At 40.0% G+C, this 279895-nt stretch overlaps 1 protein-coding gene and 1 long non-coding RNA gene across 5 annotated transcripts in view; one reads left to right on the top strand and one right to left on the bottom strand.

The window, feature by feature from the left end:
• Positions 1–51967, top strand: part of AKAIN1 (A-kinase anchor inhibitor 1) — a 79152-nt gene extending 27185 nt beyond the window's left edge. For 2 of the 4 annotated variants that reach the window (XR_014252107.1, XR_014252108.1), the window contains exon 3: positions 49899–50038. Coding sequence is in view for 1 of the 4 variants with exons in the window: in XM_082418760.1 (XP_082274886.1) it covers positions 5275–5290; positions 49899–50095 (213 nt within the window). In the remaining 3 variants the exon portion in view is untranslated. Of the gene's footprint in view, positions 1–5098; positions 5291–49898 lie in introns of those variants that run through there. The other 2 variants (XM_082418760.1, XR_014252109.1) reach the window with 2 other exon arrangements.
• A 19341-nt stretch (positions 51968–71308) lies between these two features.
• On the bottom strand, positions 71309–200434 carry LOC309640282. The gene is made up of 2 exons (XR_014252159.1): positions 200380–200434; positions 71309–81897 (listed from the first exon to the last, which is right to left on the bottom strand). It is a non-coding gene; the product is annotated as an uncharacterized lncRNA (long non-coding RNA).
• Between the last annotated feature and the right edge of the window lie 79461 nt (positions 200435–279895).

Below are 279895 nucleotides of genomic sequence, written 5' to 3'. Positions count from 1 at the left end.
GCACGGGCTTAGTTGCTCCGCGACACGTGGGATCTTCCCGGACCAGGGTTCGAACCCGTGTCCCCTGCATTGGCAGGTGGATTCTTAACCACTGAGACACCAGGGAAGCCCCTCCATGTTCATTTTTGTATAAAATAGTCTCCCAAGTCTCCAAGTAAGATAGTTCTATTAGATGACTTTCTTCTTTTTCCTGTGCCTTTCAGTCCATCCAGCACCTTGTTCAAGTATCTGTAGGGGTAGGAGTGCCCAGTGTGACAAGCTCAGCACCAGAGCAAGAAAGTTGGGCATCTCGTCCAACTTGTTTACTCTCTTGCTTCCCGTCACCGTTACCATCATTAACTGGGAACGAGGGTGCTGGAGGAGATAGATGGTGGTGGTGATTGGGGGCTGCCTCTCTGGTAGATGACTGTCTCGAAATGCAATGGATTGTTTGAGTAGAGAGTGACTCACCCTGAGTGGAGGTGTTTAAAAAGAGACAGGGGACTTCCCTGGCGGTCCAGTGGTTAGGGCTCCACGCTTCCACTGCCAGGGGCACGGGTTCGATCCCTGGTTCAGGAACTAAGATCTCACATGCTGTGTGGTGCAGCCCAAACAAACAAACAACAACAACAACAACAAAAAACCAGAGTGAGGTTGTGGGCTAAGACTGGATAAATGATCTATCAAAGAATCTGGCTGTTGTGGTAGAATAGAAGGGAATTTTTATTTTCCTAGAAAGCATTCTATTATTAAATGGTTCATTTACATTAAGACATAAAAAAAATCTAGTATCATTTTTAGGGTATTGAAAGTAAACCATGAAAACAATTCTACTAAGTAGTACAAATTAGAGATAGTATTGTTGAATATAAAATTTACTAATGAAATAACTGTAAATTAAAAATTTATTAAAGTGCCGTGGTTTTATTGGGAATAAAATTAATTGTTCTTACTAAAATATAAACAAGCAAAAACTGGAATGGGAGGGAATTCCCTGGCTGTCCAGTGGTTAAGACTCAACACTCTCACTGCCAAGGGCCCGGGTTCGATCCCTGGTCAGGCAACTAAGATCCCACAAGCCACGTGACCGAAGAAACAAAACCAAACACTGGAATGAGAGTATATTGTCCTCTGGCTAGGTAGCAGTCGTGTGTTGGGTAGAGAAAATGAAGAGATGATGGGAGGAAGAAAGACAGAGAAGAGCTGAGGATGGGGCTGAGAACTGTCCTTGACCCGTTGCATTGGTTTTTACTGGGTCGTGTTATTTCCTGTTGCCATAGCAGGCTAATCAAACGAGCTCTGGGACCTTTTTCAGGCATTCTTTCTTTCTACTACCATCTTGGCCTCTGTGTAGCTTGGAAATCTGTGGGAATCCATCCGAGTTCCTTCCATATTTAACATTTGGGGGCTTCCCTGGTGGTGCAGTGGTTGCGAATCTGCTTGCCAATGTAGGGGACACGATTTCGAGCCCTGGTCCTGGAAGATCCCACATGCCACGGAGCAGCTAAGCCCGTGAGCCACAACTACTGAGCCTGCACTCTAGAGCCCGTGAGCCACCACTACTGAGCCTGAGAGCCACAACTACTGAAGCCCGCACACCTAGAGCCCGTGCTCTGCAACAAGAGAAGCCACTGCGATGAGACGCCCGCGCACCGCAACGAAGAGTAGCCCCCGCTCACCACAACTAGAGAAAAGCCTGCACGCAGCAACGAAGACCCAACACAGCCAAAAATAAATAAATAAATAAATAAATTAATTAATTAATTAATTAATTTATGACATTTGGAAAGATGATCTCTGACGGAGGAGATAGAAGTAATTTCTTTCTTTTTAAATGCTGACACATCGACACCCTGCTACTCAAGATATAGTCAGTCTATGGACCAGCAGCACCTACAGTGTGGACATTACAAGGGAACTTGTTAGAAATGCAAAATGTCAGGCCCCAACCCAACCTGCTGGATCGTGATCTGCATTTTAACAAGATCTCCATGGGATTCATGTGCACAGTCAGGCTGGAGAAGTACTGATCTAACATATTTAGTTGGCATTCCTATAGGGTATCCTCTACTCCCAGGGTGTCAGTAATTTCCTGGAATGTGTTTAATTGTGGCTGTGCTCTCTTAATTAATCTGTTAATCCATTATCACGTTTAATCCTCACAACAAACCTTCAAGATACCTTAATCCTTCTGTTGCAGATAATGCAGTTAAGTAACTTATCTAAGGTTACACAGCTAGTAAACAGTGGAAATGTTCTACTGGGATCTGACTGATTCCCAAGCTTTTTTTCTTTTCCTACACTATATTGCTTTTTCTTGAACTTAATAATGAGTAATTGTTTATGCATTGGGAGAATAAACTCATTAAAAAATTAAGGTTGTAAAAGAGAGCCCTTTTGAGCGTATTAAGAGAAAGAGGTCTTTCAATCATTTAAAGATTATTTCAACCCTCAGAATGGGAGAAAATATTTGCAAAGGAATCAATGGACAAAGGATTAATCTCCAAAATATATAAACTGCTCTGCTGCTCAATATTAAAAAAACAAACAACCCAATCAAAAAATGGGCAGAAGACCTAAATAGACATTTCTCCAAAGAAGACATACAGATGGCCAAGAGGCACATGAAAAGCTGCTCAACATCACTAATTATTAGAGAAATGCAAATCAAAACTACAATGAGGTATCACCTCACACCAGTTAGAATGGGCATCATCAGAAAATCTACAAACAACAAATGCTGGAGAGGGTGTGGAGAAAAGGGAACCCTCTTGCACTGTTGGTGGGAACGTAAATTGATACAGCCACTATGGAGAACAGTATGGAGGTTCCTTAAAAAACGAAAAATAGAATTACCATATGACCCAGCAATCCCAGTATATACTGGGCATATACCCAGAGAAAACCATAACTCAAAAAGAGACATGCACCACAATGTTCATTGCAGCGCTGTTTGCAATAGCCAGGTCATGGAAGCAACCTAAATGCCCATCGACAGATGAATGGATAAAGAAGATGTGATACGTATATACAATGGAATATTACTGAGCCATAAAAAGGAACGAAATTGGGTCATTTGTAGAGATGTGGATGGACCTAGAGACTGTTATGCAGAGTGAAGTAAGGCAGAAAGAGAAAAACAAATATCATATATTAACGCATATATGTGGAATCTAGAAAAATGGTACAGATGAACTGGTTTGCAAGGCAGAAATAGAGACACAGATGTAGAGAACAAACGTATGGATACCAAGGGGGCAAAGCGGTGGGGGTGGGGTGGTGGTGTGATGAATTGGGAGACTGGGATTGACATGTATACACTAATATGTATAAAATAGATAACTAATAAGAACCTGCTGTATAAAAAATAAATAAAATTCAAATAAATAGTAAATAAATAAATAAAAGAGGAACTATAAAGTCATAGGTAATGGGGCCAGGAATATCCTCTGACTCCTGACTCTGCAGGCAAAACTTACGTAACCTTGAAATACTATTCACTCTGCATCAATTGCCTTAGTTATAAATTGGGCTAATATAATACCTATCTTTTGAAAAAAAAAAAAAGATTTTTTCAAATAGTGCTTCGCACCTCTGTTGGTGATAAAGCAAAGAAGACAGAGTGAAGCATCATTGGTCCCTGGCTGTTGGAGTAACTTAGGGAAGTGGGAAGAGTGCATTCTGGCATGCACACGCTTCATCCTGCCCGTCAGCTGACTTGTATCTTGTTGCTGCTGAGGTAGGCCCCGTCTGTTCAAGCCCATGTTGAGCCAGGTGCTAAGAGCAGTACTGATTGTTTTATGCTTAGGCTGCCCATATGCCTCCATGCAAACTGTAGTTCAAGAGCTGTAGAACTATTTGCATTTGCAGTCTATCAGATGGCTTTGAACAAAACTAGTGCCAATAAAGCTATTTGAAAAATGCTTAATATTTGCCAAAAGAGTGTAGAACGTATGGCCACCAACCAAATTATTAAGAAATCTTGCATTTTCAGAAAAGCTCAATTTTCCAGGGAGAGGTGCAAGTGAAGAAACCCTGTAAAACACTGGAGGTGACCCTGATCACCCTTCCTTCTTGGAAAACTCCACTAAGCTGCAAAAACAGAGGCTAAAACCCAAAGCCACTGACATTTGCTTTGAGGCTAGAGTATCCTTAAGTCACTCTAGCTCAGGGGTCGTAACCCTGATGGAGTTGTTTCTATCTGGGCAATATCTAGTGTGGGCTGTCCACACTGCACAAGCATTTCTTGGGGGAACGAGATAATGCTTTAAAATGAGCAGCGTATTTGAAGCACGAAGTGAGCCTGGGGGCACGTCCCAGCATCTTTAGAGTAGAACAGGGTGTACACCGGGGCATGGTTTTCAGTTGGGTGAAGGCAGGGGAAGGATTGATGTTTCTGGATGGGTCTTAGGACTCTTCTCACACTTGAAGGGAACTCTGTTGGCCCTATCTTTCACAGGGTGTGTGTTTGTTGGCGGAGGAGACCCGCCTCACCAAGATCTTTACTCTGCGCTGGCCAGCCCTGCTGTCCCTAATGTGATGACCTTAGGGGCCTCCAAGCTTGGGAGCTTTCAGAGTCGCCTGGGAGCGGGGCCTGATAGCGGCGCCCTCCTCACGCGCTCCATCGTCAGCCTGTCCTTCCCTCCAGCTTCCTTTCTGACGTTAGTAGAAGGTTGGGACTTGGGGCGAGAGACTAGTCCTGGACTTCAAGGACCGATGAACTTGGAGGCCCCACCCCTCGGTTCAGAGCTAGCCCAACTCGGAGAACTCAAGAGTCAGCCTCTAGAGTAAAGCACTTTGAGTTATATATGTTAAAAAAAAAAAGGGCAAACCCATCCTAAATGTCAGTCCAATATCCACGGGGGCGTGAGACAGCAGGTAATTAGAAGCAATTAGCTGTCCCCCTGCCGGGAAGCCGGGCAATTACCTTTTCTCTCTTCCTCTTCCGTCCGTCCTTCTCTGTGGAAGCGGTAGGAAGGTTTTGCTCCCCAAGCAGCAGTGTACGCTGAGCTGGCGCGGGAATGAGGGATGGACTGAGCAGGCATCAGCTCTGCTCCTCCCGCCGCCGCGGCGGCCGCCGGCGGAGCAGTGCATTGTGGAGGCTGAGCGCGCCGCGGCGGCGGGACCTGCGGCCCCGGGATCGCGCGCCGTGGAGCTGTCCGAGGTGCTGACCGTCCCGACCCGCGGCCGGCGCACCTGCAGCGGACCCCAAGTCCTGGTCTGCCGCCCACCCTCCGTCTGTCCGTCCGTCTGCCTGTCTCTCCTTACCTTGGGGCGCAGCGGCTGGAGGAAATCATGGTGTTCGCTCCAGGTACACCAGCACCTTGCTTTTTCACCAGGTGTCCGGAAGGGGAGCCGGGAAGAGACGGGAGAGGATAGAAAGAAAAGGCCTTTCTCTTCGGCCCACCTGTGCGTTTTGGAGTTACTACTGTCTGTGAGCGGGAGACGGGAGGGAGAGTGTCCCTCTCCCCAGTCTCGCCCCATCTGTCCTGTAAGAATCTCAGCCTTCGTCCTGCCCCGCCGCTGCTAATGCCTCCTGCTGCTCCGTATCCCGTCGGACTCAGGCACCTTGAGAACTGGGACCTTCACGGCAGCACAGGCGCCTACTTGAGCGGGAGGGTGGAGAGATGGGGCAAAGAGTAGTGGGTTTCGGGCTACTTCGGTGCGAACTTCCCCCTCCGTAGAAGTGATCGAGTGACCCCGTTCCTCCCGACCTCCTGGGGAGAGAGGTGTGTGCAGCCCAGGGAGTGGGACGAAGGGCGGAAGAGCAGTACTCCTTAAGGAATTAGATCTGAAACTCCAGCGGCCGGAGGCTGCAGTACAGAGGCTGCTCCTGCGGCGCCGCTGGCGGTTGCAGTGTCTTTTTGGAGCTGGCGGTGAAGGACTCAGTCCCTTTGCTGCTCTCTGTGGCTACAAGTTGGCGAAGAGTCAGATTTGCCTGCGGTTGACCGGCGGACCAGCGTATGCGTGTGTGTACTTGACTGAGCCTCCTCGGCCCCCCAGCAAGGACATGGGCGTGTGTTTCGGGTGAGGTCAGGAGAGCTAGGGAGTGGCGGGGAAAGCGTGGTCATTATTAACGTAGAAAGCTCTCTCTAGGGAAGAGAGCTTCAGTCTTTTTTCCCCCTCTCTTAAATGACAGGCTCTGCTATCACTGAAAACCGCTGTGGGGGAAAAAAGAAAAAAACAAGTAAGGAAAAGAGTAGAGGGGCCTGGAAGTCTTTAATTTTGTTATGGTTCTTTAACTTAAAAGGTTGGTTTGCATTTGCTGTGGCCACTGACCTCAGATGGCTAGGGAGGAGAGGTATAATGCATTTTTAAAAGGTAAGAATTGAGCCTGGCCTTCAAAAAATTCAAAGAGCAAAACTGGAGAAAAGGAAGTCCCCCCCCCCACCCCGCAAATCAGCAGGCTAGCTGAGGAGGCAGGAATGAGTTTCTGTCATTCTGACACTCACCACAGGCAGTGACTCAGAGAAATGCCTTAGAGGAAAGCCCAGGAGCCCTTCTGCTGCCCACCCCAAATAACTCAAGGGGAGACAGTGTTCTGTACAGCGAAGGACGCTCAGTCAACCCAGAATCTGTGACGTTGGGAAACAGCAGCTCCTTGTTGCGTTTATAAGCTACTTAACACTTTATAAAAGCATTTTCAGGTCGTTATCTCATTCGATCTTCAGATTCCCCTCTGAGGTAAGCAGTATCATCTCTAGTTTACCACCCTCCAGGGAGGTGGTGGTTCCAGATAGTCTTGCCAGCCTCAGCTGGAGTTTTCTGACTTCAGATTCTCTTTCTTTTCTATACCTCAGACAAAATACCTTAGTTTCAGGGATAGCTGCTTTTTGGTCCAAGGTCAGACGTAGCCAAAGGGAAGTGTTCTTAACACTTCTGAGGTGGGGGATGGGCTGGTGTTGTCCAGTGAGGGTTGTTGGGTGATGTTAACGAGGCATTTTCTAAAAGCATGGTAATAGGTGGAAGACTGTGTAATGAGCAGTGGGGAATTTCTGGAGCCCACCCTTTGGGTAGGGCTTTATTTTTCCATTTTTCCCCAAGTTTGTATTAGTTCTGTCTTTTCATAACTGTTAGAGATGGCATAAATTGACCTGAATAGGATATGTACAGAAACTCACAGGGAAACACTTTTTGGGTCATTTCTTCAATTTTGAGTTTCTCTTGAAAAGTCATAAGCATTTTGGGGCAGTAAGAACAGGGTGCTAAAAATATTATGTCAATTACCTTCTCATCTACTGATCATCAGTCTTCTACCTCATGTAGTGATATTATTCTGAAAGAAAATCAGAACAATGAATTGCTTTTTAATTCTGCCAGATTTTCAGCATTACAACCTCATTTCTAGGACTCTTACTCTTCTAAATCTCTTTAATCTGGGGATCCAGATGTTTTGCACTAAGTGAGGGGAAATACTCCCCCATTCCTTTCTCCAAGCCAACCCTGACACTCAGGAAGGGAGGGAACAGAGGCAAGTGCTATGGTTATTCCAAAATTAATAAAAAGTGTTAGAAAATTCAAGATGAATATAATAACAAATTAACAGTGAGCTGTTCATAAAATTGGGTCAGTGGGTACCATGCCCTTCAAAACCCATTGTAGCTTTTCTGGATTTTAGCAAAGAGAGACAAGAAGCCTGAGTTCTAGTTCCGGCCTTGCCTGTATAGACTGGCCTGCCTTTGAATGGTTCTGCTGCCTCTTTGCTTACCTTAAAGGCAAGGTGAAAAGTGACAGAGATTCATGAAGCAAATTTAAGTCCAGAAGTATAATGGAATGAAGGAGAAATAACCTTATATAACTCTAGTTATGATTCACTCTCATCATATAGTATAAAATAGTCTTGCATTCTCTTGTTTCAATTCATCTACAGATTATAAGGAATAGGGCTTAAGTTGGGCAGGTTCTTTGGGTGGTTTTTCAGTTTACATAGGGTAGACAATTCAATTCTACACTTTTCCCCCTTCCTATACCATTCATAGGCTTTGTAATTTAAGAGGGTTTTAGTTTTGTGCGTACCAATGTTAAACCCCTTAAAGGTAAGGGCTAAGGATACTAATTATTTGAGAATTCAGTTACCTGAAGGCTGCTATCACTCATTGCTTCTTCCCTTTAAAGGAATTACACAAAATTAATAACAGTTAAATGAGAAATAAAAAATTACAGTATTTCTCTGTAAATACCATATATCCCTAAACATAGGTTAAACTAAGCTGCGGGGGGTGGGGTCCATGGCTGAGGCAAAAGGTCAAAGGCAGGCCCTTTGCTTTTCCTAAATACCTAATCTATTCCTCCTGCTTTCTTACTCCCAAACTGTGGTTAGAATCCTTCTTCATAGAGCAATTTGAGAGGATTTAGATGCATACCACCAGTGCTAAAGGAAAGAGGGTGACACAAACAACATGGAAAAATATTTTAGCTCCTGTGCATGCTACTAAATTGACCCAGGTTACTTAGTCTGTGACTATAGCAAAAGCTCCCACTTGGGAGAAAAGGAAAAATTTCTGGAAGGAAATGTCTGGGCTTCCCATATGGTACTGTTGGTTTTGTGGGGGAATATCAAGGCATTCTTACCAATTTGTGGACAAAGTCAAAGCGGAGGAAAGGAGAAAGACCACTGGACATTGGTGTTGGAAGTGAAAAAAAGCACACAAGAGAATGTCAGGATATTCCCTGGCCTATTCCAGGATGAGAAAGAAGATGCTCACAAATTCAAATGTCTTTTCAATGCCATGATTTCACCCAAAGAATTCAAGACTTTGAACAATCAGATTAGCAGCCCCTCCTCCCTTAAGGAAGAGCTATTAAAGAATAGAGTATGAGGTGGAAAGTGAGGACAGAAGCTTCCTTATCCCTGGGCAGTTCCCCCCTTTCCCCCAATGATTAGTTTATACTTCAGGGGTTAAAATGCACCTCTCTGTAGATGGACCTAATATATACTTGACTTTGTTTGGATTGCCTTCAAGTAAGAGGTTCTGTCAGCAAAATGATCTCTCTTCTCTTGCTCATGAATTAGTCAAGGTCTGATAAGGATTTCAGGGGGGAATAAAAATGGCATAATTTTAAGCCATTAGCCAGTCCCTTGACTTCTAAGATTAGTTTGAAAAACATTTAGCAAAAATAGTTCTAGAGAGAGCTATCAAAAGTATTTAAGAAAATAATTATTGCAAGGGTGTTACAGCTTTTCTTTATATAAATCTCTTACCAATTCTTGAGAGATCCATGAATGAATAAATTATATAGCAGACTGTCTTAACTGTAAGGTTTACAGTCTGCCAACTTAAATTCTCTTCTGTTGGCATAAAGGTTTTTAATTTTAAATTTAATTAATTTATTATTTAAAAAAATGTATATACAGTTAAACTGACATTTTTTTTGGATGTACAATTCTCTGAGTTATAACTCATGCATAGAGTTGTATAATGACCACAGAACAGTTCCATTGTACCAAAAAATCTTCTCCTGCTACCCCTTTTGTAATCAAACCTTTCCTCCTACCCCTAACCTCTGGTGACCACTGATTTGTTTTCCACTCTTACAGATTTGCTTTTTCCAGAATGTCATATAAATGGGATCATACAGTATATAACCTTTTGAGACTGGCTTCTTTTACTCAGTGTAATGTCAGTGAGATTCATCCACATTGTTGCCTATATCAAGAATTCATTCCTTTTAATTGTTGAGTAGTATTCCATTGTATGAACAGACTCACAGGTGTTTATCCCTTTCCCCAAAAGTTCAGGTTATTTTCAGTTTTTGGTGATTATGAATAAAGTTGTGGTAAACATTCCTGTACATGTTATGTATGAACATAGGTTTTCGTTTGTCTAGGGTAAATACCTAGGCTTGGGACTACTGGATCTTATAGTAAGTATATGTTCTTCAGAAGGGTTGTACCATTTTGCATTACCATCAGCAATGTTTGCGAATTCCAGTTGGTCTGCATCCTTGTCATTCTAACAGGCATATAATGGTATTCATTGTCATTTTATTTTGCATTTTCCTAATGGCTAATGATTTTGGTAATTTTTTTCAGGATTTTTATCAATATTTGGCATAGGTTTGTCTTCTTTTTTTTGTAATTTAATTTTATTTTATATTGGGGTATAGTTGATTTACAATGTTGTGTTAGTTTCAGGTATACAGCAAAGTGATTCAGTTATACATATATATATATCCATTCTTTTTCAGATTCTTTTCCCATATAGATTATTGCAGAATACTGAGTAGAGTTCCCTATGCTATACAGTAGGTCCTTGGTTTTTTTTGTTTTTTTAAAATATTTATTTATTTGGTTGCGGCAGGGGTCTTAGTTGCGGCAGGCAAGGTCCTTAGTTGTGGCATGTGAACTCTTAATTGCGGCATGCATGTGGGATCTAGTTCCCTGACCAGGGATCAAACCCAGGCCCCCTGCATTGGGAGCGCAGAGTCTTATCCACTGTGCCACAAGGGAAGTCCAGTAGGTCCTTGTTGAATGTGTTATCTTCTTTCGGTGAAGTGTCTGTTCAAATCTTTTGCCCATTTTGCGGGGAGATGTTTGTGTTCTTATAGTTGAGTTTTGAGAGTTCTTTATATATTCTGGATACAGATCTGTTGTTGAATATGTGATTTGCAAATATTTCCTTCTAGTTTGTGTCTTGACTTCATTCTTTTAACACTTTTACCTTTTTTAAGGGCAAAAGTTTTAAATTTTGATGTAGTCTAATTTATTGATTTTTTTCTTCTGTTGATTTTACTTTTGATGATGTCTTAGAACTTTTTCATAACCCAAGGTCAGGCAGATTTTCTAAAAGTTTTATAATTTTCCATTTAGATTGAATCATGGGATTAGATGCCCACCCTTATCACTTCATCTAAACCTAATTGTCTCCTAACAGCCCCACCTCCTAATACCATCACACGGTAGGTTAGGGCTTCAACATGATAATTTTGGAGGGACAACAAATATTCAGTCCATAATAAGTTGAATTTTGGATATGATGTGAATTACAGGTCAAGTTTAATTTTTTTTTGCATATGAATGTCCCATTGTTCTAATACCATTTTTTGGAAAGACACTATTCTCTGTTGAATTACCTTTGTAACTTGTTAAAAAATTATTTGACTATATTTGTGTGGGCCTATTTTTGGACTCTTTGTTCTATTTCATTCATCTTATCCTTCCACTAACAACACATATTGATTACTATAGCTTGACAGCAAGTCTTAAAGTCAAGTAGTGAAGGTCCTTGTGGAAGGACAAGAGAAGTCCTTGTTCTTCTGTTTCAGAATTTTTTTGGTTAGTTCTTTTGCTTTTCCCTATAAGTTTTAGAATCAGCTTGCCTATATCTACATAAAATCTGCAGAGATTTTGATTGGAATTTCATGAAATCTATAGATCAGTTTGTGGAGAATTAATATCCTAAGCATGTTGAGTCTCCAATCCATGAACATGATATGTCTCTTCATTTATTTAGGTCTTTTATTTCTTTCATCAATATTTTGTAGTTTTCAGATCTTGCATATGTTTTGCTAGACTTGTACCTAAGTATTTCTTTTGGGGGAGGAGCATTTAAATGACATTAAAAAAATTCAATATCTAAACATTCATTGCCAGTTTAGAGATATGATTGATTTTTGCATGTTGACTTTGTTTCCTGTGATTTTACCTACCTCTCTCATTAGTTATAGGAGCTATTTTGTAAATTTCTTGGGAATTTTTATGTGGGCAATCATGTTGTCTGTAAATAGAGGCCATTTTATTCCTTTTTTTTTTTTCTCCCAGTTTTATGCCTTTTTGCACTGGCAAGGACTTCTAGTACAATGTTAAATAGGAGTAGTGAGAGTGGACATTCTTGCCTTGTTTACAGTCTTAGAGGAAAGCATGCAGTCTTTTACCAGTAAGTGTGATGTTAGCTGTAGGATTTTCTGTGGATACTCTTTTAGATTGAGGAAGTTCCTTTCTATTCCTAGTTTGCCGCAAGTTTCTATCATCAATAGATGTTGAATGTTGTTAAGTGTTTTTTTTCTGCTTGTGACGATATGACCAAGTGGATTTTTGTTTTTTAGACTGTTAATATGGTGGATTACATTGATTTTCAAATAGTGAACCAGCCTTACATTCCTGAGATAAAAATCACTTGGTCATGATATATTATTCAATTCATTAATATTTTGTTGAGGATTTCTTGTCAATGTTCATGAGGAATGTTGGTTTACAGTTTGCTTTTCATGCACTATTTTTGTGTGGTTTTGGTATCAGTATAATGCTGTCCTCATAAATGATACAGGAAATGGTCTCTCCTCTCCAGTTTTCTGGAAGAGATGGTGTAGTATAATTTCTTCTTTAAATGTTTGGTAGAATTCATCAGTGAAACCATCTGGGCCTAGAGTTTTCTTTGTAGGGAGCTCTTTAACCATGAATTAAATTCCTTAAATAGATATAGGACCATTCTGTTTATCTTGGCTGAGTTTTGGTAGTTTTTAAAGGAATTAGTCCATTTCATAAAAACAAAAATAAACAAATGGGACTTAATTAAACTTAAAAGCTTTTGCACAGCAAAGGAAACCATGAACAAGACAAAAAGACAACCCTCAGAATGGGAGAAAATATTTGCAAATGAAACAACAGACAAAGGATTAATCTCCAAAATATACAAGCAGCTCATGCAGATCAACATCAAAAAAAACAATCCAGGGCTTCCCTGGTGGCACAGTGGTTGAGAGTCCGCCTGCCAATGCAGGGGACACGGGTTCGAGCCCTGGTCTGGGAGGATCCCGCATGCCGCGGAGCGACTAGGCCCGTGAGCCACAGTCACTGAGCCTGTGCGTCTGGAGCCTGTGCTCCGCAGCAAGAGAGGCCGCGATAGGAAGAGGCCCACGCACGGCGATGAAGAGTGGCCCCCACTTGCCGCAACTAGAGAAAGCCCTCGCACAGAAACGGAGACCCAACACAGCCAAAAATAAATAAATAAATAAATAAATAAATATTAAAAAAAAAAAGAAAGATGTCTCTGCTTAGGCTGACTAAATACACTGAAAGGAAACACAAAATCAATGTTAGCTGAAAATTTAAAAAAAAAACAACAACAACAAAAAACAATCCAGTTAAAAAATGGGAGAAAGACCTAAATAGACATTTCACCAAGGAAGACATACAGATTGCCAAGAGGCACATGAAACGATGCTCAACATCACTAATTATTAGAGAAATGCAAATCAAAACTACAATGAGGTATCACCTCATGCCGGTCAGGATGGCCATTATCAAAAAAGCCAGAAACAATAAATGTTGGTATGGGTGTGGTGAAAAGGGAACTCTCCTACACTGTTGGTAGGAATGTAAATTGATACAACCACTATGGAAAACAGTATGGAGGTTCCTTAAAAAACTAAAAATAGAACTACCGTATGACCCAGCAATCCCACTAATGGACATATACCCTGAGAAAACCATAATTCAAAAAGAGACATGCACCACAGTGTTCATTGCAGCACTATTTACAATAGCCAGGACATGGAACCAACCTAAAAGTCCATTGACAGGTGAATGGATAAAGAAGATATGGAACATATATACAATGGAATATTACTCAGCCATAAAAAAATGAAATTGAGTTATTTGTAGTGAGGTGGATGGACCTAGAGTCTGTCATACAGAGTGAAGTAATTCAGAAAGAGAAAAACAAATACCATATGCTAATGCATATATATGGAATCTAAAAAAAAAAAAATAGTACTGATGAACCTAGTTGCAGGGCAGGAATAAAGAAGTAGACATAGAGAATGGCCTTGATGACATGGGGTGGGAGGGCGAAGCTGGGGCGAAGTGAGAGTAGCATCGACATATATACACTACCCCATGTAAAATAGTTGGCTGGTGGGAAGCAGTAGCATAGCACAGGGAGATCAGCTCGCTGCTTTGCGATGACCTAGAGGAGTGGGATGGGGGGATGGGAGGGAGGCTCAAGAGGGAGGGGATGTGGGGACATGTGTATGCATATGGCTCATTTGCTTTCCTGTGCAACAGAAACTAACATGGTATTGTGAAGCAATTATACTTCAATAAAGATCTAATAAAAAATCATAAAGGAATTAGTCCATTTCATTTAATTTGTTGAATTTATATGAATAAATTTCTTTGTAATATTCTCTTATTATCTGCTTAATCTATGTGGGGTCTGTAGTGATCGCTTCCTTTTGTTCCTGATGCTGGAAATTTATGTTTTTATTTTTGTTTGACATTTTGGCTACAGGTTTGTTTGTTAATTTTTAAAAATCTTTTCAAAGAAACATCTTTTTGTTTCATAAATTTTCCTTATTGTTTTTCCTATTTTCAGTGTCATCGGTTTCTGCTCTTTATCATTCCTTTCTTTCTACTTGCTTTAACTTTGCCTCTCTTTTTCCAGACTTAAGATGACACATTGTTTATTTGGGATCTTTCTTTCTTTTTTTTTTCTAATATAAGCATCTAATGCTATAGATTACCATCTAAGCATTGCTTTAGAATATCTTATAAATTTTAATGTATTTTCATTCAGTTCAAAATATTTTCTAATTTTCCTTGATATCTCCTCTTTGTCCCATGAATTATTTAGAAGTGTGTTGTTTAGTTTCCAATTATTTGAAGATTCCCTACATATCTTTCTGTTATTCATTTCCAGTTTAATTTCATTATGGTCAGAAAAATAAGCTTTCTATGGTTTCAGTTGTTTTAAATTAGGTAAGGTTTGTTTTTGAGACAGGGTATGGTCTATCTTGGTGAATGGCTCACATGCCCTTGAAAAGAATGTGTATCTGCTCTTTTCAGGTGAAGTGCTTTATGAACGTCATTTTGTTACAGTTGGTTGATGAAGTTGTTCATTCTTCTATATTCTAGCTGATATTCAGTCTACTTGGTCTATTGATTACTAGGAGAGGAGTGCTGAAGCCTCTAGCAAAAACTTGATTTTTTCCTTTCCCCTTTGGTTTATCACCTTTTCTTCATGTATTTTGCTGCTCTTTTATTAGGTACATATACATTTAAGATTGTTATATCTTTATCTCTGGCAATTTTTCTTGCTCTGAAGTCTATTTTGACTGATAATAACCTAGTCATATCACCTTTCCTTTGAGCAATGTTTGCAGGGTACAGTTGATTCTCATCATTCATGGATTCCTTGTTCGTAAGTTTTCCTACTCACTAAAACCTATTAGTAAAATAGATCAATGGAAATCAATATTTGCAGTGCTTTCTCTGTCATTCAAGGACATGTATAGAAAGGCAAAAAATTTGAGTTGCTTGATATACATGTTCCCAGCTGAGGTTGAACAAGGCAATGTTTTACCTTTTTGTTTCAGCTCTCATACTGTAAACAAATGTGCTTTTTGTGGTCTATTTAGTTTTTTACACATTTGTGCTTTTCTTGGTGATTTCATTGTTTAATGTGGCCTTCAAGTGTGGTGCTGAGGTGTTGTCTAATGTCCTAAGTACAGGAAAGTTGTGATGTGCCATATGGAGGAGGAGATTATTAGATAAGCTCCATTCAGGCATCAGTTATAGTGCTGTTGGCTGTGAGGTCGATGTTAAGAAATCAACATCATGTATTAAATAAGGTGTCTTTGGGACTTCCCTGGCGGTCCAGTGGTTAAGACTCTACGCTTCCACTGCAGGGGGCACGGGTTCGATCCCTGGTGGGGGAACTAAGATCCCACACGCTGCATGGCACGGCCAAAAAATAAAAAATAAAACAAACAAATAAATAAGGTGTCTTTAAACAGAAACATACATACAACAAAGTTATGTATTGATCAGTTAGCAAAAATATTGTGACCAGAGGCTTGCAGGAACCTAACCCTTGTATTTCCCTTGGGAGCAGTGGTTCCATATTTGCTAATTCACTATTTGCAGTGACTTTATAATATAACTACTATAAATGAGAATTGACTGTATATCATTTTCCATCCTTTTACATTTAATATCTTTATCATTATACTCAGTGTAGGTTTCTTGTAGATAGCATATTGTTGGGTCTTCTTTTTAATCAAATGCATAGAGTTTTAAAGGTGGTAAGTTAGCTACTGACTGCCTAGATGTCTTTCTTCTATAATTACTGCATTTTCTAATTCCCCATTATCATTTAAAGTTAAACAATATTTCATCATTTGAAAGTTTTTGTTGTTATAGTTCTAGAAATTTTAATAAGCATAGATAATCAAAAAGAAAATAAAAATCACAATATTATCCAGCAGTAACAACCGTTAATTTTTTATATACAACTTCTCAGACTTTGTCTCTATAATTACATCTTTCACTTTCTTAAACAAAAAGATTATCCTGACATGGCTGTTATTTTTGGCCATGATTGTTTACAGGATGTGCCATTATCTTTTCATGCCATTCAGTTGTCTTCTACATGTCATTTTAAAAAAAGACGTAGAGCAGAGTTGTCATTGTTCCCATTTTTATAGATGATAAAAGTAAGGTTCAGAATGCCTGATCAATTTGATGTTTCAGAACCAAGATTTGACGTTGGGTGCACTTATTTTCTACACACAACGTAGTTTTAAATACATAGCAAGCAACAGACAGTTTGCACACTAGAATTAGAGACAAAGCAAAAGAGGTAAAACTGGTCTCCTTTGGGGAGAATCTCTGGATATTGAACATCTCTTCTTCCAAGTTAGAGGACACGGGGTACTCTCTCAACCACCCTGAAATGGGCTCTGTCCTTTCACACTTCCTGCATTCTTCATCTTCTCCGGGCCACTGCCAGTGATGGAGGGTGAAACAGTGGACAGCCAGAACTGCCAAAATAGAAGGGAGAATAAAAAGCTCTAACACATTTACACAGTGCTTTATCATTTCTAAAGCATTTATATTAACTAAGTGCCATGTGCAAGACATTTCTTGGGTTGAGAATAAATGGTATTGGGTTAAGTATAGTCTCTCCTCCTCTATACAACTGATGAGAATATTTCAGTTATTTGACAGCAGTTCAAATATGAGGCAAAGTTGGTTGCTGCAGAAGCTTGGGTTTGGGGACAGACAGGCCTGGGTGCAAATAGCTCACCTCTGCCATGTCCACACTGTGGCACTGGCTAAGTCATCCCATCTTGCTGATTTGCTCATTTGTTAAATGAAGATCAGAATATCTGTTTTCCAGGGTGGTGATGATAAAGATGAAGTGCCTGGACTACAGGGTGCTAAATGGTAGCGATTACTGACATTATTGTTTTAAAAGGCAATGACTAAGAATGTGTATTTTATATACATATATGCATGTATATGATTTCAAGATTGGACCATCAGTCTTGGGGAACTATACAGTTGATTCTTTCCATAGAAGAAGAATGGCTTACTGGTTCACTATGTCACCTGGGTAGAGGTTACAAAACTTTAAAGTAAAATGCCATGACAAGGTGAATTGATGATAAAGCAGATGTCGGAGTGCATCCTGGGATGAATAAGTTATGAATCACGGAAAGTTGCTGTTTAAAGGCTCGCAGCTGTGTGCTTGAAAGCAGATGGCGGTCTTGCTGATCTGAATCATTCTGATCTTCTCTAAATTTAAAAGCTGAATGATGATTTTCTGGTAAAGGTATAATGCAGTATATTTTAAATATATAACTACGTAGTTAGGGTAAATTAGTATTTTGGGATTTGAGATATTGTTTCACATTCTCTATGCCTTTTTTTTCCCCCTGGAGCCTTAAGTTCCCATTTCGTGACCGTATGTCATGGCCACACACACTCTTAGATGTTATTCTTTGAACATTATCTTTGGTCCTACATAAATCTCATTAGGAAGAAAGCCATTAACTTTGTCTGTTGAGACAACCTCACAGTCATGAGCCAGAGATTACCAGAGAGGTTGGAGTTTTTCTTCAAAAGTTTCCCTGACTTGCTGTGTGACTTTGGGTAAGTGATGTGCTTCCTGCCTCTCTTTCCAAAACATTTTCTAAATAGTCCTTCTCAGCATCTTAGAGGTTTAGCATCTTAGTTCTCAGCACAGATGTTTATTGGGCAGAGAAGATGAATGCAAGAAGAGGTAAAGGAGCTACATTTGTAGAAGACCTACTGTGTGCTGGGTGTGTCACAAGCATTATTTTTCAAAGCAAGGCACAAAGAAATGCCAACCTAGAACTGCCTTTCTTTAATTTGTGGCTAAAATGCTATTTCATGTTCCAAATAGTCACAGAGGATCTACTTGCTGAAATTAGTAGACAAAAATGAAATGCCTTCTTGTTTCCCTTTAAAAAATCGTGTTTTTTTTTGTTTTTTGTTTTTTTTCCAAATGAGAGAGATAGAGCTTATGGTACTCAAGAAATATTTTCAGATTACGAATGTAAAATCTCTGTTCTGAATACGTCTCATAAACCACATATAATGGGTCTTTTCTGGTATTTAGACAGGAGGCCTCCATAGAATCCACATCTGTGTTGTCTGACAGAAGTTGTTCATTTTTCTCTCCATGGAATTTATTTCTAACATTCTTTGTGTGTGTGTGTGTGTTTTGTTTTGTTTTGCTTTTTTTGCCTTTCCATTTTAATTTTACATTTTTGCAGGAATAAAAAGTGAAATTCTATCTTTACTGCAGTACTGTAGATGAGATTTTGATCACCCCTAGCCAGGGAATTTGGAAAGAAGTTCCCTATAGCCTTAATTGCAATCTGACTCATGCTTCAGAATAAATTATTTCACCACCAATCAGGCCATGCTGTACAAATCCATACATGATAGTTGTTTTGCTCTAAAAATAACTTAGGTCAAGAAGGACAACATTTAAAGTTTCACTTATCTTGCCATTCTTTCTTGTGCCTTTGGGGCATTGCTAGTAGGGTGGAGCTGTTAGCCATTAGAATGGAACTCGGGAAGAAGAGTAGGTATGATCACTCCTCCTCTGATTCCTTAGAGCAGAGCAGAGCCCTTAGAGCCACTTGCAACCTGACCTGGGGAAAGAGCAATAGTGTCCTTGGTGAGGATGGAGCTGGGGATGTCAGGGAAGGCCATGGATAGGTGGGTGGAGGTGGGGGACACACACTCTAGATAATTTAATCTATTTATTCATTCACTGCCTATCTTCTCTGAGCCAGACACTCTGCTGGGCGTGGACACTGGGACTTTGATATCCAGAAGTACACTAAAGGGTTAGAATTCTGTGACTGAAGGGCAGAGAGTAAAGGGACATGAAGAGGAGGGGTGGGTCGATTCTGCTGGGCAGGAAGTGACTGTCTTTCCCTGGGTCTGATTCCTCCTGGGAAGCCTGCCCTGGGGAATAGGAAAGCCTTACTCCAGAGAAATCCTCTTCTGTTGACCATCCCTTAGTGCCACTGCGCCATGCGTAAGGACCCTGTGTGTGAGTGCTGGAGTGTGGCCTGGGGAGACAGGGACCACCAAGGGAGAATCAGAGCCCCCTTTGTCTTTGCTTTTAGGCACATAAATGTACCTTTTAAAGAAATGGTCTTTATAACCTCTAAATAACAGTAAAGATGTCCTCAAGGCAGAAATATATTAAAGACCTAAAAGGAAACTCTCTAAGGCGAGCAAATGTGTTTGATCTGGGCCTGACTCTGCTTGAGGTCATCTCCCTTTAAGGACCACTGCCACCACCAGGACAGGACTAAGATGTGCTATGTTCCCCTTAAAGAGTTGCCTCCAGCCTGGGTAGATGGGTCTTTTTCTGTTTCTCCAAGCAGAGCTGGGGGGACTTTTATTAAACATCAAGGGAAAACCCAAAGGAAATCAGCATACAGTACATTAAAAGGGTTGGGATTTTGATGTGATCACAGGTATTTTACTTCTTGGTCCCAGTGGGGTTCCAGCCCACCTGTAACTATCTGTGCTGTAGCTCAGGGGTTCTCACTGCTGGCTACACACTGGAAGCTTTTAAAATCTCTCAGTGCTCTGGGTCCAACCCAGGCTGGTAAAATAAAAATCTCTGGTGGTGTGCCCTAAGTGTAAGTGTTCATTAAAGGCTGTCCAGGTGGTTGACTGTGCATTTGGGCTGAGAACCACTGACCTCACTTCAAAGGGCAAGCGCACCAGGCAGGCAGCTTGCCTGATTCTTCACTCCTATTCCTCCTGAGTCTTCTCTTCTCAGACGGGGCACATACAAGCACTTGGTACATGCCGGATAAATGCATGAATGAATGAATCAATGGTCATCTTTCTTTTCACCTCATCGTCATCCCATTAAAGTAAAAAGCAAGAGAAGATTCTGACTGTGCTGCCCACATGGGGTCTTTCCAGCCAGGCCCTGCTCTGGTTGAAGGAAGATACCTCTTCCGGTTATTAGCAGGGCTGTAGGATTGTCACTCTTTAGATACTGGGAGTGGTCTTGTCCCACTTGTTCGTGGGGAGATGACAGTCACTCAATGACTATGGCAGCTAGACAAGCAGGATTATGCATGACAATTAGCAGGAGGGTCTGCATATCGTAGGCAGATGAGTGGCACCTTGGTAAGGCTAGGGGTCAAAGCCAAGGTAGCCCAGTCCTCCAATGCGGGAGCATACAGACCTAGAGGGATTTCAACCAGGGACTTGCACTGAGACCTTGGGATGTAACCTTCTTGCAGGGTGGTTTGCCTGCAGGCATGACTCTTAGATGGGTGTGGTGTCACAGTTGAAGAAGGAATAAGGCAGAACCCCTGGAATATACCAGGAATTCCACCCGGCAGTGTCAATTCTATATGCTCTCCAGTGATGTTCTCAGTAGCTTTTGGTGTTCCTACAATAGTCTGGGTCAAATGGGGAAATAGGGACAGTTTTCTTGGTTCCACATTTCAGAAGGGCATAACACTGCAGATTTCAAACACAGAAGAAAAGAATCAAGACAAGTATATCGTCAAATCAGTTTTCCCTTAGGCTTAAGACATATTTTTGATATGTAATTTAACTTAGAATCAATTTACATATCATAAAATAGGAAGAATATATTTATTATTTATAGAGTATTACATACAATGCATGAGTCTGAAAATAAATATTTAATGCTATTTAATATGCTAAGTGTCCCACTTGGTTCTGGTGACCCTGGGTTTGAATTGCCTGAGTTTTTTTTTTTTTAATTTATTTATTTTTGGCTGTGTTGGGTCTTCGTTTCTGTGCGAGGGCTTTCTCTAGTTGTGGCAAGCGGGGGCCACTCTTCATCGCGGTGCGCAGGCCTCTCACTGTCGCGGCCTCTCCTGTTGTGGAGCACAGGCTCCAGATGCGCAGGCTCAGCAATCGTGGCTCACGGGCCCAGTTGCTCCGCGGCACGTGGGATCTTCCCAGACCAGGGCTCGAACCCGTGTCCCCTGCATTGGCAGGCAGATTCTCAACCACTGCGCCACCAGGGAAGCCCTGCCTGAGTTTTTTTGTAATACTACTACAAGAGGTGATTATATATATTTATTGTTCAAAATGATTATTTGTAATGAAATTACACAGTTTGAATTTTGTAGCTTGAACGTGCATCTATACTTCTGACCAGAACAGTGGAAATGCTGCACAAAACGTACTGAACTGTCTTTATTTCACTTCCTGAACGCACGTGTTCTACCAACATGTGACCTTAGGCTCACTGACGACTCAGGAAGGACTGAAAAAAAGGAACTAAGGATCACCCTGTCTTTCCCTTTCCTTCTGTGTCACTGTTTTCAGCTTAGGTTGTTGGCTAATACAGGGGAGCAGTAAGAACAAGAAAGAATATGGTGGGGTCCGTTGGTTGTGCACGTTTCTTAGACTGCTGTAGCCTTCTTCCTGTGTTCTAAGCAAGCCGTGGTTCTAACAGCAAGTGTCGCTGCCCCCAACCCCTCCCCCAGTTGTAGACGTAACACACTTACCTGATACTCGCGTGGAGGCTTTGAGCCGCCCTGGACTCACCCGCATCACGATCCACTAGAATTCTGTGCTCATGGGGCATCACTAAGGCTATATTTATACGCGTACGGGGGGGCAGGGAATGACATACTGCATGGATCTCTCTGGGCAGGCCTCTGTTCCATCACCCCAAAACTCAAGGTCAAAGATAAGATCATTAAGAATTTCAAGGTGGCAACAGCAGAGCATTAAATCAAGCCCAGGAGGCTTCTGAATGTGGGGCTTCGTGTGACTGCACCCGTCACATGCCCGTGAAGCTGGCCCTGGCTACCAGCATCTGCTCGAGAGGCTAGGGATAACGCTGAGCATCGCACGGTACCGGTGCCTGCCTCCCCATCGAGGGCACTGCTGCAGAGGCTGCTATTCTGTCCCTGAAGAGCATCAGAGGCCTGCACACAGGGCCGGTTCTCGCTTTGTCTGTAGAATTGTTCCCCTGGTGGGCTCTGCTCCGTGTTCCTCAGTGTCACGCTCACTCCACCAGAGACCACGGCCTTCTACTCCTTGCGGGGAGGGACTGTTTACCCTGCAGTGGTCGGGCCCCTCAGTGCTTCGTCTAAGTGGGCAGTTCTGCTTCCTGCTCTTTGCTGTCAATTTGCTGACGAGAGACAGGTTCTCCGGGGTGGACCTTGACCGCTCCTGGATGTGGTACCCTCAGGGTCCCTGTAGGCAGTGCCCCCTTGAAAGGGAACCCTCATGGGTACCGCCTCTCCCGCAGGGCAGGACATTGAGAGGCTTGGCCCTTCTTGTGCAATGGTTCCCGGGGTTGTTCCTAGCCAGGCAGGATCGTCTCCAATACCAGAGTCCACAGCACTATTGCAACTTCTCTGCACGTCTGAAAGTTGAAAAAAAATGTTCGTGGGAGAAAAGCCAGAGAACGTAGGGCAGGGGGCAGAGAGCAGGTGTGGAACGAACCCTGGGGTGGAGAGGGGTCCGGGGCGGGAGGGAGGCTCCAGGTTAAAAGCTCAGAGCATCTTTCTTGGATTGTTGTCTTCACGTGGCAGGGAGTGTGCTGGGGGTGGGCGAGCAAAGATCCCAGACAGCCCAGAATCGATCCCCTCACCCCCTTTTTCTGCCTGGTATCCCATTTCTAGGTCTGTAACCATGCACAGCAGATGGCAGGGGCGGGGATGATGGCAGAGAAGGGCCAGGCCGGACAGGTGCTCGCATGGCACTTGCTGCTGCTGCTGACCGCCGTCGGTGTGGTCCAGGGCTTAATGATGGCTCTGTGCTCCCGGCATTCAGGATCCTTCTTTGAAGCTTCCCTCTGAATTCCCAGAGCTTGATTCATGTTATTTAATTCATGAGGCAAACACTCTGTGCTAGACCTGGGCTCGAATGAAACAGGCGTGACCCCTGCCCTCAGGGGGCTTGTCATGCTTAGGCACAGAGACTAGAAAAACAACTGCCCAGTGTCTTGACTCTGTTTTCTCTGTCAAAGGAAAGGACACAATTTTATTCCAATTAGAATATAAGCGAAGTCAGCCCCTCATTTCTGTTTTGGCTCACAGTCGAGTTGCCAGCTGCCTTTGTTGGGCTTTTATGTCACTGATGACTATTCTTTTTGGACGTGGGGAAAATGTCAGTTTCTTGAACCAATGATTTGGAAAACAAAGAATATACAGAAGATGAGAAAGCTACACAATGAAATACAACACACACCAAAAAACACCTACGATGCCCCATGATGTGATATTTAAAATTTTTTTTCGTTTACTTTCACAAAAGGCTTTCAGCAATTATATGCAGTGAATCCCAGGGAAATTCACATGTATTATGCAGCAGCGTATGGTCAGTCAAAGCAAGTTCTTTCCTGGCAGAGGATCTGAGCATTTTCATGGTTAGTAGTAATTAGGATGCTTCTATTAGGCTCTTTATTTTGCATATTACAATATCAAATTATAGGATTTGAATGATTAAATAATTTTTAACCAGTTGTGAAATGAAACATTTCTCATGCATTAGAACTCAGACAATGCTTAAATAAGACTTTTCACCAAATCATTTGTCCTTCTTCAAAATATCTGATTATGCTATAAACTTTCAAACAAAAAGTGTGTTATCTAGATCTCACCCCTGTTTTCTTCCACTGTAACTCTTTTCTTCATTGGCAGGAACCTGATCTTCACAGTCTTAATATGAAGGAGGGGATTTTATAGATTTGGTATAAATGAATTGAGTCAGGCACTTTAGAAATTGCTTCTCCAGGCAGTAAAAATTCTATTTCTTATATTCTTGGGAAGTACAAATAGAAGAGACCAAGAAAAACTCTTTCTGATAGAGGGTATTGTTTTCTTTTTTTTCTTCCCTAAAATGTTGTTGTGGATCATCTTAGCCTTTGGTAACATGATTTCTTGGGGGAAAATACGTATAATTGTATAAAAATTATGTAAAATATATTAAATAATTTGGTCAGTGAAATATCGCAAGGAATAAGTAGGGCTATGAATCAGAGACTCATCATTCTATCTATCACCAATTACTTATTAAGCAGATATATAGCATACTAAGAGCCCTGTCTGTGGAGGCAACCTGCCTGGGTTCAAATTCTGCTTACAAGCTGTATGATATTGGGCAACTTACATAGTCATTTTTTGCTTGTTTCCTCATGTGTAAAACGAGGATAAAATACTACCAGCCTTATTCTAGTTATCTATTACTGCATCACAAACCACCACAAAACTCAGTGGCTTAACAGCAGGACACTAGTCATTTGGGTCATGAATCTTCACTTTGGGGAAGGCGGAAATAGCTTGTCTCTGCTCCATTGGCATCAGCTGGGATGACGAACATCTGAGGCCATGTTCTCTTCCACGACTGATGGTTGATGCTGGCTGTCAGCTGAGATCCTAGCTGGATGCTGTTGGTTGGAACACCTCTACGTGGCCTCCCCACGTGGCCTGGGTCTCCTTACAGCATGGTGGCTGGGTTCCACAGTGCGCACCCCAAGAGAGAAAAAGCCAGGTGGACGCGGTATCGCCTATCCTTGGAAGTCAAGCCATCCCTTCTACCATATTCTGTTAATTGAGGCAGTCCCAAATGCTCACACAAGGTCAAGGGGAAGAGAAATAGATTCCATCTCTTGATGAGGGATGGCAAGGTTCTGAAGAACATGGGGGACCAGAGATGTTGTTGTCATATTGGGAAAACACAACCTTTGACTTACTTGATACGGTTTTTGTGAGTCAATTTCATAAATAAAATGTTTGGCAAATTTGGAGCAGTAAATACATGTGCTGTTGTTATTACAGAGCATGTAAAATGCCCTAGGGGACTGTATAAATTCTTTGGTTAGCAGAGACAGAAAACTCTGGAGTTACCAGTCCAACCCCTAATTTCAACATAAGGAAATTGAAGGCCAGAGGTTAACTTGCTCAGCCATCCAGTGAAAGAACTGTGGTCATGAGACCAAAGTTGTGAGTGCTTATTGTTTAAGGTCAGACAATGGAAACTTACAGAGCTGGCAGTCATGGAAATAGACCTCTAAATAATTAGTTAAGTAATAAATGCTCTGTCTCCAGAGGTCCTTGGAATCAAAGGTAGACCTGATTATAAAAGGAATAGGCCTTTTCTCTAACTTGTAGTATATTTGTGTTCAGTTGCAAAGTTGGTTTTTTTTGCCTTTATTTTGTGGTTGATAGGATCAGATGAAATTCTGCCAAAATTGCTAATACCACATATTTTGCCACATAATGCATACAAGGCAGTATTTTTGTTAAAAATCAGAATATTTTTGACTATCCCAAATGTGTGAAGGTGTGCCAGTCTTGTATACAAATATAATTGTATGAGGAGATTGTACCTGATAAAGTGGGCAGACAGGAAGTATACATGGCACAGTCCAGGGCTTCAGGTGGCGGGAGGGGGCTGGGATGTGTGGCGGGCCTTTTTCCTCTGCCTGGCCCTTGTTCATTTCAGAAACCTTCACCTGCCACCCCAGGGCCCAGCAAGCCCCAGCCCAAGTCCACTCCCATAGGCTGAGATGCTGACATGGGACTATGGGAGTCTTGCTACCTTGGACCAGTTCTTTGCAGATAAACTTTGTCTTCTTAATGACGCCTCTGTGATCATCATCATGTTGGCCTAGCTTGACCAGCGCTCTCCCTACAAGAAGCACATTTCCGTTGGCCTTGGCCAAGCTCATGCTGATTGAGCTGTCCTCCTAGAACCTTGGGGCAAAAAAGGGTCTACAGGAACTCTCAGCTGCCTCTGTCTGCTGGCTCCCAAAGGCAGATATAACACTTTCCCAATGTAAGATTTCATTGGTTACAGTTATTAAAACTTCAGGCCGGTATGGGATTGAGGGGCTGCAGGTGAAGAGTAACTATACTGGCTGGGCATTGGCTGTAATGGTAGATAGTTAATATAAACATGTTTTAATGAGGACTCATTTCTTTCCTAGAAAATTATGTGTATAGTTTATTATAAAGCTTTATCTTTTTGCTCAGAAATATGTTAATTGAGAGAAAGTGTTTTCTTGCTTTTAGTTTATCGGGATTTTCTAAATCTGTCTGTTAGACCCTCTAGGGACCTCAGAGGAGCCTGGAGCTGCCAAGTTCGTTGGTGGTGGGCGTGTGGCATGTGACCCATGGTCATGGTGCTGGTGTGGGGAAGGCCAGTGGGTTCATCTCGTCCTCCAGTTCAGCCTGGCTTCCTGGAGCTAAGCTGTGCAGACCTCGCCAGGGAAGACGGCCTTGGCTGACGAAGGGTGTCTGTCGTGGCTCAGGCAGAGGCGCTGGCAGTGCCGACATGCTGTGCATTTTCTGTCCCCGCTGTAAATCTCACCCAGCCTTCCTACCGTAGTTAATTCCACATGTCAGTTTGGCCAGGCGATGGTCCCCAGATTTTTGTCAAACATGAATGGGCCTCATCCCAATCCCTGGAAGGCCTTAAGAGGAAAGACTGAGGTTCCCGGAGGAAGAAGAAATTCCTCCTCCAGAGACTTGCCTGCAACATCAACTCTTCCCTGCTGGCCTGCCCTGAAGATTTTAGACTTGCCAGCCCTCACGATCACGTGAGCAAGTTCCTTTAAATCTCTGTCTCTAGCTCTGTCTCTATCCCATCTGTTCTGTTTCTCTGAAGATCCCTGAGTGATACACCTCCTTTAGATCCCTTATGTAGTTGCCCCACACTGTTTTTGTTTGTTTGTTTGTTTTTTAAAGAATTGTTTCCTGTGAAGAGAAGAGCACCTGTTTATGGTCCGTGTCATCCAAAGGGCACATTTCTTAGCAAGGCTGGCTTTGGAGGCAGGAACCATAAGGAACATGTTTACACTAAGGCAAAGATACAAAAACTTGGTAGTAGGTTTCAGGATAAAGGAGCATTTTAAACAATATAAGATATAGAAACGTGGAGACAGGGTGGTGCCGAGGAGGAATGGGCTTGAGTTTTGGAACTGGGCAGCTTGGATCTGAACTGTGATCTGCAGCCTCCTGGCTGAGTTACCTTCAGAAAGGTACTTAAACCTTTCTGAGCTCCAGCTTTCCTCATCTGTCAAGCAGGCAAAATGACATCCACTTTTTGGTGGGTAGTAGTAGATCATGTAGGTGCTCAATCATGGGTGGCTACTTTGGCTGTTTTGGTTATTAAGAAAGGCTGCATTAGGGCAATGGCAAAATGATGCGGTGGGTCGTATGTCTTCATTGTTTCCTTCTGCTCTGCTGAATAAACAGTTTTCAGATTGGTCTCCTCCCTTTACTTCGCCCAGCTGCGCTTGCAGACTGTTCATTCATTTCAAGATACGAGTGATACAGAAGGGCACCCATTGTTACCCTTTTCCGTAATGGGGCTTAAGGAAAAGCAAAAGCGACAGAAATTCTGGCAGTAGCCATAATTCAGGGGCAGTCATGTTCAGATTGGGTTGAAGGACAGGGGCAGAAACGGTGGTCTCCTCTGCAGTGAGCAGAGCATGTGGTCCAGTCTTTCTGCCTGCAGGTAGGAGAAACAGCACTACTCCCTGTAGGCGGTCAGAGGAATAAAGGAGGTAATTCATGAAATGTGCTCACTGTGCCAGGAGCATAGCAAGTGCTTAGTAAAGGTTAGGTAGAAACAGCAGCAGCGGTGGCAGAATAATTTACTACAAAGATTGGCATCCAGCACTTCAGGTGGGGGAAAGTATGAAAGAAGGCCACGTGGGAAAATAAACATGACGCGTATTCTGATGCCAAATAGACTGTAGGGAAAACTTTTCAGTGGGGATTAGGGAAAAGTAAAATATTTAAGGTAGAGCCAGGGCAGTGTCATAAAACTCAAAACGCTGTCGTATGGTTATTATTACCGCTGTTTGGCAATGGTTTATGAGAACCTGCCGTGTAAAACATCACTTCTGTTGTACAGTCTGTTGTTATAAACTCTTGATGGGATGGCGTTGCCTGGTATTTCTGCAAAGTTAACAACACGGATGTGGCAGACACTGATGCTCGCCTAGACAACAGCAACTCCTCCTTCATCTGGGTGAGCCCTGATTTTGTCCTGGTATCTTTCACCCATGTGGTTCAGGTAAACACTGATTAGTCTAGGCTATAATGATGGTTCCATTCCTGTTGCCAGTGATTGGTTCAGGGTGGCCATATAACCAAATAGATAAGAAAGAAATCTTGCTGGTTGAGACATGTGTGGAGGGGGTGGAAAGGGAGGAAGGCATCTAGTAAAAAGTTCCTAGCTCTTAGAAATAGTCAGAAGGAAGAAGGAGTCCACTTTCCACCTCTGGATGTTGCTTTATGAGGATGTGATGCCTGGATCTATTGCAGCCATCTTGTGGACATGAGGGAGAGACCAGCCATCATTTTATTATTATTATTATTGGCTTATTTTTGCCTGGGGAGAGATACATCCCATCATGTTTTTATTCTGGATGAAGATAGGACTGAAGAAGGAGGATGAATACATATTGCTGTTGTTTTTGCACATTTTGCCTTTGTTGAGCCCTACTTCTTACTTCTGCTCCACAATACTGTGGATTCTGATCCCAGAGTCTCTCTGCTCTCTTGGGCTGACTGACTTCCACCTTCTTGACAGTTCTCTTCTAGTATATTCTAGGATGTGGCTTTTTCTGACTATTTCCTACGTCTACTCAATCCTATTTGCTTTTCTTTGGCCAGAAATTTGTAAAGCTCTCTCTTCATTGGTGCCCTCTGTTCCATTTTCTCTTCTTTTTGTGTTTGTGGGTTTAGTCCTTTTTGTACTTTTTTTTTTTTTAATTAATTAATTTATTTATTTATGGCTGTGTTGGGTCTTCGTTTCTGTGCAAGGGCTTTCTCTAGTTGCGGCAAGTGGGGGCCACTCTTCATCGCGCTGCGCGGGCCTCTCACTATCGTGGCCTCTCTTGTTGCGGAGCACAGGCTCCAGACGCGCAGGCTCAGCAATCATGGCTCACGGGCCTAGTTGCTCCGCGGCATGTGGGATCTTCCCAGACCAGGGCTCGAACCCGTGTCCCCTGCATTGGCAGGCAGACTCTCAACCACTGCGCCACCAGGGAAGCCCTGTACTTTTATATATGGGAAAGTACACAGGCTAATGCTTGTGCTTAGTGGATCAGTATGACTATTTCTTTTGTAAATTGCTCCTTATAATTAACTTCTGTTTATACTGGGGTTGTCATCGATTTGCAAGACCTATTTACATATTAAGATACCAACCGCTTTTCACATATATAACCAACATTTTTCCTAGTTTATTGCTTTTGAAAATTGTTTGTGTTTTTCTTGACATATGGAAGATTATATTGTCACATAGTAAGATTTATCAGTCTTCTTTGTGGTTTCTTTCTTTGTTTTTATTCTTAGAAGGACTTTTTCTCCCCAAGATCAAATATATATTCGCTATACATTTTTGATTCTCCCTTCCTCTCTTCCTTTCTTCTTTCTTTTTGACCTCGAATGGCTTAAATTTAACTGATAACATTTTCAATTCATGGCACACCATCATCATTGGTCCATGCAGAGCTCTTGTTTTTTTATTTTCTTTTTTTTCCTTTTATCCTCCATCCTCAGTGCCATTTCTCTCTCCAACCACATACATCTATTCTAATGCATCCAGTGTATGTTCTTCATTTTAAAAAAACATTCACCATTTTTTCTCCATCTGGAGTTAGAGATTTAAAAATTAAAAAAAAGAAACTTACCCAGTTTTCTCACTATCTTTCTCTGTTCATTCGAATTGCCTTCTTTACCAAATGTCAGGTACCAGGCTTTCTAACCTGTTCCATTTATCCATCTGACTGCTTTGGTGCTAAGATCACACTACCTTAATGATTATATAATTTAAAAACATTTGAGTATGCAGGAATGAAAATCACGTGTGATGTTCTTCCTGTGTCATTTAATTCTTTTCTGTTTTTTAATATGATAGACAAGGGGACCATTCTCTAGTAACTAGCACATCTATGTATGTTAGTGTAGCAAATTGCTAGTCACTGTCACCTAAGCCAGTCACGCCTTACATTTTGCAGTTGGTGAAAAATATTATGGTAGATGTGACTTCAGGAGCAAAAACATATTTAAAAGTAGTGCCTATGACTGATTCAAAAGGAAACATGCTCACATGTTTTAGTGAACTCTGGTTTAGAGTTACTGAAGATGTTTACTGTGATTAACATTCTTGTAACCTTAAATCATGCTCTGTCAACTTCTAAGAAAACAATTTCAAATGTCATTCTGTGCATTGATCGTGCAAGGATCCAAGAACGAAATCGGGTTCTGACCTTCTTTTTATCCGTGTCGAGCAGACTTTTCTGTCTGGAATTGATGTTTATCAACAGCTTTCGTCTTTCCTGCGTGTTTATCATGGGATGTGGTTTGAATATGGTTCTTATTCCGTGGAGCATGTGGAAATATTGTGGTGAGAATCAGATTTTCTGCTTTTGGACACAGAATGGTGCCTTGTTTCATGAAGCAGCACTGGACGGCGGTCCTGTGTGCCTGCTGTGGGGGAGGACAGACAGGGAGGAAGAGCGAAGCAAAGACTTTTTTGTGCCCCCTAGAGCAAAACAAAAAGGGAAGAGTTGGCAACGGACTAGTGCCCGAAAAGTCAAATGTGTTAATTCAGAAAAATGAAAACTCTAGCATTTTGTTGGGACAAAATGGCAAAAACACCAAATGCATTGCTATAAGATGTGAACATTTTAATTCCTACCAATAATCAGTAATATAATAATTGAGGGGGGCTTGGTTTTGAGAAGGGGTTAGGACACTTTAGGTAATTTAGGTAATTATTTAGTTTAGGGAACCTTCTCACTAATAGATGCTTATAATCCTTCTGGATACTGTGTACATTCTAATTGATTTGCCAAAAATCACATAGCTTAAAAGCTATGAAAATAATAGCTTATCACAATAATTGCATAGCACATTTTAGAACGCTGAGTATCAGAGGATTTTTAGAAAAGGAACCTTGAACCCAGACAGGTCAAATGAATTGTCAAGTTGCTTAGTAACTTAGGGGTGAAGCTGGCTGCAAATCGGACCTTTATCAAAGCCCACTGTGGGAACTTCCATGGTGGTGCAGTGGTTAAGAATCCACCTGCCGATGCAGGGGATATGGGTTTGATCCCTGGTCCAGGAAGATCCCACATGCCGCGGAGCAACTAAGCCCGTGCGCCACAACTACTGAGCCTGCGAGTCACAACTACTGAGCCCGTGTGCCGCAACTACTGAAGCCCGGGCGCCTAGAGCCTGTGCTCCACAACAAGAGAAGCCACCACAATGAGAAACCCACGCACTGCAATGAAGAGTAGCCCCCACTCGCTGCAAATAGAGAAAGCCTGCGCGTAGCAACGAAGACCTAACGCGGCCAAAAAAAAAAAAAAAGACCAGTGTGGGTTCTGCCATGTAGGAAATGCAAACTGCTTTCTCTAAGAATCAACTGGCAAAGGCTGTCTGGAGCACTGGTTGGAGACTGGGGATGTAGCCAAGCTCACTTTTAACAAGTGACAGGAGGGTTAGCAGTGCCAGCCTTAGAAAGAGGTGAGGTGAGACATGCAGCCTATGTCTGCTCACACTGTACTGCACTTCTCTTGTACTCCGAGAGATAAGTTTATAGATGTTCTTAGCTTATCCGCTGAGGATTCCACTTAGGCCACATTGGATGTGTGGGTGAAGCTCCCTGGTACCTGATTTAAGGACAGGGATTGAAGACAGAACAAGTGCCCAGATAGAACCCTTAGCATCCCATCTTGGAAAACTCTCATCTCTACTTTATTTGAAAACTGGGCGTGACCCCAGAGTGTCCCTGTGCTCGTGCTGCTCTGAGGGGTTAAAGTTCATACTGTAATTACAGAGAACAGATAGAGCACAGGGAGTGAAGTGCTTTGTCATTACTGCTGTTATTTCTTGCCCTTCACTCATACCACCCTTGGGGTGTTGGCAGGTATGTGCCCTGCAGACCTCGCCACTCTCCAGTTACCAGGTGAGCATGGGATGGAGCCAGTAGCTGATGGACCATTTTATTTGCTTTTCTTAGGCACCAATTAAAGTCGTAGATGGCATCTCCCCTTGATAAGCAGTAGACAGACGTTGAAACACTTCAATAGAATGTTTTGCTGGGTTCATCTTTCTTTCTTGCACTGATCCATATTTCCTCAGTGAGTTTTCATGGTCTGCAGCCTATCTGGCTGGTAGACTAGAGTACACATAAGAGAGACACCAGCTGTCTACAGCAGGAACTGAAATAATGAGTTGAGAAGTATTCAGTTAATGGGCTGGAAAGGTGGAAATTAATTCAAATCATTGAGGACAATGTTACTTACACATTTTGTTGTTTTTAGACATAATGGAATAAAAGGTAATGGCTTTTACTCCCAACTTTTAATATCCATTCATAAAGACCAGTGATATGGTAATTTCCCTTATGTATTGTCACTGGGAATGCATTATTGCACCAATTCATTTTTATGTTACATGATATAAATGCTACATATAAAGGATGACACTAATGTCCTATGTATTACTTGTAAGGCAGGTGCTACAATTGTTTTCAAGTGTTGTAATAAAATTTTTGTTAAGCTACTCACCTTCAACCACCTTTTCCCCTGTGACCATTGAGGATACACTGAAGCAAGCTTACATGTTGAGAGCTGCGATCCCTATTTCTGGAAAGGACTGGAGCCTCCTGGCTCATCCCAGATTTTCTGACCTTGACCGTTTTAGCTCTATGCAAAACAGTTGAGTTCACTGGATTAGAGATAATGAAGTAGAAATTAGATACACATTTTTCACTTGCTTTTCCAGAGTTAATTTTCTTTTGAGTGAATGAAGAACTCATTTAGTAAAATAAATACAAAATTGTCATATATCTGCAATCCACCAGTGCCTCTAAATTGTGTTAACCCTACCTCAAGTCACAAGCAGTGAACTGATTGCTCCTCAACTTCACAGAATTCTAGCCTGTGTAGGCAAATGAACTTTGTAATAAGAGTAGGCACTAATAGGGTATATTTGTTATCTTTTTATCATCTTGCTAGGATTAATTTTTCCCTCCCCCTGGGTTAACATGGTTTTTTACATAACATCATTTCCACGTGCATTTTATTAATTAATTAATTTATTTATTTATTTCTTTTTGGCTGTGTTGGGTCTTCGTCGCTGCACGGGGGCTTTCTCTAGTTGCGGCGAGCGGGGGCTACTCTTCGTTGCAGTGAGCGGGCTTCTCATTGTGGTGGCTTCTCTTGTTGTGGAGCATGGGCTCTAGGCACGCGGACTTCAGCAGTTGTGGCGCACGGGCTTAGTTGCCCCAGGGCATGTGGGATCTTCCTGGACCAGGGCTCAAACCTGTGTCCCCTGCGTTGGCAGGCAGATTCTTAACCACTGCGCCACCAGGGAAGTCCTCCACGTGCATTTTAAATTCAAATATGAGTTGGGTTTTTTTTCAACCATCCTTTTTTTTCATCTTGCTCTAGATTTTCTGTACACAGAGAATATATTCCAAATACAGGTGTAATGTCTGCCTATGATATATATTCAAATGTGTATCATCTTTTCTGTTCATTTGATAGAATTACAACTTCTACCCTTTTCACAGTTTTCTAAAAAGGCCTAATTGTTGTACTATTAGATTTTAAAATTAACTGCCCAGTACATTATGTGATTCACTAAGTATACCAGATGGATCCAAAAGATACTGAGTCATATTGTTCAACCTGAACACACATATTGATAACATTATCTGCCAGCATTTTTTTTTTTATCATTTACAAATATTCTACCTGTTAATGCTTCAGAGATTTGGAAGTATGTCTTCTAATTTTCTTACTTCTTAGAATCCATTTTAATTCATATCTATTAACTCCAATCAAGTATTGAAATAAATAGCTTGAAGGCTGCCAAGAAGACAACATAACTTTAACATACAAAGCATTTAAAGCATGTATATGAGAAGGAATTTTTTCATAGATAAGAGCGTCTAACTTGAGAGTGTTTCTGGTCAATAACGCCTTTGGCCTCGAAACAAAGCAGGCTTTGAGGGTTTTCTCCTTGATTTATTTCCATCTCTCAATGATCCAAAAATGATTAAAGAAGCAGCTCCATTTCCCTCAAAAAAAAGTTGTTTCTTACATTCTCCATGAACCTGAGAGCTTTGACAAATTTAACCATAATTAAAGAGGAAAACCCTGGAAATAATACTAATCTCCATAACCCTGGTTGGAGACCAAGAGAGGGGCATAGATGTAGCAACAGTTAGAATTTTGGAACTAATGGGTCAGACCTTGTTGAAGATGAACGTCTGATTAGTGTTTCCCAGAGTGCCGTTGGGATCTGGCAATTAGCTAATTCAGTAAATGGAAAAGACACCCCTCGCACTTGGGGGCTTTTATTATCGGTTTGGTTGTCCCCATTAATTAAGTAAACAGTGAAATGCTCACTTGTCCACTGAATTTCCTCATGCGCCATGGGTATAGACTGAAGGTGAGCATTAAATAATAGGGTGAGCATTAGATAACATCTGAAGCTGCATCAAAGTTACCTGCCGTGGTGACTACATATGTAAATTTCTGAGCCCCATCGGCCACCCTCTTCCCTGTGACGTCACTATAACTACGTGGCTCTGATGTTGCCGGGTTTCGGGAACCACCAACCCACCTGAGGGTCAGTGACCTGCCTGGGGCCCGTCACGTCGATCTGACCTTTTCAGTGAAGGATCATCCTCTTTATCACTTTTCTGTTTGTTCACTGTTTTCTGCTGCCTGTGCCATGACTGGTCGACCCTTTTGCTCTTTATGCCCCTGGTCGTGCTGATTTTAGGTCTTTCTAAAGAGAAATCTGTACAAAATGGGAATTTTGAACTTACGGCAGAATTTGAAAGAATCCCTTCAGCCTTATTTGCTATATACATGATGCAAACACATATCACATTCAACTACTGATAGCATCTGAATATTTATTATAAATTTTTTATCCTCATATTTATGTAATACACCTGGGAAAGCATTTCCATTGTGATCTCTGCGCAAACCTATGCAAATATGTTATTTTCACTCATTAAAACAAAAATGGTAGCACTTTAAATAATATGTAAATGTGAAGTCTTGAGTCTTAAACTAGTTATAATGTGTCTTATGTAGTTAATTTCTATGTTCCATAGTTTGCTTGCTGGAAGCTTTTTTTTTTTACTATCTACAGTTTCAATCAGATGCATGTGATTTAATTTTATTTTGGGGTAGCTAATTTGCATCCTCAGAGAAACTTTCTCTTTTTCTTCATCCCTCCCTCCCTTCCTCCCTTCTTTTCTCCGAATCTGATTCTCAGACCAGATGCTCAGTGCGTTTGCTGTGCTCTGACTTGGAGTTTTGAGGCTGACAGCCAAAGCTCCCTGAGACCCAGGGCGAGACGCGAAATGAGCCCCCGTCACGTGGGTCTGACAACGGTTCCTACCGTCTGGGTTTATTTTCCTTCAGCTTCTTTTTCCTTCTGAAATATCACTGGAGAGAAAAAAAGACATAGAACATCTGATTTTGTTCTTCACTTCCTTTTCTTTTTCCAGCCACCTGTTCTCATTTTCTAATTAACCCCAACACAGCAACAAGAGCCAAGATTCTCATGGTTATATAAAAAGGTATAATAAAAGAAAAGCCATGTCTACTAGAATTTTGCCTAAGGGAAACTCGGCTTCATGGTTGAAGAAGGCGTTCTGTTCTCTCTTTGTCCAATTTGTAGGCGAAGCAATGGTGATTTGCGTTCTCACTGCTCTGCTACAAAAACAAATCAGGTGTTTTTGCGTGTATTGTGTGAGGAAGGCAAGGCTTCCTGTGAGCTCAGAGAAGTCTGGAGGTGGGGTTCGAACCCAGTACCTCTAGGACAGGGGCCCCCTCTACACAGGCTGATGGCCTCTGAGCACCTGCTGTGAGACCTGATTCATTAGAGCCTGATGTGTGCGGGGTTCAGGGAGTTGATAAACGCCTGGAGGGTCTTCATGGCAAACGATTGACCAAGAGGAACAAAATCACGCTTCAACATCTGAAGGGACTTTTCACACCGCCTTGCTCTGAAAAGTATTTGAAACCAAATGGAGGGTGCTGAGAACTGACACGAAGGGGGCTTGTAAGGATGGGAAAGGAGGAGAGAAGGGAGAAAAACAGGCTGATAGGAAACGAGAGAGAGGAACTTGCTGTAAAATTTCAAAAGTCATCATTGGCCTGGTTAGATGTGGCCTAGAAACTGGAGCAGCCTTTCTCATATTCTTACGCCAGGGTGCCTTCTGCACGGAGACCCAGGCTGGTGCCAAAAGGACATCTCCTCAGCTGTTTCCTCCTGAGCTGGACTCTCATTGCAGTGAAGCAGCAAAACGTAGCAAAGGCGACCAAGAGCCGGGAATTAGTGGGAGCAGAGAGAGAGGAGAAGACAGAACAGATTGGAGAACGGAAACTGGGCACCCAGTGCAGCAGTCCTTCACCCAACAAATCCTGAGTGTCTGCTGTGAACCAGGGCTGTGCTAGATCCTGGGGTCAGAGGGGTGAGCAGGACAGATGGGGTCGTGCCCTCGGGGGCTGATGGTCTCGTGAGGAAGGACAGACCATTAGCACAGGCCAGGCTGCTGCCAGCAGATGGGTGGTAGGTTCATTCCTGACAGCTGTTCATTCCCTCTTGATGAGAGACTTTCAAAGAGCCGCAGTATAAGGAAGACTTTTCTTCTCAGGATTAAGTTCAGAAAACTGAATGCGGCATTGCTACCAAGTGCCCCATGTTAAAGGTTTTGAATTTTAGACAAAGGTGGACGGCTTGAAATCCATGTAGACCCAAACTCTTTTGCTTTTTGTATTTTAATTTATTTAACAGTCACCTTGTTCAGGGTCCCCAACCGTTTTGGCACCAGGGACCGGTTTCGTGGAAGACAGTTTTTCCTCGGACACGGGTAGGAGGTGGGGATGGTTCAGGCAGTAATGCGAGTGATGGGGAGCGATGGGGAGCAGCAGGTGAAGTTTCACTGGCTCGCCTGCCGCTCACCTCCTGCTGTATGGCCTGGTTCCTAACAGGCCGCTGACTGGTACTGGTCTGCGGCCCAGGGGTTGGGGACCCCTGACTTTGGTACTCCTTGCTTTAAGTCACAACTCTAAGCACACAAATATTCACATATTTAATCTTCATAACAGTCTTATGAGGGAGGTGCTATTACTGTGCCCACTTTATAGGGAAGGAAATTGGCTTGCTCAGGGTCTCACAGTGCTCTGGGCTCAGTGTTTGGGTTCTCCCCCAAGTTCATATGTTGAAATCCTAACCCCCGAGGTGGTAGTATTAGGAGGTGGGGATTTAGAGAGGTGATTAGGTCATGAGGGTGGAACCCTCATCAATATGATTAGTGCCCTTATCAAAGAGGCCCCAGAGAGATCTCTCCACCCCTCCACCATGTGAGGACACAGTGAAAAGACATCTGTGAACCAAGACTCAGGCCCTCACCGGACACCGAATCTGTGGGCACCTTGATCTTAGGCTTCCAGCCTCCAGAACTGTAAGAAATGAATGTCTGACGTTTAAGCCCCTCGGTCTGTGGTATTTATGTTATAGTAGCCTGAACAGACTAAGACACACAGTGAGTGCTAATGGGCTATTCATGCATTCAACACTGGGTCTTCTAGTGATGAATTGAACACAAAGCCAAATGAGAGAAGGAGGGAGGACTTGGGGTCAGACAAGAGACAGGTGCCTGGTCAGCAGGGCCCTGAAAGCCATGGTGAGAGGTGAGCTTTCACTCCAGGGCAGTGGGAGACCAGGGAGGTTTTGAGCCGTGGAGTGACATATTGGGTTTCCATTTAAAAAGGTTCCTCTGGCTGCTGTCAGAGGAGCAAGTGGATGGATAAATAAAAGGTGTAATAACAAGACAATGACTTGATGTGGGAAAAAAAAAAAATTAGGAAGCAAGCCCAGGCGTGTGTTTATGTGGTTTCCATGCTGTGCAGAGGACGAGTTCATCTTTGGGCTGCATTCCGAGCTGCCAACTCCTTGCCTTCTGGAGACCAGGTGACAGCAGGGAGGCGTCAGGGAAAGGACTCCTGGCAGGCAGTTCTAATCCCAGCTCAGGGACGTACAGAGTGGGACGCCAGTGAGTGGCTTCACACAGTATCTGGGTCTCCATTTCTCTGCTTAAAAAACTGAGAGACTTGATTCTTTATCCCTGTTCATCTTTTTAAGTCTTAAAATATTTTATGGTCCTTAAAAACCGCGAGAAAGCTTAGACATCACATCCTTCCGGAAGGTGAAAACTTGGCCTGTCTTGTGCGAACCTGGCACACTTAGACATGTAATCAGTGTTTCGTGAGTGACTATTTAGGAGCAGGTAGACTTGAGGATGGCTGCTGGAAGGCTAGTTCCACAGCGCGCCCAGCTTCTGCTCACGTTGCTCCATCAGGAGTTCGTTTATAGCATCTGTCTGCCTCTCACTGCTTCTAGCATCTCTAGGGTGATGTGGGAGCAAGAGGGACCCTGGGGGCCATGGAGCTGTTTCAAGGGACAGGGATGTCGCGCCTGCAGCACGCACTTCCTGTGGCTGGAAGACACGGTCTCACAGAACTCCTGCAAGTGTTCAAATGTATATGGAGGCTGTGGAGATTAATAACATTTACATTCATCTAAAAGCGTTTCTGAATTCATAGCCTCTTTTTGTCTTTGGGTCATGAGGAGCTATGTGAAATACTTTGACATGACAAAGGAATCATCTTCAAAACGTTGGGAGCTGCTCCTTCAAGGAGGGTAGGAGTGCTTTTACTTTACGTCAGAGGATAGTGTTCCTCTGGTTATACTCCTGAGAGTCCTGCAATATACTCCCATCCTCCAGGGGTGAAGAATGACTGTTGAGAGATTATTTAGACAAGACGTTAAAATCTAATCTTGCACTCAAGACTCGTCACAGCTGGGAATTTGACTCCTTCTTTAGCAGAAAAATGGTGATTGTGAGGATTACGCTGTTTATTTTTAGGGAGGACAGTAGGAGAGGGATTCTTCTTCTTCTTTTTTTTTATAAGGCCGCACCGTGTGGCATGCAGGATACCAGGGATCGAACCTACGCCCCCTGCACTGGGAGCATGGAACCTTAACCACTGGACCACCAGGGAAGTCCTTGTTTTTGCTTTTTAAGGATTCCTCCAAAGGCACTCGGAGAGCTGATATCAGTTCCTTCCTTCCTCCCTCCACCCTTTACGTTTTGAGTAGGAAGGGAGAGCATGTGGCTAGTTCTGCCTAGGAACTCAGAATCTTCTGTTAAATATTTAAGAGATCTGGTAATTTGGTCAAGTAATTTACATCTGAATGACGACAGGAAACCTCTGGACTGTATTTCCAGCCGCTCCAGAACTCTTGGGAGGACAAATCTATAAATGGCCTTGTGAGAGTTTCTGTGGTCAGAAAGTACCATGGATGTGCTGGTTATTCTTACTGTGTTTGATTAAATAAAACCACAGCCTTGTCTCATGAATCAAAGATTTCCCCTGCCGACAGTCACACACACACTTACACACTCACACATTCACACACTCATACACTCAAAATATTCACACACACCCCCCCATCCATCCCGGGTCTGCAGCAACTCCAGAAGTGGCCACTAGGGGGAAGCAGAGGCTGCAGAACAGGGCGGTGGGGGGAGCCGAGCCTCGGGGGTGGAGGGAAGGCCTGGGGCAGGGACCTGGCTCCGAGGGTGGGAGGGGCGTCCGCGATCCCCAGCGTCCCCAGGCTGGTTCTGCTTTCTCTTCGGGTCTAGTATGTCACCTTTTTTAACACCCGCTCTCACATGGTGCTTACCTTTTCTGTCCCCTTAATACCTGGCTCCCATATTTCCAGAGTGGCCATCTGGGCTGTGACCCCACCTACTGTCCCTTCCTGGCACATCCCTGGGACGGGGGACTGCGGGAGCCCACAGTTTTGGCCAGCTGGGTTTGTTTGGTGGCCCTGGGAGGGGAGGACGGGCAGTGGGTGACATGGCCACGCGGGAGAAGTGAGCTGATTAGAAAAGCTGAGAAGAGGGGCAGTGGCTGTCACAGGGTGGTCGGGGGCCCATCTCCCCCTCCCGCCCCCTGTTGTTTGATGTGGATAATGGACTTGTTTTCATTCTCGTGGAAAGTGTCATGCACACCGTAGTTTGGGGACAGATTCTTGGTTTCCCCTTTCCTCTGTGTTGCCATTCCCGAATCCCTCCTGCATAGAAATTCTAGAGCTGCTACTGACCGCAAAAAACTAGGAACCAGAGGAGTTGGGGTTCCTTCGTCTTTGGGGCGAAAGGAGGGAAACTTGAAGCTGAATTTTGCAGAAATCCATGTGGAGGTCAAAACCGCCTTTTGCGTCTCTCGGAACTCATAACCCAGTCTTGATGGAGTTATTTGCTAGCCAAATGTTCAGAAAATCAAATACCTGAAGCATTTCCAAGATGGCATTTTTACAAACATTTTTCCTGCCTCAGCTTCCTCAAGTGAAAAGCTTTTTTCTCTTGTGTGTGTGTGTGTGTGTGTGTTTCCATGACAAAAACTGCTTAGTTTAAGGTAGGCTGACTTATGAATTTTTTCCTTTATGGTTGTTACTTTTTGTGTCCTGTTTAAGAAATATTTGCCTACTCCCAGGTCATAAAAATATTCTTCTGTATTTTCTTCTAAAAACTTGATAGTCTTTTAAACACTGTTTTCCTTAAGAGCAGTTTTAAGTTCACAGCACCATTAAGGGGAAGGTAGAGAGATTTCCCAAATACCCCCTGCCCCACACAGGCACAGCCACGCCCCTAATCAACATCCCCACCAGGACGGAGCATTTGTTACAGTCAGTGACCCGACATGGACACGCCATCACCCAGAGTCTGTAGTTTACGTTAGGCTTCACTCTTGGTTTTATATTAATACATTCCATGGGTTTGGACAAATGTATGATGACGTGTATCCACCATTATAGTGTCACACACAATATTTCCACTGCCCTAAAAAATCCTCCGTGCTCCAGCTTGTTTTGCTTTTCGGATACAGTTATGAAATCCACCTGGAACTGATTTTTAGGCATAATGTGAGGTAGTCAAAATTCTTTATTTTCCCGTATGAATAACTACTAGGCCCGACCCCATTGCTTGAAAATGCCGTGCTTTCCCTACTCCACTACTGTGTTGTTTCTTCCGTAAATCAGGTGACCCCAAATGTGTAGGGCTGTTTCTAGACTCCTTATTCTGTTTTACTGGTCAGTTTTTCTACTGCTATATCAATATCCCACTTTCTTAATTACTATAGCTTCATGACTAGTATTGAGAGCTGGTGAAACAGGTCCTCCCTGTTTGTTGTTCTTTTTTCAAAATTACCTTTGCTCTCTTTGGCCAAAATACTCAAATTTGATTTCTAGATTAAAACTGTCTTTTCCTCTTCAAGTTTTATGGGCATGATTCCTTATGGCTTTCCTAAAAATAACACATGGGAGGCCAGTCATATGGTATAAGTTTAATTATATTCTAAAATAATGAGATAGCGCTACAAGGGCAAAGCTTTCTAGGACACGGTAAGTCCGTGAGTCACACGTCTGTCCTGCCCACCAGGGTCAGGGAAAGAATTTCCCTTTTTTTCTCTTTCCAAATTCCAACTGTCTTTCAAGGCCTGCTCCAAAGCCACGCGTTCCCACCTGGATTACATAACTCCCCTCACACTTGCCCAGCCGCCCTGCATGGCACAGATTTGGTGATGATGCGGTGTTACTCTCAGGAAAAGACCTGACGCCTCCCAGCCTCCCAGGACCTCCACCGTCCGGGCTGGACCACTTTCCACAGCATCTCCCATTTCCCCCTCCCCCCGTGGTACCCAGCCTTCAGGTCCCCACAGGGCTCTGCCCCACACAGTCCGGGGACTTTCCATTTGGGTTTGATCTTTCTGCCTCTGTGCAGTTCTTCGCTTCTTGTTCCCACAGCCTTCCTCGTATGGGCTGATGCCTTGTGAACCCTTCAAGTTCTCCATCTGGGCATCCTTCCCTGGCCCCCAGACTCCATCAGCTCCCCTTGTAATATGCTCCCCCTTCATGGCGTGCGTCGCAGCTCAAAATTATAAACCTAGTGGATGATTCGATCAACGCCTGACTCTTCCACTAGATTCTAAACTCCAATAAGGCGGGATCCAGGACTCATCCTTTTTCATCTCTGATATCTAGCCTAGTATTTGTCACATAGCAAGTGCTCCGTAATTCTTCTGTGAATGAATGCATGCGTGAATGAAACACTTTGGCCTCGTGGCCTACGTTACTCTTCACAGCACCCTGCGTGCAGATACTCTATAAATATCTTTCTGATTCATCCTACCTTGTTCTATAGGACATTTTAATAACGAATTCTGTGTAGTTTGTAAGAGTAGCTTGCCACATTCTGAATTGAGAGGCCTGGCCATTGCAGGCAGAGTCAGGGTGATTCTTCAGGCCCTGTACTTGGTTTGATAGGGGTGGTAGTGGTAATCAAATACGACTTGGAAGTGTCCCCCACCTGCCATACCTGTCTTGCTTTCCATATCTCAAGTCTACCTTTTGGAAACCCCTGGGAATTCATGTCACTTCACCTTGCTCAGTGGCAAAGCAGGGCAGCCAGGAGGGCTTCGTTGGCAGTTGGCCTAGATGAGTGAGAGCTAACATCTGGTCCATCATGGAAAATTCCTGTAGTTACAGAGCTGGAAAATAGACTATCATTCCATTAATAAAGGGACCAGAATTAGTTCTTGTTCTCTGTGCTTCATGTGCTGGTCATTGATGAATGATAATCCTGTCTTTATAGTCTCAAGCAGTCAGAGGGGAAGATAAAAAGTATGCTCCCTGGTCACCATCAGCAGTGCTGCATTGGAGGGAGGGGGCAGGCTGTGGTGGTCGAGCCCCATCCTGTCCTGATAGGGACGTCTGTAATTTGCATATTTAGTGGGGAGAGGCAACAGCTAGAGATGCCGCTTCTGATACAGCCTCTGCCCCCCTTTTCTGTACGACCAAGGGAGAACCACTAATTGGATTCTGCCTCCAAAATGGGAACACTGACCTTTTCTCAAATCCACCAAACTGGAGTGTAATAGGTTTAATGTCATAGAGGTAAATGACACTTAGGTTCTTAGGGGAAAAAACAGTGTATACTTTTATCAGGAGGACCTTCCTGTGGTCCTTAGAAGCATGGTTTTAATGGATATAAATAAGGAATTAAGACCAGTTATTAACCACATTGCAGTGGAGGTCCTCAGTTGCCTTCCGGGGCTGGGGCAGGTGGAACAGCGGGATCTGAGGGTGGGGTGAGCCAGGGGGCGCAGGGAAGCACGACCACAGGGATGTCTGAGTGTGTGTGTGTGGGGGGCGGGGAGTGGGTTATGATTCAGGGTGGAAAGACGCTGAAGACAAATTAGGTTACATCCCATTCTTGATTTCAGTGTATTTATATTGGGCATTTTGAGTTTAAAGCTAATTAAATCGATGCATCATCTTTTATGAAATACCAAAAGGATTTGGTAAACACCAATTAGGCTAGAGGACGTTTACATCATTTAACACTAGGCAATTGGCCACCTGCAACATGTAAGGTGATTCATTAATTTCAAGTAAATTTAATGCATGTAATTAAATGGCAAGACTCTGAGGGTTTCTGTGGCTGGCTCTGCCTTCCGCCCAGCGCAGTGCACTTCTTCACACTTACTTACATTCAGGGTGTCCACCGGGATGTTCTCAAAGACCCTATCCTCCTACGTGAGTGCCAGAGGAGCACCAGCGAGTTGTTACACTGGATGCGTGCCTACTTCCTCCACCCTCACCAGCACCCCGTGCTCTGCCCCCCAGGGGGCCTGGGTGGTTCCTTCCTGTGTTCCACCTCTTGATCCAACCTGATTGGGTCAGAATGAGCCCCAGGCGTTCAGTCGATGGCCTGGCATGAAAGTCCTGTATCTCAGGGATGGTGGTGGTTGAGTCGTTCATATTCTTGCAAAGGAATTTCCACTGAAGAAATGGCCAGAATCAGGCAGTTGCAAGTAGAATCTTAGTTGAAAGGTTCTCAGAGAGAAGGCAGTGTGCAAAATCACGAAGCACTACAGGTCATGAATAAGTGAAAGCCATGAAGTCAGGGAGTCAGGCTGGAAGAAAGGGAGAGTTGTTAGTTGGAAGCAGCTGATGGAGAGTTGAAACTCTCTAACAGCAGAGAATAATCTAGATAATCCAGTCACTGGAGCTGTATTGGGTTATTACAATTTCTGAACTGAAATGTAAGACTCAGCCAACCATTTCCATGACGTCTGGCTATGACACGTGTATCCCCACAGTAACACCCCCCTACCCCGCCCCCCCCTCAAAAAAAAAAAACTTAAGGAAGCAGAAGAGAGTATCTTTCCTTGCATGCCAAGGAATCTAACACACAACATGTATCTGAGGTTTATGTAACTTTTTTGTTTCAGTTTTATTGAGATATAATCGACATACATCACCATGAAAATTTAAGGTGGACAGCATAATAACTTATGTATATTGTGAAATGGTTCCTATAATAAGTTTAGTTAACATCAATCATCTCTCATAGATACAACGAAAAAAAAAGAAAAAGAAAAAATTTTTTTCTTGTGATGAGAATTTTATGATATATTCTCTTAGCAACTTTCAAATATGTATTTGAAACTTTCAAATGACTACTATAGTCATTGTACTGTACATTAAATCCTCAGTACTCATTTATCTTATAACTGGAAGTTTGTACCTTTTGGCCACCTTTATCCAATTCCTTCACCCCCCATCTCCCACCTCTGGTAATCACAAGTCTGATCTCTTCTTCTATGAGTTTGAGTTTTTTGTTTTTTGGTTTCTTTTAGATTCCACATATAAGTGAGATCATATGGTATTTTTCTTTCTCTGCCTGACTTATCTCACTTAGCATAATGTCCTCAAGGTCTAGCCATGTTGTCACAACGGCAGGATTTCCTTCCTTTTTAATGGCTGAATAGTATTCCATTGTGTGTGTGTGTGTGTGTGTGTGTGTGTGTGTGTGTGTGTGTGTGTGTGTGTGTATCTCACAACCTCTTTATCCATTATCTGTTGATGCACCCTTAGGTTGTTTCCATGTCTTGGCTGTCATGAATGATGCTGCAGTGAACATGGGGGTGCAGACATCTCTTCAAGATACTGATTTCATTTCCTTTGGATATGTACCCAGAAGCAGAATTGCTGGATCATATGGTAGTCCCATTTTTTATTTTTGGAGGGACCTCCATACTGTTTTCCATAGTGGCTGCACTAATATATAATCCCACCAACAGTGCACCAGGGCCCCCTTTTCTCCACATCCTCGCCAGCATTTATCTCTTGTTTTTTTGATGATAGGATTCTCACAGGTATGAGGTGATACCGCATTGTGGCTTTGATTTGCATTTCCCTAATGACTAGTGATGTTAAGCATCTTTTCATGTAGCTGTTGACCACTTGAATATCTTCTCTGGAAAAAATGTCTGTTCAGCTCCTTTGCCCATATTTCAGTTGGATTACTTGTTTTTCTGCTACTGAGTTGTATAAGTTCTTTATATATTTTGGATATTAACCCTTTTCAGATATATGATCTGCAAATGTTTTCACCCATTCTATAGGTTTCCTTTTCATTTTTGAAATTTTCATTTTTCATTCCTTTTGTTGTGCGGAAGCTTTTTAGTTTGATGTAGTCCCACTTGTTTATTTTTAATTTTGTTGCTTGTGCTTTAGGTGTCATAGCCAAAAACTCGTTGCCAAGACCCTTGTCAAGGAACTTTTTTCCCTATGTTTCCTTTTAGGAATTATGTGGTTTCAGGTCTTATATCTAAGTCTTTAATCCATTTTGAGTTAATTTTTGTGAGCGGTGTGAGATAGGGATCTAGTTTCCTTCTTTTGTATGTGAATGTCCAATTTTTCCAGCACCATTTATTGAAGAGACGGTCTTTTCTCCATTGAGTATTCTTGGCTACCTTGTCAAATATTAGTTGACCATATATACATGGATTTATTTCTGGGCTCTATACTCTGTTCCACTGGTCTATATGTCTGTTCTTATGCCAGTACCATATGGTTTTGATTACTGTAATGTTTATAAATAGCTTGAAATCGAGAAGTGTGTTGCCTCCCACTTTATTTTCCTTTCTCAGGACTGCTTTGGCTATTCAGGATCTTTTGTGGTGCCATATGTAACTTTTTGTTTTGCTTTTATTCTCTAAATGCTCTGAGTGGCTTTTACCCACATCTTCATCCTTCTCTTTCTCTGTTCCAGCTTGTTGCAGCTATTTTTTGTCCCACATCCTCACCATAGATAGATATTCCTGACCCAGAGCAAAGTGGTAATGAGGGCAGTTAAGGTTATATCAGCCTTGCAAGTCACCAAAGGGATGCTCCAGACACAGCATCATGCAGACTGCCTTTGAATTTTCAGTCAATTTATCTTCATAATGGATGTGGACCATTTTTAAAGTCTTTATTGAATTTGTTACAATATTGCTTCTGGTTTTTTTTTTTTATGTTTTGGCTTTTTGGCCGTGAGACATGTGGGATCTTAGCTCCCGACCAGGGATGGAACCTGCACTCCCTGCACTGGAAGGCAAAGTCCTAACCACTGGACCGCCAGGGAAGTCCCCATCTTCATAATGGATGGACGAGGGGAAGACGATTTAGCTCAAATATTAAGTCACAGCTAAATTCAGAGTAGATTTTCTTCTCTTTCTCTCTCTCTCTAAGAAATCAGCTTACTCTTATCCTTAGATTCTTCCTTCCTCCACCCAAAGATTGAAAAGTAGCTTCACACTAGGGACTTTTTAGAGTTAACACAGATCTGGTTTGGCTAAGATACTCTTTCCAGGAGCAAACATGGACCTTTTGAACTTTTTTTGTTTGTCCACACCCTTATGCTATTTGTTGGTTGTAGCCAGAGCTCCCTGAGGATCAGGGAGTGCAAGTGTATATCCTCCCTCTTTTCAATTTAGCCTTGCCCTTGCGTGGAAGTAATTGCGTCTTTTTTTTAGCGATAGAACCTCCCTGAGTTGTAGCTGGACATATGGCTACCCGGTTGAAGACTGTATTTCATAGTCGCCTGTGTGGTAGGTGTGCCCACATGATTCAGTTTCCCGCCATAAAATGTGAGCAGAGTGATATTCACAGGGTCTATGGCAATTCCTCAAAAGGAAATGACCTGCCCTCCCTTTTCTCTTTGGCGTCCTTCCAGCCCCAGATGGGATCTTGGTTAATAAGCTCCACCCCTGCAGTTGAGGGCAGAGTAATGAGAGGGAAGGGAGTGGACTCTTGAGAGAACCTGGTGGAGCAGGACCACCTACTCGCAGGAGAACCCCTGGGCTGTTACAGGAGAGAGCAGGCAGCATCTCTTCCTGCGTCAGCTCTTCTATGTTTGAGTTTCTCTGTTACAACTGCCCAGTCTATACCCCAACCAGTACACAGTGGTGGACACTAAGTGCTCAGGAACCTCACTGAGTGATGAATAGGTGTTATGTCACTTGATCTTCTAGCAACCACCCCTAAATAGATACTACTTGCCCATTTTACAGATGTGCAAACAGACTTAGAGAGGCGAGGTGACTTGCCCAAGATCACATGGCTGTAAGTGGTAGAAGGAACTTGGACTCGGCTCTGAAGTGCTTCAAAACACGTATCCTTAATTGCTGTGCTCTCGCGTCTCTTGATATTACTGTTCACTCTTTTTCTAAGAGAATATTCCAAGTGTTCTTCTCTGCCAATTTAAAGTTTCACTATGTTACACATCGCGAGTCTGGGCTCTACTGCTTCTCTGCTTGGTTTGGTGTAGATTGCTCATTTTATTCTGCTGTTTTTGGGGGGTGGGGGTGGGAGCGAGGATCATCCTTTAGTTTTGAATAAATTCATGTTGCCTCATTCATTAGATTGTAAATCCCTCAGGGGATAGTGCTAGTGACACATGCTGAGTAAATGACAGTTACACGTCTAAAGAGAAAAGATATGTCTGGTCTTCCGGAATGATGCAGTATTCTCTTGGGTGATGTTTTCCTCACGGGTGTATAAATTCTGTTGTTAATCAATCAATCCTGGTGAAAACCAGCCCCCATTTAAAATACATTTTTATGGCAGAATATTTGAATAGAGGAAACATTGGCAGAGATGATTTTGAATAAGGAATGATGCCCATTCTACTTATTGTTCTAAATACAAGCAGGTGGGGTTTTAAATTTTCATAATGGCACTTCAGCCAGAGGTTAGATTCATGATCATTCTGCCACGTATGAGTTCGTGTGAAGTTTGCTGCATGATTAAAGAAAGTTCAAAATAATAGTGCTTCAAATAAGATGTATTATTTTTTGTTCTAACATGGAAAGGTCTGGAGGTGGGCAGCTGAGGACTGGTATGGCGGCTTCTTGGTCACTGGATGCTCAAGCTCCTTCTCACTTTTTCCTCCCAAATCCCTGAAAATGGTTTCCATGCTAAAGGTTCCCTCCTGGTTACCAAGAGCCCTGGCAGAGACAACCATTGTTTCAGAGTTGCAGGCTGTAGGATGGGGAGGGGGCAAAGGGCCTCCTTTACCTTCCTTTTCCCTCTTAAAGACCTCTTCCAGAATTTTCACTAAATGAACCTCCACCTCACTGGTCAGAACCTAGCTCTACCTAGTTACAGAGCTGCCCAAGTAAAATCAATGTTCTGTCTTGTTTTTAAGGAAGAAGGAGAAGACTCAATGTTGGGTAGACTGCCTGCCTTCTAATTAGAAAATTCCCACCATTCTAGATCAGGGGTGGCGAACTGTGGTCCATGGGCCGAATCTGGCCTGCAGCCTGGTTTTTAAATTTATTTTTATTTCTTATTTTTAATAGCTCATTTCAGGTTACCACAGCAGAGCTGAGTATTTGTTACAGAGATTGTAGAGCCCACAAACCTAAAATATTTCCTGTCTGGTCCTCATTAGAAAAAGTGTGCCAACCCCTGTTCTTCTAAATCATGGGGGATGGATTCTGAGGAATGAATGGTTTCATTCCTTGGGATGCCATTCCAGGAGCAGCATGGAGCTTAATATGAATTCAGTAATAATCTGTTCTTCTCCAGCCCCAAGTGAAGTTATATCCATTAAGCATATGTTTGCCTGCAAGTACCGTAAAACCTGACTAATGGCAGATGAAACAAAAAGAAGTGTATTTATCTTGGATACAAAGAAGTCCAGAAGTACATGGTCCAGGATTGGTACAGATGCCGAATGATGCTTTCCAAATGGGTTCTTTTTTTTTCTCCCCAACCATGCCGAGAATGTTGGCTTCCATCTCATGCTTATTGTAAGACGGCTACAGCGCCTAAAGGTGTAATGTCTGCATCCTGCATAGGAAGAAAGGGAAGGTGCCAAAGGGGGCATGAGTCCATTCCCTTCCAAAAACTTTCCCAGGGTCCTCATTGGCCAGGACTATGTCTCATGACCACCGCTAGCAGCAGAGGATGCTGGGATGATGGGAATAGAAATTGGGTGCATCACTGGGGCAGACACATGGAGATTGTGTTGGAAAGGGAGACATGGAGACAAGAGTGGTGTGTGCTGTGTAGGGCCCCCCGCAACTAATGTGGGTCCCTCTAGAGATATGACCTTTGTTAGAGTCTCTCCTTTCCTACCTGCCTTTACCTGTCACTGTTCCCGAAATTAATTAATTAAGATTAATTAATTAATCTTGTTCTTTTCACTTCCCTTTCGTATTCTCGGCTAGGTGAGAAACCTGGAAGTGAGCCTGAAGAGGCAAAGCTGCAGATCGCCAGCAAACAGATCGTGCAGAATGCCATCCTGCGGGCTGTGCAGCAGGTCTCCCGGGAGAGTCGGCAGAGGGAAGCCAGGGCTGGCGACACCCCCCGGGGCAGCTTCCGACCGGGCGCGGGGGAATTAACCAAGAAGCATGAAAAGAAGTAACACGGTGGATGGGGCTCTTGTCACACGCTTGGTTTCCAGCCTTTTTTTAGTATAGGATGCGTTGCCAAAAATGTTGCCAGTAAAGCAGACCAAAGTGTCATCGACACCTAGCAGTAGGATGAATTCACACTAGGCCTTGGCCGAGAAGCACTGTTCTGAAAAAGTGCATTAGCTGATTCTGTTTATATTAATGCAGTGCCTCTGAAACGTAGTCGGGCCAAACATGACACTGTCATTGCAAAAGTAGTTTTGCAGCACAATTCATTTCTAAAGTTCTTTTTTTTAAAAAAAAATGATTCCCTCTTGTTAATTTACTTTGGCCTTGTATGCATTCTGTCTGTGACCTTAACCAGCAATTCTTTCTGCTGAAACACCGAGTGCTGTACTGTGATCTTTAATATTTAAACAAGATGTGCTGGAAAGGTAAAGGAATGGTGTTACAGTCCTCTGCAAATATGGAATTGAAGGCTTTACTAAAGTGAGTTCAGGTCCAAGATCATATTAAGCAAAGGCAAATTCTAAGTCCCTCAGGATCTTCCCAAGGCATGTATTTATATATATGTTTTTTTTAAAAAGGAGGAACCCAGCTCTTCCAGAACTCAGTCTCAGTTCTCTCAATTGTTTGATAGTTAATGTTTCCTCTCTGTGCAGAAATCCTTGGGAAATATTATGGATTTCTTTTTCCATTTCAAGATGAAAATAAGACAGGTGAATCTAAATGCACGAGTCGCCAATGTCGGCAGCCCCTTGAAGAGCAGCTGGAGTTGTAGATTCCATCCTGGAGATATCCTAGGGTCAGCTTATGGGGTGCAGGGTCCTTGGAAGGAGCTCTGGGGACTTATAAATGCTGTGTTGCCACCAGACTGTGCATTTGCACTAGTACCTTGCTAAGAGGAACTTTTCTTTTCCCATCCACAAATTAGATTTTTTTTTTTGAGATTATGAAAATCATACATATCAGGAATGAATGACACATAAAATGGGAAAATCATTTCCTCAACTGAAACGTGAAAATCCAGTGGGATCAACAAAGCGACCATGCTGTGAAAGCAGGGAACATATGTGTGTGAATGAATAAAGCCATCTCTGTTGCAACAGAATGACTTCCGCTCCACTCCCATGTGGGTACCGCACAGCTTTCTGTGTCCTTAGAGTCCCATTTCCTGGGTTTCCCAACAGTTACTGAGTTGATGCTACTGGGAACATATGAAGAATTTGACCTTTGTTAGAAACTTTTGGGCTTCAGAGTATCAATGTCTACATTTGATAGTTTTTTAAAAAGCAAAAGTATCAACATGTGAAGTGTGACTGATATTAAGACATACTTCTAAAATTCCAATATGTTACACTTTCCAGAATGGATACTATTGAGAAATAAATGAAAACAATCTCTTATCAGTTCTGTTAGACTGTCTCACACCATGTACAGATGGAATAAATTCACAGGGAGAACGTCTGTGGGAGGGAGCAGAGGGGTTAACATTTAAATATGGTTTATTCATAATTTTCTTTAAGTAGTACTCACGACAATTGAAGAATGAGTTTAAGTTGACCTGAAGTCATATAATGGATGTGATATAATTGTACAGCCTAGATAATAGGAATGAAGGTATTAAGGGAAATTATTCAGGTGCACCCACAAATAACAAAATAAACCCAATGCTTGTAGTTTGCAAGTGATCTGGCACTCTGTTTACTGAGATGTCTGGATGTAACCAGCCTTGGATCTTGCTGCCGTATGTCAGAAACACATAAACACGTTCTCTTTCCTCTCTGGTGTGTCTGTGCTACTACGTTGGGGATCTTGGAGAATATCTGATTAACCTCTGTATCTAAATGTTATTTATAAATAAAATGTATCCAGCTTTGAAATACGTTGTCATTTATAGCCAAGTTTTCTTTGCCCTACTCTTCGGCTCCTTTCACATGGGGCCACGAGGCATCCCAAGGCTGTTCCAAACCTCTAGATCTCGTGACCCTGAAAGCACTTCTTAATAGGCCTTCACTGTCACTGTCTGAGGACAGCTGTGGGATGGGGGTTCCTGAGGCTTGAGCAGAAAAGGGTGTGTGCTAAGAAGTGGCCTTTTGATCTCAGGAAGTAAAGGTAAGTAGATGGGGGAAAGCTGAGTGTCTTTCATGATCTTGTGAGATGGAAAGTCTCCAGCAAGGAACAGAGATATTGATAAGTTCTTGGAAGGGGAAAAGAAGGTTAATCAATCCCTGCACTCGACAGGTAGGTGCCGCATTGGCAGAATCCTAAGAAAACTCAGCCATAAAAATAAATGCATCTGTTAAACTCCTCCTTATATCTGTCTTGGTATAAAGTTACGGGGTTTTGAAGGGGCCGATAGAACTTCATTCGGTGTAGGATCAAGGTGGGCTTCCCCTTGGTTATTACACGAAGCTCTTGGTTTTAGGAATTAGTGGGAACATGTATTTCATGCCCTTTACCTTCCTGGCTTAACAGATAGTAAAATGCACGTGGGCTTCCCAGCTCTGCGTGTTCAGCTGTTTGTCTTGGGCTTTGCCTGTCCCTGGGGTGGAACTGGAGACAAATTCTTTGCTGCTGCTTTGTTTTTCTGTAGTCACCTACCCAGCGTGAAGAGTGTTGTGAAAAGAACTCACCGCTTCATCCTTGTTTCTCTTTTTTCTCTTTTAGCTGCTTAGTCTTCCTTTATGGTGTGGTTTCAGGTTACAAATAAATGAATCAACATTTAAAGATAATCACTGAACTTATGCCATTCAGGCTATATTCAAGGTTTAAGGTCTCTATAAAAAAACTACAAAAAGGAGGGAATTTTACATTTATCCACAGTAACAACTCTTCTAAGTAAAATACAGTAGAGAATAAAATCTCTGAAAAATCTGGTAACTAGTTCAGCAACTCTAGTACCCAAACTGGTAAAGAAACGAAATACTCCAGTTTGAGTAATTTGTCAAGTTTATGTAAAGAGAAAGTAGAAAATACAATAATAATATCAGCTCTCTCGAGTGTGAGAAAGTTTTCTGAAATATATGACTACCCATTAACTCACGTATCTTATTGTCACAACTTCACAATTAAGGTGTAGCCGGGAAGATTTTATTCTCCTTTTGCAGAGAAAGTCACACTGAGTCTCAGAGAGGGTAAGTATGAAAAGTGAGTACTATTGGGTGTAAGAATACACGCAGCAGAATCACTGATCTTTGTGGGCATATGCATTAGCTAGCGAGCTTAAGAATATAAATTCCAGGGATATCTACGTTAAGATGGAACGAACTGCCTTACAGAATCAGAAATGTAACACATAGTAAAGGGCCAGCAAAAATCATCATCAGGAGAAAAATCTCAATGCCATCACCCTTGAAAAGTGGCAGCAAAGAAAAGAAATGGGAGACTCCAGAAGTAACAAAATAGAAAATCACAACAGAGCATGTGAAGTTGCTTCTCTTCCCTTTAGGCCTCAGCAGCCGCAGAATCCTGACCCAGATGTGGAGAAAGGTGAATGAGGAAGTGACATTACTGTTTGTCTTCTGGCTACAGTGTAGGGGAAATGACCATTGGGAAGAAATAGGCGAAACAGGAAAAAGGACTCCTTTCAGAAAGAAGTGACCACCTGGTCTTACAGAAATGAAAAAAGACAGAAAAGAAAAGAAACAAAATACATGTTAAAAAATCCCCTCATTGGGGGGTGGAATGAATTGGGAGATTGGGATTGACATATATAAACTATTGATACTATGTATAAAATAGATAACTAATGAGAACCTACTGTATAGCTCAGGGAACTCTACTCAGTGCTCTATGGTGACCTAAATGGGAAGGAAATCCAAAAAAAGAGGGGATATATGTATATGTATAACTGATTCACTTTGCTGTACAGCAGAAACTAACACAATATTGTAAAGCAACTGTACTCCAATAAAAATTAACTTAAAAAACAAACAATAAGGAATCCCCTCATATTCTAGGAAAATGGATACAAATGCTCAACAGCAATATTTCCAAGAATAAAAGAAAAATTCTGGGCTGAGACCTAGTCCTTTACAAAGGTAAAACTTTAGGCTGGCATCAGACTACTTCATAGCAGTGTGTGACAACCTAACATAAGGGAGAAAGGCTACAGAGTAGCTCTGAAGGAAGGAAAGTGTGAAGGAAGGGTATTATTCCCAGCCAAGATGTCACTCAAGAACAAAGGCAAGCATTAAAAAAAAAAAAAAATCGTACTCAAGGGCCCTTCTTGGAAAAACTGCTTGGCCGGGAACTTCAGCCAACTAAAAAGATAAATCATAATAAAGAATCTAGGTGTAGGGAAGCTTCAGTAGAAGGACTGGTGAGGAGCAGTGATTTCACTTAAATATCAAGTGAACCTGATGTGATTGCAAAAATTGGGCTAAAGAAAAGTGTATTGTTCTATCTTCACAGTATAGAAATATAACTTACAAAAATCAGGAGATGGGGCGAGGGAAATATTGTGCTAATGACTTCATCTGTTAGAGAAAGAGAATTTATCTGATCTTAAGTTGAATGATCTAGTTTAAAAAACCCCAAGGATTCCAATCTCTTAATTGATTTCATAATTTCTCTCCTTAACCCTTGAGGAATGTATTAGAAAATAACATCTTATGATAAAGATTTATTTAAGGTGTAGCAATTCCTTTAATTTCCATTCAGTTTCTTTTTCTTTCATTAAATTAAAAATGAACTGTTATATATATAAATTCCCTTGGTACCACACATGACAACTATTCTCTCATTCTTCCGTTGAAACTGATCACAAGACTCTTGCAACTCTTGCAGCTGTGAAGACCCAGACTGACCTTCCCTTGGGAAAAGTAATTCTGTTGATTATTACGCCTAGGCCACAGATGGTCCGTGGTCTAAGTAATAAGAGAAGAAAAGAATAGCTTTATTTACATACTGCTTTTATTTTTTTACTTTTCTATTTTTTAAATTGTTTTTCTTTTTTTAAATTGAAGTATAGTTGATTTACAATGTTGTGTTAGTTTCAGGTGTACAGCACAGTGATTCATTTATACATATATATATGTATATATTCTTTTTCAGATTCTTTTCCCTTATAGGTTATTACAAAGTATTGAGTTCCCTGTGCTATACAGTAGGACCTTGTTGATCATCTATTTTATATATAGTAGTGTGTAGATGTTAATCCCAAACTTCTAATTTATCCCCCCCCTTTCCCCTTTGGGAACCATAAGTTTCTATTCTATGTCTGTGGGTCTATTTCTATTTTGTAAATAAGTTCATTTGTAACTTTTTTTTAGATTCCACATACAAGTGATATCATATGGTATCTGTCTTCTTCTGTCTGGCTTACTTCACTTAGTATGATAATCGCTAGGTTCATCCATGTTGCTTCAAATGGCACGTCATTCTTTTTTATGGCTAATATTTCATTGTATAAATATACCAGTCTTCTTAATCCATTCATCTGTCGATGGACATTTAAGCTGCTTCCATGTCTTGGCTATTGTAAACAGTGCTGCAATGAACATGGGGGTGCAAGTATCTTTTCAAGTTATAGTTTTCTCCAGATGCCCAGGAGTGGGATTACTGGGTCATAGTGTAGTTCAATTTTTAGTTTTTTAAGGAACCTTCATACTGTTCTCTACAGTGGCTGCACCAATTTACATTCCCACCAACAGTGTAGGAGGGTTCCCTTTTCTCCACACCCTCTCCAGCATTAATTTGTAGACTTTTTGATGATGGCCATTCTGACTGGTGTGAGATGGTACCTCATTGTAGTTTTGATTTGCATTTCTCTAATAATTAGTGATGTTGAGCATCTTTTCCTGTGCCTCTTGGCACATAGTGCTTTTCAGTTTTTAAAGCAAGTTGGTCTTGTGCCTTAGATCCTCTCTTAGATGGTTTCTACTTAACTGTTAAACCAGCGCTTTCTGTACATGCCTGACATTTGTGTGTAAGAATCGACCCCTTTGCACGCGCTTGCACTAACACTCCGCTAATACGTGTGGCCGACACCGTTGGTGGCCTTTTATAGTCCCTCAGTATTTGCCATTTTCCTATGCACAGATGGTGTCTCAGTGCAAAAGCTGTCACTTTCTGCCTGTGTGCTCAGCTCACACAAGGGGTAGCTTGAAGCACCAGGGAGCTAAGTCCCCAGGTGCAGCCCTCAAATGCTGATGGATGGTCCGTAAGTACCCCAGCCTCCTCGCCCTTAGGTGGACCAATCCTGAGGCTCCTAGCATTGCAAGTCTGATGTGTCCCAGGTGTGAACAGCCCTTCCCTCCTGTCTCTCTCTCTTCACCATCTCCCCACTGGTGCTTCCTAGGGTGAGCTCCGAAATGAACTCAAATCTTCGTCTCAGAGTGTACTTTTCTCGGGGTTGGGGGGACCCAAACTCAAGACAGTGGTATTATTATAGGTGTTTCCTATCAAAGAAAATTGAGGTTACTAATGACTTGTGTTTTGTTGCAGGCAAATCAGAGCAGCCTTTCTGGGAAGATCATCTGCCCCAGATAGATCTCAAGTAGAAGCTGGCGTCATTCGAAACAAATCTCCAAAGTAACAGACCGTGAGTTGGTTAAGAAATTAGATGTGTATTTTAATTTTATTACAGAGATTTTGGTTGTCTTGAGATTGATTTATCTCGGTTCTGTTTTCCAAGTTTCTGGCTAATTTATAACAGTTGGATCCACATAAATGTCAAATAAACAGGCGCGGGAGGCGAAAGTGGCTGAGAGACCACTGCCAGGTCATCCGCCTCGTGAATCTAAAGTACTGAGATTTAACAAACAGGAAGCAAGTTTCAAGTCCAATAATTTTAACAGTGCGCTTCCTGCTGAAATCGAGTCTTTTCTGGCAAGTCTTGAGAGAGTCACTCCTTTACATTTATTTATTGTTTTGCCTATGCTTTATAATTAAAGGTTGCCCTTTGAAATCTGGAGAAATAAATTTATGTAGACTTAGAATTTGCTCCTAGTTTTTTAAAAGTTCAAAGTTTATGGGAAAAGGCAGTGTTTTTTGGAATCAAGAGAGCACTATTCTGTCAGCCAGGTGAGCTGGGCTTGTGCTCCAGGTGTGATCACTAAAAACACTCTGTGTTGGTCCTTCACAACTTTTATCACAATCTGTAATTACGTATTTATTTTTTTAGGTTTGTTTAATTTCTGTTTCTACAGCTAAACCGTAGGCTTCATGAAAGCAGGTAATGTGTTCATCTTGATAACCTGTAACTTAATACAGTGTCAGCAAAGAGTAAACTTCCAGTAATTACTTGTTGAACAAATGAATAAATTACCTGCATGATATTAACAAGCTTCTTAATTTTTCTGAGACTTGGTTTCCTTATCTGTAAAATAAAAGTTGGCTAAGATGATCACTAAGCTTCTTTCTAGTTCTAAAATTAAATGATTCTATGTAGGATTTTTTTTTGGTATTTTTTTATTGAGGTTTCATGTAAGTGTACAGCTTGATGAATTCTTTTTTTATTTAACTTAATTAATTAATTTTTGGCTGTGTTGGGTCTTCGTTGCTGCACGTGGGCAGTGAGCAGGGGCTACTCTTCCTTGTGGTGCACGGGCTTCTCATTGCAGTGGCTTCTTTTGTTGTGAAGCACAGGCTCTAGGCGCACAGGCTTCAGTAGTTGTGGCTCGTAGGTTCTAGGGCGCAGGCTCAGTAGTTGTAGTGCACAGGCTTAGTTGCTCCACGGCATGTGGGATCTTCCCAGACTAGGACTCGAACCCGTGTCCCTTGCATAGACAGGCGGATTCTTAACCACTGTGCCACCAGGGAAGTCCCTCTTGATGTATTCTTATGTGTGTATATAGTCAAGTAAGTGCCACCAGATTGACACAATGTTTCCAGCACCTAAGCACATTTCTTTATGCCCTTGGCTGCTTGATACCTCCACAAAGCTAACCACTGTTTGACCTATATAATTAAAAATTAGTTTTGCTCATTTTTGAACTTCATATAGATGGAATCATGTAGTATAAACTTTCTTTTGGCCTTTTTCCCTCAACATTTTGTCTGTGATATTCACTCATGTTGGTGCAAATAGTGGTAATTTTTTTTTCAATTTGCTGTGTATTCTGTTATATAAATATACCACTACTTATTTATCAACTCTACTAGGGTTTCCCTCCAACTTTGGCTATTACAAATAAAGCTTCTATAAATACCCTTGTACATATCTCTGGGTAGGTATATGCCATCTCCTTTGGGTAGACACCCAGGAGTAGAATTGCTGGGTCATAGTATATATGTGTTTACTAGATTCCATCAAAGAGGTTTCCAACATGGTAGCACTAACTTATCCTGCTCCTAGGAATATATGAGAGTTCCAGTTGCTTCATATGTTTGAGGCAGACCTCATCCTTCTAAAGGGACTTTGTTTTGTAAGCATCATGAGATTATGGGGAGTTTCACTCTGCCTTTCAGAGCCCTTGGTTCCCCAGCCTCCTGACTGTTCTGCCAGAATTCAGTATGAGTCCTTTGGGGGAGACCTGGCCTAATTTTGGATATCTCATGTTTCCATTCAGTCCATTGGACTGCCAAAATCCTTGCTGATTTCATTTTCTTCAGTCCTTGCCCCAGAATCAGCCAAGACCCCACTCCCCTCCTCCTTTTAAGAAAACATCTCACCCTGGAAAGACTTGCCCTGATTTGAAACTCCAGTTTACCGAGGTCCCACTGCATCCCGCCACTCTGCTTTATTTCAAGTATGCTCTTGGTAATTGATCCACTCTTTTTTCTAGTTGCTATCCTTCCCCAAAGCAGAAATCCTCTGATTCTGTGAATTATTAATCTAGACATGGTACCAGTGATAACGTACCAGTTACAGATCACATATTTAATAATGGGATCAAATATAAGAACAAAACCCCAATTTTCACTTTCATTTGTTTTAGAATTACAACTTGGAGGCAACCTTGAGTAACTACATACTCTACTGATGTGCTTTTTGATAGACAGTGTTTTGCAGCAAGGAAATTTTGATAGGGTCACTTAAAATTATGTCACGGTGGGTAATAAAGGAATCCAGTGCTATTAGATAACAACCTTTTTCATCTCTTGTTTGACCAACTTTCTGCAAACCCCTCTGTACTCCTCCACAGTCATCTTTCCCACCATCAAGCTTCTGCATCATTACCATGCCTTGACAATTCTGAATCCATCTTTGAAAGAAGAAGAGGTGAATGAAGGGAAAAGAGAAAAAGAAGGTTAAAGTGAATCAGGGAAGGAGTAAGATTTATGCTCTGTGTAGAAATGTGCACGTATGGGCACATCCACATGGACACACACGTGTGTATTGCATGTGTGTGTCTGTATTACGGTGTATTTATGTCCTAAGTCTGAACATGCACATTTAGGATAAAATTAAGTAAATATTTTTGGTCTTGGTTCTAAATGAAAAGTAGGCCTATTTTATAATAACTCACATAAGTATTAAACAAATAACTTGCATTAAAAGTAATTTCTTAGACTTTTACTCTTTTCCAGAGACTAGAGCTCTGTGGCATTAGGACAATTAGAAGTAGTCTTCTTGGCAATTGCTGGTTTTCTTCCCCAATTCTTTTCCGAGTAGGTTTTGTTTACTCCCCAAATCCCTGAGCCAGATGTGGAGGTGCCTACACTCCCACACCCTGAGTGTCCAGCCTTCCCCTGTTGAGTTTGTAGTCTCTCGTGCTGTGCCTAGTGGCACCTGGGCTGGGAAGGACACTGCCCCTGTCCGGGTTTTTCTAAATGTCTTGCTCAAGTTCAAACCTCCAGCTTGTGAATCAACTGTCTCTTTTTTGACTTGGTAAGCAAGTATTAAGCTTTGGGGTGGGGGGGGGGAGGTATGTAATGTGAAACAACTTCTTGTTGTCTTTTTTTTTCCCCCTCCCATTGTTGTAAATAACTTTTAATGGCCAAACCCCAGATTTGTAATTTTTTTTTTCTAACTGCTGAAACCATTCTCTTCCACCTGGTTTAACTGTAACATTTGGAAAAGGAATAAACGTCGTCCCTTTAAAAAAAAAAAAAAAAAAAAGAAGAAGTAGTCTTCTTCAGATACATGACCTCTTGATTTCTTGGAAACCTTGCCAGCCAAGCTTCCAAAGAGAATTCTTTCATTCAAATTGAGTTATGAACTCAGAGTCTTGCTACTGTCTTAGAAAAAACAAAACAAAGGCAACACAACAGAAATACCTTCCATCATCTTTACTAAAATAATTTTCCTTTTGGAGTAGCTTCATATCCTAATTTGTCTCAAGTAACTTATTTTTACTTTATTACATTAAAAGTTTATTGAAAATTGGAGTTCCTGTTGAAATAATATAACTATTAAACTATTACAAACCACTCTGATGCTGATATCTGTTCAAAACTAATTAGATTTGTGACCTGAAGCAAATGAGTTTATCTTTCTGGTGCTTGTTTTCATTATTTCAGAGACAAAGGATCATTACATGGTTCTACTTTTTTTTTTTAATTGAGTAGAGTTGATTTACAGTGTTGGGTTAATTTCTGCTGTACAGCAAAGTGACTCAGTTATCCGTATATATACTCTTTTTCATATTCTTTTCCATTACGGTTTATCACGGGATATTGAATATAGTTCTTTGTGCTCTACAGTAGGACCTTGTTGTTTATCCATCCTATATAATAGTTTGCATCTGCTAATCCCAAACTCCCAATTATTCCCTCCCCCATCCCCATCCCCATCCCCCTTGGCAACCACAAGTCTGTTCTATATGTCTACACAGTTCTACTTTTTACTATTAGTTGGTAGGTGAATGGTATCCAAATGCTGGTGTCATTACATTCAGTCCTGTGAGGGTCCCAAGAGCTAAATGAATGAAGAGCTCCCAAGGCAAATGCATCCTTAATCCTTGCAAGACATCAGAGCCAAGACCACTACGTGGTTTCTTAACCTGGTGAAACACGCAGGATAAACCTTTTTACCTGGACTAGTGGAAGGCCTAAGTATCCGGCTGTATACCTGCTTTGAGTCTTTTTTTTTTTTTAAACCCACCTTTATTCCTTCTGGGCTTCCAAAGATAGGGGTAATCCTTGGCAAAGTCTTTCATACCATATGCATGACAGGATGAGAACCATTAGATTGGTCCCATGCAGAAAAGAGTTCCAAGAAAATATAATTTTTTTTCTCCAGTTCAGTTCTACTTACACTACCCATAAAGGCTACACCTAGTCTTGTAAGAGTTATGTTCTGTGGTTAATGATCTAGTTATATACCTATGAGGATTCCCTTTTGTCCTTGACCCACACAAAAAAACACTTCTTTAGAGGTGGAGTGAAAGAAAGTTCCTCGCACTCCCTCTTGAGGGAAAAGTACGCTATTACATTACCTTAGAGGGTTAGTTTAAGAGATCATGTTAATGCTTAGAAAAGTTCAAAGCGCCACACAGATGCTGTTGAAAAGCTATGATGTTGGGTACTGTGTGAAAATCCTACTTTGCAGGATGGTTTTAAGGTCTAGGAAAGGAAAGGGAGGGAAGACGTTATTCAAATGCATATCATATAAAGTAGAAACGAACAGGTTTATTTAGATATAAAATGGCAAAGGAGAGCAGGAACGGGTCTTTGGAGGAAAGGACATGTCAATGGAAATCTTTTTGAACTAGAGAAATGGAAGAAAAGCAAAGAAAAGTCATTGTTTTAAATAAAAAAATTAATTATTTTAAAATATTTTATTGAAGTATAGTTGATTTACAATGTCGTGTTAATTTCTGCTGTACAGCAAAGTGACTCAGTTATACATATATACATTCTTTTCCATTATGGTTTATCTCAGGATTGAATATAGTTCCCTGGGATGTACAGTAGGACCTTGTTGTTTATCCATCCTATATACACTAGTTTGCATTTGCTAATCCCAAACTCCCAATCCTTCCCTCCCCAACCCCTAAATAAAAATTTTAAATTATTATCTTTAAATTTTTTAGATTTCAATAATACATTTTTCACTGATCAAAAATACCTTGTAAATGATCACCTCCTCTACCTGTTTAGTTTCATCTCTCGCCACTTCCTAACTCACACTTTATGCTCTAGTCATCCTAAAATACTTGTAGTTTCTCTTTAATTTCACACTTTTGTGTCTGTGATCACGTAGTCCCCTCAGCCCAGAACACTTTCCCCAACATCTTTTATCTTGGAATCTCTTACTCACTTTCCAGAATCGGCTCAAGAATCTTCTCTTTCTAAAAGTATTTCTCACACCTCTATACTTTCATTCATTCCCCCAGTGAGAATGGTCTAAGCACAGCCTTCCATGTGTCCCAAAGCTCCCAGGGATGCCTCTATCTTAAGATCTGCCTCATGTTTTTACAATCGCTACGGAAGTGTCCATCTCCCCTGCTAGATTGTAAATTCTTCTGGGGTAGGGGCCATATCTTAACCATTCTTGCACTCACATGATAGTGTGCAGTGCTTTGAATAGGGTTTGAACTCAGTAAATGTGGAATTGAGTTGTACTTTTAGACTTCCCAATGTATATTTTGAGCTGTGCTGCATTTTAAGGATGGGACACAGGTGAAAGGAGATCCCACTCAGTCTGGCCTTTCTTTATTTTGCAAGTGAGATGAAATGGTGAAGGAATTTTATGACCTCTAAGTATCATGATTTTGGCAGCTACTAAGAGGCATAGGAGGACTAAGATTTACCTTATCTTGTGACAGGAATTATGTCAATAACAGCCCATACCTTAAACCAATGAATCGGAGAACTCTTAGGAAAGATACCAATATTTATGCCTCTTGTAGAGAAAATAATTACTTTTACATATTATTACAGTTGAGAGTGATTTCTCCTCCTTCAGCAGCCGCCTAGAGAGGTCTTATAAGGATGCTGCCACTTTGTATTGTGTACAGTAATGTCAGCTGGGCAGTACTCATTCCCATTCCTAACTCTTCTGCTGTCATTAGAAATCACCCCCTCAAGGGCACCGAAAGCATCACCAAACCCAAGAAAAGAACACAACTGCCGAACAGAAGGCGAAAGGTGTTCAGGAGGGAGAGTCTTGATTGTGATTTATAATAAGGTCCCTCAAGATAGAAGCCAACCAATGAATTAGAATGAGTTTGTTGGATCCTTCAGAAAAACTACATGTGCACTCCCAAGACCTAAAGACTACTGATGATTTCCACAGAACATTTTCCCAAGCTTTTGGATGTCCCTTGAACATTTTTCTCTATCTAATTGAGAATTTAAGATAGTGGTTTAAGTACCTTATTCTTTAAACCTAAGTGTACCTTATCTCTAAACCATGATAGAGATTCTGCTACCAAGAAATCAGTTTGAAGACATGAGTGGAAGTTTTGGAAAGAAGAGGTGTGAATACTGTTAGAAAAGTGGTAACAAGCTTAATTTTTTTCTGATTTATTACTATTATTTAAAAATACTTGGGTCTACCTAGATTCATTCCATCCCCTTACCATGTGGCACTACTCATCCTTCATGGGGCACTACTATACCTTAGTCCTCAGCTTTCTGGTCTTTTCATCTGTTAAGAGCTCATGTAAATTACAGTAATTATAATAAACGAGATACAGAATCCATGACCACAACTCCCTCGCCTTGTATAGAGTGGGTGCTCAATATACATGGTTTGGAAGAATAAAGAAATTAAGTAATAAAAACTTTAATTAGCATTTATTATGTTCTAAAATCCATGGTTAGTTTCTTGCATATACTAACCGATTTAATCCTTATCTCTCTATAAAGTGTGTACCACAATCTGTACATTTTACAGTTTGGGAAATTGAGATGTAAAGAAGTTAAGTAAGTTAACCAAAGCCATCGTCTAATTAATGGTGAGATCAGAATCTAAAGGAAAGCATCCTACTGTTTGCAACTCACGACCACTGCCTAGTGTGAACCCTGGTGGCAGACTGGGAATCACCACGGGGGGAGCCGGGAGACTGGGTCCTAGTTTTTCCCTCTACTTTCCCAGCCTGCACGTCCTCACTGTAAATGTGCAGGGTGATAACCTCCTTGCTGTCTTTCTGCCAGATTATTGTGAGGATTAGGTTTAGATCAAGGTGACTATAAAATGTCTGGCAGAGAAGTCAATGTATTTTTGAAATGCTAGGTAAATAGGGGAGTTGGGAGTTTAGGCAGGAGAAGAGTGGGGGGGGTTACCTTCTCTTCAAGTTTACTGAACTGAGGAAACTGAGGGCTTGGGGGAACCTCAGATTTCCCTGGAAATCTTGATCAGAGTCAAGGGCACTGGGAGTAGGATGTGGGAAGAAGAGGAATCCTTGCAAAATCTGTACATATATATATCATAGATGTTAACTGACCTAAGAAGGAAGATCTTGATCAATACTATAAAGTATTTTGTTAATAAGCCTTGAAGTGCATATTAGTAACTTAAATGTGATTAGAGAATGTTTTTAGTTACAGGATGATACCATCTGTTTGCTAAAGCTTTTTTTTTTTTTGGTGCTGTATCTGGAACATATCTCAGGGCTCCTGTCAAATAGGGGATAAAGTTGAAAGGTTTTTCTCATCTAATTAAGGATGCAGAATTACCTAACCAGATTATAAAGGGGCTGTGCTGTCTCCATCCCCCACCTCCTGTCCTCCTGCTTCTTTTTATAAGTGAATTAACATGCAGTTTAAATGGAATGAATGATAGCCCATCAGGATAGATACTTTAATAGCTGCTGGAACAAAAACTAATAGAAAAATAAGCTTAACGGAATCTAAAGTTGCCTTAAAATTTAGTTTGAAATTGAGTTTTAAAGCACTTAATGGGTAAGTTCCAGAGTTCAAACGTATGATATATTTTGGCTTTTATTGCTTTTGTGTTATGTGTATGAAAATCTGACACAGTGTTTCTAAACTGTGGTATTTAATTGTAGCCATAGTGACTATTGACTTTAATAGTTTATAATTAACCACATGTGGTCAGAACATGTTAGAACTGAAGGGACTTTCAGCATAGCATTTCTCAGAGTTCTATAGGAGCCTTGTCCTGTAAGATACTCTGGGGAAAAAAATTGTTCTCCATGCAATTAAGTTGGAAGACACTGCCTGTCATAGCTCACTCTTGGAAACTGACAATGCACGTGAACTTATGAAAGACTGAGAAGTTCTGCAACAATGAAACCTATTGATCTTTGTTTAACCAACTATTTCTGCAGTATATTTCACCATGGAAACTTCTAGACAAACAGCCATTAGTGACTTGTAGGGAAAACACTGGGGTATTTAGTCCAGAGTCAAGTGACTTGCCCATAGCCACGCAAACTCTAGGATCTTAACCCCCAATCTATTATAGCTAGTCAATGTCAAAATGTGATTGTTATGGCCTATTTTTAAAGAACATATGATTGTAAACTAGTGACTGCCTTTTTTTTTTTTTAATCTTTATTGGAGTATAATTGCCTCACAATACTGTGTTAGTTTCTGTTGCACAACAAAGCGAATCAGCCCTATGCATACACATGTCCCCATATCCCCTCCCTCTACAGGCTCCCTCCCACCCTCCCTATCCCACCCCTCTAGGTCATCGCAAAGCACCGAGCTGATCTCCCTGTGCTATGCTGCTGCTTCCCACTAGCTATTTTACATTCGGTAGTGTGTATATGTCGATGCTACTCTCACTTCGCCCTGGCTCCCCCCCCACCGGTCCCTCCCCCCGGTCCCTCCCCCCCTTGTCCTCAAGTCCATTCTCTATGTCTGTGTCTTTATTCTTGCCCTGCCACTAGGTTCTTCAGTACCATTTTTTTTTCTTACCCTCCTGCACTCTTGGTGGGAATGTAAATTGATACAACCACTATGGAGAACAGTATGGAGGTTCCTTAAAAAACTAAAAATAGAACTGCCTTTTTTTTTAATGTTCACAGACCATCTCTTTAATAACCTGTCCTGAAATGTTGCTGGTTATTGATATCAAGTTCATCAATCTGTAATGAATACTTTTTGAAACTTGAAACATTTGCCAATTTTTAATCCTTTGATATTTTTTCCTTTGTTTTGGTTTTCCAAAGATTATTAATAATGGTTCTGTAAATACATATTCAAGTGTCATGGTGTGATTCTTTTGGTTAGAACATTTTAAATCTTTGGAAGCAATTTTTGATCCAGTTACCTTATATATCTTGGTGTCTTTTCCCCTTTACTCTTTGTTTTGCCTTTTCCAATTCTTCTTCTTAAAGGAGAAAATGGATTATTAGTTTATCTGTTTATTACCAGTTGTATACAACAACGTTAGTGATGTGTAATTTAATTTAACATGTAATACTTGCACATTGTCTTTTGGAGCTTTAGATAAAAACCATTAAATAGTTAAATGTTTTTGCTTATAATAGTCCCATAATTTGAATTTAACCCTATAGTATTTCTAGACTGTACGCTGTAAAATTCATTTATACATTTGAATTAATTTCTGATTTGTTTAACACGTTAGTGTCCCTGCCCCAAAACAAAAAGGGAAATTAATATAATGCTGAATATTACTTGGGTTAAAGCCAGAAAATACCACTTGTATAAATAGTAGTACGTTCATACCTGGATACTTATGAAGTTCTTCTTTTTTTTTTTTTTTAAAGGAAGGTACTTTTTCTTTTTTTAAAATTTATTTATTTTTATTTATTTATTTTTGGCTGAGTTTGGTCTTCGTTGCTGCACACGGGCTTTCTCTAGTTGTGGCGAGTGGGAGCTACTCTTCGTGCGGTACATGGGCTTCTCACGTGGTGGCTTCTCTTGTTGTGAAGCACAGGCTCTAGGTGTGTGGCCTTAAGTAATTGTGGCACGCAGGCTCCGTAGTTGTGGCGCACGGGCTTAGTTACTCCACGGCATATGGGATCTTCCCAGACCAGGGATTGAACCCGTGCCCCCTGCACTGGCAGGCAGATTCTTAACCACTACGCCAGCAGGGAAGTCCACTTGTGAAGTTCTTAAGGCAAAGCTTCCGTAAAGGCTGACATAATCGCTAACAGAGGCTGGCAATATAAAGGAAGAGAATTTGGAGGGTCCAGCCTCAAATGACATGTATTAGTGAGAAGCCGTGAAGCCTGGAGTGTAGAGATGAATACGATTCAAAATTGTGCAGCTTTGAGGAGGTATAACATGGTCTAACAGGTCCAGAATGTTCCTCCTGAGCAGTGGGACTTTTACTGTACTAATTATTGATCAATGGTCAATCGTCAACCATCAAGGGAACTTTTCTTTCAGAAAAGTTAAGAGCTTGATATCATAGAGGGCTCCATTCTATGTGAAGTGATGAGGCATGGAAGGGAAGGAGCCTGGCAAATCTGAGAAAGAAGCTGATGGAAGAGTGCGAGAAGGTAACAGACCCAGGCTTCAACCAGGAATTGTTTGAGACTTACTTTAAGGTGTGATGCAAGGTAATTTCCAGGTAGCAACGTCACACAGTAATAAGTAGCATTTCCTAAGCTGCTGCTATTTCAAGTGTTTTCAAAGTCCAATTTCATTTAATTCTCAGCACAGCCACATTAAATATGATCATAATCCTCACTGTGCAGATTTGAAAGCTAAGGCTTAAGGAGGTTACGGAATTTGTTGAAGATCCTACAAAGTGGCAGGGCTGGAATCTAGATCTGAGTCTGTTGCCTCTGACAGGTCCCGGCTGTACTGTCAACTGAAAAGTATCCAGACGAACAGTTGGCCCTGACTTCCCAGGATATCTAAACAGAACGAGTACAGCAGTAGGGACATTTGACAGAACATTCACTCAGCTACCATGTTCATAACTCTAAGTTATGATGCTAAGCACCTGGGCCATATTGAATTAAACACAATCTTTGATACATGGAGGTCTCAGTCTAACTCTTGTGCCAAATACCTTCAGTGCATTTGGACAGCAGAAGAAAGGATATTAAAACATTTATACTGTGTGCCTTCTGACGAAGCGGGCCCTTCTCAGATGCCACAGCCTTCACCACTTCCTGCAGTGATTTGATTCACCTATTTCAACATGCTCCCAACCCCTAAGACATTTGAATTGGCAACTAGGCCCCAGCATTTGCTGCACAGAGGAGGGAGGAATAGTGTTTGAAAAAGATCCAGTTGTAGTAAGATGGTGAATATATGAGCAGGAAACAATGCAGCATATTTTGCAAATTTTATATTTATCAGTATTTTTTTCCTACCCAATTTTATGTACGATTCCCCCCTCCCAATTTTAGCAAAACTCAGTCATGCTTTTATTTATCTAATTTATGACATTTTAGTATCTCCCAGTTTGCTTCTTATTTAGATTTTTGTTTTTGGTAAAAAAAAAAAAAATTTTTTTAATTGTATTTTTGTTGCAAAAATTTTAAAAAAAGAGAGAAAAAAATCCCTGTTAATCCTGTTGCTCAAAGGCAAACACTACTCCTGATAACTTCTGGGATTTTATGTACAGGTATATACATTTTAAAATTGTTTACAAAATTGGAACATTCTCTGTATGTTGTTTGTAACTCTTCTACTTAGCAGGCTATCAGAAATGTTTTCCCCATGTCATTAAACATTTAAACTTTTGAGTTACATAGAATTTTGTTGAAAAGCTATGTCATAATCTATGTAATTAATCTTCTGTTGAAGGATATTTCTTGACTTTTGTGTTAATGATTTTTTAATCTACTTTTAACCTGAATTTGCAAATAAGTATCCATTGTGCATTGTCAGATTGTTGAGAGCTAAGTTTCTCCATGACTCTTAACGTTGACAGTGCTGGTGACTTGAACAGCTGCCTACAACTTGTGCTCATGTTTCTGAGGCAAAAGGAGCCGAAGAGGGTCCATTTTAACTAACCCTCCACAGAGGATGTGAAGCAAGTGAAGGCTTCAGGTGACTCTGAACTTGAGAACAGCTTCACTTCCCTTGCTCGACACTAGGTGTCACTCTAGCTGTTGAAAAGCAATATCGGGCTATCTTTTTTTTTTTTTTAATTTTTTATTTATTATTTATTTATTATGTTTATTTTTGGCTGTGTTGGGTCCTTGTCTCTGTGCGAGGGCTTTCTCCAGTTGCGGCGAGTGGGGGCCACTCCTCATCGTGGTGCGCGGGCCTCCCACCATCGCGGCCCCTCCCGTTGCGGAGCAGAGGCTCCAGACGCGCAGGCTCAGTAATTGTGGCTCACGGGCCCAGCCGCTCCGCGGCACATGGGATCCTCCCAGACCAGGGCTCGAACCCGTGTGCCCTGCACCGGCAGGCAGACCCTCAACCACTGCACCACCAGGGAAGCCCCCGGGCTATCTTTAGAAACTGAAGTTCTTCCAGTAGACATTGAAATTTAATTTCTGCCTAATATTTTCAGTGATGATTACTTATATTCTTTTTACTTTTTTGAGTTGTCTCGTCTATGACTACACTGTAGCAGCACGATTAGGCTGGGTTAATCAGACAAGAACATTTCTGCCTTATTTTGTCTTTAAAAAATCTCTGAAATACTTAGTTTTCCTTTCCCTCTTACCTTGTTAGTCTGAACTAAAAAGCAAAAGCAAAACCCAAAATAAACAAACAAAAACCAACCAACCAAAAAAAAAAAAAAAAACACCTGGATTGAAAGTGCTTTAGGATCTTAAGTTTGAGGAGTCTCAGTTCAGTTCTCACATCCAGCATAAATGAATACAACTTTCTTTTCATTTTCTATGAAATAATGAACATGAACTTTCAAAAACCATGCTTAGGAATTATCCGTATGTTGATGATTTGTGGGGCAGGGTTGAATCCAGTTCTGTTGTTTTGTCATCTTGTTAAGTATAATACCGCATACCTGGGGTGTATGTCTGTATGTATGAAGAGGAAAGCTTGCTGCAGGGATGCAATAAAAAACCACATGCTATATTAAACTCCTTTTGCTTGCCATAAGTGGTTAATTTCTTGGGTTATAGGATGATAAGAATGATGGCCTTGAATCTCCTTTACAGACCATTGGGAGTTGAACTATGTATGACTTACGTTAAATTTGACGTTGACGGATATACCAATTCCTCAACCAGCCTTCTTACCTTTCTTGTTGGGACAACTAGATTAATTCCAATCCAATACACATTGTGTATCTTTGTGCTTAAAGTTTTATTTTTTTTCTAATTCAGCTATTTCTCAAGGACAAAACCCTATAAGTGGCATTATCAGGTCAAAAGGCATTTTTCACATTTCAAAAGATCTTACTACATTATTACACAATTGTTTTGGAAACAGATCAACTGATTCTTAATGTAGAGAGGCCATAAATTTGTTTTCCTATGATAGATTCTTAATTTAGTTGTGGTTCAATTACTCACAACATGACAATTTTAGGGTTGTTTGAAGGTATCTCTCTTTCGGTGCAGATTTAGGGATCATCTCCTTTCTTACAGAGAAAACGACATTTTTTTTTTTTCAGCTTACCACATTACATTCAGTGTGATTGTTCATAGTAAATTGTAAGGCTTTGGTAGACCCACTTGCTAGTTCCCTTGTTATCTTGGGATTTGTGCCATTTGGACCCATTGACTCTATGGTTATAGCGTATTTCCCAAACATCCTTGTAGACTTTTTGTTTTTTGCAAGTTTTTTCCAGCCTTATCTTCTATGAGTTAAAAAACAGACTTGAAATATTAGCAAGAGGACAAATCTTTAAATTAATTTAGTCTGTTTTCTTTCCTTATTTGATTTGTAGAGCTGAGACTCAGACATTATTCTTGACTTTCTGATAATCTTTCTGGATGAATTCTGGGGTTGACATCTATGATACCTGAAAAAAAGTCCTACCTCTTTAAAGAACTGTGGGTCTCGATTAAGTCAGACAATGCCTTAAACTGTGAGTACATACTGGGGCTCTGTGACTTGCAGTCTGTTATGTGACTGTCCCCTGTCTGCTTGGAAAAACCTGGTTTGTTCCTTTGATGCTTTTGAGCCACTTATAAAAGGAGGCTACCAGGAAACTATATCCTAGAAACAAGAAAAAAATGCAGTAGAGTAGTCAGTATGACGACTCTAACCAGAATTTTAGACTCGCCTATGTAATTACCTTTAAAAAATAAGCCAATAATATCTGATTACTTAAAACAATATATATTCATAATAAAAATTTGGGAAATGTACATAAAAGATGTGTCAGTCAGTCATATGTTGTTATCAGATGACAGAAACCCATCCAAACTAATCTGAACACAGGAGAAATGTATGGCTCAGTACATAAAAAGTCAAGAGGTTAATGAAGTTTCAGAAAACTGGATCAATGGTGATGTTGAATTGAATGATGATATTCTCTCTAGAGGTCATATTTATTTTATTTTATTAAAAAAATTTTTTATTGCAGTGTAGTTGATTTACAGTGTTGTGTCAGTTTCAGGTGTACAGCCAAGTGAATCAGTTATACATACACATATATCTGCTCTTTTTAGATTCTTTTCCCATATAGGCCATTACAGAGTACTGAGTAGAGGTCCCTGTGCTGTACAGTAGGTCCTTATAAGTTATCTATTTTATATATAGTAGTGTGTATATGTCAATCCCAATCTCCCAGTTTATCCCTTCCCCCACCGCCTGGTAACCGTAAGTTTGTTTTCTACATAGAGATCGTATTTCTTGAGAGAATCTCTCTCTTTCTTTTTCTCTCCCTGTTTTGTTTCTTCTTTTCTGCGTCTTGGCTTCATGTTAGAAGGCTGTCTTAATGAGGTGACAAAACCACCACCACAAGAAAAAGTCACACTGGCATCTCTAAGTTAACAATAACTTTGCCAGCTGATGGTGACCCAGAGAGAAGACAGGGCCTCCTTCCTGACACTCCAGGGAAGGTGCTGACGGGCCAGGTTCAGAGCCTGTGCACATCCCTGAGCGAACTACCGTGGGCAGCCATTTACCTGAGTCCTCTGGCTGGGCCTGGTCATGTGCCTTCCTCTGCTCAGGGATGAGAAGGCCAAGCTACCTACAGCCCACAGAAGGGCTGCCTGTAAGACAGAGGGGCTGTGCTGCACAACACAGTGGAGAAGGCGTATGATCTGGGTAGAGAGAACAGGAGCTACGCCAGTTACCTGCAGAAGAGAAGAATATTTATCGTGACACCACTCAGAGATAATCACATTTTTAGGTATATCCCTACAGTTTTAAAATCTATACATTTTAAGAAGTTAAGCCCATTCTGTTCTGTATGTGACATTCTGTTATGTTTCCTTTTTCTTTAACAACTTATTGTCAGCTCTGCCAGTATCATGTGCTTGTACATCCAAATCCTTTTAACATCACTAAATTCATCCAAGGGTAATTCTATATCTTGAAGCGCAGAGACTGTTATATCCCTACTCTGTTGTTTAATACTCAGTGAACATATATGTTCTAGACCTCAAACTCCACCCCCCCCCCCAAGTTAGAGTTCTCCAATGTCTCCTGTTTTCTATGCATCATACGACTGTCATTACGACTGGCCTTGGGTGTTTATTGGCGAGGTCATTTCTAAGTCTCTCTGGTTCCTTGATGGGTCCCAAACACCCCCCTCCCTGTCTTGGAGGAGACCCAGGGCAGGACTAGGGTGAGGCTAGGAAGATCCTTGACTTCACCCCCAAATTTAGGGGTGCCAAAACTCAGTCATCAAAATATTTTCATGAAATAGCTTCAAAATCAAAATTAATGCAAAAATCCATGATGAACAAAATACAATTTTAAATAAAGACAAGATGGGTATTACCAATGTTTCCTTTTGCCCCCAACGTGAGTCAGCGGGATACTGGTCTTAACTATCAGGGCTGCCGAGGCACGTCCGGTATGTGTCCCTCCCAACGGGGCAGTTCCTCTCCCTTGCTGACCACACGAGGGAGGGGGGTTCCTGTATTACCCATGATTGATTTTTATACACATTATTCATGTTTATGGTAATTAGAAAATACAGACAAGAAATATGTAAAAGAAAAATCACATAGGATACTACACCAGCAATAACCACGGTTCACATTTTGGAATACTCTTCCAGACTTTTCCTGTGTACACAAGACATGTATATAATATATGTTTACAAAAATGGAAATGCATGTGTCTATATATAGAAAAGACTACCATAGGTAGCAATATACACTTATTTATAAATATGTAGCAGACACCTTTCTATGTTAATAAGTACATATCTACTTCTTCATTTTAAAATCTCTTTGATTCTCATAACACTACCACCTGCCTTTATTCTCCCCCTTCTGCCCATGCAGATTTTTTTGTGAAACAGAGCATCCCCACCCTAATCTCCATCCCAGGAAGGACCAGTTGTTGTGGATAGAGGTGGGGAGGACCAGGATGGGGTGGTACGTCTTTGCAAAGGCAGAGGATGCCTTGACTTTAAGGCCTGTCTGCGTCATATGTTCCAAAGGGAGCATTGGGGAGGAAATGATTCTGTAGGGTGGAGGCATTCACACTGTCTTTCCCACCCTCGTCCATTTTATAGGTCCTTGACTCAAATCGCTGTTTTCAGCCCTGGCATGTGGTAGATTAGATTTCCAAGCCAATTAGTGGTTAGATGGAGCCTTGAGACATATTTTGGCCACTGAAATATGGGTAAAAGTTGTAGGGATCACTTGTGGGCTAACACAGTATAAATCCCTACACAGTCCTCTAGTCTCTCCTCCTAAGCAGAGAAAACCAAGTCCTCCTAGGAGAACAAAAATCGCAAAAGTTGTATGGTTTTTACATGCACGAGAAATACATCTTTATTGGGTTAAATCACTGATATTTGAGGCTGATTTTCATCACGGCATAGTCTATCCTATCCTGAACGGTTTTGCTCACCTTGATGGTATCGTCTTGAATGATGGCTGCCCTTGGTCCCAAAGGGAGATCAATTTCAAAGCTGATTTTTGGAAGTTTACTAGTCTAGGGGCTCAGGGAGCCTTTTAGTAGATCTATAGGCTCTTTCAGGTTCAAGGATGGCTTGGAACCCATCCTTCCTTCCTGATGAGAGTCTACAATTTTGAAACCCATATGGAAGAAAAGTCTAGAAACACTTGTTCCTTCTGGCAAGTTCCTACATGGTGAGGAGAGGAGCTTGCAGAAGAATAGATACCTGAACACTGGAAGACGCTCTTTCCCATGATGTGGCTGGAGTATGTGAATGGAAAGCTGGAGGTGGTGGGTTATCTTTGACCACAGGTCCTGGGAGCCAGCCAACGAGGATGGGGTGTCGCCAACAAACAAGTGCTCTGCCCTCCAGCCCCTCACCATCAGTCTCCTTTGTCTTTGAAAGACTAAGGGTCTAATTTTAGGGAATAAAAGCTCAAAGTTCCGCACTGAGAGAACTTTAAGCCTAAAAGTACATGATGTAACTGAATCTAGATAAAAGGAATGGGACGCATAGATATGCTCCCTTTAATGTTCACCTCACATTCTGACATTTTAAGCTACATTTACTATCGTTTGGGCATCTGGGACATGAGTAAATGAAGGAAAATTGCTAGATCTTGTGTCTAGAACTTTTTGCCATGATTGAGCCACACATGTCTTCAGGGCAGGGACCTCTATATCTTGTTTGTCATCACGTTTACCCAGCATTTGATAGGTGTGTTTAAGCAATTGGATGGATTTAAGTAATTCTTGCAGTATACCTACTGCTGGAGGATCCAAAATGTCAACTGTTCCTCAAAGATTTATGACCGACAGATGTTCATGCTGTTTCTAGCAAGGACAGAACCTCCTGCTGCGTGAAGTCTCGCGCTATCCTCTGTAACTCCGATCCAGAGGGCACCAGGGGAAGCAATCCTGCAGAAACAGAAGGTGGAGTGTCACCTGCTCCCCCGGCCCCCCACACCTGTTGTAATTCCACCTATTTCAGTGGATAGATAATCTGGGTGATAGTTTTGCTCTGGACTTAGCAATGGATCACGTGCTTTTGGTTATGGACAGGAGGGGGTTTAAGATTTAAGGGACGTGCATTGTTGGGGCACAGGGAGATGAAGGCAGAAAAAAAGCAAAGGAAGGGAGGGGAGAAGGAAAGAAAAAAGAGGGGTCTTGCACATTATAGCGGCAGAGATTAGCTTGTGTATATATGTCAATAGCAATGTGGTTGATCGGTATTTTCCAACATTTCTGTAATTTTTATCTGAGTTTCAATGACCCAATTTTGGTGGGGATGGGAGAAGACTTGAAATAATAGTGACTCCAAAGTGTCCTCTTGATTGAAGTTCTCGTTGCTTTGAAAGGGAAAGTGGTTTGCAAATCATTGTCCTTCTCCAGGCCAGAATTAAAAGCACAGGTGTGCTCTGGTTTGTGAAATTGGTGCTCAACTAGTCCCAGAAGACAGAATGAGTCATCACTTAGAAAAAAAAAAGACTCTTCTTTGTGGACCCTGGCTGGTTGTTTGTGTTTAAACCTGTGAAGATTTTGAAATTGTTTACGCTTTAAAGCAAGGGACCAATTGTCAAGAGTTGGATTCCTGGGTGCAATAAAAACAATCATTTTGACTTAGGTATTCCTGTGTTCATACCCCGCAAGACAGAAAACCTCATTCCAGGCTGATCCGTGTGCTACTAGCTCAGGTGCAGCTGCTGTGACTATTGATGAAGAGTGAATAAGCACACGGGAATTACATGATACATAAAACACAGCACTTAAGCTTACAATCTACCCGCTGCAGCCATTTACCTTCAAATGTTTCAACTGATTTTGGTTTAGCAAAAAAATGTATGAAAACTGTGTTTTATTGGCTTGCAACACATAGCACAGGTGGCCTCATGCAGACTCCATTCCTCCCGCAAAATCACCTCAGGGATTTCTGAAAGTCCCCATATGATGTCCAAGTCGCCTCTAACAGAAAGGGTCAACAACCGCAAGGAGACCCCTGGCGACCCGCTGTTTGCACCAAGGCATCACTCCCTCTGCTGGGCATTGCAGCTTCCATCTGTCTTAGTGGTTCTTTTGTGGTATCCAGCTTAATCCTGAATTAAGCTTGATGAGGATTAAAATGTAGGATCTGCTTTTGTAGATACCAGGTTTTAAATGAGCTGTCCAGTGCTGAATCCTAGACTTTGGATTTCCTCATTTCCATCATTTTTGGGCTGCAGTCACGTCCCCAGTTTCATGCCAATGAGGTACCCTTAGAGCTCAATCAATCCATGGGTGAACTGCTCTCATGTTCTGCAAGGAAAATTCCCTGTGATGCCCAGGTCAGTTCTTTGAGAGGGTTTTTTCCTCTCTTAATCGCTTAGGTTTTGAAATTACATAATTAAAAACCCCTTCTTGTCACTTTCCTTTTGATTGAATTAATCCTCAAATCAGTCAACGTTCTTCAGAGAAACAGAACCAATGAGGGGAGAGAGGGAGGGGGATAGATGGAGAGATTGATTGATTTGCTTTTAAGGAATTGGCTCACGTGATTCTGGGGGCTGGCAAGTCTGAAATCTGTAGGGCAGGCTGGCAGGCTGAAAACTCAAGGGGGACTTTTATGTTAGAGTCTTGAGGTAGAATTCCTTCTCAGGGAAACCTCGGTCTTTGCTCTTAAGGCCTTCGACTGATTGGATGAGGCCCACCCAAATTCTTGCAGATAATCTACTTAAAGTCAAATGATGGTAGATGTTAATCCCGTCTACAAAATGCCCTGACAGCATCATCCAGGCTGATGTTTGAACAAACAACTGACCTCATTTTATATAGAAAATTGAGGCTCAGGAAGGTTGAGTGACCTGCTCAGGGTACCCAGAGGTGGCAGAGCCAGGGTCGGCACCATGGTCTGAACTGTCTGTCCACTTCCTTTTGTGCTCATGGAGGATAGAACTCGGGTGCCCCTCCTTGGGTTGGGTGCCCCTCTTTACGTTCCCATTATGTCCTACATGTATCTCTATCATCCCACTGGACACGTTGCATTCTAACTCAGCTGTTTGTGTCTTCCTCTCTGTCCTGGGGTTTCCTCACTGGGGATTGAGTCCTGCCTTGGTCCTTGTCCGGTTCAGGTCTGGCATGTATTTTCCAAATGCTCGTTGATGGTAGACGACACACCTACACTCGGAGTTCTCCCAGAGGTGACCCAGCCTCCTCCCCATGCTCACTGCGCATTCAGTGAATGGAGTGAAGAAACTGTTTCTTGTCCAACGCTCACAGGTCTCACAATGACAGCCACTTTTCCAGGACCCTTTAATCACTGAGGACTGTTCTGGCTGGATCTCCCTCCATCTCTCTCCTTGACGTGACAGAGTGGATTTGTATCTGCAGGAAGACCACCAGGGCTCTGCTTCGGGGCAGATCACCACCAGGAAAGACAGTTCTTTGGAGAAACGATATTGTTTCTCTACCTGTTCTTCTTCTTTCCCCTCCAAAGCCTTATCTTACGTGTGTCTCTTAGAGACGAATTGTGGACTCCTAACGTATCAAAGATTTTCCATCACTTGAGGAAGTAGCCTACCTTCCTTTTCCATTCTCGTTTTGCAGGAGCTAGGGCAGCAAGTGTTGAGGGGCTGGGGATCTGCTGGGTGGCCTTGTGGGTTTCTGCCAAGCTCTGGGATCTCTAAAGCCTCTGAGCTCCCTCGTCTGGGACCCGAACACGCTCTGGATCGCCATGGAAACCTGTGGGAAGCCGCCCCTCCCAGCAGGCAAGGTCAGAGGCTCTGCAAGGATGGTGAGTTAACACTTGCCCTTCCTTCTGTAGACAGAGTTCTCTATACTTTTGCATCTTCACTGCTGAGTAAGGACCCTGTGGGCTGTGACTTGAACACAAGTGGCCCAATGGCCATCTCCATAGTAATTCTCTCTCAGATTGGGATTGAAACTTCCAGCATTGTCTCTTTGCTTGCAGGGCGTTTTTCCTCTCACTCACTACAAACTCTTATAAATGTGGTGCCAGATGTCCTATTTATTTTGGGACAGAGGCCAAAGTGAACGGCTTCTCCATCAGTTCTGCTAAGCAGGGTGTCATGGGGCATCTTGATAAAACAGCCATGGCTGGTGATGTGATTTCATTTTCAGAACATGACATACTCCTTGGACCAAAGGGCTGTCTTCTTTGGAAGCTGGGCATGCAAGCAAGTCGCCACCCGCTGACAGCTCGGCTCCTCTGACACCGTGCACACCCTTTGGTGTGGGTCATGTTGCCAGGCAGGCAGGAGCTGCAGCTGGCAGAGTCCCCGAGACGACCGTGTGTCCCCAGTCGGAGCAATGAAAGCTGATGGTGTTGGCCCAGCTGTGAGCACATTTGCACAGGGTGAAATGAAACAGACAGTGCTTTCCTCACAAATCCACCCACCGTTCCTCAGGAGAAAAAGCACAGGGGAGGACTGGGAACGCAGGCCAAGTTCCTCTAAGTAGAACGCACGGAGTCACCGCTGCGATGTTCAAGGGAATGGAGCCGAAGATGGGTCAGGGCACTGCCTCCAGCCAGAAAGCCGGAGGCGTGGCGGAAGGTTGCTCCCAAGCTGTCTGAGGAGCCGGGGCCGGAGAGAAACAGTTTTTAAAGGAAACTACTTTAAAAAAACTTTATATTTTAGAGCACTTTTAGGTTCAGAGCAATATTGGGAAGAAGGTACAGAGACTGACCACAGACTCCCTGTTCCACACATGCACGGCCTCCCCGTTATCAATATCCCCCACCAGGTGGGAAATTTGTCATAAGTGATGAACCTAACACTGACATATCATTACCACCCACTGCTTTTTTTTTTTTTAAGTTTTTTTTTGGCTTTTGTTTTCATTTTTTGTTTTTGTTTTTTTGATGTGGACCATTTTTAAAGTCTTTATTGAATTTGTTACAGTATTGCTTCTGTTTTATGTTTTGGTTTTTTGGCCCTGAGCCATGTGGGATCTTACCTCCCGGACCAGGGATCCAACCTGCACCCCCTGCATTGGAAGGTGGAGTCTTAACCACTGGACCGCCAGGGAAGTCCCCCACTGCTTTTGAATGGACGCTTGTTAACAATTCTTTAGTGGCTTGGATTTCTTTCCTTTTTTTTTTTTAAAACTTTTTATTTTATATTGGAGTCTAGTTGATTAACAATGTTGTGTTAGTTTCAGGTGTACAGCAAAGTGATTCCGTTACACATATACATGTCTCTCTTCTTTTTCAAATTCTTTGCCCATATAGGTTGTTATATAATACTGAGCAGAGCTCCCTGTGCTGTACAGTAGGTCCTTGTTGGTTATCCATTTTATTTTATTATTTTTTAACTCTTTATTTTATATTGGGGTATAGCCGATTAACAATGTTGTGATAGTTTCAGGTACACAGCAAAGAGACTCAGCCATACATATACATGTATCCATTCTCCCCCAAACTCCCCTCCCATCCAGGCTGCCACATAACATTGAGCAGAGTTCCCTGTGCTATATAGTAGGTCCTTGTTGGTTATCCATTTTAAATAAAGCAGTGTGTACATGTCAATCCCAAGCTCCCTAACTATCCCTTATACCCACCCTTCCCCCCCGGTAACCATAAGTTCATTCTCTAAGTCTGTGAGTCTGTTTCCGGTTTGTAAATAAGTTCATTTGTATCATGTCCTTTTAGATTCCTCATATAAGCAATATCATATGATATTTCTCTTTCTCTGACTACTTCACCCAGTATGACAATCTCTAGGTCCATCCATGTTTTTTTTCTTCAATTTAAATACAGTTTTATTTAAGACATTGCATTCTCCACTTACAATACTGTGCTTGTAAAGTGCAATGTTATTTCCTTTCCCTGTGCACACATTCCATGTTCAAGTACCCAGAATGCCCAGTTTACTATAGCAGCTCAACTTTAAAACTGCCGTGGAATTTGCTACAAATTTGGGTCCTTCAGTTTCTTCTGTGGAACAATGCTAATTTTGCTGCAAGTGGCATTATTTCATTCTTTTTAATGGCCGAGTAATATTCCATTGTATATATGTACCACATCTTTATCCATTCATCTGTCAATGGACACTTAGGTTGCTTCCATGTCCTGGCTATTGTAAACAGTGCTGCAATGAACATTCGGGTGCATGTATCCTTTTGGACCATGTTTTTCTCTGGATATATGCCCAGGAGTGAGATTGCTGGATCACATGGTAGCTCTATTTTTAGGTTTTTAAGGAACCTCCATACTGTTCTCCATAGTGGCTGCACCAGTTGACATTCCCACCAACAGTGTAGGAGGGTTCCCTTCTCTCCACACCCTCTCCAGCATTTATTGTTTGTGAATTTTTTGATGATGGCCATTCTGACTGGTGTGAGGTGATATCTCATGTGGCTTGGATTTCTTTAGATTTAGGGAGGGAAAACTAGCACTAGCTTTTCCCTCCTATTTTATTCTCGATGGAGTTTTCTGCCCTTTTTATTCACCACTAGTCCCTACTGCGGTACCCATGGCAGTGTCCTCACCTGACTATCCCCCTGAGCTTCCGTAGAACTTAAAGGCTCTACTGTTCGATCGAGCACACCTGGAAGGCTTACTGCGGTCTTATGTGCATTCGTTTCAACTTTTCCAACAGGTTGTGTGCTCTTTGAGGACAGGGACTGTCTCTCAGTGCCGAGCTCATGTGCTCTCAATAAAATAGGTTTTGCTGGACAGAAGTTTATTTTTTTTAGGAGGATAAACCCCAAAGCTATCCAAACACTGAGGTAGTTCTGAAAGAATTCTGTTACTATGATCATCCATTTGGTCGTCACACATCTGCAGGAATGGGAGGGCAGTCTGCCTCAGGGCACAGTGATGTGTAATAAGCCAGGAAATGAGGGGCTGTGTCCCAGTGGTCCAAGCTCCGTGATCCAGACGGCGTGATGGGGTTTGTAGCAGACGTATGAAAAATGACCCTGTCAGAAGTTGTTCGATGTTATGAAAATCTTATAAATTACATGGAACGAAGGTCATTTACTCTAGAGCAAGGGATATTCCAGGTGGATAGACCAGCACAATTTGGAAAGAAAGATGAAGCTAGAGCAAGCAGAGGATATTGATGAATGTTAATAAAGACCACTTCTGATGGTGAGCGATTTCTGTCTCACTCCTCCCCACTGGTCAATAAAGATGCCCAGAAACACAAAATCTCTGTGTCTAGTTCACAGTATTCTCTGCCTTTTAAAATGCAGTAAATACATAATGCTAGTTTTGATTCTTTTGTGTGTGTAAAAATTATGTTAGGTGTATTCAATGTGTTTATGGTATTAAATATTTGGAATATTATATGACTTTGTTTACTTGCAGATAAAACCAAGTAGTTTTAATTGATATGAATTGATTTTGGATACTCAATACATTCTTCAATTAATTTGTACTGACCAACAGACTTTGTAAATTTTTCTTAATTCTTACCACACTCTACATCCCTTTTTTTGGTACTGTTGCCTTATGGGCTAAAGTGTCTTCCTAAAATATTGTGTTACAATGAAGTTACGATTTCTGAACTTCAGAGATATTAACCTGGAAGCAGTTAGTTCCCTGACATTTTGAGTAAACCCTTTACTATATTTCTATGTTTACCAATAGACTTAAAACTCATCTTAAAAATTATGGTGACTTGCGTTGCCATGTATATATTATGTTTTATGCCATCACTTTTTTTTTTTTTACTGAAGTATAGTTAATTTACAATATCATATTAGTTTCAGGTGTACAGCAAAGTGATTCAGTTATACATACATATATATTTATTCTTTTTCAGATTCTTTTCCATTATTGGTTATTACAAGATATTGAATGTAGGTCCCTGTGCTATACAGTAGGTCCTTGTTGTTTATCTATTTTATATATAGTAGTTTGTATCTGCTAATCCCAAAGTCCTAATTTATCCCCCTTTTCCCATTGGTAACCATAAGTTTGTTTTCTATGTCTATGAGTCTATTTCTATTTTGTAAATAAGTTCATTTGTATCATTTCTTTAGATCCCACAAATAAGTGATGTCATATGATATTTGTCTTTCTCTGTCAGACTTACTTCACTTAATGAGATAATCTCTGGTTCCGTCCATGTTGCTATATACAAACGGCGTTATTTCATTCTTTTTAGGGCTGTGTAGTATTCCATTGTATATCTGTGCCACATCTTCTTGATCCATTCATCTGTCAATGGACATTTAGGTTGCTTCCATGTCTTGGCTATTGTAAATAGTGCTGCAGTGAACATTGGGGTGCATGTATCTTTTTGAATTAGAGTTTTCTCCAGTTATATGCCCAGGAGTGGGATTGCTAGATCATATTGTAACTCTATTTTTAGTTTTTAAAGAAACCTCCATACTGTTTGCCATAGTGTATGCCATCACTTTCATTAGGTAAACTTAAATCAGAAAATTAGGACTTGTTCTTGACACATTCTTCTCAGCTTTATGCCCATTCAAATTCCTAAATATCCCTCATGTCTTCCTGTCTCTCATCCTTCCTGGGGACTTGGGCTCACACGGCACCCTGGATATGTCCTTCATGTCACTGATGGCAGCCTCTAACCTCCACATCACGATGTTGTCCCCAGTCCCCAGCAGGTGCCAGACATGTACTAGATGTCGATGAAAATTTGCTGAATAAATGAATGAATGAGAGCCCCATGTAGTTTGAAGTGTCAGGAATCCTGAATTAGTCAATCCTAGCCTATGACATTCAATTAAGCATTACAAACAATTCATACTAGGCAGTGCCTGTCCAGGGGAAAGCAGTTCTCTAGGAATTGTTTGATGGGCCTGAATGACCTACTTTATAAATTCGATGTGTGTTCTTTGGTTATGATCGTCAGGGCTGGTGTTTTCTGAAACCAGTTAATGTCTTGGCTTGAAATGACTCTTACGTCAAGGTCATGGGCAGATGATATTTTCTCCCAAAAGGAGAGGAGAGTGAATATTGGTGTCTGTTTTGGAAACCAGGCAATGAGGTGATAGCATGACAGCTGTGTTATCTTTAATCCAGGAGAAGAGGTAATATAAATTAAACACGGGTGTGCTAGGTCGTGAAAATATCTCCCAGAGGTCAGGTCAAGCCAAGGACAGAATCAAAGAGGCCAGTGGAGGTCATGGCAATTTGAGCTCTCATTTGCCTCTTTCTCTATCCTTTGGAGGGTAGCTTGGAGAGGATTTTTGAAATGCAAAGGGCAAACATCCTTCTCTCCTAGCGACCAATAAATGGATTTTTCTAGAGTGCAGTGTGCATATATGGGATCCGAAAAAAGCCCCAGAGATGTTAAGAATAATGTGTCACTGTCACTTGTAATTTTTAATGACTTCCTTCTTTAAATAGCTTCCCTATATATTTTATACAATTTTTTTTTTGTGTTCTGTTCTCTCTTCCCTGGGATCCTTCATTGAAATGAAATTTGAGATTGTGCTCTAGTGGCTCTTTATAGGTACAATTTTCTCTCCCTGTTTAATAATACTCCTTGTGTCCTTACATGCGTGTTCCTTATCTTTAGTGGATGGTCACATAACATCTTGAAGTGAGAGAAAATGCCTGTAAGCTTTTATCTCCTTTCTAATGACAAGAATCCCGCAGCTCAGAGTTGACATTCGTAGTGGGAATTTTTAGGCAGCATTAATCTTGGGTCCAGTTTCTCCTGGGTCACTGTGCATGGGCAGTGCCTGGTAACCTTAACGAGGACCAGGTGGGCGGGCACTGCAGGGGTCACAGCCATCTTCCTGCCCAGGGCTCCAGGCTGAAATGCAAGGGAGAGGGTGTCTGAAATGCTTATTTCTGATGCAGAAAGTGCCCAGACCTGGAGGTTTTAGGGTCTAGAGTTTATTGAAAGCAGAGAAAGAAAAAATCTGGTATTTGAATAAGAGAAGTGATCTCTTCTCAGTGTGCAGAAAAGTTTCACAGTGGGTAGAAAGCCTTGGATTTTTTTAAATTGTAATTTTAGTCCATTTCTTTTTTAAAAATTTATTTAATTTATTTATTTTTGGCTGTGTTGGGTCTTCCTTGCGGTGCATGGGCTTCTCATTGCGGTGGCTTCTCTTGTTGCGGAGCATGGGCTCTAGGCGTGCGGGCTTCAGTATTTACGGCTCGCCGGCTCTAGAGCGCAGGCTTAGTAGTTGTGGCTCACCAGCTTAGTTACTCCGCAGCATGTAGGATCTTCCCAGACCAGGGATCAAACCCGTGTCCCCTGCATTGGCAGGCAGATTCTTAACCACTGCGCCACCAGGGAAGTCCAAGTCTTGGATTTTTTTAAGAGAGAGGTTTGAGAATCTAGGTCGAGTAAAAAGTGTTTTCACAGCTTTGTCTGCATAAGGCTGAGAAAACTCTTCAATTCGAAATAATGAGCCAACCATTTTTCCTAGAAAAGTGTTATGTTTCTGAAAAAGACCATTTATGAATATCAAAAAAGATGGAAAAACACATTGTTTATCAATCCCTTGATCAATCCCAGACTTAAGCCCTCTAAAGACCTTAAGAATTAAAAATATTTCTGTAGCCAACCCAACACATGTAAATTAAGAGGAAATCAATTATAAATGGTAAAATAAGTGTGGGAAAATGAAAGAAGTTCTGACTTGCTTCCCAGAACGACTATTTTCAAGTGTTCTTTTTAAATTTGAAAGATCAAATTAGTTAAAAATAATGAAGAAGGGCTGGGGATGGGGTTGTACTGCTTTGCCCCAAGCTTACCTACAGTCTGCAGTTTGGATAATTCTGCGTTAAGCAGATACCTCTAGGAGAAAGATACTTTTCCTAATAGGCACGTGGGTGGAGTTCCTTGGTGGTAAATCTGTCCTTGGGAACTATGTCAAAGTGAAGTACAATGCTGCCACCTGGTGGCCACATTCTGAAATTACAATAATATCTTCCTGTAGGGCTTTTGCCAGCTGCTTCCTGCACCAACGTTAGGCGACGTCAAAGAATTTTAGAGCCAGAGCAGTATTAGAGCAAGTTGCATGCAGCTTTTCCAGTTTACAGGTGAGAAATCTAGACCTTAGTTAAAGTGGCACAGCCAGAAGGTGGCCCTGGTACATATATCTAGTTAGTGGTCCATTTCGTGGTGTAAGTAGGCACTTGGAGACAGCAAAGTTGGATTTAAATGGCAGCTCTGCAATTTACTAGCTGTAAGATATTGGGCAAATGATCAAACCTTGCCGAACCTTGGTTTCCTCACATGTAAAATGAGAATTCCCTTAGAATACACCTCGTGGGCTTATTGGGAAGATTGAATGACATAATACGTGTAATTTGCAGACATGATTGAGACTTGCTTAGCAGAGCACAGAACGTTGTTAGAATAAATGTGACAATGGACTCGATGGTGTGTCGAACATTTACTGAACTGTACAAATAGGGGATGGTATGATTCATGATCAGTTGAAATCAAATGACGTAGAGTAAAAAACACTCTTTCCCCATTTCCTTCTTCCTCTTTGGGAAGATGCCAAGTTGCTTTTGATCCCTTTCATTGCCTTATTCTACCGTTTCTCTTCTAAGTTCTGAAGCTCTGCTTTGTTGGATTTCTTGTAGATTCTCAACCATTTGGGGGTAACTAGGGTGCTTGTAACTACTGTCTAAACTGAAATCCCTGTGAATTATTTTGTTTTGAATCCTGAAGTGCCAAGACAGAGTTAAGTGGTGACACTGAGATCAGTAATTCACGCAGCCACTTTAGCATAAAGTCCAACCAGGCAGAGCCCAACAACCGCTTTAAGCTTCCTCTGCACTTGTGAGCTTGTGCACCTGTAGCCTGGGGAGGTCTAATATGGAAAATAGAATCTAACCATCTGAGCTTGACATGTAATGAGTTTCCTTTTTTGTCCCACTGTTTCAAAGATGGGCCAGGCAAAGGATCTAATGTGTTTGGTCCGTTTTCTACTTGCCAAGGCACCATGGAGTATGCCAGGACTTATTTAATTTTTTTAAGTTAAAAAAAAATAAAACACCAAAAAACCCCTTTGGGTGGAACGCCTGAAAATGAAAACGGTTTCACCCTGCAATGAATGCCTGTAAAATCTGTAGAGGACTGCAGTGTGCATGGCTGATTCTGATGCAACGACATTTATTGGGCACCTGCTGCATGTTAGACACAGGCCAGGTGCATTACACACGTTACCTGGGGGTGGACAGGGCAGACGCTGCAGCTGCTGACAGCTGTATTAAGTCTGCTTGAGATGGAAGAGTGTCTTAGTTTGTGTTCCCACGGGAGCAGACCCTGGATAAACGTTTGCGTTCAAGGCATTTATTTGGGAGGTGATCTCGGGAATGGATCCTTTGATAGGGAGGAGAAGGAAGCTGATAAAGGCTGTATGATCAAACAAGCTTCTACTGTGGGCAAATAGAACTTAATTCTTCCAGGGGGGAGGGGGCTCTGGGAAAGAGAATGTGAGCCTCAGAAGTTTCTCACCATCCATCAGTCACGGCGCTATGGTGTCTGCTCCCTGGCTTGCTGATGCCCCCAGTTTTGCCTTCAGGCAAAGACGGCAGGTGCTAGCACTTTGAAGTTGGGCCAGCACACATGGAAAGGGTAAGTTCTAGGCAGCACGGTTAGGGCTACAAAGAGGGAGAGGCCCAGGGCCACACCCTTGGGGATTCCCAACCCCTCTAAGTCTAGAAATCCACATTTGGTGGAAGAGGGGCACGCGAAGATTCTGGCAAAGAATTAGACGAAAACCAGTGTTTCTTTATTGGCATCTTTACCCAGGTGTCTTCAGCAGGTCTGACACATCACCTAGATGATGTCCTTGTGCAGATCAACCTTGGAGGCGAAGAGATAATGCTTGGCTGGGACCTGGGAGCCTGGGACCACAGGTCACCGGGACAAATGGGCCAAGGGGATGTCCAGGCAACATTTGTTTTTGCCTCAGACCCAAGGCATCTCCTGATGATCCAGGAGGGAGCTTGTAGAAAGAGAGAGGGAAGACAGCCAGATGAGAGGTTAACCCAAGGTCATCACTAAAAACAAGCCATGGGCCTCCAGGACCCTCTCTCACTAATACCAAGCCATGGATTTTATACCTCTGGTGGTGAGGAAGGGTGGCCAAGACAAATAAGGGAGGAAGGTGCCCCATACCCAGTGCCTAGAGCCAAGCTGAGGCAACATGGAATGGTCGGTAGGGCTCTAAAGCCAGGCTGGTTCTAATCCCAGCTCCGCACTCAGTGGTGTTGAAATCTAGAACTCTCTGTGGCTTGGTTTCCTCATCGTGTGCCTACCTCACAGGGCTGCTGTGAGGATTAGAGGAGGTAACTATTTACAGACGAGCCTGTAGGTCTGTAATGGGAGCATTATTGTGTACGCTGCCCACACCCAGTGGGCCCAGGGCCATCTTGCTACATCTAATTAAGGTGAAGAGAAAGAAGCCATTTAAAGGGGAAATCTAGAGTCAGCCCAAATCTCTAGCTCCGTGATTGATGAGTCTTCTTGATCCTGACCCAACCTTTGGGGACACTGAGTGAGGAAAAGGAGGGAGAGGGAGGGAAAGATGAAGGGAACATGGGAGGATAGAAAGGGGAAGAGAGAGGTTGGAACTCTGCCTGTAAGTTGGGATGTGTCAGGAAAAGTCTTATTTTATTTTGGCGATTTGAGCCCCTCCTTTATGCGGTGGTGAAGAGGAGTTTAAAAGTTTTAAAGTGCCCACCTCCCCTTTTAAGCTGTGGACATTCTTGGACATATACAGAGACGGGATTTCAGTCTCTATCAGATATACATGAAGAACCTTAAAAATGTCTTCAGTGGTTTGTGTGTGTGTGTGTGTGTCTGTGTGTGTGTGTACACATAGAAAGATAATCACTGAGAATTCTCATCCTCCACTCCCTACCCCGACAGGTAACCACTTACACGAACCTCTTATATATACTTCCAGAGGTTCTTTATACAAAGGCAAGCAAATATGAACATATTTTAACTTTTATCCCCAAGAGGTGCTTAAAATGGATGATAATAATAATAAGTAACAAGTTATTAAGTATTATCTATATACCAAGTGTCCATTTTATATACATCAGACCCATTTCACAGATAAGGAAATTGAGTGCGGCGTTAAATAATTTTCCCAAGGTCATAGAACAAGTAAGCTAGGGGGACAAAATTTGAGCCTAGTTAGTGTGCAGAGTCTGGGCTCTTAGCTATTATGCAATATCACCTCTTAGAAAGTAATTAAAATCCATAGAGAGAATACTTCTATTATCTCCAAAGGGGTAGTCTTTCTAGTAGCTTTCTGCTCAAAAGCTATTATTTTACGTCCAAAACTTTCAGGACCACGTTAAGTCATTATTCCAAATGTCTCAGAAAAGAAGTAAGTGGACACAGGAGTCAGCTGCAGGCTGAGTGGCACTTACTCCCAGAGTCCCCTGGGGCATCCAGTTAGACCAGAGAGATGTGCCAGTCTCTGCGTGAGACCAGAGCTAACCGTGGGCTGTGTCCAACCACAGAATAAAAGCCAAATGCCTCAACTAAATCTAATACCTTTGAGTGCCTATGTTATACCAGCACATTGCTAAGCATCACATTTTTATTCTCACAGGCTACCATAGCAACATTCTTATGGACCCACCTAAATGTTCCTACCTTTCTCTTTACGTTTCAGAAGTACCCAGGAATTACAGTGTTGTGATAGTTTTTTTCCCCCCAGCCTGATTGAGCAGAATCTTAGACCCCATGATTTTGAGGCCAACAGTAATAGACACTGACAGCTGAGAATTCAGACACAAGAGTCATTACTTGGGTCAGATCAATCCCCCAAAGTACATCAGTATTAGGCTTGCCTCTGCCCTCTCAGGTATACAAAGACCTGGCTTGCTGGCCTCTGTTAGCTACAGAACTGAGAAGCATGAGCTGGCTCAGGAGAGCTCTGTACTTAGAAGACTTCTCACAGCTGTCTTAACCAACTGAACAGCTTAGGACTAAGTGGCTCGGGGTCTGTATTCACTGTTTTCTATCCTCCCTTCCCCTATCACCCTTAAACCAACCTTTGGCAGCCATGAGGATACACTGCTCAGATCTTTTAAGACAGCCTGCTGTGAGGAATGTAGTCAGCTCATAGCCTCCAGCTGACATACCCCTGAGATCCACTGAGGCCACACCCGGCCTCTCCAGCCAGTAATGGAGGATGATGGGGTACTAGACTCCAGCCATTTCTGCCCAGTGTGGCACTATAGTGGACACGCTTGCTCTGGGTGCCCCCAGTGGTCTGACTGAGACTCTTAGCTCTGCGGTGAAGATGAAAGCTCTTCCTCCCCAATCCCCCTTCTTCCCTCCCCTCCGACATAGGTGTCCACCTGCGTCACAGTTTAAGGTCCTCCTCACCAACTTTATCCTTCAGAACCACTGCATCCCAAATCTCTTGCACTTCTAATTTCTTCCCTTTTTTTCCACCTTCACTCATTTTGCCCCTGCTGCCCTGGCAACCACTAATCTGTTCTCTGTATCCATGAGTTCTTTGTTGTTATTGTTTAGATTCCACATAAAAGTGAGGTCACTTGGTGTTTGTCTTTCTCTATCTGACTTATTTCACTTAGCATATTGCCCTCAAGGTTCATCTATACTGTCACAAGATTACCTTCTTTTTTATGGCTGAATAATATTGCGTTGCGTACACACACCATTTCTTCAATCATTCATCTGTTGATGGGCATTTAGGTTGCCTCCTTGTTTCAACTATCATAAATAATGTTGCAATGAACATGGGGGTGCAGATATCTTTTTGAGTTAGTGTTTTTTAAAAATAAACTTATTTATTTTATTTGTTTATTTTTGGCTGCATTGGGTCTTCGTTGCTGCACATGGGCTTTCTCTAGTTGTGACGAGTGGCGATTACTCTTCGTTGTGGTGCGTGGGCTTCTCATTGCGGTGGCTTCTCTCGTTGCGGAGCACAGGCTCTAGGTGTGTGGGCTTCAGTAGTTGTGGCACGCGGGCTCAGTAGTTGTGGCTCATGGGCTCTAGAGCGCAGGCTTCAGTAGTTGTGGCGCACAGGCTTAGTTGCTCTGCAACATGTGGGATCTTCCCGGACCAGGGCTCGAACCCATATCCCCTGCATTGGCAGGCGGATTCTCAACCACTGCACCACCAGGGAAGCCCATCACTTCTCTTTTTCATCATGACTCCAGTTACATGCTTTTCCCAAACCATGACTGGCCAGTGGTCCAGGTGGTTTGCACACCCTGCCGCAAACTGTGTGATTGATGGAAAGAAATACAAAACTGGAAAACTACCAGATTCAGCCCTCAAGGGCTCACCCCCTTTCCCTTCCTTCATGTACATGATGCTAGACCAAATCTCCCTCATTTCACTGAACCACCCCTGGAGACCACACAGCCTGCAGTGAGATGTTCCCTATCACTTTTCGTGATGTCTGGTGTGGCTGAGAATTTCTTAATTTCTGGAGGCAGAAGGTGCTCTTGGTAGGAACTTGCAAGTTTGACACATTTATAGAAGTGACCACAGCTTCAAATGAGTATGATTTTCTTTGAGTTTCAGGCTTGGTGAGCAGAAATGGAAATTTGCTTTCTTCTAACAGACCTTGGCTCTTGAATCCCTATTCCTCTATAGGGAAAACTTAATTTTGTAATTTAAGGTCATCCATCCATTTTGAAAATTTAGAATTCTGTCTCTTTCGGGTACACAGTCAAGTGTATTGTGTTCTCCTTCACTGTTCCTGTCTTCTGGCAGGAAGTAGCATAATTGTGTGGGGCTTGCACACCGCCCTGTGGTCGGGGAAGTGTGTGGTGGCAGCTCTGACGACATCCGATGCTAGCATCATCTCGGGAACAGCTGTGATTCTGGGGGAGCCCTGTGGCCTCCCCTTGCTGGCTTGGCAGTCACTCAGCTTTGCGTCTCGCTGTCCACACTGAGAGTCCGCCTCGGCCATGTGTGCCGTTGGGTCTAGACCTTGTGTTTCCACTCCATGGCCTGAACCCCGAGAGAGAGCGTCGCATGCCCATATCTGATGTGCCTGGCTGCCCTCCTGAGCCTAGAAAGGCTTGTGCCTGAGCTCTGGGTGCTGGGAAAGCTGCTCTTCCTCCACCGTGTTTTCTTTTCAACCAAAAACTTAGACCAGCATGCAACTCGGTTTTCAGTCCTTCATGTTTCGTTCTTATTTATTTATTTCATCACTGCCCATAGTTACAATTTTTTTCTCATGATGGAAACTTCTAAAACCTACTCTTTTAGCAACTTTCAAATATACAATAAATACAGTATTATTAGCGAAAATCACCATGCGGTACGTTATATCCCTAGGACTTATTTATCTTAAAATTGGAAGCTTGTGTCTCTGGACCACTTCCACCCATTTTGCCCACACCCCTCTTGCTGTCTCTGGCAACCACCAATTTGCTCTCCGTAAGTTTTTTTTAGATTCCACTTATAGGTGATATGATACAGTATTTGTCTTTGCATAATGCCCTCAAGGTCCGTCCATGTTGTTGCAAATGGCAGGATTTCTTCCTTCTTTAAACTGGTTGAATACTATTTCACTGTAAGTATATACTACGTTTCCTTATCCATTCATCCATTGACTCATCCATTGATAGACACTTAGGTTGTTTCCATGCCTTGGCTGTTGTGAATAATGCTGCAACGAACACGGGGGTGCAGCTATCTTTATGAGTTCGTGTTCTCATTTCCCTTAGATCAATACCCAGAAGTGGAATTGCTGGATCCTCCGTGTTTCGTCCTTGATAAACAACAAAAACAAGTTGATAGGATTCCAAACACTTTTCTTTCCCAAGTGCCTGCCTCTTTCAAATCCTCCTTTGTTTTTTCAGACTATTATTCTTCCCTTACAGTTAAGGGGCTCATTCAGAAGTTGACTATTCTGTTCTAGGCTGGCTTAGATCTCCCCCCTGGCCGTGAAGCTACTGATTCACAGGTCACAGGGGCTCAGAAATAGAAAAATGCAGAAAAGAAGAGGCTGGTTATTATCTCAAGGTATTTTCCTGATATGAGCACATCAACGCTGCAGACACCAACTGGTGGTAACAAATGGTCCTTATGGCTTTTCTTGGCCAATACTGCTCATGAGTGCTTACTGCATTTGTGCTTCGTTTTGAGGCATTTTACAGACGTATTATCTCATTATACCCAATAGTACTACTGCAGTATCAGTGTTGCATGTCCTGGTACAAATGATGTTTACGATGGATGGAAACTAAAGAAGAAATGATTATCCAAAAATAAAACGATGGTAGAGAAATAAAGATTTTTCCCTATAGGAGTCGACCCAGGTTTTGTGGCGCCTGAAGTTTATTGAAAAATTGAGATTATCTTTAAGAAAAAGAATATAAAATTACAAATAGAAAATTTGGATATGAAAGGGGGTGGTGGAAGGATTACCAGAAGCCATTCCGAAACCGAGACAGCCCGCAGTAACTTAACTGCACTCGCAAATAACTATAAGCCACCCAAATATATCCCCCTAAACCCTTTTCAAATGCGTGCCCAAATCAACTTCCTTTTAATCAGAGCCCCAATGTTCTCACGGCCACTCCAGTGTTACCCCACGTGAGAGGGAGTGGGATGGGTAGGTGTGGAAAGATACAGCAGTCGTCACAAACTGTGGCGAAAATATGTTAGTTTTGCAAACTTTACAAAAGCATACAACATTGCCTGGGACTATGAAGCGGTGTGTGCAAATGAGGGGCCCTGAAGAGTCATCGGCTTCATGAAAACCCCACCTCTCATTGTCCACACACGTGGGGTAATCAGTTGGCACTGAGGACGATTCTAAAGGACAAAGCAAATCATGAAAGAGATGGACAGGGTGTGCTCATGCCATCAACGGTAAATAGCAAGAAACGAGGAAAGGGGATGGGCAAAACAGAATGCTTCTGTAAGTCAGGGTCACGTGGAGCATTATTGCTAACGTGGGGTGCCTAGTTACCCAATGTTAACTCCAGACACGGCTGAGTTTATTTCAGAGTTTGACGCATCTTGAAAGAACTGTCGATGATTCTGTCACCAACTTGGAAACCAGGAATGGCTTTGCTGGTTTAAAGCACTTCTATCACAGTGAGTGGTCAGTGGCTGTGCAGTGGCAAGGTTCTTTTGTTTTTTTTTTAATATATTATTTATTTTTGGCTACGTTAGGTCTTCGTTGCTGCATGTGGCTTTTTCTCTGGTTGCAGCAAGTAGAGGCTACTCTTCGTTTAGGTGCGGGGTCTTCTCATTGCAGTGGCTTCTCTTGTTGTGGAGCACGGGCTCTAGGCGCGCAGGCTTCATAGTTGTGGTGCAGGCTCAGTAGTTGTGGTGCACGGGCTTAGTTGCTCCGCGGCATGTGGGATCTTCCCGGACCAGGGCTCGAACCCATGTCCCCTGCATTGGCAAGCAGATTCTCAACCACTGCGCCACCAGGGAAGTCCCACTGTCAGGCTTCTTTAACAGAGGTTGAGAACTGGTCTTCCAGCCAAGTCTGGCAGACCATCTGTCTTCCTAAGTAAAGTTTTATCGGCGCACGGCCATGCCCATTCATTTACGCATTGTCTGCAGCTGCTTTGGGGCTACAACAGAAGAGTTGAGTCATGGCGGCAGAGACCTTATCGCTGGCGAAGCCTAAAATAGTTACTCTCTGGCTTTTATAGAAAAAAAAACTTGCTGACCCCTGTTCCAGAAGGAAGCAGAGGCACACTACAAAGGGTTTAGTGAAAATTATTCAATGATAGAACTATTTACAGAGGTAGGAAAAGGAACAAGGGAACCAGGATGGATACAAGGTGCCCGTTGGCGAACGAACGAGGTGGAAGCACTTCCTGTTCCTGGGCTTGAAGGATCAGCGAAGGAAACAGTGTTGCCAGAGCCCAGAGGGTTGCAGCCTTGGGAGAAGGGCATGCCCTGCCAGCACTGCCTTGAGGCAGGGAAGGGGAGAGGGGAATCTACAACCTGACATCTTCACCCTTGTCATGGGGTGAATTGTGTCCCCCCCCCATTCATATGTTGAAGCCTTAACTCTCAGCACTTCAGAATGTGACTTCTTAGGAAACTGGGCCTTTTATACAGTCATTAAGGTAAAATGAGACCATGAGAGTGAATGAACCCTAATCCAATGTGACTCGTGTCCTTTATAAGAAGAGGAGATTAGGACACAGACTCACACAGAGGGAAGACCCCATGAGGACACGGGGAGAAGGCGGTCATCTGCAATCCAAGGAGAGTGACCTCACAAGGAACCAACCTGCTGACCCATTGATCTGGAACTTGTACCCTCCAGAACTGTGAGAAATTAAATTTCTGTTGTTCAAGCCACCCAGTTCGTGGTGCTTTGTTATGGCAACCCTAGAAGACTACTGCATGCCTTTCCTGAAGGTGTTCCCTCCTTTCAAAGACCCAACTCTACAGGAAGTCAGAGGGCAGGGAGCCCGGGGGATTCGGTCTGCATCAGTCAGTCTCCTGGCCACAGGGTGGGGAAGAGAAAGATGTGATATGGGTGGCAGGTGGGGAGGCAAACAGAGAACCCCCAGGACAAAGGGCAAATACAGAAAGCACAGCAGCAGAAAAAAAATAGAGGAGTTGCCTACAGAACCTGTGTTCACACGGAGAAGGAGAATGTGCCTTGCTTTAAAACTTCAAAGGACTGATCCACACTCTTAAGTAGCGGAAATATATCTAGACACTATAAGCTTAAATTTCTCACAAAATGCATGAACTAAAAATAGCCTTTTGGAATCTAATCTATTGGTAGGCCAAGAGTTCTGGCACTTGACTTGCAGTTGAGATAAGTTGCTTCTAAGTTAATTATAGGACCATGGTTTGAAGAGCTAGATTCGTAATTTTCCAGAACATTTAGTAAGAGCTTAGGGAAAAGCATGGTGCTAAGTGTTCTGCAAGATAGAGGGTTTTATATAAGATGTTTTAGGAGGTGTATCTGAGCAAGCCCAGAACTCCCATATGCCTGGAACATCCAGTGTAGGCATCGTGCATATGGCGGCATTCAAGGTATCCTGTTTTCCATGAAGGAAACAAAGTCATTTGGTCCTTAGGTGGGTGTTTGAGCCCAGCCCTGGTGTAGTTACTATCTGTGTCCACGAGATGGCAGGCACAGCCAGGAAAAGGCTGCAGGAGCCACTGGATGTCAGTCTCCAGGCTGGACCACTGGTGGGGTCTCTAGAAGTTCCTGGAGGCAGGCTGGGATTCCATAGTAGTTCTTCCTATGAGGAGGGAAAAGGATCAGGTCAGAGGACAATGAAGTAGCTGGGAGGGGAGGGAGGAGATAATCAAGTTTCAGCATAAAGTTGGGAGAGGGATGATAGGGTTGTTTTGATACAGAGTTGAGGCACAGAGGATAAACCACAGAGACAGGAAGAATGTCAGAGGAACCAGAACACCAGGTAATAAGATGAAAGGCTGAGAGGTAAACCAGGCAGCAGGGTCTACCGGAGGGGGGAAGAGGAGAGGGGCATGTCAGGGCAGCACCAGGAGAAGTTGGGTCTGAGGTCCATGATGCTGGTCCTGATGCCTGTCCCCGGTGCTTGGTGCTTCCAGGAGGGGTGGCTGCAGGGACGGATTCTGACTTACTGGATCTTGAAGGAGGAGCAGGAGATGAAAGACACAGAACTAGTCAAGTTCACAGCTGGTTCAGGGAATGGCAACACTTCTGATGGGCTGGAGCAGAGCTTTGTGGAAAGGGGGAGGGAGGTGAGGCTGCAAAACTAGGGGTTTTCCCGTTCCCGGAGAATCCTTGAATGCTCAGCCAAGCAGTGTGGGCTGAATAGAAATGATGCAGTCATTAAGATATTTTAAACAAGAAAAATGATCTATACTGGTGCTTTGGAAGGGCCAATTTGCAGCTAAATACAAGATTGATTTGAAAAAAAGTGATGTGAGGTGCTGAGAGGTTCCACAGCTCTGGAAATAGTCTAGAGGTATGGAATTAAGGGTCCAACATGGTAATGATATTTTTTTTTAAAAAATGGGGAAATGTTAAAGGGATTAGTGGCTTATGTGTAATGAGACAAAATGCTTAGGAGCGCTTTTATACTCGTTCTTAGAAGAACTTTAAAACACACACACAGACACAATTAGAGTATTTCAATATAAATTTAGAGCAAGAGTTAAAGAAATGCTAACACCTAGACACATGTAGATATTTTACTTAACTATTTTCTACCAATGGTTTTCTCTGAGGTGTGGATATAACTATCTCATCCCAAATGTTTTACTTTGTAATGAAACCTTCAAGAGTATATACATGGCCTTGGCTTACTTCAGGGTTTCAATGTAGTTTAGAAATGTTTGGCTTGTTAGAATTCCCCAGATATCATAGACATCGGTCTATACTTATCCTGGATACAGATAGATATAGAAGAGTGCTGTCCCAACTCAGAACATGCCACCCATCCCTTACCCCACTACTTTAAAGAACATGCTAAAACAAAAGCATTGGGCAGTCCCTTCCTTCCTTTCTCCTCAAGGCTCAAGCTCTACCATTGCCTTTGATAGGGACTGTTTTCATCTGGTTTTAAACCATAACTATTATTTTTTTTAACCTATTGTGCTAAATCCTTCCTGTAATACAGAAAGTCTTTGCTATCTTTTCCTTGGACACACAAAGATCTAGGAAATCCATGGACCCAGGGCTCCCAATATTTGTTGTAGTTTTTGGTTCCATTCTCTTCAGCACTTAAAATTTTAACTTGACTGAAATTAAAAAAGAGTAAAGATTATCTCCATAGAGTGAAGCTGCACACCAACCATCTGACACAGGATTACTATCTTTCCTAATCAGAAGCACGTCCACCATGCTTCTCTCTCTTAAGTGATTATCAATATTGGTTAGGGCTGGGGTGGGCTAGCACAGTCATTTCCAGAGTTATAAAAAGCTATCAGGGGGCTTCCCTGGTGGCGCAGTGGTTGAGAATCTACCTGCCAATGCAGGGGACATGGGTTCCATCCCTGGTCAGGGAAGATCCCACATGCCGTGGAGCAACTAGGCCCGTGAGCCACAACTACTGAGCCTGCGCGTCTGGAGCCTGTGCTCTGCAACAAGAGAGGCCGCGATAGTGAGAGGCCCGCGCGCCGCGATGAAGAGAGGCCCCCGCTTGCCGCAACTAGAGGAAGCCCTCGCACAGAAACGAAGACCCAACACAGCCAAAAAATAAATGAATAAATAAATAATAATTAAAGGTGCTAATAATTAAAAAAAAAAGCTATCAGGACATAGTTTTGGAAATGCACTTAGAATCTGCATGATGTTAAATCTCTTGGGCGTCTTTGAGATAATCTATTATAGTAGAGTCCAGCTCCTTACAAATGCTCTGGCTTACCCAAGAGCATACATCTATTGGGTGGGAGAGTTGGATGTAACTTAGGTTAGATACTCATCTTGACATGTTGCACATTGTCCAAACAGGGGACTGTATCTTTGGTAGACATAAAGAACAAGAACACAGGTATTTTGACATGTGGGCTACGGGAATTTGCCATTTCATTGATCTGTAGCCCCCAATTTCAAGCTATGTACTTGGGTAAGAGTTTGAAACGCCCACTGCTAAACATGTTACGGTTTTGAAATTCGGATGAAAAGTGGTCTTTCTATCAGTGGAAAACCATTGTTCTAGAAATTGAGCTCTGTCGATTGAGAAAAAAAAAAAAAAAGGCACAATCTAAAAGTTGGGAATTATGTTTTATTCGGCGGATTTTCTGAGGACTTAAGCCCAGAAGATGGTCTCTCAGATTGCTCTGAGGGACTGCTCCAAAGAGGTAAGGGAGAAGCCCGGATATATAGGGGTTTTTGCAACAAAAACCAGGTAGTTGGAACATCAAAAGATTGCTTTTAATTAAAGAAAACCAGTTATCTCAAGTTAAGGAATTTAGGCTTTTCTATGTATGGGAAGTTGCAAGTGTCTGGGCTCATTGGAATCATTCCTTTGCTCTGCACCTTGGCTGTCTAGGGCCGGCATCCTGCTCTTTCCCATCCTGAGTCCCCTCAGCATGCACCATTGGGGGTGACTGCAGAGGCTGAGGGCTTGATGGCCGCAGAATCCTTTGTTTGCTGATATGGCAGGCAATATTTTTTCATCCACAGCTCCATTTTCATGCTTCCAAGTCTCTGCTTCACCCTTATTGTCACCCCTGCTTCCTTTGGAGGTTTTCTCTAGAGAGCTCTTAAACTTTTCTACCACATCCTTGCCACTTCGTTAGCATATGTGTGTTCCTTCCTGTCCACTCTCCACTGACCTGTGGGCTGCAACTTATTCTGACCCTTCTTTTCTCCAAGGCTTTTTGTATCTTGCTTAATATTCAATCCCGCGGATTATGTTTGCATTTTTTTCCCTCTTAGCCACAGAGTGCCTTTACTTGACCTCCAATCACTGGAAGAGTATAGATATATCATAACGAGTCTGTTTTAAAGTCAACAATATAGAAATAATTAGAAAAGCTTAGATGGAGATCTACTTTTGGATCAGCCCTATCAGAGCTATGTTTTGTCCTAACAGTTGCTCTCTAATCCATACTTCTAGTGGCTGTTAAATCTCTTCTTCCTTCTGGTTTAACTTGGCTGATGCTAAGCTTTCTTTCTGGGATGTCTATAGTAGAGCAGGAGACTAGGACAGGATGAGTGTCCCTGTAGTGTCACCAAGGAAGTGTATGAATAGCAACAATGCTCAGTCTTATAAAACTGGGCATTGGTCCTTTGTTTTTACAATCTCAATTGATTTCCATGGGAAATTTTTTATGGTACCTGAAACAAAAACAAAGGTTAAATCTTGGGAGAGCATGCTAATAGTTTAGGGACAGAAAAGCTGAGGAGGAAGCACTCCTAAGATGTGAAACTTTAGCCTCAGGTTGCATTTATTCTAATTGTGAAGTAATTCTGTTAGGATTTAGCGGAATTACTTTTACGTCATCAATTTGCCTAAGCAAACCCATTCATGGTTGACAAAGGCTGAGGGCTGTTCAGAAGGAGGTCATTTATATACGTAATTGACAACTACAAACCATAAAGGACCACTGGACTGTTTATTGTGGAAGATTTCCTAAATCTCTTTTGCTGCTTTAGATTTGGTCGTCACGTGTATTTGAAAACAGTAGTTGCTATTCCTTGAAAATACTTTGTTTGCTTATTTACTCATTTATTATTAACATTTGACTACCTACAAATAAACTTATTAATTTAGTGTTTTCCTTATTAAGCAAAATTTTGTCAGTTTGATGAGTTTAGAAAAATGTAGTCAAAAAGAATATGTTAATTATTGCAGGGGATTAAAAATCAGGTTCCCTGGGTTCTTGTACTGAACGCACTCTATATTAGTTGGGTGAGTGTAGGCAACTCACATAATCAGTCTCAGCTTTAGTTTACTTGTTTGTAAAATGAGGATATTATCTACCTGCTTGGCATCATAGGAGTTTGGCAAGGATAAAGGGAAATAACTTGTGTAAAAATGTTTTGCTAAATTGTAAAATGTTACATAAGTATAAAAGCATCAGCATTAGGCTTCCGGAAGCTAAGTCATATGGTATAAAGGTATGCTTTTCATCTAACTTCTGTGACTTTAACCTTATTCTTAGAACATTAAAAAATTGGATCTGTCAGCAAAATTATCCATTTGTGTTTCAAAAACAGCACCTGGAAACATCTCTTGTGCCCAAGGTGACTGTAACAAGGCAGCGAAGCTTCCAGAACTTTCCTGTTGTAGACATTCACACATGCGTGTAGAACCAGGGCACAGGGCTACCTTGGTCAGCTCAGAGTTCTGGTAGACCAGTGAGGTTCATGCCTCATGTCCTAAACTCAGTACCCAGGGTATCTGATCTTCAGAAAGCTTTGTTTATTGCTACTTACTGACTTTTGTCATTGATCTCAGATGAATGAGCTTTTAAAAACATTTGTATTCATATTTGTTTTGTGCTATGACACAATATGACCAACAAGATTTAAAAAATGGAATAGAAATCCATTATGTCCCTGCTGAGTGATAAGGCTGATGTCTGAGTGTAGATTCTTCCTGCTTTTCTGAAAGAAAACGATACCTATGGCTACATTCACAGAAGCCATTGGTTTATCTTCAGAATGATCGAATTCATGGCACTTGTAGGTATCTTTTAGCACGTGGAGTAGGTGGACCAAGAAAAGAACCATCCTTCTTACCTTACCTTGTTTAGAGGTTCCAGAGATTGTAGGATGTTTGCAGCTGGAATCACACTGAGTTCCCAGCAAGCAGCTGTGCTGCCCCATCACGAGAACTTCTAGGTTAAGAGACAGGGGACAAGGGTATTTCTTAAAAATAAATAAATTTATTTATTTATTTATTTTTGGCTGCGTTGGGTCTTCCTTGCTGCGTGCGGGCTTTCTCTAGTTGCGGCGAGCGTGGGCTGCTCTTCGTTGTGGTCTGCGGACTTCTCACTGCAGTGGCTTCTCTTGTTGCGGAGCACGGGCTCTAGGCGCGCGGGCTTCAGTAGTTGTGCCTCATGGGCTCTAGAGCGCAGGCTCAGTAGTTGTGGTGCACGGGCTCAGTTGCTATCGCATGTGTGATCCTCCCGGACCAGGGCTCGAACCCGTGTCCCCTGCATTGGCAGGCGGATTCTTAACCCACTGCGCCACCAGGGAAGTCCGGGACAAGGGTATTAATCAGAGTTCTCCAGTGTAACAGAACCAGTAGGATGTATGTGTGTATATAATATATATTTTAATGACATATACACACACACACACACACACACACACACACACACACACACACACACACACATATATATACCTATATATATTTAAGGAATTGGCTCATTACAGTTGTGGAGATGCAAGTCCAAAATTTGTAGGGCAAGTTGGCAGGTTGTTGATTTAGGAAGAGCTGATGTTACAGTTCAAGTCCAAAGGCTGTCTGCAAGCAGAATTCCTTCTTCCTGGGGGAGATCAGTTTTTGTTTTATTCAGGCCTTCAGTTGATTGGATGAGATCCTCCCACATTATGGAGGGCAATCTACTTTTTTTTGGTATCCTTTGACCTACATCTTCCCATTTCCCCCTTCCCCCAAGCCCCTGGCAATATTATTCTACTCTGTTTCTATGATATTGGCTTAATATATATATTTTTAAGATTCCACGTATAAGTGGTGCCATGCGGTATTTGTCTTTCTCTGTCTGGCTTATTTCCCTTAGCATAATGCCCTTCAGGTTCGTCTGTGTTACTGCAAATGGCAGAATTTCTTTCTTTTTTATGGATGAATAATATTCCCCTGTTTGTATATATGTACACACACACACACACACACACACACACACACACACACACACACACACGTACTACATCTTCTTTATCCATTCATCCATTGAAGGACATTTAGGTTGTTTCCATGTCTTGGATATTGTGAATAATGCTGCACTGCACATGGGTATGCAGATATCTCTCTAAGGTACTGATTTTAATTTCCTTGGATATATAACCAAGGGTAGAATTGCTCTGGTTTACATTGTAGTTCTAATCTCAGTGTCTTTGCCATGCTCCTTTGGGTCTTTTCCACCCGTGTGCATCTCAGGAGCCATGCTAGGGTTCGTGCCAGGTCCTGCCTGGAATAGGGGGTGTGCTTCCCCAATTCTCCCGTTCCTGGGATCACTCCCACGCTGTGGCTCCCAGTGGTTCCCTCCTCCCAGTTCCCTGGCCAGGAAGTCAGGGTTCCTCTCAGTTTAGGCTGCCCACACTACTGCTTTGCAGGCTGGAGCAGCTGGAGTCACCCTTGACAGAAAGTGGCAAAAGAGGAGCAATTTCTCTTACACAGGCCCTCCTTTTCCTTGTTCTCAAGCCAGAAAGATGGGCTGAAAGTTTTGCTGCTACCTCGGCTGTGCAGTTCCATGGCTGGGGCCACCCTCTTTTCAAAGCTGGGAGGAGAGACAGGAAAAAAGCCCACCCACGTATAAATTGCTTCTTCACCTTTGACTCCCTTCTTCAATCTGTGTACTGATAGTTACTTTTCTAAATCCTCACGTGGTTGCTTTTTTGAAAGTTGTAGTCATTGGGTGTAGGGGGCTTACTTCACCTTGGCTGGCATCCAAAGTCTCCAATAGATTATTGGTGTTGGCCATTGTTAGGAATATCAGGAAACTTCTATTAATATCTTGATTGCTGAGACCAAGAAGACCATTTAGATAAATACATTTTCAGTAATACACAGAGACAAATTTGAGAATGAAGTTACCTTTTTACTTGTATGTTTGCAACAGAACCCACTCATTACAGAACTGACTGCCAGCTTACAGGATACATTGGATTTAAAGGTAAAACCCACCAAGGTCTGGTGAATCTGCTCAATATTCTCTTTGGTGAAAAAACAATAGTTCTTCTCTCTGGTAAAAGTTAACAGTACCTCTGTTTTTTTCCCTAAGGAGCGAGAAACTTACAGAAAAAGAGCCTAAATTCTCTTGTAATTCAAGAAATAGGGCAAAGCAGAAATACTGGTCAATTAAAAGTATATTTCTGTTTTTCATGATTAATCTTGAAAATCCAAGTCTTTCAATATATGCTATTGATTCTGTGTGGCTGGAGTCACGGATGAGGTTAAGGGCTAGAGGCAACTTTTCTTTCTGAGAATAAAGGAATTGTAGAACTTTGGCAGAAAGACAAAACATTTTTAAAGAATTTTTACACAAAAACATTTTAGAACTTTGTGTATTGTAAAAAAAAAAAAAATTCAGTGCTAGGCAACAGGAGAATAAAAGTTGGAAATAATATGTGAGGGAACATTTGAGAGATTACTGTTTTCCAAGTACTGTTTTAAGTGCTATACATGCTCACAGTAATTCCATGAGGTGGTTATTTATAAATTTATTTATTTATTTATATTTTTATTTTCGGCTGTGTTGGGTCTTCGTTTCTGTGCGAGGGCTTTCTCCAGTTGCGGCGAGTGGGGGCCACTCTTCAACACCGTGCGCGGGCCTCTTACTGTCGCGGCCTCTCCCGTTGCGGAGCACAGGCTCCAGATGCGCAGGCTCAGTAGTTGTGGCTCACGGGCCCAGTTGCTCCGCGGCATGTGGGATCTTCCCAGACCAGGGCTCGAACCCGTGTCCCCTGCATTGGCAGGCAGATTCCCAACCACTGCACCACCAGGGAAGCCCCATGAGGTGGTTATTATTACCCTCTTTGTATAGGTGAGGAAACTGAGCCTTAAAGACATTCATCCATGTTCTCATAGCTGGTAAGTGTCAGACCTGGAATCTGAAATCAGCCTGAAATTAGAGCCTGTGCTTTTCAGTCATCTGCTGTGTTCAAGTGCAAACCCTATCATATGAGCATAAAGCAAAGGCAGTGTGCTGTAATGGTTTCTAGGAGTCAGGACATGGATTTTAGGCCTGGCCTGCTCACTAATTAAGGATGTGACCTTGAAGAAGTCATGCCACCCTTGTAGTCTTTAGTTTCCTTATTTGGATGATCTCTAAGATACTTTCCCAACAAAAGAAGATGTAGAAGACTAACAAATCTTGGGAGGAGTAATGAGTTTCAGCACAAAACGAATTCATTCATGGGACTTCCCAGGAAGTCCAGCGGTTAAGACTCCGCGCTTCCAATGCAGGGGGCCCGGGTTCAATCCCTGATGGGGGAACTAAGATCCCACATGCTGAGCAGCCAAGAAAAAAAAAAAAAAAAAGAGAGAGATAATTCATTTGTCGAACACTGAGTATGCGTTACATAATCTTTTTGAGAACTGAGGATACAGGGTGAACAAAGTGGATAAAACTGTTGATCTCATGGAGCTTTCATTTAAGTACAGAAGACAAACATGTCAATTCATAATAAACACATAATAGAATGTTAGGTGGGGATAAGTGCCATGATTGAACACAGTGGTAGCGAAGGGGAGTGATGGATCCGTTTTAGGCAGGGGGTTCAGGGAAGTTCTCTCTGACGAAGTACCATTTGAACAGAGAACTGGGTAAAGTCAGGGAGCAGACCATGTGGTATTTGTCCAAGAGCATTCCAAGCAGACAGAATGAGTATCTCAGAGTACAAGTGTCTTGTACATGCACCTCAGTATATTTGAGCCAGCATTTCTGTAATATAGATCTAGAAGTTGCATTATATTTATGAATGTAATTACTAATGAAAATTAGTGGGTTTCTGCATGTGTCTGAAAAAAATGTACATAAATTTGAAGTAATTTATTCTATTACCTCCAAACACTTCATTAGACAAGGATTTCAAAGTTTCCTTATATTTTAAATGTTCTGTGAAGCCTGGAGCCATTAGCTCCAGGTCAGAATTATTTGTTCTTGTTTTATGCCAAAACTGATGGAACTAGGCAGTTTGCCATCAAAATGGGAGCCATCCAGCCTCTAATCTCTGAATGAGGTTGAGAAGGGAAATGCATTTGGAAAACAAAATATATTTCATTCAGAAATAATTGAATTCACTTCTTGAATGACTGATATGAACTGACCTAAAGTTATTCAATAAGACAACAGGAGTTTGGAAGATAGAAACCAAATCAACACTGTTGTTTTTTAAAGTCAAAATCAAGAAGGACCTAAGTCTTAATTAGTATTCTATTATATGCAACTCTGATTCATTCAAAACCTGAATTTAGGAGTGGTATTTCCCTATCAGTTTAGGAGAAATCTTTACCCCAGAGAGGAGGATTAGGTATTCCTATGGAATGGGGACCAGGGAATGCTCAATGTTTATGGCTGCTGTGGGGCACAGAGAGATTCTTAGGGAAGAGACAGTAGTGAAAGCAGAATTCTGTGTTCCTGGCATTTTTGCTGCTTGAAATCTTGCTAGACCACATTTTCACAGGCTGCCTTGAAGCCTCTGGGATTTCTTGGGCAATTTAAGCATACCTTATAATGCAGCAATTTTTAGACATCATAGCTTGTGCTGATATGTTTGTGTTTTTTCTCATACTTTCTGTGTAAATAATACAGGTTTTCTATATAAACTTTCATGTACAAAATAGCCCTTTACATGTTATAAAATATTTCCACATGCTTTATCTCATTTGGTACACACAATCCCCTTTAATTTCCATATGACAATAAAAATAAGAACATTTATTGAATATGGGATTTCATTTTATCTTTATTATTGTTCCAATTTTGTTGATGAGGAAACAGAGTCTCAGTAAAGTAACTCTCAAATGGTTTTGGACACTTGGAGTGACAAAATACCCCATGATTATTTTACTGATGTAATTGGATGTAAGACTATTTTTCCTCTCGGGTTCAGTTGTGATTTGTAAGTACCCCGCAGTTAATTACCCCCCAGAGTATGTCCAAATTCAAGATCAAGGAGACAGACCAAGATTAGTTAGCCCTGTTGGTCGTCCATTTCCAGTAGGAACAGTGTAGGTTGAAGAGCCTGGCAGAGGAATCTATCGGAATAGAAATGCAGGATGACTGTCTTATGTTTGCTGTGGTATAGGGAATTGTTTCTCCTTATTTCAAGCCAAGTGAAAGGGGCTTCAAGGGAATCACCCAGAAAGTTTGATATGTGTCTCCTGTAGTTTGGAGGACACAGAGGAACTGGGGTTTGACATATGGCTTAAAAAATCTAAACCCAAGTGGTTCTGATAATTGGCTTGAGAAGCAGAAAGAGGGAAAGATGGGATGTATTAGGAGCATCATACAAGTGGGTCAAAAGGTGCTCCCCTGGACCAGGTATGACCAGCTTAGTCCTTTAAAGAACTCTGTCTAAGAGGGCTGCCTGGAGGGAGCAAGCAGAAAGGCAGACTACCAGAGCCAAGGGCTAAGGAGTCAAAAGCAACCAGATAGAGGAGGGGCACTGCCTGAATCTTGGGAGACGGGGCTATCTCTGAGGACCTTATGAAAGTGTCCCCGTGTGAGAAATTGCCACACCCAGAGGACAATGCATGGTTGCAACCACTGCAGCTACATATGAACTTTCCTGTTGGTATCAGTCAAGGTAGAATTGTTTCTGCTGCAATCATAAATAAACTGTAAATCACATCAGCTTAATACAATGAAAGCTCTTTCTGTGCCCACATAAAGATGAATGGGGTTTGGGTGCCTTGCTCCATCTTGTTGCTGTATCATCTAGAACACGTGGTCTCTAAGGCTGTTGCAGCAGGGACCTTAGGAGGAATGGGCCAGGTACACAGGCTCTTACCTGTCCTGGTCTGGAGGTGACATTTTATTAGCCAGACTGACTGCAAAGGAAGCTGGGAAATGTAGTCTGCCTGTATGTGAAGGAAGAGGAAATGGTACAGTAAACACACAAAGTGTCTTTGCCAGCTGTTCCTTAACTCTTTTCCCAGTTCCCTGTCCAGCACTAGAGGACCCAGAGGCAGCCTAGTGAGTGGAAGCAGGAGCAGAAACCCAGGGCAGGCTAAGAATGAAGAAACCATCCCTGGCTTCCTCCCCACTGTAGCCTTCAAAGTCTAAATTACCCCAGAGCTAGAGGAGAGGAATTGGTTTTAATTAATAAGATTATTTAACATCAGGTTGGACATTTGATTAACTGAAATGAAATGGTTCTTCTTGTGGCTGAAAATGACCTGAAGAACTGCATTATTTGAATTTGGCCATAACATTTATGGAAACTGCATAAGATTTGATTTTATCCAAGGGATGGGAAAGTATGAGCCTGTAGATTGGACTGAAAGGGACAGATGTGTAGAAGCAGTAAGTTTACACATAGACTGGGTTATTCAGAGGGTTTTGAGATAAAGAACTCACTGATACTGCAAGCTCTTCACTCTCCCAGACTGCCAAAGTGTCCATCTGGGGTGTGGCAGCTGCTTGGGAAGGACAACCTGGGAAGGTCCTTCCTTCCTGCTTGGGAAGGAATGTTTGTGTCCCCTGCCTTCCATTCATATCTTGAAGCCTGATCCCTAGTGTGATGGTGTTTGGAGGTAGGGCCCTTGGGAGGTGATGAAGTCATGAGGATGGAGTCCCCGCGGCGGGATTAGTGCCCTTGTAAGAAGAGGCATGAGAGAGGATGCTTCCTCTCTCTCTCTCTGCCTTGTGAGGACACAACAAGAAGGCATCCATTTGCCAACCCCAGGAAGAAGACCTTCACCAGAAACCCAGTGGGCCAACACCTTGATCTTGGACTTCACAGCCTCCAGAACTGTGAGAAATAAATTTCTGTTTTTTTTTTTAATTTAAATTTATTTTTGACATATAATTGACCTATAACATTATATTAGTTCCAGGTGAACAGTATGATGATTTGCTATGTGTATATATTGCAAAATGATCACTGCAATAAGCCTAGGTAACGTCTGTCACCATACATAGTTACAAAGTTATTTTTTCTTGTGATGAGAGCTTTTAAGATTTACTCTTTTATCAACTTTCAAATATGCAGTACAGTGTTATTAACTATAGTTACCGGGCTGTATGTTGCATCCTCATGACTTATTTATTTTATAACTAGAAATTTGTACATTTTGACCCTCTTCACCCATTTTGCCCACCCCTCATGCCCTCCACCTCTGGCGACCACCTGTCTGTTCTCTGTATCTATGAGTTTGGGTTTTTGTTTTTGTTCCTAATTTTTTAGATTTCACCTATAAGTGAGATCATATGGTATTTGTCTTTCTCTGACTTATTTCACTTAGCATAATGCCTTCACGTTCCATCCATGTTGTCACAAATGGTAAGATTTCATTTTTTTTTATGGCTGAATATTCCATTGTGTATCTTTATATATATATATGTAGATATATATGTATGTGTATATATATATGTATTACATATATGTGTGTGCCTGTGTGTATATATATATATCTCACAACTTCTTTATCCATTCATCCATTGATGGACACGTGGGTTTTTCTGTATCTTGGCTATTGTAAATAATGCTGCAGTGAACATGGAATTGCATATATCTTTTCATGTTAGTGTTTTTGTTTTCTTCAGATAAATACCCAGGAGTGGAAATGCTGGGTCATATGATAGTTCTATTTTTAATTTTTTGAGGAAGCTCTATACTGTTTCCCTAGTAGCTGCACCAATTTTCATTTCCACCAACAATGCAAACTCGAGAGTTCCTTTTTCTTTACATCTTTGCCAACATTTTGTTATTTTTTGTCATTTTGATAATAGCCAACCTAACAGGCGTGAGGCAGTGTCTCATTGTGGTTTTGATTTGTATTTTCCTGCTAATTAGTGACGTTGAGGAATTTTTCATGTACCTATTGGCCATCTGTAAGTCTTCCATGGAAAAATGTCTGTTCAGATCCTTGGCCCATTTTTTAATGGGATTGTTTGTGTATTTTTTGCTACTGAGTTATAAGTTCTTTATACATTTTGGTTATTAATGCCTTAACTGATATATGATTTGTGAATACTCTCTCCCATTTGCTAGGTTGCCTTTTCTTTGGCGATGGTTTTCTTTGCTGTACAGAAGCTTTTTAGTTTGATGTAGACCCCCATAGTTTTGCTGTTGTTTTTGCTTTTGTTGCCTTTGATTTTAGTGTCAAATTAAAAAAAAAAATCATTGCCAAGACCAATATCAAGCAACTTATTATCTTTGTTTATTTCTAGGAGTTTTATGATTTCAGGTCTTACATTCAAGTCTTTATTCCATTTTGAGTTCATTTTTGTGAAAGGTGTAAGGTAGTGGTCCCGTTTCATTCTTTTACATGTAGCTGTCCAGTCTTTGAAACATCGTTTATTGAAGAGACTCTCTTTCACCAGTGTATATTCTTGGTTTCTTTGTCATAAATTAACTGATCGTGTATGTGTGGGTTTATTTCTGGGCTCTCTATTCTGTTCCATTGGCCTATGTGTCTGTTTTTATGCCAGTACCATACTATTTTGATTACTGTAGCTTTGTAATATAGTTTGAAATCAGAGCATGTGATGCCTCCAGCTTTGTGCTTCTTTCTCAAGGTTGCTTTAGCTATTTGGGCTCTTTTGAGGTTCTATACAAATTTTGGGATTGTGTGCTCTATTTCTGTGAAAAAATGCCATTAGTGTTTTGATAGGAATTGCGTTAAATCTGCAGATTGCTTTGGGTAGTATGGACATTTTAACAATATTAAGTCTTCCAATTCATAAGCATGGAATATCACTCCATTTACTTGCATCTTATTCCATTTCTTTCATTAATGTCTTAAAGTTTTCAGTATACAAGCCTTTCACCTCCTTGGTTAAGTTTATTCCTAGGTATTTTATTCTTATGATGCAATTGTAAATGGGATTGTTTCTTAAATTTCTCTTTCTTATAGTTTGCTGTTAGTGTATAGAAACACAACAAATTTTTGTATGTTGATTATGTAACCCAAAACTTTACTGAATTCATTTATTAATTCTAACAGTTTTTGTATAGAATCTTTAGGGTTTCCTATATGTAATTTCATGTCATCTGCAAATAGTGATAGTTTTACATTTTCTTTTCTGATTTGGATGCCTTTTATTTCTTTTTCTTGTCCAATTGCTCTGGTTAGAACTTCCAATACTATGTTAAATAAGATTGGCAAGAGTGGGCATCCTTGTCTTGATCTTAGAGGAAAAACTTTAAGCTTTTTTTTACCATTGACTATGATGTCATACATGGCATCATATATGGATTTGTCACATACGGCCTTTATTATGTTGAGATACGTTCCCTCTACATCCACTTTGCTCAGAGTTTTATTGTAAAATGAATGTTGAATTTTGTCCCATGCTTTTTCTGCATCTTTTGATATGTTCAAATGATTTTTGTCCTTCTTTTTATTAATATGTTGTATTACATTGGTTTATTTGCGAATGTTGAACCATCCTTCCTTGCATCCCTGGAATAAATCCCACTTGATAATAGTGTATGATCCTTTTAATATACTGTTGAATTTCACTTGCTAATATTTTTATTGAGGATTTATGTTCATCAGGGATCTTGGCCTGTAATTTTCTTGTGGTGTTCTTCTCTGGTTTTGGTATCAGGGGTAATGCCGGCCTCACAAAATGGGTTTGGAAGTGTTTACTCTTCCTCTTTTTAAAAAAAAATTTTTTTGAAAAAGATAGTCCTCTGTTTTTTCATTTTACTTGACTCTCTGTGTTTGTTTCTATGCATTATATAAAATAGCCATTTCTCCCAGTCTTGAAGAAGTGGCCTTGTATGGGAGATGAACTGTTAACTCTGCCTTACCTCTTGGTTGTCTCTTAAACCTTTGTGATTATCTAAGCAACTATTTTATTTTTAGTGGCTCCCAGTAGTTGAGGATGTGCCAATACCTGTCAGTGTCCAAAGGGGAGGGTCTTAGCAGCTAGGTTTGGACTGATTGGAAGCCAGACCCTCAGGCAGCAACCTTTACAGTGTGCAAATATGTACAGCCCCATGGGACTGCAAGCAGAAGTCCACTGGCTGCCAGAGCCAGGCAATCTAGAGGTGTCCTCTTGGCAGCAGTCACAAAAATCAGAGTGCCAGGTGTGTACAAGCTCCCTTCCAGGAGTTATCGGTGGCCTGGAATGAGGCAGAGGGAGAGTACACAGATGACATCCACTGGCCTCCTTCCCACATTGCACCTCAGTGCACCCCTAGATGTGTGAGAACCTGAAGCCTGCCCCTCAGACTGGAGCTCCAGAGCTAGTCTTTCTCTTTCTCAGTCTGCTGTCTGTGCTGGGTGGTAGCTGGCTAAGAACTTTGTCTCCGTTTGTTACAGTCCCGTGGGACACAGGGATGCAAGCCCTGCCCGCCACCAAAGCCAGGTGATGAAGGGGCATCCCTGGGCATCAGCCACGAAAACCGGGGCACCAGATACAGGTACAAGCTCCTTTTTAAGAGATACTGACAAGCTGAAGCAAGGCAGAGGGAGCGTGCAAAGATGATGTTCACTGGCCTCGGTCTCCTGAGAGATGTGGGCCATGCCAGAGGCCTGCCCCTCGGGCTTCAGCTCCAGGACAAGCACACAGGCCTCTTTCACAGAAAGACTGGGGGCGTTTCAGTCTGCTGTCTGCACAGTGCCCTGGGGCTGGTAGCCTGCCAAGAACTGTCTCTGATTGTTACAGTCCCAAGGGACCCAGGAACACAAGCCCCCCCTGGCCACCTGAGCCAGGTAATCAAGGGGTATCCCCTGGGCAGTAGCTGCAAAAACCAGTGCACCAGACATGTGTAAAAGTTCCCCTCTGGGATATACTAGCATTCTGCAGTGCAGCAGAGGGAGAGCACACGAAGAAGATACAGTCTCTCTGATGTCTCTGGACAGGACTACATTAGGCCCTAGATATGTTTAATTAGAAGCCTGCCCCTGAGGCTGCAGCTATGATGAGAAGAGAATATGCCTCTTTCACAGAAAGTCTCCTCTGACTTTTATCTCTTGCTATGCTTTAGGGATAGTAGCCTTTTAAGAACTCTTTCTTCAGTGGTTCTAGTCCTGGGGGACCCTCAAGCACAAGTCCCACTGGCCACCAGAGCCAGGTGACCTCTAGATTTTGCAGCAGCCATAAAAATTGGGGTGCCAGAGGAGGGTACAAGCTCCTTTCTGGGAGATGCCAGTTAGTGGAGGAGGGAGATGGAGAGTGCTGTTTTTGTTGTTAAGCATCTTAAACAATTCAAGTTTGAATGCCTGGTTTTTAGTACACTTGGGTCATTTGGTTTCATAGGTATTCATTCACTTTTGGACTATGGAGTGACTTTCATTTTCAGAAAATAAATTTCCATGTCATGGGAGATGTTTATAGGAATCATTTGTGATTCCTTTGAGCTGTAGTTGTATCATGAATAATCCATACATATTTGAAAAAGAAAGACCCTGAGGAATAAGATATAAAATTGCATCCATATGTAGAGTTAACTCTAAAGTGAATATATGTGAAAGGGGTGGTGGTGTTGCAGAAAAACTGGTAAATTATTTGTGGTTAAGATGACATCCAAAGTGATCTACAGAGTCAATAAAATTGTTACTAAAGTCCCAATGGCTTTTTTATAGAAATGGCAAAGCCAATTCTACAATTCATGAGGAATTGCAAGGGGACCCAAATAGCCAAATGGTTTTTGAAACGGGAGAGGAAAGATGCCAAGAACAGAAAACAGGTGTTCAAACAAAAATTGTATAGGAATGTTCAAAGCAGCCCTATTCACAATAGCCAAAAAGTGAAAACAATTCAAATGTCCATCAACTGATGAATGGATAAACAAAGTGGTATAGCCATACAATGGAATATTATTCAGCCATAAGAAATTGAAGTAATGATACATGTTATCTCATGGATGAACCTTGAAAACTGTTATGTTAAGTGAAAGAAGTTAGACACAAAAGGCCACATTTTATGATTCCATTTCCATAAAATATTCAGAACGGCAAATCCATTGAGACCAGAAGCAGATTAGTGGTGGCCAGTGTCGGGGGTGTGGGCAGAGGAGAAATGGGTGAGGGGAGTGACTGCTTAATGTACATGGGTTTCTGTTTGGGATGATGAAAATATTCCGGAATTAGCTAGTGGTGATTATTGTACATGTACATAGTGCTGCTGAACTGTATGCTTTAAAATGGTTAAAATGATAAATTATATGTAATATGTATGGTACCACAATGAAAAAGTCTGGCAAGTCTTCCTCTCAAGGATTGGCCCGTGTTTCCCTGAGCCAGAGTTAGGATCAGCTGCTCTGCACCTCTGCAGGAAAGCAGCTGGGCGTTCTCACGTAGCCCTGCTTTTGGATGGCTTTAAAGGCAGGGGTGGCCAAGAGCAATGCAGGTAAAAGAAGTATGCAAAGTGCTTGAGAAGAAACCAGCCCCTCTCCTGACACCCATGCCTGCGAAGGGGTGGGAGTGGGCAGCCTGTTAGCCTGTTTTTATGAGTAGAATGTTTCAGTGCATAATAAGGATTTTATGTTGTTCTGTTAAGATTTAGACAAATACCAAGATTTTGATTGCAAAATGCCATTCCCCAAAGGACTCAGGGACGCTTCTTGGAGAAATGTTTTATTCCAGGGCTAGGGCAAGGAAAACACATGAATAAACTGGAACATCAAATTGGGTCAGAAAATAAGAAAGGGCTTGAAAAATTATGAGACATTTCAAAAAGGCACAGAAGGCAGCTTGAAGACTGTCAGTGGTCAAATCTAGGACAGTTTGAATATGAAAGTAAATCATGGTCAGAATCTATAGTCCGTATACAATAATATAAAGTTTTAGTAAGAATAAACAAATTTTAAAACAAACTACCAACACATAACTGAAGGATCAGGGAAAACTCTTGCTTAGAGTGAACCCCAACCAAAAAACCCCCCACCAGGGGGCGCCTTCAAGATGGCGGAGGAGTAAGATGTGGAGATCACCTTCCTCCCCACAAATAAATCAGAAATACATCTACATGTGGAACAACTCCTACAGAACACCTACTGAACGCTGGTAGAAAACCTCAGACTTCCCAAAAGATGCCCTCAGGCCACCTACACAGAGGCGGGGCCAGATCCAAAGCTGAACCCCAGGAGCTGTGAGAACAAAGAAGAGAAAGGGAAATTTCTCCCAGCAGCCTCAGGAGCAGTGGATTAAAGCTCCACAATCAACTTGATGTACCCTGAATCTGTGGAATACCTGAATAGACAAAGAATCATCCCAAAATTGAGGTGGTGGACTTTGGCAGCAACTGCAGACTTGGGGTTTGCTTTCTGCATCTAATTTGTTTCTGGTTTTATGTTTATCTTAGTTTAGTATTTAGAGCTTATTATCATTGGTAGATTTGTTTATTGATTTGGTTGCTCTCCCTTTTTAAATTTTTTATATATATATTTTTTTTCCTTTTTCTTTTTTTGTGAGTTTGTATGTGTATGCTTCTTTGTGTGATTTTGTCTGTATAGCTTTCCTTTTGCCATTTGTCCTAGGGTTCGGGCTGTTTTTTTTTTTGTTTTTGTTTTTTGTTTTTTAGTATAGTTTTTAGCGCTTGTTATCATTGGTGGATTTGTTTTTCAGTTGGGTTGCTCTCTTCTTTCTCTCCTTTTTTTTTTTTTTTACTTTTTACTTTTTTTATTTTTAATAATTTTTTCTATTTTAATAACTTTATTTTATTTTATTATTTTTTCTTCCTTCCTTCCATTCTATCTTCCTTCCTTCTTTCCTTCTTTCTTCCTTCCTTCCACCCTCTCATTCTTTCTTTCTCCCTTTCTTTCTTTTTCTTTCTTTCTCTCTCTTTTTTTCTTCCTTCCTTTCTTCCTTCCTTCCTTCCTTCCTTCCTTCCTTTCTTTTCTTTTCTTTTCTTTTCTTTTCTTTTCTTTTCTTTTCTTTTCTTTTCTTTTCTTTTCTTTTCTTTTCTTACTTTCTTTCTCCCTTTTCTTCTGAGCCATGTGGCTGACAGGGTCTTGGTGCTCTGGCTGGGTGTCAGGCCAGAACCAATGACGTGGGAGAGCTGAGTTCAGAACATTGGTCCACCAGAGACCTCCCGGCCCCACGTAATATCAAACAGCGAAAGCTCTCCCAGAGATCTCCATCTCAACGCTAAAACCAAGCTCCACTCAACGACCAGCAAGCTACAGTGCTGGACACCCTATGCCAAAAAACTAGCAAGACAGGAACACAAACTCACCCATTAGCAGAGAGGCTACCTAAAATCATAACAATTTCACAGACACCCCAAAACACACCACCGGATGTGGTCCTGCCCACCAGAAAGACAAGATTCAGCCTCATCCACCAGAACACAGGCACCAGTCGCCTCCACCAGAAAGCCTACACAACCCACTGAACCAACCTTACCCACTGGGAGCAGACACCAAAAACAATGGGAAGTATGAACTTGCAGCCTGCGAAACAGAGACCCCAAACACAGTAAGTTAAGCAAAATGAGAAGACAGAGAAATACACAGCAGATGAAGGAGCAAGGTAAAAACCCACCAGACGAAACAAATGAAGAGGAAATAGGCAGGCTACCTGAAAAAGAATTCAGAGTAATGATAGTAAAGATGATCCAAAATCTTGGAAATAGAATGGAGAAAATATAAGAAACATTTAACAAGGACCTAGAAAACTAAAGAGCAAACAAACAGTGATGAACAACACAACAAATGAAATTAAAAATTCTCTGGAAGGCATCAATAGCAGAGTAACTGAGGCAGAAGAACGGATAAGTGACTTGGAAGATAAGATAGGGGAAATAACTACTGCAGAGCAGAATAAAGAAAAAAGAATGAAAAGAATTGAGGACAGTCTCAGAGACCTCTGGGACAACATTAAACACACCAACATTTGAATTATAGGAGTCCCAGAAGAAGACGAGAAAAAAAAAGGAATGACAAAATATTTGAAGAGATTATAGTTGAAAACTTCTGTAATATGGGAAAGGGAATAGTCAATCAAGTCCAGGAAGCACAGAGAGTCCCATACAGGGTAAATCCAAGGAGAAACACGCCAACACATATTAATCAAACTATCAAAAATTAAGTACAAAGAAAAAATATTAAAAGCAGCAAGAGAAGAACAACAATTAACATACAAGGGAATCCCCATAAGGTTAACAGCTGATCTTTCAGCAGAAACTCTGCAAGCCAGAAGGGAGTGGCAGGGCATATTTAAAGTGATGAAGGGGAAAAACCTACAACCAAGATCACTCTATCCAGCAAGAATCTCATTCAGATTCAACGGAGAAATTAAAACCTTTACAGATAAGCAAAAGATAAGAGAATTCAGCACCACGAAACCAGCTCTACAACAAATGCTAAAGGAAGCACAAGAGAAGGAAAAGACTTACAATAACAAACCCAAAACAATTAAGAAAATGGTAATTGGAACATACATATCGATAACTACCTGAAATGTAAATGGATTAAATGCTCCAACCAAAAGACGTAGACTGGCTGAATGGATACAAAAACAAGATCTGTACATATACTGTCTACAAGAGACCCACTTCAGACCTAGGGACACATACAGACCGAAAGTGAGAGGATGGAAAAAGATATTCCATTCAAATGGAAATCAAAAGAAAGCTGGGGTAGCAATTATTATATCAGACAAAATGGACTTTAAAATAAAGACTATTACAAGAGACAAAGAAAGACACTACATAATGATCAAGGGATCAATACAAGAAGAAGATATAACGATTGTAAATATTTGTGCACCCAGCATAATAGCACCTCAATACATAAGGCAAATGCTAACAGCCATAAAAGGAGAAATCGACAGTAACACAATTATAGTAGGGGACTTTAACATCCCACTTTCACCAGTGGACAGATCATCCAAAATGAAAATAAATAAGGAAACACAAGCTTTAAATGATACATTAAACAAGATGGACTTAATTGATAATTATAGGACATTCCATCCAAAAACAGCAGATTATGCTTTCTTCTCAAGTGCTCATGGAACATTCTCCAGGATAGATCATATCTTGGGTCACAAATCAAGCCTTGGTAAATTTAAGAAAATTGAATTTGTATCAAGTATCTTTTCCAACCACAATGCTGTGAGACTAGATATCAATTACAGGAAAAAAATCTGTAAAATATACAAACACATGGAGGCTAAACAATATACTACTAAGTAACCAAGAGATCACTGAAGAAATCAGAGGAAATAAAAAAATACCTATACAAAATGACAATGAAAACACAATGACCCAAAACCTATGGGATGCAGCAAAAGCAGTTCTAAGAGGGAAGTTTATAGCAACACAATCCTACCTCAAGAAACATCTCAGGGGCTTCCCTGGTGGCGCAGTGGTTGAGAATCTGCCTGCCAATGCAGGGGACACGAGTTTGAGCCCTGGTCTGGGAAGATCCCACATGCCACGGAGCAACTGGGCACGTGAGCCACAACTACTGAGCCTGCGCGTCTGGAGCCTGTGCTCCACAACAAGAGAGGCCGCGACAGTGAGAGGCCCACGCACTGCGATGAAGAGTGGCCCCTGCTCGCCGCAACTAGAGAAAGCCCTTGCAGAGAAACAAAGACCCAACACAGCCAAAAATAAATAAATAAATTAAAAAAAAAGAAACATCTCAAATAAACAACCTAACCTTACACCTAAAGCAATTAGAGAAAGAAGAACAAAAAAACCCCAAAGTTAGTGGAAGGAAAGAAATCATAAAGATCAGAACAGAAGTAAATGTAAAAGAAATGAAGGAAACGATACCAAAGATAAATAAAAATAAAAGCTTGTTATTTGAGAAGATAAACAAAATTGATAAACCATTAGCCAGACTCATCAAGAAAATAAGGGAGAAGACTCAAATCAATAGAACTAGAAATGAAAAAGGAGAAGTAACAAGTGACATTGCAGAAATACAAAGGATCATGAGCGATTACTGCAAGCAACTATATGCCAATAAAATGGACAACCTGGAAGAAATGGACAAATTCTTAGAAAAGCACAACCATCTGAGACTGAACCAGGAAGAAATAGAAAATATAAACAGACCAATCACAAGCACTGAAATTGAAACTGTGATTAAAAACCTTCCAACAAACAAAAGCCCAGGACCAGATGGCTTCACTGGTGAATTCTATCAAACATTTAGAGAAGAGCTAACACCTATCCTTCTCAAACTCTTCCAAAGTATAGCAGAGGGAGGAGAACACCCAAACACATTCTACAAGGCCACCATCACCCTGATACCAAAACCAGACAAAGATGTCACACAAAAAACTACAGGCCAACATCACTGATGAACATAGATGCAAATCTCCTCAACAAAATACAAGCAACCAGAATCCCACAGCACATTAAAAGAATCATACTCCATGATCAAGTGGGGTTATCCCAGGAATGCAAGGATTGTTGAATATACATAAATCAATCAATGTGATACACCATATTAACAAACTGAAGGATAAAAACCATATGATAATCTCAATAGATGCAGAAAAAGCTTTCAACAAAATTCAATACCCATTTATGATAAACACTCTCCAGACAGTAAGCATAGAGGGAACTTACCTCAACATAATAAAAGCCATATATGACAAACCCACAGCCAACATCGTTCTCAGTGGTGAAAAACTGAAACCATTTCCACTAAGATCAGGAACAAGACAACTTGCCCACTCTCACCACTATTATTCAACATAGTTTTGGAAGTTTTAGCCACAGCAATCAGAGAAGAAAAAGAAATAAAAGGAATCCAAATCAGAAAAGAAAAAGTAAAACTGTCACTGTTTGCAGATGACAGGATACTATACAAAGAGAATCCTAAAGATGCTACCAGAAAACTACTAGAGCTAATCAATGAATTTGGTAGAGTAGCTGGATACAAAATTAATGCACAGAAATCTCTTGCATTCCTATACACTAATGATGAAAAATCTGAAAGAGTAATTAAGGAAACACTCCCATTTACCACTGCAACAAAAAGAATAAAATACCTAGGAATAAACCTACCTAAGGAGACAAAAGACCTGCATGCAGAAAATTATAAGACACTGATGAAGAAATTAAAGATGATACAAATAGATGGAGAGATATACCATGTTTTTGGATTGGAAGAATCAGCATTGTGAAAATGACTATACTACCCAAAGCAATCTACAGATTCAATTCAATCCCTATCAAACTACCAATGGCATTTTTCACAGAACTAGAACAAAAAATTTCACAATTTGTATGGAAACACAGAAGACCCCGAATAGCCAAAGCAATCTTGAGAAAGAAAAACAGAGCTGGAGGAATCAGGCTCCCTGACTTCAGATTATACTACAAAGCTACAGTAATCAAGACAGTATGGTACTGGCACAAAAACAGAAATATAGATCCATGGAACAGGATAGAAAGCCCAGAGATAAACCCACGCACATATGGTCACCTTATCTTTGATAAAGGAGGCAAGAATATACAGTGGAGAAAAGACAGTATCTTTCCATTTTTTATGTCTATTAACACTAGACATCAAAAATGAAAAGATAACATGAAAAAATTTCATATTTATTTATAGGTATCACTATTCGTGCATTGATAATACAGAAACAGCAGTATGATTACTTTATGGTCGCCTAGTGTAATTGATACGATTACTTCACAGTGGCCTAGCATATTCACTAATCATTATAAAATTTTTATGGCACACAGTATTACAGTCATATTCATAATACAGCATTGGAAACATTGTTACATTTTTTTAAAAAAAACCACTGACCTGAGATGATAGGCTGATATGTAGTTTCTTTGATTATGGGAGAGGCATCCTGAATGCTAGTGTGATTCTTTGAAAGCAAAGTTATAAAACAGTAAGAAAACTAAAACGCTATTAATTTTACATTAAATATCACCTTATGCCTATGAAAGGATAGACTAGTATCTACATATATTTTACTGCATCTTTTTTTTTTATTATTAACAATCTATCTAATGCCATTTTGCTTTCTTATCATTCATGTGTTCGCTGAAGTAACATTTTAAATCTCCTTAAAGACCTTTTCCTTTGCATTCACAGCTTGACTGTTTGGTACAGAGGCTTAGCATTTGGCCTGTCTTCGCTTTTGACATGCTTCCTCACTAAGCTTAATCATTTCTAGCTTTTGATTTAAAGTGAGAGACATGCGACTCTTCCTTTCACTTGAACACGTAGGGTTATTAAGTGGCCTAATCTCAATATCGTTGTGTCTCAGGGAATAAGGAGGCCTCAGGAGATGGAGAGAAACGGGACCTGCCAGTTGGTGGAGCAGTCAGAACACACACAACATTTATCAATTAAGTTCACCCTCTATATGGTAGTGGTTCATGGCATCCCAAAACAATGACAATAGCAACCTCAAAGACCACTAATCACAGATCACCTTGACAAATATAATAATAATGAAGAAGTCTGAAATACTGGGAGAATTGCCAAAATGTGATGCAGAGACATGCAGAGCAAACGCTGTTGGAAAAATGGCACCATTGACTTGCTTGACCCAAGGTTGCCACAAACCTTTAATTTGTAAAATTCAGCGTCTGCGAAATGCAATAAAATGAGATAGTCATGTGTACAAACCAAACCCAAACACCTTTTCCTGTTGCGTTCCTTCTCTTTACTCTGCCTATTACCTCCCTCAGGGTTATCTTGCAATAACATCTACCTACAGATGTTAGGTTCATAATGCGCTTATCTTTTATCATCTTGTCGTTAAACATGGGGTTTGGGTTGGTCTTTCAGTTTAGCCTGTTTGGTGCCTTGGTGATAACCATAACACTAGTTAATTTTCCTCCGAGTTCATGCATGCCATGTTATGCTTATATGTTTTAAACCACGTAAGAACGATATAATTACATCTCACTGATGTCAGTATAAACTGACCAGCCTATTTTCCACTATTTCTGTATTTTTTCCCCCTCTGGCAGAGGCCTGGTTATCTTTTTACTTCTGTTTACATGTTTCTAGAGTACTGTAAGGCCAGTGTTATATCTTAATTTATTTTTGAAAAGGGATGGAGATTAAAATTTCTCTCCTTTAGTTTTACAATATTAAATAAATATTGAGCGAACACTTCCTGGGAGATTTAATCATGAACAACTTTATTTTTGGCTCCCACTGCCCCTGTTTCTCTCCTGCCCAGGATTAAATGTAAGTCATGTTCGTTGGGTTGTCTGGTTTCTCCCAGCAAATGTAAATGGCTTCACTCCAGGGACTAACATGTCCAGTCCCCCATGATATTCATGACTGTGCCCATCATCTAAAGGTGCGTCTCCTCCCTCCCCCAGCCTGGACCCACCACACCTGTAAGGGCTTGGGTTGTGTAAGGGGACCTGATCCACTTCTTGTCTCTTTCCCCACTTCTGTTCCTACTACACCAGGTTGCATGCAAGGAGAGAGTTAAGGAAAGGTGGTCAAGAAAGTTCTCATCTGATGGCTGTTCCATGACCTGGCATCAGCACTTACACACTTGGCAGATGTTTAAAGCGGAGTCAGCCAGCCCTTTTGGACAAGACTGAACATTGGGTCTCCCATGAGTGCCCCACATCTGATCCACCCCAAACACTCACACATTCTTTGCTCTGAAAAACTCATTGCATGCAAGGTGTCCAAGAGCCAGTAATTTTCCTTGACTCTGCCGTCAAAGCTTATTTCTTACATCTTAGGTCCCCTGGGCAGGAAGAAGATACCGGTTAACCATGTCCTCTAACTTAGAGGACACAGAAGGGGACACAGAATGCCCCTTTTACTTGACTTGAGGAGGAAATACATCCATTGTCTTCATTCTTGCAGGAAAAGAGCTCTCTCCAAATATTCCCCGACCCCCCCAATAAATCCTTCCTCAATATCAAATTTAATTTTTTCTTACATTTCATGTGAGTGGGGTGTGAGGCTTATGAACTGTTTCCAGACGTTTCCTTTATGAATTCTGCAAGGGGTCTCGCACTTCCTTTGGAAGGCACTATGTACTGTCCTTAGGTCTTCGGGTGAAACTTGCACTTAACATCCTGTGACATGAAGGGATAACAGATGTTATTATGTTCATTTTGCATAATATGAATAATTTTAATTTGCATGTTTCAGGCTACACAAAAAATTGGCATGATCTGAGAAGCAGTGAATATTAGAACTGTGCCAGCTGTTCATTATTAATCAATTTTATATGTGAGTTCAACCTAAAATGGTTAGTCAATTCTATTCTAGGCATTTTGATGGTATTGACCAAATCTATGTGTCCCAAATTTATTATACCTACTCATTTAGAATTTGAGTGCGTTTTTGTGTAATTTAAAGGCATCGCTTTAATATTCAAAATTCAATTCAGTTCATCTATGTCAAAATCTAGTTTCGGGAGTCTGTGTGTAGAGGTAACATTTTGTACAGATTATAACAGCTGTGTCATGTTGTCTTGGAGGGGATATTAGTTGTTTCTACAGTTAAATGCCACTTAGAACTAAGAACATAGACCTGGGAAGCATGCTAGCTAATACTTTAAAATTTTAAATTAAATGACCAATAGCTAGTGGACATCGTAGAAAGAATGAGATTTTTCAGGAAGGAAGATGAAATGAGAGGAGGAGGAAGGGTGTAAATATAAATTAAAAAGGTACAAGCAGAATAAGGGTTAGTTTGAAGTTCTTACCCTGGACTCCATGCAATGCTTGAGGGTCAGTTTTAAGCTTTAGGGAGTCTGTAAACCTCCTGAAATTGTTGCAAATGTCATTGTGATAATGTGCCTTTTTTACAAGAGAGGGTTCTCAGCTTTCACCAGATTTTCAAAGGGACCCCAATGACTCCCACATAGAAAGAATCATGGTTTATTACCAGTAACATTACATTTGGACTTCTGAACTCTGGACTACCTAAATCCTTCTTTCACTAGCTAGGCACACGGTTGGGCTAGTCGCCTTAACCTCTTTGGGCAGCAGTGTTTTTACCTGTGCCCTGGTGTGAGCTGTAGTTCCGTGCCAAGCATAGGGGTGGGGCTTAGGGAGAGAGCTAAGTAGCATTATTCTTCCTCTCCAGAATTTGGAATCACATGAAAGTAAAATATGTTCCTAAAACAGATGGATACCACATTTCCATCTTATAAATTTTAATTTTATAAAAGCTGGATTGGAGAATATGGTTTAGATCTGCATCCAGTGTACCTCTTACATTTCACTACACTGCTTCTCTGCTTGGTACATTGATTTACCAGAACAGCAAATAGATGCCTCTGTAAGGTTACTGCCTGGAGAAGCAGAGAATATAGGCATCCTGAGGGCACAGTTTTCCAAAAAGAGTATCCAGAAGGTACTGAATCAAGTGTTTTCAGTTCCTTTTCTCAATTGTACCAAAAAGATTAGAGAGAGAGCACCTAGAAACCATTTTCTTCTAGGAGAGTAAACCATCAATTTCCTGCTTTATGAGACAATGTAGAAATGCTGGAAGGCCTGGAAAAGCACTACCCATGGCAAGACGCAAAGCAAAAAGGCTGTTTAATAAGATAGCTCGGAAAAGTCATTTGAGGTCTTACATCTTTGGATGTAGCACATTTTATGTAACTTTAAGAAAGTTTAATTTGATCAAACAAAACATGGTTATTTACTTTTTGAAACAAATGTGATATAACCGAAGTGTTTACAGAGGTTAAAGTCTGACGATTATTATAGAATACGTTAAAGTAGTAAAAAAGGGCAGATAAAAACATAAACCAGAAAGCTGTTGTAAAAGTCATGGTGTTAGGAGCTGATTTCCTGAACTGGTAGTAGTAGAAATAAAGATAAATAACCATGATGGTGATTCATTAAATGCTGGGGGCAGAAGGGCTACAGAATCAGAAGAATCATGCGCAACTCTAAAGCTTAGGTCTTTGGAGGATGAGGATGGAGTAAACGAGGAAGAAAGTTTTTGGGGTTGTGGCCAATGATGAGTTTTAACTGTGCCATTTTCATCTGCTAGATTCTATTGGTGAATTGGGGTAAGCAATGTATGGCTTGCAATTAATAAAACTGAAGCTAGTGACAAAGAAGCCAAGAATATACATTGGGGAAAGGGCCAATCTCTTCAATAAATGGTGTCAGAAAAGCTGGACAGCCACATACAAAATAATAAAATTGGACAACTATCTCAAACCACACACAAACTAACTCAAAATGGATTAAAGACTTGACTGTAAGACCTGAAACCGTAAAACTCTTAGAAGAAAACATAGGCAGTAATCTCCTTGACATCAGTCTTGGCAGTGAGTTTTTGGGCTTGACATCAGAAGCAAAGGCAGCATAAGCAAAATAAACTAGTGGGTCTACATCAAACTAAAAAGCTTCTGCATAGCAGTGGAAACTACCAACAAAATGAAAAGGCAACCTACCAAATGGAAGAAAATACTTGCAAATCATACATCTTATAAAGGGTTAATATCCAAAATATATGAAAACTCATACAATTCAATAGCAAAAACCCAAACAATATGATTAAAAAGTGGGCCAAAGATCTGAATAGACATTTTTCCAAAGAACACATACAGATGGCTAAGAGTGAAACACATGAAAAAGTGCTCAACATCACTAATCATCAGGGAAATGCAAATCAAAACCACAATGAGTTATTACCTCACACCTATGAGAATGGCTGTCATCAAAAAGACAAGAAATAAAATGTGTTGGCAAGGATGTGGAGAAAAGGGAACCTTTGTGCACTGTTGGTGGGAATGTAAATTGATACAGCCACTATGGAAAACATCACGGAGACTCTTCAAAATAATAAAAATAGAACTACCATGTGACCCAGAAATTCCACTTCTGGGTGTTTAGTCAAAGAAAACAAAAACAGCATTATTTATAATAGACAAAATATGGAGGCAGCCTAAGTGTCCAACAATGGATAAATGGATACAGTAAATGTGGTGTATATATACAATGGAATACTACTCAGCTATAAAAAGGAATGGAATCTTGCCATTTGCGACAACATTTAGGTAGAATAAGAAACAAAACAAAACTGCGCTCATAGATACAGAGAACAGATTGGTGCTTGCCAGAGGTGAGGGGTGTCAGGGGGTGGGGAAAATGGATGAAGGAGATCCAAAGATACAAACCTCTAGTTATAAAGTAAGTCATGGGTATATAAGGTACACCATGGTGCCTATATTTAAAAATACTGTATTGCATATTTGAAAGTTCTCATCACAAGAAAAGAAGTTATAACTCTGTATGGTGATGGATGTTAGACTTACTGTGGCGACCAGTTTGCAATATATACAAATACCAAATTATTATGTTGCATACCTGGAACTAATGTCATATGTCAATTATACCTCAATTAAAAAGTAAACAGACTACTATTAGTTATTACCTATCCAACGTTATACCGTAATTGGGCTTTCCAAGTTATCTCTGGACGACATAACTAGTATTGGTGTTATTTGTAGGTACACTTAATTGAGTTTTATGATTCTTTACTAGGCATTCTGCCCGTTATCAATTTATGGCTTCCCAGCTGAACGTTCACCCTTCCCCACCTTCTCTGCTGCAATGGAGCACATTTCTACTTTGCCGCAAGTGCGCTGTCAAGCTTTGCCATTAGAGGGAGCTAGAGGGTGATGGTACAAGATGGGGCTTCCTCGTTCTGCAGCTGCGGACTTGCTTCTTCTCCCTGGATTTGTCAGCTGTGTGTGTGTGGTGGGACAGGGGATGGGGAGCGTCCCGTGGCACTCAATTCAAGCTGTGTGCCCAGAGTACACTGCCATTTTGAAGGCGCCCAGCCCCAGCTCTGGCCTGGCGACCACCTTACATGGACATCATGCACCTCAGACCTCCTGGTGCCCTGCTGATGAGTGTGGGCTGTTCGCCAAGATACGCTTTGTGCGTTCGCCTTGGCCAGCGTCGCCAGTTCTTCCAGTGCTGGGCTCCTGCAGAGTGTGCTTTCTGCAGTGCTCGCATCCTGCAGCAGCCTGTTTTTCTCTATCCCGGTCCCTTCCTGGTGCACACTTTCTTCAGTGGTCAGTGCTTGCAATGGCTCAGCTTTCTCTAGCTCTGGGAGCCCGCAGGGTCATGGCTTTCTCTTGCACTGGGCTTCTACAGGGAAGGCTTCCTCCAGCAGTTTCCCTTGGTGCCTGGAGGGCAGATTTTCTGCAAGTCCCACTTATGAGGCACTTAGGAACTCCCCACCACCCAGAGAGCCGTGGTTTTGTCCTTCCCAAAGGGGACAGCATTTCAGCCCTGGAGAAGAGGGCCCTTCTGAGGGTACCCATTTCACCCTTAAGGATACGGGTTGCTCCATATATCTACTCCTCCTGGTTCTTAAGTATTCTCTTTAACTCTTATTAGCCAATTCTCCATTATTCCAATTCCATGCTAATAATTCTTTACGTTAAACTTTTCTCATTCACATTACTATGTGGTTTCTGTCTCCTTACTGGATCCTAACTTATACAGGCATTGACCTTGCAATCTTTCTCATCTTCTCTTACCCCTCTACCAGTGACCACTCTCAGCCCGATTCTACTTTATAATGACTCCTGCTTGTGTCTACATAGCCCTAACCACTTGAAAAAGACCTGCAGTAAAGCAGCTCTATCCTGAATTATGTAAATCTTGGAGGTCTAACTCATTTATGGAGAATAATTTCTAGTGGCTCACTTGAGTAGGAGAAGTCTTAACGGAATAGAATGGGGAAGAGTACGGCTCCTGAAAGCAGGAGTGACCTACCTGTTCCTGCGTCTGGAGGGAACAGGCATGTAGCTTTTTCCCTTCTCTTCTCCGTTTTCTCCTTTCTCACTTTTATCTCTAAGTAGGCAGGGACTGAAATGATACTTTAGGACTGGAATTAGGCTGCACAGGACTGGGGAGGCTGGAATAAACTGTGGCAAATAGAAGATTGCAGTTTTCCAAGCAAGTCTGAATTACTCCATTCAAGACATTAGTCAGACGAACCTCCAATAAGGTTTCCCGCAAATGAATGCTGGGACAGTTATCTGCCAAACCACGGCCACTTCTCTCCTTTTCCCTCTCTACTTCCATACCCCACCCCAACCTCCTGACAAGTGCCCACCTCGTGCCAACATGCTCCCAAGTTCTCAACCCCCATGTGGTCTGCTCTGTTCCTCCCTGCCTAAGGAATTCACTTTCCATGATTGCTTTTCTTCCTTCTGTTCCCTTTAATAAAAAACTCCCAGTCATTGAGCCTGAACTAACATAGTGCTTTTTAACATTAAGGAGTAAATGACTATTTATACTTTATACTGTATCGTATATACTATATACTATACTATATTTAATACCTATCTGTAGCCCTAAAGAGGAGCTTCTTAGCCAAATTAACTTGAATTGATGGAATGTGGTCAGGGAAAGATTAGGTAGATAGTTTGGAGAAGGGGACATAATGATACTTTTGGTTCAACCTAAATGCCTCCTCTTTCTCCATCATATCCAAGCTAGGTTTCTGGGGGAAAAGTATTGGTAATTAGCTTGGAGCTACATGCCACTCAAACCTGAGTATACATGCCTCTTAGCTGCATACCTCTCAAACCTTTATTTAATACTCTGTTCCCATGGGGCCACTAAGAACCAACAAATCATGCTCAGGTTGGCAAAGTAAACTGGAGAAATTGTGGATTTCTGGGTCATCTTTTGAGGTGTGCATTCACTTCTGGCAAACATTGCTCCTGACAATCTCATTTCTCCTGCACAGTTGGCTGACCCAAGCGCTTGCTTCTTTCGGTTTTATACAATGAAGCAGCCAAGGAGTTAACTCAGTTGCTCAAGGTCATGGCCCATCGAGGCATCAAAAATGATTAGACTCTTGAGTCTGTCTGTGTCATCACATTGCCTTCTATCAGGGGATTTTACTTTGAATTTTTCAAATCCCTGACCCATTTTTAAACTTGCAGGTTGGACTTGTGAACCAAGGAAAACGGTAATTTGCAGGGGAGAGATTTCAAATACCTACTGATAGGAAGGACTGCCTTAAAGTGGCATAAAAGACCTCGAGGTTTTCAAAGTCACTTCACAAGCCTTTTTGAGTCTTCTGAACATCAAATGATTCTCGCGAAAAGAACATACTTCTAATCTCAAGGTTAAAGAAAGGAGGGTGAAAAGCAAGGACTATTGTCAAAGCCTGTTCTGAAAAAATGTGGAAGAGCACATGGGCAGAAGAAGGGATAAGTATTAAATGTTTTCATCTATATTTTAATATAATTATGTAGCGATTTCTTTCCATACATTGATTTGAAATTTCTAGTTCATCAGGCTTATTTTATTTTTAGATTTCTTTCTTTTCTTAATTGTATATTGGGTTGGCCAAAAAGTTTGTTCTGGGTTTTCTGTAGCATCTTACGGAAAAACCCAAACAAACTTTTTGGCCAACCCAATATTTATTATATTTTTTAATATGTGTATATGGATGTATACACACACACATATCTATACACATGTGTGTGTATATATATATATATGTGTGTGTATGAATGTATTTTGATTGTAAGCATTGTAGAGGTCCAGGAAAATTTTCAACCTTACCAAGTCTGTTATGCCAAGGTCAGGGCCCTGACTTGGCAGGAATAGAGTATTAGCACTTGGGATCTAGACATTTGAGTTAACACACTCAAATATCTTGAATTTCCTGGACGCTTCGGGCTTACAGAAGTAAGAGCTATCGCTTTTTCTAGTTGAAGGTTAGTTCTGCCATCTGCTTGAAGATGATGTGGGGACTTCTGCCTAGCAAAATTACTCATGTCCTTTTAAAATCTACTCACACTTTCTCCCCCCAGTCACCAATGGCAAAGAAGGATCACTCAAAAACATTGGATCCCCAAGTTTCTGTAAACCTTTCCTAGTTAAAGTTAGTGCTCTCATGTTGTTTATTTTTATTTTTTTCTCCTTTTTCATTTCAATTTTATTATTTTGAGTCCTCTCCCTCTTTTTCTTGATGAGTCTGGCTAATGGTTTATCAATTTTGTTTATCTTCTCAAAGAACCAGCTTTTAGTTTTATTGATCTTTGCTATTTTTTTTTCTTTCTATTTCATTTATTTCTGCTCTGATCTTTATGATTTCTTTCCTTCTGCTAACTTTGGGTTTTGTTTGTCCTTCTTTCTCTAGTTCCTTTAGGTGTAAGGTTAGATTGTTTATTTGAGATTTTTCTTGTTTCTTGAGGTAGGCTTGTATAGTTATAAACTTCCCTCTTAGAACTGCTTTTGCTGCATCCCATAGGTTTTGGATTGTTGTGTTTTCATTGTCATTTGTCTCTAGGTATTTTTTGATTTCCTCTGATTTCTTCAGTGATCTCTTGGTTATTTAGTAACGTATTTTTTAGCCTCATGTGTTTGTGTTTTTTACGTTTTTTCCCCTGTAATTAGTTTCTAATCTCATAGCATTGTGGTCAGAAAAGATGCTTGATATGATTTCAATTTTCTTAAATTTACTGAGGCTTGATTTGTGACCCAAGATGTGATCTATTCTTGAGAATGTTCCATGTGCACTTGAGAAGAAATTGTAATCTGCTGCTTTTGGATGGAATGTCCTATAAATATCAATTAAATCTATCTGGTCTATTGTGTCATTTAAAGCTTGTGTTTACTTATTAATTTTCTGTTTGGATGATCTGTTCATTGGTGTAAGTGAGGTGTTAAAGTCCCCCATTATTATTGTGTTACTGTCGATTTCCTCTTTTATAGCGGTTAGCAGTTGTCTTATGTATTGAGGTGCTACTATGTTGGGTGCATATATATTTATAATTGTTATATCTTCTTCTTGGATTGATTGCTTGATCATTATGTAGTGTCCTTCCTTGTCTCTTGTAACATTCTTTATTTTAAAGTCTATTTTATCTGATATGAGTATTGCTACTCCAGCTTTCTTTTGATTTCCATTTGCATGGAATACCTTTTTCCATCCCCTCACTTTCAGTCTGTATGTGTCCCTAGGTCTGAAGTGGGTCTCTTGTAGACAGCATATAGATGGGTCTGGTTTTTGTATCCATTCAGCAAGCCTGTGTCTTTTGGCTGGAGCATTTAATCCATTCATGTTTAAGGTCATTATCGACATGTATGTTCCTATGACCATTTTCTTAATTGTTTTGGGTTTGTTTTTGTAGGTCCTTTTCTTCTCTTGTTTCCCACTTAGAGAAGTTCCTTTAGCATTTGTTGTAGAGCTGGTTTGGTGATGCTGAATTCTCTTAGCTTTTGCTTGTCTGTAAAGCTCTTGATTTCTCCATCAAATCTGAATGGGATCCTTGCCGGGTAGAGTAGTCTTGGTTGAAGCTTCTTCCCTTTCATCACTTTAAGTATATCATGCCACTCCCTTCTGGCTTGCAGAGTTTCTGCTGAGAAATCAGCTGTTAACCTTATGGGAGTTCCCTTGTATGTTATTTGTCATTTTTCCCTTGTTGCTTTCAATAATTTTTCTTTGTCTTTAATTTTTGCCAATTTGATTACTATGTGTCTTGGCGTGTTTCTCCTTGGGTTTATCCTGTATGGGACTCTGTGTGCTTCTTGGACTTGGGTGGCTATTTCCTTTCCCATGTTAGGGAAATTTTTGACTATAATCTCTTCAAATATTTTCTCTGGTCCTTTCTCTCTCTCTTCTCCTGGGACCCCTGTGATGCAAATGTTATTGTATTTAATGTTGTCCTAGAGGTCTCTTAGGCTGTCTTCATTTCTTTTCATTCTTTTTTCTTTATTCTGTTCTGCATCAGTGAATTCCACCATTCTGTCTTTCAGGTCACTTATCCGTTCTTCTGCCTCAGGTTTTCTGCTGTTGATTCCTTCTAGTGTATTTTTCATTTCAGTTATTGTATTATTTGTTCTTTAATTCTTCTAGATCTTTGTTAAACATTTCTTGCATCTTCTCGATCTTTGCTTCCATTCTTTTTCCGAGGTCCTGGATCATCTTCACTATCATTATTCTGAATTCTTTTTCTGGAAGGTTGCCTATCTCCACTTCATTTAGCTGTTTTTCTGTGGTTTTATCTTGTTCCTTCATGTGGTACATAGCTCTCTGCCTTTTCATCTTGTCTATCTTTCTGTGAATGTGGTTTTTGTTCCACAGGCTGCAGGATTGTCGTTCTTCTTGCTTCTGCTGTCTGCTCTCTGGTGGATCTCACCTTGTTTAAAAATGATGCGAATTCTCAATATCTTTACATCACTTGTGTCTTGTTTTATTTCTAATGATATTTATTTAGGTTGTGATTATATTTTTCCTTGATCAGATTTGTCAATGTTTGATCTGTTTTAGTGTCTCCTACCCTACTTCTGCCCACCCCACACGTTTCCTCTACAGATCCTGTTCTTGTTTATCAATTACAACATTTTTCTGCTTTTCAATTTATTAATTAACCTTTTATCTTTATCTGGCTAGTGGGTGTAATTACTTACTCTGTGTCAGGCATTGTGATAAGAATTTTACATTTATCACATGAATTCATTTCTATCTGTTGATTTCATTGACTTTGTTTTGCTCTTTTTAAATTGTAGAGTTGAATACTTTATTTAAAATGAACTTTCCCATAAAATATTATTCTTTAATAAAATTATATTCTGTAAAAATTAGAGTGAATCACTGATAAAATACATCTGCACAAATTTTAAATGGGAAATATTGTTTACAACAATATTTAAAACATATCTAGGTCTGGGAGCACTTTTGAGCTAGCAGGAAGTAGACCTGCTAATTGAATACTGAAAAACATTTTGTAAGCCAGAGAGTTCTTTTTTTAAAAAAAAATTCTGAATGTAATGTTATCCTCAATCAATAAAAGTTCTGAGGATATGTCTCTTTGATTGAAGCTGGGGTGAAGGACTCAGAGCCTGGACAACTCAGTTCTCCTTTTTTTACTTCATCATTTTCATTTCAACGGCAACTCCATAGGACCTTAATGCTTCATGAGGCAGTGTGATCTCTTTCACCCTTTTTATTTTACGAATGTGGAAACTGGGAACCAAAGGTTTCTTCTTCTTTAGTGTTAATTGCTATATATCGTTTCTTAATCTGATTTTGGCTTTCCCTATTCTGTATTTTCCAGTATATTTTCTTACATGTCAAAAATTTTTAGGAGCTTCTGGCTAGCTTTTGTTGTCAGGTTTGTGGATTTTAGGTAAATTATTGTGGCAGATATTTCTTAAAGTTTCTTAAAATTATGCTTATAATTCTTCAAAGAGAGAGCATCAATTTTCCATGTAGAACCCAGAATATTCTTTTTCATGCTATCTTCTTTGAATATACTTGGACTTCAAAACAGTATCCTGTTTCCAAGGAAAATTAGTGACTACTATGCCCACCCACATTTGCATATAGGAAGAGGATCATACAATCATCATCATTGTCTTTTGTCATCACCACCATAATTGTTACACATATAAGCTGGAGTCCTATGTGGTCCAGTCTCCATGCAGAGTCACATTCAAAGAAACCCTGAACAGCAACCCAAAGTAATTGAAAGGAAACATCAGTCTCATTAAAGAGTATTCAAAGCATAACCCAGAGCAGCACAAATCTCAACACATCTCCAAAGCCCCTTTCTGGTCCTAAAATATCCATTATTCCACGTGCTCTGGTGTCTCTCACACAGCTGCCCCTTACTGTCCCTGAAGTCTGAGCAGGTTTGTCTGTTTATTTCTCTCCCACTTTTCTCTAACTCTATTATTCCCTACCCCTTGCTCTCGAATCTTTATCTTAAAAGCTTGGGAATGAAGTCAGCAAAGACAGAATCCTTTTGAGGGTAAGCAAGGGAAGAAAAGAAAAGGAAAAGAAAGCAAAGGAGAGAAAGCAAAACCTTTTCTTTTAAAGGATTTGGTGGAAGAAAACATGGAAGAACTCGGACAGGAACACATTTGTCCTTGTCACTTAAGTGGCTATATATGCATTAGCTCATTCAATCCTCACAGTAAGTGTATGAGGTAAATCATGTTATTACAATTTCTATTTTCTTGGCGGGATAACTAGGACTTCGGGAGATGAAGCAATGTCCTCAGGTCACCTAGCTAGTGAGTGAACAAGGCCCTCACTTTTAAGCAATTTGCTGTAATATTGTATGAAGTTTCCAGAGTTTCATAAAGCTCAATAATGGTGATTTTCCAATTAGAATATATTTTTTCCCATATGGCCGAGTTTTCTTCTCCAAATCTAAGCCCTGAGAAGTGCATCTTTGCTTAAAATGAATCTTTATCAGATGATTTATGCATTACCAATCTGCTGACTTCTTAGTTTTGGAACTGAACTCTATCAAAAAATTTGCTTTCGTTATTCTAAAAATTTAAAACACATTTTTACAGAATGGTAGAAGTCATTCTTCCTGCAACTATTAGGATATTTTTTGTTGATGCAGGTAAATTAGATAGAGTGGGTTTCTTTTAGCAGGTAAGATTAGTATGGAGATGTCCTGGAAGGTGTTTCCACCAATATGAGGGCACACACAGAGGCCTCTGTAATACTTGTATTGGTATTGGAGTCTTGAGAATAAAGGCAAGTCTTGGAAGGAAGCACCAAAGTTGCCATCTTGCCATGGTAGGAGATAAGAAAAATTATAATTTTCTAAAGGGAGGAAGTTACAACTATAATCTCTGGTGTGAAGGAGGAAAAAACATAACTATTGTGGACATTTGAACAATATCAAAGAGTTCTTTGTGTTAGACACTACTATATCAATTGTGTAATAGGTGTTATATGTTGTCATAATTCAGATATGGTCTTTCCCTTGGTTTGTGAGTTAGAGAAGTCCTGTGAGGAAGTGCATGAGAGTTCAGAGGGCAGGAAAATAAATAGGCACTTGCTTCAATCTGACTCTCCCGGGACCCAGATATTCATGATGAAACTGGCCTTGGAGAATGCAGACAATTGCAAACACTCACTATCCCAACCCATTATTTATACAACAAAAATGAAACGAAATACTCCTTGAATGTAGGCAGGCATGTTGGAAAATAATTTTTGAAAAGGTAAGTTCTAGGATATCTTTACATCCAGGAAGGCAGAGAGCTTTTGTAGCTGATGCTTCTACAAGTCAGAGCTTCTCTGTTCTGAGTATAATGAGGATGTTCTACGCTCTGTACGTGGTCATTCCTGATCAATCAGTACCTTTCTGCTTTTATAGTCCCAAAGGATAAAGACCATATGTATTTCGGTTTTAGTACGTGTCTGAACTTGGGTGCATGGTGTTCTTGGTCATCTGTTCTTTACAGCTGACCTTTTAAGCTGAGAAGGAAATGGGAAAGGGAACTAATATCTGGGTGACTTCTGTGTTCAGGTGCCCTGTGGGTGTTTTATGTACTATTTCATTTACCTGCCGGGAGACACAGCAAATAGGTGATACTGTCTCCATTTCTCTGATGAAGAAACTAGAGAGTTGAGGTACCTCATCCAAGCTCACACAGATGGTAGACAGGCAGAGTGGGGATTTGAATTCAGATTTGCCTGATTCCTCACCCTGTGGTGCTGCCCTAAACTGTGATATTCCAAAGGACGGAGTCTACACATACAGCTTAGGATCCATTCATATATGAGGTGTTAAATATGTATCAAATATTTGTAGCCTATCGCTTAGGGAAATGATTGAATCCAGTCAAATATTAAAATTTGTTTACATAAATCAACTTTGTTTCTGTTTACATGATGTTTTAATTTAACCTGTTAGTTGTTTTGGTTGTTGTTGATTCAGCATTTATTTTTTATTGCAGTATAATTGACATACAACATTATATTAGTTTCAGGTATACAACATAATTATTTGATATTAGTCCATATTGCAAAATGATCACCACAATAAGTCTAGTTAATATCCATCATCACAAATAGCTACAAATTTTTTTTTCCTGTGATCAGAACTTTTAAGATATATTCTCTTAGCAACTTTTGAATATGCAATACAGTATTATTAACTGTAGTCCCCATGCTATATGTGACAAACCCATGACTTATATAATTTATAACTGGAAATTTGTACCTTTTGACTCCCTTCGCCCATTCTGGCCCCCACCTCCACCCCATACCTGTGGCAACCACCAATCTGTTCTCTGTATCTATGAGCTTGTTTTTTGGTTTTTGTTTTTTGTTTTTGAAATCTACGTATAAGTGAAGTCATACAGTATTTGTCTTTCTGTCTGGCTTATTTCAGTTAGCATAATGCCTTTGCAGTTCATCCATGTTGCTGCAAATGGTAAGATTTCATTCTTTTTATGGCTGAATAATATTTCATTGTATATATAAACTTCACTTTAATTTTTTAATTAAAAAAATTTTATTTTAGATTATTAAAAAAAATTTCATAAATCTCATTTTTATTTTTATTTTATTTTATTTTTTATCCTGAAGGTAGTTTTATTTTTATTAGTATAGTTGATATAATTTTCTAGGTCAAAAGTGAAGCCTGTCCTACCTAGAGTGCCACCTTGGCAAACTGAAATTTAGGTAACTTTCATGTCCCTGTAAATGCTCCAACTGCTAGAAATGCAGTGTATCAGTCAGCCAATTCCCAAATGCCAAGCTGGCACTGGACACTAATTTCCTTGTTTTTTCTCACCCCAGACAAGCTTGACTATGTGGGCCCAGCCAGTCAGATATTTTCTATTTTTTTTTCTCTCCAAATCTGGAACTTTTATTTTTTATTTATGTATTTTTAACATCTTTATTGGAGTATAATTGCTTTACCATGTTGTGTTAGTTTCTGCTGTATAACAAAGTGAATCAGCTCTATGTGTACATATATCCCCATATCCCCTCCCTCTTGTGTCTCCCTCCCACCCTCCCTATCCCACCCCTCTAGGTGGTCACAAAGCACCGAGCTGATCTCCCTGTGCTATGCAGCTGCTTACCAGTAGTTATCTATTTTACATTCGGCAGTGTATATATGTCAGTGCTACTCTCTCACTTCATCCCAGCTTACCCTTCCCCCTCCCCATGTCCTCAAGTCCACTCTACGTCTGTGTCTTTATTCCTGTCCTGCCCCTAGGCTCATCAGAATCATTTTTTTTTTTTTTTTTTAGTTTCCATATATATGTGTTAGCATACGGTATTTGTTTTTCTCTTTCTGACTTACTTCAGTCTGTATGACAGACTCTAGGTCCATTCACCTCACTACAAATAACTCAATTTCGCTTCTTTTTATGGTTAAGTAATATTCCATTGTATATATGTGCCACATCTTCTTTTATTTTTTTTTTGTGATTGACATAAATTTATTTTTAATGAACACTTTTATCTTTTGTTTCTAAGTTGACATCTTTTTTTTTAAACATCTTTATTGGAGTATAATTCCTTTACAATGGTGTGTTAGTGTCTGCTTTATAACAAAGTGAATCAGCTATACATATACATATATCCCCATATCTCTTCCCTCTTGCGTCTCCCTCCCTCCCACCCTCCCTATCCCACCTCTCTAGGTGGTCACAAAGCACCAAACTGATCTCCCTGTGCTATGCAGCTGCTTCCCACTAGTTATCGCTTTTACATTAGGTAGTGTATATATGTCCATGCCACTCTCTCACTTTGTCCCAGCTTACCCTTCCCCCTCCCCGTGTCCTCAAGTCCATTCTCTAGTAGGTCTGTGTCTTTATTCCCATCCTGCCCCTAGGTTCTTCATGACCTTTTTTTTTTAGATTCCATATATATGTGTTAGCATACAGTATTTGTTTTTCTCTTTCTGACTTACTTCACTCTGTATGACAGACTCTAGGTCCATTCACCTCACTACAAATAACTCAATTTTGTTTCTTTTTATGGCTGAGTAATACTCCATGGTATATATATGCCACATCTTCTTTATCCATTCATCTGTTGATGGACACTTAGGTTGCTTCCATGTCCTGGCTACTGTAAATAGAACTGCAGTGAATGTTGTGGTACATGACTCTTTTTGAATTATGGTTTTCTCAAGGTATATGCCCAGTAGTGGGATTTCTGGGTCATATGGTAGTTCTATTTTTAGTTTTTTAAGGAACGTCCATACTATTCTCCATAGTGACTGTATCAATTTACATCCCCACCGACAGTGCAAGAGGGTTCCCTTTTCTCTACACCCTCTCCAGCATTTATTGTTTGTAGATTTTTTGATGATGGCCATTCTGACTGGTGTGAGATGACATCTCATTGTAGTTTTGATTTGCATTTCTCTAATGATTAATGATGTTGAGCACTCTTTCATGTGCTTGTTGGCAATCTGTATGTCTTCTTTGGAGAAATGTCTATTTAGGTCTTCTGCCCATTTTGGGATTGGGTTGTTTGTTATTTTGATATTGAGCTGCCTGAGCTGCTTGTAAATTTTGGAGATTAATCCTTTGTCAGTTGCTTCACTTGCAAATATTTTCTCCCATTCTGAGGGTTGTCTTTTCGTCTTGTTTATGATTTCCTTTGCTGTGCAAAAGCTTTTAAGTTTCATTAGGTCCCATTTGTTTATTTTTGTTTTTATTTCCATTTCTCTAGGAGGTGGGTCAAAAAGGATCTTGCTGTGATTTACGTCATAGAGTGTTCTGCCTATGTTTTCCTCTAAGAGTTTGATGGAGCCTGGCCTTACATTTAGGTCTTTAATCCATTTTGAGTTTATTTTTGTGTACAGTGTTAGGGAGTGTTCTAATTTCATTCTTCTACATGTAGCTGTCCAGTTTTCCCAGCACCACTTATTGAAGAGGCTGTCTTTTCCCCGTTGTATATTCTTGCCTCCTTTATCAAAGATAAGGTGACCATAGGTGCGTGGGTTTATCTCTGGGCTTCTATCCTGTTCCATTGATCTGTATTTCTGGTTTTGTGCCAGTACCATGTGGTCTTGATGACTGTAGCTTTGTAGTATAGTCTGAAGTTAGAGAGCCTGATTCCTCCCACTCTGTTTTTCTTTCTTCAGATTGCTTTGGTTATTCGGGGTCTTTTGGGTTTCCATACAAATTGTGAAATTTTTTGTTCTAGTTCTGTGATGAGTCTGGCTTGATTAGAACCAGCTTTTAATTTTATTGGTCTTTGCTATTTTTTCCTTCATTTTTTTTCCCACTTATTTCTGATCTGATCTTTATGATGTCTTTCCTTCTGCTAACTTTATGGTTTTTTTGTTCTTCTTTCTCTAATTGCTTTAGGTTTAAGGTTAGGTTGTTTACTTGAGATTTTTCTTGTTTCTTGAGGTAGGTTTGTATCGCTATAAACTTCCCTCTTAGAACTGCTTTTGCTGCATATCATAGGTTTTGGGTCATGTTTTGATTGTCTTTTGTATCTAGGTATTTATAGATTTCCTCTTTGATTTCTTCAGCATCTCTTGGTCATTTAGTAGTGTATTATTTATCCTCCATGTGTTTGTATTTTTTACAGTTTTATCCCTGTAATTGATATCTAGTCTCATAGCATTGTGGTCTGAAAAGATACTTGATATGATTTCAATTTTATCAGATATACCAAGGCTTGATTTGTGTCCCAAGATATGATCTATCCTGGAGAATGTTCTGTGAGCATTTGAGAAGAAAGTGTATTCTGTTGGTTTTGGATGGAATGTCCTGTAAATATCAGTTAAGTCCATCTTGTTTAATGTATCATTTAAAGCTTGTGTTTCCTTATTTATTTTCCTTTTGGATGATCTGTCCATTGGTGAAAGTGGGATGTTAAAGTCCCCTACTATTATTGTGTTACTGACTATTTCCCCTTTTATGGCTGTTAGCATTTGCCTTATGTATTGAGATGCTCCTATGTTGGGTGCATAAATATTTACAATTGTTATATATTCTTCTTGGATTGATCCCTCAATCATTATTAGTGTCCTTCTTTGTCTCTTGTAATAGACTTTATTTTAAAGTCTATTTTGTCTGATATGAGAATTTCTACTCCAGCTTTCTTTTGATTTCCATTTGCATGGAATATCTTTTTCCATCCCCTCAGTTTCAGTCTGTACATGTCCCTATGTCTGAAGTGGGTCTCTTGTAGGCAGCATATATATGGGTCTTGTTTTTGTATCCATTCAGCCAGTCTTTGTCTTTTGGTTGGAGCATTTAATCCATTTACATTTAAGGTAATTATCGCTATGTATGTTCCTATTACTGTTTTCTTAATTGTTTTGGGTTTGTTGTTGTAGGCCTTTTCCTTCTCTTGTGTTTCGTGCCTAGGGACATTCCTTTAGCATTTGTTGTAAAGCTGATTTCGTGGTGCTGAATTCTCTTAGCTTTTGCTTGTCTGTAAAGGTTTTAATTTCTCCATCAAATCTGAATGAGATGCTTGCTGGGTAGAGTAATGTTGGTTGTAGGTTTTTCCCTTTCATCACTTTAAATATGCCCTGCCACTCCCTTCTGGCTTGCAGAGTTTCTGCTGAAAGATCAGTTGTTAACCTTATGGGGATTCCCTTGTGTATGATTTGTTGTTTTTCCCATGCTGCTTTTAATATTTTTTTTTCATATTTAATTTTTGATAGTTTGATTAATATGTGTCTTGGCGTATTTCTCCTTGGATTTATCCTGTATGGGACTCTCTGTGCTTCCTGGACTTGATTAACTATTTCCTTTCCCATATTAGGGAAGTTTTCAACTATAATCTCTTCAAATATTTTCTCAATCCCTTTCTTTTCTTCTTCTTCTTCTGGGGCCCCTATAATTCAAATGTTGGTGCGTTTAATGTTGTCCCAGAGGTCTCTGAGACTGTCCTCAATTCTTTTCATTCTTTTTTCTTTATTTTGCTCTGCAGTAGTTATTTCCACTATTTTATCTTCCAGGTCACTTATCTGTTCTTCTGCCTCAGTTATTCTGCTATTGGTTCCTTCTACCGAATTTTTAATTTCATTTATTGTGTTGTTCATCATTGTTTGTTTGCTCTTTAGTTCTTCTAGGTCCTTCTTAATCGTTTCTTGTATTTTCTCCATTCTAGTTCCAAGATTTTGATAATCTTTACTATCATTACTCTGAATTCTTTTTCAAGTAGACTGCCTATTTCCTCTTCATTTGTTTGGTCTGGTGGGTTTTTACCTTGCTCCTTCATCTGCTCTGTATTTCTCTGTCTTCTCATTTCGCTTAACTTACTGTGTTTGGTGTCTCCATTTCGCAGGCTGCAGGTTCGTAGTTCCTGTTGTTTTTGGTGTCTGTCCCAGTGGGTACGGTTGGTTCAGTGGCTTGTGTAGGCTTCCTGGTGGAGGGGACTGGTGCCTATGTTTTGGTGGGTGGAGCTGGATCTTGTCTTTCTGGTGGGCAGGACCACGTCTGGTGGTGTGTTTTGGGTTGTCTGTGAACTTAGTATGATTTTAGGCAGGCTTTCTGCTAATGGGTGGGGTTGTGCTCCTGTTTTGCTAGTTGTTTGGCATGGGACCCCCAGCACTGGAGTTTGCTGGCCATTGACTGGAGCTGGGTCTTAAGGTTGAGATGGAGATCTCTGGGAGAGCTTTTGCCGATTGATATTATGTGGCTTTGGGAGAAGTCTGGTGGTCCTACTCCTGAACTCAGCTCTCCCACCTCAGCATCTCCGGCCTGACACCAGCCTGTGGCAGCAAGATCCTGTCGGTCACACAGCTCAGAAGAAGAAGGAGAAAAGAACAAAGAAAATAATAATAATAAAGGAAAAGGAAAAATAAATTTAAAAAAAAAATTATGAAAAAAAAAGTAAAAAAAAAAAAAAGAAGAGATCAACCAAACCAATAAACACATCCACCAATGATAAGAAGTGCTAAACACTAAACTAAGATAAACATAAAAATCAGGAACAAATCAGTCACAGGTAGCAAACCCTAAGTCTACAGTTGCTCCCAACGTCCACCGCCAGAATTTTTCGATGATTTGTTGTCTATTCAGGTATTCCACAGACGCAGGGTACATCAAGTTGATTGTGGGGATTTAATCCACTTCTCCTGAGGCTGCTGGGAGAGATTTCCCTTTCTCTTCTTTGTTCTCACAGCTCCTGGGGTTCAGCTTTGGTTTTGGCCCCACCCCTGCGTGTAGGTCACCCTCAGGCATCTTGTCCCCACCCAGACAGGAGGGGGGGGATGGTTAAAGCAGTGGCTGATTAGGGAGCTCTTGCTCATTCAGGCTGGGGGGAGGGAGGGGTACTGTAGTTATAATTGGAATGCAGGGCAAGCCTGTGGCAGCAGGGGCTGATATGATGTTGCAACAGCCTGGGGCACACCGTGTGTTCTCCCTGGGAAGTTGTTCCTGGATCATGGGGCCCTGGCAGTTGTGGGCTGCACAGGATCCTGAGGTGGGGTGGGTGGATAGTGACCTGTGTTTGCACACAGGATTCTTTGTGGCAGCGGCAGCAGCGTTAGTGTTTCATGCCTGTCTCTGGGGTCTGAGCTGATAGCTGTGGCTCACACTCATCTCTGAAGCTCTTTTAGCTGGTGCTCTGAATCCACTCTCCCTGAGCACCCGAAACGATGGTTTTTTGCCTCTTAGGGAGGTCCAAACTTTTTCCTGGATTCCCTCCCTCCTAGCTGTGGTGCAGTAGCCCCCTTCAGGCTGTGTTCACACAGCCAACCCCAGTCCTCTCCTTGGGATTTAATCTGTGCAGCCCGAGCCTCAGCTCCCAGCCCCCACCCGCACCAGCGGGTAAGCAGAGAAGCCGCTCAGGCTGGTGAGTGCTGGTCGGCACTGATCCTCTATGCCGGAATGTCTCCACTTTGCCCTCTGCACCCCTGTTGCTGCACTGTCCTCTGTAGCTCTGAAGCTTCTCCCCTGCCCAACCCCCCGTCTCTGCCAGTGAAGGGGCTTCCTAGTGTGTGGAAACTTCCTCCTTCACAGCTCCCTCCCAGAGGTGCAGGTCCCATCCCTATTCTTTTGTTTCTGTTTTTTCTTTTTTCTTTTGCCCTACCCAGGTACGTGGGGATTTTCTTGCATTTTGGGAATTCTGAGGTCTTCTGCCAGCGTTCAGTAGGTGTTTTGTAGGAGTTGTTCCACATGTAGATGTATTTTTGATGTACTTGGTGGGGAGGAAGGTGATCTCCACATCTTACTCCTCCGCCGTCTTGAAGATCCCCCCAAACCTCATTTTTAAATCCATTCATCTGTTGATGGACACTTAGATTGCTTCCATATCTTGGTCATTGTAAATAATGCTGCAGTAAACATAGGAGTGAATATATCTTTTGGTGTTAGTATTTATTTTCCCCGTTGAATAAAAACTCAGAGTAGAATTGCTGGATCATATGGTAGTTCTATTTTTAATGTTTTGATAAATCCCCATAATGTTTTTCATAGTGGCTGCACCAATATACATTCTTGGCAACAGTGCACAAGTGTTCCCTTTTCTCCACATTCTTGCCAACACTTGTTATTTCTTGTATTTTGATGACAGCCAATCTATCAGGTGTGAGATGATAGCTCACTGTTGTTTTGATTTGTATTTCCTTTGTGATTAGTGACATTGAGCACCTTTTCATGTACCTCTTGGCCATTTGTATGTCTTCTTTGGAAAAATGTCTATTCAGATTCTCTGTCCATTTTTTAATTGTTTTTTTTTTTTTTTTGCTATTGAGTGAGTTCTTTATGTATTTTGGGTATCAACCTCTTATCAGATAAATGATTTGCAAATATTTTCTCCTGTTCAGTATTTTCATTTTCAGCCTTTTCATTTTGTTGATGGTTTCTTTTGTTGGGCAGAAGCTTTTTAGTTTGTTATTGTCCCACTTGTTTATATTTGCTTTTGTTGTCTGTGTTTTGGTGTCAAATGCAAAACTAATCACCAAGATTGATGTCAGAGAGCTTACTGCCTATGTTTTCTTCTAGGAGTTTTATGGTTTCAGGTCTTACATTCAAGTCTTTAATCCATTTTTAAAAATTTTTATTTATTTTTTGGCTGCATTGGGTCTTCGTTGCTGTGCATGGGCTTTCTCTAGTTGTGGCGAGCAGGGGCTATTCTTCATTGTGGTGTGTGGGCTTCTCATTGTGGTGGCTTCTCTTGTTGCAAAGCATAGGCTCTAGGCACCTGGGCTTCAGTAGTTGTGGCTTGTGGGCTTAGTGGCTGCGCTGCATGTGGGTTCTTCCCGGACCAGGGGTCCAGCCTGTGTCCCCTACATTGGCAAGCAAATTCTTAACCACTGCACCACCAGGGAAGTTCCTTTAATACATTTTGAGTTAATTTTTGTCTATGGTGTGAGATGGTGGTCCAGTTTTATTCTTTTGTACATGGCTGTCCAGCTTTTCCAACACCATTTATTGAAGAGACTGGCCCTTTCCCCATTGTATATTGTTGACTCCTTTGTCATAAATTAATTGGCCAGCAACTGAAGCAGATATAGGAGAACTCAGCTGAAGAGATTTGGGTTGAGGTCTGCTATATGTATATTTAAATTCCTTAAAAATAGGGATTTTTTGATAATAATACAGACTTAGTTACCCTCTAATGCAAAGGACAGTTTTTAATGCAAAGGCATAATAACTAATTTAGAATTCAAGAATATGTAGGGCAGGTGTTGGCTAATTATGGACGGTGGGCCAGATGACGCCCCCTGTTGGTTTTTTGTAAATAAAAGTTTTATTGTAACACAACCCTTTTGTTTCCATATTGTCTCTGACTGCTTTTGCACTACAGTGGCAAAGTTGAGTACTTGTGACAGAGACTAGATGCCCACAAAGTCTAAAATATTTACTCTCTGGCCCTTAACAGAACAAGTTTGGCGACTCCTGACATAGAGCTTAAATGGGAAGATTTTTAGCTAAGGAAGCCTCCCTCTGTTGCCTTCTATAGGTGAGGATGACTTGTCCTTTCATCAAGATGTTCACTGGTCTGTGGGATCATTTGAGCACTTTGAGAATTGGTGCTATTATATAGTTGGCAGACAGTTTCCGACTGCCAATTTGGGCACTTTCCCCTGAAACGATGACAGATGAAAGATTTCTTGAGGTCCTTTCCAGGTTAAGCTCTGGTGTTGGGAAAATGTACAGTGCTGGCAATGTGAAATGACAGCAATTTGGGGAAGATTCGTTACTAATACATATATATATATATATATATATATATACACACACACACATTTCTTCATATTAGGCAGGTTCTTCATTCTATTGGGAGGAAAAAGCACTCTTTATCCAGGTTGGATGTCATTTGAGAGATGAAGGATCTGTTTTGCTCATAAGGAGATTTCAGAAGAATTAGTTGTAGATAATAGATCACAATTTATAGGCAATTTCTTCATGTATCACCAAAAGAGACAATTTCTAACACTTTACTACCAGTTTTCATTATCTTCAATTTGCTGGAGAGGCCAAAAGTGCTGTGCAAATATGTAAGAACACCCTTTTGCAGGATGATACATTTATAGAAATGCTGAGTTACTGGGGGAACTCCCACGATAGCAGCTAAATTTAATAGATCCTACAGTGCATCATTTCCCACATTAGGAAATATTCCGCTTCCTAAACTGTCAAAGCCACAACAGCAAGTTCAAACACCAGCCACATTATGGCAAGCAGAACTCATGGAGACTCTTCTGTGAAAAAATTCTGACTCTTTAGAAGGACAGTACAAAAATACAGTCAGAGATGCAGGAAGATGAAAGGGGAAAAAAGTAATTCACTAAGGTTTCCTGCTCATGTAATAGAATTTTACTGGAGAAATTTTTTTTAATAGATCTTTATTGGAGTATAATTGCTTTACAGTACTGTGTTAGCCTCTGTTTACACCAAAGTGAATCAGCCATATGCATACGTATGTCCCCATGTCCCCTCCCTCTTGAGCCTCCCTCCCATCCTCCCTATCCCACCCCTCTAGGTCATTGCAAAGCCCCGAGCTGACCTCCCTGTGCTATGCTGCTGCTTCCCACTAGCTAACTGTTTTACATTTGGTAGTGTATGTATGTCAATGCTACTGTTACTTCGCCCCAGTTTCCCCCTCCCACCCCGTGTCCTCAAGTCCATTCTCTATGTCTACATCTTTATTCCTGCCCTGCAACTAGGTTCATCAGTACCAGTTTTTTTTTTTTTTTTAGATTCCATATATATGCGTTAGCATACGGTATTTGTTTTTCTCTTTCTGACTGACTTCACTCGGTGTGATAGACTCTAGGTCCATTTTAATGGAGAAATTTTGACTGAGCCATCAACATGTACAAAGAATGAAATTCCTAAGTATGGGAGTCAGACCAAGAATTCTCAGGGGAAGTATTCAGGACTGTGTTTTATGACTCTTTGGCATTGTACATGTAGTAAGGGCGTAGAAATGTAGGCTTCTTTAATACAGGCAGAAGATTTAGTGATGAGGTTTAAGAGCTGTTGATATAGAGACAGAGAGTAGAATGGTGCGTTCCAGGGACTGGGGGCAGAGGTCATGGGAGTTATTGTTTAATGGGTATAGAGTTTCTGTTTGGGATGATGAAAAAGTTGTGGAAATGGAGAGTGATGATAGTTGCACAGTATTGTGAATGTGATTAATGCCACTGAATTGTACACTTAAAAATGGTTAAAACGGCTTTGTGTTAAATATATTTTACCATAATTTAAGAGAGAGGAAGCTATTGTTGTGCTATGAGTTCCACCCCTCAAAACAGAAGACTGGGGATGTGTCTTCCTCACCTCAAGCACTGTGGTGAGAGTATTCAAAGAACCATTTAAGCTTGATTATTATATCTTCCCCTCCGTCCCCACACACGAGGGCATTCCAGGACATGGTGCCTGACTTATGCCTGAAGAAAGGTTAACGGTCTTTGGATATAAGAAAGAGCTTTGCCTGAGAGTAAATACTGTCAACTACGATGAAGATAATCATTTATGAGTCCTGCAAGTAATGAAGAGCAAACGCAACACTTGTAAACTACTGTTTGACTTATAAATTCACAGTCATTTGGAAAAATCCTTTGACAATATGTAGTAAAACTAAACACATGCATAGCCAATAATTCAGAACTTCCACTCCTAGGTGTATATCTAACAGAACTGACTTTGTAAGTGCACCAAAAGACACACACAAGAACGTTTATGTAAGAATTTTATAGCTGTAGCAATAGCCCTCAAATGGAGACAATAAAAAAGTCAATTTATAGTAGAATAAGTAAACAAATTATGGTATATTCATACAGTGATATATTATATAACAATGAAGTCAATTAACTATTGCCATACACACCATGGATGAATTCCCACCCCCCCAAATTTTGAGCAAAAGAAGACAGATATAAAGGAGTATTTACTATAAGAATTCTTGTAATATTTTCTTATCATTCTTTTAATCTCTGTAGGAATTATAGCTTTGTCCTCTCTTTTATTCTTTTTTTTTTATAAAGGAAATTCATGAGACCTCTCTCTTTTTTCTTTTCTTTTAAATTTTTGTTCTTATTTTTATTTATTTATTTATTTATGGCTGTGTTGGGTCTTCGTTTCTGTGTGAGGGCTTTCTCTAGTTGCGGCGAGCGGGGGCCACTCTTCATCGCAGTGCGCGGGCCTCTCACCATTGCGGCCTCTCTTGTTGCGGAGCACAGGCTCCAGACGCGCAGGCTCAGTAGTTGTGGCTCACGGGCCCAGTTGCTCCACGACATGTGGGATCCTCCCAGACCAGGGCACGAACCCGTGTCCCCTGCATTGGCAGGCAGATTCTCAACCACTGCGCCACCAGGGAAGCCCCTCTCTTTTATTCTTGATATGGGTAATGTGGGCCTTCTTTCTCTTGTTGTGATCATTCTGGCTGCAAAATTTTCAATTTTATTGATCTTAAAAAGCCCAGATTTTTTTTTTGAATTTTATTTTATTTATTTTTTATACAGCAGGTTCTTATTAGTTACCTGTTTTATAAATATGAGTGTATATATGTCAAGCCCAATGTCTCAATTCATCCCCCCCCTCCCAACTTTCCCCCCTTAGTGTCCATACATTTGTTCTCTATGTCTGTATCTCTCTTTCTGCCTTGCAAACTGGTTCATCTGTACCATTTTTCTAGATTCCACATATATGCGTTAATATACAATATTTGTTTTTCTCTTTCTGACTTACTTCACTCTGTATGACAGTCTCTAGATCCATCCACATCTCTACAAATGACCCAATTTGATTCCTTTTTATGGCTGAGTAATACTCCATTGTATTATTATTATATGTACCACATCTTCTTTATCCATTCATCTGTCGATGAAAAAGCCCAGATTTTTGATTCTTCAATTTTCTCCTTTTTTTTTGTTTGTTTACTTACAATTCCATTGATTTCTGCTCTGCTCTTTATTACTCCCTTCCTTCTGATTGCTGTGTGTTTTGATTTACTCTTCTTTTTTTTCCATCTGTTTAAGGTAGAATCTTAGATAACTGATTTAAGATTTTCTTCTTCTGCAGTATAAACACTTATTAGTATAATTTCCTTCTAAGCCCTCCTTTAGCTGCATTTCACAGATTTTGATACATTGTATTTTTATTTTCATTCAGTTTAAAATATTTTCTAATTTCCTTTGTGACTTTCACTTAGACACAGTTATTTAGAAATGTATTGCTTGGTTTCCAAATATGTGGGAAGTTTTCAGATATCTCTGTGTTGTTGATTTCTAGTTTGTTTCCATGTGATCGGAGAACCCACTTTGTATGATTTCAGTTCTTTTAAATTCCTTGAGCCTGGGTTTATTGTTGTGGATATAGTCTATCTTGGTGAATGTTCTATGTGCACTTGAAAATAATTTACATTCTGTTGTTTTGGGGGTGGACCATTCAAGAAATATCAATTAGGTTATGTTGGTTAATAACGTTATTCAGGTCTTCCATATCCTTGCCTATTTTCTGTCTACTTGTTCTGTTGTTTACTGAGAAAGGATTGTTGAATCTTCAACTTTAATTATGAATTTGTCTATTTTCATTTCTCTCAGATTTTGCTTCATGTATTTTGAAGCTCTGTTGTGAGACGCATACAAATTTAGGATTGTTATTTCTTTGTGATGAATTGACTCCTTTATCACTATATAATGTCTTTTTTTTTTTTGCAATGTCCTTTTTATCCTTTGAAATGTTTACTTCCGATATCAGTACAGCCACTCCAGTTTTCTTTTATTTTTTTTATTTCCTATTTTATTTATTTATTTATTTATATTTACTTTAGGTACTTTTTTATTGAAGTATAGTTGATTTAAAATATTATATTAGTTTCAGGTGTACAGCACAGTGATTCAGTATTTTTACAGATTATACTCTATTATAGCTTATTACAAGGTAATGGCTATAATTCCCTGTGCTATACAATATATCCTCATTGCTTATCTATTTTATACATTGTAGTTTGTATCTCTTAATCCCATGCCCCTAATTCGTCCCTCCCCCCTTCCCTCTCCCCTTTGGTAAACATCAGTTTGTTTTCTATATCTGTGAGTCTGTTTCTGTTTTGATATAAACATTCATTTGTATTATTATTTAACATCTTTATTGGAGTATAATTGCTTTACAATGGTGTGTTAGTTTCTGCTTTATAACAAAGTAAATCAGTTATACATATACATATGTCCCCATATCTCTTCCCTCTTGCGTCTCCCTCCCTCCCACCCTCCCTATCCCACTCCTCTAGGTGGTCACAAAGCCCCGAGCTGATCTCCCTGTGCTATGCGGCTGCTTGCCACTAGCTATCTATTTCACGTTTGGTAGTGTATGTATGTCCATGCCACTCTCTCACTTTGTCCCAGGTTACCATTCCCCCTCCCCATATCCTCAAGTCCATTCTCTAGTAGGTCTGCATCTTTATTCCCGTCTTGCCCTAGGTTCTTCATGACCATTTTTTTTTTTTAGATTCCATATATATGTGTTAGCATACAGTATTTGTTTTTCTCTTTCTGACTTACTTCACTCTATATGACAGACTCTAGGTCCATCCAACTCACGAAAAATAACTCAATTCTGTTTCTTTTTATGGCTGAGTAATATTCCATTGTATATATGTGCCACATCTTCTTTATCCATTCATCTGTCGATGGACACTTAGGTTGCTTCCATCTCATGGCTTTTGTAAATAGAGCTGAAATGAACATTTTGGTACATGACTCTTTTTGAATTATGGTTTTCTCAGAATATACGCCCAGTAGTGGGATTGCTGGGTCGTATGGTAGTTCTATTTTTAGTTTTTTAAGGAACCTCCATACTGCTCTCCATAGTGGCTGTATCAACTAACATTCCCACCAACAGTGCAAGAGGGTTCCCTTTTCTCCACATCCTCTTCAGCATTTATTGTTTCTAGATTTTTTGATGATGGCCATTCTGACCGATGTGAGATTACATCTCAGTGTAGTTTTGATTTGCATTTCTGTAATGATTAATGATGTTGAGCATTCTTTCATGTGTTTGTTGGCAGTCTGTATATCTTCTTTGGAGAAATGTCTATTTAGGTCTTCTGCCCATTTTTGGATTGGGTTGTTTGTTTTTTTGAAATTGAGCTGCATGAGCTGCTTGTGTATTTTGGAGATTAATCCTTTGTCAGTTGCTTCATTTGCAAATATCTTCTCCCATTCTGAGGGTTGTCTTTTCGTCTTCTTTATGTTTTCCTTTGCTGTGCAAAAGCTTTTAAGTTTAATTACGTCCCATTTGTTTATTTTTGTTTTTATTTCCATTTCTCTAGGAGGTGGGTCAAAAAGGATCTTGCTGTGACTTATGTAATAGAGTGTTCTGCCTATGTTTTCCTCTTAGAGTTTGATAGTGTCTGGCCTTACATTTAGGTCTTTAATCCATTTGGAGTTTATTTTTGTGTACAGTGTTAGGGAGTGTTCTAATTTCATTCTTTTACATGTAGCTGTCCAGTTTCCCCAGCACCACTTATTGAAGAGGCTGTCTTTTCTCCACTGTATATTCTTGCCTCCTTTATCAAAGATAAGGTGACCATATGTGTGTGGGTTTATCTCTGGGCTTTCTACCCTGTTCCATTGAGCTTTATTTCTGTTTTTGTGCCAGTACCATACTGTCTTGATTACTGTACCTTTGTAGTATAGTCTGAAGTTAGGGAGTCTGATTCCTCCAGCTCCGTTTTTCTTTCTCAAGATTGCTTTGGCCATTCGGGGTCTTTTTTGTTTCCATACAAATTGTGAAAATTTTTGTTCTAGTTCTGTGAAAAGTGCCAGTGGTAGTTTGATAGGGATTGCATTGAATCTGTAGATTGCTTTGGGTAGTATAGTCATTTTCACAATGTTGATTCTTCCAATCGAAGAACATGGTCTATCTCTCCATCTATTTGTATCATCTTTAATTTCTTTCATCAGTGTCTTATAATTTTCTGCATACAGGTCTTTTGTCTCCTTAGGTAGGTTTATTCCTAGATATTTTATTCTTTTTGTTGCAATGGTAAATGGGAGTGTTTTCTTAATTTCACTTTCAGATTTTTCATCATTAGTGTATAGGAATGCAAGAGATTTCTGTGCATTAATTTTTATCCTGTTACTTTACCAAATTCCTTGATTAGCTCTAATAATTTTCTGGTAGCATCTTTAGGATTCTCTATGTATAGTATCATGTCATCTGCAAACAGTGACAGCTTTACTTCTTCTTTTCTGATTTGGATTCCTTTTATTTCTTTTCTTCTCTGATTGCTGTCACTAAAACTTCCAAAACTATGTTGAATAATAGTGGTGAGAGTGGGCAACCTTGTCTTGTTCCTGATCTTAGTGGAAATGGTTCCATTTTTTCACCATTGAGAACGATGTTGGCTGTGGGTTTGTCATATATGGCCTTTATTATGTTGAGGTAAGTTCCCTCTATGCCTACTTTCTGGAGAGTTTTTATCATAAATGGGTGTTGAATTTTGTCGAAAGCTTTCTCTGCATCTCTTGAGATGATCATATGGTTTATCTCCTTCAGTTTGTTAATATGGTGTATCACATTGATTGATTTGCGTATATTGAAGAATCCTTGCATTCCTGGGATAAACCCCACTTGATCATGGTGTATGATCCTTTTAATGTGCTGCTGGATTCTCTTTGCTAGTATTTTGTTGAGGAATTTTGCATCTATGTTCATCAGTGATATTGGCGTGTAGTTTTCTTTCTTTGTGACGACTTTGTCTGGTTTTGGTATCAGGGTGATGGTGGCCTCATAGAATGAACTTGAGAGTGTTCCTCCCTCTGCTATATTTTGGAAGAGTTTGAGAAGGATAGGTGTTACCTCTTCTCTAAATGTTTGATAGAATTCGCCTGTGAAGCCATCTGGTCCTTGGCTTTTGTTTGTTGGAAGAGTTTTAATCACAGTTTCAACTTCAGTGCTTGTGATTTGTCTGTTCATATTTTCTATTTCTTCCTGGTTCAGTCTGAGAAGGTTGTGCACTTGTAAGAATTTGTCCATTTCTTCCAGGTTGTCCATTTTATTGTCATAGAGTTGCTTGTAGTAATCCCTCATGATCCTTTGTATTTCTGCAGTGTCAGTTGTTACTTCTCCTTTTTCATTTCTAATTCTGTTGATTTGAGTCTTCTCCGTTTTTTTCTTGAGGAGCCTGGCTAATGGTTTATTAATTTTGTTTATTTTCTCAAAGAACCAGCTTTTAGTTTTATTGATCTTTGCTCTCATTTCCTTCATTTCTTTTTCATTTATTTCTGATCTGATCTTTATGATTTCTTTCCTTCTGCTAACTTTGGGTTTTTTTTTGCTTTCTTTTTCTGATTGCTTTAGGTGTAAGGTTAGGTTGTTTATTCGAGATGTTTCCTGTTTCTTGATGTAGTATTGTATTGCTATAAACTTCCCTCTTAGAAATGCTTTTGCTGCATCCCATAAGTTTTGGGTGGTCGTGTTTTCATTGTCATTTGTTTCTATGTATTTTTTGATTTCCTCTTTGATTTCTTCAGTGATCTCTTGGTTATTAAGTAGTGTATTGTTTAGCCTCCATGTGTTTCTATTTTTTACAGATTTTTTTCCTGTAATTGATATCTAGTCTCATAGCGTTGTGGTCAGAAAAGATACTTGATACGATTTCAATTTTCTTAAATTTACCAAGGCTTGGTTTGTGACCCAAGATATGATCTATCCTGGAGAATGTTCCATGAGCACTTGAGAAGAATGTATATTCTGTTGTTTTTGGTTGGAATGTCCTATAAATATCAATTAAGTCCATCTTGTTTAATGTATCATTTAAAGCTTGTGTTTCCTTATTTATTTTCATTTTGGATGATCTGCCATTGGTGAAAGTGGGGTGTTAAAGTCCCCTACTATGATAGTGTTACTGTCGATTTCCCCTTTTATGGCTGTCAGCATTTGCCTTATGTATTGAGGTGCTCCTATGTTGGGTGCATAAATATTTACATTCTTGTATCTTCTTTTGGATTGATCCCTTGATCATTATGTAGTGTCCTTCTTTGTCTCTTGTAATAGTCTTTATTTTCAAGTCTATTTTATCTGAAATGAGAATTGCTACTCCAGCTTTCTTTTGCTTTCCATTTGCATGGAATATCTTTTTCCATCCCCTCACTTTCAGTTTGTATGTGTCCCTAGGTCTGACGTGGTTCTCTTGTAGACAGCATATATACGGGTTTTGTTTTTGTATCCATTCAGCCAGTCTATGTCTTTTGGTTGGAGCCTTTAATCCATTTACATTTAAGGTAATTATCGATATGTATGTTCCTATGACCATTTTCTTAATTGTTTTGGGTTTGTTATTGTAGGTCTTTTCCTTCTTTTGTGTTTCCTGCCTAGAGAATTTCCTTTAGCATTTATTTGAAAGCTGGTTTGGTGGTGCTGGATTCTCTTAGCTTTTGCTTGTCTGTAAAGGTTTTTATTTCTCCGTCAAATATGAATGAGATCCTTGCTGGGCAGAGTAATGTTGGTTGTAGGCTTTTCCCTTTCATCACTTTAAATATGCCCTGCCACTCCCTTCTGGCTTGCAGAGTTTCTGCTGAAAGATCAGTTGTTAACTTTTTGGGGTTCCCTTGTGTGTTATTTGTTGTTTTTCCCTTGCTGCTTTTAACATTTTTTCTTTGCATTTAATTTTTGATAGTTTGATTAATATATGTCTTGGCGTATTTCTCCTTGGATTTATCCTGTATGGGACTCTCTGTGCTTCCTGGACTTGATTAACTATTTCCTTTCCCATATTAGGGAAGTTTTCAACTATAATCTCTTCAAATCTTTTCTCAATCCCTTTCTTTTCTTCTTCTTCTTCTGGGACCCCTATAATTCGAATGTTGATGCGTTTAACGTTGTCCCAGAGGTCTCTGAGACTGTCTTCAATTCTTTTTTCTTTGTTCTGCTCTGCAGTAGTTATTTCCACTATTTTATCTTCCAGGTCACTTTTCCGTTCTTCTGCCTCAGTTATTCTATTGATTCCTTCTACCAAATTTTAAATTTCATTTATTGTGTTGTTCATCACTGTTTGTTTGCTGTTTAGCTCTTGTAGGTCCTTGTTAAACGTTTCTTGTATTTTCTCTATTCTATTTCCAAGATTTTTGATCATCTTTACTATCATTTTTCTGAATTCTTTTTCAGGTAGACTGCCTATTTCCTGTTCATTTGTTAGGTCTGTTAGGTTTTTGCCTTGCTCCTTCATCTGGTGTGTGTTTCTCCATCTTCTCATTTTGCTTAACTTACTCTGTTTGGGGTGTCCTTTTCATAGGCTTCAGGTTCGTAGTTCCCGTTGTTTTTGGTGCCTGTCCGCAGTGGCTAAGGTTGGTTCAGTGGGTTGTGTAGGCTTCCTGGTGTAGGGGACTGGTGCCTGTGTTCTGGCGTTTGAGGCTGGATCTTGTCTTTCTGGTGGGCAGGACCACGTCCAGTGGTGTGCTTTGGGGTGTCTGTGGCCTTATTATGATTTTAGGCAGCCTCTCTGCTAATGGATGGGGCTGTGTTCCTGTCTTGCTATTTGTTTGGTATGCGGTGTCCAACACTGTAGCTTGCTGGTCGTTGAGTGAAGCTGGGTCTTGGCATTGAGATGGAGATCTCTGGGAGATTTTCACCGTTTGACATTATGTGGAGCTGGGAGGTGTCTTGTGGACCAATGTCCTCAACTTGATTCTCCCATCTCAGGGGCACAGCCCTGATGCCTGGCTGGAGCACCAAGAGCCTTTCATCCACATGGCTCAGAATAAAAGGGAGAAAAGAAAGAAAGAAGAAGATAAAATAAAATAAAATAAAGTAAAATAAAGTTATTAAAATAAAAAATAATCAAGAAAAAATGTTTAAAAAGTAAAAAAATGAAAAAACAAAACAAAAACCCCCCCAAAACAGGCAGACAGAACCCTAGGACAAATGGTAAAAGCAAAACGATACAGAGAAAATCACACACGGAGCATACACATACACACTCAAAAAAAGAGAAAAAGGGAAAAAAAAATATATCTTTGCTCCCAAAATCCACCTCCTCAATTTGGGATGATTCGTTGTCTATTCAGGTATTCCACAGATGCAGGTACATCAAGTTGTTTGTGGAGCTTTAATCCACTGCTCCTGAGGCAGGTGGGAGAGATTTCCCTTTCTCTTCTTTGTTCACACAGCTCCCGGAGTTCAGCTTTGGATTTGGACCCGCCTCTGCGTGTAGGTCGCCTGAGGGCATCTGTTCCCGCCCGGACAGGAGGGGGTTAAAGGAGCAGCTGATTCGGGGGCTCTGGCTCACTCAGGCGGGGGGTAGGGAGGGGTACGGATGCGGGGCAAGCCTGCGGCTGCAGAGGCCGGCGTGACGTTGCACCAGCCTGAGGCGCACCGTGTGTTCTCCTGGGGAAGTTGTCCCTGGATCACGGGACCCTGGCAGTGGCGGGCTGCACAGACTCCCGGGAGGGGAGGTGTGGATAGTGACCTGTGCTTGCACACAGGTTTCTTGGTGGCGGCAGCAGCAGCCTTAGCGTCTCCTGCCCGTCTCTGGGGTCCGCGCTGATAGCCACGGCTCGTGCCCATCTCTGGAGCTCCTTTAAGCGGCTCTCTGAATCCCCTCTCCTTGCGCACCAGGAAACAAAGGCAAGAAAAAGTCTCTTGCCTCTTCAGCAGCTCCAGACCTTTTCCTGGACTCCCTCCTGGCTAGCTGTGGCGCACTAGCCCCCTTCAGGCTCTGTTCATGCAGCCAACCTTAGTCCTCTCCCTGGGATCCGACCGAAGCCCGAGCCTCAGCTCCCAACCCCTGCCCGCCCCGGCGGGTGAGCAGAGAAGCCTCTCGGGCTGGTGAGTGCTGGTCAGCAGTGATCCTCCGTGCGGGAATCTCTCCGCTTTGCCCTCCGCACCCCTGTGGCTGCGCTCTTCTCCGTGACTGCGAAGTTCCCCCCTCTGCCCCCCGCAGTCTCTGCACGCAAAGGGGCTTCCTAGTGTGTGGAAACCTTTCCTCCTTCACGGCTCCCTCCCACTGGTGCAGGTCCTGTCCCTATTCTTTTGTCTCTGTTTTTTCTTTTTTCTTTTGCCCTACCCAGGTATGTGGGGAGTTTCTTGCCTTTTGGGAGGTCTGCGGTCTTCTTCCAGCGTTCAGTAGGTGTTCTGTAGGAGTTGTTCCACGTGTAGATGTATTTCTGATGTATTTGTGGAGAGGAGGGTGATCTCCGCATCTTACTCTTCCGCCATCTTGAAGCTCCTCCTCCAGTTTTCTTTTAATTAGTGACTACATAATATGTCTTTCTATCCTTTTATCTTTAATCTATATCTGTATACTTAAAAATGGATTTCTCATAGACAGCATATATTTGGGTCTTAATTTTTTATCCAGTATGATCATTTCTCTATTTTTATTGGTGTGTTTCCACCATATACAATTAATATAATCTTTGATATGAGTAGATTTAAATCCATCATCTTGTTAGTTGCGTTTGACTGAATGCTGGACAATAATGTGTAGAACAGTAGAGACTGAGGGTATTTATGACTAGCAATGGGCATGCCTTTTCTTCTGATGGCCGTTCATGTATGTAAGGAGTTGAGCTGGATTTGGGTTTTGTTGTGCTCTGATTACCTTCAGGGTACCATCAGCTTCAAATTTTTTTCGTGTTACTTTGTACTTATGGTGGGTGCTATGATGCTAGATGGTTTTTCCCCAATATTTCTGCCTCATTTTCAGATCTTCTCCGTTTACCTCCACGTTGGGAGGGGCTCTTCCTTCATCCTCAGAAATCACACACCGTCATTTCTGCAACATCCTATGGTTACACCAATCACCTCTGCCCAATGTGGTGTTGGGGAGAGCAGAGGAACATGCATAGCAGTGGGCAAGAATAATTAGAACCCTCTGGGAGGCTGCCTACCAGAAAGACTTTTGTTTAAGATTGATGCCGAGGAAAATTTTGAGCCCTTTAATTTCCATTTTTTAAATAAATTTATTTATTTTATTTTATTTTATTTTTGGCTGCTTTGGGTCTTCGTTGCTGCACACGGGCTTTTCTCTGGTTGTGGTGAGTGGGGGCTACTCTTCGTTTTGGTGTGCAGGCTTCTGATTGTGGTGGCTTCTTTTGTTGGGAGCATGGGCTCTAGGTGCACGGGCTTCAGTAGTTGTGGCACATGGCCTCAGTAGTTGTGGCTCGCAGGCTCTAGTGCACAGGCTCAGTAGTTGTGGCACACGGGCTTAGTTGTTCCGCGCGGGCTTAGTTGTTCTGCGGCATGTAGGATCTTCCTGGACCAGGGCTCGAACCCGTGTCTCCTGCATTGGCAGGTGGATTCTTAACCACTGCGCCACCAGGGAAGCCCCTAATTCCCATTTTAATACTAGTTAATACTTCATTATTTCCCAAAACTAAGACTTTGATCAAGATGTAAATGGTCTTTTGAATAGCAGGATTTGAAAAATCTTCAGAACAGCTTTAGACTTCTTAGTGGTATCACTGCTTTAATCCCTCCTTGTCTGCCAAGCTTTTTAGATGATGGGTGGAAAAGGGGCTCAAAGTATTGGAGCCTTTCTCTCCTTCTGGCTCATGTGCTGTTGGTTTGTAATAGCTATTTCCACAGCACCTCCCAAGTTATCTCTGGGGTTCATACTTCTCAGTAGAGAGTATTACAGTCTGCATTTGCCAAGCTCTTTCTCAGTACTGAATCTCTGTGTTAAGGGAGACAAGTGGATTTACTGTCCGTGAAACTCTAGGGTCACTTCCCAGTCCCACACTATCCTTTACACCATCTTCTTTTTCCTGGAGCTGGGTTAGCTTTGCTCATCTTTCTGTGTTAAACTTGTCATTTCTCACTGTATTTCCCGAAGTTTCTCATTCCCTAAGCTTTGCTTTCTATTTCTTTTGTTTGCCTTAATATGAGAAACCTACGTCTCCTTTTCCCCCCAGTATATGATGATTAGAGAGAAATATACTGGGTTGGCCAAAAAAATGTGCTTGGGTTTTTCCACAAAGCCGAACAAACTTTTTGGCCAACCCAACATATTGCAGATACCAACAATCCAAGGGAAGTAACAAAGGTACCAGTTACCTTAGAAAGTCCTGAACCATAATCCCTAATCTTTTTCTTGTAACTCCTAGAGGAGACTGTCAGTTGGCATTGGAGTTCAATCAGAAATAATTTTGAATTCCATAGTGAGCTGCTAGGTGGATTCAAAGGTCTGGGTGTCCTCTGATGAGAATTAACCTGGGAGGCTTGGCTTGCCTGCTCTAATTCTCCCAGATCAGTCCCTCTGGTATCTCTGGGTGAAGATGGCACTTCAATTTTGCCCTGCTGTGCAGTTGTTTGTTTCTTTTACCTTTATGGGCAGGTTTTTTCTCTTTTTCTTTTTGGCCTAGGAATCTAGGCCCTTCCAGGGAAAAGCCAAAATCAGGACATACACATTCTTACTGCAAATATATTTTGATAACAGTTTTCCAAAAATCCATTTATTCATTCATTCGTGTATTCACACATTCATTCATCCATTATTTAATAAACATGTATTATGTGTCAAGCACCATCCTATATGCAAGAGGGGCTGGACATCAGTGGTTCAAAAAGAGGAAGAGGTATGGTACCCACTCTAGAGGAGATTAAACATTGTCTTAGAGATTTTGCTCTCTCTATTTTCTCTCTCACATGTGCTTACACCTAACTGAACTATTATATAGAACAGCTTAACCTGGACTGTTCTTTAATAAAATAAAAGCTAGTCTGTGATTTACTAGAAGAAATCTCAAACTGAGTTGTTACAGTGTGATATAGATTTCCTGGAGGTGGTGAAAATCTGATCTGGGCTTTGCAGATAATAAAAACATGGGAAACAGAGTTTATACTTTAGATCCTCAAGCTGACAAAATGGAAACATTTTCAGACTTCTGAAGCAAAGATTTGGAAGTGAAATGGACCCTGGAGACAGGCTAGTTTAGCCCTCCTGTTTTATAGAGAACAGAGCTGAACCCAGGAGAGATTACGTGGTAGGGTCTGGATTACAACTCATCTCCGCCAGGTATTCAGTCCATTGTGCTTTTGCCAATGCCCCCTCTTGGCTACTGCTCTTTAAAAGAGTCAAGAGAGATTAAATCAACACAACAGAAACTTACTACGGGGCTTCCCTGGTGGCGCAGTGGTTGAGAGTCTGCCTGCCAATGCAGGGGACACGGGTTTGAGCCCTGGTCTGGGAGGATCCCGCATGCCGCGGAGCGGCTGGGCCCATGAGCCACAACTACTGAGCCTGCGCGTCTGGAGCCTGTGCTCCGCAACAAGAGAGGCCGCGATAGTGAGAGGCCTGCGCACCACGATGAAGAGTGGCCCCCGCTTGCCACAACTAGAGAGAGCTCTCGCACAGAAACGAAGACCCAACACAGCCAAAAATAAATAAATAAATAAATAATTTAAAAACAAATCCTTTAAAAAAAAAAAACTTACTACGCGCCAGGTGTTAGGTGAGATATAAAAGGGAATAAGACCTACTCCTCACCTTTGTGAAGTTTGTCGTCTGATGGGGAAGACAGACCTACAGGCGCCTAATTATGTAATAGGCAGAAAGAAGTAAGGAGCAGAGAGAAGGGAGAGATGAACTCTCCCTTCTATAGCAGGCTCCAGAAACGCTTTCTGAGATTAGATCACATTCGAGTTGAAACTAAAGAGTCTCCAAAATGCGGCTGCATTTTGCTTAGTTTCTTCCAGAAAAATGATGTGGCGAGAGCTTTGCAATTCCCCAGCAGCTTGACTGGCTCAGCTGAAGACTCTCAAGTGGTCCTCGTGGGCACATGCCAAGTAATGAGCTCAGAGACCGTAGCCAAGTTGTTAAAACAGTTGTTTCACAGTGTTGTCTGCGTAATTATTAGAAGCTCTTCTTTGCTCTGTCTGGCACGGCCAGGTCTTGTGTATCAAACAAGTGTGTTGAGTTTCTCTAAGAGCTATGAAACGTGATGGGAGGAAGCCACAACAGACAATAGTACATTCTGGACATCAAGAACTAAAACTTCCTTCCTCCCTCCCTTCCTCCCTTCCACCCCCTCCTCCTTCTTCCTTCCTCCTTCCTCTTTCTCTCCCTCTTTCTTTCTCTCCCTCCCTCCCTCTCCCCCTCCCCAAAGTGTGTCATATTTCACAGTAAGGATATATAAGAAATAATGAACACTTCTTCTATCAGTAGACACTGAAGTGGTACACGTGATTTGTCTATAAGCTTTACTTTTTTTAACTTGATATTTTGGTCAGTTATTAAGTATGAGTAAAATCACTGTGATTGATCTCTGTAGTCAACTTCATTCAATTCAGTCTCCTTTCTGGTTTTTTAATTGATATTTTTTGCTATTATTAATTGATCACAGTACAGAAGTTGGGGGTCTGATCCTGGGAGGGACGGATCTTATGAAGTCATAGACTTTACTCCCCTGACTTTAATTAGTTTATATTTAAACTATTTCTAGTGCTTTCCGTCTGTGATGAGCTCATACTACTTGTCTGGATTTCCATAGAACTACAAGCCACCTCCTTCACTGTTAGTAAATGTAAACAATATCATATTTAGGTAATATGCTAAATATTTTGACTTTTCTTTACACATGTATTTAAACACAGCTTTTGTTCCAGATTTTGCCCACTGCTCCCATGTGCTGGCAGTTGTGTGAAGCATATGGGATGAAAATAATAGTAATAAATAGGGAATGAACATGTGGTTCCCACAATCCGAGTGGCCAAAGGGACACGATGAAAATGTGGAGGAACTTCTGCTGACCTTCCCCTTCCCACACCCATGCTTTTCTCCTGCTGCTTTCAGTGGCCTGAATGGTCACTTGAGGAAGCAGTTGCCCTAGACTCCAAGTTTCTGCAGATTACTGTGGGGTAGGGAAAGGATACTAAGTGACAGGAAAACCATCTATCTCAGTTCTGTCCAACAGGAATAATAAATGAGCTACATATAATTTTAAAGAATTTAATAGCCTCATTAGAAACTTTAATAATAAGAAAGAGATGAACTTAATTTTAATCTATTTTTACCCAATATATCCAAAAACATTATCATGAGAACATATATATAATATACATAAAATTATTAATGAGATATTTTATTTTCCTTTTTTGTGCCAAGTCTTTGAAATTTGACATGTATTTTACGTCTTGCACATTTCAATTCAGATGAGCCACTTTTCGATTGCTGTTGCTGAGAGCATGAGGTGGGTGGGAATTTGCTGGGGCTTGAGTGAGGGTCCGAATGTTGGGGTGAAGAACCAGGAGGGAGGGCAATAGATGGTGATGTGTCCTGTTCTTTGCTTCCACTTTTCCACAGTTATTCAGCCAAACTGAGCATGGCTGTTCCTGGCTACTTACCAAATTTCCAGTTTTGAATTCTGACCCGTCTGTTTTGGGCAAAGTCAGACATTAGAATTTGATCCATACAGATCAAATCACTTACAATGGTATGACCTCAGTGAAGTTATTTAACCTTTGTCCTGCACTGATTTCCTTGCCTGTAAAACAGAGCTAATAATAAATACTACTTCCTTTGGCGAGTTGAGGGTTGGATACAATATATGGAAAGTGTGTAGCACAGGGCCTGGTACATAACAGGTGTTCACTTAATAAGAATTGTTGTTATATTTGGTATAAGAAAGTCCTGTCACAAATAGGCTTTTATGCTACTCGTATTGGGTAGGGAGGTGGCAGATTGGGCTTTCAGTGAGCTATCCTCAATCAGGTTTAAATAAAGTCTATGTGAAGAGAGACTTATATCTAGGAGGAAGTTCCCAATCTTATCAGACAAGGCCTCCTTTTTATAGTATTTAAAACACTACCTTTTACTGAAAAAAAATTCATAGATAATATAGCTTAACCACACTTAAATTATTTTTAAAAATCAATATAATGTTCTAATGTAATATACAGGGAAAATCCAAGGAGAAACATTCACAATAAAATGTGTATTTTAATATGCAAATGCATAGGCACCACTGCTCTGGAAAGCATAGTGAAGTTGTCAGATGATGTCCTCATATGTAGAATCACTGGCAGTGGGACAGCTCTCAGGTGACATTGAGAGAGTTGACTCAAATACCAGAAGTGGCACAGTTACTGGTAACATGATTTTATGAAATAAGCAACAGCTCTTGGTAGAGTTTCCAACAAATCAAAGGAACGCTTTTCCTTATTTTACTTTGTAATTGTATCCCTGCATAATTCAGTTTATATTAAAACTGTGCAAAAAATACTTTATATTTAAATGTAAAATGGACTTAGACTCTAGAATCAGAAACTTACAGATTTTTCACTTGTACTACTTGTTCTGTGGGACATTCAAGAGTAGTGTAGGGCATGGAACAATTTTTTATTGGGCAAGAGTGTTCTTCACATTGCAGGTCATAGAGCATCTTGCCCTTCCCCACCCCCATCTTCACCACTAAATGCCAGTAGTGCTTACTTTTGTCATAATCATAACAGACAATTGGCTTTAGAAGGTGTGGTACATATACACAATGGAGTACTACTCAGCCATAAAAAAGAATGAAATAATACCATTTGTAGCAACATGGGTGGACCTAGAGAATATTATACTTAGTAAAGTAAGTCATGCAGAGAAAGACAAATATTATATGATATCACTTATATATGGAATCTAAAAAAACAATACAGAGATGAATCTATATACAAAACAGAAACAGACTCTCAGGCATGGAAAACAAACTTATGGTTACCAAAGAGGCAAGGCGGGGGGGAGGGATAAATTAGGAGTATGGGATTAACAGACACAAACTGCTTTACATAAAATCGACAAGCAACAAGGATTTACTGTATAACCCAGGGAACTATATTCAATATCTTGTAATAACCTATAATGGAAAATAATCTGAAAAATAAATGTATAATGGGATCACTTTGCTGTACACCTGAAAATGACACAATATTGTAAATCAACTATACTTCAGTAAAAAACAAAAACAAAAACAAAAACACCCCTGCAAGTTTCCAAAGTGTCCATTAGGAGGTGGTACAACCCCAGTTGAGAACCACTGCTCTGTGAGGAGGATATTGCACCGTCTCCTATTTTCAGGAAGGTCTCTGTGGTCTCGGGCCATATGCCTAAGGAGGGCAGCGCTTGTCCATTGGTTAGAACTGTGCCAGACACTGAGGGCACCCAACTGCTTACACTAAATGGGAAAGCATCCCTTTTCCTGAGTATCTCTTTTTTTTTTTTTAAACAATTTTCATGCACTTTTAGTTTTTTAATTAATTAATTAATTAATTAATTTGTGGCTGTGTTGGGTCTTCGTTTCTGTGCGAGGGCTTTCTCTAGTTGCAGCAAGCGGGGGCCACTCTTCATCGCGGTGCGCGGGCCTCTCACTATCACGGCCTCTCTTGTTGCGGAGCACAGGCTCCAAACGCGCAGGCTCAGTAGTTGTGGCTCACGGGCCTACTTGCTCCACGGCATGTGGAATCTTCCCAGACCAGGGCTCGAACCCGTGTCCCCTGCATTGGCAGGCAGATTCTCAACCACTGCGCCACCAGGGAAGCCCCTTCCTGAGTATCTTAAGAGAAGTGGAAAGTCTCTGCTCAAGTCAAACCCCAGTATTATTTCAAATAGAGCTTCTGTGGAGTCCAAGTCACTGTCATGTGGTGCCCGGGGAGACTGAACTTGTTCTTCAGACTCATGCAGACTTTCCCCTCCTGTGTGGAAGGGGGTGGACGTGGGCAGTGGGGAGGCTGTCATCAGTGCTGGACGGAGCTAGAGAGGCAAATTGTTCAAGGAGCAGATCTGATACCGACCAGGGCTCTTGGCCTTCCCCAGTCAATAGAAATTGATAGAAGGCCAGCCAAGAAATTCAGGCAAGGCTTTATTGGGGCTCCTGCCTCCGCAAGAGGGAGCAAAAACAAGTAACATCTTCCCTTGCTTGCTCCCCGAGGAGGGGCGAGCTGGTTCCTTATATGGGGTGAGGCTAGGGGTGTGTCCAGGGCTCGGGCCGGAGGGGTGTCTTAGGTGGTTTGCCCACCCCTTTGGTGGTGGTGTGTGCAGGGGTCATGTGCCCTGTTTTTGCTCCTGGCTTTCAGAAGTGGCAGTTGAGTGTTTTTGGTCTTTTGTCCAGAATTTGTCCCAACTGTGCATGCATGCAGTTATTTTTAGTCCCTTATAATTTCTTTGTATTTTTTTGCTTGAGGAGACGTGTGTCCAGGTGCAAGCACTGCAGCAAAGGGTCCCACGTCCCAGCCTGTCTCAGATCCACCCACTGGAGGAGCATCTTATAAACTGTGCCAATAGGAAAAGATGGAAAAACTCTGCCTGTTACAAAAGGAGCACAAAATCAGTTCTGAAATTTCCTATGAGAACTACGCTCAGGTTGATGAATGAGAGTGAGGGGATAAAAAGGCAGATTTGTCTAGTCAGGTTGTTCTGATTGGGCCGTGACGTCTAAAAGGGATGTTGCCTTACGCTCCTGAGGGGATGGTGAGGGTTCCAGCTCAGGCTCAGAGAAACCAGCAAGTCGAGAATTTAGCTATTTGGGTTACAATCTCTGACCTAATCCTCTCAACTTACCCAGCACTCGGGTCCACTGAGGAGGGTGAATGTAGGTCAGGTGGAAGCAAGTACATAGCGTGGCCGCTGAGTTTGTCAGGAAAGGAGGAGCTAATAAACACAATTGGCCGGTCAGCCACATTAGGCAAATCCCACTGCTGTGCTTCAGAATTAATTAGAGGAGTAGAAAAGTTATTAGCCACTATAGTAACCAAGGGAGACCATGTTTAGAATGCACGTCCTGAAGAATCGTGTAAAGGAAGATCAAAGAAAACACAGTAGAATTGAGGTTGAACCTTAGGTTAGAGGCCAATGTATACCTAAATTGCCTGGTAAAGTTCTGTAGAGACTGTGTGTACGAAGGAGTAAATACACTGAGTAGCTTTTTAAATTTTTTTTTTTTTTCACACACACCCACGGTATTTTATTTTTACAAGAGATAAATAGACTGACACCAAGCATTGTACATGGATGACCACAACAAAAGCAACAATGGTTGCAATTACCAAACATGAAACACACTCATACTATGTCATAATATTGACATTCAGTCCAGTAATCCTCCACTGCAACAGCTCCTTTACTTTGCAGTGAAAATTGATTTGTATATTCTTTGCCTCTGAGTCCTTGTGGGATTTTTTTTTTTTAATTCCGACAGAAAGTCACAAAAATTATACTCATCCTCATCAGTTCACTCAGTCCCATGTAATTAATTTTTTTTTCATCTTGATCTTTTGTTAGCACTTTTATGAGTTCATCAGTTTTTCATTAGAGTTCTGAAAATGCTTATTCATTCAGTTCAGCAGTACAGTCAGTTACCAGAAACCTGTACTTGTCAGAGCCTTTTCCATGACTTTCTTGAAGATGAAACCCTTTTATAGGAACATATTTGCAAAATCATCAGAGTACACCCAGAACTGTCTGTAAATGACAAAAGACTTAAAGATGACCACGGTTAAAGATTTGATGAAAGTTCATAATAATGCAGTTGACAAGAAAATTAGTTATTTCTGAGATATACATTTTAAAGTAATAACTAGGATTATTACTTATAACATTATACCAGAACATATAAGATTTTTAGAAATTTCATGTAATGTCTGAAACATTTATATTAACATATTTCCATACAAATAGCCCAATGAAAGTTTAGTATTAGTTGTTTTGTTTGTTTTTTTATACTGCAGGTTCTTATTAGGCATCAATTTTATACACATCAATGTATACATTTCAATCCCAATCGCCCAATTCAGCACACCACCATCCCCACCCCACCGCAGTTTTCCCCCCTTGGTGTCCATATGTCCATTCTCTACATCTGTGTCTCAACTTCTGCCCTGCAAACTGGCTCATCTGTACCATTTTTCTAGGTTCCACATACATGCATTAATATACGATATTTGTTTTTCTCTTTCTGACTTACTTCACTCTGTATGACAGTCTCTAGATCCATCCACGTCTCAACAAATGACTCAATTTCGTTCCTTTTTATGGCTGAGTAATATTCCATTGTATATATGTACCACAACTTCTTTATCCATTCGTCTGTTGATGGGCATTTAGGTTGCTTCCATGACCTGGCTATTGTAAATAGTGCTGCAATGAACATTCGGGTGCATGTGTCTTTTTGAATTATGGTTTTCTCTGGGTATATGCCCAGTAGTGGGATTGCTGGGTCATATGGTAATTCTATTTTTAGTTTTTTAAGGAACCTCCATATTGTTCTCCATAGTGGCTGTATCAATTTACAGTCCCACCAACAGTGCAAGAGGTTTCCCTTTTCTCCACACCCTCTCCAGCATTTGTTGTTTGTAGATTTTCTGATGATGCCCATTCTAACAGGAGTGAGGTGATACCTCATTGTAGTTTTGATTTGCATTTCTCTAATAATTAGTGATGTTGAGCATCTTTTCATGTGCTTCGTGGCCGTCTGTATGTCTTCTTTGGAGAAATGTCTATTTAGGTCTTCTGCCCATTTTTGGATTGGGGTGTTTGTTTCTTTGATATTGAACTGAATGAGCTGTTTATATATTTTGGAGATTAATCCTTTGTCCATTGATTCATTTGCAAATATTTTCTCCCATTCTGAGGGTTGTCTTTTCATCTTGTTTATGGTTTCCTTTGCTGTGCAAAAGCTTTGAAGTTTCATTAGGTCCCACTTGTTTATTTTTGTTTTTATTTCCATTACTCTAGGAGGTGGATCAAAAAAGATCTTGCTGTGATTTATGTCAAAGAGTGTTCTTCCTATGTTTTCCTCTAAGAGTTTTATAGTGTCCAGTCTTATATTTAGGTCTTTAATCCATTTTGAGTTTATTTTTGTGTATGGTGTTAGGGAGTATTCTAATTTCATTCTTTTACATGTAGCTGTCCAGTTTTCCCAGCACCACTTATTGAAGAGACTGTCTTTTCTCCATTGTATATCTTTGCCTCCTTTGTCATAGATTAGTTGACCATAGGTGCGTGGGTTAATCTCTGGGCTTTCTATCTTGTTCCATTGATCTATGTTTCTCTTTTTGTGCCAGTACCATATTGTCTTGATTACTGTAGCTTTGTAGTATAGTCTGAAGTCAGGGAGTCTGATTCCTCCAGCTCCATTTTTTTGCCTCAAGACTGCTTTGGCTATTTGGGGTCTTTTGTGTCTCCATACAAATTTTAAGATGATTTGTTCTAGCTCCGTAAAAAATGCCATTGGTAATTTGATAGGGATTGCATTGAATCTGTAGATTGCTTTGGGTAGTATACTCATTTTCACAATGTTGATTCTTCCAATCCAAGAACATGGTATATCTCTCCATCTGTTGGTATCATCTTTAATTTCTTTCATCAGTGTCTTATAGTTTTCTGCATACAGGTCTTTTGTCTCCCTAGGTAGGTTTATTCCTAGGTATTTTATTCTTTTTGTTGCAATGGTAAATGGGAGTGTTTCCATAATTTCTCTTTCAGATATTTCATCATTAGTGTATAGGAATGCAAGAGATTTCTGTGCATTAATTTTGTATCCTGCAACTTTACCATATTCATTAATTAGCTCTAGCAGTTTTCTGGTGGCAGTTTTAGGATTCTCTATGTATAGTATCATGTCATCTGCAAACAGTGACAGTTTTACTTCTTCTTTTCCAATTTGTATTCCTTTTATTTCTTTTTCTTCTCTGATTGCCGTGGCTAGGACTTCCAGAACTATGTTGAATAATAGTGGTGAGAGTGGACATCCTTGTCTCATTCCTGATCTTAAAGGAAATGCTTTCAGTTTTTCACCATTGAGAATGATGTTTGCTGTGGGTTTGTCATATATGGCCTTTATTATGTTGAGGTAGGTTCCCTCTATGCCCACTTTCTGGAGAGTTTTTATCATAAATGGGTGTTGAATTTTGTCAAAAGCTTTTTCTGCATCTATTGAGATGATCATATGGTTTTTATTCTTCAATTTGTTAATATGGTGTATCACATTGATTGATTTGCATATATTGAAGAATCCTTGCATCCCTGGGATAAATCCCACTTGATCGTGGTGTATGATCCTTTTAATGTGTTGTTGGATTCTGTTTGCTAGTATTTTGTTGAGGATTTTTGCGTCTATATTCATCAGTGATATTGGTCTGTAATTTTCTTTTTTTGTAGTGTCTTTGTCTGGTTTTGGTATCAGGGTGATGGTGGCCTCATAGAATGAGTTTGGGAGTGTTCCTTCCTCTGCAATTTTTTGGAAGAGTTTGAGAAGGATGGGTGTTAGCTCTTCTCTAAATGTTTGATAGAATTCACCTGTGAAGCCATCTGGTCCTGGACTTTTGTTTGTTGGAAGATTTTTAATCACAGTTTCAATTTCATTACTTGTGATTGGTCTGTTCATATTTTCTGTTTCTTCCTGGTTCAGTCTTGGAAGGTTATACCTTTCTAAGAATTTGTCCATTTCTTCCAGGTTGTCCATTTTATTGGCATAGAGTTGCTTGTAGTAGTCTCTTAGGATGCTTTGTATTTCTGCGGTGTCTGTTGTAACTTCTCCTTTTTCATTTCTGATTTTATTGATTTGAGTCCTCTCCCTCTTTTTCTTGATGAGTCTGGCTAATGGCTTATCAATTTTGTTTATCTTCTCAAAGAACCAACTTTTAGTTTTATTGATCTTTGCTATTGTTTTCTTTGTTTCTATTTCATTTATTTCTGCTCTGATCTTTATGATTTCTTTCCTTCTGCTAACTTTGGGTTTTGTTTGTTCTTCTTTCTCTAGTTTCTTTAGGTGTAAGGTTAGATTGTTTAAAAATTTTAATTTTAATTTTTTCTTGCGAAGGAGAGTTGATTCACAGTGTTGTGTTAGTTTCAGGTGTACAGCAAAGTGATTCAGTTATACGTATATATATGTATATACATATATATATTCTTTTTCAGATTCTTTTCTATCATAGGTCATTACAAGATATTGACTATAGTTCCCCGTGCTATACAGTAGGTCCTTGTTTATTTATTTCATATATAGTAGTGTGCATGTGTTAATCTCAACCTCCTAATTTATCCCACCCCCAACCTTTCCACTTTGGTATCCATAAGTTTGTTTCCTACGTCTGTGAGTCTGTTTCTGTTTTGTGAATAAGTTCACTTGTGTCGCCTTTTTTTAGATTCCACATATGTGACGTCCTACAGTATTTGTCTTTCTCTGCATCGACTAGCTTTAAGAGAGGTTGCAGGCAACAAATGGTCAGTGAATAGAAGGAATATCAAAGGGAATATTTCAGTACCTGTGTTCTCATCCATAAGTACTGCTGATTCCCTTCAGTATTGTGAAAAATAATTGTGAGAAAACAATTTTTTAACATCAATTTTTAAATTGAAGTATAGATTTACAATGTTGTGTTAGTTTCAGGAATACAGCAAAGTGATTCAGATATACACACACACACACACACACACACGCACACACATATATATATTCTTTTTCAGATTCTTTCCCATTATACGTTATTACAAGATATTAAGTATAGTTCCCTGTGCTATACAGTAGGACCTTTGTGTTTATTTTATATATAGTATAGTAGTTGGTATCTGCTAATTCCAAACTCCTAATTTATCCCTCTCCCCCTTTCCCCTTTGGCAACCATACGAAAAAACCATTATTTTCAAAATGCCTATTCATTGTACAGTTTTCTTACATGAAAATTTTATTTGGCATTTAAAATAGTTTTCTCCACTATTTTTAGATCGGCGTGGCTTAGTTAGTTCGGGTTTTTAAGCAGGGATGCACCTCAGAAAGTTCTGGGGAGATTTTTAAAATACAGATTCTTGGCATCAACCCCAGACCCCTGAATCAGAAACTTGAAGGAGTGAGGCCTGGAAATCTGTGTTTTTAAAGGCTCTAAAAACTCCTTGGTTGTTCTAATGTGGCCTTGGCTTTGGAAAGCATGATCTGCGATGATGTCCCTGCTAGAGTCTAGCATAGGATTGTTTCACATGGACGACTGTTGGCTTTTTCAGCTCTTGCCCTCTTGAGCACACTTTCAAGCAAGTAAAATTTGAAAAGCCAGGGTAATTTCTTTGGAAAAATAAAAAAGAGATCATGACACTCTTCTGCCTAAAATTTTCTGGTGACCTCTCGTGGCACTTAGAAAACAAATCCAAGGCTCAAGTGTTCTGGCCTGGGGCTACTTCTCCTAGATCTTCACTACTCTCTTTTTCCTCACTCAGTTGGCTTTTTTTTTTTCCTACTCGTTGGCCATGCCATTTATGTTCTTCCTGCTCTTTCTCTTCTTTCTACCCAGATACCAGTTTCCTGAGATCTTTGCATGGTTGGCTCCTTGTTTGAATCTCAGCTCAAATGTCAGTTCCTCAGAAAGACCTTATGTAACAACTTCAGTTGGACTGAACAATTTCAGTTCAGGGATGAATTGGGAGATTGGGATTGTCATATATATACTAATATATATAAAATAGATAACTAATAAGAACCTGCTGTATAAAAATAAATATATAAATAAAATTAAATTGAAAAAAAGACCTTATGTAACAAGTTCTTACTCTATCACTCACTAGCATATCATTTCATTTGCTGTTTCTTCATTGTACTTATTACTATTTGAGATTATTTTATTTATTTGTATATTATATAGCTCCTCCCCATTAGAAAGTTAAGTGTTACATTGCTTCTGAGTCTAAGGCTCCAATAACAGTACACTGTGGATGCTGAGTATGTATTTCAAAGTTAGATGAAAGAAAGCAGCTCATAAAATATCCCATGAACAAGAACAGCAAGTTTTAACCTTGAAAGAATAGCCACTTAACAGTCTTGCCACCCAGCAGTCTAACATCCAAAGGTTCGCCTTGGAAAACTTCATACTGTACTTTGTATTAGAGACATTAATGTTTTAGTAGGTTGGAGAAGGCATAATTAAATAAAGTGAATCTAATAGCATCTTGTCTTTTTAGGGAATAATGGCAAAGTTAAGACTTGGAGATTAGTTTCCTCTTAATAATTCTCATGCTGGAGAATGAGCTCTTGAATACAATTTGAATTTCATTATGAGCAGAATAGAACAAGAAGAGCTTGATAATATAGGAAACCGTGTGTACAGTTCTCTGAATGTGTCACAGAAAACAATGAAATGGAAAGAAAAAGTAAAACAAGAGACTTTCAAGTTTCTGCAGTTTGGTCACAGATTCTGAGTTAGAAGAATAATGTGACAAAAGTAAATTAAACCTTTGACCAGTTTCATGAACCAGTGCTCCAAGTGCTCAGAAGCCCCTTAGGGAACTTAGGGAACCAGTTTTGGGTTAAAATACATAAGTTAAAATAGAGTCCTCATTACTTATTCTTTTACACTATAGAACCTGCACCTCACTACTACGTTGAAATTAACATCCAAAATGATAGAATCAGTTCTCTACACTCAGCATTTCTCCCACTACCTACGTGCTCATTTAAAAATTACAGTGTTGTTATTGGGATTGACATATATACACTAATATGTATAAAATGGATAACTGATAAGAACCTGTTGTATAAAAAAACAAAATAAAATTCAAAAATACAATGTTGTTAATGTTGATAATAAAGAAATGTCATTTTTCAAGCTTTGAGGGCTTAAAGAAAATTCTCCAGGCTAGTAAGTCTTTAAACCACAGGGAAATAAGACACTAGAACATGTCCCCCAAGAAAAATTCATCAGGTAAACCTCAGTTATACCTACAAAACAACTTAGAGCCTTCCAAACTAATGATACTGAAGTTAAAATAAAAATTTTAAGTTTTTATAACAAGACCTTATAAGTTCTTATAACAAGAATTTTTAAGTTCTTATTATTTAGTTGAAACTAAATAGTAGTATGTAAAATACAAACAAAATTTTAGTTTATGTCACTGATTAAGTTGAGTTAAAATTTTTGAAAGGAAAGAAGTATTAATTTGCTGGATTATCCCTCCAAGCTTTTGACTGTTTTCTCATTTACCATCTGATGTCTTGATTTTTAAGGCCAGCATTTGACATGAGGATAAACAGTAGAGCTATTCTAGTATGGACTAATCATCATCTAGTGGCAAAAACTTCAGAGAGTATTTTAGTTTCAATTTTTTAATTTCAGTTTTTTATTCCACAATATTTAGTGACCTTTTGTGTGTGTGTATGCAGAGAGAGGGAACCAGTTTTGGGTTAAAATACATAAGTTAAAATAGAGTCCTCGGGCTTCCCTGGTGGTGCAGTGGTTGAGAATCTGCCTGCCAATGCAGGGCACACGGGTTAGAGCCCTGGTCCGGGAAGATCCCACATGCCACGGAGAAACTAAGCCTGTGCGCCACAACTACTGAGCCTGCACTGTAGAGCCCGTGAGCCACAACTACTGAAGCCTGCGTGCCTAGAGCCCATGCTCTGCAACAACAGAAGCCATCGTTGTTGGCTGAGAACCTGTGCACCGCAACGAAGAGTAGCCTCCGCTCACGGCAACTACAGAAAGCCCGCGTGCAGCAACAAAGACCAAATGCAGCAAAAAAAGAAAAAAAAAAGAGTCCCCATTACTTATTCTTTTACACTCTGGAACCTGCACCTCACTACTAGCTTGAAATTAACGTCCAAAATGATAGAATCAGCTCTCTACACTCAGCATTTCCCCCACTACTTACATGCTCATTTTGAATTAAAAGCTTCATGTCTTTTGGATATCTAACTATAGAAAGGCTCTTCTATATATATATAATGTTATGTGGCATATACGAGAGGTCCACAGCATTATTAGGTAGTATTAGAGAAAGACTTCAATGGCAAAGCCTCTCACCATTCCATACCTAACCCACAGCACTATCATCTGCCTTGTAAAATGATTCCTTTAATTCTCACTAACTAAGCTACCATTAGCAACATCAAAAGAGAGAAATGCATAGCTTAGACATCATGGGGGTGGGGAGAGTCTGTCTTAAAGAAGCCTGAACCAAGAGTCAGATTTCTTCAAAAATTTGTATTTCATCATAAAAATTAATGGGACTTTTGAATCATATTCCATAATATCTTCATGTTTTTAAAAAAATAATAAAATTGTATTTTAAGTGACCATGAGACACAGTTGACATTTTAAAAGTATATACCATATTTCTGTATCCTTAAGCTTTCTTAAGAGATGGACATTAACACGTGGATAGCTATGTGATTGGCAAAAACATTGACATTTGTTGGTGGACAAGGGCCAGGACAAGACATGAGCCACGAAGGAAGCCCTCAGTGGGGATGCTCTGGTTTCTCTCCCAGACTACCTGTACTACCTATCCATTGGAGAAGCTGGGCTTCCATCATGTGTTTATGCACCTTGGAAATGAAACAGGACATTAAATGTGTTGAATCTGTGGGAATGGGGAATATGCCTTTATCCATGTGAATTCATGATATTTTTCATCATTCCATGCCAATAAAATCTTAGATTTCACCCTCAATCTTACCTACCAGGTAAAACTGGAGGGGGAACAAGAGTATGTTTCAGGGAAGGTGCTGGATTTCCTATAGTTTCATGGGCTCCTCCAGCACCTGGTTTTCCAAGAAGAGTGTGGCCTTGGGGTAGAATACTATCCAACACATTGGAATCCTTCAGAGTGGGGTTCAAATTTTCCACCAGGCAAATCTGAGGAAAATTCGCTTTTCCACCTCTGCGGAACATGGGAAGGATAATTTCCCCCCTGGCCCTTTTTGAAATTTGCATTTGGATGTACATTTTCTTGTTATAAAAATCAAAGAAATTTAAAATAGCCTCTTGTCTGTGGATTTTATAGCTTATTATTACAATGTGGAAGAAATAGATGATTTGTTATCTTGGAAACAATATTTAGAAACAATAATTAAGATGTTAACTCTAATGAAGACAATTGCATTTGACGGATATTTCCAGAGACTTAAGAAAATGGTACCGCTTAAAATTTACGGAGCCAAGTACCTTACATTCATTGTCTCATTTGATGTGATTCGTTGCAACAACCTCAAGAATTGGCATTTTTATTGTCTCTGTTTTATGTATGTGGAAATGGAGTCTGAAGAGGACACATGAGGAGCCATTTAATCTTTCTTTTTTTTAAAGATTTATTGATTGATTGGTTGATTGATTGATTGCTATGTTGGGTCTTCGTTTCTGTGCGAGGGCTTTCTCCAGTTGCGGCAAGTGGGGGCCACTCTTCATCGCGGTGCGCGGGCCTCTCACTATCGTGGCCTCTCTTGTTGCGGAGCACAGGCTCCAGACGCGCAGGCTCAGTAGTTGTGTCTCACGGGCCCAGTTGCTCCGCGGCATGTGGGATCTTCCCAGACCAGGGCTCGAACCCGTGTCCCCTGCATTGGCAGGCAGATTCTCAACCACTGCACCACCAGGGAAGCCCCATTTAATCTTTAGCAAGGATATAATGGAGACTATCTATCTACTGGCTTACATCTAAGGACCGTTATTCTATCCTGTCATTTAATTACTTGAGAGTTTGGAGTTACGAGCATGAACTCTGGTGCCACCTGACTCCTTATTTGAATGCCAGCTCTAACACTTATTAACTCTGTGAACTTGGGCAATTTACTAAACTTGCGTGTTTCTCAGTTTCCTCATCTGAAAATGGGAATAAAAATAGTGCCTGCTTTGAGAATTTTTTACTAAAGGATGTCGTCCTGCTCAACTAATTCATCCAGTGATACTATTTCATAGGCCACCCCCACCTGCTGATGACACATTGATTCACAAAGTAGTACATGAGGCTCTTTGCATTCATGACCATTATATTCGTGGTTTGGCCTGGTTCTCAGCACCTCTGATGTTCTGTAACATGTAATCACGTGTAATGTTACTGGGGTGTAAGTCTTAGTTACAGGTATAGGGAGGCTAGTGTGTGGGAGTGCTGAGCTACCCACCTCTCAACTCAGCTTTATTGCTCCTTCTTATCGCTCCATTGGCAATACTTCATGCAAAGTGATAAAACAGGAACAACAGAATTTGGGGGGCTGTGTGTGTATGTGTGAAAAATGGCTCTAAAACATATTGGTGATTGAAATGAAGAGAACATGCTGAAGTCTCAAGAACTGAATGGATCTTAGCTAGAAAGTATAAGCAATGGGTAAATTAAATCATGGCATGTCAGATTCAGTGCCAGTCAACATCTTTTTGAGTGAGTCCACCATACTATCTTCGGGGAATCAAGACCAGACAACTCACAAAACTGTTTCAGTGGATGCTAAAAGCACATTTATTTTAATCTCTTCATGAATGAATTTTGTAAAAGTCAGGGTCTGAACAGGAAGAAGGTGGCACATTTAGATAAGTTAATGGAGGGGAGATGAAGAAAAACTATTTGCAAGAGTGAAGATGGGTTTAAAGGAAACGGACAAGCAATGATTCTGGACCCCAAAGCAAGCAAAGGTGGGGATCTGTTACCAGGTCTAAGGGATGGGAGTGGGTACCTGAACCTGGAGAGGGCAACGGTTTCTTAAAGGGTGGCGGCCTTTGGAGGAGAGGTGCAGCCAGCCTGTGGCAGCTTGGAAGAGGTGGAACCAGGGTAATACCTATCCTTATTCTCTTCCTACCAACCGATCTGCTGGAGCCTGTCATTGGTTGAGCCTTCATTGAAGCCAAAGAGTGAGGAAAACTCTTGATGGACTCAATAAAGGTCCACTGCCTGGGATACAGAGCAGGGTGGAATGTGGGGAGTAGATCTGGGGGGACTAATGGAAAATATTCAACATAGTCCTGCATGTATCAGGTCGTAGATGAGTTGAGGTTTCTTAAAATATTTGGCTTACTTATTCAATCAACAAATATTCACATAGTATGTTCTTGGTGTTATTCTAGTAACCAGGGATATAGTAGTGAATAAAAGAGACAAAAATTCCTACTCCCATGGAGCTTACATTCTAGTTGTGTTTCTATCTAATTGCATTTTAAAAAAAAATTTTATTTATTTATTTATTTATTATTTGTGGCTGTGTTGGGTCTTCGTTTCTCTGCGAGGGCTTTCTCTAGTTGTGGCGAGCAGGGGCCACTTCTCATCGCGGTGCACGGGCCTCTCACTATCGTGGCCTCTCTTGTTGCGGAGCAGAAGCTCCAGACGCGCAGGCTCAGTAGTTGTGGCTCGCGGGCTCTAGAGCACAGGCTCAGTAGTTGTGGCACATGGGCCCAGTTGCTCCGCGGCATGTGGGATCTTCCCAGACCAGGGCTCGAACCCGTGTCCCCTGCATTGGCAGGCAGATTCTCAACCACTGCGCCACCAGGGAAGCCCCCTAATTGCATTTTATGGAAGTAAATTATATGCCCTAAAATTCTTTGTGGATTTGCATATTCACAAAGATTTCTGAATGGATACTTCTTGCATACTTACAGGTTCATTTATTGCTCAGGCCCTTTGTTGATTTCTACCAAATTGTTTTAATAGCCTTATTATTTTCTTTTTTTATAAACTAGTCTTCTTTCCCTTAGGATGAGTTTATTTCTAGGAGTGTCCTAAATCATTCATGTAATAAATATCTCTTGCAGCCTTTTCTCCTATAGTAGATGATAAGATAAACAAAATTAGAATAAAATTTATTATAATATAATAGTGTATATTATATTATATATAGTGGATAAATGCTCCTGTATTTCCAGTAGAAAGTTCTGGGAGACATTCTGTGCTTCTGAGAGAGCCCACTGGAATCAAGCCCCATTGCCTGTCTCACTCTGTACTCCCTCACTTCTGCTTCCTGGGATCACCTGTCATAAATATCTGCACCCAAGTCCTTGTCTCAGGCTCTGCTTTTGGGGGAACCCAGATGAATACAGACTCGTGCTGCCTGCAGCCTTCCTCAACTGACCTGACAACTCCACCCTTTCCTCTACTTAGATCACAAAACTGGGAGTCATTCTCACATCATCTCACATGCAAAATCTAATCTCTCAGTAAATCTTGTTTCCTCTACCTTCAAAATATTTTAAAAACCTGCCACATCTAACCACCTCTACTGCTGACCATCAGGCTCAGTTCTGCCACAGCCTGGAACGTGTCTCCCTGTTTCTCCTCTTGTTCACCATGGTCCATTCTCAACAGAGCAATCAGGATGGCATTTTAAAAACATAAGTCAGATTAAAACCTTTCCATGGCTCCTCATTTCTCTCTGCCCTACCCCTATCCCTCTGAACTGTTTTCTGTATTAACTATATTTAAAAAATTTTCTGTATTCCTGATGCTCTAGCTTCCGGGGCCTTGATGATCAGGAAAAGACTGCCATTTTCAGGGCTACCCAATTCTTAGAGATCATTTATGAGCACGTCTTTCTTATACAAACTAGCCAACCCAGAACCCACACTCCAGCCATCTACCTTACTGGGCTATCACACTCCAGGCTACTTCCCATCTGTCTTAATCACCCCAAGACCAGGTACCAGACAAGTCAGGACAGCCCTGCATCCCGAATCCCTCTGAAATTATTCCAACGAGCCAATTCTAGGCCTGCTTACCCTGCCTTGCCTGTTCCTTTTCTCAAAAACCACAGTCAAGGCTCTTGTCTATGCTTTCATCCCACTCCTTCTGCCTCTTGACTGACACTGGGGCTTCCCCTGTGTGGTATGGGGTGCCCCCTCCTCTTGGGAACTGGGAGTAACAACTCTCTTGTTAATGGCAGCCGTCTGCTGGTCTGCTGGCCTCACCGTACTTGAATGAGAACAAAACTTATGTTGTAAAACACTCTCCTCCTCCCTTGCTTCTTTTCCAGCCATACTGGTCTCCATATTGTTCCTCAAATACATTATCACACTCCTGTTATGGGGTCTTTGCTTTAGGGTTCTGTCTGCCTGAAAAGTTGTGCCAGATTTTTCCTTTGTTAAATTTCTAATCTCCTTCCGGTGTTTGCTCACAACTCACCTTTTCAATGAGGCCTAAATTTACTGACACTACGTAGTCTGCTCTCTTCTGCCCATTCCAGAACTCCTAATCCTTTCCCCCCTCCTCCTTTTTCTTTTTTCTTCTGTATCACTTGATATATGATAGAATTTCCTTTCTCTTCTTATAGAAATTATTTTTATGTGTTTCCCTCCTTCTGGAAGGTAAGTTCCCTAAAGGCAGGAATCTTTGAATATATTCCTAGATGTAACCCAAGCATTGAGGTCAGTTCCCGGCAAGCAGTAGATATTACATAGAAAATTGTTGGATGAATGAAGGGACAAATTGATGAAGTCATTGTAGGAGGCCAGTATTGACTTCTTTGGAGCCCAGCAAAACTTCCTACTTCATGAAGAAAGTGGTTGAGGTGTATTAAATTTAGAGTTGAGTTGTGTTTTTTTTAAAAAAAATTGTATCTTTTTTTTCTTTTTAAAGAATATGATCAGCAATTCTTCTTTACACTTTATTTTTTAAATTTAAAAAATATATTTATTTATTTATTTTTGGCTGCGTTGGGTCTTCGTTGCTGCATGTGGGCTTTCTCTAGTTGTGGCGAGCGGGGGCTACTCTTTGCTGTGGTGTGCGGGCTTCTCATTGTGGTGGCTTCTCATTGCGGGGCATGGGCTCTAGGCATGCGGGCTTCAGTAGCTGTGGCATGCGGGCTTCAGTAGCTGTGGCATGTGGGCTCAGTAGTTGTTGCTCACGGGTTCTAGAGCACAGGCTCAGTAGTTGTGGTGCATGGCCTTAGTTACTCCGTGGCATGTGGGATCTTCCTGGATCAGGGATCAAACCCATGTCCCCCGCATTGACAGGCAGATTCTTAACCACTGCACCACCAGGGAAATCCCTATATCTGGTTTTAAATCAGATATATGGAGGTATCATTTACATACATTCCCAATAAAATTCACCCCTTTAAAGTGTAAACTTTGGTGAAAATTGACACATCTACAGAGTCATGTAACCACCAGTACAATCATTCTACATTGTCGGTTCTTTCCGTCTACACTTAGATCTTGGAATTGATTTCTCTCCTTTAAGCTTTGGCTTTTCAGAATATTAAATGAATAGAATTATATACAGTATAAGGTATATTATATCATGCTTCTTTCATTTGGCATAATTACTTTGAGAATCATCCATATCGTTGCATTTATTAATAGGTTTTTCCTTTTGTCGCTGAATTCCATTTTAAAGAGACACATTCCATTTTAAGGAAGGCCAACAATGTATCTATTCATCAGTTGATAAGTTGTTTCCAGAGCTTGGCAATTATGAATAAAGCTTATGTGAATATTTGCATATAGGTCTTTGTGTAGAAATATGCTTTATTTCTCTTGGTGCAATGACTGGAAGAGGAATTTCTGGATGTTAAGATAAATACATGTTTAGCTTGATGGGAAACTGCCAAACTTTTCCAAAGTGGCTGTATCTTTGTCCTTGTGTATTCCCACCACTTGCTCATCATCTTCACCAACAGTTGGTACTTTTCATTTTAGTCATTCTAGTGGGCGTAGCTCATTGTGGTTTTAATGTGTATTTTTCTAATGATGAATGATGATGAACATCTTTTCTTATGCTTATTTTTCATTTGCATGTCTTCTTTTGTGAGGTGTCCAAATCTTTTGCCAGTGTTTTACTGGGTTGCCCATCTTCTTTTAAATGAGTTCATTCTATATTCTGGATCAAATCCCGTTATCAGATATTTGTTTTGCCAGCCTGTGGTTTTCATGTTCTTAGCAATGCCTTTCAAAGAGTAAAATTTTAATTTTGATTATCAATTTATCACTTTTTTCTTTTATAATTTGTGCTTTATGTGTCCTAAGACCTAACCCAAAGTCATAAAGTTTTTTCCTTGTCGAAAAGTGTGGTTCAGAATGGGTATGCGGTCCACATAGGACCAAAACAATTCTGTTGGATTTTTCCAAATGAAAGCTGTGTGAATGAACAGCTCCTTCTTCTCTGACATTAAGCCTATAAGGCAGTGATTCTCAAGTGGGGACACTTTTTCCTCCCAGGGGACATTTGGCAATGTCTGGTTTTTGGTTGTTACAGCTCAGGGGTGGGGAGGCTAGTGGTCAGAGACCAGGGCGACTGCTAAACACCCTACATGCCACAAAACAGATCCCCCAAACAAAGAATGATCTAGCTTAAACTGTCAGCAGTTCTGAAACTGAGGAACCCTTATGTAAAGCTCAGAATTATCTGTGGTCATGATTCCAGCCATGAAGAAATAGCAAATCTACACCAACAGAAAAAAGCAGAGATAAGGAGAAAGAGCGAACCCTAATGGTACTTAATATCCTGGATCTAGTCCCTGCAGAACATGGCTCCATCTACACTGTTTCCTTGGTTTTGTCACTGAGCAGTTTTAACAATATACAATTTTGTGTTGAGTTTCTGTCACTGGCACCTCAACTATTACATAAAATATATAAGTTTTGCAGTAGATGCTGCATTAGGTTAGAACTAGGAAGGTGAGGCAGCTGCTATTCTTACCACCCGTTTTCAATTAGTATTCATTTTCTAATAGATAAATGTTGGAAAAATTCTAAGAGAAAGGAATGGATGAATCCATACCTGTCAATTTTGCAGCATGTGTATTAACTTCTTTTAAGAGGAAGGAAAGTTTACCTACTTCCGATTATTAGACCCCTAAATTTAAGTTCCTGACTCATCCATGTTTTGAAGCTAGATTTCATTAAACCTCATTAACAAATGACCACTCAGACTACCTCTTACAGACACAAGTCTTTGTGGGAGAAAATATGAGGTCCATACATAAAAATGTCAATGTGGAATTTATCTCAGTGAACTTTTTTAAGCCTTTATTACCTTCTAACTGCCCTTAAAACCTCATAACACGCACTGGAGAGCTGCTTGTTATAGTCGGTTATTGGAACATTGAATTTGTTTTCAGTTCTTGATTTCTTGACCTAAATTACCTTCTAAATCATAAAACACACACTTTTTCCCTAGAAGATAAGACACCATCACTGTACTTCAAGTTTATACAATGTATTTAGGACTTTCCCATTAAATTCCAAACTCGTGAGAAATTTATTCGAGGTCCTTTCTGATATATTTTCAAGCCAGATTTCAATAATCTTTTAAAAATATATACATATACAGCCTTCCGGGTGCAAACAATCTTAGACTGATATTGGACCACCCACTATTTTCTCAATATTGCCTACACTTTTAGGCCTCTCTCCTTAAATCAAACTGTCATGGCAACCTGGATTATTCTCTTCTCTCTTTTCATCTGCTGAAAATACACATGTCCTCAAGTATGGTTCAAAAAAATCTCTCCTCCATGAAGCCTCTTCTGATCCTTAATCCTTGGACTCAGTACCCCTTCTTCCACGTTCCCACAGTGCGTTGCTTGTGATAGCACTTGTGTTATCCTCACTGGCTGTGTAGGTCATGCTTATCATCTTCTGCTTCATCTCTAAGTGCAGCGAGGCAGAAACTCCCTCTTCCTCACCTCCTCTGTCTCCTTCCTTCTGTCGCATTAGTTACTGACTTAGAAGTTGTCTGGAAATGAGATTCCTCCTTTTGGAGTGGAGAAACACAGAGCGTGAGGCCAAGGTTATTTAGCTTAAAGTATAGGAAATTAATCTGCATAAAATATCTGAAAATTATTAGTAATGATTTTGAAGAGGGTTATAATTAGCTATGTGTCAAAAGTGAGGAACCATCTGGGTTGTGTCAGTAGCAAAGAAAATTCATTTTATTTATTCTATTGTTAACATACTGCTTAAGGGTCAGCGAGATGAGCCATGAGCAAAACCTATCTCTGGAGTGTTTATTTGTGATTGACAATTATATGTTTATACCGACATATTATTTAAAGCTTTAGCTGTTGAAAGGAGTGGCTAAGAATGGCATGCCATATTGAAATTTAAAATATGGTCTCAGATATTTCATACTGGAGTAGGAGCTCCAATCCTCTGTGCTTTATCTTGATGTATAGTTGTTGGAGGTATAATACATTTTACAAATTATTTTGGCCTGCCAACTCAGCACCAGCTCCACAAACCATACACACCAGTTCCTCTTGAATTACGTATTTTAAAGCCTCACCCCAGGACATTTGACCAATTCCTCCTCCAAGTGCTCTAGACACTTCTTAGATGTTGAATTTCAAAAAGCAACCTTCATTCAAATTCTAATCATTTGAGTTACATTTACAATGTACTCATTATATAATTTGCAACCACTTTAAAGTATTTCTCCTCTAATTGCTAGGCTGTACTATTGTCTCCTTCATGTGGGAAGGAAACAAATAAAAATAAGTGGAACATGAAACAAATCTCATAAGTGCCCACTTATTTATTATGTGCTAACTAGTATGTGCCCCACAAAGAAGGGGGTGAATTTGCCTAAAAGAAAAGACAAGTCAAAGAATCTTGCATATGAGGATGAAAGAACAATTTTCAGAATTCAGATTTCAAGCTGTCATTCACAGGACAGATACAGAGACCCCAGCATCCCTTCGCTCAGGCTGTAATGCTTTCCCCAAGGTTTTTGTTTTTTTTTTTCCAGTTGAATTCTTACTTAAACTTCAAGACCTGCTTCAACTGTCACTTCTTTGGCAAGTCTTCTCCGAGACTTTCACCACTGGTTATTCATGCATCTATATTCCATTAAAAAGATTTATTTTCTGCTTTACTGCTTCTACCAAACCATCTGTACCTTCTCAGCGTTATCCCAGCTGCAGATAAATTAATTCCAGGTCAATGTGAAGAATACCTCTTTATGGTCATGAACCAGAAATCCCAGGTCCTAAGGTCATTCTAGGCAACACATCAGTAAAAGCCACGTTAACCATTGAAGACATGAAGTACCTTCACCCGCCCAGTTCTACTAAGTTTTACTGTCATGGCTCTTCAGCCAACGTCTCCCATGGTCACACCTATGCTCCTCTCTGAAATAGTAAACCTTGTCTCTTTTGCTGACTAAGACCTCTCTTCCTTTGGCTCTTTCCCGCCTTTATTTCCACCACATTTGTTCTTTGCATCTTTAGAATTTCCAGTCATTACTTACTCATTTCATCACTTCTCTCCTGGTTTTACAACCTTAAGCAATAAAAATCCTATAGTGCATGACTACCTTCCCTTTCTCTCCGATCCCCACAACTTCCATGCCTCCTCGTGCTTGATCCATATTCAATGAGTTCCCTTCCTGACCACTTGCTCACTGGCAGTGGTACGAAGGTTGCCAATCAATGATGGGGAAAATTCTCCACAAATTGATGGGCCTTAAATCTGGTTGGGCCCTAAGTCAGCAATTATTGACCATTTCCTGTTTACTTCATTTCCTGTTGCCCATAGAGTTAGTCCTATCCTTCTTAACTTGTTCCCCTTTTGCACAGCATAAGACTCTTTCCTCCTCCTAGAAAATTTATTTTTCATGATACTGCAGTAGTAATCTTAATGAAACATCTCATTGAGTGCTTTTGTTATTAGTTTCTTGATTGAAAAATATGAGGTAGAATGTTAAATTGACACAAAGAATCTCATCCACCCCAGATGAGTGCTGTTTTTTCCCCAGGCAAACCAATGTTAAATTTCTTGGGATCCTCTCAAGTATATTTTATGCATATGTAAACATAAATGTGCATACATTCCTTCTTTATCTAATGTCACTTCCTCCAGACATAGGGAACGGCTTGCGGCTCTCCACCATGCCATGGGAGCTCAAGCCTCCGTGGCTTTGCACTTGATGTTCTCAATGGAAGGTCCTGCCTTGTCATCTTCCCCATCACATCCTTTCCTCAGGTAATCCCCCTTTATCATGAAAACCTCACTGTTGAGCACACTACCTAGCATATAGGAAGCATGCAATAAATGTTCGGTGTTATCACTTTATGATTATTCCTAAAAGAGTGGTATTTTCTACCTTCAGTTCATCATTGGTAAAATTTAAGCTTTTTTTTTTTTTTGATTAAGCAGCTGCTCTTGGGTCTGTGAGAGAATAATAGCTAGGAATTTTCCAAAAGGATTATATAAGGTATGGAAAAATGCCAAGAGATTATTTTGCACAATTTACATGGAAAAAGAGTACAAAAAAAAAAAAAAAGAAGAAAGGAGGAGAATTCTGGGAAACAACATATACCTCATTGGACTGAAAAGAAGTCCTAATTGAGGATATATTTCTGAACTCTTAGTTGATCAGATTGGAGCCCCAGCTGTGTTTTGCTGCTGAATTTTCTGTTGGTATTTCAAAATTCTTTCATCATGCCCTCTTCTGTTTTCCTATGTAATTGGTACTTTACAAATCCTTGACAGTGAACGTGATGTTAGAAAATGAGAAATATATTCCTGGGTTAGCGAGTTAGTAACGGTAACACTGGAATAACTACTTAGGAGGTGGGGGGCAATTTGGTTGCACGTGCGGGCAGCAAGTCTTACTCAAAGTTACATTTGGATAAGAAAGAAACTGTTTTTACTTTTTGGGGGGTGGTTTTGGGGCGGTAATAACTTCACACTTCTAGTCACCCTTTAGAACTACCCTGTTGACTGAAATTATTTCACAAAACCTATCCCTCAGGTCAGTTCTATTTCTTTTTTGTGCTCTATAAATATCTTCCTAAAATGTATCTACTAAAATAGTAATTAAACTCTCTAGACCAGAAAGAAAAGTTCTGAGGGCATTATAACCTAGGAAAAAAGTTGTCTCCACTTGCTCGCATTACCTTGTTTAAAACACAGCAATGAGATAGTACACTTTCTCTCTACTTTTTTGTCACTATAACTAGAAGGGAATATCCATGAGATAGGCCTAATAAGCGTGCTTCTCTCCTCACATGAACCCGAGTCTGCAGGATTCAGGGTCTACAATTTAAAACTCATCTCTGCATTATGCATCTGTGCTGTGACTAATGACTTGATAAATAATGAAAGCCAAGGGTCGCTTTGGTTGCAAAGCAAATCAAAGAGCAGAAAACCTTTGGGACTTCTGTCCATGAATGTCAAGGTCAGGGCCAGCAGCTGCTACAGTGAGATCCTGTCCTCATGCAATGGACATCCAGGCACCTAGTTTCCAGAAATACTTCATAATTCTGCTTCTAACACAGCATGACATGTCCTACCAGCTAAGGACTTCGTATTTTAGGTCAATAAATATACTTGCAGATGAAATATGACACTAATTAAAGACATGACTGGCACCAAAAAACAAACAATTTTCCAAACATAAAAGCAAAACATGGCAAACAAAAATAGTGAAAATTGCTTAGTTTTATTTTTTGAAAAGTAGTTTTTTTGACATGAATATTCAAATATATATTATTTGGACAAAAAGCTAAGCCTAGAAAAATCCAGTGTTCAGCCATTTCCCATTTGTTAGATGGAGGTTTCTTCCACAGTTGGAATACTAGGTCTTTCTAAGGGACCAGAATTTTGAGAGCTCTGATTCCATATATGTCTTTTTTTCAATATATGTAAATTTTACTTATACACACAAATTACCACACATATGTTATTAAGCGTATATATGTATTTTTTTAATTAAAAAAATTTTTTAAACATCTTTATTGGAGTATAATTGCTTTACAATGGTGTGTTAGTTTCTGCTTTATAACAAAGTGAATCAGTTGTACATACACATATGTTCCCATATCTCTTCCCTCTTGCATCTCCCTCCCTCCCACCCTCCCTATCCCACCCCTCTAGGTGGTCACAAACCACCGAGCTGATCTCTCTGTGCTATGCGGCTGCTTCCCACTAGCTATCTATTTTACGTTTGGTAGTGTATATATGTCCATGCCACTCTCTCACTTTGTCAAAGCTTACCCTTCCCCCTCCCCATATCCTCAAGTCCATTCTCTAGTAGGTCTGTGTCTTTATTCCTGTCTTACACATAGGTTCTTCATGACTTTTTTTTTTTCTTAGATTCCATATATATGTGTTAGCCTATGGTATTTGTTTTTCTCTTTCTGACTTACTTCACTCTGTATGACAGACTCTAACTCCATCCACCTCACGACAAATAACTCAATTCTGTTTCTTTTTATGGCTGAGTAATATTCCATTGTGTGTATGTGCCACATCTTCTTTATCCATTCATCTGTTGATGGACACTTAGGTTGCTTCCATGTCCTGGCCATTGTAAATAGAGCTGCAATGAACATTGTGGTACATGACTCTTTTTGAATTATGGTTTTCTCAGGGTGTATGCCCAGGAGTGGGATTGCTGGGTCGTATGGTAATTCTATTTTTAGTTTTTTAAGGAACCTCCGTACTGTTCTCCATAGTGGCTGTATCAATTTACATTGCCACCAACAGTGCAAGAGGGTTCCCTTTTCTCCACACCCTCTCCAGCATTTACTGTTTCTAGATTTTTTGATGATGGCCATTCTGACCGGTGTGAGATGATATCTCACTGTAGTTTTGATTTGCATTTCTCTAATGATTAATGATGTTTAGCATTCTTTCATGTGTTTGTTGGCAATCTGTATATCTTCTTTGGGGAAATGTCTATTTAGGTCTTCTGCCCATTTTTGGACTGGGTTGTTTATTTTTTTGTTATTGAGCTGCATGAGCTGCTTGTAAATTTTGGAGGTTAATCCTTTGTCAGTTGTTTCATTTGCAAATATTTTTTCCCATTCTGAGGGTTGTCTTTTCTTCTTGTTTATGGTTTCCTTTGCTGTGCAAAAGCTTTTAAGTTTCATTAGGTCCCATTTGTTTATTTTTGTTTTTATTTCCATTTCTATAGGAGGTGGGTCAAAAAGGATCTTGTTGTGATTTATGTCATAGAGTGTTCTGCCTATGTTTTCCTCTTAGAGTTTGATAGTGTCTGGCCTTACATTTAGGTCTTTAATCCATTTTGAGTTTATTTTTGTGTATGGTGTTAGAGAGTGTTCTAATTTCATTCTTTTATATGTAGCTGTCCAGTTTTCCCAGCACCACTTATTGAAGAAGCTGTCTTTTCTACACTGTGTATTCTTGCCTCCCTAATCAAAGATAAGATCACCATATGTGCGTGGGTTTATCTCTGGGCTTTCTATCCTGTTCCATTGATCTATATTTCTGTTTTTGTGCCAGTACCATACTGTTTTGATTACTGTAGCTTTGTAGTATAGTCTGAAGTCAGGGAGCCTGATTCCTCCAGCTCCGTTTTTCTTTCTCAAGATTGTTTTGGCTATTCGGGGTCTTTTGTGTTTCCATACAGATTGTGAAATTTTTTGTTCTAGGTCTGTGAAAAATGCCATCGGTAGTTTGATAGGGATGCATTGAATCTGTAGATTGCTTTGGATAGTATAGTCATTTTCACAATGTTGATTCTTCCAATGCAGGAACATGGTATATCTCTCCATCTGTTTGTATCATCTTTAATTTCTTTCATCTATAATTTCTTATAATTTTCTGCATACAGGTCTTTTGTCTCCTTAGGTTGGTTTATTCCTAGACATTTTATTCTTTTTGTTGCAATGGTAAATGGGAGTGTTTTCTTAATTTCACTTTCAGATTTTTCATCATTAGTGTATAGGAATGCAAGAGATTTCTGTTAATTTCTGCATTAATTTTGTATCCTGGTACTCTAGCAAATTCATTGATTAGCTCTAGTAGTTTTCTGGTAGCATCTTTAGGATTCTCTATGTATAGTATCATGTCATCTGCAAATAGTGACAGCTTTACTTCTTCTTTTCTGATTTGGATTCCTTTTATGTCTTTTTCTTCTCTGATTGCTGTGGCTAATACTTCCAAAACTATGTTGAATAATAGTGGTGAGAGTGGGCAGCCTTGCCTTGTTCCTGATCTTAGTGGAAATGGTTTCAGTTTTTCACCATTGAGGACGATGTTGGCTGTGGGTTTGTCATATATGGCCTTTATTATGTTGAGGTAAGTTCTCTCTATGCGTACTTTCTGGAGGGTTTTTTTTTTATCATAAATCAGTGTTGAATTTTGTCGAAAGCTTTCTCTGCATCTATTGAGATGATCATATGGTTTTTCTCTTTCAGTTTGTTAGTATGGTATATCACATTGATTGATTTGCGTATATTGAAGAATCCTTGCATTCCTGAGATAAACCCCACTTGATCATGGTGTATGATCTTTTTAATGTGTTGTTGGATTCTGTTCGCTAGTATTTTGTTGAGGATTTTTGCATCTATATTCATCAGTGATATTGGCCTGAAGTTTTCTTTCTCTGTGATGTCTTTGTCTGGTTTTGGTATCAGGGTGATGGTGGCCTTGTAGGATGAGTTTGGGAGTGTTCCTCCCTCTGATATATTTTGGAAGAGTTTGAGAAGGACAGGTGTTAGGTCTTCTCTAAATGTTTGATAGAATTCGCCTGTGAAGCCATCTGGTCCTTGGCTTTTGTTTGTTGGAAGATTTTTAATCACAGTTTCAATTTCAGTGCTTGTGATTGGTGGTCTGTTCATATTTTGTATTTCTTCCTGGTTCAGTCTTGGAAGGTTGTGCATTTCTAAGAATTTGTCCATTTCTTCCAGGTTGTCCATTTTATTGGCATATAGTTGCTTGTAGTAATCTCTCATGATCCTTTGTATTTCTGCAGTGTCAGTTGTTACTTCTCCTTTTTCATTTCTAGTTCTATTGATTTGAGTCTTCTCCCTTTTTTTCTTGATGAGTCTGGCTAATGGCTTATCAATTTTGTTTATCTTCTCAAAGAACCAGCTTTTAGTGTTATTGATCTTTGCTATCATTTCCTTCATTTCTTTTCCATTTATTTCTGATCTGATCTTTACAATTTCTTTCCTTCTGCTAACTTTGGGGTTTTTTTGTTCTTCTTTCTCTAATTGCTTTAGGTGTAAGGTTAGGTTGTTTATTTGAGATGTTTCTTGTTTCTTAAGGTAGGATTGTATTGCTATAAACTTCCCTCTTAGAACTGCTTTTGCTGCATCCCATAGGTTTTGGGTCATCGTGTTTTCATTGTCATTTGTTTCTATGTATTTTTTGATTTCCTCTTTTATTTCTTCAGTGATCTCTTGGTTATTAAGTAGCGTATTGTTTAGCCTCCATGTGTTTGTATTTTTTACAGATTTTTTCTGTAATTGATATCTAGTCTCATAGCATTGTGGTTAGAAAAGATACCTGATACAATTTCAATTTTCTTATATTTACCAAGGCTTGATTTGTGACCCAAGATATGATCTATCCTGGAGAATGTTCCATGAGCACGTGAGAAGAATGTGTATTCTGTTGTTTTTGGATGGAATGTTCTATAATTATCAATTAAGTCCATCTTGTTTAATGTATCATTTAGAGCTTGTGTTTCCTTATTTATTTTCATTTTGGGTGATCGGTCCACTGGTGAAAGTGGGGTTTTAAAGTCCCCTACTATGATTGTGTTACTGTCGATTTCCCCTTTTATGACTGTTAGTACTTGCCTTATGTATTGAGGTGCTCCTATGTTGGGTACATAAATATTTACAATTGTTATATCTTCTTCTTAGATTGATCCCTTGATCATTATGTAGTGTCCTTCTTTGTCTCTTGTAATAGTCTTTGTTTTAAAGTCTATTTTGTCTTATATGAGAATTTCTACTCCAGCTTTCTTTTGATTTCCATTTGCATGGAATACCTTTTTCCATCCCCTAACTTTCAGTCTGTATGTGTCCCTAGGTCTGACGTGGGTCTATTTTAGACAGCATATATACGGGTCTTGTTTTTGTATCCATTCAGCCAGTCTATATCTTTTGGTTGGAGCACTTAATCCATTTACAGTTAAGGTATTTATAGATATGTATGTTCCTATTACCATTTTCTTAATTGTTTTGGGTTTGTTATTGTAGGTCTTTTCCTTCTCTTGTGTTTCCTGCCTAGAGAAGTTCCTTTAGCATTTGTTGTAGAGCTGGTTTGGTGGTGCTGAATTCTCTTAGCTTTTGCTTGTCTGTAAAGCTTTTAATATTCCCATCAAAAATGAATGAGATCCTTGCTGGGTAGAGTAATCTCGGTTGTTGGTTTTTCCCCTTTATCACTTTAAATATGTCCTGCCACTCCCTTCTGGCTTGCAGAGTTTCTGCGGAAAGATCAGCTGTTAACCTTATGGGGATTCTCTTGTGTGTTATTTGTTGTTTTTCCCTTGCTGCTTTTAATATTTTTTTCTTTGTATTTAATTTTTGATAGTTTGATTAATATGTGTCTTGGTACAGGATTTATCCTGTATGGGACTCTCTGTGCTTCCTGGACTTGATTAACTATTTCCTTTCCCATATTAGGGAAGTTTTCAACTATAATCTCTTCACATATTTTCTCTGTCCCTTTCTTTTTTTCTTCTTCTTCTGGGACCCCTATAATTCGAATGTTGGTGCATTTAATGTTGTCCCAGAGGTCTCTGAGACTGTCCTCAATTCTTTTCATTCTTTTTTCTTTATTCTGCTCTGCAGTAGTTATTTCCACTGTTGTATATTCCAGGTCACTTATCCGTTCTTCTTCCTCAGTTATTCTGCTATTGAACCCTTCTAGAGAATTTTTAATTTCATTTATTGTGTTGTTCATCACTGTTTGTTTGCTCTTTAGTTTTCTAGGTCCTTGTTAAATGTTTCTTGTATTTTCTCCATTCTATTTCCAAGATTTTGGATCATCTTTACTATCATTATTCTGAATTCTTTTTCAGGTAGACTGCCTATTTCCTCTTCATTTGTTAGGTCTGGTGGGTTTTTACCTTGCTCCTTCATCTGCTGTGTGTTTCTTTGTCTTCTCATTTTGCTTAACTTACTGTGTTTGGGGTCTTCTTTTCACATGCTGCAGGTTTGTAGTTCCCGTTGTTCTTGGTGTGTGTCCCCAGTGGCTAAGGTTGGTTCAGTGGGTTGTGTAGGCTTCCTGGTGGAGGGGACTAGTGACTGTATTCTGGTGGATGAGGGTGGATCTTGTCTTTCTGGTGGGCAGGTCCACGTTTGGTGGTGTGTTTTGTGGTGTCTGTGGCCTTATTAGAATTTTAGGCAGCCTCTTTGCTAATGGGTGGGGTTGTGTTCCTGTCTTGCTAGTTGTTTGGCATAGGGTGTCCTGCACTCTAGCTTGCTGGTCTTTGAGTGGAGCTGGGTCTTAGCATTGAGATGGAGATCTCTGGGAGATTTTTGCCATTTGATATTATGTGGAGGTGGGAGGTCTCTTTTGGATCACTGTCCTGAACTTGGCTCTCCCACCTCAGAGGCACAGCCCTGATGCCTGGCTGGAGCACCAAGAGTCTGTCATCCACACGGCTCAGAATAAAAGGGCAAAAAAAGAAAGAGAGAAAGAAAGAAGAAGATAAAATAAAATAAAATAAAGTTATTAAAATAAAAAATAATTATTAAAAACAATTTTTAAAAGTAATAAAAACAAAGAAAGAAAGAAGAGAGCAACCAAACCAAAAAACAAATTCACCATTGATAACAAGCGCTAAAAACTATGCTAAAAAAAAAAACAAGAAAAAGAAAAAAAAAAGGGACAGACAGAACCCTAGGATAAATGGTAAAAGCAAAGCTATACAGACAAAAGCACACACAGAAGCATACACATACACACTCACAAAAAGAGAAAAAGGAAAAAAATATATATATGTTGTTGCTCCCAAAGTCCACCTCCTCAATTTGGGATGATTTGTTGTCTATTCAGGTATTCAACAGATGCAGGTACATCAAATTGACTGTGGAGATTTAATCCTCTGCTCTTGAGGCTGCTGGGAGACATTTCCCTTTCTCTTCTTTGTTCGCACAGCTCCTGGGGTTCAGCTTTGGATTTGGCCCCACCTTTGCGTGCAGGTCGCCTGAGAGCATCTGTTCCCACCCAGACATGATGGGGTTAAAGGAGCAGCTGCTTCGGGGGCTCTGGCTCACTCAGGCCGGGGGGAGGGAGGGGTACGGATGCGGGGCGAGCCTGCGGTGGCAGAGGCCGCCATGATGTTGCAACAGCCTGAGGTGCACTGTATGTTCTCCCTGGGAAGTTGTCCCTGGATCCCGGGACCCTGGCAGTGGCGGGCTGCACAGGCTCCCAGGAGGGGCGGTGTGGAGAGTGACCTGTGCTCGCACACAGGCTTTTTGGTGGCGGCTGCAGCAGCCTTAGAGTCTCATGCCCGTCTCTGGGGTCCACGCTGTTAGCCGCGGCTCACGCCCGCCTCTGGAGCTCATTTAGGCGGCGCTCTTAATCCCCTCTCCTTGCGCGCCGCGAAACAAAGAGGCAAGAAAAAGTCTCTTGCCTGTTCGGCAGCTCCAGACTTTTTCCCGGACTCCCTCCCGGCTAGCTGTGGTGCGCTAACCCCTTCAGGCTGTGTTCACGCCGCCAACCCCAGTCCTCTCCCTGGGATCCGACCGAAGCCCGAGCCTCAGCTCCCAGCCCCCGCCCACCCCGGCGGGTGAGCAGACAAGCCTCTCGGGCTGGTGAGTGCTACTCGGCACCGATCCTCTGTGTGGGAGTCTCTGCGCTTTGCCCTCCGCACCCCTGTGGCTGCGCTCTCCTCCGTGGCTCCAAAGCTTCCCCCCTCTGCCACCCGCAGTCTCTGCCCGCGAAGGGGCTTCCTAGTGTGTGGAAACTTTTCCTCCTTCACAGCTCCCTCCCAGAGCTGCAGGTCCCGTCCATATTGTTTTGTCTCTGTTTTTTCTTTTTTCTTTTGCCCTACCCATGTACGTGGGGAGTTTCTTGCCTTTTGCGATGTCTGAGGTCTTCTGCCAGCGTTCAGCAGGTGTTCTGTAGGAGCTGTTCCACGTGTAGATGTATTTCTGATGTATTTGTGGAGAGGAGGGTGATCTCCGCATCTTACTCTTCTGCCATCTTGAAGCTCCTTAAAAATTTTTTTATTTAAGTATGGTTGATTTACAGTGTTGTGTTAGTTCCAGGTGTACAGCAAGTGACTCAGGTATATATATAACATATGTATGCATATATATATTCTTTTTCAGATTCTTTTCTATTGTAGATTATTACAAGGTATTAAATATAGTTCCCTGTGCTATACAAAAGTCCTTGTTGTTTATCTGCTTTATATATATTAGTGTGTACCTGTTAATCCCAAACTCCTAATTTATCCCTCCCGCCACCTTCGTTTATCTTTAAACCTTTTGCTATAGTTTTGTTGCTGCTAGAAAGAAAGTCATCAGTCTGACTTCCTGCTATTCCCAGGAAAAATCTTTGGCATGTATTTATACATCTTTCTTCCCTCTTCCATTCATGCTCTGAGCACTCAAGGACTCTATACACTTCCTCTTATAGACCAAAGAGCAGAAGAGGAAATATCACAGCTTCTCACACCCAACATTTTCCATGTGACTCCTCCGGGGCTCTTCTGTCCCCAGTTAGGGGAATTCTTTTCCTTGCTCTCATTGACTCTTGGTCTTAACTCTTTGCTTTTCAGAATCTGGAGGCAGCTTCTCGCGGCCATGCACCACTTGTGCTCACTCATGACACACATCCACAGCCTGGCTTGGAACAAAAACAGCCTCTCTCAAAGGAATTTTAATGCTTTTTCCAGAATTTGGCATTTAATTACTTTTTTGCTAAAAATTTAATTTTAAATAACCATTTATGAACTAGGTATTCACATTTCAGTGGTTTCGTATCACAATTCAGTGGATATGAAGGGGAAGTGAAGGATCTTCTTCCTACTCTTAACCCCAGCTACTCAGCTTCACCACCCAGAGACAGCAAATGAACAAGCGTCCATAGTCGGTACCCAGCTCCCTTTTAACATCTATGTCAGTCACTGTCACCTTCTCTCCTTAACTTCTGTTTACATACCCACGTCTGGCTTTGCTTTTTGCTGGCTTTTTCATCACTTACTTTGTTCATTGAATGGAACAGTTCAAGTCAACAATGTGTGCATTTGCAAAAGCAGAATACGGCAGTAATAAAAGACAATTGTAAAACATTTGGAAGTTCAAGGTGTCAGAGGAAAGTTTTTTTAATGAGAATGACTCATTCAGGTGAAATTGAAATAAAGTAGACACATTGCAAAATCATTTTCTGTTCTCTATGGGGAATATTCTTGTCCTGTTCCCCTACCTTCCCCCGTCCCCAACTCATCATTTCAACCCCCTTCCTGACCATCAGCCTGAATGTAAGAGCTTTGTTAGAAATGCAAAGACAAGAAGACTGAGCATCCCTTTCTTGGCTTATCATTTGTTTGCTGTTTACGACTCAACTTCAGTTTTCATTGTTGTCCAATAAACAGACCTTTTGCCGTGTTCCTAATTAGGACACAATTTTCTCCTCAGCACAGGTCATGGGGCAGCATACAATGGAGAATTTTGAATCAGGAGACCTAAGTTCAATTTCATCTCCTTCCATATTAGTAATATAACTCTGGACAAGTTATTTTACCTCTTGAAACACGAGTTTACTTATGCAAGAGTGATGAGGTGAGGGCTGGAAGAGACAATGCATGTAAAATGCCAGGTGTATGCTGGGTACCCAACACGTGGGACTTTCTACTGCATACAGTGATTTCAAATTTCCAGAATTTTATTAGTGGCATTTGTTTGGGAGCAAAACCATAGCAACTTTTAAATTGAGATGTAATGCATATAACATGAAATTCCCTTTTAGAGTGTGATCCAGTAGTTTTAGATACTCACAAAGTTGTATGACCATTGACACAAATGAATCCAGAATATTTCATCATCACCAAAGGCCCCCATATCTTTTAATCAATTACTCTCTATTCCCCTGCTTCCATGCACCAACCAGCCCCTGGCAACTAATAATCTGCTTTCTGTCTCCATGGATTTACTTATTCTAGACATTTCATATAAATGGTCATACAGTATATGACCATTTGTGTCTGGCTTCTTTCACTTAACATAATGCTTTTGAGGTTCATCCATGTTGTACCAATCTGTACTTCATTCATTTCTATGGCCAGATAATATTCCATTGGATGGATGCACCACATTTGGTTTATCCGTTCATCATCTGACATTTGATTTTTGCACTTTTTGATTACTATGAAGAATGCTACAATAAACATTCATACACAGGTCTTTGTACAGAGATATATTTTCATTTCTTTTGAGTAAATACTTAGTAGAATTGCTAGGTCATATGTAACACTATGCTTGATTCTTTTTTTAGTGACTTAAAATAACAACATTAATTTATTTTGCTTATGAATCTGCAATTCAGGCAGGCCTGAGGAGAAATGGTTTGTCTCTGCTTGACATGGTCTCATCTGGGGCTGTTCAAATGGGAGCCGGAGGACCCACTTTCGAGATGGTTCACTCACATTGCTGCTGGCTCTGGCCGGGAGCCCATCTGGTTGTGTGGCCTGGTCCCTCTCAGTGTGGATCTCTCCCCAGGCGGCTTGAGCTCCCTCATATAAACATGAATGTTTGAGGAACTGCTGAACTGGTTTCCACAGCTGCTGTACCATTTTTCATTTCCATCAGTAAATACTTGAGGGTTCCCATCTGTTTACATCTCACACACTGTTATTTTTTGTCTCTTTTATTGTAGCCATTCTAGTGGGTGTGAAGGGGTATCTCATTGAGGTTTTGGTTTGCATTTCTGTGATAACTGATGATGTTGAACATCTCTTTGAGGGCTTATTGGCTATTTGTATATAAAAAAGTCTATTCAAACCCTTTAGCTATTTTTAAAATTGGGACTCTGTCTTATTATTGTGTTGAGTTATAAGAGTTCTCTCCTGCAGAGTATTCCATGGGAACTTGAGAAGAATGTGTATTCTTCTCTTGTTAAGGTTTCTATTGATGTCTGGTAGATCTAGTTGGTTTTTAATGTTATAATATTTTTCAAGTCTTCTTTGGCTCATGGATCGCTAGCTAGTTGTTCTATTACTGAAAGCTGAAGTCTCTATAGTTCAAGTTTCCAACTATTATTTTTGAATTGTCTGTTTTGGTGTATATATGTTTATAATTGTCATTCTTTGAGGAGTTGACACTTCCCATTTTTAAATGTCCTTCTTTGTCTCAATTAACAATTTAGTTTTAAATTCTATTGCTCTCACTGATGTTAGTATAGTGACTGAAGCCCTCTTTTAATAACTGTTTACATGTATACACCTCTCCATCCTTTTACTTTCAACCTATTTGTGCCTTTGAATCTAAAGTGTATCTCTTGTAGGTAGCCTATATTAAAATAAAAATTCAGTCTGACAATCTTTTTCATTGTTGGGGAGTGTTTACTCCCTTTACATTTAATTATTATTATAAGATAGGATTTTTGTCTGCTATCTGCTTTTTATGTCTTATTTTTCAGTCCTCTCTTTCTTCATAATTGCCTTCTTTAAAACAAATACTTTATATTGAACTATTTTAATTCCCTTGTTGTTTCCCTTACTACGTTTTTAAAAGTTATTTCCTCAGTGGCTGCCTTGGGCATTACAATGAACATATTACCTTATAACAATATAGTTCAGATTATTACATATAATCTTCAGTTCAGACAACATAGTTCAACAGTATACAAAACTTTGTTCTTATATAGCTTTGTTCCTTCCCCTCTTCTGTGCCATTATTTTCATATGCATTTCATCTTTCTATATCATAAGCACATCAACACAGTTTTATAATTATTGTTTCACACAGTTGTCTTTTAAATCAGATAGAGGAGGAGAGAGGCACAGAGAAAAATACATTTATGCTGCCTTTTCTCTTTATCAATATTATCTTTACCAGGGCTCTTTTTTTCCCATGTGGATTTGAGTTACTATCTAGTATCCTTTCATTTCAGCCTGAAAGATTTCCTGTAGTATTTCTTATAGGGAAGGTTTGCTAGTGACAAATTCTGTTTTCCTTTTTTTTAAAAAAAACCTGGTAATGTCTTAATAACTCTTGCATGTTTTAAGGATAGCTTTGCTGATGTAGAATTCTTGGTTTGCCATCTTTTTCTTTCAACACTTTGAAAAGGTATCATCTCACTGCCTTCCTACCGCCATGATTTCTGATGTGAAATCAGCTGTTAATCATATTGAGGGTCCCTTGTACATCCCTTGACAAGTCATTCCTTTAGCTGCTTTCAACATTCTCTGTGTCTGTATCTTTCAGCAGTTTACTGATGGTGTAAATCTTTTTGAGTTTATGCTACTTGTTGATTGAACTTCTTAGATGTGTAAATAAATTTTTAACTCACATGTGGGAAGTGTTCGGTCATTATCTCTTCAAATATTATTTTTACCCCTTTACCTGTCTCATCTCCAATTGGAACACACGTTGTGCAGATACTGACATGCTTGACAATGTGTCACAGTTCTGTCAGGCTCTGGTCATTTTATTTCCCTCCCATTTTCGTCTATTCCTCAGAGAGGATAATCTTAATTGATACATTGTTGATTTTTAAATTCTGCCAGTAATTCTCTTCTCACATGAGCATTTCATGTATAGTGTCTCATAGCCACTAATTTCTGTGGGAGTAAAACATTACTTTTTATTTCAAACACTTCTGTATTGTTCTAATGCTATGACAGGTGTGTTTCCTTAGTAGTTAAAGACAACAGCTGAAAGATAAACTGCACAAATGGGTTGCAAATGTTGAATTTTTTGGTAGAAAGGTACTCAAGCTAGTATGTAGGAACTAATTTTATTATGAATGGTATTGAATGTACTTTTGAAAATATCAGATGGCAAGGATTGCTTATTACTAAATTCAGAAACTGGATTTTTGCTCATTTGCCATGTGTTCATTCCAGATATAAAAATGTCATAAATTCTAATTCCGAAGGAAGCAAATGATATAAGACAGTGTGAGTCTGACGCATTCACAGCAAATGCAAAGGAACATAGTCTGCAGGCAACAGCAGTGAAAGAAGCATCATGGTATTTCACTCCTCTCACCCAAAGATGTTGAGTCTTTTCTACATCACTTTTATAATTTACTTGTGCTTTCTCTCTTCTGTGATTGTATCGCTGTCTACATTGTTGTATAGGTGTTTGTGTGCATCTCTCATCTTCCAAGCTGATCTTGGAACTCATTGTGAGCTGAAATGATCTGTTATTTATCGTTGTATCCTGACACTTAGAATAGGGCCTGGTAGGTCAAAGAGGGCACCAGAAGATGGTGAGTTTTATACAGAAAGGCAGTTGTCAGGGTTGCTTTCTGTTTGCTTATTTGATTGTGCTTATTTTGCCTTGGGGAGGAGGCTATATCTCAAAGTAGAACAAATATTGCTTTCTTTCATTTAGATGTTTTCTGAATATTTATCGTCTAATAGTAGAAGCTCTGGACTATAGTTTAGTTTTACAATTACTTTTTATTTGTTTTTGACCAAAGGTAAATTCATTTTAACTTTCTGTTATACAGTTTAAATTTGCTTCCAGAAATCTTATGGTTTACTATAAGCCTCCATTCCCATTCTCTCTTTACTTTTACCCCTTTTAATAAATAATAACATGTAGAGGTAAAATGATTTTCCTAAGCAACAATGTTAGTATGTTGTGATGTTTTAACCAATATTTTATAATTTTTTGTGGCAGAAAAACCAGTTAGTAAAATGAACTGTGTCTTGTTTTCTTACTGACTAACTCTTATGAAAAGAATTCAGAAAATAAGTGAGATGTTTTTCTCTTCCTAATGGTCCATCAGGAACCAGGCTTAGTATCACTGGTCTCAAGTTTATTGGGTGTGAGGTCAAGGGGAATGGAGCCCTGTCTTCTATCACCCCAACACGATCATGCAATGACCAACTTAGTGATGACCAAATTGCAAAGCACAAAGGACTTCTCAGTTTCAGGGATTGTTTAGGACCCTCGGACACTTTTATAGCCAAAGGGAGGAGAGGATCCCCCCGCCCCCCAGGAATCATGGATATTGGATACATTGCCATGTTTTATGAGTGGAACCATGGATCCAGATTTTTACTTGATTTGGAAACAAGAAGTTTTGTAAAACTCTTCATGTAAATGTATACATCCTGCAAACATAAATTATTTCCTCCTGTAAGACTGTGGTATTGTCATTTCCCCCACAGCCTGAGAGGGAGTGTGTGGCAACTTGGCAAACAAGGGAAAAAAGAGCATCTTCAGTGTAAGAGCAGTGGGTACAGAGCATGACAGTGAAAAAAGAAATAAAGGACTTTCCATGAGTCCAATTCAGGAGCATTGGGGGGAAGAAACTTTGGGGAGAATTCAGTCTTTAATTCATGGAATCAGCATCTTCTGAATCCTTCTCTGCTTTGTGCACGGGGTCTGCTAATACTGACTTCAGAGGGAGATAGGAGCAGAAAGTGAGGATACAATAAGTTTACAAAAGGCAGGGAGGGAAAGGAATTTCAGGTAGAAGTTATTCTTTAAAGTAAATCTTGAAAGCTGAGAAGGTCTTTGTCAAGTAGAAAAGGTGTGAATGGCATTCCAGGAAGAAGGAACAACATTAGAATATTAGTCACGTAGGTTAACTGCTGTAACGAAAAACCCCCACGTTTCAATGCGTTAAGACAACGAAAGTTATTTCTCATTTATACATCAGTTCTACACAGTGTTCCTAGCTGAATGACTCTCCTGGTCAAATATTCTCCAGGGCCAATGACTCAGAGATCCAGGTTCCTTCCATAACATGGCTCCTTCCTCTGTATTCTTCATATTCCTCTCCATGCATCTTGAAGTATCATGCTCGTTGTTGTTAAGGGCCAGGCCTGGAAGAGACATGTATCACCTTCACCTTCTGTCCACTGGCCAGAACTCAATCATGTAGCTTTATGTAATTGCAAGGAGGGTTGGGAAAGGTGGGCTAGCTGTATGCCTAGGAGGAAGTAGAAAGGGGATTTGGTGATTGTATATTACGAGCCATAGTGAACAAAGGAAGGGAATGTGAAAACCAGCAGAGCAGGGCTGATTCAAGGAGAGCACTGTGGCTGGCACATAGCATTCAGGAGAGGGTGAGATGAGAGATGGGACTCGAGGGGTGGGAAGGACTCCGTTTGAGGAGAGTAACTATGAATTGAAATACAGGCAGGCCTGAGTTCCTAAGTATTGTAAATTACAAGTTGAATGCTTAAATTTCACGTGGGATGAGTATGCATGAATAGGTAGAGTGTATACCCTCTCATTGCCAGGCATGTATCCTGGAAATGAAGAGTCGAAAGACATTCCCTGTTTTTGAAAAGCTCAGAGTCTGTGACAAAGACTGATTAGGAGACTTGACAGTTATATCACAGCAGGATAAGGGCTGCATTGGAGCCAGCCTGGAAATCAAGGACTGAATCTGAGCTAATCATCTCAGATAAAGATTACACTGGGAGGACCAAGCTCCTCTAGACTATGTACCTTTGACCCGGTCACTGGTCTCCCTAGGATTCACGTTCTTTATTTACAGAGAAGATGGATTAAATAAACTCTATGCGGCCTCCAAATCTAAACCCCTTAGTCTATGAAAAGGTTGCAAGCAGAGGAATCCATATCAGTAATGTCATCATCAGTAATAAATATTGATTTGACACTTGCTTAAGAATTTGAGCAGAAAGAGTGAAGAAGACAAAGCTTAATAGCCCATCTATCCATCTCAGCATTTTCCCCCAAATCCAGCACAATATATAGAAATTCAAGTTTTCCCTAGACTTGGGTTTTTTAATTTAGTATTCTCTTTGGAGTTTATTTTGCTTCACATATTTTCTCTCATTCACCTTATTCTGTTCTGGACAATATCTGTGAGCAACTTTTTCCTGTAAGTTTTTGGGTAGCGTTAATCTCCTTCCTTTTATAAACTGCCTTTTCCCTTCTCCTACCCCTACTTGCAAGAGACACTTTTCAGCTTTCTGAGCAAAGAGGAAGCTTGGTCCAGGCTAATGGTGGAAAAGGACCACTGGGTATTCCTTTGAGCATTTAAATCCCTGTTTCATAACAATAACGAAACTCCCAATCCAGTCATTATTCCATTCACTCAATACATATTTATCTTGAGCAAAGTTAGATATTTTGTATGCCACACTTCTTTAGAAAGCAGAAAATTGTTACAGAATAATTCATTTTCTTGCCTAAAACATACTACCTAATTCAGCTTACAGAGATTCTCTAATGGGATATAGGTTAAGGGTTAATATATTGTCTCATGATTTCAAGATGAAAAGCTGGGAACTAGACCCTGTTGACCTGCTTAAGAAAATATTATGAGAAAAACCTAAGCCCACATAGAGCTGAAAGGCAAAGAAATGTTAGACAACATATTTTCATAAAAGAGGCAATTCAACTTAGGTAAAATGGTTTAAAAGTAATTGATAATACTGAAGTGCTTTTTCCTCGGAATATTATTCTTGAACATGAATAGACTCACTCGATCTCTAAAATCACTCAACAATCATCCCTTGCCTTAGAATAGACTTTTTCTTTCTGGGATATTGACAGAATGAGTGTTTAGGAAATTTCTTTGAAAGGTTATTTTGGGGATTTTTTGTTTTTGTTTTTTTTATAGTGGGAGGAGGAGAGAAAGAGAGAGAGGGATTGAAACTGGCTCTTGTTAATCTAGAAGTTGGAAGGAATAAAAGATCATTTGAATAAGAATATAAGCACTCATATTATTACCTACATGTTATTTTGTAAACAGCTTCAGGATCATGTATGGTAGTGGTGGCGTGTGTGTGTAAGAGGAGTGGGAGAGAAAGAGCACAGAGAGAGAAGAAAGATGAAGTGATGATTTTCTTACTCTACTTTCCTAATAACCCTCTTATCTTTGGAGATAAAGGAGACTGTCTGAAAGCTGCCCTGACCTTGACGTGCTCTCTGCCACCTGCCCCGTCAAGCTACGCTCCCCTTGCTCAAGCCGTCTCACACATGAAATGATTTACCATCACAGCTGAGTACCTGCAGGTCGGTATCAGTGTAGGTGGAAATATTTGAGTCCTTTCAGCCACTAATTTCTAATTAGATTCTGGCTGCCACTCTGAAACAGGAGCATCGCTGTTCTTGCTTTTGTGCTGTCCAGGCTAATTAATGAACAGACTCTTTCATAAGTAGATTAACGGAAGTCATCTCATTACCCAAAGTTATTTCAGGCATGGCTATATTGCACCTCATTAGACAAGCACGAATTGAGGCAGCTTTCAGTTAGAGGACAAAACACATGTACAGTGTGGGCCTCATTATTTTTATACCTTATTTATTTATTTTTAACATCTTTATTGGACTATAATTGCTTTACAATGTTGTGTTAGTTTCTGCTGTATAACAAAGTGAAGCAGCTATATGTATACATATATCCCCATATCCCTTCCCTCTTGCGTCTCCCTCCCACCCTCCCTATCCCACCCATCTAGGTGGTCACAAATCACTGAGCTGATCTCCCTGTGCTATTCAGCTGCTTCCCACTTGCTATCGATTTTACATTTGGTAGTGTATATAGGTCAATGCTACTCTCCCACTTCGTCCCAGCTTACCCTTCCCCCTCCCCGTGTCCTCAATTCCATTCTCTATATCTGCGTCTTTATTCCTGTCCTGCCACTAGGTTCATCAGAACCTTTTTTTTTTTTTTAGATTCCATATATATGTGTTAGCATACAGTATTTGTTTTTCACTTTCTGACTTATTTCACACTGTATGACAGACTCTAGGTCCATCGACCTCACTACAAATAATTCAATTTCATTTCTTTTTATGGCTGAGTAATATTCCATTGTATATATGTGCCACATCTTCTTTATCCATTCATCTGTCGATGGACACTTAGGTTGCTTCCATGTCCTGGCTATTGTAAATAGAGCTGCAATGAACACTGTGGTACATGACCCTTTTTGAATTATGGTTTTCTCAGGGTATATGCCCAGTAGTGGGATTGCTGGGTCATATGGTAGTTCTATTTTTAGTTTTTTGAGGAACCTCCATACTGTTCTCCATAGTGGCTGTATCAATTTACATTCCCACCAACAATGCAAGAGAGTTCCCTTTTCTCCACACCCTCTCCAGCATTTATTGTTTGTAGATTATTTGATGATGGCCACTCTGACTGGTGTGAGGTGATACCTCATTGTAGTTTTGATTTGCATTTCTCTAATGATTAGTGATGTTGAGCATCCTTTCATGTGTTTGTTGGCAATCTGTATATCTTCATTGGAGAAAATGTCTATTTAGATCTTCTGCCCATTTTTGGATTGAGTTGTTTTTTTGATATCGAGCTGCATGAGCTGCTTGTAAATTTTGGAGATTAATCCTTTGTCAGTTGCTTTGTTTGCAAATATTTTCTCCCATTCTGAGGGTTGTCTTTTCATCTTGTTTATGGTTTCCTTTGCTGTGCAAAAGCTTTTAAGTTTCATTAGATCCCATTTGTTTATTTTTGTTTTTATTTCCATTTCTCTGGGAGGTGGGTCAAAAAGGATCTTGCTGTGATTTATGTCAAAGAGTGTTCTTCCTATGTTTTCCTCTAAGAGTTTTATAGTACCTGGCCTCACATATAGGTATTTCATCCATTTTGAGTTTATTTTTGTGTATGGTGTTGGGGTGTGTTCTAATTTCATTCTTTTACATGTAGCTGTCCAGTTTTCCCAGCACCACTTAATTGAAGAGGCTGTCTTTTCTCCATTTTATATTCTTGCCTCCTTTATCAAAGATAAGGTGACCATATGTGCATGAGTTTATCTCTGGGTTTTCTATCCTGTTCCATTGATCTATATTTCTGCTTTTGTGCCAGTACCATACTGTCTGGATTACTGTAGCTTTGTAGTATAGTCGGAAGTCCAGGAGCCTGATTCCTCCCACTCCATTTTTCTTTCTCAAGATTGCTTTGGCTATTCGGGGTCTTTTGCATTTCCATACGAATTGTGAATTTTTTTGTTCTAGGTCTGTGAAAAATGCCATTGGTAGTTTGATAGGGATTGCATTGAATCTGTAGATTGCTTTGGGTAGTATAGTCATTTTCACAATGTTGATTCTTCCAATCCAAGAACATGGTATACCTCTCCATCTGTTGGCATCATCTTTAATTTCTTTCATCAGTGTCTTATAGTTTTCTGCATACAGGTCTTTTGTCTCCTTAGGTAGGTTTATTCCTAGGTACTTTATTCTTTATGTTGCAGTGGTAAATGGGAGAGTTTCCTTAATTTCTCTTTCAGATTTTTCGTCATTAGTGTATAGGAATGAAAGAGATTTCTGTGCATTAATTTTGTATCCTGCTACTCTACCAGATTCATTGATTAGCTCTAGTAGTTTTCTGGTAGCATCTTTAGGAAGCTTTATGTACAGTATCATGTCATCTGCAAACCGTGACACCTTAACTTCTTCTTTTCTGATTTGGATTCCTTTTATTTCTTTTTCTTCTCTGATTGCTGTGGCTAAAACTTCCAAAACTATGTTGAATAATAGTGGTGAGAGTGGGCAACTTTGTCTCATTCCTGATCTTAGAGGAAATGGTTTCAGTTTTTCACCATTGAGAATGATGTTGGCTGTGGGTTTATCATAAATGGCCTTTATTATATTAAGGTAGGTTCCCTCTATGCCTACTTTCTGGAGACTTTTTATCATAAATGCGTGTTGAATTTTGTCAAAAGCTTTTTCTGCATCTATTGAGATGATCATATGGTTTTTATCCTTCAGTTTGTTAATATGGTGTATCACATTGATTGATTTGTGTATATTGAAGAACCCTTGCATTCCTGAGATAAACCCCACTTGATCATGGTGTATGATCCTTTTAATGTGCTGTTGGATTCTGTTTGCTAGTATTTTGTTGAGGATTTTGGCATCTATGTTCCTCAGTGATGTCGGCCTGCAGTTTTCTTTTTTTGTGACATCTTTGTCCGGTGTTGATATCAGGGTGATGGTTGCCTCGTAGAATGTGTTTAGGAGTTTTCCCCCTCTGCTATATTTTGGAAGAGTTTGAGAAGGATAGGTGTTAGCTCTTCCCTAAATGTTTGATAGAATTCACCTGTGAAGCCGTTGGTCCTGGACTTTTGTTTGTTGGAAGATTTTTAATCACAGTCTCAATTTCAGTGCTTGTGATTGGCCTGTTTATATTTTCTTTTTCTTCCTGGTTCAGTCTCAGAGGTTGTGCTTTTCTAAGAATTTGTCCATTTCTTCCAGGTTGTCCATTTTATTGGCATATAGTTGCTTGTAGTAAGCTCTCATAATCTTTTGTATTTCTGCAGTGTCAGTTGTTATTTCTCCTTTTTCATTTCTAATTCTGTTGATTTGAGTCTTCTCCCTTTTTTTCTGATGAGTCTGGCTAATGGTGTATCATTTTTTTTAATCTTCTCAAACAACCAGCTTTTAGTTTTATTTATCTTTGCTATCATTTCCTTCATTTCTTTTTCATTTATTTCCAATCTGATCTTTATGATTTCTTTCCTTCTACTAATTTTGGGGCTTTTTTTGTTCTTCTTTCTCTAATTGCTTTAAGTGCAGGGTTAGGTTGTTTATTTGAGATTTTTCTTGTTTCTTGAGGTAGGATTGTATTGCTATAAACTTCCCTCTTAGAACTGCTTTTGCTGCATCCCATAGGTTTTGGGTCGTCATGGTTTCATTGCCATTTATATGTAGGTATTTTTTGATTTCCTCTTTGATTTCTTCAGTGATCTCTTGGTTATTTAGTAGCGTATTGTTTAGCCTCCATGTGTTTGTATTTTTTACATTTTTTTCCCTGTAATTGATATCTAGTCTCATAGCATTGTGGTCAGAAAAGATACTGATATAATTTCAATTTTTTTTTTTTGAAATTTACCAAGGCTTGATTTGTGACCCAAGATATGATCTATCCTGGAGAATGTTCCATGAGCATTTGAGAAAAAAGTGTATTCTGTTGTTTTTGGATGGAATGTCCTATAAATATCAGTTAAATCCATCTTGTCTAATGTGTTATTAAAGCTTGTGTTTCCTTATTTATTTTCATTTGGGATTATCTGTCCATTGGTGAAAGTGGGGTGTTAAAGTCCCATTCCATTATTGTGCTACTGTCGATTTCCCCTTTTATGGCTGTTAGCATTTGCGTTATATTGAGGTGCACCTATGTTGGGTGCATAAATATTTGCAATTGTTATATCTTCTTCTTGGATTGATCCGTTGATCATTATGTAGTGTCCTTCTTTGTCTCTTGTAATAGTCTTCATTTTAAAGCCTATTTCGTCTGATCTGAGAATTGCTACTCCAGCTTTCTTTTGATTTCCATTTGCATGGAATATCTTTTTCCATCCCCTCACTTTCAGTCTGTATGTGTCCCTAGGTCTGAAGTGGGTCTGTTGTAGACAGCATATATATGGGTCTCGTTTTTGTATCCATTCAGCCAGTCTGTGTCTTTTGGTTGGAGCATTTAATCCATTTACATTTAAGATAATTATCGATATGTATATTCCTATTACCATTTTCTTAGTTGTTTTAGGTTTGCTATTGTCTTTTCCTTCTCTTGTGCCTCCTGTCTAGAGAAGTTCCTTTAGCATTTGTTGTAAAGCTGGTTTGGTGGTGTCGAATTCTCTTAGCTTTTGGTTGTCTGTAAAGGTTTTAATTTCTCCGTTGAATCTAAATGAGATCCTTGCTGGGTAGAGTAATCTTGGTTTTAGGTTTTTCCCCTTCATCACTTTAAATATGTCTTGCCACTCCCTTCTGGCTTGCAGAGTTTCTGCGGAAAGATCAGCTGTTAACCTTATGGGCCTTCCCTTGTATGTTATTTGTTTCTTTTCCCTTGCTGCTGTTAATATTTTTTCTTTGTATTTAATTTTTGACTGTTTGATTAATATGTGTCTTGGCGTGTTTCTCCTTGGATTTATCCTGTATGGTACTCTCTGCACTTCCTGGACTTGACTGACTATTTCCTTTCCCACGTTAGCGAAGTTTTCAACTATAATCTCTTCAAATATTTTCTCAGACCCTTTCTTTTTCTCTTCTTCTTCTGGAACCCCTATAATTCGAACGTTGGTGCGTTTAATGTTGTCCCAGAGGACTCTGAGACTGTCCTCAGTTCTTTTCATTCTTTTTTCTTTATTTTGCTCTGCAGTAGTTATTTCCACTATTTTATCTTCCAGGTCACTTATCTGTTCTTCTGCCTAAGTTATTCTGCTCTTGATTCCTTCTAGAGAATTTTTAATTTCATTTATTGTGTTGTTCATCATTGTTTGTTTGCTCTTTAGTTCTTCTAGGTGCTTGTTAAACGTTTCTTGTATTTTCTCCAATCTAGTTCCAAGATTTTGGATCATCTTTACTATCATTACTCTGAATTTTTTTTCACATAGAGTGCCTATTTCCTCTTCATTTGTTTGGTCTGGTGGGTTTTTACCTTGCTCCTTCATCTGCTGTGTGTTTCTCTGTCTTCTCATTTTGCTTAACTTACTGTGTTTGGGGTCTCCTTTTCACAGGCTGCAGGTTTGTAATTCCCTTTGTTTTGGTGTCTGCCCCCACTGGGTAAGGTAGTTTCAGTGGATTCTGTAGGTCTCCTGGTGGACGGGACTAGTTCCTGTGTTCTGGTGGGTGGGGCTGGATCTTTTCTTTTTTGGTGGGCAGGGCTCATCCGGTCGTGTGTTTTGGGGTGTCTGTGAACATAGAATGATTTTAGGCAGCCTCTGTGCTAATGGGTGGGGTTGTGTTCCTGTCTTGCTAGTTGTTTGGCATGGGACGTCCAACCCTGGAGCTTGCTGGCCGTTGGGTGGAGCTGGGTTTTAGCGTTGAGACGGAGCTCTCTGGCAGAGCTCTCCCCGATTGATATTACGTGGGGCCGGGAAGTCTCTGGTGGTCCAATGTCCTGAACTCGGCTCTGCCTCCTCAGAGGCTCAGGCCTGACACCAGGTTGGAGCACCAAGAGCGTGTAAGCCACATGGCTCAGAAGAAAAGGCAGAAAAAAAAGAAAGAAAAAAATAAAATAAAAATGGAAAGTATTATTTTTAAAAATGTAATAAAAAAAAAGAATAGACGAACCAAACCAATAAACGAATCCAACAATGATAAGAAGCACTAAAAACTATGCTAAGATAAACATAAAAGTCAGAAATAAGTCAGTCACCCACAGCCAACCCTAAATCTACAGTTGCTCCAAAGTCCACCACCTCAATTTTGGGTTGATTCGTTGTCTATGCAGGTATTCCACAGATGCAGGGTACATCAAGTTGATTGTGGGGATTTAATCTGCTGCTCCTGAGGCTGCACAGAGAAATTTCCCTTTTTCTTCTTTGTTTGCCCAGGCCCTGATGTTTAGCTTTGTTTTTGGCCCCCCCTCTGTGTGTAGGTTGCCCTCAGGCTTCTGTTCCCACCCAGACAGGGCGACGTTAAAGCAGCGACTAATTAGGTGGCTCTGGCTCACTCATGCTGGGGGGATGGAGGGTTATGATAGTTATAATTGGAATGCAGGGTAAGCCTGCGGTGGCAGAGGCCAGCGTGACGTTGCAACAGCCTGAGGCACGCAGTGTGTTCTCCCGGGGAAGTTGTCCCTGGATCACGAGACCCTGGCAGTGTCAGGCTGCACAGGCTCCTGGGGGTGTGGATAGTGACCTGTGTTTGCACACAGGATTCTTGGTGGCTGCAGCAGCATTGTTAGCATTTCATGGCCATCTCTGGCATCCAAGCTGATAGCTGTGGCTTGCGCCCTTCTCTGGAGCTCGTTTAGGTGGTGCTCTGCTTTCTGTGGGCAGACAGGGAAGGAATCCCCTCTCCTTGTGCACCCCAAAACAATGGTCTCTTGCCTTTTTGGCAAGTCCAGACTTTTTCCTGGACTCCCTCCCAGCTAGCTGTGGTGCACTAGCCCCCTTCAGGCTGTATTCACACAGCCAACCCCAGTCCTCTCCCTGGGGTCTGACCTCTGAAGCCCTAGCCTCAGCTCCCAGCCCCCACCCACCCTGGTGGGTGAGCAGACAAGCCTCTCAGGCTGGTGAGTGCTGGTTGGCACTGATCCTCTGTGTGGGAATCTCTCCACTTTGCCCTCTGTACCCTTGTTGCTGTGCTCTCCTCCATGGATTCGAAGCTTCACCCCCACCCACCCCCCGTCTCCACCAGTGAAGGGGCTTCCTAGTGCACGGAAACTTTTCCTCCTTCATAGCTCCCTCCCAGAGGTGCAGGTCCCATCTGTATTCTTTTGTCTCTGTTTTTTCCTTTTTTTTTTTGCCCTACCCAGGTATGTGGGGAGTTTCTTGCCTTTTGGGGAGTCTGAGGTCTTCTGCCAGCATTCAGTAGGTGTTCTGTAGGAGTTGTTCCACATGTAGATGTATTTTTGATGTATTTGTGGGGAGGAAGGTGATCTCCACGTTTTACTCCTCCACCATCTTGAAGGTCCCCCCCTTTATTTTTAGAATCGTTTTGTTTTTCTCATGTTTCCATAAAGGATTCTTAGCTTTCATTCCTCTACCTATGTTCTCATCCAGGATAAAATTTATTTTATTTTAAATAAAATGGGTGCTGATTTTCTACTAGATATATAATCAGAAGGTTTTGTGCAGCCCCATATCTGTCACTAAATAAATATGTGATCTTTGTGAATTTACTCAGTGTCTCTGAGTATGATTTTTTATTTGCAAAATTATAAATAATAGCTTGATACCTTATTTACCTTCTAGCATTGTGAGAATGTGAACAAAAGTACTTAATAATCCCCAGTGTCTTCCTCTTCCCCACATGCATATCCCTCCTTCCTTCTTTCCATGATATCATTGCATTCCTACTATGATTATGTGTTCTTTCTCAATTTCAACATTTTAGTCTACAACCCTTCCTTGACCTCCTCAACTCTAGTGAGCTACCCCTCCAACTTCACTTCATGGTCTTGGGAACAACCTAATCTTACCATAATCCTATCCAAACCCATTGTCACATCCTAACTAAATTTTTTGGGAGTTAGCTCAAATAACTTCACTTTCCCTTCTCTTTCCTCTAAATAGTTATATATCTATTTTTAGTTTATTTTTTGTTATATTCATAATTATATATTTAATTATGAATAATCTATTGAAACCTCAGTTTCTTGTTACATCAACTATAGATTATATTTCTCAATTCCCATCATAATGTGACAGTAATGGAGAATACAACCTACCCTCCCTATCTTCCTCCATATTTTGAAGACTGTACTTTACTTTTATATAGCCAAACTAACAAAACTGACATTTTTTGATACCTATAATTAAATCTCTGTTGATTTTTTAATTTCAAGTTTTGAAGACCAATAAACAGATCTTATAATTTTGGATAAACAGTGAACTAGATAAAATGAAAGCCCTCCTTCCTCAGTCACCTAAAAATGCAACATAAAATAGGCAGAAATCTCAGAGGGCTATATATTGAGTGAAAAATCTGCTTACTTGCTAGGATGGATAATAAGAATCTTGATTGTCTTGGTCTGGGCTTAGGGGACAAATAGTGTCCCCTAGGAATTTTTAGTTAAGGTTCTATGCCATAACACGCTACTGTGAGATACAGGAATCAGTAACTGGACAAGTTAATAGTCAGGATAGTCCCAAGGCAACAATGCAGGGTCGCTGGGGAGAAGCAAATGCAAAACCTCTCTGGAATGTTATGTGCTTAACTCTAGCTATTTAGAGTTCCCATCAATTAGGAGCCACTGAAGATGGCTCCTGAAGATGAGTTTATTATCCTAAATTATCAAAGGCATAAAGTGGCATGAGTCAGAGTCAGCAGTGTAATGGCAAGTGTGCTTAAACCCCACAAAACTTCGGATACAGGTGAGGAAAAAATTATTATTAAAAAAATTAAAAACATAAAAGAGAATCAAAACCCTAAAGCAAACAGACAGTCTAAAAATGGCAGGGTAGAGAAAAAACCCCAAAAGAACTATAAATAACAAAATATATTCACAAAATATATTTCATCTGAAATATATTTATTTCAGAAATAAAAACTTCTGTGGTTGGGTTAAATAGGAGATCAGAAACACCTGAAGAGAGGATTAGTAAACTGGAAGATAAAACGAAGGAGTTACCTACCCTGCAGCATACAGATTAAGACAGAAAAGACATGGAAGTAGTTAATAGACATTGTGAAGAGTGATAATGGCTATGAATTTTTCTGAATTAACAAAAGACATGAATCCTCAGATTCAAGAAATGCTACACGTTCAAATCGGGATCCAAAAAGTTCTCTACATTTGGTTGGGTTTTCTGTTTCTTAAGTCTCTTTTATATCATCACAATTATCCCTTTCTTTTACTTTTTCTTTCTTCTTCTTCTTTTTTTTTAATGCCATTGGTTTACTGGGGAGAACTTGGCTATTTGTCCCATGTTCCAAGTTTGACTTATTTCTTCCTTGTGGTATCATTTAACTTGTTCCTCTATCCTCTATACTTCTTATAAATTGATAGTTAGACTAATGGTTCTATGAGATTCAGGTTTAATTTCTTTAGGCCAAAATATCTCATAGATGTTGTTGTGTACTTTCTACTGCATTATGTTGTAAAGCACATGATGTTGGCTTTCTTGATTTTACTGATATCGATACTGGTCAAGAGATTTAAATGGTGGCAGCCTGATTTTTCTGAAAGAATAATTTTATTTTTAAAAAATATTAAAGAAAACAGTAATATACAGTTTTTGTGTCTCAAACTATAGAAGTTACATTTTCATTGGTAAAAGTTTCTCTTTTTACTATCAGTTAACCTGCATTTAACACATAAAGATGCTTTTACTCTTTAACTAGGTTATTTTCAAGCTCATTTTCTAGATCATATCAATTCAGTGAATTGAAGATATAATAACATGTTTCATACATTTCAATATTGTTGATTGCATATGTTGTGTAATGATTTTCTTGAAAATGTTCAGTACTCAAACACGACACAACCATAATGAAAAACTTATTGAGGTTATTTAAACTGCTTTATAATGCAGTACCTTTTACAAAGTAGGCTAAAAGAATGAATGAAACTATTATTAAAAGTTTTTGAATAGTATCTTAATGATGATTTTTAATAGTCAAGGGAATTATTTTTCAACTTATCAATAGATTTCAATATGCTTGAGGTTTCCCTGACTTAATTGTTAAAAATACTTGCAGCTAAATTTTGTTACCATAATATTCCATGGACATGAATCCTGTCAAATCTACTTTAGGCTGCAGAAAATTGTCTTTGTTATTGTTTCCTACTTGATAGTGTGTATCCTGGTATTCGCACATTTTTGTTTTCCTACCACTTTTCTCTCTAGTTCTTCTGTAGCTATGATACTGAGCACCAAACTTGGAATCATGCTCTCCAAACAGGAATTGCCCTGTTGCTTAGTTACTGTTAGATTTTGAGAAATCCTTTTAATCTCTGAGCTTCATTTATCTCATGTGTAAAACCATGTTAGTGATCTCAGCCTCACAGGACTGTTGAGAAGATTAAATGAGACATTCTATATGAAATTCCCTGAGACATTGCCTGGCACATCATTGGCTTTCAAGAAATGCTGGTTTAATGCCTTTTATCAAATGTCTCTTCACTATCCATATTATTCAAGTCCTTTCTTTATATGTTCATTTGTCCTTTCCTTGGTTCAACTTCTAAAAACAATTTTTGGATCATAGCCTCTTTTGAGAATCTATTTAAGTTATGGGCTCTTTTTAAAGAAACAGATTCTTATAACATTTTTGATATAAATTCAGGAGTTCATGAATACCCTTAGGGGATTCACTGACCCCAGGTTAATAATCCTTCCCTCGGACTGATCTTGTTCACTCTCTTAAACTCAAGTGTGACTTATGAATATATTGTTAAGCCTTTCAGTCATAAGCTTCTGTCCCCCCTTCACAATTCCCACTGGACATCTTCCTCTAGGTAAATATCCACTTTACGCTTTGAACTTCAATACTTTAAATGACATTAATCTTTCCTATCCTAAATCAATTGTCTCTTAATGACTTTCTTCTTTTTGTTAAGGTATCATTTTTTCAAGCAACCAAATTTGAATCATTGCAGTGTGAAGAGATAACAGATGTCATTTAGAGTGTAGTAAGTTTTGAGGAGCCAGCAGAGTCTGGCTTTTGAGTCTGGATAAGAGATTAAACACCAACAATCCATTGAAATATTTCTCACAATCTTATCCTGTCTCCCCTACCACCATAGCAACAAATATTCCTTGATAAATATTAGAGATCTTATGAGAAGAGACAAGAAGTTGTAATATGTATTGGGAAATGACTCCAATTAAAAAACATTTTCCCTAGAGGACTCAAGTAAACACACACACACTGTTGTGTTTTATTTTGTTTTGTTTTTTGGACTTTGTGTAAATATACTGCCTACTTTGTGGTTTGGAAAAGGATCCAGAATTATCTAAGATATTTCTCAGTATTGTAGCCCCAAAGATGTTGGTTTAGTTCTATGCATATTCCTCTCTTATGTCTAACATAAATGGTTAAATAGATATTCACATTACACTAGTCATCCATATTAAATAATGGAAATGTGAAGGATTCCAGCTTTACTATTATACAATTTTAAAGGTGAACCAAATGTAAGTTACCACCAAATTGTTCTGTCCTAATAAACAAATAAAATAAATCTGTTACAGTTCTTTATCTGGATCATCAAAGAAAGTACTGCAGATATGCACTGATTTAAAATCTCTGCCCTTTAACCTGAGTATCCCACATAACTTACCTGAATTCTAAATTAGCAATCCTCTTCTTAAACATTAACTTGCCCCCAAAATATTTTAATCACTTTATCATTTATAATATTAGCTTCTTCAGGAAATCCTGTTGTTTAAAGTTCGTTATGATCTGCAAAACCTAGAATAGAATTTTGTGGATCATGATGTCAGGGTTCTGTGTAGCACATGACAGTTATAGGTCCTGAACGCAACCCCTGTCTTCCTAAAGAAACTTCAGAATTCAGAATTCTTCAGAATGTTTCAACCCACCATTCATGTGATCACAAATTAAAATAAATGCTAAATTTGTACAATGTAGTCCAGACCAAATGTCTCAACTCTTATCTTCTGGCCTCTCATAACAGCTTTCTTCTTAGTATTCATTAAAATATTCTCGAACATCACAGAGCCCAAATGGGCTATACTCAGATTTTCACATACTTAAATGACTATTTAAGTATGTGGATAGTAGTGAAGCTATTACTAATGACTGCTGAGAAAGCAACCACACTGAAATAGGCACAGAGTATAATTTACAAATTACCATTAACGTGGCATTTAAAAAAGCGGTTTTGGTCTCATAGCCCCAAGACAATTAGTCAATGTTTTATCCCAACAGAAAGACAGAAAACAAGTGACTCAATCTGGATAAATAAGTTGAAAAAAAATTTTCACCATTATACTATTTCGGGAGCAATGACCATCTGTTTTAAAGAGTTATAGATTTATTTGCTATGACTTTGAAATCAAGACTACAAAACAAAATGGGGTTGAGTTTCATTTTTTAAGCTGTGATAGTAGTAACTATCTAGGATTGTGGTATGATTGGTAAAAATTGTAAATTATTTATTGATATATTGTGAAATGTAGTGTCACCTTGAGATATTTTTTAAAAATTTATTTATTTTTATTTATTTTATGGCTGTATTGGGTCTTCGTTTCTGTGCGAGGGCTTTCTCTAGTTGCAGCAAGCAGGGGCCACTCTTCATCGCGGTGCGCGGGCCTCTCACTATCGTGGCCTCTCTTGTTGTGGAGCACAGGCTCTAGATGCGCAGGCTCAGTAATTGTGGCTCACGGGCCCAGTTGCTCCGCGGCATGTGGGATCTTCCCAGACCAGGGCTCGAACCCGTGTCCCCTGCATTGGCAGGCAGATTCCTAACCACTGCACCACCAGGGAAGCCCTACCTTGAGATTTTTAGAAAAACATCGTGAAGATTAGATGAGGATCCTGAGTAGAGACTTGATGATCTAATAGGAAGTGCAATTCTAAATTAGTTTTTAATAAACAGGAATACATCTGTGGAAGCGGTTACGTGTTAGATGTGAATCACTGCGCTATTTCACAGATTGCTAAACATAACACAGTTTAGCCTTTTAAAAATGTCAAAACACTTGAAGTAATAAGGAAAATGATAAATGTAGAATTCAAAAGTAATAAAAATGGGATATCTTCTGAGAAAAGGGGAAGAAGTCTCGAAAAGAGCTTCTCATATTGACTTGACATTCAGAACATCTCTTACGGCGAGCATTCTTCCATATCACACACAGTGTTGTCCTCAAAAACACCCTTCTCTAGAGTGAGGATGTATTGTCACAGAAGTACTATCGTCACAGAAGTTACATTCTCCCTAGAGAACCTGATGGCAGCCAGGAGCCCCTCGCCTAGAAGTGGATCCGGACAGTGGATCCAGACACACATGCGGGCAAAGTTTTGTATACAATTAATTCCCTTTACCCATCTGTCATCTCCCATTGGGTCTACAGTCAACACGGACACCTCTGTTCTAGGGAACCTTGAATGATGCCTGTCAAAAACAAGCTTTTGGTGACTGCAAAAACATGAACTTATCAACCCAAGTTCACAAACCTGATTTTTTTCTAATAAAGACATCAGAAACAACTGCCTGCCTACACCATATATGCCATAGATTAATGAACCAACCTAAGGATGCCAGCTGTGTCACCACTGCCATAGGTAGGCCCCATAAATATTCACTGATGATGATTAATGAGGAACTGCCCCTTTGGGAAGTAGTGTTTAGACTTGATTTTGTAGGCACTGGACAAATCTGGTAGGAGGAGACCAAATTATCTCTAATTGACTCATCCTTTTGACCCCTTCACAGGTCTTTTAAAATGTAAACCAACCCTCAGCACATTAACCAAATTTGAAACACTCATCTTCAAGAAACATTCATCAAAAGTCGTTGCTTTAATACTTCTAAATATTACATAAATTACGTTAGGATGTTGAGATCCCTAGGTAGTAATAATTTGTATTCATTTGCATTCATTAGTTTCACATTTTATAAGAATTTGTACGTTTCCTCCTTATATTCTACCACTGTATTCTTATAGTAATTCTCTAAATAATGTAGTGGAGGTCCGTTTATCTCTTGCTGTAAAAGGAAAAGTAAGATCCAGAGCTCAGATGATCTGCTCAATGTCATATAGATAAGTATGAGGCAGAGCTGAGACAATTATCTAAATTTTTCTTTCCTTTGTCTTAGACCACAAGTCCATTGTGCCCATCAAGTTATGGATCCACAATGATTACATTCGGCAATGGGAAAGCTCTATTAGAAAACATTTATACTAATAAAAGCAAGTTGGCATATTGTTTATGTTATTTCCCTCCAATGAGTTAAGGGATGCCTTCATTAAAATAAAAACACATCGTGGAGAAAAGGGAACCCTCCTGCACTGTTGGTAGGAATGTAAATTAATACAGGCACTATGGAGAACAGTATGGAGGTTACTTAAAAAACTAAAAATAGAACTACCATACGACCCAGCAATCCCACTAGTGGGCATATACCCTGAGAAAACCATAATTCAAAAAGAGACATGTACCACAATGTTCACTGCAGCTCTATTTACAATAGCCAGGACATGGAAGCAACGTAAGTGTCCATTGACAGATGAATGGATAAAGAAGATGTGGCACATATATACAATGGAATATTACTCAGCCATAAAAGGGAATGAAATTGAGTTATTTGTAGTGAGGTGGATGGACTTAGAATCTGTCATACAGAGTAACCTAAGTCAGAAAGAGAAAAACAAATACTGTACGCTAACGCATATATATGGAATCTAAAAAAACTGTACTGATGAACCTAGTGGCAGGGCAGGAGTAAAGACGCAAATGTAGAGAACGGACTTGAGGACACGGGGGGAAGGGGAAGCTGCGACGAAGTGGGAGAGTAGCATTGACATATTTACACTACCAAATGTAAAATGGATGGCTAGTGGGAAGCAGCTGCATAGCACAGGGAGGTCAGCTCGATGCTTTGTGACGACCTAGAGGGGTGGGATAGGGAGGGTGGGAGGGAGGCTCAAGAGGGAGGGGATGTGGGGATATATGTATACATATAGCTGATTCACTTTGTTGTGCAGCAGAAACTAACACAGCATTGTAAAGCAATTATACTCCAATAAAGATGTGAAAAAAAACACAATAATCATATAAGACAATATTAATGTGAACTCAGTTTTCTGAGTTTGCTTCTTATAGATGGTATCTGACTACAATGGAAAAGAGAAATAAATGATGATTTCACAAAAATGATTGTGTGTGCTATCAGGGAAGATTGTTTTAGATTCATAGAAAAGTATCCAAGAATTCTCAATCCTCGTAGAAGCCTTTATATTTATTATAAATTACATTTTAGGTCTCTAAGAGACTTTTCTATTGTGATCATAGCTTATCAGGTAATGCAACAGAAAATTCCATTCTGTAAATTATATTTACTTCCTACAAGCAAGCTTCGTCAACTAGAAAATGAGCTAGTTCAGGAAGCATGGAATCAGAATTCAGATATTTATGAAAACTAAGTATTTTCCTCTATTTTCTTTTAACATTATGGATCCGTTCAAGCAGAACTATGACAGTGATTCAGGGCAAAAAAATCAATGGTCCAGTATTTCTCAAAGAGCTGTTTTTTTCTTTTTTAAAGAAGTACACTTTCACTTAGTACCCAGTCTGTCAATGCCTCCATGTCTGGCATATTTTAGGTGTGATGGGGATTAGGGGAACAGGGTTTCTGAAACAAGTACAGAGTATAATCCATTCCTGAAGGATCATCTGAGCTTCTTTAGAAAAAAAGCAAGTTTACATGCAATAATTAGAAAGTGGTAAATTATATCACATGTCGGGCCACCATTATAAACCATGAGTTAGGAAAGAGAGATGTGCCTTTCAGTCAATGGGTCTCCAGGTAGCCCTCTAAGAATGAGTAGCTTGTGATGCTGAAGACAAAGGGGGGACCATCCCATAAGAGAAACAGTGGATCGTGATGTGATTAGTGGGGTGGCTGTGAACTAGATCAGGCCGACCACAGAGGAGAGGCCAGGTCATCTCTGATGCTGTGAAAGGTTGGCTTGGTGAGATGAACTGAAAGAATGCTTCGGGTCTTACATTGTATTTAGCTTTGAAATTTGAAGACATTTACTAAAACCTAGAATTGATATTCTATTCTCTTTAATTTAAAAAAAAATTTAAATTAATTTTTATTGGAGTAGAGGTGATTTACAATGCTGTGTTACTTTCTGCTGTACAGCAAAGTGAATCAGTTATACATATACATATATCCACTCTTTTCTAGATTCTATTCCCATATAGGTCATTAGAGTATTGAGTAGAGTTCCCTGTGCTACACAGTAGGTTCTTATTAGCTATCTATTTTATATGTAGTAGAGTGTATATGTCAATCCCAATCTCCCAATTTATCCTTCCCCCCTCCCCCTTAGTAACCATAAGTTTGTTTTCCACATCTGTGACTCTATTTCTGTTTTGTAAATAGGCTCATTTGTACCATTTTTTTAGATTCCACATATAAGTTGATATCATATGATATTTGTCTGACTTCACTCAGTGTGACAGTCTCTAGGTCCATCCATGTAGCTGTTCTTATCTCTTTTAAAAAAATCCTTTGCCTGAGGCAACCTTTGACTCAGTTCAGAGAAAGTTATATTTTATTACTTTATGCATAGCAGGTGTTGAGCACCTATTATGTGCCGGCACTCCTGTGGTTATTGCTGGTGGATGGGACGCAAAGGGGAATAACATGATTCCTGTTCATCAGGAGGGCATCGTCTCATGGAAGAAAGAGGTAGGTATACTTTAATTACAGTATAACTTGGTACGTGCCATCACAGTGACATAGATAAAAGCACACTGGGCACACAGTGCTTAGGAAGTGAGTGTCAAGGAAAGCTTGGTTTTGTTAGCAGAGAAAATGAGGAAGGGTTTGGTGGGGGGAGAGAGGGAATGGCATATGCGGAGGCACAGAGGCATGAGAAAGCTCACCATATTGGGGGAAGGATACGGTTATAGTCGTGGATGGTAAAGCGTCTTGGGTGCAATGGCAGAATGTTTATAAATAAGCAGGGGAAGGATTATAAAGAGCCTGGTACATTGCACTAAGTTAGGGATTCATCCCATAGGCAAAGGCAACCAAGGAAAGTTGATCAGGAAACAAATGATACCATTCTATCTGAGACTGGGGAAAAACGAAGAACTCTGCTAGAGGGTAGAAGGTGGATTGGCAAGGGAAAATCTGGAGGCAAGTAATTTGGACACGATTTATTTGAATCATTCAGCCAAGATGTGAGAGCGTTGTCAGAGATATCTCAATAAAGCTGTTAAAAAATAAATAATTAATTAAAATGGCTGGTTAAAAAAAAAGACATGAGCAGTGGAGGAGAGGAAGAGATTACAGAGAGATGTGATTACTAACTAGGCTTAGAAGCTCAAAAACACCCACAGACATTATATTGGAATTTTGTCACTGGTGTGGCAGCTGGCAATAGCTGTTCCCCTTCGAATTATTCAAAGAGTCAAAACTTTTAATCTAAAACTAGCAGTAAAAGAATTATTATACTCCTACTAACTACCATATAGACCATTAACGTGACTAAGATATAAAGTTAATTGAAGTCAGACTCTCTTGGTATCTTAAAATAGATGAAACCTATTAGAATGATGTCAACTTTGTTGAGGTCACATATAAAAGTCGATATCTTTGGAAGTTTCATTATTCAGAAATGGTTTATAATTTCTAACACCTTTTAAATTATTACCCTAGCATTTATGAATGTAAAAGGTTAGTTATTTCATCGTTTCCTCTGACAATATTCAGCACGTTTTGGGGAAGAAACCCACTATGTATCTCTCCATGAGCAGTTGTAAATTCTTATGATGACTTTGCAAATGGTTCTTTTTTTGTGCAGTCTGGGGATGATTATTTAGAATATCCATCCAACAAACACCCTGAAATCTGAATCTCATTTATATGTATACTCCATAAAATTAGGATTTATTTTTTCTTGATAGAGGGCCAATGTTATGGTTTCATAGATTAGCAGTGATTTTATTACAAACAGTAGGCAAAATTATAATCATTTGAGGACCATTACTCATCTGAACGGTGCTAACACTGTCCTACCGCTAGTATAATCATATGCTAATGAAGGTTTATTAGCCACAGAAAACCCACAGTACATTATCACTGCAGAAATCACATCCAATAAAAGATATTTAAGAGAGATACAAATGTAACATTGCAAATGTAGTGGATGGCTTTTCTTTGGTACTGATTCTTTTCAAAACAATGAGTGTATAAAATAATCAGTGTCCTGCGGTGTCAGTTTATGAGAATTGCCATATTATCTATAAAATTTTCTGTTTAATCACACAAAACTAGAGTCTGGTTCAAAGTTATTCAATCAAGTTCAAGTTTAACTTTCAAGATTTTTTTCTCATTGTGAATCAGTAGATGTATTAGTCAGGATTCTCTAGAGAAACAGAACCAATAGGATATATATCTCTGTCTCTATCTATGTATCCATCTATGGATCTATGTATCTATCTATCTATCTATCAGTGACTCACATGACTGTGGAGGTTGGGAAGTCTAAAATCTGTAGAGCAAACTGGCAGATTGGAAATTCATGTAAGGGTTGATGTTTCATTCTCAAGTCCAAAATCTGCAGACCGGACACTCAGGTGGAGTTTCCATGTTGCAGTTTTGAGGCGGAATTGCTTCTGCTTATCCTTCTCCTCCTCCTCCTTCTTCCTTTTCTTCTAAGCTTTGTTGAGATCTCACTGACATGATTATGCGATAAGGTTAGTAACACATCCATCACCTCATGTAGCTACAGTGTGTGTGTGTGTGTGTGTGTGTGTGTGTGTGTGGTGAGGACATTTACAATTTTCTCACTTAGCAACTTTCAAATATACAATACAGCTTCGTTAATTGTAGTCACCATGCTGAGCATCACATTTCCCCAACTTGTCATCTTATGACTGGTACTTTGTACCACTGGACCACCTTTACCTATTTTCCCCACCATACACCCCCTACCCCTGGCAACCATCAATCTGTTCTCTGTTTCTTTGAAATTGGTGTTTTTTAGATTCCACATTCTACTTCTGGGTATATATCATAAGAAAATCACTATCTCCAAGAGATATCTGTACCCCTCTGTTCATTGTATATTTATTTACATTGAAATTATTTACAGAATTGCTTCTTCTTTAGAAAACCTCAGTCTTTGCTCTTAAAGGCCTTCAACTAAATAGATCACCCCCTCTGCCCCCCCCCCCCATTATGAAGGGTCATTTGCTTTACTCAAAGTTCACCAAATTAAATACTGGTCACATTTTAAAAATACCTTCACAACAACTTCTGGACTGGTATTAGAACAAATGACTGGGCCCTATAGCCTTCGTCAAGTTGACACATCAAATTAACCATCACATTAGAGGTAATAAAAACAAAATAGTCTTTTTTGGTGTATGAGGAAGAAAGTTTTGTTTGAAATCTCATCATAAGCATTTGTGCTGTTTGATTTTCTATGGAAATATTCTATATATTTGACTGTTCTATTTGAATTCTATGTGAATGTTTTGAATCATTCAGATTTGAGTTGAAAGGAAAAATTTTATTTCTAAGGTCAGAAAAAATAACATTTCTGTAGACTTTAGTATAAGACTCTTAGATATTTGCATAACTTTAAGAATGCAAATGTGATGGCTCATTTAGTTAACACCAATTATCTGTAATCACTTTAGTGGTAATTTCATGTGCGTACTAATGGGTCAATATAACCACCTCATACATATATGGAACATTTACCTTGTTCAAAGTTGATGTTGCATTTACAAATAGTAGTGCTACAAAGCAGACTTACAAGGGACATCAAACTGGAGGAGGAGGAGGAGAAAGGGAAATAGCATTTACTATGGAGCTTTTTATTTGTAGGTACTTTATATATGCTGACTCACTTAAATCTTAACTCTCATTGCAATATCCCCATAATACAGATGGATAAATGGAGACTTGGAGAGATTAAGCAACAAATTCAGATCACACATCTACTAAGTGTTTGAGCTAGAATTCCAAACCTTTGCCTATTTGACTACTATGCAAGATAGCCTCTCAAAGTAGGAGTCCTAGGGCTACTTCTTAAAAAATGAAATTAAAGTTGACAACTTTCTTATTCACATATCCAGATATCTGAGTTTTTGGAATAATTTTCAAGGATGGGCATTAGAGAAAATGGATGAGGATAAGTGGGAACAGGGAAAGGAAGAAAGAAAGCACACTAGGGTTGGGTAACTAAAGTGGAACTAAGGGGAGCTGGCCATCCAGAACCAATGTAACAAAAGGTCAGTGCAACTCAAAAAATATTTTCTGTCCAACAAATGCCCTACCCATTAGTCTTGTCCATCCAGGCTTACTTATTTTCAATTCCTATCGTAATCCTCACCTTCTCCATGAAGTTCTTCTATCGGTCAGACTGATTTTAGTTGCAAGTACAGAAACATTGACTCAAATTGACTTTAAACTATAAGGTTATTATCTCATCTATATGGAAATCTAGAGTTAGGGCTGACTCAATATTGTCTTCAAGGATGTAGGTCCTTCCTCTCCATTGAGCCTTTGTAAATTGTTTTAAACCTATGTCTGTTTCCTTTCTGGTCAAAAGGTGGCTATCTGTGGCAATTGGTGCTATGTGATTCCTTGTTTATGTGCATTAGGAGGCAGAAGGAAACTTCTCCCCAAGAATGGAATATAATTCCTTCCCTTCAGTCTGATTGGGTAGAATTAATTTGGCCAATTTATGTTACCTATATCCTCCTGTTCAAATAACTATTGCTGCGGTTTATTCAGAATACTTCTCTGCATCTGGATATTAAACACAGACAGGAAAAAAGAAATCAAGGTTCTATTACAAATGAGGCCGGAAGGAATTGATGTTTTATAGGGGACATACAGTATTTACATCAACCATCCATCTTTCATTTGTATAGTTTGTCCCTGGAGGAATTACCTGCATATAGCAATAATTGCAAATAGCCATTAAAACATTTTTTGAGATTTTCATATTTTATACAATGAAGTGTTAACCTTGTTTTACATTTTTGTTTTCTAAATTTATTATGAATTATTTCATGTTTACACTAGAAGTTATATGACAAATATAGAAATTGTCAAGACAAATATAATGCACATTTCCCAGTGCAAATGCACACGTCAGAAGTAGAAGTAGGAGAACATTACTTACACCTTTGAAGCCTGCTATGTGTGTCCCTTCACTCTTTGAATATCCATCCCTCTATTCAGAAGTAATCACTATCTTGAATTTTTGTTTATCATTCCTTTGATTGTATTTATTGTTTTTCTGTATACTTAACTTGTTATAAACAATATAGACATTTTAAACTTTATAAAAATATACTGTATGCATATTTTGTGTTGATTTTTCCCTCATATTCTGCTGGTTATATTCATCAATGTTGATGTATGTAGCCCTACTTTGCTCCTATTCACTGGTATGTAGTATTTCATTGTATGACTATACCATACTTTTTTTTTGGTGTCATTCTATAAGGGATATTTTCCCCCCAATTTCCTGCTATTTTACACAATGCTTCCATAAATCGTGTATGCATTTTTTTATGGTACACATGTACAAGACCTATTTTAGGGTGTATATATCAAAAAGTTGAATTGCTGGAAACTATGGAATATACATCATCATCTTTACTAATCATTACTAAACTACCTTCCAGAGTGGTTCTACCAATTACAACAGTGAGTGTGTCCCCTTTGCTATATATTCATGTAACGATTGATACTCTAAGACTTAATTTTTTTTTTTCAGTTTTACTCATGTGCATTTAAAATGGTATTTCATAATGGCTTTTTTGTAATTATAATATAAGAAGAAACACTTTGTTGTTTTGGGGCATTTATGGATCTATAAAATACCTATTTATACCTTTTGTCCATTTTCTCATTGCCTTAAAAATAGACATTATGAATAATTACCCTTTTTCTGGTTAATGTGAAGCAAATACTTCTCCCAGTGTTCTTTTACCTTGTTCTTGAACCTTTTAAATCCTGCCTTTTATTACCTGAAATTTTAAAAATTATTAATCAGCTGAATTTGACTGTTTCTTCACAATTTGTGCTCTTTTTATTGATATTTTGATTAAGAAATCCCTTACTAAACCCAATTTATATAAAATAGTCTTAGGGTTTTTTTCTATATATTTTAAACCCTGCTTTTCACAGAATGCAATCCACCTGAAATTTGTTTCCATGTACAATTTAGTGTAGAGATTCCCATTTTATTTCTTTTTTCCATTTGGATAATCTACTGCCCATTAGCATTTAAAAATTTCCTCCTTTTCCCATGATCTACCATGATAGCACTAAGATGGAATAGGTTTTAATTTATGCATGGATAATTTTAGACTCTTCTCTGTACAGTTGGGTCGTTTGTCTATTTCTGCGCTTACACCACACTGTTAAAAAAAGCCTCAATCTGTTGTAGGGCAAGTATCTCACGTCATTCTTTCTCAGGAGTGTTTTCATTCTTTTCCTATTTCATGACCCTTTACCCTTTCAAGTACTTCTTAGAAACAGCTTGTCAAATTGCATGAAATATCCTATTGGGGTTTTGTTTGCAATTGAATTTACAGGTTATTTTAGGAAGCCTATATTATTTTAATAATGAATCTTCTTGTCCATGAAAATAGTGTATCCTACTGTTTCTCTAGGGGTTTTTGGGGTGTATCTCATTGACATTTTTATAATTTTCTCAATAGTTTTCCTTCAATGTTTCTAGGTGTGGTTTTCTTTATATCTTACCTTGCTTGAGTTCTGTTGGGATTCTTAATCTTGTAGCTTGGTATCTTCAGTCAGTTTTGAAAAATTCTGGGCAATTACCTCTTCAAGCATTGCTTCTGTTCTGTTTACTCTCTGTCTCACTTCTGGAACGCCATATGCATGTGTGTTAGAATGTTTTCCCATGTTCTATATGTATTTTATACACTTTTCTGTATTTTCTATGCATTTTGCTTTCTGTACCTAAGCCTGGATGTTTTCTAGTGATTTCTCTACTCCTTTCATTAATCCTTTCTTATGCTGTCCAATCTGATCGTAAGCCCAACTACTTCTTAATTTCAGTTTTTGCATTTTTCAAATCTAAAATTTCTATTTGATTCTTTTCTGTAAGTCCCAGTTCTCTGATGAAATCTAAAGTTGTCATCTATTTTTGAATATATTAATCATAGCAATTTAAATGTAGCTATTTATATTAATCATAGCTATTATTCATTCTGATAATTCGAGTAAGTGGGTCTACCATATGTGTTTTGGTTGCCTGACTTTTCACTTTACGTCTAGATGGTCATAATTTATGACTGAATGCTGGACACTGTGTGTGTTAAATTGTGAAGGATCTAGGTAATGTTTGCTTCTTCCAGAGTGGGTTCACCACAGACTCTTTTAATATGATCAGGATTTCAGCCTACTAGAAGTGTGTTGCAATTTTTGTCAGACTCTGTTAACCAACAGTACATCTTGCTATTAGGTTCTCCAGTCTTTTTTTTTTAAAAATTGCCATATAATTGATTTACAATATTATATTAGTCTCAGGTGTACAGCATAGTGATTCAGTATTTTTACATTTTTACACACTCCATTAAAAGTTATTACAAGATAACGGCTATAATTCCCTGTGCTGTACAATATATCCTTGTTGCTTATACATGGTTTCCAGTCTTTGAAACTGGGATCAGGGCTTGTTTACTAGATCTATTCCTCCTTGGAAAACTCAGAACTTTACTCTTTTTTTTGTGGAAAACACCTCTCAGCCATTCAGCAATATCCTACCTAGCTTCTTGTCTTCCTGCTTTGAGCAGTTCAAGAGTTTGGAAGCCAGAGAATGTCAGACTCACTTTCCTGCCCATCTCTTCCACTGGGGTCCTACACCCTATGTGGCTTCTTTGGTAACCCTGATCTTTAATTTTTGTCTCTCTAACAAATTGAAGTTGTCAAAATTCTGCTGACTTCTTTGCCTCCTAACAGTTAGTGGCTCCTGATTGGAACCTCTGCTTGGTTCATGTTAAGAATTGGCAAATACTTTGAAAAAAAAAATAGCTGCAGAATGTGAGCTCATACCTGTGTGTGTCATTTCTCTACAGGATGTTGGTCCCTGAAGTCCTATTTGCCTTGGAAATTTTCTAATGCTTTTAAGCAGAAGTCATTTTTTGTTTTGTTTTGTTTTGTTTTTGTTTGTGTTTTACCTGGTTTTCTTAGTTGTTCTTTGTGGGAGTGCTGGTTTGCTGCAACCTATTTTATTGTACTCAGAAATAAATTTTGCAGTTAGTTTTCAAAATCTTCTTATTTTAAGATAAAATACAAATACAGAAAAAAAAATACTAAAACAAAAATTGATAGCTTAGAGGACTATAATAAGGTAAACACATGTAACTATTATGTAAAGGAATGGAACTTTTCCAGACACCTCAGGATCTACTCCATAGACCTCATCTTAATCACAGCCTTCTCAATTCCTCCTCCAAACTAGCCATTATCCTAAATTTTACTTCTGTTATTTCCTTAGGAAATTTTCACACAGGTGTACGATCTTTCATGTTATAGTTTAGTCTTGTCTAAACTACAAGTTCTGTCTCTGCCCCTCTTTTTCCTTTTACAATATGTCTGTTGAAGATCTTGAGCTGTCTGACTCTGTTTTCTGAAGTCAGAATGTTGTTGGAGAATTGTTTTATAAATGTCAATTAGATTCAGTTAGTCGATGGTGGTGTTCAGTTCTTACACCTCTCTGCTGAATTTCTGTCTACTGATTCTATCTGTTACGGAGAAAGGAATAATGTCTCCAACTATAAGTGCTGATTTATTTATTGCTAATTTGGTTTTGTCAGATTTGGCTTCACGTACTTGGAATCTGTTCTTAGGTGTAAACATTTAGATTTGCTGTGCTTTTCTTGGTGAGTAGACTCTTACCCTTATATAAGTTTCCTCTATCATTTGTAATTTTTACATTGACGTCTACTTCTCTGTTAATATATGACCACTTGAGTTTTATTTTTTTCCTTCTTTTATTGTGGTAAAATATACATAACATAAAATTTACTGTTTTAACCATTTTTAACTATACAATTCAGTGGCATTAAGTACATTCGTACTGTTGTGCAACTGTCACCACTATCCATGTCAGGGATGCCTCAGGGATGGCTTCTGTTAATTTATTTTGTTCCTTTGAATGAGCTATATTTTTCTATTTCTTTGTATGCCTTATAATTTTTTTTTGTAAAAATTGGGCATTTGATAGTTATAATGTGTAATTAGATTCTCCTCATTCCCCAAGGTTTGCTAATTTTTTTTTGATTGTTGAATGCTGCAGTAGCTCATTTCTTTTGAGACTTTTCTAAACATTTTTTGCACAGACTATTTCTTGTAATGTGTAACCACTTAAGTAGCCATTCCATTAGCTTGTATTCAGCTAATGTTTCAACATAAATTTACTTGAATAACAAGATCTGAAACAAACAAAATAACAAACAAAGAAACACCAAAAAACGAACAAACAAAAAAAGAGAATAATCAGCTCTCCCAGCCTTTGCAGTTTGGTTCTGGCTAGGAAACTTCCTCACCACTTTTCTAGGCTTGTTCTGAACCCAGAGATCAACCTGAGGTGAAAGGTTAAGGTCTTCTTGGGACTTTTTGAGCATGCACCTTGCCTAGGCATTTGTGGCTTTTACAATTCTCTGTACCCAGCTGCTTTTGAATGTCTTAATTTTCTAAGGAGTCTCACTCCAGTTTTCCCTCTAGACCTTTGATGGCCTTATATGTCTCTACCTGTAATCTTTTCCCCCCTAGGTACCTGTAGGTTTGTAGCCTGCCTTGTAACTTTTACTGTCTATTGTTCCTAGTTATGCTTAAGGAGTACCTTGCATCAGTAATTTAGGTATCTCTCAGACAAGTTAGAAAAGATATATACAATAATTTACCAATAATGTCTACACCAGGCCAGTTCCACCATCATGCTGGGGTGAGGGTGGGAAAATGGTGAGTAAAAACACCACAGAACTTTCCTTCCATTTTAAAGATGGCTTTTTCTTTATTGGGCATTTTCTTGGTTGCAGTAAATATCTGGCTGTTTTCCAGCAATCCTACAAAGTTGGTTCAGACAGCTTCTAGTTGTTCTTTCAATACCATAGAGTATTTTACAATATACAGTTGTGTGTAAGAAATTCCAGACTTTGTAATAGGAAGAAAATGCCACTATTGAAACAAATACTAAACTTTGTTAAATTTTTCTTCTAGGATCCTACTTCCCTGATCAAAGTCTTAATTTCTCTAGTCTTCACTGGCAATGTTGTCTCCTTGAATTAGTTGCCTCCACAATTTAGACCTCGTTTTTCACTAAATCTGACTTTGAGCATCAGTCATGCTGGCTGCATCTTTGTTGCATGTATGTGCCGTGCTTCTTCCATATTTCTACTTTTCACCGATGTATGCTCAGGGCTTAGGAGACTGCCTGTCACGCAGGTTTCTATTGCAGAGCAGCTTGAAGTCCCCAAGCTAGGACTTATATGGTTCAGCATGGAGATCAAATCTACTACAGATGCCCAAAGGGTATTTGTGATTTCCTCTTGCCTGGACAACTTTCTCCTAACTCTACGCTTCTTGTACATCATACCCATCCTTTAAAATCCAGGCTCAATTTTGACCTTTATGAAAACATCCTTATCTCAATTGGTTCCCAAAATGTGTTTCCAGAAACATGACTTCTGAGAGATGCTAATAAGGCAGTAGACACAAAAAGGGAAATGGTTTGTTAAATAGGAGGCTATCTGCAGAACTTCTCAGAATCTTTTCTTTTTTTAATAACAATGGACATTTTGAATCTTCAGTAAATGAACAGAGGATATAACATTTTCTTAGAATTTTGATAAAGAGCTTTTCCCCCATATAGTACCAGTTTAGGAAGAGTGTTCTCTGGACATATATTGGCAAGTTTGCTGACTATTTGATTTCTCACTCCTCTGAGTTTCTATAGAAATTATAGTCTGTAGTACACTATTAAGCGTTCATTTATTTAGCTACTAAATAGGTTTCCTTACCTCTTTCCCAAAGGATTTGTGATACCTTATTGAGTAGATCAAAGTACAAGACAAAACATTTAATATGGATTTAAATAAAGTAAAAATGAAAGAAATAAGTTTTAGTGACTAGCATCAAACTGATTATAACACTCGAATAATATAATTGCTTTTAGTTTCCTGGAAGTACATGTAAAAATTATTCTGTCACAGAACTGTTAATTTCTCACAAAAATACAACATAATTAAAATTTTTTTCTAAAACAAAATCCAAGCAAGAATATGACACAAGTATTCTTGAATAAGGGACATTGATAAACGAATCATAGAATATCTTTGCTCATAATTTTTCAAAAGGTTGGAGAAGCACTATTTCAATGAATGGGTTTTGGAAAGAAATGCATGGAGGAGATAGTATTAAATTACAATTCAGTGAAGGAATTTCTGGGAGAAGCTGAGGTTACAAGCAGAGTATTAGGATGTATGTTCAGCTGCAGGAAACAGAAACTCAAGGTAGACTCTGTTTCAAATAAACAAAATCTTTATTTCCCTTTTACTTAGTGGCCTAGAGGCACAAAGCCTAGGGCTGGTCCCCAGGTTTCTCTCTCTGAGGCTATCTATGGGTGTGATTCTTTCTATCTTGTGGCTCTACATATTTGGGCTCTTACCCTCATTTTCACATGGTCATGACTGATGGCTCAGTCCTGCACCCTCAATCCAGCCAGTGGAAAGAGGAGAGAAGCATGGAGAAATAGTACACCTTCCTTCTCACATCCCATTGGCCTGTACATCCTTGTATCGCCAGACCTGGCTGCAACAGAGATGAGGAGATGTGGTTTTTGTCCTGGGTGGTCATATATCTGGTAAAATAAAGAGTCTCTGATAAAAGAAGGGATAATGAATAGTGGAAGAAAGTTAGTAATCTCTGCCACAACTAGTTTCCAGCTTTCTCTCCTTGCGTCTAAATTAACAAGGAGGAAGTAAATGTGTACATCAAAATATTTCTTGAAATGTCCTAGATGTGCTCTAGACACTGTATTTATTTTCAATTGAAATCTTATTTTTTACTGAAGTATAATTGATTTACAATATTATATTAGTTCAGGTGTATAACAGTGATTCAATATTTTTATAGATTATACTTCATTTAAAGTTATTATAAAATATTGGCTATATCACCTGTGCTGTAAAATATATCCTTGTAGCTCATTTATTTTACAAATAATAGTTTGTACCTCTTAATCTCCTACCCTATCTTGTCCCTCCCCCTTCCCTCTCCCCAGTGGTAGCCACTAGTTTGTTCTCTGTATCTGTAAGTCTGTTTCTGTTTTGCTATATCCATTCATTTGTTTCATCTTTTAGATTCCACATGTAATAACAAATCTTAAAATATATAGTTAATGTGAATATTTTATAATGCTTGTTAACATAAAGGCCCTCCACACTAGCTTCCAGATATGAGGGAGGGAGAGGGGGTCCTCTTTGTGGAAGCAACACAAATGCCTTTCTTTCCCAGCATGAATGTTCAGACACACTGGTAATGGCTGATAGGGAAGGCTCACAGCTGCTTAGGAAGGATTAGTGGATTAGTCTCAAGCTTTATTTCTAATCTAGAGACTAAGATCCTCCAATTTTAGGCCATACAGACAGCATTACTCGAAATTCTAGAGATGCCACTTTGGCCTTTGCATCAGTTAACCATAACCACAGTGATGCTGTATTATAAGCCACTTTAAAACAATGGATCAAAACAACAACCACGTATTTATTGCACGGTTCTGTGGGTCATAAGGGTTGGCTTGGATCGGGGGGGCTCGCTCAGGCCTCAGCAGTCTTCTGTGGGTAGGCTGCTCTTTTGTTCCTGGCTAGGCTTGCTCCCAGGCCTGGCCTTGGCTGGGAGAACAGATTTGCATCTGCTCCCCATGGGCTCTCACCCTCCATTAGGCTTGCTGCCAGGCTAGCGTCAAGGGACCAAGCAAGAGAGAAGGTGTGTGCAAGGGCTGAAACTGGCACACCATAGCTTCTGGAACATTTTATCAGCAGGAGTGAGTCACAAGTCCAGTCAAGAGTTAAGGTGTAGGGGGCTTCCCTGGTGGCACAGTGGTTAAGAATCTGCCTGCCAATGCAGGGGACACGGGTTCGAGCCCTGGTCCAGGAAGACCCCACATGCCGTGGAGCAACTAAGCCCATGCGGAGCAACTAAGCCCGTGCGCCACAACTACTGAGCCTGTGCTCTAGAGCTCACGAGCCGCAACTACTGAAACCAGTGCACCTAGAGCCCGTGATCTGCAACAAGAGAAGCCTCTGCAGTGAGTAGTCCCCGCTCACTGCAACTAGAGAAAAGCCCACGCACAGCAACGAAGACCCAACACAGCCAAAAAAAAAAAAATAATAAATAAAATAAATAAATTTTAAAAACCATTAAAAAAAAAGAGTTAAGGTGTAGGAAAACAGACTCCACTTCTTAGCTGGAGGAGCCACAAGGTCACATTAGAAAGACGTGGATACTGGGTGGAGTGGGCTACTGTTATCTATCTACCACTCTTATCAAGTTTAATATTTTGTAATTCTAGTTAAAGTATAATACCTTGGGATGGTTAAAAGTAATTTTGCCTTGGAATGAATACTTTTCTAGTCCTTTCCAGAAAGTATGAGGTAAGAAGGGATATTTACTGCCTCCTCTGCATAACATTGAAAATGTGGGGATAAATAATGGGGAAACTATTGTTACTTAAGAAATAATTTACAGCCTTAGATCTTTTCCTCTAGATCAGCTCTGGTGAGAAATATGCAGTATAAGTTACCAGAGAAACCAATTTCTGCTAACGTTATTGGTGATATATGTACACCACTGTAAGCTATGATAAAAGCATTGCATTGCTGTGGTTAAAGTTTGGGGTCTGAAATGAAAGTACCTGGATTTCAATCCTCTCTCTGCTCCTTGTGGAAAATTATACAGTTAAAAGATTATACAGTTAAGGAGGAGCTTCAAGATGGCAGAAGAGTAAGATGTGGAGATCACCTTCCTCCCCACAAATACATCAGAAATACATCTACATGTGGAACAACTCCTACAGAACACCTGCTGAACGCTGGCAGAAGACATCAGACCTCCCAAAAGGCAAGAAACTCCCCACATACCTGGGTAGGGCAAAAGAAAAAAGAAAAAAGAGACAAAAGAATAGGGACAGGACCTACACCAGTGGGAGGGAGCTGTGAAGGGAGAAAGGTTTCCACACACTAGGAAGCCCCTTCACAGGCGGAGACTGTGGGTGGCTGAGGGGGGAAGCTTTGGAGCCACGTAGGAGAGCGCAGCAACAGGGGTGCGGAGGGCAAAGCGGAGAGATTCCCACACGGATGATTGGTGCCGACCAGCACTCACCAGCCCTAGAGGCTTGTCTGCTCACCCGCCGGGGTGGGTGGGGGCTGGGAGCTGAGGCTCGGGCATCAGAGGTCGGATCCCAGGGAGAGGACTGGGGTTGGCTGCATGAACACAGCCTGAAGGGGCTAGTGCGCCACAGCTACCTGGGAGGGAGTCCGGGAAAAGGACCAACGAAAAAGGGGTCCCAGAAGAAGAGAAAAAGAAAGAGACTGAGAAAATATTTGAAGAGATTATAGTTGAAAACTTCCCTAATATGGGAAAGGAAATAGTTAATCAAGTCCTGGAAGCACAGAGAGCCCCATACAGGATAAATCCAAGGATAAACATGCCAAGACACATATTAATCAAACTATCAAAACTTAAATACAAAGAAAAAATATTAAAATCAGCAAGGGAAAAACAACAAATAACATGCAAGGGAATTCGCATAAGGTTCACAGCTGATCTTTCAGCAGAAACTCTGCAAGCCAGAAGGAAGTGGCAGGGCATATTTAAAGTGATGAAAGGGAAAAACCTACCACCAAGACTACTCTACCCAGCAAGGATCTCATTCAGATTTGACAAAGAAATTAAAACCTTAACATACAAGCAAAAGCTAAGAGAATTCAGCACCACCAAACCAGCTTTACAACAAATGCTAAAGGAACTTCTCTAGGCAGGAAAGACAAGAGAAGGAAAAGACCTACAATAAAAAACCCAAAACAATTAAGAAAATGGTAATAGGAACATACATAGCGATAATTACCTTAAATGTAAATGGATTAAATGCTCCAACCAAAAGACATAGACTGGCTGAATGGATACAAAAACAAGACCCATATATATGCTGTCTACAAGAGAACCACTTCAGACCTAGGGACACATGCAGACTGAAAGTGAGGGGATGGAAAAAGATATTCCATGCAAATGGAAATCAAAAGAAAGCTGGAGTAGCAATTCTCTAATCAGATGAAATAGGCTTTAAAATGAAGACTATTACAAGAGGCAAAGACGGACACTACATAATGATCAAGGAATCGATCCAAGAAGAAGATACAAGAATTGTAAATATTTATGCACCCAACATAGGAGCACCTCAATACATAAGGCAAATGCTGACAGCCATAAAAGGGGAAATCGACAGTAACACAATCATAGTAGGGGACATTAACACCCCACTTTCACCAATGGACAGATCATCCAAAATGAAAATCAATAAGGAAACACAAGCTTTAAATGATACATTAAACAAGATGGACTTAATTGATATTTATAGGACATTCCATCCAAAAAGAACAGAATACACATTCTTCTCAAGTGCTCATGGAACATTCTCCAGGATAGATCATATCTTGGGTCACAAATCAAACCTTGGTAAATTTAAGAAAACTGAAATCATATCAAGTATCTTTTCCGACCACAACGCTATGAGACTAGATATCAATTACAGGAAAAAATCTGTATAAACACATGGAGGCTAAACAATACACTACTTAATAACCAAGAGATCACTGAAGAAATCAAAGAGGAAATCAAAAATTACCTAGAAAAAAATGACAATGAAAACACGACGACCGAAAACCTATGGGATGCAGCAAAGGCAATTCTAAGAGGGAAGTTTATAGCAATACAATCCTCCCTCAAGAAACAAGAAACATCTCAAATGCACAACCTAACCTTACACCTAAAGAAATTAGAGGAAGAAGAACAATAACCCCAAAGTTAGCAGAAGGAAAGAAATCATAAAGATCAGTTCTGAAATAAATGAACAAGAAATGAAGGAAATGATAGCAAAGATCAATAAAACTAAAACCTGGTTCTTTGAGAAGATAAACAAAATTGATAAACCATTAGCCAGACTCATCAAGAAAAAAAGGGAGAAGACCCAAATCAATAGAATTAGAAATGAAAACGGAGAAGTAACAACTGACACTGCAGAAATACAAAGGATCATGAGAGATTACTACAAACAACTCTATGCCAATAAAATGGACAACCTGGAAGAAATGGACAAATTCTTAGAAAAGCACAACCTTCCGAGACTGAACCAGGAAGAAATAGAAAATATGAACAGACCAATCACAAGCACTGAAATCGAAACTGTGATTTAAATTCTTCCAACAAACAAAAGCCCAGGACCAGATGGCTTCACAGGTGAATTCTATCAAACATTTAGAGAAGAGCTAACACCTATCCGTCTCAAACTCTTCCAAAATATAGCAGAGGGAGGAACACACCCAAACTCATTCTACAAGGCCACCATCACCCTGATACCAAAACCAGACAAAGATGTCACAAAGAAAGAAAACTACAGGCCAATATCACTGATGAACACAGATACAAAAATCCTCAACAGAATACTAGCAAACAGAATCCAACAGCACATTACAAGGATCATACACCATGATCAAGTGGGGTTTGTCTCAGGAATGCAAGGATTCTTCAGTATACGCAAATCAATCAGTGTGATACACCATACTAACAAACTGAAGGAGAAAAACCATATGATCATCTCAGTAGATGCAGAGAAAGCTTTTGACAAAATTCAACACCGATTTATGGTAAAAACCCTCCAGAAAGTATGCATAGAGGGAACTTACCTCAACATAATAAAGGCCATATATGACAAACCCACAGCCAACATTGTCCTCAATGGTGAAAAACTGAAACCATTTCCACTAAGATCAGGAACAAGACAAGGTTGCCCTCTCTCACCAATATTATTCAACATAGTTTTGGAAGACTTAGCCACAGCAATCAGAGAAGAAAAAGAAATAAAAGGAATCCAAATCAGAAAAGAAGAAGTAAAGCTGTCACTGTTTGCAGATGACATGATACTATACATAGAGAATCCTAAAGATGCTGCCAGAAAACTACGAGAGCTAATCAATGAATTTGGTAAAGTAGCAGGATACAAAATTAATGCACAGAAATCTCTTGCATTCCTATACACTAATGATGAAAAATCTGAAAGTGAAATTAAGAAAACACTCCCCTTTACCATTGCAACAAAAAGAATAAAATATCTAGGAATAAACTTACCTAAGGAGACAAAAGACCTGTATGCAGAAAATTATAAGACACTGATGGAAGAAATTAAAGATGATACAAATAGATGGAGAGATATACCATGTTCTTGGATTGGAAGAATCAACATTGTGAAAATGACTCTACTACCCAAAGCAATCTACAGATTCAATGCAATCCCTATCAAACTACCAATGGCATTTCTCACAGAACTAGAACAAAAAATTTCACAATTTGTATGGAAACACAAAAGACACCGAATAGCCAAAGCAATCTTGAGAAAGAAAAATGGAGCAGGAGGAATCAGGCTCCTGGACTTCAGAGTATACTACAAAGCTACAGTAATCAAGAGAGTATGGTACTGGCACAAAAACGGAAATATAGATCAATGGAACAGGATAGAAAGCCTAGAGATAAACCCATGCACATATGGTCACCTTATCTTTGATAAAGGAGGCAAGAATATACAGTGGAGAAAAGACAGCCTCTTCAATAAGTGGTGCTGGGAAAACTGGACAGCTACATGTAAAAGAATGAAATTAGAACACTCCCTAACACCATACACAAAAATAAACTCAAAATGGATTAAAGACCTAAATGTAAGGGCAGACACTATCAAACTCTTAGAGGAAAACATAGGCAGAACACTCCATGACATAAATCACAGCAAGATCCTTTTTGACCCACCGCCTAGAGAAATGGAAATAAAAACAAAAATAAACAGATGGGACCAAATGAAACTTAAAAGCTTTTGCACAGCAAAGAAAACCATAAACAAGATGAAAAGACAACCCTCAGAATGAGAGAAAATATTTGCAAATGAAGCAACTGACAAAGGATTAATCTCCAAAATTTACAAGCCGCTCATGCAGCTCAATACCTGAAAAACAAGGAACCCAATCCAAAAATGGACAGAAGACCTAAATAGACATTTCTCCAAAGAAGATATACAGATTGCCAACAAACACATGAAAGAATGCTCAATATCATTAATCATTAGAGAAATGAAAATCAAAACTGCAATGAGATATCATCTCACACTGGTCAGAATGGCCATCACCAAAAAATCTAGAAACAATAAACGCTGGAGCGGGTGTGGAGAAAAGGGAACCATCTTACACTGTTGGTGGAAATGTAAATGGATACAGCCACTATGGAGAACAGTATCGAGGTTCCTTAAAAAGCTAAAAATAGAACTACCATATGACCCAGCAATCCCACTACTGGGCATATACCCTGAGAAAACCATAATTCAAAAAGAGTCATATACCAAAATGTTCATTGCAGCTCTATTTACAATAGCCAGGACATGGAAGCAAGCTAAGTGCCCATCAACAGATGAATGGATAAGGAATATGTGGCACATATATACAATGGAATATTACTCAGCCATAAAAAGAAACGAAATTGAGTTATTTGTAGTGAGGTGGATGGACCTAGAGTCTGTCATACAGAGTGAAGTAAGTCTGAAAGAGAAAACAAATACCATATGCTAACATATGTATATGGAATCTAAAAAAAAAAAAAGATAGTCATGAAGAACCTAGAGCAAGACGGGAATAAAGACACAGACCTACTAGAGAATGGACTTGAGGACACGGGGAGGGGAAATGGTAAGCTGGGACAAAGTGAGAGAGTGGCATGGACATATATACACTACCAAATGTAAAACCGATAGCTTGTGGGAAGCAGCCGCATAGCACAGGGAGATCAACTCTGTGCTTTGTGACCACCTAGAGGGGTTGGATAGGGAGGGTGGGAGAGGGAGGGAGATGCAAGAAGGAAGAGATATGGGGATATATGTATATGTATAACTGATTCACTTTGTTATAAAGCAGAAACTAACACACCATTGTAAAGCAATTATACTCCAATAAAGATGTTAAAAAAAAAGATTATACAGTTAAAAGATGTATAGTTAAAAGATACTGGATAAATGTTTAACCTCTAAACCGCAGTTTCCTTATCAGTAAAATGAGGATGATAATTGTATCAGTCTCTCAGGGTTGTTTTAGAACCTAAATAAGATCGTGAATGCAAATTTCTTAAGATAGTACTTGGCATGTAGTAGTGCTCAACGATAATAGCTCTTTTTATTATCTTTCACTAACATCATGCAACCAATGTGTACTAGTTTGACTTCTCTGTAAATCCAGATATACGTGAAATTCAAAACAAACTTTAGAACTTTCATCAGAGCAAGACAGATTGAATACACACATTTATTGCCACTCTCTCCTTTACAGTAAAGGTATAACAACAGGAAAAAGAGAGGCATTATTTTAGAAACTAAGAAGCAGATGGAGAAGTGAAGGAAATAGTTTCATGACACTGGTGTTGGCAGTGATTTCTTGGATATGACACCAAAAGCTCAGGCAACAAAAGCAAAAATAAACAAGTGGGACCACATCAAATTAAAAAGCTTCTGCATAGCAACAAACGATTAACACTGTGAAAAGGCAGCCTATGGAATGGGAGAAAATACTTGCAAACCATATAGCTGGTAAGGGGTTAATATCTATAATATATAAGGAACTCCTACAGCTCAATAGCAAAAAATAAATAACCTGAGTAATAAATGGGTAAAGGACTTGAATACACATTTTTCCAAAAAGAAAATACGAATGGCCAACAGATATAAAGCTTCTCAACATAACCATGAGGGAAATGCAAATCAAAGCAACAATGAGATATCAACTCATATCTGTTGGGATGGCTATTATAAAAACAACAAAAAATATAAGTGTTAGGATGTGGAGAAACTGAAACCCTTGCATGCTGCTGGTGGAATGCAAAATGGTGCAATTGCTATGAAAAACAGTATGATGGTTCCTCAGAAAATTAAAAATAGAGCTACCATATGATCCAGCAATCCTGTTTCTGGGTATTTATCCAAAAGAATTGAAAGCAGGATCTTGAAGAGTTATCTGCAGTTCCATATTTACTGCAGCATTATTTACAATAGGCAATATGTAGGAATAACCAAAATGTCCATTAATGGATGAATGGATAAAGAAGATGTGTGTATATATATTCTGCAGTATGTTATAGGAAAAATGAACCTGGAGGACGTCATGAGAAGTTACATAAGCCAGTCACAGAAAGACAAATACTACATGATTCTACTTATATGATGTTATGATTAATTTATGTCAACTTGACTGGGTTAAGCGATGCCCAGATAGTTGGTAAAATACCGTTTCTGGCTGTGTCCATGAGGGTTGTTTTGGGAAGAGATTAGCATTTGATTTATTAAGCTGAGTAAAGACATCCACCCTCACCAATGTGGGTGGGCACCATCCAATCCTTTGAGGGCCTGAATAGAAGAAAGAGACAAAGGAAGGTTAAATTCACTCTTTTCCTGAGCTGGGACATCCATATTTTCCTGCCCTTGGCTGTCAGAACTCCTGGTTCCCGGGCCTTTGGACTCCATGACTTATACTAACAGCCCCCTGGTTCTCAGACCTTTGGAATTGGACTGATTTATACCACTGACTTTCCTGGTTTTACAGATTACAGATTGCAAATTGTAGTACTTCTCAACCTCCATAATTGTGTGAGTCAATTCCTATAATAAATCTCTTTCTTTCTATCTATCTATCTATCTATCTATCTATCTATCTATCTATCTATCTATCTATCTATCTATCTATCTATCTATCATCTCTCCTTATATATTTCCTAATGGTTCTGTTTCTCTGGAGAGCCCTGACTAATACATATGAGGTATCTAAAATAGCAGAGTAGAACAGTGGGATCCAGGAGCTGGGAGTAAGGAGAAATGGGAAGTTTTTATTCAACGGGTATGAAGTTTCAGTCATACAAGATGAATAAGTCTAGAGATCTGCTGTACAACTTTGTGTCTGTAGTTACCAACACCCTATTGTACACTTAACAATTTGTTAAAATGGTAGATATCATGTTAAATGTTCTTATAACAACAACAACAACAAAAGTGAAAAACTGCCTTTATTTCCAGGGAAAGCTAAAGCCTATGATGGAAATGCTGGAGGCCTGGAAGCAGGTTGATTAACGATAAACACATGGGCTTGGTTGGTAGTCTATAAGAAGCAGAGAGAAATCCCTCCCTGCAAAGTCAGGGGGCTGTCCTGGTCTGGATAGGAATGAGTCAAAACCAGCAACCAAGGAAGATTTACCAAATCAGAATCCAAAGCCCTGGTAAAAATCAAGTATACCCTATAAAATATTTCAAGTTATGTTACAGGAAGGAACTTGGCAGAACGTTCTGGTTCCAGGACCTTTAATGTCATGTGTATAAAGCACAGGGGTTAAGAGTCTGCACTTTGAAGCATGATAGATCTCTCTTTGATTCTGGGCACCTTGCCTTACTAGCTGCATGATTTTGGGCTAGTTCATTATACTCTATGAGCCTCAGTTAAAAAGTTATTTTGAAACCATATCTATTAATAAAACACTTAGGACAGAGTCTAGAATATAGCAGGTGATTAGTAGATGACAGCTATTTTTACAGTCATGATCATCATTAGTTACTTAATATTAATGGGTTTGATACCTGCTGATGCTTTAAATATATTCAAAGTTTAGACATCAGTAGTTTTCTTATCTGTAAATAAGAACCATATTGGTATTTCATGAATTTATGAGTATTAAATTAGCTAGTATATGTAGTGTTCATACCACTTAGTAAATGCTAAACTGATAATGTTGACCGTTGCAACTTTACCATTACTTAAATGATTAGGAATCATGTTTTGTGGTATTTTGTTTTGTCCAGCCTTTCAGTGGCAGGTGAATTAAACATTTTGGCCACTAGCCGGTGGTCTCTTTTTCACTGAACAGTCTGGTATTTGTAACCTTTCTGGTAGCCAAGCACTTTAAGCTCCTTTTAGACAACCAAATATTATGAAAAATATTATGAAAAAATTTTACAGTTATACATGTTTTTATTAGAGAAAGATTATTATTGTATAAAATTTGTGATAACCATGCATTAAATCTGGAATATAAAAATAGAAAGAAAAGCACATTTAAAAAAACAGATAGTCTCGCCCCCCTGAGTACAAGCACTATTATTGGTATAATGCTTCCAGGAATTTCTTCTGTATATTAGTTTATGTGAATATGAGGAGATATCTGTCTGAACTTTTTTCCTAAGGCAACGACCACATCATGGGAGTATTTCTATATTCTAAGTATTCTTTTTTTTTTTTAAATAAATTTATTTATTTTGGGCTGCGTTGGGTCTTCGTTGCTGCGCACGGGCTTTCTCTAGTTGCGGCGAGCGGGGGCTACTCTTCATTGCGGTGCGCGGGCTTCTCATTGTGGTGGCTTCTCTTGTTGCGCAGCACAGGCTCTAGATGCGTGGGCTTCCATAGTTGTGTCACGTGGGCTCAGTAGTTGTGTCTCGCGGGCTCTAGAGCACAGGCTCAGTAGTTGTGGCTCATGGGCTTAGTTGCTCTGCGGCATGTGGGATCTTCCCGGACCAGGGCTTGAACCCGTGTCCCTTGCATTGGTAGGCAGACTCTTAACCACTGCACCACCAGGAAAATCCCTAAGTATTATTTCTAATGCCTGCATAATAGGGACCATAATTTATTGCTTTTTCTGTTGACAGTGGTTTAATTCCTGGTTTTTTTTTTTTTGCTTTTCTACGTGTCTTGTAATTTTTTATTGAAAGTGAGGCAATTTGTATAAAACAGTAGTGGAGGCAATTTGTATAAAACAGTAGTGGAAATGGGCACTTTGTTTGTTTGTTTGTATGGCTCAGTATGGGAGATTGAGTTCATCAGGTGAGCTGGGTTTGGGTTTTTCTGTTGGCTACAGTTACCACCAATGCATCCCAGATTTCAAATTCCTCCACCTGGAGCGTGGGCAGGTGTTTTTTAGGCTCCTGACTCAGCTCCCTCAGCTTCAGTAGTCCCTGCCCATCTGCACATCCAGGGACATCTCTCTCTACACTTTTGCTCTTCTCCCAGCAGTGAGCTCTCAGCTCATGATGGGGGAAGGGAAGTCCTTCGTTTTCTTGGTCCAGCTCCAGTAGTAGTCAGGTCTTTTGCATCTGAGTGTTGAGGGTGGGGCTTTCTCAGTGTTCTTCTCCCTGCCCCCACCTCCTGATGGCAGCCAAACTCTGCTTTGTATCTGTGGAGGTCTGGGGTAGGAGAGGGTTTGCTCTGCTTCACCCTAAAACAGCTTTGTATGGATACGGGACTCTGAAGGCTTCCTGTCCTTTTCCCAGAGGAAGGAGTTTCATTTTTCTGTTTCTCCCTCAGAAGTAATAGATCTTTTCTTGGAACCCCACAGATTTTGTTAGAGGTTAGCTTTCCGTAGTACATGTAAGTTGTTCCCATGAATAATCCTCTGAGGATCATCTATGCACATAGTTCTTCACTGTTTTCTTAGTTTTTTTCCTCTAAGTATCCAGTTTTCAAGGTGGAATTGTTGGCACAGTGACGGTGAACATCATTAAATCCCTTGAAGCATACTGCCGCATCGCATTCTTAGGTGGATGTACCAGTAGTGTATGAGAAAAAAGTGTGTGCCTGACCCTTTTCTAGCATGGCTTATCATTATTAAAAATATTTGACAGCATGACAGATGAGAATGATAAAGATATAATTGTGTTAAAATTTAGATTTCTTGTGAGGCCGAATATTTTACCAAACTTTCGTTTGTTTCCTTTCTGTGCCTTTCTAGTGCTTAGTTATTGCTGTGTGCTTCTGTGTTGATTTATTAATAAAAAGTGGCAGGTGTAGTAGGAAGCTGTCATGAATTTCACCTTCAGAGAACTGTGGTTTAAAGAAATAAACAAGAAGGGCATCTAATTTATCTATAAGACTGTGAATCTTGCACCCCGAGGGGGTTACTCCCTCGGCCAGGCAGTGGTCAGCCGTGTGGAGTGTGGATGCCCCGGCCTTGGCTTTCTGCCCCTAAGATTCTTTCCAAAGGACCCCACACCAGAGCTGATTGCCAGATAATGTGTGTCTACCTGGGGGTTTGGTTGGTTCCAGTTTACATGGGATAAAAGAAACTACCTACTTCTTTGCTCTCATCCTAATTCAGCTAAACAGACTCCAAATAAAATGGAAACTTGCTGAGTATCCTTTCTGACTCTGACTTTATACTCCACCTAACAATGTTTTCAGCCTGTCTTGAGTTCCTTTTTACTCCTACGACAAGGCTGGATTAGTTTGAAAAATTCCAAGCCATGTTTTTACTGTCTTTCCTTCTGTTGCTGGTGGATAACCATGTGAACAAGAAGCACAAACAATTCTTGTAAGCAACACCCACGTGGTATAAAATGTTCATTATGACAATATTCGGAATAGTGTATTTGAATACCTTTCACTACAGTATTTTTCCTCATAGTTCTTTTATACCATGAGTCGTGAAACTGAGCCTAGGAAAGATTAAGAAGTCTGAGGAACTTTCATCGAGAGAATTTTTATGTAAAAGATTATTGTTGTTGTTTAGTACCTCCTGTCTTCTTCTGAAAAGTTGCTCTGATCTGATTCATTTCTTTACTTTTTATATTTATATTCACATTCCATTTACTTTTTATATATGTCTCATGTAAAAAAATGTCGTTATTAAAATAATATGTAGTATAATGTTCTATTATGATAAAAATAGTTTTTAAAAGTAATAATAAAAAGTAAAAAGAACAATAGTTTTGTCATAGTTGCAAAATTGCAATATATGCATTTAGATCACATCAAGCATAGGAATAGAAATTGTTAGAATATCTGTTCTAGTCTTATTGTCTTTAAAAATAAGTATGTTCAAAAAATTTTAAAACAAAAGTTAACTTTTTTGGATGAATACTACTTTGATAACCTAGATCTTTCTTTTCTAAACTAAGAATCATTTTACAAATATAACAGGAACTCAAGAATATAACATATTCTGTGTGGGTGACTTCATATTACTTTTGCTTTTTTGCATTGAAATTATTAATGAAATGTTAAGCTAATGTTTTTGCATTCAAGTTCTTTAGAGGTTTATTTTTAAATGAGAAGGTGGGAGGAACAGAGTCTGTACGTAGCTATCCACCTCTGCAGCAAGAGAGCAGCGTGAAGCCGCAGCTACATAACTATCAAGGGTACTCTTTTTAAAATCTGTAGTCAGTGGAATAATTCTATAACTCAAAATGTGCGTGAAAGTCTCAAATTTTATGAAAAGCCCCATGTCCAAAACACTTGAATAATATAATTTTTTTCTTACGCCCCTTAAATTCATGTGACTATCATCACCTATGGCGTAGTTGTGGGAACATAACTAAATTTCAAAGCAAAATCTCATTACAAACCCATCAGAGTATGCATTTGAGTGTTAGAGTTTATTATACCTTGTCAAGGGACATGAGCAGGAAAAGTGAGAGAAACTGCTGACAGTGGGAAAATTATTCCCCAGAATGATTTTCCTTAAATATTTCATATCTAGAACATTTGAAACAGTGTAAAGTTATGTGAAGATGTTTAGCGTTCATTCTTGGATTAAAAGTTGTGTGACTGATCCATTGGGACCATCAATGAAAATGCTATAAATACCAGTTTTTGTAGGTTTCTCCCTAGACAAAGCACATTAAGGGTTATAACTTATTACAACACTGCCAACTTTTATATTTCCGCAAGAGATGATTCTACATTTTGCTCAAAACAAAAGAAGAAAACCTTTGGGGTTGAGATTCATTAAAGCAAAGAACCTTAGACAGAAACTAGCTCTTTAATAACTTCTCAGGACCAGCATGGTTTAATGGGACTCAGCATCACTTTGAGTAGGATTTGCTTCAGGACAAAGACATTGTACTCTGTTTTTGTTTTGAGAATTATGAACACGGCTATTCCACTTGGAGATTATAACCAATACATTTGTATTCAATTGGTTTTGTTCGGTTGAAGATGTTGGCTCTTTTGAAATGCTGACCGTATCTGTCACTATGGAGACTGCAGTCCTCATCCACAATGGGTAGCTATTGGCAAAGAAGGATGCTTTTTGATAGGCAGCAAAATGGACCTCATTAGTGCATGTCACAGTCTGCACAAAAGATATATATGGAGTGTCACCTTCCATTCAAGTGAAGTTTTTGGATAATTATGCATATAAGGTGAAGGGTCTCTTACCTCTTTTTGTTGTGTTTGATTTTTCGGCTATATGTCTGCCTACAAAACTCTTCTTCACCAGTGATCTTTCACATAAAGAACAATGGCACAGAGAAGGGGGTGGTATTCCCTCATAGTCATATATGTCTTAGTCAATACACTGACAATCACTTTGAGCAGACTGTCCTTGGCAAACTTAAATGAGGTAACTGCCGGCAGTCAGTCTGTCTGTCTGTTTGCCTCTCTATCTATCGATCAATTTATATTTTTTACTGTGTAAAATTGATTATAACGTTATATTAGTTTCAGGTGTACAACATAATGATTTGATATTTATATGCATCGAGAAATGATCACCACAGTAAGGCTAGTTAACGTCCATCACCATACATAGCCTAGTTATATACATAAAATTGATTTTTCTTGTGATGAGAACTTTTAAGATTTACTTTCTTAGCAACTTTCAAATATGTAATACTGTATTATTAACTCTAGTCACCATGCTTTACATTACAGCCCCATGACTTATTTATTTTATAACTGGAAGTTTATAACTTTTGAGACCCCCATCACTTATTTCACCCAACCCTTGTCCCCAACCTCTGTCAACCACCAATCTGATCTCTAAGGCTATGAACTCTGTTTTTTTTTAAGTATTATTATATCAGTTTCAGGGGGATAGCATAATAGTTCAACATCTGTGTACACTACAGAGTATACACAAGTCCAATTACCATCCATCACCATACAGTTGACCCCATTTACCTGTGTTGCCTACCCCCCCTCACCCACCCCGCAGCTTTCTTCTCCTCTGCCAGAGTAACCACTAATCTATTCTCTGTATCTAGGAGTTTGTTTTTGTTTTGTTTCTTTGTTGGCTGTGTTTTGTTTTGAGATTCCACATATAAGTGAAATCAAACAGTCTTTGCCTGTTTGACTTATTTCACTTAGCAAAAAACCCTCAAGCTCTATCCATGTTTTTACAAATGGCAGGCTTTTATTCTTTTTTATGGCTGAATAAATATTTCATTGTGTGTATGTACTACATCTCCTTTATCCATTCATCCGTCAGTGGACACTTAGGTTGCTTCCTTGTCTTGGCTATTGTAAATAATGCTGCAATGAATATGAGGGTGCATATATCTTTTCAAGTTAGTGTTTTCATTCTCTTCAGAAAAATACCCAGAAGCGGAATTGCTGGATCATATGGTAGTTCTATTTTTAATTTTTTGAGAAAACGCTATACTGTTTTCCGTAGTGCCTGCACCAATTTGTATTTGCCCCAGCAGTGCACAAGAGTTCCCTTTCCTCCACAGTCTCACCAACACTTGTTATTTCTTATCTTTTGGATAATAGCCATTCTAACAGGTATGATATAATACCTCTTTGTGGTTTTGATTTGCATTTCTCTGATGATTAATGATGTTGAAATTTTTAATGTATCTGTTATCCCTCTGTCTTCTTTGGAAAAATGTCTATTCAGATCCTCTGGCCATTTTTTAATTGGGTTGTTTGGTTTTTGTTTTGTTTTTGCTATTTAATTGTATGAGTTCCTTATATATTTTGGATATTGACCCATATCAGATATATAATTTGGAAATATTCTCCTTTCTCCCACTGAGTAGGTTGCTTTTTCATTAAAAACATTTTTTATTGAGATATAGTTGATGTACAATATTATATAAGTTACAGGTATTCAAAATAATGATTCACAATTTTTAAAGGTTATACTCCATTTATAGTTATAAAATATGGCTATATTCCTTGTGTTGTACAATATATCCTTGTAGCTTATCTATTTTATACATAATAGTTTGCATCTCTTAATTCCCTACCCCTGTCTTGCCCTGCCCTCTTCCCTCTCTCCACTGGTAACCACTAGTTTGTTCTCTATATCTGTGAGACTGTTTCCTTTTTGTTATATTCGCTAGTTTGTTTTACTTTTTAGATTTCACATACAGCCTTTTCATTTTTTGATGGTTTCATTTGCTGTACAGAGGCTTTTTAGTTTGATATAATTTCACTTGTTTATTTTTGATTTTGTTGCCTTCGTTTTCAAAGTCAAATCCAAAGACTCATTGCCATGAGTAATGTCAAGGAGCTTACTGCCTATGTTTTCTTCTAAAAGTTTTGTGGTTTCAGGTCTTATGTTCAATTCTTTAATGGCTTTTGAATTAATTTTTGTGTATGGTGTAAGATAGTGGTCTGTTTTCATTCTTTTGCATGTGGCTGTCCAGTTTTCCTAGCACGATTTATTGAAGAGACTGTCTATTCCCAATTGTATATTCTTGGTCTCGTTTTCGTAAATTAGTTGACCACAAATGCATGGGTTTATTTTGGGGCTCTGTATTCTGTTCCATTGATCTATGTGTGTGTTTTTATGCCAGTACTATATTGTTTTGATTACTCTAGCTTTGTAATATTGTTTGAAATAAGGGACCATGATGCCTATAGCTTTATTCTTTCTCAAGATTGTTTTGGCTAATTGGGATTTTTGATTCCATACAAATTTTATGATTGTTTGATTTATTTTTGTGAAAAATGCTATTGGAAATTTGATAAGGATTGCATTGAATCTCCAGAGATTGCTTTGGGTAGTATGGACATTTTAACAATATTAATTCTTCCAATCCATGAGCATGGACTATCTTTCCATTTATTTGTGTCTTTTCAATTTCTTTCATCAATGTCTTATAGTTTTCAGTGTATAGGTCTTTAACTTTCTTAATCTTAGATTATACCTTGAGCCTAATACTCTTTGTCCTCTATATAGAGCCAAGGCAGACCCAATATCATGCCTTTTACCTGGTAGAGAAACTATAGGAATACATAATTCTTGGAAATATTCTATTTCTTTTTCCTAGTGTTAGCGTCTATTTTTAATGCTTTTGCTATATTGTTTCTTTTCAGCTTATTACACTTAAAATTAATTTCCCCTGATTTTTAAACTTTATAAGAATCAATGATACAGAGAGTTGGTACTTTAGTAGAAACCCATATCTTATTATGTTGACATATTTACACTTACTAAATATTATGGGATGAATTGTGTCCTGCCAAAATTCATGTGTTGAAGTCCTAACCCTCAGTACTTCAGAACGTAACCTTATCCAAAGATATGGTCTTTGAGAGGTAATTAAGTTAAAATGAGGCTTCTAAGATGCGGTCCTAATCCAATATGACTAGTGTCCTTATAAGAAGAGGAAGAGATACCAGGATAGGCCCACACAGAGAAAAGGCCATGTGAGGACACAACCTGAAAGTAGTTGTCTGCAAGCCAAGGACAGAGGTCTCCTTGGAGAGAAACCAACCCTACTGATACCTTGATCTTGGACTTCCAGCATATGGAACTGTTTGAAAACAAATTTCTGTTGTTTAAGCCACTGAGTCTGTGGTATTTTGTTATGGCAGCCCTAGTAAATGAACACACTCCGTAATATACTATTCGTGTATATTTCTGGTATTCTTTTAGCAAATGGTTATAAATGGGCTCTCAGTGCAAAGGAGGTGTTGCAATCTGGTATCTTTTGATTAAGTCTATTTGATTCCTTAAGAAAAGTGATGCATATCATCTATTCTAGAAAAGGGAAGAGAAAGAATCCAGAGAGCTTAAGATACTTATTAAATGTGACTAGCACCTTAAAAAGAAAAAGAATTCAAAGAACCCAGTAACCACACACCTTATCTTTCTTAAAAAAACAGATACATGACTTGCCTCTTAGTTCTTGTTTTTGATGTAAATATAATGCATAATGCAGAAGATTGGTGGCATTTAGTCTATAATTGGGAAAATGAAACACACTTGTTGTGAGTTCTACCCTCTCTCCATCTGTGATGCTGCACCCCAGTTTTTCCCTTGGTTCCTGTTTACATCCTAATGGATTTTTTCCAGGGTACTTTCTGTGAGGGATTTCTTTTTTTCTGAAGGTAAACCTAGTGTCATGATGCTGTCTGAGTTTCATCTATGAGAAAGAAGAGGTTTTACCTTTGTTAAGCTTTTGGCATGTGGTTTGCTGATGAATGCCCCAACTCAAGAGCTTATTTAGTTAAAAGTCTCCATCCAGTAGAGGGAGGCTGTCGCCAAGGTTGGATAATGCACATCCCACCCAGTGTCTTCGATTCTGTGCATTTCATGGTTACTGTTGTTCTACCTGGATCCCCGTTATTCTGTCAGAAACACAATCACAAGAAACTTCCAAAAACCCTAAGTAGTCAGAGGCAAACCACAGACAAAAATGGAAAAGAACAACTGCTTTGTGAAGATTGGGTTCATGGTTGTTCCTTCTTCCCTCTGCTTCAGGGAATCATGTATCTGCCAGCTTCGTGGAAGCCTGGAGTAATGATGCTCAAGCTCCCACTTCCTCATTTTTCCATGTTTATTTTAATAGAGTTGGGAAAGGGGAAGTGGAGGAGGAAGAAGCTACATGGGGCAAATTCTTATCTCCTTTTTAAGGCGTAGCTCTTGGACTACTATGTGCCCAGCTGGAAGTAATTAGTTTTTCTCTGGACTCCCATATTCCCCAAAATGCAAACTCTCTTATGGCCCTTATCACTCAGTTTTGTATTACAACAGCCTGTAGTGCCCCTTAGAAAAAGGTATTGTCTCTCAGCTCCAAATCCATCCTTCAATTCTGAGCTTTGGGATGCTGGTTGGGCGGCTGCTGTACAAGCCACATCGCTCCTTTGCCAGCTGCTCCCTACTAGGCTTTCTAAGTTGGGAACCACAGAGGGAGACAGGAAAGCTAGAGGAAGGAGGAGAGATTGCTCTGTCCTGTTAGCTTCCTGTTTTCCGTAGCTGTGGGCTTCAGGCAGCAGAAATTCTGTCCAGCTGCAGCAGTTGAAGCCAGTTTGCAGTTTCCCCCAAATTTGCAGAACCAGACTTACGATGCCCATGTCAGAGACAGCAGCCAAGAAGCACTGTCTTCTCTGAGATCTGACTTCCGGTTTCATAGGCCTCCTCCTCCAAGCTCCTAAGTTTTAATAATTCCACCTTCTTCACTCTTTGCCACAATCCTCATCCTACTTCATGCAGCTACTCACTCTGGGATGCTCTGGTGTCCTCTTTTTGCCTTTTCTGTTCTCACGTAACTAGTGAATAGTTCTTTGTAGAACTATTCTTCCTGACAAAACAACTGATATAATTTCTGTCTCCTTTTGGGACACTGAGTGAATTACCCATGTTCATGCTTTCTCCCTGCTTATCTGTGAGCTCATTAGCCATGCCGAATAGTAATGTAAATAATACTGTCATTGTTTATTGAGCAGTTATTATGTACCTTGCTCTATGCTAAATCTTTACATGTGGTCTCATTTATTATTCACAACTTTATAAAACACGTTTTACTAACTTCATTTCACAGATGAAGAAACCAAGGCTCAGAGGGTTAAGGATGAAGGGAATTTCGTACCAGCCTGATGTCTCATGCAGGATTTGAATCTGACTCCAAAGTCTAAGCTCTTAAGCATTCTATTAATTTGTCTATGTCATGTTTGTACCCTAATTCTTTGCTTCCTGCTCCTATTAAATAACTAATTAAAGTAGCTAGGTTTATATTCATCCAAGAAAATAAAGCTTTCACCTACTTGTACTGGATTAAATCTGTGGTCTAGAGGATATTTATGTTAAACCAGTAAGAAGAATGGGATGCCAGATCGACCACTAACCCATTCCTCTCCTTGGCCTGTCCCCCTAATCTGTATAAATGAAGTTTAGACTATAGAATCTTTAAGGCCTCTATAGATGTATTATTTTATTAAATTTTTCTGTTAGCTTGGGAGTGAAAAGAGGAGGAATTCTATCCCTTAGACTTTGTCAACACATGCAAAAAATTAGAAGGAATTTCATTTCAAATCATGTATTAGGAAAGAGTCCATGAAACATCTTCATGTTTCATGGCTAAAATGAAACATCCACATTCCACAAGCTTGCTGTCTTCAACACCAATGCTTCCCAAATTTTAATGTGCACCTGAATCACTGAGGATCTTGTGAAACTGAAGATTCTGCTTCAGGAATTCTGGGACATGACCTAAAATCTGTCTTCCCCCAGAGCTCCACACCAGGATCACTCCAGCAGTAGTAAGAACAGCCCTATTTATTGGTCACTTACTAGGTGCCAATTATATTCTCTCTAATCCTCATAAGAATCTCATGAGGTTATTATTATTATTATTATTATTATTATTGTTATTATTCTAAGTCTTCAAATAAAGAAACTAAGACTGGGAACAAGTTCAGTAACTTGGTGATGGCCTCACAGGTGGAAAGCGGTAGGATTGAAATTCAAACTCATGTCTTTTGACTTCAAATCCTTTGCTATTTACTCATCAACAGTGCATTACAACCAGCAAAGTAGTTAAAAGTAGAACATAAGGTGTCTATTTGTAAGATTAGTACCTGAAGGTGTCAGAGTGGTGACTTGTATTAAATGCTTTGATACTTTGAAGTTAATTGGTTTTGAAGTGATTTGTGGAATTTATTATTTACATTTTAAACTCTTGTTTATACCTTGTCTACAAATATCACAACCATTTCAGTAGCATTATATAGTCCGGGTATTATAATTGAGCAATTCATTAGAACAAAATTGTGATGCAGGTAAGGGGTTTATATATTTCTCTGTTAAATTTAAGAGAAAAAGAAACGCAGTTTGTAATTGAATGTGAGCATTAGCATGCCGTACTAACTAAAGGCTAAATCCATATTAGCGTCAGTGACTTTTAACTGCTTCATCATTCATGGTGTACAGATTGAAGCCAGATTAAGAGGAAAAAATTATTTTACCAGCAGCCCCCAAAGATTTCACCTATAGATTCAGATAATGAGCATTGTCATGGATACAGTATACCTGAATAGAATCTAAGGGAATTGGAAAACAAGATACAAAGAAATAAGCTTAATTATTCATTTTTTGAAAAATCTCTGCAGACAATTTAACAGTAAAGTAGGGTGACTAAGGAACACATACATTTCATGCCCATATGCCACAGAAATATCTAATTAGGCACAATGTGCCAGTACTAATTATAGAAATGATTGCTGGAAGAAGGAAGGCTGAATATAGAGTAGCTGGCAACTTGATGGTCCTCTTGCTATGCAGAGTGTGCTGCATGTTGCAACGCGCTGATTGGTTGCTTTCTTTTTTTGTATGAGAATTAGATTGTAACTGATTTAACTTCTTTTCCTGATAACTTCCCGATTAGTGAAGAGGAATGCTGAGGCAAGGCCAGCAGGGTAAGCCTCTGAGGATGGAAAAAAGAGGAAAAATAATGTGACTTGGTGCTTCTCACTCAGGGTGACTGATCCTGTGTGTTCTCTTCGCTCAAGTGTAAGAACCCACATCCCCCGGAGTATAGGGTGGTGTGAACAGTGGGGTCAACAGTTACTCATGGCTTGAACGTAAGCTCTACTTACCAACACTCCTACATTCAAATCTCCCCAAAGTGTTGCCTGAAATTGCACCAGGAAATCACGTTAGGTTAATGAGAAGATGTCTTTGAAAACCAAGGTTATCAGACAAAGCTGTAGTATTCACAGTCTTGGTCTGGATGGGATTGAATTGTATTCCCAAACTGGCAGAGAGAAATGAAACTCTGTACGTGGAGAGGGTGTGGGAGGCAGAATTCTGAGACGGTCCCCAACATTCCCTGCTCTGTAGTGTACACACCCCATTTAATCCCCAGCACTGTGACGATGATGGCTTTTATTCTTGGGGTTAGGTTATGTTCCACAACACAGTTGACCTTAAGGAGATCATTCAAAGATGCAGGCATAGAGAATGGACTTGAGGACACGGGGGACAGGGAAGGGGAAGCTGGGACTAAGTGAGAGAGTGGTATGGACATATATACACTACCAAATGTAAAACAGATAGCTAGTGGGAAGCACCCGCATTGCACAGGGAGATCAGCTCAGTGCTTTGTGACCATCTAGAAGGGTGGGATAGGGAGGGTGGGAGGGAGGCTCAAGAGGGAGGGGATATGGGGATGTATGTATAGATATAGCTGATTCACTTTGTTATACAGCAGCAACTAACACACCATTGTAAAGCAGTTATACTCCAATAAAGATGTTAAAATAAAAAGAATGTCCGACCTAATCACAAGAGTCCCTTAAATCTGGATTCAGAGGTCAGAGGTGGAAGAAGTCAGAGATTGAAAGCACAAGAAGGATTTGATGGATCCTTGCTGGCCTGAAGATGGAGGGGCCATGTGTCAAGGATGCAGGTCATCTCCAGGAGTTAAGAGTGGCCCCTGGATGATAGGCACCCAGGCAATGGTGACCTCAGTCCTACAGCCACAAGGAACTGAATCCTCCCAACAATAAGAATGAATGAGCTTGGAAGTGGAGTCTTCCTCAGAGCTTCAGATGAGCGTGCAGCCAGGCTGACACCTTAATTTTGGCCTCATGAGCCCTGAGCAGGGAACCCAGCCATGCTGTGCCGGACTTCTGACCTACAGAACTGTGTACCAAACAAGCGAGTGCGCTTCTAAGGCACTAAGCGTGTGGTAATTAGTTATACAGCATGTATAAGAGTGTGAATGAGGAAGGGGCCATGGGGACCTTTGAGTTGCAGACTGGCAGAGGACATGTGGGTTGAGGTGGTGGTCAGGAGAGGCTGGCGGAGAGCCGTGCAGGTCTGGTGGTGGTGGCGGCAAGGGTCCTCAGGTAGGCAGGGAGTCCAGGAAGGCAGGTAGAGGGCATACAAGTCCCTTGGGACTTCTCCTTTTTGGAATTAGAGTCATAAATTGGATTTTAGATCAGATCTACTGTTATTAGTTCAGTGAACCTGGAGAATCACTGTACCCATCTAGACTTCAGGTTTTTAATTTTTAAAATAAACAGATGGACTAATAGGGATTCTTAAGTCCCTTTCAGCAAGAACATGCTTTAGTCAGAGACTACCATCATTGCCCTACACTGACCTTCTCACCTCTAATCTCTCTTTCAATTTGTCTTACAGATCCGATCACATCAACCTCTTGTAGAAAAGCTTAAAGGTTTAAACTCATTAGGATACCATCCAAAAATCCTTCGTGAACTGACATCCCGTGGCATCTTAGTGTCATAGACCAGTAATCACCCTCCAAGCACTCCACGTCCTAGCCCATCTGGACATTTCACTATTCTCGAATATAATTCCAGGTTTCCTGCTTTCCTGCTTCACTCGTAGTTCTTTTGGGATGAAATATTTCTTTGAGCATGGTGATCAAGCTTAGCTAATTCATTAAGATGCAGCTTAGGATATTTTTTGAGTTATTATCTTAGAGATTCCCCAGTTATCTTCATTCACAAGAATTTTGTTTGGATTAATGTCAACTTAGTTTCAGTTGTATGCAAAATCTTCTTGAATACTATTTTTATCAGATTTTAAAATTAAAGTTTTGCTGATATTATAAAATGAAAAAAAAAAAATGAAGCTTAGGGAATTCCCTGGTGATCCAGTGGTTAGGACTCCGCTCTTGCACTGCAAGGGCGTGGGTGCAATACCTGGTCAGAGAACTAAGATCCCATGCAGTGCGGCCAAAAAAAAAAAAAAAAGAAAAAGAAAGATGCAGCTTAAATGATACCTTTTCCAAGAAGCATTTCCTCATCCCTCCAACTGATAATAATCTCCACCTTCTCTGAACCATAATTGTAATGATTCTCCAAATCATCTGACTTGGTTCATAACCTTTTATTTTGTAGCATTCATCTCTTATGAGAGTATTTAATAGTAAATATGTGTATGTGTTTATATACAATGCATATGTATGTCTTTATATCTGATCATCTCTATTGTTTATAAATTACTCAAGGACTGGAAACTTATTTGCCTGATCTCTACATTTTCAGCAGTATTTGGCAACAGGGCTTTGCTCAGCAAAGTGTTGAATCGAGAAATACTAATCTTTTGTCCCTCTGTTGTGTTGCCTCTGGTCTGATATTCTGCCTGTTATAATGAATTTGAAGGGCATTTTTTGAAAAAGCTTTTTCCCAAATAACTTGAGTTTCTTTTCTCTAAAAAAATAAAGTTATATATATACACATGTAAATATGTATACATATATATTAATATATATGTATCATTTAGAATTCAGCTTCTACCTTTTTTTAGATATTTTAGATAATAGAAATCTTAGGCTTATTAGCATTGTTCAAAGACAGGCTCTATTTATTCTAAATTTACTTCTCTCCCACCTTAAATTAGCAGGACCCATAATCCCCGCATCCTCCAAACATCATGATAATGGAAATTTTAATTGTGTCCCTCTGTCTCCACCGCTGCATACTTGCATGCAGGCCTTCTCATTCTGCCCACAAGGTAAGCCTTCTTCCCACTTGACCATTTCCTTTTCCTTTTTCTGGTCCTCTTCTAGTTCCATCTATAGCTTGCTTGAGAGTTGACACAGGTGTAATTTTTTTTACAATGTACTTGTTCACATTAGGAAACCACTTTGTTGCCAGGGGTCAGTGGAGTCATTCAGTAAGTGCTTGTTGAGCATTCTGTAAGAATGACAAGATATTGAGTAAACATTTCAGAGAGCAACAAAAATGCCCAATTTTCAGGAGATCCAGCACATCCATCCATAACTTCTCCATGTGATACATCAATAAAGAGCCTGAAAGCTGGCAACACAGCTGTCTGTAGTGGATGCCAAGGAAACAGATGGCGGTGATGCAGGAAGAATGCTCTCCATCACTTGGCATTAGGCTCTTTTGATTATGTACCAAAAATGGAGAAGGAATTGACAGGCACCAGGGTAACTAAAGCAGGCTTTGCTGCCACCACTTGTCAGCTGGAATATTTTAAACACACATCGGTGATGAACTTTTTGGGCTCACTCGACTTTCTCCCAGGTTCTCAAAGGACTTTCCTAGGAAAAAATTGCCCTAGTGATGGATGGAAAAACTAAGGTCTCAAAGGCAATATGGCTGAAGATGACTGGCTCTAGATCAAATACTGAATCATTTCTAAGATCAGCCCTCTAGAAGCTGAGCTTTTGGTGTCTTTCTTCCTTTTTCAAACTTTCTTGAAGACAACCACACCACCAGGCTGATGCAATAACATCATATATTCCCTCTGTACTTGTATCAATGTTCTGTTTGTTTTTTTTTTTTAAAGAAAGAAACTATGCAGAAGGGTAAAGCAGTAGACCTAACAGATGTTGAGAGAGGGAGGCTTGTTCTTTAGTGTCTGAAAGTCTGCCTGTGATAACTTCCAGACTATTTCAATGCATCCGAATCAATCAGCTATCTCCTCGACTAGTAGAAGGAGGCAGGTGATATTACAGGGAGGAGAAACCATAGTGAAATACCTGCTCGCAGCCCCAGGGTTTTCTGCACCTTAATACCTCCTATGTGGGATGTCACGTGTATCTAAAATTGACCCTTGAGCCTTATAACTGGAGAACTGAGGGCAAAATGCACTTTCAGTTTGCTTGGTTTTGTATCCTTCAGTTCATAATCTGTCATGACCCTCTAATGGTAATGAAAATAGCAGGGCTAAGTTATTCCCATTAATTCTGGAACAGTTTTAAATAAGGAAGGAAGAATAGTGGATGTGCTTGTTTTAAAAATTTTTATACAATTTTTTTTTTTTTTTAATTTTTTTTTAATTTATGGCTGTGTTGGGTCTTCGTTTCTGTGCAAGGGCTTTCTCCAGTTGTGGCGAGCGGGGACCACTCTTCATCGCGGTGTGCGGGCCTCTCACTGTCGCGGCCTTTCCCGTTGCGGAGCACAGGCTCCAGACGCGCAGGCTCAGTAGTTGTGGCTCACAGGCTTAGTTGCTCCGCGGCATGTGGGATCCTCCCAGACCAGGGCTTGAACCCATGTCCCCTGCTTTGGCAGGCAGATTCTCAACCACTGCGCCACCAGGGAAGCCCCTATACAATTTTTAAAAGTTACTTTCCATTTACAGTTATCACAAGATATTAGCTGTATTCCCTGTGCTGTACAGTAGTACATCCTTGAACCCATCTTATACCCAAGTGTCTGTGCCCCCCTCCCCCACCCCTATACTTCCCACCCCCCACCTCTCCACTGAGAACCACTAGTTTGTTCTCTATATCTGTGAGTCTGCTTCTTTTTTGTTACATTCACTAGTTTGTTGTATTTTTTAGATTTCACATATAAGTGGTATCATACAGTATTTCTCTTTCTCTGTCTGACTTTTTACTTAGCATAATGCCCTCCAAGTCCATCCATGTTGCTGCAAATGGCAAAATTTTGTTATTTTTTATGGCTGAGTAGTATTCCATTGTCTATATATACCACAGCTTCTTTATGCATTCATCTGTCTATGGACACTTAGGTTGTTTCCATGTCTCGGCTATTGTAAATAATGCTGCTATGAACATTGCAGTGCATGTATCTTTTCGAATTAATTTTTGTTTTTTTCAGATATATACCCAGGATTGGAATTGCTGGGTCCTAGGGTAATTCTTTTTTAGTTCTTGTTAGAAACCTCCGTACTGTTTTCCACAGTGGGGGCACCAAGTTACATTACCACCAACAGTGTACGAGGTTTCCCTTTTCTCCATACCCTCTCCAGCATTTGTTATTTGTAGACTGGGTGTGCTTGTTTTTCACTGTTATCTCTCAGTGCCCAAACCCACCCTTCTGTACTCTGCTCTGTGATTCTGAGGACTGGCCTCTGCAAACTCTGTTTCCCAGACATCTTTGGTAGTTGACTCAAGTCCTGCCAACAGGAGGGAAATTGGAAAGTGGCAGGAATGGAGAATGGGCTTCCCTCCTGGTTTTTTTGATTCCTGTCAGCATCATTCTAGCAGTGGCCGTTGACTCTGACAGCCATTTGGTTTCAGCACCACCAGAAACAGCCTCACTTGTCCCCTCAGAAGTGCTGGTACACCTTCTTATAGTCTCGGCAACGGTAAGCGCGGAGCCTGTGCTCTGGGCTCCAAAGTTCTTGAAATCCCACCCGCTACTTGTTACCCAACCCTCTTTAACACCACAGAACCAATACTGTATATGGAAGAGCCGCATCCCTGGAGGAATCCTGACTGCGAGTGTGGCAAAAGGGCAAATTAACTTAGAGTAGGATTTCACAGGGAAGTTAAACAGGCTGATTTTGGCTCAACATAAGGGAGGCTTGACTTTCCAACAGTGGGACTTGTCCCTTAATGGGTGGAAAGAGCTCTCTGTGGCTGCAAGCATTCAGCAGGAACTAGATGACTTCTGTCAGAAGTGCTGCAGCAAAAACAATTAGAGATGCTTTGCCCGTAAGATTGGCAGACTAAAAATATTGGTAATCAAAACAGTGCAGAGATCAACAGGCACACAGTGCCTGCTTAAAGGGGAATTTGGCAATCTCTATTCACTCCCCATTTCATTCTAGAAAGGGGGACAGGACATAAAAGTGATATGAATATATCGCATGTCAGGGATGTTAGTGACACGGACTCATAAGAAAGACAAGCGTGGAGAGGGCCATGGAGTGTGGAGGTAGCTATTTTAGGTGGGGTGGGTGAGGAAGGCCGTTCTGGAGCAGCTGCATTTGAGCGGATGTGAATAGCAGGCCAGGTGGGCTTCTGGGGGAGGAATATTGCAGGGAGAGGAAAGGGCAAGAGTTCTGGGGAAGAAAGGGAAGAACTTCCTCAAGGAAGTTCAGGAAGTGAGGGAATAAAAGGAGGAAGTAACATCACAGAGGTGTCAGCGGCCAGCTTGTGTGGGGAATCGTGGGCTAGGACGAGAACATTCCATTTTTTCTGAGTGCTATCAGGAGGCACTGGACCATTTTTTAGCAAAGAAGAGCCGCAATCTGACATGTGTTCTCTATGAAAGTCTTAAAAATTTGTTCAGTCTTTGACCTAAAAACTCCACTTTTAAGCATTTACCAGGAAAAAATGTCTAAGGATGTCTGTATATACATGACTGTTCACTAAGAGCTGCTAACCTTTTGGAGCCCTTACTGGATACCAAGAACTTTACACATATTAATTCATTTCACCTTCATAACTTTTCCGTGAGGGATGTATTATCTCTGTTTTACAGACGGCAAAGCTGAGGCACAGAGAGATTAAGTGTCTTGCCCAGGCTATTAAATGGCAGAGACTGGATTTTAATCCAGGAAGCCCGGTTCCAGAGTCCACACTTTTAATCACTTGGCTATAAATGAAAATAGGGTCACGTTACAACACCAGTGAGAAAAGGCAGGTTCCCTAACTGTGTGTAATTCTTTCATTATAAAAAGTATAAGGACATCTTTAGAATTACATACACATGTAACAAAGTGTGGATACTTGGCATTTCTTTTATTCCCAGGATTCTCTCTTTTACTTGGGAACAGGCCCTGGGGTTTCCATCACCCACTTTACCTTGCAGCTCTAAGTAGGGGTGCATTCCAAACAGGACGCCCCACTGGTACTCTTGATCCTTCAGCCCCAGCAGTGGGTCCGTGACCCTGACCCTGTACTTGCCCTTTCCAGGACTATCCATCACTCTGCTTTCCTGTCTGAGCTGATTCATCCAGGGAAGAGCATCTGGCCCCGGCTGGCTGATCGAACTCTCCCTCCTAGCAACTGAAACTGAAAGCCAACCCACAGCCTGGTAGTCATTGGAATCGAGTCACATTCATGGTGGCCCCTAGAGATTCCATATTCTCTGGCTGCCAGGGCTTCTCTGTGGGTGCCCACTTCCCTGAAGCCTGGCAGCCCAGCATCTCCTTTGATTCTCTGAATGATGCCGGCACCTGTCTAATTAGGTCCGTCCTGGGTTTTGTTTATATCAGCAAGGATGTGGCTGCTCCTTGCAAATGAAAGACCTTTATCTAATATTGTCTAGAAGGAAGCAGAGCAAAATTGTAACAGTGAGTGAAGAAATTTTGTGTGACTTTGTCTTCTTTACAAATGGCAAATACTCAAATGTGAGGTTAAAAATGCTTAAATTGATTTTGCTGCCTATTTATTCAAAGTGTGACATCAAGCTCTCTGAGGTCCGCTCACAGCCAACAGTGCCTAGAGCACCCACAGCCCAGACTTAAGTAAAGAGACTACGGCAGATGGCATGAAAAGATATTGATGAGGATGATACACGAGTCACAGGAACGTCTGACGGTGAGAATAAAACTTGGAAAGTTTCAGACCAGAAGGTAGAACAGACAGTGGAGGCTGGAGGTGGGTGTAGGAAAAGGACTCATGACAAATCATATTTCGAAATCCTGGTGTTGCCATTTGCGCTGTGACTGCTGTAATGAGCGCTCACGGAACTTTGTGATTTTCTTACCTAAAACACCTTATTAAAACCAGTTAGCTTTCGTGACTTCTGTTGTCGGAGACGCCGTGAGTTTGCTGTACTTTATCCATGTTGGAACAACATTTTTCTCTAGGGCGCCCAAATTTTAAAGGGTTTGCATACCAACAAAGCAGACAGACCTATGATGTAAATTGGTTATGAATAAAAGAAATGTTAGCTTATGGAAATCAATGAGCAAAAATATGTATTTCTGTCATTTCTAAGCAGTGGCTTATTGTGTTTAACTGCTATTTAGTTAGGCCTTCAGGAAAATCCTAAAATCCATTCATTGCCTTCATTCCCGCTAAGTTTCCCCAGCTTTCTTGAATCAATTCCACGAACAGTGGCTGAATGATCACTCTGTGTCAGGCATGGCACCAGGCAGAGGGGACACAGAGCTATGAAACACTTGGTCTCTGCCCCAGAAGCAGCCCATTGGGGCAGGAGAGACATGGCAGAAAAACTTCAACGCATGCCCTAAAATTGAGACACCCAAACATAGAACTCTATAACAGTCATAATTGTATTTATTGATTTTTAAAATTTTTATTGAAATATAGTTGATTTACAATGTTGTGTTGGTTTCAGGTGTACAGCAAAGTGATTCAGTTATACATATACATATATGTATATATATATATAAATATATATATTCTTTTTAAAAATTCTCTTCCATTATAGGTTATTACAAGATACTGATTATAGTTCCCTGTGCTATACAGTAGGTCCTTGTTGGTTATCTATTTTATATATAGTAGTGTGTATATTTAAATCCCAACCCCCCTAATTTATCCCTCTCCTTTTAATTTTTTTTAATGACACTCGGGCCCTGTGCCTACCACTTTACATATTACAGTGATCTTTTGTAGCAGGTGCTGTTATTACCATCCTCATTTTACTGATAAGGAAATTGGGCTCAGAGAGTTAAGTAAGTTGCCCAAGGTTACAACATTCAGACATGGTGGTCTCAGCATTGTACACGTGCACACATGGGTACACACACCACACACACACACACACACACAGGGGATGTCCTAGAACTCCAGAGCTGTGGCTCTAACCACTGCTTATAATTCTTCTCAATGTACAGCTTGTTAAGAGGATACTAAGTCTATTTGAAGGGATGGGAAGTCAGGATCTGTTATGGACTGAATGTTTGTGTCCCCTGCAAGTTCCTGTGTTGAAGTTTTAACCCCCAGTGGGACGGTATTTGGAGATGAGACCTTTGGGAGGCAGTTACGTTGAGATGAGGTCATGAGGGTGTGGCCCTCATGATGGAGTCACGTCCTTTTAAGGAGAAACATCAGAGAACTTACTGTGTCCGGATAAGGACACAGTAAGAAGGCAGCCATCTGGCAAGCTTCTCACCGGAAACTGACCATGCTGGCATCTTGATCTAGGACTTCTAGCCTTTGGAACGTTGCTTAATCACCCAGTCTCAGTATTTTGTTATGGCAGCCTAGCAGACTAAGGTAGGATCACTCTCTCAAAAGAGATGCTAGAGCACGGATGTTCCCTCCCGGGCTTGGAGCTCTTACCTAGAGAACTAGACAACTCTAAAAGGTGCAGGAGCTTTATTGGGGAGTGTCCTTGCCGTCGACATGGACAGGGGAGCTCGGAAAGCAGGACTGGGCAGAGGAAGAGGCAAAGCTGAGATGTGGTTGCACCAAAGGCTTCAGTTGATCCTTTGTGGAGCTACCGATAAGGTGAGGGAGGGGGGACCTTTACACCCCTGCATAGGCCATCCTTGATGGCTGCCCATGGGAGGGACCTCAATGGAGGTAGCTCCTGTGGGCCAGTCCCGGGAGGGATATCAGCTGAGTGCTGGGTAGGCAGCTCTCTTGGTCGTAACATCAGTCCTAGAGCAGGTGTCAGCTGTGTTTGTCAAGATGGTCAGAAGCTGGAGGAATGAGGCTCGTATCCTGGAGGGGGTCTGCGTGGGACACCACGGCATCCACTACACCTCTGTTCTCCATCTCCCAGGCACCCTATGTTCCCATGTCTTAAGATCCAAATACAACCTCAAGTGGTTATCTGTGTGCGCGTTCATGAGTGATAGGAACAGTCAAGTTTTAGAGTAAAATCTAAAGTGATCTAAGTGTTTGAAGACTCACAGACACTAGTGCTGATTTAAGTCTCATATTTTTACCACGGATGCTTCAGCTTCAACTTTCAGGAGGAAAAAGAAGATTGGATTCTCTACACAATTTTACATTGGCAGACTACCACTATCATAGTAAGAACAATCTGTTACTTCCAAAATTCTGGGGAGGCTGATCCCTATAAACTCAAGGCAGGATTTCAGGACTTTATATAATAAGTGGTGAAGAAGTAGTGCCAATGTTCATTCATTTATACTACTGTACAAGCTACATCTCTGCCTTTTTTGCTTTTTCATACTGGGATGTATTTTCCTGACATTTAGCATGGGAGAAGTATTCTGTGGCCAACTTTTCTGACATCATTGGAATTCATGTTGATAATACTCGGAGAGAGCTTTTTACACCCTCCCCCTCTTTTTTGTTTTTGGACCAGAGTCATTCAAAAAACATCCCTAGCACTTAGAAATGTGATATGCTTATTTTAGATGTTGAATTAGAATTTAAATTCTAGATTCTACTCTCAAAAGAAGTGCACTTGAAAAAATCCCACTAAAGAACAATACAAAAATCAAAGTGCAATAAAAATTTTGATAACCTTATAGCAATGCTGAAGTTTGAAGCAGAGGCAATACAGAGACAGGTGTGCAGAATGTTCAGGGATGTCCTTCCAGATTGATGCATCTGTGTGGGGTCAGCATAGAGTCAGAGGAGGGGCAGACTGTGCACATTACTTGGTTGAGCCGTCAGGAAGTGGCCTAGAACTCACCTACATTGCATATCAATACATGTCTCCTGTTAAGACTTTTAGTGGGTCTTCTCTTGCCAGGGGCATCAGAGTTCAAGTTCACATTTGATGGTCTTGGTCATCATGGTTTAGAATCTGAAAATGGGGACATTCAGGCTTGTTTCTGCTTATAGTTGGCTAGACTCACTATATCAAAACATACAGAGCCTGGAATAGAAATAAGCACCTCAATCTAACGAATTTAAAATGAGAAACAAAACTGCCAGGTAGATTAGGAAGTCAGGTTGACTTATCCCTGCATGCTATTCATTATAGGAGAATATACCATTACAAACTAACATTGTTCTGATTGAAGATTGATGTTAGTATCCAGCCTGATAGCTGTCACTTCCTTAGGTTTATACCTAACAAAGAGCCTCAGGATCAGGGTCTATGTCAGCCAGTCAGTGTTGGTGGTGTCAAAGCATGAAGACCAGGTCTTGCTATTTGACTCATCTTATTTAGTCTCCATTTGAAACGTCCTTCTTCTTTCCAAATATTTTGCAAAACAGATTAGAAGGCAGTTGATACAGAGATCGCCTCTTCTTGCTTTTTGAACTGTTGTTCTAAAACTGTACCAGAAAACAAACAACAAAAAAAGTCATCAATAAACATATGCAATCTATAGTATAATAGATTATGTTTAATAGAGAATAATAAATGATGTCACCTCGGTACATTAGCTGCAGGAAGAAATTTATTTGTTTGACATCTCTTTATAATATGAAATGAAATGATGGCTAAAGAGTCTGAAATGGTCATTTGAGCATCTCTAAACTGTAAAAGAAACTATGACATAATATCGTTATGTAATAACTTGACAATAATAATCATGGTAATTAGTAGAAAGTGATCTTAAAACAGGATACGTAATGCTAGCGTATAGTTATAGGAAGGATTTTACATGATGTCTGGCACATGACGCCTAGCCATGTGCCAGGCTCACATGAGGTGCTCATTAAATGCCCCAATGAACTAAATGAATAAATTAAGGATGTTATTGCTCAAGGCTACACACCAGTCCTACAGGGATTTTCAGTCCAGAATGGGAATGCCTTGGCTCACATTGTCCCCTTGGGATCTAAGGACTTTCTTGGATTTTCATCTTTTCCTGCATCCAGGACAGTGTCAGAGGCTTGAAGCATCTGGGAAGGTAGACATAGTGAACTGCCCTGTGGATGAAACATCTGACTAAAGTGCTGATCTGGCACACATCTTCCGCCCAAGTGATGTCAGAAATATCATAAGAACAGAAGGGCAAGTTCTGCCCGTTGCCAGATTTGTTTTGTATTTTCTGCACGTTAAAAAGGAAAACCCACGTAACCAAGGGCACTCATTCTTTTGACAGGAAGTGATTAGGAAGGAAGGGGTTTGTGTCTGGGAACAAAGTTTCTTTAAATCCTAAGGAGGGCCAAGATATATGCAAATTTTAGCATCATCCTTGGAACTGGCACAAGAGACACCTGCCTTGAATCCTGGCTTTAGATGACCCTACTCTGACTCACCATCAGGTACAACCCTCCCCATGGGGTGAGGAGTCCACAGGGCCAAGGGTTGTTTCCATCAATAGTCTTTGTTCCCTCCCTTCTATACTACACTCTGGGTACCCACGAACCTGGTGTTTCCTGCCCAGACAATCCCAAGCTCACTTGCTCACTTCCCAGGTCTGCATAATATCTCCCTGGGATCCATCCTCTTAAGGGATTTAATACCGTGGCATGTATGTTTAGATCTGAGTGGTGGCTGTTTGCAGTGACTTGGACCTAGAAAGTATGTGCCAGCTGGGTGTCCCAAGCTGCCTGCAAAACCTCTTGCCCTGTAGAAGACCTTGTGTAGGGCAGTCGGTGTAAGATGACAGCAAAGTGGGAGGAGCAGCTTGGCTGTCTGTTGACTGGCTCTCCTAATGCTGCCATATTCCTGAGTGGGACTCTTGGAATTCAGGACATAGCCTTCCAGTCTCTATGAAGGTATTATTTTTCATGATAAGAAGCTAGAACATATTTTATGTAACCATTTGATAGCTTGATTTATAACTTTTAAATATTTAGATATCTGGGATAAAGGCTCCCATATACCCTTTTTCAGACCTCAAAAGCATTAGTGCTGGGGCTAGAAATATAGACCCGAACTATTATATGAATTTGTTTTAACTCTCCTTTCTCACTTTTCCTCAGGAAGGGTGCTTGGGTTATAAAAGAATATACATTAGGACACGGTCTTGCATATTTGTTTCAAAAAGAAGAAATAAAGAATTTGACAAGATATATTTACAATTTTAAAAAAGAGCAAACAACATGTTTTAAGGCTGGTTTAAGCCGTGAGATCTACCATCCAGTGATAGTTTTCACGATCAGTATTCTCTCAGCTAAACCTCTTAGCCTCACCTTCAAACAGACCTGAATGATGTAGCCACTCTTATGAGTGGACTTCTGGTCAATTACATAGGACACAGGTCCCAAGCTTTCTTTATTCAGTGTGTCCCGTTACTTCTTCATGGATACCCTAGACCAAAAGAAATATCTGACCATTCTACTTAGAAAGCAGTGAGGTCCAATAACTTAATAAGTATTAAAATAAGATGTCTTAGTAGCCATTTGGAAAAAAATTGAAAGAAAAACAATATTTTAAAAATTCTTAATGACTACACTTACTTACTAATGGGATATTGGTCACCTGGTAGGCACTGCACAGTTTCTCAAGCCTTGGATCAGATTGTATACCACCCTCATTTTCCGTTCCACATTGATTTGTCTGCAGTATTTGCTTTCTATCACGCAACTGCCAAAAATGCAGTTTGGCAAAGATGGATGTTGTTAAAAGGCATGTAGTATGATCTCATATTGAAACCGTGAACTACGTTGAACTAGCAGTTTGCATTGCCTTCAACAGTTGCGTTCCCATCAAAAATGTAAAACATCCCCCAGCACCCCAGTGAGTTCACTGTGACACCCTGGCTGCCTTGCTGCAGTTTGGGAGCCATAAATATAGACATTTGCCAAGTCCAGGGTCCAGAGTAACTTGAGAATGATGTGATCAGTTTCCCTGTTCACCAGAGCAGCTATGCCACACCTATTTACTCTTTATTACTGATTTCTGCAAATATTACGTGTTTCTTGAAGACATTCAAAAATAATTATTTTAATGATGGTATACTTTTGGAAAAACTACCTTTAAAATTAGTATATAGTAATTATGATTGTCTAACACTTGCACAGTAGTTGAAGTTTCCAAAGCCTTTTGCTACATTTTGCTGTGTTATAGCAAGGACAACAATCTCAGAGAGGGAACATGTCCTGTGAGCCTCTTGCAATCCTACCCACCCATACAGGCCTACCTCACATACTGTGTAAACCTTCCCTGATGTACACTTGAAGTACTCTCTCCCTCTCTAAGTGTCTACAAATGTTGCTTGTAATTTCCCTTTTGTTACTGAGTCCTAAGCTCATACTGCTTGCTGCACAACAGGCCAATAAATCAAGAGATGAGGTGTTGGGGCAAGGAGTAGCAATGTTACCAGATGCAAGTCCATGTGCCTGACGCACAGTGAGGCCAAACAATACCAAAACATCAGAGTTTGGAGCAGAGAAAGTTTATTGCAGAGCCATGCAAGGAGACAGGTGGCTTATGCCCAAGAAAAACCCCTAACTCCCTGAAGGCTTTCAGAAAGCATTTTTAAAGGTAAGGTGGGGTAAGAGCATGGTTACTTGTTGCAGACTTCTTGGTGATGGATCCTTTGTTCTAGCAGCTGTCCACTTAAGTCAGGTCACAATGTTCCTGTAAACTACCAAAAAAAAAAAAAAAAAAAGCTATTCTTTGTTCTGCAACTTTTTATCTTCTTAAGATTGGAAAAGTGTTATACCTTTAAAGGTGAGAGCCTTGAGAATGGGCTATCCTGTATATTTCAGGCTATAGGCAACGTTCTTTATAAAAGGTGCAGACCCCAGGCTGGGTGAGGTCAGCCTGGGGTCACAGGAATGGGCACAGTCAGCATGACTTAGCACAGGCAACAAAGCACAAAGTTTAAAGTAAAAAGGAACAGATCTAATATGGAGTCAGATTTGTTCTTCCCTAATATAGTCATGTTATTTGGAAAGTGAGCAGACTGAGAAGATGGTGGACTAATGTCCCAAAGAAACATCTTACCGAGTTAGAATCCAGGCTTCTTTTATACTAAAAAGGGAGGGAGTATAGCTGTTTGTTACAAATTTCTTGGGGTCAGAATCCTTTGTTCTTGAAGCTGTCCACCTAGTTCAGGTCATGATGTTCCTCTAAACCTCCAACTAGGCAACTTGTTATTCTCTGCTCTGCAACTTTTTATCTCTATATGAATGGAAAAGAGTTCTTTTATTAAAGGTGAGAGCCTTGAGAATGGGCTATCCTATGTATTTCAGGCTACAGGCAACATTGTTAACTTGTAGCAAAAGCAATGGAATACAAAGGTTAAAGTAAAAGAAACCAATCCAATATGGAATCAGATTTGTTCCTCCCTATTACACTTTCCACATTCTGCCTTGGGTTTTAGCAAAATTTGTTACTTTTATTTGATCAATTCTTAGGTCATAAAGGGCTTTGTTGTCACGATTCATGTCTCATTCTTTTTAATTTCCTCAAAAGAACCTTGATCTAGAGCATTATTAGCTAAAAAAAAAAAAAAATTTTTTTTTTTTTTGTTGCAAAAGTGAATAAACAGCTGAAGAAATAATGAGTTGCTCTGGGCCTTTCATCAAAGGGACAGGTATTTGCACTAATCTGGGCTGAAATGAGAAATCATTTCAATGTCATCACTTTTATATCTCTGTTCCAAAGGTTGCTTAGCCTATTTTAGAAAGAATAAAAGAAGAGAAAACCACTAAGAGCATTTTTATTTCAGTGAAAATAAACTTGTGGCTTTCTCAAGCCCACAGAACCACCAGGAGTGTTTTTAAGGCAACGACAGTTTCTTGATAAATCTCAGGGACGTAGAGTTGCTGGGAAAGTATATTTTCACTGTCGTAAACTTATAGCAGAGAACTGGGCTCACTTTGCCCCTAAGCACTCAAAGAGTTTCTGAGCTATTTTGAAAACAATAAAGTGTGAATGCAAAAACTTTTATGGATTGGGAAGCTAAACCACCAGGAGACGAAATACATAATTACCCAGCTATTTTCAAATCCAAGAATCAAATTCAGGCTCCCCATCTTCCAATGCAATTCACAGACCACTGTGAATAACATGAAACAAATATTGCCTTCAAATTTTTATTAGTACAGCTCAGCAGAGCCTCATACCTAATGTAGCCAAAATTTAATGTTTTATATCTATGTTTACACCATAATACAGTCATTTGTCTAGTGAGAAGCCTTTAAAATCAGAATATTTAATTATCACCCCCAACCAAAGAGAGTATCAGTCTCAGAGGTAAATCTCTGCTGGTACTTTGTGTTAGTCTGAAAGCTGGATTGCTGGGGGTTTGGATGGAGGACCAGGAATGAATATTGAACAGGCAATTAAATGGAACCTTTTTTAAAAAAATTCTTACTGAATTAGAGGTTCATTGTTTGGATTCATTTGTGCTTAAAGTGTCATAGATTTCTAAAATATTAGACAAATTAATAAGAAAAATATATTTTAAAATATATTCCAAAATCAAATATAAATGACATATATATATTCTTTCTGAAAGCACAGATTTATTATTTTTCCTGATACAGGGGTTGGGTAGGTGATTTTTCTGGTCTCCATCAGCTTGACTAGTACTGGCTGGTGTAGGATGGCCTCAGTCACATGTCTGGGGACTCAGAGGAGATGGCTGGGAGGGAGAGGATGACCAGAGTTTTGCCACGGGGTCTCTCATCCTCCAGGAAGCTATTCTGGGCTATTTTCCCATGTGGAATAAGGGTTTCCAGTGACATGAAAGGGCAAGCCCCAACATGCAGGTAACTTTCAGGTTTCTGCTTCTGTCAACTTTTTAAAAATTTGGTATTTATATGTATTGTAAAATGATCACCACAATAAATCCAGTTAACATCTGTCACCATACATAGTTACAATTTTTTGTGTGTGATGAGGACTTTAAAATTTTCTCTTAGCAACATTCAAATATGCAATACAGTATTATTAATTATAGTCACCATGCTGTACATTATATCCCAATGACTTATTTTTTTTTATAACTGCAAGTTTGTACCTTTTGACTCTCTTCACCTGTTTCACCCACTCCCCTCCCTCTGCCTCTGGCAACTACCAATCTCTTCTGTGTCTATGAGCTTGGTTTTTTTGTTTGTTTATTTTTACATTCTACATATAAGTGAGCTCATACAGTATTCATCTTATGTATTTCACTGTCTGACTTACTTCACTTAGCATAATGCCCTTGGGGGCCATCCATGTTGTCACAAATAGCAAATATTTCATTCATTTTTGTGGCTGAATAGTATTCTGTTGTATGTATATGTCACATCTTCTTTATCCATTCAGCCATTTATAGACACTTAAGTTGTTTCCATATTTTGCTTATTTCAACAATGCTGCAGTGAACACGGGGGTGCATATATCTGTTCAAATTAGAGTTTTTATTTTTTGTGAATAAATACCCAGAAGTGAAACTGCTAGATCATATGGTAGTTCTACTTTTAAATTTTGGAGAAGCCACCATACTATCTTTCATAGTGCTGAACCAATTTACATTCCCAATAACAGTGTACAGGTGTTCCATTTTATCCACGTCCTCACCAACAATTGTTATTTCTTGTCTTTTTGATAATAGTCATTCTAACAGGTGTGAGGTGTATCTCATTGTAATTTTGATTTGCATTTCCCTGGTGCTTAGTGATGTTGAGCATCTTTTCATGTCCTTTTAGCCACCTGTATGTCTTCTTTGGAAAAATGTCCATTCAGATCTTCTGCCCATTTTTAAATTGGATTGTTTGTTTTTAGCTATTGAGTTTTATGTGTTCTTTATATACTTTGGATATTAACCCCTATCAGTTACATGACTTGCAAATATTTTCTTCCATTCGGTAGGTTGTCTTTTCATTTCATTGATGATTCTCTTTGTTGTGCAAAAGCTTTTTAGTTTGATGTAGTCCCACTTATTTATTTTTGCTTTGTTGCCTTTGATTTTGGAGTCCAGTTCAAAGAAATCATTGCCAAGACCTGTGTCAAGGAGATTACCACCTATGTTTTCTTCTAGGAGTTTTATATTTTCAGGTCTTACATTCAAGTCTTTAATCCATTTTGATTTAATTATTGTGTATGACATAAAAAAAGTAGTCTAGTTTCATTCTTTTGCATGTGGCTGTCCAGTTTTTCCAACAACACTTATTGAAGACTCTGTCCTTTCTGCACTGTATATTCTTGGCTTCTTTGTCATGAATTAATTGACCATGTATGCATAAGGTTTCTTTCTGGGCTCTCTATTCTATTGATCTGTGTGTCTGTTTTTCTGCCAATACCATACTGTTTTGATTACTATAGCTTTGTAATATAGTTTGAGATCAAGGAGCATGATGCCCCCAGATTCCTTCTTCTTAAAATTGCTTTTGCTTTTGGGGTCTTTTGTGGATCCATACAAAATTCAGTTGCCTCACTTGGCTTATGAGAGATATGGATCCTTAGAGGCAACTGACATTTTGGGACATTAGGAGAGTTTTGGGGAAAAGGTAGGGGGCCTGGACAAGGCAAATAATAAAGAGGAGGTGCAGAAGGAGACAAATCAGAAGGATAAGAGGGAGGAGAGACAACTGGGTCTCGGGAGGCAACTGGAAGACAAGAAAAGTGGGGATATTCACTAGCAAGATGAGTCTAGCTTGTTCTTCTTGAGTTTGTCAACTGGCTCATTTGCCTTGGCCAAAGAATCTTTTATTGAAATAAGGTTTGAGTGAGAATTTCTTTTGGAGTCCTCTGCATACCAGTCAAAAGATGCTGCCCATTGGACTTGTGAAATCTATGTCATTTCTTTCCTAAGGCAGCTCTTAAATGAAAAGTTTTGTTCAAATCAAATGTTCCCCAAAGTGGTCACCGAAGACCCCCCAATCACCCTTGGCAAAGCTACGCCATTCAGAAAGATAAGCATAAGATTTGGATTGAAATGAAAGTACATAGAAGAGGCAGGAGCCGTTACAGGTAGAGGAGAGGCTTTAGACTCAGATGACCTTGTGAGACCTGGACATGTAGGTAGGAATGTAATGCTTGTAATACTTGTACAGCTCCTGTCTTGGAACCCCAATTTAATGGCTGCTCTGAGCACAGAGCTAACAACCTGTACCTCCCAAACTCATCCCCTGCAAGCAGAAAACCAGAAAGGATGCTCTCTTTGGATCCAAGCCAAGCTCTCAGGACAGAAAAGTGAGGAAGGAAGGAATCTCATCTGGTTTTATTGGTGACCCACAGCTAAGTTTGTCCAAATGGACACAGATTCTGTGAAAACCACAGAACGAGCAGTCTGTGAGTCTCGCTGGAACAACAGGCTTATCGAGCTCTATCCTGTGATTCTTTCTTAGAATGAACAGTGCTTTTTGACAGCACAACACAAGACAGTAGCACAAAAGAGCAAAGACACGATGAAAAGGAACAGCCTCATTCCACCAAGGGTGCCAAACATGAAAATCAATAACAAAACCCTCTTATCAAACTGAGAATATAAAAAGCTGAGGACCACAACACAGAGAGAGTGGAGTTCAGACCTGGTGCTGACTTACTACTTCGTCAAGACCGCCACAAGCTGCCAGCAGCAAATGACAAGGTGATTCTCTGGGTAGCACCCCTGGTCAAAGACTGAGGTCCACAGAACTGGACAGAGCAGGATGTCTTGCTGAAATTTTCAGGAAACTGTGGCAATAGGCAAAGACCATCCATACTGGAACAAACGGAGAGCCTTTTAATTTATTTAGAGCTTGCTATAGAAAGGAAGTCAGCCACTGTTACTTGCATTTGGCAGGGACTCAAAGACAGGCAGAAGAGTGGGAAAGCCCTATGGTGGAAAAAAGGAAGGCCCAGGTGTGCCCTCGCTGTGTAACCGAGAACAACAAACCTGACTCCATATTGGATCTATTCCTCTAGCTCTAACCTTTGTGCTCTGTTGCCTGTGCTTAGTCATGCTGGCTCTGCACCTTTTGTAAAAGAATGTTGCCTATTGCCTGAAATATACATGGTAGCCCATTCTCAAGGTTCTGACCTTTAAAGGTATAACACTTTTCCGTAAAAAGTTGCAGAACAGAGAATAACATTTGTCTTGGTGGTGGTTTATAGGCACATTGTGACCAGACCTTCACGGACAGCTGCAAGAACAAAGGATTCCTGTACCAAGAAGTCTGCAACAACCGGCCACACCCCCTCCCCTTTTAGTATAAAAGAAGCCTGATTCTAAATCAGGCAAGATGATTCTTTGAGACACTAGTCCACCATCTTCTCGGTCTGCTGGCTTTCTGAATAAAGTTGCTATTCTTTGTCCCAACAACTCGCCTCTCGATTTAGTGGCCAGTCATGCAGTGAGCAGTGCAAGCTTGGACTCAATAACAGTTGGAGGTTGTTGGCTGGGGGAGCTGAAGATGACCTAGCTAGAAGTGCGCCTCTTCTGAGATTGGTTTGAGGTGTGTAGTTGCCTTTCTCTGGTTCGTTCTGAGTTGGAAGCAGGGACATAAAATAGGGAAGCTGGCAGTCTTTGATAAAGTACTGATTGTCTGGGCCTATAGCTGCAGGTTGTGGGTCTGAGTTCTATTGTCATGTCTGGCCCGGTCACTGTCCATTTGTGTATTCAGTCTCTTACAGTCATGTACAGAACTCTGAAATATTGTTTTATTTTTCTTCGTATGCTATTGAAGTACATTTTCAGTGTCATAATTAAATAGATGACCACAATGACAAACTTATTTGCTTCACGTAGATAACAAAGTATGTAAAACATTTTAGCTAAAAGTTTACTCATTAAAAAAAATTAATACAATAAAACCTCACACTGGTCAGAATGGCCATCATCAAAAAGTCTACAAATAATAAGTGCTGGAGAGGGTGTGGAGAAAAGAGAACCCTCCTATACTGTCAATGGGAGTGTAAATTGGTGAAGCCACTATGGAGAACAGTATAGAGGTTCCTTAAAAAACTAAAAATAGAGTTGTCATATGATCCAACAATCCCACGCCTAGGCATATATCCAGATAAGACAAAAACTCTAACCCAAAAAGATACACATACCCCAATGTCCCAATGTTCATTGCAGCACTATTTACAGTAGTCAAGACATGGAAGCAACCTAAATGTCTATCGACAGATGAATTGGTAAAGAAGATGTGGCATCTATCTATCTATCTATCTATCTATCTATCTATCTATCTATCTATAATGAAATGTTAACTCAGCCATAAAAAGAATGAAATAATGTCATTTGCAGCAACATGGATGGAACTAGAGATTATCACACTAGGTGAAGAAAATCAGACAAAGACAAATATCATATGATATCGCTTATATGTGGAATCTAAAAAAATGATACAAATGAGCTTATTTACAAAACAGAAACAGACTCAGACATTGAAAACAAACTTATGGTTATCAAAGGGAAAAAGGAGGAGGGATTAAATTAGAAGTGTGGGATTAACAGATATACACTACTTATATAAAATAGATAAACAACAAGGTCCTACTGTATAGCACAGGGAACTATATTCAGTATCTTGTAATAACCAATAATGAAAAAGAATCTGAAAAAGAATATATATATATGTATATGTATAACTGAATTACTTTGCTGTACATGTGAAACTAACACAACGTTATAAATCAACTATACCTCAACAACAATTTTTAAAAACAGTGGGGAAAAGAATTAATACAATAAAAGAAACCCAAACAAATATTTAGCCAGAAAATAATGATCTCAAAGAAGTTCTTAAAGGAAAATCCATTTTTATCTCCCTAAAATATCCTAGGACATCTTCTCTTCAATGTCACAGCCATTTCTCCTTGAGGCTGTTTTTAAAATGAATAAGTGGTTTTTACCAGGTGTGAACCACCTATTTACAGAGAGGAGGGTGACCTATTTTAGACGTTTGCATCCCTGACAAATGTTGTACCGTGTGACTAAGAAGCAAGGAAACCTAGAAGGCTCAAACTAAAGAAACCTTTGGAAAATTCACTTCTTCCCTGAAGCCACTAAATGGAATTTTTAAACTGTATGAGATCTTAGCACCCTCTGTATTCTGGCTGACAGCGTGTAGGCTCTTAAGCTCAGTGCCAGAAGAAGTCTGCTTACTGGAGTGAGAGTGTCTTGAGGAACACACCACACCACTTTAGTTGTTACTTTCAACAATCTCTGCCCTCCTTCCTCCACCTATTGCCAAAGTCTTTCACACATACACACATCTAACACCTCCACTTTCATTTAAATTTCTCGAGGATAATGCAAATCAAGCTTCTTTTTTTCTCCCCTGAGTTTGACATAGAAAAAGATAGCTCACCTTATCTTGTTCAAAGCCTACGATGACTGACTGCTAGTTTTAGATTTAGATTTCAAGCCTTTGAATTATTCAGAACCCATTGCATCTTAAAAAAAAAAAAAAAGTTTTCTCATGTGAAGGTGCATTTTAAGCCCTAAACAAGCACAAGACTTGATTAGTTTTGGAATCAGTTGAGTTTTATATTTGACTTGGAAAGACGCTTCTTACCAAAGAAGTATGGGAGTTTGAAACCCAAGGAGAGCAATGTGGTGTTCATATCATCTTCACATATGATTATGCACCTTCAAAAATCCCTAACCATGTATAATTGGAAACACAGCGACCTCTTTACCAAAGAGAGGCACCACAGTTATTGCGTTCTGCTGCAGGTTCTACGACCTCTATGTCTTATGCTGATGGCACGTAACTTCTAATGATTTGTTTGCATGTGTTAAATAAAAAGTTTTTCGCTGCAAACAATTCAGTATAATGGTCGACAGAGAAAGAAGATCAGTGCAATAGAAAAAGTTAAAAACTCCCACTTACTTTATGTGTGAAAGAACATGATCTCCGGTATTGGCTTTAAAATGCCGCAGCAAAGAAAATGGGGGAAGATATAGGAAAAGATTGTCAAAATGTTGGTGATTGTTGAATTGAGTGATAAACTGTTCATTATATGATTTCTTCTACTTTTGTGTATGTTTAAAAATCTTCACATTGAAGGTCAAAAAAATCCTCTCACATTGGAAAGGGGGAGAATGGAAAACGACAAACAGGGGTAACTGCTCCATCTAATATCACATTAGACAAAATTACAAAGGACTTCCTGCCCTGGCAAAGAATGGAGACTGCATCTTTTGACTGGGGAGTCAAGTGCCTGGCTCTTCTTAGTTTTGAAATCAGGGAGTATGTCTTGTCCATTACCCTCTATGGTCACCTGAGATGAATGATCTAGAAGATGTCCATTTTGGGGGCTGTGTTTTTAGTGACTCACTTTCTGTTGACATGGGTTCAGAGTCTAGACATTGCTTTAGGGTGAAGGCGAGCAGAATACGTGACCCCAGAATGTGCCACTTTGGCATGTGGATTATTCTGAGATGAAGATCAAAGCCCTACAGACTCAAGAAGAGGTTTTTACCCCCTTCTTAACTGCCTAAAAGAATTTAGATAGAGGGCCTGTACCAGTGGAGAGCTAATACCCAAGTAACTTTTTGTATCAGAAAAACTTACCTGCATGGCCTAGCGAACATTTGTCTACCAAACATTTGCTCTTATCTTCCTGATTTGTCTTCCTTCCCTTTGAGACCCCAGACCACTAGCCCCTTCTCCTTAGCTCAGACTAGTATATAAGCTTCAATTACCTGGCTGCTGGGAGCCATTCGTGTCTTTCTGGGGCTCCCGTAGGTAGGAAAGTAGATTTGTTTTTCTCCTGTTCAACTGTCTTATACCGATTTAATTATTTGACCCACCAAAGAACCTAGAAGGGAAGAAAGGAAAAGTTTTTTCCCCTACACGGGATTTAGCAAACACATAGGATTGGTGGCCAAGCTTGGGGTCTCTTGGGTAGTATGATTCCATTAGAAATTAAGTATGCTTTGATCTGCTTCTACTTTTGCACTCCACAGGCTAGTAACAAGGTACAATATCTTGTCCGGTGGCTCTAGAGCCAGCCCAGGAAGAGTTCACTGGCTTCTCTCTCAAACTCTGCCTCAGGAAGTTCATTCAAAAAATGGCCTGGAGTGAGAAGGCACATTTAATCTGCTTCTTGTCATATTTCCCCATTTGTCCCCACAATGTCTTTTATACTTGTTCTCCCCCTCCCCAATATGAAGGGAGAAGTTTTCTTTGTTGACTCAGTATTGCTATGAAAATGATGTCACCTGAACCAGCAGCGGGTGTAAGATGTGACACCGTTGATTTAGATTCTTGTGCAAGCTCCCAGTCTTGTAGTCTGATAACAAATAGTTATACAGAACAGCAGCAGTCTGTGATCCACGCTCTATGGAGCTCTGCTGTAGTGTGTTCCTAATTCTGATTTTGGCTAATTGTTTCCACTTAGTGCCTTTTAACTTCTTTCTTTTGCATTTCCTATAAACTAGAAGTTGAGTGTAAGGCAGCACTCTCCGATAGAAGTGTAATGAGAGCCCCAAATGAGAGCCACATTTGTGGTTTTAAATTTCCTGGTTGCCACATTAAATATGTGAAAAGAAAAAGGCGAAATTAATTTTAATAATATATTTTATTTAACTGAATAGAGCTCAAATATAATCATTTAAATATGTAATCAGTATAATAATTATTGATGAGCTACTTAACTTTCTTTTTCTTCTATCTTTGAAATCCAGTGTGTATTTTATGCTTATACATCTCAGTTTGGACTGGTCACATCTGAAGAGCTCAATGGGTACATGTGGCTGGTAGCTGCCATACTGGACAGGGCAGGACTAAGGTCTGATTGCATTCAGAATGAGCATTTTCAGAAACAATTATCCATAGCGGGTGCTGGGCATCTCACATCACATCAGATGGTGAATAACATCAGCTTAGCTCACCATCGAAGTTAATAGGAAGTATCATTTTCTTTTCTTATCAAAGAACTGCTTCCTGTCTAACCAAACTTTTAAATTTATTTATTTATTTATTTTTGGCTGTGTTGGGTCTTCGTTTCTGTGCGAGGGCTTTCTCTAGTTGCGGCGAGCGGGGGCCACTCTTCATCGCGGTGTGCAGGCCTCTCACTATCGCAGCCTCTCTTGTTGCGGAGCACAGGCTCCAGACGCGCAGGCTCAGTAGTTGTGGCTCACGGGCCCAGTTGCTCCGTGGCATGTGGGATCTTCCCAGACCAGGGCTCGAACCCGTGTCCCCTGCACTGGCAGGCAGATTCTCAACCACTGCGCCGCCAGGGAAGCCCCAACCAACCTTTTAGATAAGATAGAATCCCATGTGCCAACTAGACATACATGGTTAGGAAAACATTTTAATTGGTTACAACAGTCCAGTGGGGAAAGAGCAGAAATCAGAGAGGACTGTCTTAGATGACACAGACTCCTCTACAGGCATTAATAAGTTTGAGGAACTTTAAAAAATTATGACATGAGATAGAGTAGTTCAAACATTCATGTCCCATGATTGTCTCATTATAGGTGTCTGTTGTACATACCTAATGTAAAATAATGAGCTTCTATGCAGCAGACAATAGCGTCCACCCTAACAATGTTAGCAAGGTACCAAGTTCCAGCAAGAACAGATGCTAATTCTGTTTGTCGTATGTTGTAAAGACTGTAGCAGTTTCCTCAGTACTGTATAAGAGGAAAAAAACAAAACTTGTAATCTAATAGCTTTCAAGATTATTCCAATAAAAGTGATGGGTAAGTTGCATATTGCCTTTAAAAATACATTTGACTCTTTTTCTTTCAATGTATACACTCATCATTTAATGATATAATAAGCAGTTTGGTAGCAGTTTTGTCAATAAGTTCTGTATCAGACATTTATCATGGGGCTGAATCAGAGGTAATGAAATTCCTGCATAGAGTTGCTTGCCATTGGAGCTGACAAAGGACTAAATGGAATTGAGCCCTTCCCATTTCTTGAGCCTGTTCTGACTGGGATGGCCTTACTGGTCTCCCTCGGGGCTGCCTTTCTTCTGGGTGTCCATGCCCCTGGGTGGGATGTGCAGAACATCATCAGAGCCTCTGACCAGCTGTCTTTCCTCAGCAAAAGGAGGAAGGAAGACCAAGAAGAGGCAGCGTGGGAGAAGGAGGGCTCCCTGCTTAGCTAGGCACCAGCTTCCTGCATTATTTCTCCTGGACCTCTAGAGATCAGGCCATGTTTGGGGGCCCTGAAAAAAAGGCATTAATACATTTCCCTTTAAAAAAATCAATGCATTTATTGGATTTACATAGGCCCCCTTTTTCAAAGAGTTCAGCATTCAAAATATACTATCTTTGGAGCTAGTTGAGCTCTCTGAGGGCTGCTGAGAATTTTACCAAGAGCCTCAGAAGTAAAGGGCAAGGAGCTGTCTGCCTTTGTTGAGTTTCCTGTCTATAAAGAGGGAATTGGAATAGCATTGTTAAAACATTTAAAATTCCTCAGCTACAATTGCATACCTGATCATAAAAAATATTATTTTGCCTTCTTTCCAGTGTTTCGAGAGTAGCTTCAGTTCAATGGCATAAATCACCACCAATGGGATGAGGGAGTGAAATCTTTGCTTAGATTGAGTGTGTGATTCAGGTTTACAGCTTCTGCCGTAAAGCCTTATAGGGCACTCTCTGCAGGTCGTTTCTCTTTTTCCCAGCGTAGAGCATCTGTTGCTAAGGCAAATGAAAATCAATTGGAACTAAAAGCAGAGATTGGGTTTTCATAAACCTATATCATAAATGAGCTTATGACTGTGTGAACATTGCTCAGAGCAGTTTGGGATGCCATTTATATATCTTCTAAATTAGCAGAGTGCTTTTCTTCCAGGGGCTAAAATGCTTTGTGTGTATAACCTGGCTTTATGTTGCAGAATGGAGGGAGAAGAACTGCCCTAGAATGGAAACAGAACAAACAAGCACCCCTTCTTTCTGTTGAGGTTAGTAGTGTGAAGTGCACAGAGAGGCAGTGCAGTGCAGTCGAGGGGAGCAGAGGCTTGATCCCAAAGGCCCAGCTGACCCTCCACTCAGTCTGTGTAGCCGGGTGAGACTGGGCGAACATAACCCTCAAGGAGCGACAGTTTCATCCTTGGTAAAAATGAGGGTAAGAATCCCTTTTTCCTAGAAATGTAAGGAGGAGACAATGAAATGAGGTACTACTTCATCTCCCTCTACTCAATACCCTTCCAATGCACCTGCTCATCAATGCCTGATTTGCGGTCAGCCCCAAAGCCTGATTTCTCCCTGCTTGCAGCCCACTGAGGAGACCCACTGGAGAGGACTTGAAAGCTCACATTTTGATGCCTCTGTCAATTCATGCTTTCATGCTCTCCAAACCAAGTTGGGACCCCTGGACTACCCAGCAAACCTCCTGTTTTTCTAATCAGTTCTCTCCTTTCTCTGCTCATGCTACTTTTTTAAAAAAAATCTAATTGTTTTCAAGCCCACTATGCTATGAATGCATCTCAATTCTCAGCAAATGATTTTGATTCATACTGTACTGAGGAAAGAGAGAAAAGGGGAAGGGAACAGTATAATGGGGAGTTTTGCAACTGTCTACAACCCTAGGCTTAAGCTTAAATTTATCACCACTTCCACTCATCCTCTCCCCTTCTTTGTTCTCACCGTGGGATAATGAGCCCCCCTGTTCAAGCCTAATCTGCCCTCTTTTGTTCTGAATCCCATCCACTTTCACCTCCTTAGGACCTAGTCTGTTAATTATCCACTCTCCTCATTCTATATCATTTCCCTTTTTATGGCATCTTTGATGTGACATTCAATTACATTCGATATTTCCATCTTAACAAAGAAACCCTCCCTAGATCTGTGTTCTAGGTGGACATGGCTGGAAGTCTGTGTTCTTCCCTTCCCTTCACCATCAAGCTTCTCAGAAGAACCATGTTTCCTGCTTTATTTTTATTCACTCCTCAACCCACTGTAATCTGGCTACTGATCTACAGTCTTCATGGAAAGTATTTTTGCCAAGATCGCCTATGATTATCTTGTTTTAAACCTCAGTAGTCACTTCCAGGTCTTTACCTTGTTTAACTTCTTTGAAACATGTGTCTTCATAAGTACTCCTTCCTATTTAAAGTACTCTATCCCTCCGCTTTTGATATTTCACATTCTCTTTGGTTTTCCTTCTACTTCTTTGCCTACCCCTTCTCAACATCCTTTGCCAGTTCCTCTTCCTAGTTATATTCCTATAATGTGGTATTCCTTAGGCTTCTCTCCCGGGATCTTGTCACCTCTCAATTCTACACCATCTTCCTGGGTGATGCAACAACTTCCAAGGTTTCATTTATGAATAATGGAGCCTGAAGCTGTGACTCATGGAATCCTGAGCCTCGACAGACTTATGCTCAGTAGGTAACTTCCCGTAGGTGTCTCCTCAGCCTTTCAAGCTCAATGTGTTTATATATAAAACTTTCATCTTTTCCCAAACAGTTTTCTTTTCACTTTTATCTTATCTCAGTGAGGGTCACTTCCTTTCACTCAGTTGCCAAAACCAAAAAACTGGGTGTCACCTGAGGGTCTTTCCTTTCCTCCAGAGTATATGCACCATCAACATATCAAGCCAGACTCCGGGTCCTAGAGTTTTCACCTCTTCATATCTCTCACTGATTCTGATATCCCTCATCTCTCACTGAGATTTGCTACCACACCTGCCTCTGACCTGCTTTCCCCACCTGGGCCCTGGCGACTCTCCAGTCCATCCCCATTTTGGCCCTCACAGCAATCTGCAACCCAAACACCAATCTGAATGTTTCACTCCCCTGTTTAAAATTCTTTAATTATTCTGTATTGCTTTATTGATTTATGCAAGACACTTCATAATCTTGCCTCTGCTTCACTTTGTGAATTAATGTTTTTATTCCCTCCTCCTAAATTCTGTGATTCAGACAAACTGAACAGTGGAATACCCTATAAACACATCAGGCTGACTGGCACATACTTTTGCATATGCATCTTTCTTCCAGGAGGATCTTTCCCTTTTCCCTCCCAAATTCATCTCACTAATTCTCACTCACTCACCAGGTGTCAGTTTCTACTTGACCTCCTCTAGGAAGGCTTCACTGGCCCTTTCTCTCTCACCCCCACTGACTAGTTATCCCCCGTGTGGCCTCTTACAGTGGCTGCTATAAATCTGTTGTTTGATAACTGATAGCTCTTATTATTATTGTTGTTGTTATTATTGCTATTATTATTATCATCAGACCTAGACCGACAGCTAAGGCTTTTGAATTTCAAGTCCAGTATTATTTTTGTAATTGTCCTATATCATTGCTATGCTTACCTATCCTCTTCTCATGAAAAGCCTTAGTTGCTATGAATGATAATTATTAGCTTTAAGAGGTTCCTAATTATGTAGACTTTTTTAACGCCCCAGGTCCTGAGCATCGATCTTCATTCTGCAGGGAGAGCACAAAGACATTACCTTTGCAATATGAACACTGGTCAGAACGAGTTAATATCCACCTTTACCGTTGCTCCTTGGAAACTGAAGATGTGTGTTCTTCTGGCCCTAACAGTGGTGTCGGTGTCATAATCTAGGGAAACCCCAAGAGTGGAGGAAATTCCTCTTCTGTGATTGCAAGGAATGCTATGTGAAGGGGAAGGGGAAAGGAAAAGCTAAGTCAGAGACCACCCGACTCAAACCCTGCAAACTATTGGAATTGCCCTGGCTTCTTCTAAGACTTAATATTCACACACAAAAAAGGATTCAACAAAATAGGTGCTGTGAGTTGGCTCCCATATTCAGGTGACCTTGATTTATATGGAATGTTTTTTTCCTCTATTTTTAAGGTCAAATACTCGTAGATGCTAATTTTTACCTAAAAAGTGTACCCTTTGCCCGTGAGAAGAATGTGAAAGTCTTCCTTTGATTAACACTACATAATAATCTTTTCAAGTTGGCAGAACTGTAAATGTTCAAATGAGAGAAGTCATTGTGCTTTAGTACCATGTACACCCTTTGTTCTGGATAATGAGCACAAATATAAAAACCTAATTATCGCTGCTGTTTTACACTCCATGGAGTGTTGACAGCGTATAAGACACCTTATAGAGCGTAGGAAAAATACAGTCTCTGACCTGAGCAAAGATTCATAGTCTATAAAAAGAATTGATTTTTAATTGATCACCAATACATCCTTATATTTGCTAAACTTACTTTAAGGAATAATTCTTGGCATTATTCTTAGTAATATTGGTAACAATGAATAAATAGAATAGTTGTATGATTTCAGATTATTCTTAAGTGTTAATTCAAAAACATAGGTGCTATTTGTAAAGCATATTTTAATCATTTGTTTTGTACATAGATTTTTGTGACTGATTTGATGTTAGGAAATATGGTGTTTTGAACTGCTGCCAAAGCAATGTTCCGTCTGGTGCTGTAAGATGCACTGGTATGTCTGATCCTTTACTAGGTTCTAGTGTTGCAGAAATAACTGTATCAACTGTCTCTATCCCCCACCTATCATAAGGTGTGCAAGTTATCCATGTATAATAACAGAACCATGGGCAAGGTCA

Source organism: Balaenoptera physalus, assembly GCF_965194825.1.
Source record: "Balaenoptera physalus genome assembly, chromosome: 12".
Classification (NCBI taxonomy): domain Eukaryota; kingdom Metazoa; phylum Chordata; class Mammalia; order Artiodactyla; family Balaenopteridae; genus Balaenoptera; species Balaenoptera physalus.
This window is presented reverse-complemented; position numbering and strand designations above follow the sequence as displayed.